The following is a 245,635-nucleotide window of genomic DNA, read 5'->3' as shown; positions in this document are numbered from 1 at the left end:
TTGAGACGGAGTCTTGCTCTGTCCCCCAGGCTGGAGTGCAGTGGCGCGATCTCAGCTCACTGCAAGCTCCACCTCCCGGGTTCACGCCATTCTCCTGCCTCAGCCTCCTGAGTAGCTGGGACTACAGGCGCCCGCCAACACACCCGGCTAATTTTTAGTAGAGACGGGGTTTCACCGTGTTAGCCAGGATGGTCTCGATCTCCTGACCTCGTGATCCACCCGCCTCGGCCTCCCAAAGTGCTGGGATTACAGGCTTGCTTTCTTCACTTTTATTCAACATTGTACTGGATGTTCTAGCCAGGGCAATTAGGCAAGAAATGCAAACAAAAGGTATCGAAATAGGAATAGAATAAATAAAACTATCTCTATTCTAGATGACATGGTGTTATATATAGAAAACCCTAATGAAATCTCAAAAAAAAAAAAAACCTGAACTATCAGTGATAATAAATGAGTTCAAAGAGATTATACCATACAAGGTAAATTTAAAAAAATGAGTTGTCTACTTATACACTAGCAATGAACAATTCAAGTAAAATTAGGTAAACAATTCCATTTATAATATTATCAAAGTGAATGAATAAATTTAATCCAAAAGTGTAAGACTTGTAGACTAGAAACTACAAAACACTGTTGAAAGAAATTAAAGAAGAGCTAAATCAATGGAAAGACATCCTGTGTTCATTAATTAGAGTGTAAACATGTCTACACAGAAACTTGTATACAGGCCAGGTATGGTGGCTCACGCCTGTAATCCCCGCACTTTGGGAGTTTTCGATGGGAGGATCACTTGAGTCCAGGAATTTGAGACCAGCCTGGGCAACACAGCGAGACCCCCATCTCTACAAAAAAGAAAAAACGAAAACAAAAGCAAACCTGTACATGAATGTTTATAGCAGTACTATTTTTATCAGTAAAAGGTGGAAACAATCCAAATTTCCATCTACTGAAGATGGATTTTTAAAATGCAGTACTACTGGGCACAGACACATGTGACTGTAGTCCCAGCTACTGGGGAGGTTGAGGCAGGAGGGTCGCTTGAGCCCGAGGGTTTGAAGCTGCAGTTTGAAGCTGCAGTGACGCTCCTTGATCCATGCAGGAGCTGTGATCGGGCCTGTGAAGAGCCACTATACTCCAGCCTGGGCGACACAGTGAGATCTCTGTCTCAAAGAAAAATGTGGTCATACAATAGAGTATTACCTTTGCATAAAAAATAATGAAGTACCAATGCATACTACAACATGAATCAGCCTTGAAAACATTATTCTAAATGAAAGGAGCCAATCACAAAACCTTGTATATCATTTCGTTTATATGAAATATCCAGAGTAGGCAAACTCAAAGACACAGAAAGTAGACTAGTGATTGCCAAGGGCTGGGCAGAGGGGAAATCTGGGAAGGCATGTGACTGCCAATGTGAATAGAGTCTCTCGTTGGGGTGATAGAGATATTTTGGAATTAGATTTTGGGGATGGCTGTAAAACATTGCAAATTTACTAGAAAAAAATCATTGAATGAAATGAAATCCTATGGAGATTATAGATATTTTCATTTTGGCCAGGCAATCTGCCTGATTAGGTTCAAGCCACAAGTTCCCACCCCTCCATTCTGCAGTCTGGTTCCAAAGTCAGTTCAGTGTCCAAAGTCTTCACAGGACTATTCAGTTCTGTCCGACTTGTGCACCACCCAGTGGCCAGTTGTGTCTGTGGGTGATGGTCTCTCAGTTCAGCTGTCAATCTTTGGTGTGTTGAACAGGACCAGATCTAAGCAGGAGCAGCTCAAGAATGAGCCCTGGGGTTCATAAACAACTTCATGGGGTTGCTTCACTGATTAACTCTCTCTCAGCAATTACCCTGTTGCTTTCATTTGCTGAGGCTTCTCTTTTTAGTCTTCCAAGCAGAAAACAGGCTTTTGTTATCTGGCTCTACCATGCATTTCTACATCTGAAGCCAAGCAGTGGGAGGACTGAATTGGAAGAGAAGCAACATGGATTGTTTCTGCCCTCTTGGGACCACAGCTCTGTCAATTAGAGAAGGTTCGCTCCTGCGTCTTGGCTCCTGGGCTCCTCTTGGGGCTGGTGCCAGTGCCACTGTGGGACTGCTTGTGGGCTGAGGTATGAGAGAACAGGGGAAAGAAAAATGGGGAGGAACGAACTTCTGGATTCCCTCGGAATGTTAGGAGACCCTTTTCCTGTTCCTTGAGCCAGAAATAGAGGGCATCTTCTGGAGCTCTTTCTATCTGCACCCTGGTGCCCACTGCCAGGTTAGTCAGGGATACCACAGGGGAAACATGGTTATCTCACCACTGGTTTGGTGGTAGTTCAAGTTCTGGTCTTCTTGGGAAAGCTGCCTGCAACTATTTAGTTTTCAATGTCTTCCAATAGCTGCTCCATGCATTCCGTACTATTTCCTGGCTGGACTCCATGCAGGAAGCCTGTCTCCTCCACAGTGTGCACTCACTCAGGTCATTGCTCAGTTTTATTGTTGGTGTTTGTTTGCTTTAATTTTTCAGACTGGCTTCCTAGAGGTTGCTTCTTGTCTGCATAGTTTGTCAGTCAAACATCAGTTAAAGCCAATACGGTTTCCACCATCTGCTGCTGGATCTATGTGCAATGGGGAGGAGGCATGCCCCGGGCCATTTGCAAGGGTGTTCTGGCTTTTATTTCCTAACACTGGCACCGGCACAGACATAGGCTGTGTGCTCTGGGCATATGGACATGGCTTGGGCTTGCTCTAATCTCTGCCAGCTATGAGCCTTCAGTCCATTTGGGTAGCGTGAAGAGTTTACTAAGCTCCCTCTGGCTCTGCCACCTCCTGGAGCTCCCTCTTACATCCCTGACCAATCTGCAGGTCATTTGCTTGTCTCCAAAGGCCCAGAGCCTCAGGCTAGGAGTCAGTGGCCTTTCTTCCTCCTGGTCACTGATATCACCACCTTAACTAGCCATGCTGCAAATCAAAACCTTCCTCACTCTTGCCTCCAGCCCCTGCAGCGAGGTGGCAGGGGAGCTTATTTCCACAGGCTGCCCTGCTGGGGGCTGCTGTGTGTGTTGTCAACGGCTGGGGTAAATGGGGGTAGCAGCCTGGGCAAAGATGCCACGGACACAGGCTGGTCTTATCCAAGGCTCACTTTAATTCTTTTTTTTTGAGACAGGGTCTGTCTCACTATGTTGCCCAGGCTGGAGTGCAGTGGTGTGATCACAGCTCACTGCAGCCTCAATCTCCTGGGCTCAAATGATTCTCCCGCCTTAGCCTCCCATGTAGCTGGGACCACAAGTGTGCACCGCCATGCCTTTTTTGATTTTTTTTTGTAGAGACGGGGGTCTCACCACATTGCCCAGGCTGTTTTTGAACTCCTGAGCTCAAGTGGTCCTTCTGCTTCAGCCTCCCAAAGTGCTGGGGTTACAGGCGTGAGCCACCGTGCCTGGCCAGCTTTCATTCTTAAGCACATCCGCATTTGTGCTGTGTCTTTGGTAAAATTACAGAATGTTAAATGGTGTGTCCAGCTATACAGTTACATTTTGGAAAGATTCGTTGACCTCCTCACTTCATCATGCTAGAAGTGGGAACTTTGATTACTCTTTAAAGAATCTGAAGATGAAGGGAAGACCAACGCATAATTTGAGAGAATGGCAAGACTGAGAAAGGTTTCTATAGCATGGTGCATGCATGTGTGTGTGCGTGTGTAGGGAGAGGCAAAGGGTTCTGACAAGAAGAAGAGGCTGAGGAAGCAGGCTCATCTCCACAATGTGCTGCTGCCACCTAATCATAGAGTCTCTTGCAGCAATTCTAGTCCTGATCTCACAAACCTCATACTCTAACTACTGTCCCCCTAATTGGGGTCCCTCCTCAGAGCTTTCCTAAGGCTCCCTAACTTTTCCCCTCACCTCGGTTGAGGCCTCCATGGTTTTGACCTGCTGGTTTTGCCTTGCTCTTCCTTTGATGAATACACTATTTATTCCAGTTCAGCCCTTGGAACTTTAAACCTTAACCCAAGCCTCCTCCACCCCACTATATTAGCCCAAGCCTAGAGTATCAGATCTGGATATTTGGGTAAAGATGCAGACAAATTTTGAGTTGGAAAAGAAAGAACTTAATTCATTACTAAAAGATGACCTCGATAGCTATATGGGAAACAAGAATGTATCAGGAAGTCAATCCTTTGCTCACACTACACCTGGTGCATGCAATTCCATCTCTGAGTTTTCCCCTTATTATTATTATTATTTTTTTTTGAGATGGAGTCTCACTCTGTTGCCCTGGCTGGTATGCAATGGCACAATCTTGGCTCACTGCAACCTCCGCCTCCTGAGTTCAGGTGATTCTCCTGCCTCAGCCTCCCGAGTAGCTGGGATTACAGGTGTGTACCACCACGTCTGGGTAATTTTTGTATTTTTAGTAGAGACGGGTTTTCACCATGTTGGCCAGGCTGGTCTTGAACTCCTGACCTCATGATCTGCCCACCTCAGCCTCCCAAAGTGCTGGGAATATATGCGTAAGCCACTGCGCCCACCCTATCTTTTGGTTATTAATCCCTTATCAGATAGATAGTTTGCAGCTAATTTCTTCCCTTCTGTGGGTTGTCCCTTCACTTTTTTCCCTTATTGTTCAAAGCCAAGCTCAAGTCCTGCCCCTTTGGGAAAACTTCCTTGACCACTCTATTACCGAGTGTTCGCTTTTTCTATCCTTTGAGTTCCTATCAATCACATTACTCTCCCATTCCTCTGGCATCAATCATCTATTATGTCCTATCTTTTCTTGTATTATTCCTTTTTTTGTGGTTGCAATAGTACGGTGAGATAAAGGGCTGTTGCCTGGAGAGGCTTGGCAAGACTCCGTATGGTAGAATGGCTTTGATGAAACCCCCACCATCCAGGATCTGATTCTTAGCTGACAATACACTGTGTTGTCAGTATCCCAAAAGCCAACCAATGTCTGACAATTAATCAGCAGATATTTACTGACTGCCTCTGCCATGTCAGGTGCTGTGCTAGGCATAGGTCCACGTTAGCCACCCGTCTCCAACTTCATCTCTCTCACCAGAGCTTAACCTCAACTAAATGGGAATTCTCACCATTCTCTTAGCACACCAGCCTCTTCTTACAGGCGGGTCTCTTTGCCTAACAAGCCCACTCATCCCCCCGCCCTGCCCTCCGCCCTGCCCTCTGCCCTTTCCCCTTTCTCCCTGTGGAAAGCTCCTTCCATGTCTTTCAAACCCCAGTGCAACCTTTGGGAAATCTTTGCAGATGCCCTACAATCACCCAGTCTCTCTGAGCAATCTCTGTATCCCATTCATATATATATATATATATATATATATTTTTTTTTTTTTTTTTTCTTTGAGATGGAGTCTCGCTCTGTCACCCAGGCTGGAGTGCACTGGTACAATTGTGGCTCACTGCAACCTCTGCCTCCTGGTTTCAAGTGATTCTCCTGCCTCAGCCTCCTGAGTAGTTGGGACTACAGGTGCCCACCACCACGCCCAGCTAATTTTTGTATTTTTAGTAGAGATGGGATTTCGCCATGTTAGTGAGGCTGGTCTTGAACTCCTGATCTCAGGTGATCCGCCTGCCTCGGCCTCTCAAAGTGCTGGGATTACAGGCATGAGCTACCATGACTGGCCTCCCATTCATATTTCTAACATTGATTCTTATCATATTATATGCTGATGCCTTTTTTTTTCTTTCTTTTTTTTTTTTTTTAGAAAGGTCTCACTTTGTCACCCAGGCTGGAGTACAGTGGTATGATCATGGCTCACTGCAGCCTCGACATCCTGGGCTCAGGGGATTCTTCCCCCTCAGCCTCCCAAGTAGCTGGGACTACAGGTGCGTGCTACCACACCTGGCTAATTTTTTGTATTTTTAGTAGAGATGGGGTTTTGTTGTGTTGCTTAGGCTGGTTTTGAACTCCTGGACTCAAGCCATCTGCCTGCCTAGGCCTCCCAAAGGGCTGAGATTACAGGTGTGAGCCACCGTGCCTGGCCTCTGATGCACTTTTTTTTGTGGTCCTCAACCTTTTTTGTGGTCATTAACCGTTTTGGCACCACGGACCAGTTTCGTGGAAAGCAATTTTTCCACAGACGGTGGTGGTGGAGATGGTTTCAGGATGATTCAAGCATATTACATTTATTGTGTACTTTATTTCTATTATTACATTGTAATATATAATGAGATAATTACACAACTCACTATAAGGTAGAATCTGTGGGGGTCCTGAGCTTGTTTTCCCGCAACTAGATGGTCCCATCTGAGGGTGATGGGAGACAGTGACAGATCATCAGGCATCAGATTCTCATAAGGAGCACACAAGCTAGATCCCTCACATGCACAGTTCACAATAGGGTTTGTGCCCCTCTAAGAATCTGATGCCCCATATGATCTGACAGGAGGCAGATGGTGATGCAAGTGATAAGGAGAGGATGTAAATACAGAGGAAGCTTCACTTAGGGACCACTGCTCTAGTTGTTTTTTTGTTTTTTTGAGACAGAGTCTTGCTCTGTCGCCCAGGCTGGAGTGCAGTGGCGCAATCTCGGCTCACTGCAAGCTCCACCTCCCAGGTTCGCACCATTCTCCTGCCTCAGCCTCCCGAGTAGCTGGGACTACAGGCGTCCGCCACCACGCCTGGCTAATTTTTTGGTATTTTTAGTACAGACGGGGTTTCACTGTGTTAGCCAGGATGGTCTCAATCTCCTGACCTCGTGATCTGCCCGCCTCGGCCTCCCAAAGCGCTGGGATTACAGGGGTGAGCCACTGCGCCTGACTTCTAGTTGTTCTTTGAAGGAATTTACCACTTGAGAGAAAATATGCATGTAAAAGTCTTGGAAATAGAGACTCGTGTTCAAGAACAATACCTCTTGATTAAATGTGGGGTTTGGTGTGGGGGGCTGTGGAATCATTGAAGTATATGAATAATCTTCAAAGTATTTATATCACTGACCCAATATAATCTCTCATGTTGTCTGACATGATGCTAAACATATGTGGAAAATGAATATCCTTATAAGCTGTTCTTTCCATGATGCTTGTCTCTAATCTTTGGGATTAAGATCTTCTTGGACCATATAAATGAAACTGTTATTTCTAGTAGTGAACTTACTCCAAGTGTGCTCCAAATACTGTACTGTGACTGTCCGAACCTGAAGGCCTTACCCAGTAGGGACTTCATGATCATGAGTTCAGCGGTCCCTGACCCACAACCCTCCCCATGTCTGGAGCTCCCAGTGGACACTGGACAGCACAAGTGAGCTTGCTACTGGATCCCAACCTGCGCCTTTACATCTCCAAAGAAACATCTCAATGTTTTACAAAGAGAACGGGGCAGTTTCTCCTCCCCTCTAAAACGTGGGGGTTTCCTGCTTTACTTTCTAATTTTGCTGTCATATTAGACTTTTTGTCTGTTTTAGATCACTCTGTCACCTAGGCTGGAGTGCAGTGGCGTGGTCATAGCTCACTGCAGCCTTGAACTCCTGAGCTCAAGTGATCCTCCCACCTCAGCCTCCTGAGTTGCTGGCATGAGCCAATGTGCCCTGGCCAATATTAGAATTTTTGATGCCCTTCTACAGGGTCAAGTAGAAGATTCTCTACTTAATGATGGTCACTAATTTTTTTTTTATTTTTTTGAGACAGTTTCACTCTTGTTGCCCAGGCTGGAGTGCAATGGTGCGATCTCGGCTCTCTGCAACCTCTGCCTCCCGGGTTCAAGCGATTCTCCTGACTCAACCTCCCAAGTAGCTGGGATTACAGGCATGTGCCACGATGCCCGGCTAATTTTGTATTTTTAGTAGAAATAGGGTTTCTCCATATTGGTCAGGCTAGTCTCGAACTCCCAACCTCAGGTGATCTGCCTGCCTCGGCCTCCCACAGTGCTGGGATTACAGGTGTGAGCCATCACGCCTGGCCAGAATGTCACTAATTTTTATTGCAAGGGTAAATGGCTTCTGAGATCTAAAATTTTACCAGGCAGGGTGACTGGCTCATCAGCGTGAAGGCTTTACTTTTAACTCTACTAAGTTAGAATTTGTGATAATTAAGACAGGAGCTGCTTAAAAGCAGCTAAAGCTCAGCATTGCTCCATCTATGGGGAAAATTTTGCCAAAAAATTATGAAAACAATATTGTAGCATATGCATTTAATTGATTTGACAGAGCACGTTCAAAAAATAAAGTTACCACTTCCTATTATTGTGGAATTTATTTTGGCAAGCTGAAAACACCATCTGAAGAGTCCCCTTTCTCTACAAAAAAAAAAAAAACAAAAAAAAAAACTCCAAACAAAAAATTTAAAATCCATTTCCGTAACATTTTGATATATTCCCTCCCTCTTTTCAAAAGGCCATTTTGCACATATTTATGATCATGTATAGTATTTCAGATCCTGCTTTTACTATTGTAAGTATTTCCCAAGTAGATTTTTTTAATTTAATTTTTTTTTCAGACAGGGTCTCGCTGTCACCCAGGCTGGAGTGCAGCGGTGTGATCATAGCTCACTGCAGCCTTGACCTGGGCTCAAGCCATCCTCAGCCTCCAGAGTAGCTGGGCACCACAGGCATGTGCCACCATGCCTAACTTTTTGATTTTTTATAGAGATGGGGTCTCACCACCACACCTGCCTAGTTTTATAATTTTTTGTAGAACTGGGGTCTTGCTATGTTGCCCAGGCTTGTCTTGGAACTCCTGGGCTCAAGTAGTCCTTCTGCCGTGGCCTGGGATGCCCACTCCCTATCCTCCTTCCCTGCCTGGCCAACTTCTGTTCATCTCTCAAGATCCAGCTCCTCTAGGAAGCCTCCCCTCTCCTCCCCTCCCTGGGCTCCTGCCACTGTGGTCTAGCATACTCTGTGCTCACCCCATCCAACACTTCCCACAGGGAGATGTAATGACCTGTCTCCCCTCCACAGGGAAGGAAATGGAATGCAAGACTCAGACAGAGCCCCCAGGATTCTCTACATTTAAGGTGGATGCAGAGCCGGGCGGACCAAGCACTGGAAGAGGAATGTCCTGGTAGTGGGTGTCTTCCCAACACACTGCACACAGTGACTCAGGGCTTGCTGAATTTTTTATTAAGCTGTACATCTCCTTTTTTTTTTTTTTTGAGATGGAGTCTTTCTTACTCTGTCACCTAGGCTGGAGTGTGATGGCACAATCTCAGCTCACTGCAACCTCTGCCTCCTGGATTCAAGTGATTCTACTGCCTCAGCCTCCCAAGTAGCTGGGACTATAGGTGCACACCACCACACCCTACTAATTTTTGTATTTTTAGTAGAGATGAGGTTTCACTGTGTTGACCAGGCTGGTCTCAAACTCCTGATCTCAAGTGATCCACTGGCCTCGGCCTCCCAAAGTGCTGGGATTACAGCTGTGAGCCACTGTGCCTGGCCTGTATCTCCTTTCTTAATAATAAAAACCCAGCATTTACACTGAATAGAGGGAAGACTACACCATTGTTCTAGATGGTTCAAAATTTGGCTTATCTATAGTAACCAGGTCATTTTGCTCATTTACTTGTTTCTATTATATATTCATGAATACTTAAATTTTCATATGTATTTCATATATATATATCATTCAAATTAAACAATATATAACAGGTTATTGTTAACAATTATAAACATTTATTAAGCACCAAGAATATACTGTGATGGTTGCTATATGAAAACATAATTACCGACATAGTATCCCTGCCATTGAGCTTACAATCTAAAATGAAATACAAGGCCATGAGCCTACCTAAAAACTTCCTTAACTTAGAAATGGCTACTTTGGCAAATGAGTGAGGCAAAATGACCTATTATTCAGGTGCAGTGCTAATAAGGCTTTGAGTATGATCCAAAGAATGTTTTACTTGTACCCATGTTTCCCGATTATATTACGCTTGCTAAGAAAAACAGTACTTAGAATTTTGGCATGAACAATGAATTATTTCAAATTGTCTTGTAGGACTTTAAACAAAGAGATGCTTACTGGCCTAAGTTTTCCAGCAGCCAGGGAAAGCCCTATTAAAAATATTATGAACTAGACTAAGTTTCTCTTTTAATCCACTTACACTTTTTTTTTTTTTTTTTTTTGAGAGGAGTCTTGCTGTCGCCCAGGCTGGAGTGCAGTGGCGTGATCTTGGCTCGCTGCAAGCTCCGCCTCCTGGGTTCAAGCCATTCTCCTGCCTCAGCCTCCCAAGTAGCTGGGACTACAGGTGCCTGCCACCATGCCTGGCTAATGTTTTTTCGTATTTTTAGTAGAGACGGGGTTTCACCATGTTAGCCAGGATAGTGTCGATCTCCTGACCTCGTGATCTGCCCCCCTCGGCCTCCCAAAGTGATGGGATTACAGGCGTGAGCCACCACGCCCGGCCCACTTAACACTTTTTAAACTTCTTCCTCTTCTCCTATACCTAAGGGCTCCAATGATACTATTTATCAGGAAAGAAAGTACTGTATCTAGATAAACTATCCTTAAGTATCACAGGCTTAGCAAGTTGGATTTCTAGAAAATATTCATAATTTATCTTTTATTATTTTTTTTGAGACAGAGTCTTGCTCTGTTGCCCAGGCTGGAGTGCAGTGGCATGATCTTGGCTCACTGCAAGCTCTGCCTCCCGGGTTCCCGCCATTCTCCTGCCTCAGCCTCCCGAGTAGCTGGGACTACAGGCGCCTGCCACCACGCCCGGCTAATTTTTTTGTAGTAGAGATGGGGTTTCAGTGTTAGCCAGGATGGTCTTGATCTCCTGACCTCGTGATCCACCTGCCTCGACTTCCCAAAGTGCTGGGATTACAGGTGTGAGCCACCGCGCCTGGCCACTAATTCATATTTTAAAAGAGGACTGAGTAAAAACAGCAATGGAACCTCTGGCTACAGGAGATGCCTGGCTATGCCTGATATGTAAACAAACACAAGCAGTCGAGTTCAGGCCATGCATCTTCAAAGTGATGAAGAATATATGTAAATGCTTGTTTTTCTCCTCCATATTTCTCGTGTAGAGGTATATGAGAATTTAGCATCAAGACTATACTACAAACCTTGTCCTATGTTGCCTACATTCATAGTATAATATTTAATAAATACTCCCAAGGTTGTCATTGCTGGTCACGTATTAGCTGACAAAGGCACACTGAAGGGACTTTGATTCTTACTGTCAAATGCAAAGATTGTTTTAAACTACTGAACACATACAATCTTAAACTATGTGATCATTATTTTCAATCATTTATGATAATTTTAATTCTAAAAGATTACTAAAAAAAAATTGGTTGTAGGGTATCTGAAAACAAAAATAGAATGTACTCCATAAAGTACATGCACAGAATTTTTAAAAATGCAGGCATACAAATATTTAAGGGCAGAGTGGTAATAACCTGAGACTTTTTAAAAATGGCAAAACAATATTTCAGCAATTTTTGGGAAAAAAACAAATATTTTCCCTAAGAAGTCTCTCTTGGCAACTTTCTTTTTAAGTAACGAAGCAGCAGCAACATTTTTAAATGTTCATAAAGCTCGCTTTCCATTAACAAGTTTATTAAGGAAGAGTGGTCCTGAAACTTCAGGATAAAACTTTTGATAAAAATAGAATCACTAATTTTGACCTAAAACAGACACTAAAACACCCCTCCTTCCAATTTAAGAGTGTCATTTATACCTCCTACTTATAGTAAATAAATCCAATTAATTATAAGATTTGAAATGGAAAATCTGAAACACATATCAACATCATTTTCTTCTAATAAGGTAACAGAAATTAACTTCAATGGAGTTCCCCAAAAAGAGGAGAATAGAGTTTTAAAAAACTTAATTACAGCACTGGTAAATGAATCTGGGTTTACCAATCTCAGATCTCAATGCACTTAGTTTTAGTTGGTATTCTGTGAGATGGCTAGAATTCCTGATTTAAGTATGTAGTATGTATTTTTTTAAGTCAAGGCAAGTTTGAGTATGTATAAAGCATAGATATTAGCATGGTTATAAAGGCAATATGACCGATATACACATTGTTTTCTGAAGCAATACATTCCGAGCTACATACAATTTAATTTCATGTCCTAAGACTACATGCTTAACATTAAGCTTAGAAACATAATTGCTGTAATACATTAAAAATACTTCATTTTCTAATATTGTAAAGTATATTTTCAAATACCTGGTATAATTTTTTTTGCACAAAAATTTAAAAGACATCCCACTAGCTAGCTATTACTATTGTGTTAAGTAATCATTTGAAGGAAGAATTCACAAGGAGAGCAGGTTATAAAACTAAGCATAATAATTATTGCATTTAACTAAAAAAAAATCAAGTAGTTCTGAATTACACTTGTTTTTTGTCTTAGTAATGTGCATATTCACTTTATAGCTACTAGTTTGATAAATATACTGATTGTATAAGATTTGTTTTTCTTGTTTTTGTTTTTCTTGGGTAGTTATTTTTCTGTGTCCTTCCCCAACAGCAATTGGAATTTTCTTTTGAATACAAAGTAAATTAATGTTTATACTGTTTTTTTCACCTGAGTCATGTAAAAGGTGACTCCTTTCATTTTAAAAAGTTATATTTAATTTTTGGGGGCCTTAATTAAAATTTAACATTTAACCATGTGTTTTTTTTTGTAAACAGTCTACATGTCAACAAATGGATAAGGGTTAACAAAAGCAAATACTGACTTCATCTGTGTTTTAAACACGATTGTATGAATTTTTCTTTTTCAATTAAAAAAATTACATAAAACCATTCATATAGGTCTTCTCTCTCAACTGCTTTGAGATATAGCTTTAAAAATGGGTAGATCAAGACAAATAATGTTGGTAATCTCTTATCTTGCATAGAAAAGAAAAAATAAAGGAACTTATTTCCTTCCTAAGGTCTCAGCTAGTTTCTTAAGTCTTTTCTTCAGCTCCAGTGGAAATTTCTCATAGCACTTCTTACAGACTGGCTTCATGTCAAACTCCACAAACTTATTCCTAAAGATAATAATTATAAAAAAAAGAAATTAGTGGAAACATATTCAACAAAGATATATAAATAATGTGAAGTAATTGTACTGAACTAAACGAAGGCAACTAGGTGATGATATTATATTCATGTTAGTAAAAAACCATAATTCTAACCTCAATTCTTATTGTGATATATATATATAAAAATTCAGTATCATTTGAAAAAAATGTCCTTATAAATTGGTTCTATACATCCATCTGTGCAACATAGACTGTAGATTACATTTTATTCAGCACTAAGTAAACAGGAAATCGAATGTAAATATAATTACTTAAGTACAATCACTTTTTTTTTTTTTTTTTTGGAAACAGAGCCTCGACTGTCACCCAGGCTGGAGTGCAGTGGTGATCACAGCTCGCTGCAGCCTCTGACTCCTGGACTCAAGCCATCCTCCCACCTCAGCCTCCTGAATAGCTGGGACACAGGTGCATACTACTATATCTGACTAACTTAAAAATTTTTTTTTGTAGAGACAGAGTCCTGCTGTATTGCCTAGGATGGTAATCACATTTTAGAATACCTTAAAGATAAATTTATCTAAAGGAAAGAATCGTATTTTTATAATGTGAATGATTTCTTTATTGGAGGCAACGTGATCTTACTTAGTACTTTAAATTAGGTAGCCATAAGGTTTAATTTTAAATTATAAGGGGTTATTTTGGTTTTCTGACAGAAAGGTTGGAAGAAAGTTTTTAATCACTCTTAACATAAATGTAACCAGATCACCTGTGGTTGTATCATAAGCGGTAGCTATTTGAAGAATTCAACTATTCTTTTGAAAAGCTAGAGCAATACACATTATCAATTTATTTTTAAAACGGTCCTGGACGGCCGGGCGCAGTGGCTCAAGCCTGTAATCCCAGCACTTTGGGAGGCCGAGGCGGGCAGATCACGAGGTCAGGAGATCGAGACCATCCTGGCTAACACGGTGAAACCCCGTCTCTACTAAAAATACAAAAAATTAGCCGGGCGTGGTGGCGGGCGCCTGTAATCCCAGCTACTCGGGAGGCTGAGGCAGGAGAATGGCGTGAACCCGGGAGGCAGAGCTTGCAGTGAGCCGCGATCGCGCCAGTGCACTCCAGCCTGGGGGACAGAGAAAGACTCTGTCTCAAAAAAAAAAAAAAAAAAATGGTCCTGGAGAAGACAACTTTTCAGATAGCCTCCTGACCGTCTGTAATGCATTTCCAACAGGTAATTACAGGAGCTTATTACTGTTGAAATCCAGAGTGTTTAATTTTGAATTGAGTAAATATAGAACTTGGTAACTTGTTCATTGTCTGTGAAATTATATTCAGGTAGCATTTGTGAAACAAATCTAGTGGTATATTGCTATCTATGACAAAAATTATAAAATCTGCTGATATTTTTACTGCATTTAAACATTATATTAAACTAGACTTTGCTTCAAGATCATTTTAAAGGACAATGTTAATAACAAAGGAAATTCCTAAACACATATTTTAAATGAAAAATCTTCTATTTTAAAACACCACACTGGGAATTATTTTACAGCTTTTCTCCCAAGGTCATCTTAGAGCAAAAGCTATTAAAACTGCCATTTTTTTGATAAAAGAAAAAAAAGTATTCCTGTTTTCAGACAGACTACCTTAGCAAGCTTTCCACTGTTTTAATCTTTTTTATTTTTTATTTTTTGAGACGGAGTCTCACTCTGTCGCCCAGGGTGGAATGCAGTAGCACGATATTGTCGGCTCACCGCAACCTCCGCCTCTCAGGTTCAAGCGATTCTCCTGTCTCAGCCTCACAAATAGCTGGGATTACAGGTACCCGCCACCATGCCTGGCTAATTTTTTTGTATTTTTAGTAGAGACAGGGTTTCACCATGTTGCCCAGGCTGATCTCAAGTGATCTGCTGCCTCAGCATCTCAAAGTGCTGGGATCACAGGTGTGAGCCACCATGCCTGGCCTCATTGTTTTAATCTTACATTTACATTTAATTCCTCTTTATAGAGGGAAACATGTAAACTGAAACAAAATATTTTTAGAGCTCCAAACACAATGGTAACTATGAGGGAAAACTGGATCATGCTAGTAATTCAAGAGAATTTCAAAGATTGAAATACTTCTCATAAAAATCAGGAATAAAAAAAGAGTTTGAAGACATTGAGGAAATGAATTCATAAACAGTAGCATACGGGTATTGTACGAATGCATGTTCAAACATCACAGAAGATGTCTTAGGTAAATCAGATGGACTTTGCTTAGAGATGAAACATGCTGAAAGATTTTTTTTTTTTTGAGACAGAGTCTCACTCTGTCGCTCAAGCTGGAATGCAGTGGCAGTCATGGCTCACTGCAGCAGCCTCAGCCTCCTGAGTAGCTGGGACTATACGTGTGGGCCACCACGCCTGGCTAATTTTTTTTTTTTTTTTGACAGATGGGGTCTAGGCATGTTGTCCAGGCTGGTCTCAAAATCCTGGGCTCAGGCAATCCTTCTGCTCTGGCTTCCTAAAGTGCTGGGATTATAGGCGTGAGCCACCATGCCTGGCCATGCTGAAATAATTTAATACATTACTTAGAATATATGCATTTTTAAAAATATCAAACAACACTTACAATTTATCAATGAAATGATTGTGGCAAGGAAACCAAAAACCAGGATTTTAAAAGCTACAGTTATCAGACAAAAATCCTTTAAAATGTTTTCCAGGGTCTATTAAGAGATTAGAATTCTTCCCTTTAAATCCATTTAAAAAAATGAAAGAAATGTATACCATATGGTGTTTAAAAAATGAGGTGAATGAGTCTACAGAGTAAGTGAAATACGTGACCACAAAATTGTATTAAGTATGGAGTGTATTCATTTAATTTTTGTAATTTTAGCAGTTATGCAAAAGGACCAATTCTACATAGGACAAATACTTGTATTTCAATCTCTGATGACTACAAATACATGCCCAAAAGTTGCAGTGGGGGAAGAAAGCAAAAGACAGAAACAGAACAAAAACATATTCCAAAGGACTAACCAAAGGAGAAAGTAGTGAAAATGATGACACAGGGATAGAAAAGTTTACAAACAGACTGGCTTTTTCTTTTTCTGCTTGTCCTTATCCTTTGCTTCTCTCTCCCGTTTGGCAAGTCGCCTCTTAAATTCTTCTGGCATTTTCTCATAACAGTGTTTGCAGACTGGCTTTAGGTCAATTTCAACAAACTTATCCCTTTGAGTAGGACAAAGAAGGAATAGAAGAAAGAACAGGGAACAATTAAAGGAAGAACCTTTACTTTCAGAAGGCCTGAACAGAAAGATATAAAATAATTCTCTTTTTCTAAATTCTAGGATTTTTTTTTAAGTGTCCCCCCAAAGTTTTCAGTCTTAGGATTCACACTGGACAAAACCGTAGACTTACTTCAGTGTTAATTTAGTGTTGCAGGTAGAACAGGCAAAGCAATTCACACACCAGGCCTTATTAAGAGCAGAGACCACTGGAGAAAGAGGAAAGACATCTGGTCACATGGAAATACATCAGTATGGGGAGCAGGGCAGCTTAGAATTTCAACTCTAAAACAGAACTACGACTGTGTCTGTGGCACTTGGTGGAGGTTCTCAAGAACCTTTTTTTTTTTTTTTTCAAATGAGACAGGGTCTTGCTCTGTAGCCCAGGCTGGAGTACAGTGGCACAATCTTGGCTCACTGTAGCCCCAACCTCCCAGGCTCAAGTGATCCTCCCATCTCAGCCTCCTGAGTAGCTGGGACTACGGGTGCACACCACTATACCTGGCTAATTTTTTTTTTTTTTTTTTTTGAGACGGAGTCTCGCTCTAGGCTGGAGTGCAGTGGCACAATCACGGCTCACTGCAACCTCTGCCTCCTGGGTTCAAGCGATTCTCCTGCCTCATTTTCCCGAGTAGCTGGGACTACAGGTGCGTGCCACCATGCCCAGCTAATTTTTGTATTTTTAGTAGAGACAGGATTTCACCATGTTGGCCAAGATGGTCTCGATTTCTTGACCTTGTGATCCGCCCGTCTTGACCTCCCAAAGTGCTGGGATTACAGGCGTGAGCCACTGTGCCTGGCCTATACCTGGCTAATTTTTATATTTTTTGTAGAGACACGGTCTTGCTGTTTCCCAGGCCGGTCTTGAACTCCTGGGCTCAAGCAATCTGCCTGCCTCGGTCTCCCAAAATGCTGAGATTATAGGCATGAGCCACCATGCCCAGCCAAGAACCTCTTTCTTGAGAGCTTCTTTTCTTTTGTTTTTCAGACAGGGTCTCACTCTGTTGTCCAGGCTGTATTGCAGTGGTGTGATCACAGCTCAAACTCCTGGGCTCAAGCAATCTTCTCATCTCGTTGTCCTGTGTAGCTAGGACCATAGGTGTGTGCCAGCACATCTGGTTAATTTTTTATTTTTATTTTGTAGAGATGGAGGTCTTGCTATGTTGCCCAGGCTAGTATTGAACTCCTGGCCTCAATAAATTCTCCTGTCTCGGCCTCCTTCAGTGCTGGGATTACAGGTGTAAGCCACCACACCCGGCCCTCAACCTTTATGTATACAGTTGTTGCTCAATATGTGCAGGATACTGCTTCTAGGATGCTGTGAGGATACCAAAATCTCAGATGCTCAAGTCCCTGTATAAAATGCATATAACCTATGTACATTGTCTTGTATACATTTTTTTTTTTTTTTTTTGAGACGAAGTTTTGCTCTTGTCGCCCAGGCTGGAGTGCAGTGGTGTGATCTTGGCTCACAGCAACCTCTGCCTCCTGGGTTCAAGTGATTCTCCTGCTTCAGCCTCCCGAGTAGCTGGGATTATAGGCATGCATCACCACACCCAGCTAATTTTTTGTATTTTTAGTAGAGACGGGGTTTCACCATGTTGGCCAGACTGGTCTTGAACTCTTGACCTCAGGTGATCTGCCCGCCTCAGCCTCCCAAAGTGTTGGGATTACAGGCGTGAGCCATTGCGCCTGGTCCTGTCTCGTATACTTTAGATCATCTCTAGGTTAATTATAATGCCTAGTACAATGTAAATAATATGTAAATAGTAATTATACTGTACTATTTGTATTTTTATATTGTTATTTTTCTCTAAATATTTTTGATCCATAGTTGGTTGAATCCACGGATGTTTGGATCCAGCCCCTGGATACGGAGGGCTGACTTTAATCTTCCCCCATCCTTAAGTATCCTGTGAAGATATAAATGATGTGTGCCATGTCTTACACCAGCAACTGTGCCCCCTTGGCCTGGGCACATGTGGCAACTGTCCATGCATCATGTTGTTTAGGTGACTTGCTGTTTCTGTCCCTACTGCTGTTGGCCCAACAAGGAAATATGAACTAGGTAAATAATTTTCAAAAATCCAGACATTAACTTATTTGCCCCTGTAGGAGTCTTTTTTCCAGAGCTGATGATAACAAGACAGCTTCCTTTGCAGCTTCTTTCACCTGGCATCTATTTCACAGAGGAGGGAGGTAAGTTTTATTTTCAATGGCACTAAAGATTGTTTTCCTGGATTGTTTTCACAAACTGCACATGAACAGTGTTTCAAAAGTATTTCCTGAATTAGGTGATGTCTGCAGGGAGCCATGAATCATGCTGAAAACAGGATTGTTCAAAACTTTGCCAGGAAGTCTCTGGCAGAATTGTGTTAGCGACTCTTAGCAAACACAGCTGCTTCCTTTCTGTTCCAATCAATCAGCCCAGCCTAATTACCACAGTACAAGGGTGGTAAGTCCTAGATATGCTTGCTGATAACTGCCAGCTTTTAGCATGTGCAAGTTAAAGTGCCTCTTCCTAACTACGATAGCAGATTAAACTGTTCCTAATAAACGTTGTTCTAGAGCTTCCTGAAACCGGACACAGAAAACAGGTCTTAGGGTCCACCAGGGACAGTTCCCATGATTGCTGGCATACAACACTGCAGCAGTGGCTGAAAAGTAGTGTCATAAATCAGTAACAAATCCAACTCTTTGATATTATCATCTTACTGCTACAGATTACTTGGAAACTATGCCAAAGATAGAGAATAAGTAACTGATAATGATCACATTCCAAACCATAGCAATCACCAACCTGAATTTCCACATTACCCAAGCGTTTTTGTATCAAAGTGGTACCAATCTAAAACTCACACAGATACTTACCATCACCTTCTATAACACGATTGCAGTGGAAGCAAACATCACCAAATAGCTGAAAATAAAAAAAGGTGGTCAAAGTTCAAGATGTGTTAGAAATTTTAGAACACTGAACATTTAAAAATAGCTGGCTATCTAAATTGAGGATTTATCACTAGAAAAAATTAGTAAAAGTCCTTTGACAAGTTTTTACTTCTTACAAAGAAAGTAATTCACTCTCATCAATTAAAAGAAAAACTTTCAGGCTGACAGTTTGAACACCCAAGTAAGTGATGCAAAATATAGAAATCTGTGAGTCCATATGGATAAGAAATAGATAAATGAATAAACCTATAGACGGGAGAGGAGGTGGGCTCTTGCTCAGGCAGAGCGCTGAGGACCAGACTATGGGTGGAGGGCATGGAGCTGCAGAAGTGTCGTTTGCAGCTGGCGCAGAGACAAGAATCATCAAGGAGTGCTAAATCTAGGGCAGGCTGATGAGGAACAGGACATTTCCATGGGCATAAAATGATTGCCCACAGATTGCTTCTTTCTTACAAAGGAGGGAAGGAAATTGTAATTCATAGTGATGTTATCAGCCAGCACCATGCCTGGGAGATCACCAGTGCAGGAGAGGTATAAAATGCTCCAGGGGCAAGGTTCTGCGAGGATGCCCTGCCACTGTATGCGGCCGTAACCTGCTGTGTATAACCTCATCTAAGCATAGAGAAGCAGCAGGTGAACCCAAGTGGAAAGTAGTCTATTAAAAGGTGGTAGGGGCCCTCTGCATCCCTCCAAAATGTCAATGTCATCAAAAATTTTAAAAGGATCTGGAAATGTTCCAGATTTAAGAAGGCTAAAGAAACATCACAGCCCTAGGCTGGGTCCAGTCTGGGAGTGGAAAAAATGCTGTGAGGATATTATTGACTCAAGCGACAAAACTGGAATAAATGGGTTAAAGTACGGTATCAATATTGATAACTACAATTATGTTAGAGAGTCCCATATTCTTGGGAAATATACACTGAAGTATTTAGGGGTAAAGGAGTATGACGAACTTATTGGCAAATGCTTTAGAAACAGCCATCGTACTTGTATATAATATTTACGTAAGTATGTGTTTTACACAGGAAGACTGAGCACGGGAAATGATAAAGCAAACTGTGGACTTGAATGAAAGGCATACAGGTATTCTTTGTATATTTTATAGTTGGCTTCTGAGTCTGAAATTATTTCCCAAATAAAAAGTTAAAAACAAATCTCTATTGAACAATGTACATCTTCCAAGAGATTTCCTTGTAGCTAAACTACTGATAAGCTTAGGTTCATAAAAGTCTATCTAGCATCCAGTGACTAAGGTCAATACCTGGTTATAGTGAGTTTCACAATACGCCAGGCCTTTCCTCTCATAATGGCGATGTCCAAGAAAGGGTTTCTCACACTTGGCACAAACAAAATGCTGAAAAAAAATTGCTATAGGTAATTTTTGAATTGCCATATTTTATATCTAATAAAGTAAACACCAAAGTTAACCTATTTTCAGAGAAGATGAAGGAAAGTTTGAGACAGTCATTTCATTTGGCCTTAGGTAGCCCCATAACATAATACTTCTGCAGCTGTAATTCAGTTGTCTGTCTTTGAAGGTTACTTTAAGACATAGCCTATTATAATAGCCTGAAAAGAGAATAGAGGTGAGCATCTCAGTAGCACCTATAAAGGAGGAGCTGCTGCTGGATACAGACCATGGCACTTCCTGCTTCTTCAAGAAGGCTTTGGGAGAAAAAGTGCACATCCTGTATCATTATTGAGACATTCACAAAAGCAGTGTACATTCTATATTCTTGGCTGTCAGCAAAGTCAATTGTCTTTAAAATGTCCATGTTTAATCTTTAGAGTCTCCTAATCTTGCCAGAACACCTGAATCATGAAGATTTGAAAGTACTGGTTACCCCTGAATCATGGAGATTTGAAAGGATTGGTTACCCTTTGCCATTTAGAACTCACCTCCACATGCCACTGCTTGCCCATGGCGTTCACCACGCGCCCTTCGATGGGCCGTCGGCAAGCGCCACAGATGGGGACCCCCATTTTATCATGGCATGGCAGGCAGTACAGCTCCCCTTTCAGCTCCCGTGCATCGGCAGTCAGCTCCTTCCTGTCCGTGAGAAAGACATCCAGCTTAATACTAATACTAAGAGAGAAAAACGGCCAACCGATGGGGCTAGCACACTTTTTAGAAGGTTTTTAAAGACATTACTATGACAATCCCTGCAAATTTCTTTTTTCCCCTTTAGAGGTGATCAGAATAACCTGAATTAATAGGCCCGAACAGGTTTCAGACTCCTACCAAAACATCTGTATCTTAAAAGGATAAGATGCAAGACTAGGTCAGATACATACCACCACACCAGTCATATTCCTCATTTCCTTCTTATATTATCACATTACATTTTAGTCCATTTGTCTTCCTTTAAAAGCTACAGGGAATAATCACAGTGCTGAGGGTAGACTCAGTAATACTACCTGCTATGGTGTGACTGTGTCCTCGAAGTTCATGATCCCCAATGCAGAGGTGTTGGGAGGTAGGACCTCTAAGGGGTGATTAGATCATGAAGGCTCTGCCCTCACAGATAGATTAATGCTGTTACTGAGGGGGTGGGTTCCTTAAAAAGGACAAGTTCAGCCTCCTTCCTTCTCTTCCTTCCCCCCTCCTCTTCCCCCCACCATGTGATGCCCTCTGCTATGTAATGATGCAGAAGAAGGTCCTCACCAGATGCCAGCCCCTTGATCTTGGACTTCCCAGCCTCCAGAACCACGAGCCAAATAAACTTCTGTTGGTTACAAATTACCCAGTTTGTGGTATTCTGTTATAGGCGCATAAAATAGACTAAGACACGACCTTTCCAAGCAAACTGAGAAGTTGGGAGACTAGTTCCATTTACTAACAATTATTTAAATCGTCACAAGCTGTTGAAAAGAGTTATAGGTTAATAGGTTTATTTTCATAAACAACAAAATGCCCAGAATTTTCCTTCTCCAAATACTTAAATATTATTTTCAGTCTCCTGCATCAATAAACATTTGGTCAGAGATGGTCCCAATTAGTCAAATGGACTTGTTTGAATTTCACCCCTTTTATGTAATTCTCTAGGAGAGATGCTAATGAAAAGTGGACAGAGGTGAATCCCCAAGAGGAAGGATAGGCAAGAAAACGAGATAAGGCACAAACTGATAATTCAATCACAAAAGATGAGACAGCTGAACTTATACAGCCAAACTGTTTTCTTTTTTTCTTTCTTTTTTATTTTTTGAGATGAGTCTCGCTTTGTTGCCCAGGCTGGAGTGCAGTGGTGCGATCCACGCTCACTGCAAGCTCTGCCTCCCGGGTTCACGCCATTCTCCTGCCTCAGCCTCCCGAGTAGCTGGGACTACAGGCACCCACCACCACACCTGGCTCATTTTTTAATTTTTAGTAGAGATGGGGTTTCACCATGTTAGCCAGGATGGTCTCGATCTCCTGACCTCGTGATTCACCCGCCTTGGCCTCCCAAAGTGCTGAGATTACAGGCGTGAGCCACTGCACCTGGCCCAAACTGTTTTCTTAATATTTGGCCTACTGTTTCTTCTCCATCCCTACCATAATTTAGCAAGTAAGTTCATATTAACTATAGTAAAGAATTTTTTTTTATGATATGGAGTCTTGCTCTGTCTCCCAGGCTGGAGTGCAGTGGCACCATCTCAGCTCACTGCAAGCTCCGCCTCCCGGGTTCCCGCCATTCTCCTGCCTCAGCCTCCCAAGTAGCTGGGACTACAGGCACCCGCCACCGCACCCGGCCAAGAATCTTTATCCAATGAATTTTTATACTCAGCAAACTGAGAAAAATTTATAGCCTAACAATCTATCATAACTTATTGAAGACAAAAAATTAAATATATTTCTTTTAGATATAAACCAAGCCAAATTAAATAAATATAACAACATATTTTAAGATAATACATAATTATTACAACTGTAAAAGTTATGCATGTGCAGAGATAAGACCTTTTTTTGTTTTTAGATCTTCTATTGGAAAAACAGTGATAACAAATATTTCTGGGGCTAATCGGAGTATTTTTAATATGGACTGACAGTTGATATTATAAGATTATTGCTAATTTTCTTAGGCATAATAAGAGTATTGTGATTCTGGCCAGGTGCAGTGGCTCATGCCTATAATCCCAGCACTTTGGGAGGCCGAGATGAGTAGATTGCTTGAGCCCAGGAGTTTGAGACCAGCCTGGGCAATGCAACAAGCCTCCATCTCTACAAAAAGTTTAAAAAAATTAGTCGGGAAGGGTGGTGTGTGCCTGTGGTCCCAGCTACTCTGCAGGCTGAAGTGGGAGGACTGCTTGAGCCCAGGAGGGTGAGGCTGCAGTGAGCTATGATTGCCCACTGCACTTCAGCCTGGGCAATAGAGAGAGACCCTGTCTCAAGGAAAAAAAAAAAAAAATTTTTTAAAGTATTGTGGTTCCATAGGAAAATGCCCTTATTCTCAGGAGACGTATACTGAGAGTCATGAGAAATTTTAGAGGTATGTGTATACAGACACACGTGCACACATACATAGGAGGGTGAAACGAGAATGTGGACTGTATACACACAAGCATGGCAAAATGTTAACTGGTGAAACGAAATTAAGGGTATACAGGTTTCATTATATCATTCTCTTGACTCTTCTATAGGTTTAAAATTTTCTAGACTAAAAATTGGAGAAAAACAATTTGGTTTGCTAGAGTAACAGAAGTATAGATAAATGTAACTTTCATTCCCACTGCTTGTGTAATAAAAAAGAAACAATTCCAGTACCCGCAGTTGGCGCAGTTGAAATGGTCTGGATGGTAGGGGTCGTTCTTGAATATCAGAGGCTGCTCATCGATGATAGCATGGCATTTCTGGCAGATGTATTTCCCAAGGCCTCTGGCTTTCTCACGATTATGACAGGGGCGACACAGGTGTCTAAACAGAGCCAAAACTTAAATTTAAAATTTTAGGTTCTTTCTAATGGTTAAAAAGAAATATGCTTCCCTTATCCCTGAAAAGAAATTAAATCATTTCTTAAAAAAATCACTCCTGTGCTTAACAGGGCAGAATCAAGCTACATGAAAAATGTGTTCCAACCCTAATATCTGACTGATTTTTCAGAAACTCCACCTAGGTACATCCCCCATTGGTAGTTCAGCCATGCATGGAGCAGTTATGCCCTGTGAACAGCAACACAAGGGTCCACTCCCAGCAGCAGCACTCAGTCAACACACTGCAGTGTCTGAGTTCCCATGCCCTCAATTCAGTGTCCTACAGAACTGCCTTACATCCCACATAGAGAATACACATGATCTTGTCACAGTCACATTATCCACCCACATCTGACAAGGATGAAAATCCACCTACCTCCCAGCATTCTTGACAAACCCGATATCTGCCAGAACTTCCTGGCAGAGGTCACAGCGGAAGCACTCCGGATGCCAGCTGTTATTCATGGCTTTGATAACTCGGCCAATGATGAATTCACCTGTGGGAAAGCAACACACAACGGATGTTACTAAGTAACGTCCTAAGTAACAAGCATGGCACTTTATTTACTGAGAGAGCAATTAAGGAAAAACAGTGAGGAAAAAAACCGTTGAAGCCTTTCTCAATAGAGAAACTTTTTTTTTTTTTTTGAGACAGTTTTGCTCTTGTTGTCCAGGCTGGAGTGCAATGGCGCCATCTCGGCTCATTGCAACCTCTGCCTCCCAGGTTCAAGCAATTCTCCTGCCTCAGCCTCCCAAGTAGCTGGGATTACAGGCGCCTGCCACCACGCCCGGCTAATTTTGTATTTTCAGTAGAGACAGGGTTTCTCCATGCTGGTCAAATTCCTGACCTCAGGTGATCGGCCCTTCTTGGCCGCCCAAATTGCTAGGATTATAGGCGTGAGCCACCACACCTGGCCAGTAGAAGAACTTTTTATTTATGTGTCTACCAGAGTAAGCACATTAGAAAAAAAGTTTTTATTTCATCTGAGTTTTTGTTTTTGATTCAGCAGCCATGTTTTTGGGCTGTTTTGTCTCATCTCTGAATCTAGCTTTCCTTTCCAAACGAGCTACTAGGCTCTCTTGAATGCCTTTTGGTTATTTCTGGTAATTGTCAACATAGACAACTGAAATCTACAGCACAGTTTCTTATAACCCATACTTAATTTATTCTTTCATTAAACCTTTAGAACATTCGACTTAGTTTCTTCAATCTCTGGAAACCTAGCAGAGGTATTAGCAACCAGTGAAGTGGCCAACATGCAAGCAAGTCCATCACTTATGTGCCGTGCAAGCAACTCTTAAGCATCCCTAAGCATCTGAAGCACCTCACTGATGTCTTCCCTGCCTCTTTCCTGGCAAAACCAAAAGCAAGTAGATAAAGGTTGTGTTAACACAGGAAAAGAACACTCCCAAACACCACCTGATAGGAGTCCTAGTTCATCCCAAAATACCTCTACCTTAAATGTCCTTAAAAATCAATTATCTCTAGGTTTTGATACTCCTCCAGCTTGTTATATATTAACAATAGCAAAGAGGAGTGATGAAGTTTCCAACAGTTATTCATAATGAGCACTAAAAACCATTTTTACCATCGATACTTCACGAGTGTGAAATGACTCAAGTAATTTGGAAACTTACTTTTTTTTCCCCCAAGATGGAGTTTTGCTCTGTCGCCCAGGCTGGAGTAAAGTGGTGCAATCTCGGCTCACTGCAACCTCTGCCCCCTGGGTTCAAGCTATTCTCCTGCCTCAGCCTCTTGAATAACTGGGATCACCGGCACCTGCCACCATGCCCAGCTAATTTTCGTATTTTTAGTAGAGACAGAGTTTCCCGATGTTGGCCAGGCTGGTCTCAAACTCCTGACCTCAGGTGATCCTCCTCCCTCCGCCTCCCAAAGTGCTAGGATTACAGGTGTGAGCCACCGTGCCTGGCCGGAAACTTACTTTTTACCTGACATTTAGCAGTAAAACTTACCACACTGATGACAGCAAGGGGCAAAGAGCATCTGAAAGTCATGTTCACAGTACTTTCTTCCTTCAAACTGAAAGAGAGGGTACCACCAACTTACAAACATGAAACAATCACAGGAGAAATATAATTATTTGATGAAGATATACAGGAAAGATGTTTCTAAACTAAGAGTTCTACTCTAAGAATTTATAACTCTACTGGGATTTTAAAAAGCAGATACTCTTTTGCACCATCCATACATCTACATGTTGGTACAGCAAAGACATACGGAATAAGTAGAGGCTAGAGTGAACAGTACACCTACAGGGACTGGTGACCTGGCCTGACTGTGTTGAATTGTTTTCTGGCTCAAATACCCTGCCTTTAATGAATCTGATGAAAGCTATGGATCACCTCTCCCTCCAGAAAATATGCACATACATACAACTCACCTCCCACATTTTTCAGGTCGATATCTATAATTCTCACGTAACCTCAAATATTTACAAAGGGCAAATATTCTAACACATTGTATTTTATTATTTTTTTAAATGGGAGTCTTGCTATGTTGCCTAGGCTAGTTCTTGGACTCCTGGCCCAAAGCAATCCTCCTACCTCAGTCTCTCAAAGCACTGGGACCACAGGCGTGAACCAGTACGCTCAGCCCTAGCACATTTTAAAATGACCAAAATCCATTGAAAAACATTCTTTTAACAGCCAAGATTTTTACATCTTTCATTTCTTGAACTGTTTTCATTTTATGTGCTCCAATTGTATCGTAGTATATTTTTTGTACTTGTCTTTAGCTGATCACCCTATCATACTTTTCTGCAATTAAAAAATATATATAACATGAAATTTTAAAATATGCTTTCTGAATCCATAAGGCTGTAAAGGTTAACATTTATTTTCTTCTGTATTATCATTAGAATGATTAGTATAAGACAAGCAAGACATAAATATTAATTTTTTAATACTGTTTACTTGAAAAGCATATCTTAGTGACAGTGAAATGAGTAGGGCTGCCTTTTCCTCCCACAATTATTTCATGTATCTCATGCATCAATATGGCTTTCCACTAGAAGATTCAAGTTCAATATTAATTCTAGGTCTATTTTCTATTTTGGGTGTTGCCTTTTTTTAAAATATAGAAATGCTAAGAAGCCTTTTTCACATTACTAAGTCATGAGAAATGTTATAGTTATGTCTCCCCTTGAGTCTTTGAGCTACTTACAAGTTATATGCCAAAAGTCATACACTGTTTGATTATCAAAATCCATTTTTAATGATATCCATTTTTAATGTATCAGTTGTCAACCCAGTTTCCTCAAATTATGGCTATAGACTTAGTTCATCCAATTTAGTGAACGTATCTACCATAGCTTAACTGACAAAGTCAGTTCTTACTGTTGAACCAACCAAAGCAGATTTTCTCCTAGAAAAATAACTTTTTTTTTTTCCAGAGTCTCACTCTGTTGCCCAGTCTGGAGTGCAATGGTACAGTCTTGGCTCACTGTAACCTCTGCCTCTTGGGTTCAAGCGATTCTCCTGCCTCAGCCTCCTGAGTAGCTGGGATTACAGGCACCCGCCACCATGTCCAGCTAATTTTTGTATTTTTAGTACAGATGGGGTTTCACCATGTTGGGCAGGCTGGTCTCGAACTCCTGACCTCAAGTGATCCTCCCGCCTCTGGCCTCCCAAAGTGCTGGGATTACAGGTATGAGCTACTATGTCCAGCTTTCACTTTTTAATTCAAATGAATAAGCTGTAATATGTTTAATGTATCTTTTTGTTTTTAGACTAGGTCTTGCTATGTTGTTCAGGCTTGTCTTGAACGCTTGGGCTCAAGTGATCCTTCTACATCAGCCTCTTGAGTAGCTGGGATTACAGGCACACACTACCTTGCCCAGATTAATGTATTTGGTTTTTAAAGTTTATTAACAGAAGAGAATAAATTGATATGCTATTACTCAATACTATGCCATACTACATTATAATGTGCAGCCAAAAGTACAAGTATTTATGAAGCGTGATATATTTCTGATGAATGTATGCCATCTATATATATAAAAATCTGATATTTAGCTTTTAGCAGTAATTAATGGAACTACCATATGATCCAGCAATCTCACTACTGGGAATATATCCAAAGGAAATGGAATCAGTATGTGGAAGAGATATCTGCACTCTCATGTTTACTGCAACACTATTCACAATAGCCAATATTTAGAAGCAACCTAACTGTCCATCAGCAGATGAATGGATTAAAAAAATATGGTACATATACCCAACGAGTACTCTTTGGCTATAAAAAAGAATGAGATCCTGTCATCTGTGGCAACATGGATGAACCTGTAGGACATTACATTAAGTGAAATAAGCACAGAAGGACAAATACTACATCATCTCACTCATATGTGGAATCTAAAGAGGTTGATTTCATAGAAATAGTAAAATAGAGGTTGCCGGAGGCTGGGGAGAATGGAGTGGAGGGGATGGGGAGAAGATGGTCAATGGGTGCAAAGTTGCAGTTAGGATGAATAAGTTCTAGTGTTCTATTGCACAGTAGGGTGACTTTGGTTAATAATATATTGCATTTCAAAATATTTCAAAATAGCTATTTCAAAATAGCTAGAAAAGGGGTATTTTAAATGTTCTTATGACAAAGAAATTATAAATGTATGAGGTGATGGATATGTTAAATACCCTGATTTGATTTTTACACAATGTATACATGTATTGAAACATCACACTGTGCCCCATGTGTGTAATTATTATGTCAATTAGAAACAAAAAAACAAAATGAACGCAAAACAGCCTTTTGTATCTGCTGCATCTGCATCCTTGGATTCAGTCAACCAAGGATAAAAAAATATGTGGAGGAAAAAACCCCAAACAATAAAAAATACCAATAGAAAAATAAAAATAATACAAATTTAAAAACACAGTATAACAACTATTTACATAGCATTTACATTTTATTAGCTATTACAAGTAATCTAGAGATAATGAAAAGTATACAGGAGGATGTGTACAGGTTATATGCAAATAAGTACACCATTTTATATCAGGGACGTGAGCATTCAAAGATTTTGGTAAACTCCGAGGGTGAGGTGGGAGTGGGGTGGAGGGGGTGTCCTGGAACCAATCCTCTGTGGACATCATAAGACAACTGTATAAAAACTCATAAATAACTCCATTAATTTAGTTAGAAATGATCAACTTTTATTCTGTATTAAATGAAAGATGTATATTGCATAAAAACACAAAAAGTAGCCCAGCTACTTGTTTTTTTTTTAGAAGGTTGAAAATATAATCACTGTATAAGATAAAATAAAATTAGGATTAACTATGATTTGGAAACATCTTTTAAGAAGACAGGTAGGAGTCAAGAACACTGACCATGGATCCAGACTGCCTGCGTTCAAAATCTGGCTGAAAGACTCACTGTGTGGCCTTGGGCAAGTTGCTTACTCTCCGGGCCTCCCAAGAGTCAAAAAGCGATACTGCTTTGGTCTGTTTGTTCTAGCTCATGGCATACCCTCACTGTGACATTGTGAAATACATATTTGGTCTTCCTCCCAGTTTCTTGGCATACAGCTCCTAAAATCCTTGGAATCTTAAAAGTGATGTCTTTTTATATGTTAATGAGGTGACTCGTGACTGGCAGCCCCTAGGTAGATTTAGGATGGGACTGGTTACCAGAAAGACCAAGGCAGAATCAGATGGTTGGAGTTTTCAGCCCTACCCTCCAGCCTTCAGGGAAGGCAGAGAGGAGCTGAAGGTAAAGTTGATCACCAATGGCCAAGTGTTTAATTAATCATGCCTACATAATGAAGCCTCTGTAAAAATTTAAAAGGACAGGGTGCAGACAGCTTCTGGATAGCTGAACACAGTGTAGTTTCCCAGAGGGTGGTACAGCCAGAGAAGGTGTGGAAGCTCTGACCACCTTCCCCTACCTCACCCTATGTGTCTCTTCATCTGTATCCTTTGTAATATCTTTTACAATTTATTTTTATTTATTATTATTATTTTTTTTTTTTCAGAAACAGGGTCTTGCCCTGTTTTTCAGGCTGGAGTGCAGTGGCATGATTATAGCTCACTGTAGCCTCCAACTCTTAGGCTCAAATGATCTTCCCACCTCAGCCTCCCAAGTAGCTGGGACTGTGTGTGCCATCATGCCTGGCTAATTTTGTTATTTTTTGTAGAGACGGGATCTCACTATGTTGTCCAGGCTGCTCTTGATCCAGAAATTGAGTCCTTCAAAACCAGAATAGGAGGACTTAGAAATAGATTTCCTTGCCACCATTCATCCTGCAAATCTCTTGCACTCTGGGCTATGCTCTTGAACTCCAGGCTGCTCTTGAACTCGTGGCTTCAAGCAATCCTCCCACCTAAGTCTCACAAAGTGCTAGGATTACAGGTGTGCTCTACCGTGCCTGGCTGGTAATATTGTAGATCCAGGCATGGTAGCATGTGCCTATAGTCCCAGCTACTGGGGAGGCTGAGGCAGGAAGACTGCTTGAGTCCACGAGATGGAGGCTGCAGTGAACTGTGATTGTTCCACTGCACTCCAGTTTAGGCGACAGGGCTTGAGTTGATCTCAAAACAAACAAACAAACACAATACTAACAATAAAGCAGTAAACGTGTTTCCCTGAGCTCTGTGAGTTGCTCTAGCACATTAACAGAACCAGAAGAGGGGGCTGTGGGATCCCCAATTTACAGAGCATGTCAGCCAGAAGTACAAGTGAAGCAATCTGGGGCTTTCAATTGGCATCAGAAGGAGAAGACAGTCCTGGGGCTGACCCCTCAATCTGTGGGATCTGAGGCTATCTCCAGATAGATAGTGTGGGAATTGAATTGGAGAATGCCCAGCTGGTGTCCACTGCAGAACTGATTGCTTGCTTGGTGTGTGGGGAAAAAGTCCCACACATTTGGTCACAGAAGAACTTGTGTTGATTGTTGTGGTGTGCAAGCAGAGGGAAAATGGTTTGTGTTTTCTATCCACCTCATTCACAATTTCTTACCAATGCTCTTTGCTCTGCTCTCCCAGAGCTTTCACTTACAAAGGATAAATTCTGAAATTAGTCAGGACATGAAAAAGGCTAAGTCCTAAAAGGAAAGCTGTTGGCTGGGCGCAGTGGCTCACGCCTATAATCTCAGCACTTTGGAAGGCCGAGGTGGGCAGATCACAAGATCACAAGTTCAACACCAGCCTGACCAACATGGTGAAACCTGTCTCTACTAAAAATACAAAAATTAGCCAGGCGTGGTGGCATGAGCCTGGATTCCTACCTACTGAGGAGGCTGAGGCAGGAGAATCGCTTGAACCCAGGAGGCGGAGGGTACAGTGAGCCGAGATCGCACCACTGCACTCCAGCCTGGGCGACAGAGTAAAACTCCATCTCAAAATAAATGAATAAATAAATAAATAAGGAAAGCTGTTGTAACTACTGTCTACGTCTCTAAATTCAGCATATACAGTCATGTGCTGGATAACATTTCTGTCAACAATGGACCATATATACTACCATGGTATATGGTATATTTACTGTACTTTTTCTATGTTTGGATACTTTTAGATACACAAATACTCACCATTGTGTTACAACTGCCTGCAGTATTCTGTATAGTAACATGCTGTACAGGTTTGTAGCCTAGGAGGAATAGGCCATACCATATAGACTAGATGTGTTGTAGGCTATGACATTTATGTTTGTTAAATACATTCTCTGATGTCTGCACAACAATGAACTTGCCTAATGACACCTTTCTCAGACATTTCCCTGTGGTCAAGGGGCGCGCATATCTGTACCTGAATATAGAATATCCAACACAGTTCCTAAAGCCAAGCTTCTCCTTAACAAGAAAATACATAAGGCAGGGAAAGACTAAGCCTTATGGGTTTCAGCACTCCCTAACTAATCCTTTTTGATGGGTATCCTGGAGCAATTAATGATAGTAAGATTTGAGATTTCTTTCTTTTGCAATGTGAGAGAAGTACTATTGTGAATATAAATATGTTTTCAGGCAAAGAGAAAAGGATCCAGAAATTGAGTCCTTCAAAACCAGAATAGGAGGACTTAGAAATAGATTTCCTTGCCACTATTCATCCTGCAAATCTCTTGCACTCTGGGCTACGCTTCTCCAGTGTCACAACTACTGTTAATTCCAGGTGGAGAACTTCTTCTGCTCTAACAAGCTCCCTCTTTTCTACAATGTGTAGAAATGATCAAACATAGCAGAGCTCAACTTTTGAGCCTGAGAGAAAGGCCAGAAGTTGATCCAAAGTAAAACTCTAAGATATAAAATTTTTTAAAAATCAAGAATCATAAATTGGGAAGAATTAAATTTCTATAAATATAGCCTTTCTAGGTAACTACACATTACATCCCCAAACTGATTTAAACAAGGAATACAATAAGCCTGTTAGAAATATTAATGGTCCAAATTAGTAGTATTTATAAACAAAATGCCTTAAGAACTCTGCGGTCCCACCACCTGTGGAAATGGGTCGCTCTGTGTGGGGGAAGATGAGCTCCAAGAATGGCTCTGTTTTTAACTGTTTTAAGTTAAAGTTCTGTAAATATTCCCTTTAGGGGAAAAAACAGAATTATTCTGAGCTGCTTTCAAGTAAGCTCAGAACAGGAAATCAGCTGAAAAGTCTCATTTCCAGTCAAGTACAAAGTTGCAAATCTCCATTTGGTGCTTTATACCGGTTTGTCATAAACTGCCCTGAAGTGAGTGGATCCACAGATAAACAGATGTGCTGGTTGCAAGTGTCTTCCATTCTCAGTTTCTACCTTCCTGAATAATCAGAGTAAATGAGTGAAGAAACCTCTTTGTAAACCATCTTGCTACAAAACTACTCATCATAAATGGGTCTTTCCTGGCCAGGTGTAGTGGCTCACTCCTGTAATCCCAGCACTTTGGGAGGACGAGGCGAGTGGATTACCTGTGGTCGGGAGTTTGAGACCAGCCTGATCAACATGGAGAAACCCCATCTCCACTAAAAACACAAAATTAGCTGGGCATGGTGGCGCATGCTTGTAATCCCAGCTACTTGGGAGCCTGAGGCAGAAGAATCGCTGGAAGCCGCGAGGCGGAGGTTGCAGTGAGCCAAGATCGCGCATTTGCACTACAGCCTGGGCAACAAGAGTGAAACTCCGTCTCAAAAAATATATAAATAAATAAATAAATGGGTCTTTCCTGTTAATGCATTTTGTGATGGGAAAAAAGGGACATATTTGTGAAATCCAAACTAAGGAGAGAGAAATGCGAAGCACCAACAAAGAACCCAGCCCTGAGCATGTACTAAGTCAGGGTTAATCAGCTGCACAATAGGTCCCTAGTCCTTGGTTCAGTCCATCCCACTCTACAATACTTCCTGGACTTAAATCAGCCTTCTAAGTGTTGGCTTCACTTCACTCCCAAAAGTATTTTCTTACGAGAAAAATTAAGATACTCCTTTTACTGGAGATAATGCTGGATGTCTCAAAGTTAGATTTAGGAACCACTATAGTTAGCATTAGGGCCTCTGGGTTGAAAGGGTATTTCCCCAGGGAAATGGCATCTAATCACTTGAGCTCAGGAGTTCAAGACTAGCCTGGGCAACATGGCAAGACCCTGTTTCTGCAAAAAAAATGGTTTTAATTATCTATCTGTGGTGGTGTGCACCTGTAGTCCCAGCTACTAGGGAGGCTGAGGTGGGAGGACTGCTTGAGCCCAGGAAGTCAAGGCTGCAGTGAGCCGTGATTGTGCCACTGCACTCCAGCATGGGTAACAGGGTGAGACCCTGTCGTAAGAAAAAGAAAAAAAAAGAAACTATAGTTAAGACAGAAATACTGGTGCTCATTTCTTCAGATATATGTTCTGGTAAGTGGTTAGGAAACAAGGATCTCATTCTATACTTGCCTCTGTGGCCAAAGGGAAGAATGTCCTATTTAATTCAAAGTACCAGAAAGTTCTACCATAGAAGTAAATCACATTTTCAAGGGGAAGCGAGTGCACAGAACCCACCTATAAGTCTTCCTAACTAGTCTTCCAGAGAAAAGAAAAAATAGAGGCTGTGGAAATCAGGGAAGGAAGTTGTTTTGATAATGAGACAAAAGCAATAACAAAGATATAGAGTGGCAAAGATGCATTTGTTATTATGCAAAGACTGAAGCACATCAGTCATGTCCCAAATGGAAGGCAAACCAGGTAAGTTTCCAAGCTTCCTTTTCTGGAAAACAACTTATTGCTGGATATAATTGAAAGTGAAGATTATTTGTTAGCAGCCTTAGATAGTTTTTTTCTCTAATATCATTTAACCAAAAATAAATGTCTTATTCTCCAGATGCAGGTTTACACATCCCTGGGCTGGTTTTAATGATAAACAATGTAGCCAAAATAGTACTCTTCCTCGGGACCCAATACAGCTTGAACTGGGCAACAGCCCATGAATAGCCTAGTTCTGGGTATTCATCGCCATCTTTTGGAATAACAACACACAGACCCAGGGAGGGTATTTATAGTCCAGTGTGAGGGGTGGGCAGGACGAGATGAGTCACACTTTATTCTTCGCTGCTCAGTGCTGTTCTGAGCCTTTCCCTCTGACTCAGCACCAGTGGCCTCACAGCTGACAGGGCCTAAATGCGGCAGCAGGAGCTCAGGAAGCGGTCATGCTGCTTAGTGAAGGTAGCTTAACCATCATGTTCATTCCTAAGTCGCAGGCAAAATGGGAGAAAGAAGGTGACAGAGGGCTGGAGCTCCAGGGTGCTCGCAGGGGAAACCACAGGCCAGGGATATAAGGAAAATGTTTGGGAAAACAGAGCCTGTCTTTTTCTCTGAGTTCTTCTCTATTGCTCCCCTAGACTGAACTCTCCTAAGGCCTTTGTCATAATCGCCCATTTCAATAAAAATATCTTATATTTAAAAAGAATATGTAAGGGAAAGAATACTGTATTGGATACTAGGAGACCAGCTAGGTTCTCATCTCTTTCATGTCACAAACCTATGTTATCAGACATTTCGACCTCTCTGGACTACAGGAGAAAAAAAAAAAAAAGAAGGGAGGGATAAAGAAGGGATTCATATAGTGAGAAGACCAATGCTCTCTCCAAGCCAGCTTTCCAGAATTCCCTTCAGTGTGCCTCGGGAGTCTCATCTCCTTCCTTGCCACAGTCCTGGCAGGCCTCAACGGTGCTGAGGTAGAAGTAGGTCCTCGGGTCCCTTTACCTGAATTGAGTCATGGCTCACCACCACTACCACCAGCAAATGCCCTCTCTTCTTGCTGCCTCAGCACCTAGGGATTTCCTATTCCTTCTCCTCACCAGCTAATCACAGTCTACCTACAGCCTCAGTAGGGGGTCTCTATGCCTGATGCCTCCATTCACACCTCTGGAGCTCCTCTGCTGCCCTCTTCTGCTGTGGTACATTGGCCTCTCCTGCTCTTGTCCATCCTCACAACTGTCATCTGCCCATCCCTAAATCCATCATCCTTGCCCAAAAGATTCCCACTGCCCAGGGAAGACGTCAGGAAGAACAGGAAGAACTGCAAGAAGATACATAGAGCATGTTTGGAGGCCCAAAGAAATAAAGTTAAAAAAAAAAAAAAAAAGAACTAGAAGAAAAGAGAAAATGAAGACCTCTTTCCACTGCTAAGGTTTTTGTTGTTGGGAATATGTGTTTTGGGGACACAATAGGAGCTTAAAAAAAATGTGTACTAGTGAATAAAATAGCATTCCCTAACCCTAACCCTTAAAGCTGTTTCCCAGAGTTGACATTACATACTTGCTAGCCCTGCATTTCATGTACCCATGATGGGGTAAACAGCTTTTCTGTGGGCTGGCCTAGGAACCCCACTCTCATGTTTGTTTCTATGGGAAAATGCTGCCTGAGTGGCATACAATGGACTTACCAATGATCTTTGTAAACTACGTTTCCTTGCTCAAGCATGGTTTATATAACAGGGAAACATAAAAATCTGCTAGGCAAAAGAAGAAATCAAAGAGCAGCCATCTCCAACTATAAAATAATTCTATATACATATATTATCATATATAGATGTGCATATATGTACAAATATGTAAGAAGTAAGGTGGTAAAAGTAAATTACCTATTTGATCTAACACATACATACACCTCACTCTCACCTTCATTTATAGCCTGGGGTCGGCATCTCTAGATTATCCCCCAAAATACATGTTTACTGTGAGAAAGGAGTTTCAGTAGGCCAGACATGGTGGTTCATGCCTGTAATCCTAGCACTTTGGGAGGCCGAGGATCACCTGAGCCCAGGAGTTTGAGACCAGCCTGGGCAACATAGGGAGACTCCGTTTCTATGAAAAATAATGTTAGTCAGGCATGGTGGCATGTGCCTGTAGCCCCAGCTACTCAGGAGGCTGAGGCTGGAGGATCAGTTGAGCTTAGCAGTTCAAGGCTGCAGTGAGCTATAATCATGCCACTACACTCTAGCCTGGGCTATACAATGAGACTTTGTCTCAAACAAAACAATAAAAAGCAACGAGAAAGGGGTTTCGGTAATGTTGAGAATACCAGATACACTACAAAGGAAGTGCAGACCATATGCTAACACCCAAGGATCAAGAAAAACAAGTATTTGGAAAAGAACATAGACACCCAGAATAGCTAAATGTAGACAGTATAGTTCCCTAAAATACTTATTTTTTTTTCCTTAGAAAATAAATGCATGGACGCTCCTGGCTCGAGGCTGGGAAGTTGTGGAGGGGGTGACGTACACCACATGCTCTCCTTTAGAGCGGGTCCAGTGGTCCTCTGAGAAGGGGGAAAGACACAGAGACAGGAATGGGTGAGGTGTATGGGGGGCCTGAGTGTGGCTGAAGACTCGGAAAGAATTTTGTATGTGGAGCTGAGCTGCTTAGGTCTGAAAGGCTCTGTCCTAAGGGACTCTGGGTTCTGAAATAGGACGATGAACCGAGCAATACAAATGCAGGGTCTGTGAGGGTGTCCCAATCACGCCACTGCCCATATGGGCCATAGAGATGCCACCTCTGACCTCACAGCTATCAAATACCTGGCATGCATCTGGCACTTCAATTCAGTCTTTCATCATGAAACTGAACATGAAGGAGGAGGCCTCAGGAAAGAAGGGGAGGAAGCGGGAGGGCGGGGAATGGCACCTCCCTGCTTTTGTCCAGCGTAACTCACCTCATAGAAGAGTCCTTCTGGGAACTGCTGGAAGCACTGAGCGCACACGAAACACTGCTCATGGTACAGCTCCCCATTACTGTTTACGATCTTCTCAGCGGGCGCAAAGCCGCCCTTGCAGCGCTCGCAAGTGGCGCTGGCCAGGGCATTGGCCATGTTGCTGTAACACACAAAGAACAGCAGGTTGCAGACTGTCAGCCTCTTCTTAGATCGAAGATCGAACAACACTAAGAACCGAACAGCAAATTCTATCTGATCACAAAAACCCTATTTTATCTAAAAAGCTCAATTTCTTGTTTGTTCCTTACATGGTCTTAACTCGGACTCTTCAGCCTCTTTACCCTAGCATCTGAGGCTCTGTAAGGGTGTCCCACTTTGATTCTGTTTCTAACATTTTTGGCATTCTTCTTGCTAAATATACTATGAATGTGTGCCTACTATGTGTTAGGCACCTGAGACAGAGATGAAAGTTATAAGCTGCTCTCAAGGAACTGGGTTTACAGCTTAATAAGTAGCTTAATTAAAATATCCAAAAGTTGACATCTCAAGGTCAGTTTCTTTCCCTTCTGAGAACAGAATCTAAAATGCATGTCAACTAAATGCCATGTCATATAACCTAGACACGGGTTACCCCTTTGATTAAATCCTGTGGAAAACAACTGCTTAAGTAGCCTTAAAACCAGCCAAGATGCCCCAGTCCTGTTACCTAATCGGTAAGACGAACCTGATTACCAATATTATAAAATGTATCTTAAAATCACAGAATTTTACATAATAAAGATCATTTTACAGATGGCAAAACAGGTTCAGAGATGGAAGGATCAGACCAACATCACAAGGCTAATTAGTTAAAGGAAGGCACAGGACTAGAAATCCAGGTCCCCTGCTCATAAAATCACACTGTCCATCAGAACAGATTACACCACGAATTTCTTTTTTTTTTATTATTGTACTTTAGGTTTTAGGGTACCATGTGCACAATGTGCAGGTTTGTTACATATGTATCCACGCGCCATGTTGTTTTGCTGCACCCATTAACTCATCATTTAGCATTAGGTATATCTCCTAATGCTGTCCCTCCCCCCTCCCCCAACCCCACAACAGTCCCCGGAGTGTGATGTTCCCCTTCCTGTGTCCATGAGTTCTCATTGTTCAATTCCCACCTATAAGTGAGAACATGCGGTGTTTGATTTTTTGTCCTTGTGATAGTTTACTGAGAATGATGTTTTCCAGTTTCATCCATGTCCCTACAAAGGACATGAACTCATCATTTTTTATGGCTGCATAGTATTCCGTGGTGTATATGTGCCACATTTTCTTAATCCAGTCTATCGTTGTTGGACATTTGGGTTGGTTCCAACTCTTTGCTCTTGTGAATAGTGCCGCAATAAACATACGTGTGCATGTGTCTTTATAGCAGCAAGATTTATAGTCCTTTGGGTATATACCCAGTAATGGGATGGCTGGATCAAATGGTATTTCTAGTTCTAGATCCCTGAGGAATCATCACACTGACTTCCACAATGGTTGAACTAGTTTACAGTCCCACCAACAGTGTAAAAGTGTTCCTATTTCTCCACATCCTCTCCAGCACCTGTTGTTTCCTGATTTTTTAATGATGGCCATTCTAACTGGTGTGAGATGGTATCTCATTGTGGTTTTGATTTGCATTTCTCTGATGGCCAGTGATGATGAGCATTTTTTCATGTGTTTTTTGGCTGCATAAATGTCTTCTTTTGAGAAGTGTCTGTTCATGTCCTTCGCCCACTTTTTGATGGGGTTGTTTGTTTTTTTCTTGTAAATATGTTTGAGTTCATTGTAGATTCTGGATATTAGCCCTTTGTCAGATGAGTAGGTTGCAAAAATTTTCTCCCATTCTGTAGGTTGCCTGTTCACTCTGATGGTAGTTTCTTTTGCTGTGCAGAAGCTCTTTAATTAGATTCCCATTTGTCAATTTTGGCTTTTGCTGCCATTGCTTTTGGTGCTTACACCACGAATTTCAAACACTTGAAAGGACATGACAGGGATACCACCACGTTTCAGAAGTTAGGAAAGTGACACCAGGTTGTCGAGTAACCACTGTTGCAGCTGGTGACGTGAGAAATTCCCCCGTCAGTAACCTCACTACACCTTAAAACACAGAAGGCATTCAATAAATAATCTCAGGCTCTAACCATTGTGGAGTTTGGAAGAAGGAAAGCAACATGGCAGATGGCTGCAGTGGCTCATGCCTGTAATCCCAGGACTTTGGGAGGCCGAGGCCAGTGGATTACTTGAGGTCAGGAGTTCAAGACCAGCCTGACCAACATGGTAAAACCTCATCTCTAGTAAAAATTCAAAATTAGCCAGGTGTGGTGGCACATGCCTGTAGTCCCAGCTACTTGGGAGGCTGAGACAGGAGAATCACTTGAACCTGGGAGGTGGAGGTTGCAGTGAGCCGAGATCTCACCACTGCACTCCAGCCTGGACAACAAGAACAAAACTCCATTTCAAAAAAGAAAAAGGAAAAGAAAAGCAACATGGCTTTGACAGGCATACAATTAGATGAGGATTTCACATGAAGACCTATTTATTTCTTAAAAGTCCTAGAAATGGAGAAGGTCCCCCATGCTGAGCAGTAACTGGCCAAGCGGTCCTTCAATTTTTGGCAAGTTTATTTTCACAGGTCTACCCACAGCATGAGCTCTACACCTGTGTGTCTAGTCCCCTGGTACAGCTTCTGACCTTCCAGATATTTAATCAATGTACTTCATGAAGTTACTACCAACGTTCTCCTGAATTTTCACAACCAACTAGAGAGACGGACAGGTGGACAGTCTCCATTCTATAAACAGAGTAACTAACTGCCTTGCCCCTATTGGTTTCCAAGTTTTGCTGTTTCCTTAGCAAAAGTGGTTCTACTTACTTGCTTCACTCCCCTCCACACCTCTGGAAGACAACTTTCCCTTTGCCTTCCTCCCCCAAATGTTTCACAAAACAGTCATCTTGTTTTGTAGCCTTGCCATAAATAACTGCGTGCAGACACACCATGTTCATCACTTCAGACCAGTCAAAGCTCAACTTTATTTAACAGGTTTGAATGCAGAATTAAAATGTCACAAAAAAAGGAAGGAAGGGAGAAAGGGAAGCAGCTTCACTGCTCAGTAAACCTGGCCTAAGCCTCATGTTAAAATGAATTTCCATTTCGTCATTTCAAAGTTACTGTGGGTTAGGGAAAAAAATCTGTAAAATTCTCGTCATCGCCCAGCTTTGCTGTAAGCCAGATGATTGTGGCAGTTTTACAAAACTCTGGAGGGGTCTGTGATTCTTCCTTCTTCCTGACCAAAGTCCACAGGTGTTCCTGGATGGAGGAGCACGGTAAGCTCCACATCTGCCTGGTCATTGTCAGTACTGTTCTCATTATTGTTCTGAGGAAAAAGTATTTTAAACTATTTGGAAACCATAAGATGCTGCTCAAATATATGGCACTGTTATTAATTCTAAACCCTCCCAAAAGATTCACCAAACCTCAACAATCTTAATGGGACTCTAAAAAAGCCCAGAAAGAATATTCTAGAATGTCCTGGATCATTATCACCTAAATCAGTGGTTTTCAAAATGTCAGCGTCACCACGACCCTTTCAGGAGGCAGAAAAGTCCTCTCTTTTCCAACTACATCTCTGTGGGAGGCCACATTTTCTTCATATATTTCATCTAAAACAATATACTGTAATAGGTTGAATGCAGAAACAAATCTGAGAAACTTTTATTAACAAGATTTGCAAAAATGTAACACAATGCCATCCTTTCCTCTAAGCCTCTTCCATTTTGGAAAACAGTTATTTTTCGTGAAAACATTAACATTTACTATTATTAACACGTAATAAGCTTAGTGTTGTTTTTAAATGAATTAATAAGTATTTAAAATTGTTCCCAGTTTCAATTTCTCATATGGTAAATACTGACAAATGAAAGTTCTTTGGGGACCTTAATAGTTTTTAAGAGTGTTAAGAGGCCCTTAGATTAAAATGTTTGATTATCACTGACCAGTTTAAACCCATTATAATATAGATTGTTTCTACTTAAGTTCAAATACTCAAGTAGAGTTAGGAAATAGGTAGATACATCATAAAAACAAGCACACAGTTACTTCCCACACACAGGAAAAATGCGCTAGTTTTAGAGGTAATATAATATGTATTTTGCAAGAAGTATTCCTTTTCATCACAAGCAGGGGGAGAAAGGAAACAGAACAATCACCTTGCTGCCCCCTGAACCAGTCAGGCTTCCCTTTCCTCTTTTGCCTTTGACCCTCTGGCACAATGCCTTTTTTTTTTTTAATGTTGATTTTATATTTAATACTACAGATGACAGAAATTACTTTAAAAAAGTCATTAGTGACAGTTATAGCTATCATCAGATTAGTTATAATTAATTAGCTAATTTTTCAGAAAAAGATTTTCACTAAAAAGTGTTGATGACAAGAAATATAAGTGGGGGAGTATCTATCTATGTATCTATCTATCTATAGATAGATATTTATATGTAAAAGTCAGGCAAGGCATGACTGATGAAGCTGATCCACTTCCACAAATCAACCTCACACAGCACACCTGATATCTTGCTTTCCATTATTCAAGTATGCAAAACAAATTGTTTGGTCCTAAAATGCAGCAATGTATAAATCCAAAAATCTTCTTGAGAGTTCACCAAGCAGTTAAAATATTGGTTACTGTATTATTACAATTCCCCAGTTACTGTCAAACAGAGCTCTCTGTGAGTTGTGAAGGTAAGTGACATCTGTACCAAAGAGCACGGATTATGGAAGTAGAGAACCGGGTCAGTTAAATTCTCATTAACTCTTACTTGACAAATTAGGGATATGCAGTAATTCTAAGCTCACAACTTTGAATGAGGTCAATAATCTTGAGCTGGTCTGATGGCTACTCTGCATTTTCTTAAAAAAAAGTGTTTGCTAAAACCCATTTAATAATATAAATTAGCCTAGCTTTTTAGAGTTAACAGTATGTTCTATACGTGTATTGATTTGCTACTTATACAATATATGTATTTATTCGTTCAATTAAGAAACCCAGTTAGCTTACTTCAAATTGTTGATTATTACACATGACAAAAATATTTATCTTTACCAACAGTCTGTAATTTGTTTTTTCCACTGTTCCAACCCATCTGCCCCTTATCTTTGGGCCGTTTTAGACTGCAGAATTTTTCTGATGTAATTACTGACAATGACAACACTAAGCCTCCCTTGCCGATGACATGATGAAAATGCAGTTACCAAGTGATCAGGAACCTACTGAAGATGGGGCCGCCATGCTCTCACAGTGAGGGCAGCACCTCCCTCCCATCTGCGTGTCGCTGCATGTCTTACCGACAAAGCAGTCTCCTGTCTCCCTAAACATGCTGCGCTGCGAGCCCCTCGGAGCCCTACCACCCTGGAAAACTCCCACCCAAAGTCCAGTCAATAAAATTGTATGGGCCAGCTCAGGATGGCTCCTGAACAGACAGCCAAGAACGCTGGACCTGGAAGAGGGCACTCCAGGAGAGGAGACACTCACAATTTCGCATAAAAGTCACAGAACTCCTTGTAGACTTTGACGTCACTGTGCCTGCGCTGCAGTTTGGAAACAGCCCTCTCGTCCTCAGTCCCATTGGCCTCCTGGACACTGTTAAGGGCTGCTCGGGGGATTTCTTCGTTCTCTGGGATAACGCAGGGGCGCGCTCGGCCTGAGAAGGCCATCGTGGGTGCTTGAGAGCTCTGAGCACAGGGACGAGAATGGCAGGACACAGAGCCAGGAGAAACAATATCCAGGCCTCCCTGCTTCCCAGCCAGGGTCACTCCCACTGTTCCCACGCACGTCAGCCTGGCCCGCCAGGGTCACTGCTGCTGCTTCATGTTAAGAGCTCAGCAGCACAGTACACAGTTACATGGCAGTCAGGATTTACTGAGGCGTTCTGGAAGTTCTAAAAAACATTCCACAAAGTAGTGACACAGTCTCTGTCAGAGCGGCAGTCCCAGTGGACTATGCTATAAACACTGCACCAGGAGACCGGGGCTACCTCGTAAGCCTCCAAGAGAAGGAAATATCCACACGTGCCTTGCATATTTGCCACAAGACTTCATCACCAATGCCGTGCTTTTCACTCTGGAGGGCATAAGAGGCTTCTGGAGACTGTTGTAAAACACCCCGACAAGCTCTCCCTCAGGCTGAGGCTGCTGGCACACTCTGAGGAGCATTTGAATCCTGCCCGGACCTCGGCTTCCACAACCCTGGCCATGACTGCCAGCTATGCCCGTTGGGTCCCTTTCCCAGGAGGCCATGAGTCCCTAAAACTAAGAGCTATGTTTGATTTCTATCACCTTTGCTACTGGTACATAGTCACCGTCCAATCTCAGCTTCAATGAATGGGCACAAGTGGAAACAGACAAGGGCCGGTGTTTAGTTATAACTCTTCTACTGGACTCCAGCTAACCTCAAAGCTTAGGTGAGCCGATGTTTCTTAGTCTCTATCATGACTAAGGAAGCTGTTACATACTTTGGCATTCTTGCTATATTCAGTCCACACTCCTGTCTCCTGTGATTGAGTTAGCAATGCGAAAGGAAACTAAATCACTAAGCCAAGGAAAAAGTCAAGCTGGACACTACATCAGGCAAACCTGCCTCCTGTTTTATTGCTAAATAAGATAGCTACAAAGACAACAACCTACATCCCTCCCTCACCATTTGCCCACAAGAAAATTCCTTATGGAAAAAGGACAGACACAACTCAAAGTCATCCCTTTGAGGCTCACCTGAGACAAATGCGTAACTGATTGCTTCCTCTACCCTATTGTTCATGTAAAAATGTAGGTTCACTGAGCCAGACACAATTGTGTATTCATCGGAAGGCTGATCAAGGACTCAAAAGAATGCAACTTTTTGTCTCTTATCTACTTCTGGCCTGGAAACCCCCTACCTCGAATTGTTCCGCCTTACTGGACCGAACCAATGTACATATTACATATATTGATTGATGTCTCATGTCTCCCTAAAATGTATAAAAGCAAGCTGTACCCCGACCACCCCGGGGCGCATGTTGTCAGGACCTCCTGAGGCTGTGTCATGGGTGCGTCATTAACTTTGGCAAAATACACGTTCTAAATTGAGTAAGACTTGTCTCAGATACTTTTCGGTTTACAGCAATGATGACAATCATGATGTAGCACTAGAGACAACTAAAGGGCTCAGAATCTTTCTCATGTCCCCGTCCTTTCAGGGCAGTGTGCCACCCACCAAAACCAAGAGACTGTGAAATAAAATCTACAGAACAGGCACAAGGCACACTGATGGACAGTCACGGAACCAGCAGCGGATAAACAAAATGCAGCAGAGACACCAAGTAACAATCATAAATAATGATATCCAAGAGTCAGTGAGTGTTTCCTATCACATCCCTTAATCCTTCCCACGGCTTCTGAGATAGGTGTTAGTTACAAATGAAGAAACTGAGGCACAAAGAGACTGAATACTAAGGAGGTGGTGGAGTCAAGACTTAAACCTAGGCACTCTGAGTCCAGAGCCTATGTTGTTAATCCCTATGTGAGAAAATGGTAAACATAATTACTGGAAAGCACAATGGTTAGCCAGAAAAGATTAGGGAGCGGGTACCAGACAGGACTGGAAGCAGGGGACCAAGTCTTTCTACTTTGAACCCTAAAAATCTCAGAGGATAGGTCAAGAACTCAAAGGCTGTGGGTTACAGATCCCGCCCAGGCCCAAAGCCTATGGCTGATGAAACAAGGGAATCACCATATTTAAATAAGAAAGGAACAACCTCATGGTTTAAAATTTTTCCTTTCAGTTTATCTACATTTCCTAATTTTTTAGGTTTTTTTTGTTTGTTTATTTGTTTTTTTACAATAACCATGTGAAACAGTGAGGAGGCAGGGAGGGAGAGAAAGAAAGAGACAGACAGACAGATGGATGAGGACAGAGGCAGGCTGACTCAGACCTGAAATTTAATGCATCCGGTGGGGGTGGCATGGTAGGAGGCAGGAAGCCACGTGAGCCTTCTGCTCAGAATTCTCCCTCACAGTCTCCCCAGTGCTCACATCTTACGTGACTACAGTACAGGAGCAAAACCAGGAATCTGACATTGCAACAATGCGTGTGTGCGGGTCTCTGTCATTTCATCATATGGGCAGCTTCCTGTAACAACAGCCTCTATCAAGTTACAGGACTATTCCATCACCACAGACTTCTCTTTCATGTTATCTCTGACCATCACATATCTCTGCACACTCCAACACTCCTAACCTCTGGCAACCACTCATGTGTTTTACATTTATATGATTCTGTTATTTAAAGAATGTTACCTAAATGGAATCATTCATGTGACATCTTAAGGCTTTTCATTCAGCACAATGCCCTGAGACCAATCCAAGTTGTTCCACATGTCTGCAGTTTGCTCTTGTTTACTGCCAAGTAGTATTCCATGACATGGATGCATAGTTTGTTTCACTGTTCACCCGCTGAAGGGCATTTAAGTACTTTCCTTCTGATTTGTGGCACTGTGAATAAAACTATAGAAATTTCTGTATTGAATATATTTTTATTTCTTTGGGATAAATGTCCAACAGTAAAATTGCTGAGTTGTAAGTGAATGCTTAGTTTTTAAATAAACTGCCTGTGATATTGTGACTTTTAATAATGTCTCTACAAAAAATACAAAAAATTAGCTGGCATGGTGGTGGGCACCTGTAATCCCAGCTACTCAGGAGGCTGAGGCAGGAGAATCGCTTGAACCTAGGAGGCAGAGGCTGCAGTGAGCTGAGATCGTGCAACTGCACTCAAGCCTGGGCAACAAGAGCAAAACTCCGTCTCAAAAGAAAAAAAAAAAAAGACAGTTTAGGCAGCACACAATTCTTCCAAAAACACTACCTGAAGTCACTTCTCTTACTTAGCTACAACAGAGTAAAGCTAAAAGAAATATGTTATTTTTTCAAGAGGACAAGGGAGTGGTTTAATTCCGAATAAACACCATAGCTCAATTTTTATATTCAGGCATTTTGATACTGTTAAATCATTTTCAGGAATAAATAATGTCACTCTAAGAAATGCAAACAAATTTGACTGAAACTACTACTGCCACGGCAGTGGCATCAGAATAGCCATTGAAGTAGGGTGGGAGGCTGTTGTTTGAAAATACCAAAAAAGTCAGATTCGTCTGAATAGAGGGTCTGCTAGGTGGCTTTTGGTGAAGAATTAGGATTGTGCGAGGCCCTCAATTCCCTAAGGGCGTTTTTCTTTTTTTTAATGTTGAAAGTATTTGTTTATTATACTTCAAGTTCTGAGGTAGGTACATGTGCAGAACGTGCAGGTTTGTTACAAAGGTATACATGTGCTGTGGTGGTTTGCTGCACCCATCAACCTGTCATCTACATTAGGTATTTCTCCTAATGCTATCCCTCCCCTATCCCCCATCCACCCTGGATAGGCCCTGGTGTGTGATGTTCCCCTCCCTGTGTCCATGTGTTCTCATTGTTCAACTCCCACTTATGAGAACATGTGGCGTTTGGTTTTTTGTTCTCGTGTTAGTTTGCTGAGAATGATGGTTTCCAGTGTCATCCATGTCCCTGCAAAGGACATGAACTCATCCTTTTTTATGGCTGCATAATATCCTTTGGTGTATATATGCTACATTTTCTTTATCCAGTCTATGATTGATGGGCATTTGGTTTGGTTCCAAGTCTTTGCTATTGTGAACAGTGTCACAATGAACATACATGCGCATGTGTCTTTATAGAATGATTTATAATCCTTTGGGTATATACCCAGTAATGGGATGGCTGGGTCAAATGGTATTTCTAGTTCTAGATCCTTGAGGAATTGGCACACTGTCTTCCACAATGGTTGAACTAATACACACTCCCAACAGTGTAAAGGTGTTCCTATTTCTCCACATCCACTCCAGCATCTGTTGTTTCCTGACTTTTTAATGATCGCAATTCTAACTGGTGTGAGATGGTATCTCATTGTGGTTTTGATTTGCATTTCTCTAATGACCAGTGATGATGAGCTGCTTTTCATGTCTGTTGGCTGCATAAATATCTTCTTTTGAGAAGAGTCTGTTCATATCCTTTGCCCACTTTTTGATGGGGTTGTTTTTTTCTTGTAAATTTGTTTCAGTTCTTTGTAGATTCTGGATATTAGCCCTTTGTCAGAAGAGTAGATTGCAAAAATTTTCTCCCATTCTGTAGGTTGCCTGTTCACTCTGATGATTGTTTCTTCTGCTGTGCTCTTTAGTTTAGTCAGATCCCATTTGTCAATTTTGGCTTTTACTGCCATTGCTTTTGGTGTTTTAGTCATGAAGTCTTTGCCCATGCCTATGTCCTGAATGGTACTGCCTAGGTTTTCTTCTAGGGTTTTCATGGTTTTAGGTCTTACATTTAAGTCTTTAATCCATCTTGAGTTAATTTTTGTATAAGGTGTAAGGAAGGGGTCCAGTTTCAGTTTTCTGCATATGGCTAGCCAGTTTTCCCACCATTTATTAAATAGGGAATCCTTTTCCCATTGCTTGTTTTTGTCAGGTTTGTCAAAGATCAGATGGTTGTGGATGTGTGGCGTTATTTCTGAGGCTTTTGTTCTGTTCCACTGGTCTATATATCTGTTTTGGTATCAGTACCATGCTGTTTTTATTACTGTAGCCTTGTAGTATACTTTGAAGTCAGGTCGCGTGATGCCTCCAGCTTTGTTCTTTTTGCTTAGGATTGTCTTGGCTATGTGGGCTCTTTTTTGGTTCCATGTGAAATTCAAAGTAGTTTTCTCCAATTTTGTGAAGAAAGTTGACGGTAGCTTAATGGGGACAGCATTGAACCTATAAATTACTTTGGGCAGTATAGCCATTTTCACGATATTGATTCTTCCTATCCATGAGCATGGAATATTTTTCCATTTGTTTGTGTCCTCTCTTATTTCCTTGAGCAGTGGTTTGTAGTTCTCCTTGAAGAGGTCCTTCACATCCCTTGTAAGTTGGATTCCTAGGTATTTTATTCTCTTAGTTAACAACTGTGAATGGGAGTTTACTCATGATTTGGCTCTCCATTTGTCTGTTATTGGTGTATAGGAATGCTTGTGATTTTTGCACATTGATTTTGTATCTGGAGACTTTGCTGAAGTTGCTTATCAGCTTAAGGAGATTCTGGGCTGACATGATGGGGTTTTCTAAATATACAATCATGTCATCTGCAAATAGAGACAATTTGACTTCCTCTTTTCCTAAATGAATACCCTTTACTTCTTTCTCTTGCCTGATTGCTGTGGCCAGAACTTCCAATACTATGTTGAATAGGAGTGGTGAAAGAGAGCATCCTTGTCTTGTGCTGGTTTTTAAAGGGAATGCTTCCAGTTTTTGCCCATTCGGTATGCTATTGGCTGTGGGTTTGCCATAAATAGCTCTTATTATTTTGAGATATGTTCCATCAATGCCTAGTTTATTGAGAGTTTTTAGCATGAAGCACTGTTGAATTTTGTCAAAGGCCTTTTGTGCATCTATTGAGATAATCATGTGGTTTTTGTCATTGGTTCTGTTTATGTGATGGATTATGTTGATTGATTTGCGTATGTTGAATGAGCCTTGTATCCCAGGGATGAAGCCGACTTGACTGAGGTGGATAAGCTTTTTGATATGCTGCTGGATTCGGTTTGCTAGTATTTTATTGAGGATTTTTGCATTGATGTTCATCAGGGATATTGGCCTGACATTTTCTTTTTTTGTTGTGTCTCTGCCAGGTTTTGGTATCAGGATGATGCTGGCCTCATAAAATGAGTTAGGGAGGAGTACCCCTTTTTCTATTGTTTGGAATAGTTTCAGAAGGAATGGTACCAGCTCCTCTTTGTACCTCTGGTAGAATTCAGCTGTGAATCTGTCCAGTCCTGGACTTTTTTTGGTTGGTAGGCTATTAATTGGTGCCTCAATTTCAGAACTTGTTATTGGTCTATTCAGGGATTTGACTTCTTCTTGGTTTAGTCTTGGGAGGGTGTACATGTCCAGCAATTTATCCATTTCTTCTAGATTTTCTGGTTTATTTGTGTAGAGGTGTTTATAGTATTCTCTGATGGTAGTTTGCATTTCTGTGGGATCAGTGGTGATATCCCCTTTATCATTTTTTATTGCATCTATTTGATTCTTCTCTCTTTTCTTCTTTATTAGTCTCACTAGTGGTCTATCTATTTTGTTGATCTTTTCAAAAAACCAGCTCCTGGGCTGGGTGCGGTGACTCACGCCTGTAATCCCGGCACTTTGGGAGGCCGAGGTGGGCAGATCACGAGGTCAGGAGATCGAGACTATTCTCGCTGACACGGTGAAACCCCGTCTCTACTAAAAATACAAAAAATTAGCCAGGTGTGTTGGCAGGTGCCTGTAGTCCCAGCTACTCATAGTCCCAGCTACTTGGGAGGCTGAGGCAGGAGAATGGCGTGAACCTGGGAGGCAGAGCTTGCAGTGAGCCAAGATCGTGCCACTGCACTCCAGCCTGGTGACAGAGCCAGACTCCATCTCAAAAACCAAACCAAACCAAACCAAACAAAAACCCAGCTCCTGGATTCATTTATTTTTTAAAGGGTTTTTCGTGTATCTATCTCCTTCAGTTCTGCTCTGATCTTAGTTACTTCTTGTCTTCCGCTAGCTTTTGAATTTGTTTGCTCTTTCTTCTCTAGTTCTTTTAATTGTGATGTTAGGGTGTCGCTTTTAGATCCTTCCTGCTTGTGGGCATTTAGTGCTATAAATTTCCCTCTACACACTGCTTTAAAATGTGTCCCAGAGATTCTGGTACGTTGTGTCTTTTTTCTCACTGGTTTCAAATAACATCTTTATTTCTGCCTTCATTTCGTTATTTACCCAGTAGTCATTCAGGAGCAGGTTGTTCAGTTTCAACATAGTTGTGTGGTTTTGAGTGAGTCTGTTAGTACTGAGTTCTACTTTGATTGCACTGTGGTCTGACAGACCATTATGATTTCCATTCTTTTGCATTTGCTGAGGAGCATTTTACTTCCAATTATGTGGTCAATTTTAGAGTAAGTGCTATGTGGTGCCGAGAAGAGTGTACATTCTGTTGATTTGTGGTGGAGAGTTCTATTAGGTCCACTTGGTCCAGAGCTGAGTTCAAGTCCTGGATATCCTTGTTAACTTTCTGTCTCATTGATCTAATATTGACAGTGGGGGGTTAAAGTCTCCCACTGTTATTGTGTGGGAGTCTAAGTCTCTTTGTAGGTCTCTAGGAACTTGCGTTATGAATCTGGGTGCTCCTGTATTGGGTGCATATATATTTAGGATAGTTAGCTCTTCTTGTTGCATTGATCCCTTTACCATTATGTAATGCCCTTCTTTGTCTCTTTTGATCTTTGTAGTTTAAACTCTGTTTTATCAGAGACTAGGACTGCAACCCCTGGTTTTTTTTTTTTTTTTGCTTTCCATTTGCTTGGTAAATTTTCCTCCATCCCTTTATTTTGAGCCTATGTGTGTCTTTCCATGTGAGATGGGTCTCCTGAATACAGCACACTGATGGGTCTTGACTCTTCATCCAATTTGCCAGTCTGTGTCTTTTAATTGGGGCATTTAACCCATTTACATTTAACGTTAATATTGTTATGTGTTAATTTCATCCTGCCAATATGATGCTAGCTGGTTATTTTGGCCCGTTAGTTGACGCAGTTTCTTCATAGCGTTGAGGGTCTTTACAATTTGGTAAGTTTTTGCAGTGGCTGGTAGCGGTTGTTCCTTTCCATGTTTAGTGCTTCCTTCAGGAGCTCTTGTAAGGCAGGCCTGGTGGTGACAAACTCTCTCAGCATTTCCTTGTCTGTAAAGGATTTTATTTCTCCTTCGCTTATGAAGCTTTGTTTGGCTGGATATGAAATTCTGGATTGAAAATTCTTTCCTTTAAGAATGCTGAATATTGGCCCCCTCTCTCTTCTGGCTTGTAGGGTTTCTGCTGAGATCCGCTGTTAGTCTGATGGGCTTCCCTTTATGGGTAACCCAACCTTTCTCTCTGGTTGTCCTTAACATTTTTTCCTTCATTTCAACCTTGGTGATCGACAATTATGTGTCCTGGCATTGCTTTTCTTGACGGGTATCTTTCTGGCGTTCCATTTCCTGAATTTGAATGTTGGCCTGTCTTGCTAGGTTGGTTGGGGAAGTTCTCTTAGATAATATCCTGAGGAGTGTTTTCCAACTTGGTTCCATTCTCCCCATCACTTTCAGGTATACCAATCAAACGCAGATCTGGTCTTTTCACATCGTCCCATATTTCTTGGAGGCTTTGTTCGTTTCTTTTCACTTTTTCCCCTCTAATCTTGTCTTCACGCTTTATTTCATTGAGTTGATCTTCAATCTCTGATATCCTTTCTTCTGCTTGATTGATTCGGCTGTTGATACTTGTGTGTGCTTCATGAAGTTCTTGTGCTGTTTTTCAGCTCCATCAGATCATTTATGTTCTTCTCTAAACTGATTATTCTAGTTAGCAATTCACCTAACCTTTTTTCAGTGTTCCTAGCTTCCTTGCATTGGGTCAGCACATGTTCCTTTAGCTCGGAGGAGTTTGTTATTACCTGCCTTCTGAAGCCTACTCCTGTTATTCATCAAACTCATTCTCCTTCCAGTTTTGTTCCCTTGCTGGCAAGGAGTTGTGATCCTCTGGAGGAGAAGAGGTGTTCTGGATTTTGGAATTTTCAGCCTTTCTGTGCTGGTTTCTCCCCGTCTTTGTGGATTTATGTACCTTTGGTCTTTGAAGTTGGTGACCTTTGGACGGGGTCTCTGAGTGGACTTCATTTTTGTTGATGTTGATGCTATCCCTTTCTGTTTGTTAGTTTTCCTTCTAACAGTCAGGCCCCTCTGCTGCAGGTCTGTTGGAGTTTGCTGGAGGTCCGCTCCAGACCCTGTTTACCTGGGTATCACTGGTGGGGGCTGCAGGCTGTTGTTCCTTCCTCTGGAAGGTTCATTCCAGAGGGGCACCCACCAGATGCTGGCCAGAGCTCTCCTGTATGAGGTATCTGTCAGCCCCTACTAGGAGGTGTCTCCCAGTTAGGATACATGGGGGTCAGGGACCCACTTGAGGAGGCAGGCTGTCCCTTATCAGAGCTTGAACACTGTGCTGGGAGATCCGCTGCTCTCTTCAGAGCTGCCAGTTAGGGACAGCTGAAGCTGTGCCCACAACCACCCCTTCCCCCAGGTGCTCTGTCCCAGGAGGTGGAGGTTTTATCTGTAAGTCCCTGACTGGGGCTGCTGCCTTTTTTTCAGAGATGCCCTGCCCAGAGAGGAGGGAATCTAGAGAGACAGTCTGCAGGTAGCCACCTTGATGAGCCCAGTTCGAACTTCCCAGCAGCTTTGTTTACACTGTGAGGGTAAAACCACCTACTTAAGCCTTAGCAATGGCGGACACCCCTCCCCCAACCAAGCTCGAGCATCCCAGGTCGAGCTCAGTCTGCTGTACTGGCACAAGAATTTCAAGCCAGTGGATCTTAGCTTGCTTGGCTCCGTGGGGGTGGGACCCACCAAGCCAGACCTCTTTCAGCCCCCTTTCCGGGGAGTGAATGGTTCTATCTTGCTGGCATTCCAGGCACCACTGGGGTATGAAAAAAAACTCAAACACTACCACTGGGGTATGAAAAAAAAAAAAAACTGCGGCTAGCTCGGTATCTGCCCTAAAGGCCGCCCAGTTTTGTGCTGGAAACCCAGGGCCCTGGTGGTGTGGGTTTCAGAGGGAATCTCCTGGTCTGTGGGTTGCGAAGACTGTGGGAAAAGCACAGTATCTGGGCCAGGGTGGAAGGCACAGTCCCTAATGGCTTCCTTTGGCTAGGAGAGGAAGTTCCCAACCCCTTGCACTTCCCGGGTGAGGCAACGCCCCACCCTGCTTCAGCTCACCCTCCTTGGGCTGCACCCACTGTGCAACCAGTCCCAATGAGATGAACTGGATACCTCAGTTGGAAATGCAGAAATCACCTGCCTTCTGCGCCAATCTTGCTGGGAGCTGCAGACCGGAGCTGTTCCTATTTGCTATCTTGCCAGCAAATCCAGGGTGTTTCTTAAGAGGTTCTATACTCTAATCAGCCCTCATGGCTAAGTTGGGTCTTTGGGAGATCCCACAGGACAGGTCTGAACCCCAAATGTTCCTTAAATCCACCCAGAGCAGAGTGATTTCTACTTTATGAAAATAGTTGATGAATTTGTCATTTTCTGATCATTACTGCGTGTTTCACTTACGGAATGATCGACCTACTGCGGCAAATCTGGGACCGTGGCTGCATAGGTCCAATAGCTTGGTTAAGGGCCCCCACTCACTGCACAGTGATGCAAAGTTGGCACACAGTAGTGTCCTGTAAAGAAGGCCGTAAAGCTTCAGATTCCAACTGTCTGCTAACTTCATGATTTTAGTCAAAACTAACTCCACCTCTGACATAAGCCATGGCCAAAAACAAATAAGCTACTTGGAGATATCATACAAAAAATTACAGCTATTTCCAGCAGCTCAAATAATTAAGGCCTGGATAAAGTCATGAAAATAGCAGCCAACATTTTTTTAAAAAGCAGCTTTCAAAAAAACACTAGTAGCTTAAAATTACTCCTCTTAGGTAGTAATGATGGACTTATGTACATCATTACCAAATATCTGTAGGATTTAAAAGCCAAACTGGACATTTTAACCAATTGCCTCTAAAATACAGGACTCCAATATAGAAAAAGAGGAGTGGTTAGTAAATGCTTCATTCTATTCCACAAATAGATTTGCATAATTGATGGCTAAATGGAGCACTTGGCAATAACAACTACTAGATGAAACTTCTCCAACTGCATTCAAAGGCTTCCAGGTCATAATGGGGTATTTGAATTGTTGGGGTGGCCTGGTTAAATTACCCTATGCCAAAATGAACTGTTTCTACTATCATCCTCTATCCTGCTCAAATGGAAAATATAATCTAATTTCCCCCAGACTAGTAAAAACAAAACAATCATGACATGCAAGTAAAGATAACGAAACTGGGAAGTTCCTTCCCATTTTGTAGCTTCTAGAACAAATGCACTGGGTTTTCTTTCAACAGTGAGAAAAAAAAAAAGTTTGGCCAGAAAAAGATATGGTTTTGTAATTAATATGCCATTTTGCCTTGTCAATTTTTTTCCTAATTCTTGAATGCACAGGCAAAAAGAAATTATTCATTACCACAGAAGCAAGAGAGTGATAAAGAAATAAATGTACATTTTCTCAAGCTAGCTTAAAATAAAGAAAATAGCACATTTTTTACATGTTTGTATTAGCATTGCTTATTGGGATTATTATCAAAGTAAGGCAGAGCTACTGTGGCTTTGTTACGTATGTTAAAAATAACTGAAGAGTCACTGAAAGATTATCACCTAACAATAATAAAATGAACAAAACAAATTCTCTCCCTATGCACCATCGACTCCATCCCAGGGGCCCAAACCATCCCAAACACTGGAATCAAAGTCCAGAAATTACAATGAGGCTGTAATTGTGAGAAGGCTATTTGCATCTGATTGTTTGCAAGAAACTCCCTCTGAAATGAAACTTAATCTAAGAGTTAGAGACTCTCTTTGGTGTTGCAGATAGGTTTCTAGCATCCCAAACTTTATGATATCTTAACTGTATTTATTTCCCTTAAAAGGAAAATGAGTGAAATGCCATTCAATATCAGGTTGAAATATTTCTGGAAGGAAACTAGCAGGCACCCATTTAAGTCTTAAAATCATCTAAAATACAGTGTTTCAGACGGAATATCATCCAGCCACAAAAAAAGAATTAAATCCTGTCAGTCGTGGCATCATGATGAGCCAGGGGTATATTATGTTAAATGAAATAAGTCAGGCACAGAAAGACACATGCCAGATGTTCTCACTCATATGTGAAAGCAAAAATACAATTGAACTCACAGAAGTAGAGCGTAGAGTTGGTTATTAGAGGGTGGGAAGGGTGGTTGGGAGGGGAGACAGGGAGAGGTTGGTTAAGGGACTCAAGACTCAACATTACAGCTGAGTAACAGGAATAGTTCTCGGGTTCCTCAGCACTGTAGGGTGACTAACGTTAAAAATAATTTATTGCATATGTTCAAAAAGCTAGAAGAGGATTGTGAAAGTTCTAAACCCAAGGAAATGATAAATGTTTGAAGTGATGGATATGCTAGTTACCCTGATTTGATCCTTATGCATTACATGCATGCATCAAAATAACACATGCACCCCATAAATATGTACAACTACTATGTATCAATAAAAAATTCCTCCTCTAGTATCTGAGGGAAAACTATCCTAGTTTTATTCCCAAAGCCCACAGGCAAAAGAGAGAGGCCACTCAGGAGCCCCAGGCAGAGGTGTACTGAGGGACAGCCCAGAGAAGGCAGGAATGGCCTCACACTCAACCTCAGTGTCCACGGGGTTCTGCAACACAAGGCAGGTCTGAAAGTGCTGTGTGGCCCCAGAGACACTGGCAGAGACAACAGGCAGAAAGTACTGCAAATAAATAGTTCAGTTACTCAATCCTAACCAGTTTTAAAAGTCTTGACGGCCTATGTGGTGGCCTGTTTCTTAAGAAGCACCTCTCCCTGAATTATCTCTAGAAAAGTTTCTAACATAAACCAACCAACAAATATCTACCCACAAAGGACTTTGTAAAGGACATGGAGCCTGGGGAAAGGAAAGGAGAAAGACTGAAATCAAGCTCCTCCCAGCACTCTCTCCTTTCTCCATGATACTCCGAGTGCCTCAGACACTCTTGTGACGCTCTTGCTCCCTGCAACAAGCCATCTTGTCCCTATGATAATGGAGACACTCCCATCACACAGGAAACCCATCATGGAAAGACACGAGACTGGATGGGAAAACAGAATGGGCAGCAAAAAGGTACAATCATTAAAAGCAGAACACTAACAAATGACTGAACAATGGCAAGCCTCAGTTTCTGTAAGCCCGTGCACATGGATGTGTAAGTGCTTTGGGATGGGATCACTGGACTGTACTGTTTTGGTTTGGTAGGCTGAATTTGTCAACTTTTATCAGCCCAACAGCAATATAGCTTATTACGGAAAATGTATGAAAGGCAGAGAAGAATCACTCATATTCCTGCCAACTAGAAACAAGTACTTTAACATTTTGAGCTCTATTCTTTTTAAAATACATGTACATGGCGGCTCACGCCTGTAATCCCAGCACTTTGGGAGGCCAAAGTGGGTGGATCACAAGGTCAGGAGTTCAAGATCAGCCTGACCAACATGGTGAAACCCTGTCTATACTAAAAATACAAAAATTAGCCGGGCGTGGTGGCAGGCGCCTGTAATTCCAGCTACTTAGGAGGCTGAGGCAGGAGAATCACTTGAACCCGGGAGGTGGAGGTTGCAATGAGCCGAGATGGTGCAACTGCACTCCAGCCTGGGTGACAGAGCGAGACTTCGTCTCAAAAAAACAAAAACAAAAACATGTACACATATATGATATATGATCTTAAATACAGGGCTGTTGCAAGGTGACTTTAGAATTATCTTTAAAAGTGATGATCAACATTTCTAGCACTGGGTGAAACATATAAAGGATATACAATTTTCTGGATGAATACCATTGTCCCTTTTTTTTCTCCTGAACTTTCTGCTTATCAGAAACCTGCCCAGTCCTCAAGTACCCGCTCAAGATCTTCTCCAGAAAGCTTTCTTGACATTCCATTCCAGGCCTTATCGATCTTCTGTTCAGCAGCCACAGTACCCACTCTGTGTCCATGCAGTGAGTGGGTAAGATTTTCATCGGATATAATGTTGTGTTCTGTATTGCAAAGGTGCTCCTCATCTCCTCAAGAACACCAGGAGGCCCTTAAGTAGACATTTTTTTTTTTTTTGAGACAGAGTCTCGCTCTGTCACCCAGGCTGGAGTGCAGTGGCACGATCTACGCTCACTGCAAGCTCCATCTCCCGGGTTCACGCCATTCTCCTGCCTCAGCCTCCTGAGTAGCTGGGACTACAGGCGCCCACCAACACGCCCCGCTAATTTTTTGTGTTTTTAGTATGGATGGGGTTTCACCATGTAAGGCAGGATGGTCTTGATCTCCTAACCTCATGATCCGCCCGCCTCAGCCTCTCAAAGTGCTGGGATTACAGATGTGAGCCACCGTGCCCAGCCTTAAGTTGACATTTCTATTGAGTCTTTTTGTGTTTTGTTTGGTTTTGAGACAGAGTCTCGTACCGTCACCCAGGCTGGAGTGCAGTGGCGTGATCTCAGCTCACTGCAAACTCTGCCTCCTGGGTTCACGTCATTTTCCTGCCTCAGCCTCCCAAGTAGCTGGGACTACAGGCGCCCGCCACCACGTTTGGCTAATTTTTTGTATTTTTAGTAGAGACAGGATTTCACCGTGTTAGCCAGGATGGTCTCGATCTCCTAACCTTGTGATCTGCCTGCCTCGGCCTCCCACAGTTCTGGGATTATGGGCGTGAGCCACCGTGCCCAGCCTGTGTTTTGTTTTTTTGAGACAGAGTCTCGCTCTGTCGCCAGGCTGGAGTGCAGTGGTGCAATTTTGACTCACTGCAACCTCTATCTCCTGGGTTCAGGTGATTCTTGTGCCTCGGCCTCCCGAGTAGCTGGAATTACAGGCATGTGCAACCACACCAGGCTAATGTTTGTATTTTTAGTAGTAGAGACGGGGTTTCACCATGTTGGTCAGGCTGGTCTCGAACTCCTGACCTCAGGTGATCCTCCCGCCCCGGCCTCCCAAAGTGCTGGGATTACAGGCGTGAGCCACTACGCCCAGCCTCTTTTGAATCTTTATACCCCTCATGGCACCAAGCACACTGTCATCATGCAATCGATCAAACTGGGCATCTTGAGAGAAGTCCCTAGACTGCCTGCAGAGGGCATCTAAAGAGGGCAAGCCCTGGTGAGCTGTGTCCCTCCCCAGACACCCAGACAGCCCAGTCCAACTCATGGCCTTTGGTGTAACTTTCTCTCCTCAAGAAAGACAGCTCAATCAACCAGAATCACTGTAGTTTGAAATCTATAAGCCACCTCACAATTTTTTTTTCTCCCATGGTCCCTCAAATAAGCAGTGTTTAGTCAATTTAAAAACATTCTTGGGCTGGGCATGGTGCCTCATGCCTGTAATCCCACCACTTTGGGAGGCCGAGGCGGGAGGATCACTTGAGCTCAGGAGCTGGAGACCAGCCTGGGCAACGTGGTGATACTACATCTCTACAAAAAATTAGCAGGGCATGGTGGCATGCAGCTGTAAGTGCTACTAAGGAGGCTGAGGTAGGAGGATCGCTTGAGCCTGTGAGCTGTGATTGAGCTGTGATCACGCCACTGTATTCCAGCCTGGGAGACACAGCAAGATACTGTCTCAAAAAAAAAAAAAAAAATCTTAAAATTTTCTCTCATAGGTTGATTTTTCTCTGACCATTTAGAAACTTTTACTAGAAAATGTCTCTGTACTAGTTCCTTCATATTTCAACTCACTTATCTTTTTATTCTTTTATTTTTATTCGTATTGTGATCCATTAACATACATTCTCACACCTAAACATCTTTTTAAAATGATAACATTGTGTTCTGGTCAAAACAGACAAATTAGAGGAAGCTGTGTTTCCAATACAGAATGGCAGTATTTTTAGCTAGGAATGCTGACTTAGGAGAACGCCCAGATCACCAGTGACAGCCTCCAGTGTGTCAGGAGCTCTTGACATGGCTGTAGTGGCTGCAGCACCAGAGTCTCCGACTCTAAATCACACCCTTATTTTAGTTCTGACTCAGTCAAGGCTATATCCCTGGACATTAACCTTCAGCTACACTGGGAGGGAAGTCCGTGGGAGTTTTTATTTTGTGACTAAGCTTAATGCGGGGTTTACTTCCCTCAATGATAAGGTAAAAGAAAACCATGAGAATTTCAGAATAGAAGAACAGAATAAAAAACATTTTAATTGAGTCAAGTGAAAACAATGAACCCTTTCAAATTCAAATGTACATCTTTCACTGCTTGTTATTTTCTTTTTGACACAGAACACGTTTTGTGTAGATTTTACTGCATTAAACAGCATTTGAAAATACTGACCAGGATGAAGCAGAGGAACTAAAAAAAAAAAAAATATATATATATATATACACACACACACACACACACACACACACATATACACACACATATATATACACATATATGTATATTTTGCTGAATTTAAAAAGGTTTCTTCTCTTTCATTAACTTTAAATTTTATGAAATGTACACAGAAAGGCAAGGGATTATTTCAGCTACCATAACTTAGATTTTGCCATAAGTACAATGAAAAAAGATGTGGAAATTGTATAAGGTCAGGAGGTCAACCACTGTAAGCTGGTGCTCATGTAACACTGTCCAGCTACAGCCAGGCTGACACATCTCCCAGGGGCCTCAGTCACTCCTCTTGTTCTGCAGGCTCCTGTGCTCAGCCTTTCTCTCTCCCCACAGAGCTCACCATTCTCTGTCATGGAATGAAGCTATGGTTTTTGAAAGCAGTTCACGGGGCTAAGTAGGAAGCTCTTTGTTCCATTCCTTACCTCTTCTCAAAAACTGGTATTCTATACATCTAGCAATAATATATAAAATTACGGCAATTACCCACTTAGACAGACCCCCTTGTGTCCTGTAGGAGGCATCACTGGGATATTACTGGGTGCCGGTGACATAGTTACTGCCGCCTCTGTGAATCTTTGTCCTCTGTGAGCAGCACTGAGGCCTTGTCAGTAGAGGGTGCTGGAGAGACACTGCAGGAGGAAGAGGTTTGCTTCCCAGTCCTGCCTGCTCCCTGGGCAGAGCTCATGCAGCTTCTTCGGTGTCTAGCTCCTGTAGGGCATGGTGGCCAGCACCAGCTTCCCTGGCACTGGCCCCTTGAAAAGTTTTGCAGCAGAGTGCCTTGGCCCCTGATGATGCATGCAGCCAGCAGCACCCATCCCTTGGCAGTCAGCTACGTAGGGGATGCCTTGGGTGAGGGATCTCACTGGGAACAGCCTTCCCTGGTATTTGAAAGGAGGATTTCCAACAATCTGTGCCAGCGACTTTTCTGCCATGCAGCACGCCCTGGTAGTGTGACCCCGGGCACGGAGTAGGGCTCCTCCCTTGGTGCTCTAACTCGGCTCTAGGGTCCGTGGCTGCTCCTTACAGCGGCTATTCCTATACTCTTTTGCTTTCTCTCCTCTTACTAGCCAATTCCTTATTCCTCCAAAGCCTTGTTAGAGTTACTAATTCTAACTTTATACTAAACCCTTCCTGTTCAAATTAGTGTGGGTTTTCTCTCCGGGTTGGACCCAGGCCGACAGAGGCAGCCTATATGAGGACTCTGCAGCTGATGGTACTTAGACCTTTTGGGCTCTTTCTCCAAGATCTCACTTAGCAATTTAAACAACTGTATTTACATCCAAAACTAGGAACAGACGGGGGTAGAAGTGCGTTATCAAGTAAAGGTACAGAATAATAAACCTGTCAGTTAAATGGGAGTCCAAGTCTGTCTACCTCATTCTTTTTTTTTTGAGATGGAGTCTTGCTCTGTCACCCAGGCTGGAGTGCATTGGCGTGGTCTCAGTTCACTGAAACCTCCCCCTCCCGGGTTCAAGCAATTCTCTGCCTCAGCCTCCCAAGCAGCTGGGATTACAGGCGCCCGCCACCACGCCTGACTAATTTTTGTATTTTTAGTAGAGATGGAGTTTCACCATCTTGACTAGGCTGGTCTTGAATTCCACCTGCCTTGGCCTCCCGAAGTGCTGGGATTACAGCCATTCTTTTTTTTTTTTTTTTTTTTTTTGAGATGAAGTCTTGCTCTTGTCCCCCAGGCTGGAGTGTGATGGTGCGATCTCAGCTCACTGCCACCTCCGCCTTCCGGGTACAACCGATTCTCCTGCTTCGGCCCCCGGAGTAGTTGGGATTACAGGCACCTGCCACCACGCCCAGCTAATTTTCGTATTTTTAGAGATGGGGTTTCACCATGTTGGCTAGGCTGGTCTCGAACTCCTGACTTCAGGTGATCCACCCACCTGGGCCTCCCAAAGTGCTGGGGTTACAGGTGTGAGCCACCGCGCCCGGCCACAGCCATTCTTTATTTATGTAAACTAGAGGCCACACATGGACTCATTGTTCAAGTCAGGGTAGGAAGATACGTCCACCCCACACCCCCAGTGTAGACCCCCATCCTGATGGCACTTTCTGGCCCCAGAGACATGTCTGGGGGCCACTCAATGTGAGCTCCTGGGTTCCTCTGTGACTCCAGCAAAGAGGCAAACAGGGACACACACCCATTGGTCAGTCCTCAAGAACAAGAGGAGAATAAAGGAACTGAGGCAGTCAGTGAACTTTTGCTCTTCTTGAAGATGACTGGGAGGGTGCTAGGATAGCAGCTCCTTGGGCAGTCGCTGCACTCTGCTGCGTCTGGCCGTGAGGGCTTCTGTGAAGCTTTACTGTGAGTGCGCCACATGCTTTCCTGTTATGGTCATTCCTGAGCCTGCCTTCCTGTCACATCACTCCCACAACAGAATGAAGCAGCTGCCTGTTTTCCAAATAGTCCCTCGATTTCAGGACATTTGTGGTGAAAAGGACCATGTGTACCACTTAACACTGTGTGTGGCGTCTCTCCAGAGATGTGGCCAGGACAAGGTGTCACATCCAGAAGGCACAGCTTCAGGAGTCTGAAAGCCAGCATTGGGAGGGCTGCAAGATTCGCCTCATGCTAGTGGTAGGGGCAATGTTCTGTATGAGCGTCTTTGTTTCCTGAGGGGATTGAGAAAAATCTAAAATGTAATGCAGTAATAGTCTGCACAATTTCTGTTACAAAATAAACTTTTAGGAGATGACATATTACCTCATTATTTCTTCTCTTTCCTCATCATCTACCTCTCTCCCAATCCCCATTGGTACAGACACCAAATTGAACAGCTGGCATGCTGAATTCACATGACAGTCACTGAAAACTGAGTGCTGCATGAGAGCTGGCAGCTGGCACACCAGAGAGCCCTGCGGTCCTTCTTCCCTCCCCCTACAGACATCCTGCTAGGAGACCCCAACCTGACACAGGTCAGTTATTGCATGGACTTCCTTGAGCTTTGCCCAGCCTGCTTCCTCCCTCTCTACCCTTGTAAGAGTCTTTGAGGACAATGCTCCCTCCTCTTTCCTTTGGAGCCACAAAGAGGCCACAGCCAGCATCCAGTCCCCATCTCAACCACAAACCTCCAAGAAATACTACGTCTAAAGAACGGTGGTGTGCAAGAGAGAATCACAAGAAAAGCTTGGTGGGAGAAACACCACAATGGAGCTCAGGGATATTATTTCAGGAAATTTTGTAATTGAGGCACAAGGATGGACACACACACACACACACACACACACACACCTGTGTGTAAACTTCTTATCATTTAATTACTTAAATAATATAAAATAAAACTTAAATTTCCTGATTTTAGGGCAACAAAACTCCCTGCTCTAATCCTTTTATAAACAGCACTGTCACCAGGGATTTCAGTTCAGAATGGCAAACATGCACTTGTATGACTCTGGGCCAACCCAGTTTTTAATTCAAACCTTTAACCAACTATTAGTAAAGCATAAGACAGAACAATCTCTTTTATGGCAGCTCATAAATAAAAAAGCAAAAATGTAATTAAAACTAACGTGGCAAGAGGCCAAATTCATAGGCTGAGAAAACAGAACAAAATAACTGAGCTTCAAAGAGCTTAGAACCTATTAGGAAAGCAAATCAAATGGTGAAACTGAGAATGGTTCAAATAAACTAATAAATATGGTGACTATTTGGACTATGTTTGGACTGAATATAAGTATAAGAGGTCTGACCCTCTAATGATAGCACCTATGCTGGTTGTATAAAAAGTCAATAATTTAAGCCTATTTAAAAGCAGCAGTCGTTTTTACTCTTCTATGGATGGCAATATTCTAACCTATTAGCGACAAACCACCACATAACTATTTCAAGAGACAGTTTTATCCTTTGAAATAAAACCGCTCTGAAACACAGAAAATAATTCGTGTTAAAAGAATACATAAAAATAACCTCACCAAATCAATTAGTAAGAATTAAGATGCTGGCAAAAACAAAGGGACAGAAGAGCAGGAAGCAATTCAAAAGGCAAAACCAAATCTTCCACTGCCGTCATGATGAACATTAACTATTTCAGAGCAGAGCAGGGGATAGATACATGGATGCTTCCTGGAGTGCAGGGGGAAGGGGACAAGGGAGTCACCTGGTACACTTTATTAACCTGAGCACAAACATAATCAGAAGAACAATATCATAATGGTTCATAAGGCAATGTCAGTGCTTTCTCATTCAGAAATCAATGTGTACACTTGCTATGCAGGTACAGATTATCTCTAAGTAAACTGCTTATATAAACAGACTTTTCAAGGTCAATTTACCTTCTTTTGGTTTAATATTTTCATCTACATTTAAGTAGCCTGAGCCAGTATTCCAGTTCTCTGAGGCCACAATCCCAGGCACTCATGTATAGCTCTGTAGAAGTTGCTGAAGTGCCACTACTCATATGTTGATTCTATAGCAGTATCTGCATTCCTTCTTACATTTTCAAAGCTGAGGAGGCAGAGAGGCTTCTCTTTGGCTCGCTTACCATTCATTTGGCCCCAAATACCATTTTGTGCAATAAGGTCTAGCATTGCCTGATAAAGAACAAGGTGTCCAGAATATCAAGACTCTGGGCATATCCTCCCTTAAGTTTTCCTTCACTGTTCATCACACTCTGAGAATGCTCATTGCCTGACCTTGAGACACCTGGACCCAACATCCTATGCAGCATCAGCACTTAACTTTTAACATGGTGTCTTTCAAGGCAGAGAAGACGGCTGAATTCAGCAGATGAAATCACCAACACGAGGTACTTAGGAAGTAAAAAGCAATTAACTTTCTGCTTTTCAAACACGTGTGGCTTCTCAAAAGAGTAAAAAGGGAAAGTATCAGCTGGGCACGGTGACTCAAGCCTGTAATTCCAGCACTTTGGGAGGCCAAGGCGGGTGGATCACCTGAGGTCAGGAGTTCGAGACCAGCCTGGCCAAAATGGTGAAACCGCATCTCTACTAAAAATGCAAACATTAGCCAAGTGTGGTGGTGGGCGCCTGTACTCTCAGCTACTCAGGAGGCTAAGGCAGGAGAACTGCTTGGACCCAGGAGGCGGAGGTTACAGTGAGCCAAGATTGCACCACTGCACTCCAGCCTGGGTGACAAGAGAGGAACTGCATCTCAAAAAACAAACAAACACGAAAGTACCTATTCTGTGAAGGAGGCATATATGGAAAGCAGCTCCAAATGTGAAGGAGCTGAGAAACTAAAGAAGGAGATAGACAAATCAATTTTGTTGGTATTGGGTGATTTACTGAAGGAACTTACAGACAGAAGTGTGGTCTTGGTCAGCCACAAAACAGGTAGATCTCTGCACCACTGCTCCCAGACCCAGGGCTTACAGACCATGAAGAAAGGGCATGTGTGCAGACAACCCTCCAGAACACGGATGCTGTGCGCATCACAGCCTGGAGTCTGTGTGACAACATCCAGGTTGACATGTTCTTACACTAGGGATAGTAAGTAAAGTAGTAATCAGGAGCCATTCAAAGGTCTCAAAGGAGGCTAATCAGAAGTCAACATGGCATGCTATAACAGATGTCTTAGAAAAAAAAAAAGGCAACACAGCAGATTAGCATCCAAGACAGAGTCCCTTTTGTTCCACAGCGTACAATCATTTGATATTTAAAATGAAACACAATAAATCCTCCTTGAGTAGGTCTAAATCTGTTAATATAAAAACATTCACTTCTTTTACAAATCATATTCAACTAGCAAAGGGAGAAACTCAAAGCTCCTAAAAATAACTGACTTGCAGAAGTCAATTACTAAGTAGTTATTCAAGACACTGGACCCAGTCCAGTGGGCTATACCCAGGCTCCTCACCCACTCTCACTCAGCAACTTAAAACAAGTGTCTTTACACTCAAAACTAGGAAGGGATGGGCAAAGGTATATATTATCAAGTAAAGGTATAGAAAATAAAATCTTCAGTTAAATGAGAGTCCAAGTCAGTCTACCCCATTCTTAAGCCAGAGGCTAGAAGCCGACTCATTAAGTGTCCCACACTCTGTAAGCCAACTTCATCCTGTCATAATAAATTTTAATTGTCTGAAAAATCAAACAATTCCACCCCTGCTCCACAGATGTAAAAGCAGTAACCTGAGATGTTCATTTTTCTGAATCTAATCTTTTACCCCCACATTATCATTTTCACTTTCTAACAACATTAAGAAATATTGTTTTTTTCCAACACAAAATATGAAAGGCTTAATGATTACCATAGAACGACAGCCTAGATTAAGGTAAAGAATCCTACTTTTTTCCTCCTCCACCCACTCAACCTCCAAATTACTCATGCTAGAGCCACGGGTGGTGAAATCCTGGTGTGGCTTATATCCCAACAGATACACAGGTAGCTGACAGCAGAGGGAGCCTCAGGGGCTTTGCTATATTCCTGACTACTGGGATAGATGTTTGGATGGGGCACAACCACTTATCAGATAAGCCCTAAATAAATGAAAAAGTATAATGTGTTAGTTACGCATAAGGGAAACATTAAAACTGTGCCATTCGTCATGATACGTATTTCAAAAAATTTAAAACCTTTGATTACTGAAGATTTCAAACATATATTAAACGAGTATAACGAATCCCTCTGAACCATTATCCAACTCCAAAAGTCATCAAGTCATGATCAATTTGTTTTATCTACTCATTACCATAAAATATTTTGAAACAAATTCCCTACATTGTATCACTGGATCCCTGAGTTCTTCAGCATGTAAGTGTGATATAATTAAGCTCTGACTTCCTACAGCAGCGCAGTGAATTTCAAAGGAGGCTCACTCAGGGATGTCTGAATTCCACTGTTTTTAAAATCACACTTTTAAGTGAGGCAGGCTGTCTTCTGGTTTTTTCTTTTCTTTTTTTTTTTTTTGAGACAGGGTCTCACTCTGTTGTCCAGGCTGGAGTACAATAGTATGATCTCACCTCACTACAGCCTCAACCTCCCAGGCTCAAGCAATCCTCCAGCCTCAGCCTCCCAAGTTGCCAGGACTACAGGTGCACGCCACCATACTTGGCTAATTTTTGTTATTTCTTGTCGAAATATGGTTTCACCATGTTGCCCAGTCTGGTCTTAAACTCCTGGACTCAAGTGATCCACCTGGCTTGGCCTCCCAAAGTGCTGGGATTACAGGCATGAGCGACGGTGCCTGGCCTTCGCCTGGTTTTCAAATCTTGATCTCCTAAACCAAGACGCCTCTGCAGCTGCCATGGGACAAAGGAAGGGCCTCAGGAAAGGAATCTGCAGTCTAGGCCACATACCCTTCTCTCCTCACATCACCTCCATGGAGAATCACTGACTGTTTCATATACCACAATCCACAGGGAAATCCTGTCTGGGGAAAAAATGACTCTTTAAAGCTTCTGAATGGATCAAGCCTTTCTTTTTATATTTGGAGGAAACTGGGCTTCAGAGAGGCCCAAGGTAAAGTTCCACTTCCCCACATGCTAAACAAGCTCATTAAAGGATGCAATGTCAAACAAACACAGTAACCACCCACACCTTTTCTGAGAGTCTCAAATGCAAAGTCTTCTCTATAACTGATACTTGCATTTTTTCATCTGCTCTTGTGAGAATCAGAAGCTCTAAAAACACTGACTGGCTTTTTGAAACAATCCAACCTCTAGCTATTTCTATTACGAGTGAAAGTTAACTCACTATAGTTGAAGCAGTCAATTTCAGTCTCTGTCCCCTCTCTTTCTTTATATACATCTCTGAAGACCATCCTAGGTTCATTCATAGAGAAGAAACTTTTTTGGAAACAATCCTATACATCTTCTTTCCACCTAAACATGGTTGAAACATTACAAATTAGAAGCCAACATGTAAGTTGTGATCTGTTTCTAGTTCCATGCATACGAATACTTCCCTGTAACACTGTCATTTTTTCATTCTCATTACCCCAATCGATTAGAATTCTGACAATAAAATGTACCATTTCCTCCCAATACCACACAACAGTCTTCCTTTAAACGGCTATAATAGCAGATGGCAACAGAGATAGACAAAGGTGATGGCAATACGTTTCTGTAGAATTGTACAGCTGCTTATGATGGACACCAAACATATTGATATTGCTTTAAGCACATATGGTCAAAGAAGTATTCTGCTCTTTAAAAAAATACTTCAAAGCAGTCCCAGCTACTCAGAAGGCTGAGGATCACTTGAGCCAGGGAGCAAAGGTCATGCCACTGCACTCCAGCCTGGGTGATAGAGCAAGACCCTGTCTCAGAAAAAACAAGAACCTTCATAAAACTCATTACTGTCATATTTCTCTTCAAAAATTAATGCACTGAGGCTGGGTGTGGTGGCTCATGCCTGTAATCCCAGTGCTTTGGGAGCCAAGGAGGGTGGATCACCTGAGGTCAGGAGTTCCAGACCAGCCTGGCCAACATGGTGAAACCCCGTCTCTACTAAAAATACAAAAATTAGCCGGGCATGGTGGTGTGCCTGTAATTCTAGCTACTCGGGAGGCTGAGGTGGGAGAATTGCTTGAGCCTGGGAGGCGAAGGCTCACTGCAGTCTAGGCAACATTAATTTCACTGCCTCTTCAATAAATGATCCAATAAACTGCTTTCATAGCTCATTTCATTCATTTATCCATTCATAAATATTAACTGGAAATCCCTAGTTTAAACTGATGCTAGTCACTAAGTGAGAGCTAGAAATGACTCCTGGCCTGATTTGACAGTGACTGCACATGGATGGTATCTGAGCCATACATACTGAAGAGCCATGGGAGACACTGAAAGACAAAGGAAAAACTGAAAAGAAGTAACCAGTAGGAAAACTAGGAAAAGGCAGGGCTGAGGAAACAACGGAGGAGAAAATTTTAAGAAGAAAGTATTACTGCTGTCAAACTTCAAGAAGTCAAGGGAAAGTGACCAGAGCTGTGGTAAAGACAGACACACTGAGAAGATGGCCTTATGACCACAAGGCAGAAACAGGAGCAAGGCACCTGCAAGTCAAGAACACTCAGCACTGCAGGCAAAGCCCAGTGCTCGGAGAGAAAAGGAAGCATCTCCCTTCAGGGTTCAGTGGGGGCGTGGCCCTGCTGACACACTGGTTTCTGACTTCTGGTGTCCAGAAATCTAAGACAACAAATTTCTGTAGTATGAAGCTACACCGTTTATGGTAGTTGGTGATGGCAGCCCCAGGAAACAGATATAACCATTTAAAAAAACTTAAGGAGGTTCATATTTATGTGAAACATATTTAATAATTACTTCTAAAAGAAGTTTTTTTTTTTAAATAAGAAAATATTCACGTCCAAAGTTTGTTTTAGTCACAGAATAGCCAATGAGTAGCACAGACATATAATCAGTTGCTGTGTCTCTAAGATACATACATGTAGAATAAACAGTACTGTTTCCTTTTAATAACATCCACCCAAAGTCAGGTAGGTAAAGCACACATTTTGGACAACTATCTTTTCTGACTTTTATAAGTAATTTATAGCTGAGACTTCAAGACTTTGTTTGCTTTTTTAGAAACCAACAAGAAAGCAACCAAATTATTGATATTTTGGGATTTGTCACAATAAATAATTTAGATAATTTGATGTGTACTGACAACAAAATTACAGATTGATTCTGTTAAAGTTGAGGTTGGTTCATTCCTAAATGTCTCCTATAGCAGTGCAAAAAAAAAAAAAAAAAACCCCAGAAAGGGATCATTATTCAATAACTTTTTGCTTCTTATCATTCCTTTAACAGACCTGATTTTTAAGCATCAACACTGCTATTTTTAATTTCAGCATAAACTCCCTCTACTAGTCACACATTGCTTAATGACAAGGATATGATCTGAGAAATGCATCGTCAGGTGATTTAGTCATGTGTGAACATCATAAATATACAAATGTTCACATAAACATACACAAACCTGGACAGTACAGCCTATTACATGCCTAGGCTATGTGGTATAGCTTGTTGCTCCAAGGCCACAAACCTGTATAGCACAGGACTGTATTGAATACTGTAGGCAACTGTAACACAACGGTTAAGTGTATATATAAAATAGCTAAAAATATTATATTACAGTATAGTAAAAATATGGTTTAAAAGATTAAAATGGTACATCTGCATAGGGCAACTTCCTTGTAATCTTAAGAGACCACCGTCATGTTTGTAGTCTCGTTGACTGAAACGTTTCATGCAGCACATGATTACATGCAGAAATATTTTAGATGACTGAAAAATACATTTTCCTTTGGAAACTAAGCTTTCCAAAACTACTGAAAGAGAAAAGCAAAATAATCATGATCTATACTCTGATAGATACATCCGTCTCTTAGGCTTCTCTCAGTGTGATACTGTACATAAATAAAAAGTTAATAATTAAGACTTAAAAAGTAGAGTGTAAAGAGTTTAATCTAGAATAAAAGAGGTACCTTTAGGCCAGTTTAGTTTCTCATTCCTTTACTCATTCAATGAGAAACAGATTCTGAACTGCAGTAGGTGCTATATGCACAGGAAATATGGTAAAGTCTCTTGCCTTGAAGAATCCCCTCTCTATTATATGGGGGAAGGAGGTGAGAGGGGGTGAAGAGGGGGTCTTTAAAATCAGTTATTACAATATAAGTACTTGTAGGTTATAATCAAACATATAGGAGAAAGCACTATGAACTTTTAAAAAGCAACACTAGCAAGTGGTTTTTCTCTTTCCTATAGCAAAGAGAAAAATATTTCTTATTAATTGTCCCATGTGTTTGCTCATTGCTGGGAAGACTAAATGTGCCCTCACTGAACCATCAAATAATAAGAACAGATAATATCAGATAATAAGATAATGGCAAAACTGCAATTTTATCCCTATTGTCTAACAGACTACATTTCTAAAACTAAAATACAAACATAATTTTTCAGTTAAAAGTTGGGCCAAAAAGTGATCAGCAAACTGCAAAAGAGGTATGCAAGAAACACACAGCCTAGGCTGAGCTACTCCAACGTTGACTGAATTCTAAGAACTAACTTATTTGAATCAAAGACAGAAACCGGTTTCATAACGATGACCACCTTTATAGCCTTCAGTTCTTTCTCCCTTATGGGATCATGAGAAGTGGTGGGCCCACACACACAAAAGCCCTTACTTAATGCAGTGCCTGGCCTATAACAGGGGTTCATTTAATGGTAATGCACTAGTCAGGAACACATGATCTGAGTTTTCACTCTCAAACCAAAGCAAGGACATTCCCACCACTTAAAAATGATTTTATATGCTATATCTATAAAAACATGAGCTTGGAAAGTTTATTCTATAACCAGAAAGTAAAGGTTACATTTCTTTGCACTTCCATTCTTGGTTAACCTAATCCATCCAGGAATCAGGAGAAGGGTACTACTTCAAGGTCAACACTGCAGGAAAGGAGGTCTAAGAAGTGAAGAGCTCACTGCCGCTGTGTGGCAACTTCACATTTTCACTTTACTCCTAAACTATTAGGGATACAAATTTCAAACTGCATTTTTTTTTTTTTTTTGGATTCATATTCTTTTCAAATGGCTGACATAGCCCTGATTTTATCCAGGCAAGATAAACCTAACTGGGAGGTGAGGGAGTGAGGAGGGCAGAAGCATGGCTGAAGGAACAGGGAAAAGGGAAAGCTCTAGGAGTTCTTATCTCAGCACTAGACCAGGGGTCAGCCCAGGTTTTCTGTGAAGGGCCTGAAGGTAAATAATTTTTGTCTTTGTGGGCCACATTGGTCTGTGTCACAACTCAACTTTGCCAGCGTAGCACAAAACCACCACAGGCAACACACAAAAATAAGCATGGCTGTGTTCCAGTAAAACTTCATTTGTGGACACTGAAATTTCAATTTCATGTATTTCACATGTGAAAAATATTTTTATTATTTTTTCAACCATTCAAAAATGTAAAATCCATCCCGAGCTCATGGGCCATACACAAAAAGGCAGCAGGCCAGATTTGGCCTGAGGGTCATAGTTCACCTGCCCCTATATATATTTTTTGTTTGTTTGAGGCAGAGTCTCACTCTGTAGCCCAAGCTGCAGTGCAACGGTGTGATCTTGGCTCACTGCAACCTCTGCCTTCCAGGCTCAAACAATTCTCGTGCCTCAGCATCCTCACTAGCTGGGACTACACGTGTGCGCCACCACACCCAGCTAATTTTTTGTATTTTAGTAGAGACTGGGTTTCCCCATGTTGCCCAGGGTGGTCTTGAACTCCTGAGCTCAGGTGATCCGCCTGCCTCAGCCTCCCAAAGTGCTGGGATTATAGGCGTGAGCCACCGCGCCTGGCCTACCAGCCCCTATATTGTTATTTATTTAGAGACATAGTCTTGATGGGTCACCCAGGCTAGAGTGCAGTGGCGCGATCTCGGCTCACTGCAACCTCTGTCTCCTGGGTTCAAGTGATTCTCCTGCCTCAGCCTCCACAGTAGCTGGGACTACAGGCGCGTGCCACCACGTCCAGCTAATTTTTGTATTTTTTAGTAGAGATGGGGTTTCACCACGTTGGCCAGACTGGTCTTGAACTTCTGACCTCAAGTGATCCGCCTGCCTCGGCCTCCTAAAGTACCGGGATTATAGGCGTCAGCCACTGCATCCAGCCACCAGCCCCTATATTAAGCTGTTTTGAACCCAACCAGGAGAAATTTGAATTTTGTACTGTTTCTAGTCAGTTATTTATAGATCCCTTCTATCTGAGGCAGAGAAAAAGTGGCTTTGATAATTTTTAAAAGGCAGGAATTTCTCAGGTGTGTTTGTCATTCAGGTAGTCTCAAAAAACAACTATGTTTGAGTGCAACATAATTTAAAAGATAGAACAGCTAAAGGAGTAAGTATAGATACATGGGTATGTCTTAGATGTTATTTTGGGACACCAAAAACTTCAGGGAAAAAAGGGTCAATGCCTTGTGAAGGTCTGAGGCTTCCAACCCACCGGAGCAAGCATGTCACTTGTGTCACTTCACTCCAACTATAACCACCAAACACAGTGGGTAATGCTCCACTGTACAAAGTATGTGAATAAAGTCAGTTTCAAGTCATATTTAATACTTTAAAACAAAAGTCTAGGAAGCCCAGTGTTTGTCATGCCACCTTTTACCTGCTTCAGTTTTGAACAATTTCAAGTTTGACGCCAGAATTATTTTCATGTGTATTACAGTGCTCTTTAAGTACATGCACCTCATGTTTCAGAGCACAGCCTTTTATTTAAACTTTAAGAGAAAAAAATGTTTTCTGGCAGTGGCTATGGCCAATTTTAGTCTCTGAAAGTTTTTCTGTTAAGAGTCCACAAACATAACAAGAAACGAACACGTGAGTAAGAAGGAATGAGAGTTGGAATGGGTCTTATGCAATACTTGAGACAGTGTGAAAGATGTTTGATAGCACATGTATTCAAAATCAAATAACTGCTCATGCAGAGAAAATCTGTGGTCATATTCAATATGCCTAAACCTAGATGGGTGTTCCTGTGACGAGGCCTGTGTCTTATTCCTCACTGTATCTTTACTTTGCAAATAGTAGGCACTGAATAAAAATTAAACAATGAATTAACTGTATGGCACTATTCGCAAGATAACAATGCCACCTGCCTCACTGAATTGGTGGTTTGAATTCTGTGACAGTAAATAATGTTCAATAATAGTAGTTATTTTTATCCTTATTTTTTTTTAAAAAGAATAAACCAAGGCTTAAAAAGATTATATAACTTGTCCAACTGAGTGATACTGAAACTCTGGTGTACTAACTTCAAAGTCCTTACTCTCTCTGATTCCTATTAGCTCAGAAACTTCATTTAATCCTGAAAATAGGCTTAGTATAACTAGGGTAAAAAAAAAAATTACCTAAGCTGATTAAAAAAAAAAAAATCCAGGCATAAACAGACAATGGTTTACCTTTCTTGGCTAACCTATACTTCTGAATAAGGAAAATGATCATTTTCTCTACATTAGGGGACAAAAGTGGTAGAAATACAAATCCCTTCTATGACCAGATAACTACATCACCAGAATGGGTGACAAAATATTTCTCTTTAAACAACTAGAACAGGCAATACTTAAGAATTACTCTTCCTCTTTTAATTAAATTCTAAGCAAAAAAAAAAAAAATCTAGTTGTTCGAAAGAGCATTATAACTATGTAAATAACTACCTCCTTGGCATATCCGTTATTTTACTCATGAGTACTTTGGCTATTGTCTGAAAAGAAAAGATTGGTTTAGAATTTTTTTTATATAACTTAATTTTTTCAAAAAAGGAAATTCCTCCAAACCCCGAAATCTGAAATTAAAACTGTTTTTGATAACTTCACTCTTGGATCCACTGTAGACTGGAGTCTACCAATAAATGTTGGTTTCAGAGGTCACTTCCAATTGTCTATCTGGTTAGCAATACAGAGCTCAATATTTTCACTAACCTCACATATAAACTTCATAACAATTTAAACTCTGAGACTTTTAAATTGTTTAATCCAGTCAATTCAAAGTTAATACATTAAATGTAGCTAAGAGACACCTGACATAGTAGGCAGTAAGCTCTAATAATGTTAGTGTCAATAACAGTCCTTTAATGCTACCCTCTTCAAAAATTGGTGAGTCAACAATTTTAAAATAAATGTTTCTTTAGCAAATTACAGTTATTGCAGTATAGCTGTCTATGACAAATACAAATTTAATAGAGAAGTTTTAAGCTTGTCAATTTGTCCTTGTTACATTTAAATAGAGAATTTAAAATAAACCCTGGAAGTTAGTTTGTAAGAAAAAGAACAATAGTATACAAAGTATAGATAACCTTCCCGCCATCTAATCAGAATATTCAAACACTTAAATTAAGACCTTCAAATTAAAGTACTAAATAGTAAATGTAGTTTAAAAAAAGGAAGTCTCTCTTTACTGCAGCCTTCTGTCATCAGTAAAACAGGAACACCCCAGGAACAGAGAAAATCTAAACCCTTCAGTTAACACAGTATTTTAACACATAGGCTTAATGTTGTAGAGGCTTTCAGAACCTCAAATCTAAGAAATTTTCAGTAGTTGCAACAACAAAAAAAATTATGTTGTTTTAGGGAAATTCACTCCGAAAGCCAAGAACTCTAACCTTTTTAGTTAAAAAGGTTTCCAGATTTTTGATGTCCTTCCTTCCTAGGCTACATTCAATAGTTCCACTGCATTCCTTTGTTACACCATTTCAGTAACAAGCTCCATGACACCCCTCCCCCAACCCCAAACCACCGCAAACTACCCCCCTTCATCAAAACACAGACAAAAACATGTTCCAATCAGCCAAAGAAAACTCTCTTTAAACTAAGGGGAAAAATCAATTGTTTTCAATTTAAAATATTTCTGGTGATTATATAATTTTTAAAGACATAACAACACTGCAGGTTTGGAGAAGGGTAAAACAACTTAAAGGATTTGTGAAGAAATGGGCAAAAGTATTCTGGTTTTGCACAGTTCCAATCAGTACAATCTTGATATTGTGTTCAGTCTTTAATTACAGACTAAGAGGTTACTTTTCAATTAGTACTTCCCAAAGCTGCATCCACTTAGGCATGAATCCCCACTGCACTTACTAGATTAGATGTCTTGACCTTTAGCCAACCATGACTTTGCACTCACCTTAGCTCTTCCTCCGGTAACCCATTTACTCTCAAACTATCGGGACGATCTCGTCTTCTCCTGTAGAGACCTGAATGTGAAAGCTCTTTAAGCTGTAATGCAGTCATACTTCTCTCCACACATCAATTGCTGACACTTTAAAGCATTTATGCTCAGCAGTGTGGCTGCCAGGGGAAAGCAGTGTCCCTTGCCGAGGGACCTCAGCACACCTGACTCAGCCTTAGAAACCTCCAGGCAGGCCAAGCTGCTGAAGCACAGCTTCCTGTTTCTCACTGGTGCACACCCTCCTCAGCAAGGCACAACTTGCCTTATCTCTGGGCCTCGCACCTTGGGGAGGGGGGAGTCGGTGACCAAGAAGGCAGGTTACTTACTTGTTTATTAATAAGCAAAATTTAATTGTTATGAATAATCACACCAATTCCTTTAAAAACCTTGCCAGGACCACTCTGAATTAAATTGGGCTAAAAAGCTCCAGTAAGGTACTCGCTAAAGAAGGGTCCTGCTGTTTTATTTGCCAGGAAATCCATCAACACTTCACAGGCAGTTGTCAGTTTAAAGAACCGCCTGGTTATAGTGAGCTCCTTAGGGACATTTTCCTTAAAAAGGAGAGGAGGGGCAGAATTCTAAAGGGAAGCAGTCCAATTCCTCCCCCTTAACACTCTACTCTAAATCCTCTTCAGAAGGGAAGGAAGTGTCTTTGGTCCACCCACCCCTCATTAAATATTACTGAAAAATTCATAACTGAAAGGAAGATGGTTTCTTCATTCATTCATTGTAATTACTGGCTGTGAATAATGCCCTCTCCTAGGGCAGGCCACCCCAGCTGACACAATGCTGTGGGCTTTAAAGTGGAATGGGTCCTATATACCCTGTATTTATCTGTACATTTGACCTCGGAAAGTGACAATGTTAGGAAGGTTTTGGGTGTGGGGATGTGGACAATAGAGGACAGGTTTGGGGCAAGTCCTTCTCATCCAGCTCAAAGTGATGCTACCCAACAGCAGGCACAGCACGGCCCTCCAATCCACTTCAGTCCCACTGGGAACATAGGACCACACCACAAACACAGGCTACCTCCCAGCAAGCTCTTAGCCAGTAGTTTGACTGCATGGTTCTAGGAATTTCTCTCTGGTCAATTTATACCAGCCTCTTTTCCTTTTAGAACCTTCTCGACAAGAGCACAGAGAAATGGGTCCAATAATATTTTTACACTAAGAGAGAGTTATTCCCATCTCTGAGAGAATCTGCTCTATATATACAAAAATTAAGGCAACCCATAGGAAAGGGAAGTCTATATCTTATTCCTTCACCCAGGACACAGATGCTAGTTCACCTGAGGGCTACCATTTGTTACGCTAGGTCCATGGCCCCAGGAAAAACAAATGACTTTTCATAATTGCCATTCAAACACAGCATATGTTTTTAAAGATGCAGGGAAAAAATTTACAAATTTGTCACTACACTAGATTTAATGAGTGATGAAACACGTTTTAAAAAATCAGTTGACAGTTACATCTGTCTCTGGAAGGGTACACAAAAAACCAGTAATACTGGCTGCTTCTGAGGGACCTGGGGAGACAGGAGCAGAAGGAAGCATTTCCACTACACACCACTCTACACCTTCTGAACTTTGAATATACTGCCACTCAAAAACAAATAGAATTTAGAAGATTTAAATACCAAACAATTTGGTTTACAGTTACAGAAACATTTGAATTTAGAACTCCTAAAGTATCCAATTCTGCCTTTTTTTTTTTTTTTTTTTGGGACAGAGTCTCCCTCTGTCACCCAGGCTAGAGTGCAGTGGTATAATCTCAGCTCACTGTAACCTCCGCCTCCCAGGTTCAAGCGATTCTCGTGCCTCAGCCTCCCCAGCAGCTGGGATTACAGGTTTGTGCCACCACGCCTGGCTAATTTTTGAATTTTTAGTAGAGATGAGGTTTTGCCATGTTGGCCAGGCTGGTCTCGAACTCCAAGCCTCAAGTGACCCAACTGCCTCGGCCTCCCAAATTGCTGGGATTACAGGCGTGTGCCACCATGCCCAGCCTTCGTTTTTTAAAATCGAGACAAGTTAAAAAAAAAAAATGAATAGAAATAACCACTAATCTTCCTTGTTTTCCCCTCACCATCAACACAGAATACACGCCTAATGAATAAAATACAAATCAATTGTATATTCATTGCAAATACAGAAATCCCAACATTAAATATGACCTGTCTCCATAGGAAATGTAAATAATTGCTTATTTTTAGAAGAGTTTTTAAAAATTAATGCAGCTTGCTGACAAGGGAAAAGAACTTGGTGACTACTAAAGGTTAACCAGACAGGAAACACCTAACTGTGTAGAATGAATCCTGCATTTGATGAGACTAGCATTAAAAGGATGTGCAGGGGATGAGACAGGGTGGGGGAGAGCAGTAACAGGGACAGTTACCAAGCCATAAAACAAACGAGCTGAAACAATTCTTGCCCTCTGACTTTTAAAAAGGCTGTACTGACAAACAGGAACTTCAGCAAATCAATGTTTATGTTCTGAAGAAACTGCCACAACTCAGTAGAAGTAAATTCTGGGCCTTTGGGGAAGGCCCTTTTAACCAGGATCTTTTTTTTTTTTTTTGAGACGGAGTCTTGCTCTGTCACCAGGCTGGAGTGCAGTGGCGCGACCTCAGCTCACTGCAACCTCCACCTCCCTGCAACCTCCACCTCCCGGGTTCAAGCGATTCCCCTGCCTCAGGCTCCCAAGTAGCTGGGATTACAGGCACGCACAACCATGCCTGGCTAATTTTTTGTATTTTAGTAGAGATGGGGTTTCACCATGTTGGCCAAGATGGTCTTGATCTCCTGACCTTGTGATCCGCCCGCCTCAGCCTCCCAACAGGCTGGGATTACAGGCATGAACCACTGTGCCCCGCCTAACCAGGATCTTTTCACTGAAGATAGAGAGAGAGAGAGAGAGAGAGGACTGCTTTCCCTCCCCAGCACCCTTCAGACAGCAGCACATCAGCACAGGGAAGGGGGGCAGATGGGCAAACACCCAGCACACACAGCAGGGCCATGACAAAGAGAGGGAGGAGGAGTCCTCATCTATTTTTCCTTTCAAATGTACTTTCCCATGGAAATGGAATTATTAATTATGCCTGAATTCTCAGATCAGGCCCTATTTAAAAGGGTTTTAAATTTCAAATAAGTGTCTTAGCATGATTTTGACAGTACAGAGGGAGGCCTGTATAAATGCATTTTCTGTGGGTTTCCAAAGAGAGATATTTTTCATTTTAGCACTCTAAAAAAATCTTTGAAGGTCAGTCCAGACTCTCATTCAATGCAGAATTCCCCACCATCATTTTCCCCATGGCCTCATCCCTATACAATATCTACGACCTGGGATTTTGTCTCTTCTTGGACACTTGCAGTGATGGGGAACTTACTACCTCATAAAACTCCCGGGGCTTTCCCCCACATGCCCAGTGGTTCTTAAGGAACAACAGTTCACAAAAACTGGTAATAAGACATTTGCCTTAACAATTGGTCTGGCCCTAATTACAACTTTTTGTCCTTTTTTCCAAACTGTTGGGTTCTTCCTGAATCTGTACTTTGACTCCAGCAGATCTCACACCCTCATCCCAGCTGAGAGGACTGGACTCCAGGAGGTCCCCGGACAGACTGTGCTTCCTCTCACTTTCTAGCCTTTGCACATATGGCTTGGTAAGACTGGAAGAAGGATCACTGGCAGGACTAACTCCTGATCATCCCACTAAGACTCACTACAAGGATCATCTCTTCCGAGAAACCTTTCTAAACCCCATATCCCTCTTACCGCTGCATCTATAGGGCCAGGGACATGGAAGACAGTCACGTTTGTTAAATAAGCTTTGTGCTTCAGTTGTTCAACCAATTAATTTTGAGAGCCTAATCATTTTACGATGTTATGTTTGAGAAGAAATCTCCAGAGTTTTGAAGGTTTTTCATTTCTGCATGTAACACTCAACGTTACCTAAATGATATTTTAAAAGATACACTTGTTCTACAGTTTTGGAAAAATTTACTTTCTTGGTGAGACTAAAACTATAAAGCTTTCATATTTGTGGAGTTGAACAGTACCTTCCACAAGTATAAACATTTTCCATTTGTGATAAGAATAAAAAATTAGCCTGGATTTTTGCCTAAACTTGTCATAGTCCAGCTTTTAGCATCCTGTTGCCATTAACCCCTTCAGATACAAGAGGGTAAAGAAACCTAATTAAACATCAAGCTGTAAATATGATCATTAATGTTACTGAATCATCAATTATTTCTCCTATACAGAGTTAAGAAAGCTGCAAGCTGGTTTCCATAGCTAACTGGGGCTCACTGCCAGTACACTAGGTACTAATGGCCCGTAAACTGGTTGAGCAGCTGTATATTTCCAGGCCATTAATTTCCTTGTGTGACATAAAAGAAGAATGTTATGTTTTGCAGCTAACTTTGCACTTGATGGAAATGAATCATTTTTAGTTTATGTTTTATCTCATAAATAATCATTTACAGGGAAAAGCAAATTTTATCTAATAAAGCAAGAATATCCCTCCATACTATGTCCAACACACATTCATCTGGCAAACATTTATTTGCCAGCCAAGCTGTCTTCCTAAGTGAGGTCTCTCAAGAGTGCTCTAGGCTATAAATTTGAAGGAAGAACAGGGCTATGTATCTGCTGCAGAAAAGGGTTCAATGATGTACCATTGTGAGTAGGCTCAAGGTCAAGCTAACTGGAGCAGAGAGTATGAGAAGGCAGAAGCAACTGTCCACAAAAACTGTTCACTGTGTGGAAAAAAAAAATCACAAAAATATGGTCCCACTCACAAGCAGATAATATTGCAACTGTCTACAAGCCCCTCTGAACTTTCTCCTTAATCAGGCTTCCTGGACCTCTGACACATCTGAGTGGATAGGCTGAGCTGTCATTAAAGCTCATATGAGGCCAGTGTGGTGGCTCACGCCTGGGATCCCAGCAATGTGGGAGGCCGAGGTGAACAGACAGCTTGAGCCCAGGAGTTTGAGACCAGCCTGGGCAACACAGTGAGACCTTATCTTTACAAGTAATACAAAATTAGCTGAGCGTGGTGGCAAGTGCCTGTAGTCCCAACTACTAGGGAGACTGAGATGGGGGTATCATGATCACTTGAGCCTGGAAGGTCGAGGCTGCAGTGAGCTATGGTCACACCACTGCACTCCAGCCTGGGTGACAGAGTAAGACCCCTATATCCAAAAAAAAAAAAAAACACCCAAAAACAAACAAACAAAAAACAACAACAAAAAAGGCCCATGCAAACTTGCCTGTGTCATTCTCATACAGCAGCCTCTTCCACAACCAGCAACATGGGGCCATCAACAGTCTTCAATTTAGACCACTAACAAATGTTCTCAAAAGCCACGGATACAATATGCAAATTTTCCAGGTACATTTCCAAATAATTTAGAATGCAATTCTAAGTAACCTAACCAATCCCACATTTTCAAGGGGCCAAGGGAGAGTACAAGGTAGGTTAGTGGAAGGATACAAGAGGTGACCAGTAGACATTTAGCTGACAGTTTCATGTTTGGAAACTCCCTTGCTGTGACTACCTTATAAGTACACATGAAGTCATTTAACTATCACAGTCCTCCATTGTTCCATTTGGATCAGAAGTGGCTGAATTAGGTGACCTCCATGGTCTTCTCTGCAGGCTAACATTACTTGGTTTTCAGACAGGACCTGTGCAACATGACTCCCTGACTAAGCACACTTCTCTCCTTCTTCATATAGTCAGAAATCTCATTCCTGAATAAAGCAGGTACATATGGGCAGGCTCTGCACATTCAGCAATTTCCCAAAGGCATCAGTGTGCCAGGCCTTTGGGGTGTGGAGGAGAACCCTGAACAGCCTCTGGGCTCCCCAGATCCTTCTCCACAAACACCTTTTCTTTGGTCACAAAGCTGCTTGAGGATAAGAGCTCTAGAGTAGATAAGGACCACAAAAAGGCATGCTGATCACCCTAGCCCCAACATAGCCCTCACCCCGCCCAAAGAGAACAGAGGGTCCTCCTCAACAGAGCGCTGACCTTTCAAGGGAAGGAACACAGAGAGAAGCTTGCAGCAGGACTGCACTTTTCCTCCCTGAGGGCAAAATATAGGGTATCTCACTCAATGTAGTAAACTTGCTTCTGGAAAACTACATGTAAAGCTAAAACTTTAGCACATAGAATAATTTTTCTTTCCCTAAATGAACTTATTTTTAAAAGGAATTCTAGTGGTACTCTTCACAAATGAGAGCTTTTCCACAAATCCAGATTTTCCCATAATTTGACTTAAAACTAGATACATCTATATGTATTGAAATCACTTTTTAGATATTGTTTCTATCCATTCTGCCTGTCCACCAACTATACATACAACTATACGCTATAGATTCTAGCATATCTATATCTGCTCAGCATATTTCTAAACTAAACCGTCATTACAAAAAAATCCAATAGGTTAAATACTTCTGTGTGAGAGGAGAAATGTAACAGTTACTTGCAAGCTAACAGTTCCGATATTCTGAAGACCAGAAAGAAAAAAAAACGGTTCTTCTCCCTGCCCTGGAATTCAAGGGGTGTGTCTTAAAAAATAAACCACAATTCCTGCCCCACCCCAGTATAGGTTCATGACTATAGCCAATATTGTCAACACATCAACTTTCACTTCAAAATTGTTTTTACCAGGTTATCAAAATACTCCCCAGGTTTTGTGTGAAGTCTAATCTTAAAGGCAACAACGCACATAACAAGCTGTGTGGCCACGTTTCTGATATCTATATTATCCCTTTATTTATTATTTTTTCCTACCTCCGATATAAAAGTTCAATTCAATGACACAAATAGAATTTAGAAATTTAAGGGTATCTAGCCCTAAAGACAAAAGTTTTTCAAAAACTTTTATTTCCTATGTAGTGTTACTATGCCAGAGTGACTGATGGCAACTGAAAATGATAATGTAAACATGTACTTGGCATAAAGGTGTGTTCATGATCTACCATTGAATGAAAAAAAGACCATAGGCTACAAGCTATGAGATTCTATTTCACATGAAAAGACCACATATGTACATATCATGTATGTGTCCACATCCTCCCCAGCATCTAGAGGAGTGTCTACCAAGACATCTCTGGTTGGCAGGGACTGGAAGCCTAGGCAGGGTCTGAGTGGTGAGAGAGCAAGTGCAGGGCAGTTCACGTGGAGGAGACGCCTGAGCATGGTGAGGACCTGTCAGGGGGATGAGACTGGCAGAGGCATGGGCCTTCCAAATCCGGACCACAGGTTTAAAGTGGATGAGAAAAAAGCAAAAGTCACATGCTGAGGGTCTGTCATCAGCCAAGTATAAGAAACAACACAGAAGGGTGCCTGGTGTGCCCCCAACCCAGCTGTGCACCTCACATACTTTTAGTGAGCGTCTAACCTAGGCTGGGGTCTGCTCTTAGCAGCAGAGACTCAGTGGCCTCGTGGAGCCTGCAGTCGAGTAGGGGACACTGGTATCAACCATATAATCACAATTTAAAACATATCAAGTAGTAGAAAGTAGGGCGCAGAGTGGATGCTGACAGCAGGGAGGGGAGCAGGACAGCAGGGGCAAGCTTCCTGAGACAGAAACATTGGATCTGATCCAAGAAACCAGGCTCAAAAGCAAGACGGCCTGACCCTGTGGCTGCGGGGAGGGCTGGGAGGTGAAATGAGACAAGAGACATGGGTGGTGGCATGTTTCAAAGGGCCTGGTGTTCTTCACCCTGAGAGCCAAGGGCAGCCCGTGTCTTAAGCAGGGTACTGACAAGATCCCATCTGTTTGCTGAGGACCCCTCTCTCTGAGGCAGCAAAGGCCCCAGGGTAAGGACCAGCACAGCTGTGCAGAGCCACATGGCAGTCCAGGGAACAGACAGCAGCTTGAACTAGCCAGGGTGGTGACAGAACAGCAAGGAGAGTGGACACAGAGATGTGTAGGAAGGGAGGGGAGAAGGGCAGACTGGACACAGAGGGCCAGGGAGGGAGGCAGGAAGCACCGACACTACTAACGTTTCTCCCCACATTCTTTTGTGGACATAGCAACAAACAGACCTGGTGAACTACAGCATGAGCCAGACGTATTTCATGTTGCCTTAATCTTGTCCACAGAAAGGTAAGCGTTTTAAACCTACTTTGACTCCAATAATAAAGACTTTTACGAGTTTACAAAAGAAAAAAGCTAGGACATAAAAATGTTTGCTTGTATTGTAAAGCTCAGTCAACTATTTATGTAATATAATTATTACTAACAACTGAGGTTGGAGTACCTACCCAGCACATTATGTGTTATTAACTTCCATCTCAACCCTATGAGGCATGTATCACAATTATACCCATTTACAGATGGGAAAACTGAGTCTTAAAGCAGTTAAACGACTTGACCAAACAATACAACCAATAAAAGAGTGTGGATCCAACCCAAGTCGATTTGACTGAAACAGGAATGTTTGAGTCATTAAACTGCACTGTCCCAGGGCCTAAAACATTCTCCCCCACAGACCATCACAAGGTCAAGTCTGAACCAGCATTGCCTCTTCAACACTGACAACCTAACCCCGGAAGCTTCTGGGAAACTGGGTGCATGACAGGCGCAGGAGCCGCAGCACAAGTCCCGGAGTGTAAACACTGACTAGAAACTACCCAGACACCTCAGCCAGCCCACACTTTCTCTCCCTCCAAATGACCCAGACCTAGTCCACGTGAATATTGTGAATGGTCGGTTTGAGGTTTCTGAAAGGAGCCTCGTGAGGTGCTCAGGTGCAGTCCCCACTCATGTGTATTCCTTTTCAGCTGCTTTTCTCCTGCAGGTTTGGAGGCAAAAGCTAGTGAAAGAAAGGGACCTTCTACGTAAATGAATTCCTAGATTCCTTAGGAGTCTTTGGGTCCAAATTACCCAAACTACTTTATTTCCTTTTAGAGTACATGGAATTTTTCAATGTTTCCAACAGTTCTGGGAAAAAAAAAAAAAGGCAGATTCTAACAGGTTTTCTTCATCATAGCAACTATGCTGAAACCAAGGGTACTGTTGAACAGCAACACGCACTGGAAGCAATACAAACAGCAAACTTCAGGAGGGCGTGGGTGTATGAAGAGGCAATGATGATATGTGACCACACCGATTTCGGTTCCTCTGAGAACACTTCATACCACAAACGCACTTTAGAGCTCAAGCCAGTCAAGCAGCCACTTGCTCCTACTGCTTCATGCAAAAGAACTCTGGTAAAGAAGGTGATTCTAATTCTAAAACACAAATCCAACCAGTCACTCCGTGAGACTAATAAAAGAAAGGCCTGAAGTTTTAATCCTCCAATCCTGATCTCAAGAACCCCTGCCAAGAGAAAAAACTCACTCTTAGGGCATATATATATATATAATTTTAGATCACGGTTCACAGCAACTTCTGCCTCCCTGGCTCAAGCAATCCTCCTACCTCAGCCTCCTAGTAGCTGAGACTACAGGCTCACGCCACCACACCCAGCTAATTTCTGTATTTTTGTAGAGACAGGGTTTTGCCACGTTGCCCGGGCTGGTCTCGAATTCCCGAGCTCAAGCGATCTCCACGCCCTGGCCTCCCACAGAGCTGGGATTACAGGCGTGAGCTACTGCACCCAGCCTAGAGCCAGTATTTTTGATTGATCAAAACATACTAGGGAACTATGTTCTACTGAATAAAAATTCCCAAAATAGAAGTGAAATACCTCAAAATGTAATGAGACCACTATATAGAACCAAAGCAAATGCACTATTTCTAAGGAAAGTGAAAAAAAACATTGATACGTTATTTTTTAAATCAGAGCCTTGGGGAAGACCCAGTTCCTTCCCCAGGGCTCAGTATGATTTAGGAAATAGCAACTTGGTCAAGAGCTACGTGTACTGAGTGCTTCTTATGCGCCCAGAACTGTGATAAGCACTTTGCATACACTTACCAAATTTAGTTTTTACAATAATCCAATGAAATAGTACTATTATTATTCCCATTTCAAAGGTGATGAGACAGACATAGAAAGTGTAACTTACTATACAGTTACTACATAATTGAGTGAAAAACTGAAACCTGGCCTCAGCCTGGTTTTAAACCATAACAGTGTACTGCCTTCTAGTCAGAAAATGGTTATTTTTCTCAGCAGTAGATGAGAACTTATAATCAGAAATCATTTAAAAATTCAACCATGGCTAAACACAATGTGGTATCCTGGACTAGATGATGGCATAGAAAAAAGACACGATGAAGGTAATGGAAGGTGCTGACAAGAGGGGAAGCTAGGTGAGGACTATGTGAGGATCATCTGAGCTCCTGACCTCTGCAACTTTTCTATAAATCTAAAATTATTCCAAAATAAGGTTTATTTTAAAAATTCAAAACTTTAATTCTACATGACAACAGAGCTGGTATCTCTGTCAACGACTGGAGGAAAAACAGAGAAGGGGTTTTCCTGCAGATTAAGAGAGACTTAACAGACATATCAATCAAATGTATTATTAAACTATGGCCTTTGTTTAGATCTTGGTTTAAAGAAAACAAATGTAAAAGGCTACTCTTGGGACAAGTGAGGATATTTGATTATGGGTGGGGTACTGGATGGTGATAAAGAATTATCACTCATTTGTTAGATATGGTAATAGCATGTCCATCTTCTCAGAGACCAGCTTATAAAAGAAAATGTCCATCTCCTCAGGGACCAGCCCTGAGGTATTTTGGGATGAAATGACCTGATGTCTGGGATTTGCTTTTAAATAATTAAGAAAGAAAAGAAAAAAGAATATGTGAAGCAAATATGGCAAGACAGTATTAAGTGTGGGTGGTGAGTATAAGAGGATTGTTTCTTCTATTTTTATATTAGAATGAAAATTTTCAGGCTAGGTGCAGTGGCTCAAGCCTGTAATTCCAGCACTTTGGGAGGCCAAGGCAGAAGAACTGCTTGAGGCCAGGAGCTTGAGACCACCTTGACCAACATAGTGAGACCCCCATCTCTATTTTTAGAAAATAAAAAAGAGTATTTTTATAATAATACACACATACACACACAAACACATACACAAACACACACACACACATATATTTTTTGTAACCGAGTCTCACTTTGTCGCCCAGTCTGGAGTGCAGTGGCACGATCTGGGCTCACTGCAAGCTCCACCTCCCAGGTTCACGCCATTCTCCTGCCTCAGCCTCCCAAGTAGCTGGGACCACAGGTGCCTGCCACCACACCCGGCAATTTTTTTTGTATTTTTAGTAGAGACAGGGTTTCACCATGTTAGCCAGGATAGTCTTGATCTCCTGACCTCGTGATCCGCCCACCTCGGCCTCCCAAAGTGCTGGGATTACAGGCATGAGCCACCGCACCCGGCCAATAAAATATTTTTAAGTTAAAAAAAAAAGTTCAACCGTGGGGATGAAAACAAGCATAACTTCCTTAAAGCCAGAACGTCATACACTGCTGTATACGTGTGCAGTGTGATGCCCCAATGGCACAGCAGAAGGCATCACGTCAGGACTCCTGGGTTTTCTGGGTGCTTCCTCTAATGAGAGATCTGAAGTATCATATCTGAGGATGTTAAATAGATTGCCCAAGATCATATGAAATACATTAAGGGATATGTTACATTGTGAAAGAATGGCACCAGGAAAAGGGAGGAGAGAATATTCTAGGTGGAGAGGAGAATGCAAAGGCATGGGAAGGTGGAGAAGTGAGCCAGGGAACAGTGGGCGCCTCACTCTGGAAACAGTAGGAGCAATGACTGCGGGGAGCCGGGAAGTTTAGAGTCAGCTTTTGAAGAGTGAGAGCCAGGCTGATGGGTTTATGTGACAGGTGATAAGCCGCACAAGGTTAGAATTCCGGGTGGGGAGGGGTGCAATCCTGGAGACAACCAGTTGTGGAAGCAGCTCCAGGCAGCAACACCTGCCATGGGGGAGGGGAGAGAAGACTCCAGAGGAGAAGCCTTTATGCTTTGCCAGGTAAACAGGTTGCTAAGAAAAAAATCAAACAAGATTAGCACACACAACACAGGAAATTATTTTGCATGTATTTAGCCAGATCATGCCCCAAACAAGAACACTTCAAACCCTCAGTACTCTCGAATCACCGATCCCACCCTCTTTTTCTATTACTCTTGGGAGATAACCCCACCTACGTTAGAGAAAACAGAAGTCTTCAGAAAGACGCCACCTCAGCTGTCACCAAGCTATTGTCCCTACTTCTCTTTCAGAGTGCCCTCTGTTCAACTGCAAATTAAAATATAGCACAAAATTAGCCCTGCCCCAAGTCTGCGTTACTGTCATCTTGTTCTAGTGGCAGTAATGACAGTAATAATCATGGTGTTAATGCTTCACATACTATTTCATTTGATCCCCCTAACACCCTGTGAAATGAGCGGTATCCCTATTTCTCGGAAGTAGAAACTGGGCTCCCAACTGATGAGTGACGGAATGGGCATCAGGGGCCCCATCTATGATCACTCTACTACCCTGCTTCTCTCAAGATCAAGAAAACAGATTTCTAAAATTGTGATGTCTTCAACGAAATGCTGTATAGCTGTAAAAGAAAATTTACTGAAGCACAAATCTACATAAATAAATGTTTTAAAAATGTGAGTGGGCTGGGCACGGTGGCTCACGCCTGTAATTCCAGCACTTTGGGAGGCCGAGGTGGGCAGATCACGAGGTCAAGAGATCGAGACCATCCTGGCCAACATGGTGAAACCTCGTCTCTATTAAAAACATAAAAATTAGCTGGGTGTGGTGGTGGGCGCCTATAGTCCCAGCTACTCGGGAGGCTGAGGCAGGAGAATAGCTTGAACTCGGGAGGCGGAGGTTTCAGTGAGCCGAGATCACGCCATTGTACTCCAGCGTGAGCGACAGAGTGAGACGCCGTCTCGAAAAAAAAAAACAAAAAAAAAACAGTGAGTGAAAAAGGCAACTTGCACAGTAACACAAACAGTACATACCAAGTAAAATATAAATGAAAGAAGGAATCCCATGCACTGTTAAGAATACATAAATGTGTAATGAAAGTATAAAGATGTGCACAAAAGTGAGCCAAACTCCATTAAGGAAAGGGTTTCCTTGTGGAGGAAAACAGGAGGAGGGAATGTGATTGGAAGAGGAAACTGAACCAAGAGACCTCAACTCTGTTTGTAAGGTTTTATTTCTTGAGGTGGGTGGTAGATATCTGGAGGTTCCTTTTATTAATTTCAGTATCTTCATTATTTTTAAAAGAAGGAAAGATGAAGATGCAAAGCAAACACTCTGAGTATGTAAGTCCACAAAGTTTCAAAGCACTGTGCCTGCCACCATGTGGCTCCTGAAGATGTTACAGGCACACAATTTTCAGAGGACGAAAGAAACGGGCATTAACTCTGAGACCAATATCACATGAATGTTACCCACAGTGAAAGCCCAAGGAGCCCCTACTTGATACATAACCAATATTAAAATCATATCCATTTCCAAATAATGCTTAATAAAACAGAAGACATAAAACATTATGCTAGAAGCCCACTCAAAGGAAGACGAGAAAAGTTAAGGGATATAAACCATAAGACTAGCAAAAACAGATGGGAAAGACTGGGTTTCAGGCACAATTAACTTAACAGGTAAATGAGACCTGTGAACTGACTTTAAGACCTGGAAGTAAATAAGCAAAAAGAATACAGTAAAATGGAACTCCACCCATGGTATTAATAATTTCACTTGTAAAACTTAGTACTTTTAATAGGCAAATTTATCAGAGAGATCAATACCTCTTTTCTAGTTATATCTAGGTTAGAGAGAAATACCTAAAAATTAAACCATGGTGAATCCTACTAGATGCACAAAAATACACCCTGGTGTAAAAATCACTTCTATATGTGCACACATGTACTATTTATGTGATGAAGATACCAGACAACTGGTGTGCTCAGTTATGTTCTATTTGTGTTTCATTTGGAGGGGGAACAGCTCAATATTGTGCAGCAGCACTCACCATGTCATGTATCTTGATTCGATGTGTCCCTCATCACCTGGCTATCCAAGCTAAGCTCTCCATGCTCATAGATAGCACCCTCTCACTGTATCCTCACATGCAGGAAGGGGCAAGTGAGGCAAGCAGGCTCCCTTGGGCCTATTTTATAAGGGCACTAATCTCATTCATGAAAGCTCTGTTCTCATGACCTAATCATCTCTCCAAAGGCTCCAGCTCCTAATACCCTCACTTTGGGGTTAGAAGTTCAACATATGAATTTTGGGGAGACATATTCAGACCACAGCAGCATGGTACATGAGACATACCCTTTACTGCATACTCACCTGTGTGGCCTCATTCCAATCACTTTTTCCCTTCTAACAACTAATTGTGCTGTACTTTAATTTCCCAACCACTTCCCTAGACTCAGCACACTCTTTTGTGTTTCCAGATCTACCATTTCTCTATGTGGATGAACCTCCAGCCTCTCTCCTCACATAGGACTCCCACAATATTCCCATTTGGTGGAGCCCTCCAGAGCTCCTCCAGGAAGGCAGTGGAAGCTGTTCTCACCTCTGGGATCCTACTGAACTTTAGACAAATCTGTTTTGTTGCACTTGCTGTATTGTGTGTTGTTTATATGTTGGTTGCTCTTCCTCACTGAAATGTGAGCTCTTCAAGCCTGGCAACAGTAGGTACCTAAGAAATGCTTCTTGAATGGTTGAATTCAGTTCAGAAGCTTCACAGAAACATGACAGTACTAATAAAATTGTAAAAGTACCTTACAAATTGTGATTTTTTCTTACTAACGTATACACACATGCACATATACTGAAATCTGCCCCCTTCCAAAAAAAGTCCTCGGTTCAGTGACAGAGTTTGCTGGTGAATCCAGCTTGCTTCTTATAAAGAATCCCACACCTTGGTGAATTTTTAAAAATGTAAAGTCTGACCTTCAGCTTCTGAAGCTGAGCAATCAATGTTGTCAGCACACCTAAGGTAGATCTGCCACTCAAGCATCCTCATTCACCAACTTTTAGAACTGATGTGTAAAACCAGAACTCCAACTTGCAAACTAAAATATCTAGCTTTCATAAGTAGTGTGTTCTCTCCTAGACACAGGTCAAATGAAAACCTAAGTTATAATTAGAAGGTTGTCTGGTGTGCCTGAATTCATAAAAATAGTTATACAGTCTGAATACTCACTGACTACGACAGCCAGATTCACCTCCCCCAAATTGGGGGCAGAGCTGGCAGCAGGAACCTGGTACTTGGGCCCGAGGGCCACGCTGCCTGGCCCCCAGGCCTGTTTGCCAGCTTCACCTCTGTGACTGCCCATACACCTGCTGCTTCCATGCTCACCGGGCCTTTCAGATGGTCATGTCCTTTCTTTACATACACATCCAGAGCCACTCCATCCCCTTTAGGAGACTACAGAGCTCTACTCCTGTGTCAAGTTTGAAGTTTCACTCTCAGAGCATCTGACTTCTTTTCTTTCCAAGTTGCTCTTGGGTCCCTCACTGCAGTCAAGTATGGCCCACAATACACAGATAAAACGAACTTGGTTATAAGGATGAAGACTATACCGGATGGCATTCTCTAAGTGGGGCATCACTAAGTCCAAACACTGACACATTCTTCTGCTTGTGTTTCTGCTTATGTGAAGCCATGTGCTGGGCATGTAGTAGGTACTGGGCAGACATTTTTGGAATGAATAAAGAGGAAAATGGGGACAGCATAAGAAGCTGAAAGGAATAAACTTCAGTAAGTTTCAAAATATGGAAATTTAAAAAAAATTTTTATAAAAAATTAGGTATTTTGAGTGAGCTCTTTAGCTTGACACACGTAGGTTTCTAAGATGCAAGCGACAGAAACCACCTTGGGTTAATTTTAAGCAGAAGAGATATTTAATAAATGATACTTGAATGCTCACAGACTCTGCAGGATTAACAAAGAACCGAGCTTGTTACAACACCTTGCCCAGCGGGGGAAGCCTGTCCCCAGCCCTACACCTCTGGACACAGTGTACCACATGGACCAATGCTGGGTACTGGGCTGTGCTGCTCACACCGGGTTCCACTGCTGCCCCTAAACAATGGGTGCCATGAGTGCTGTTACAACCGTGCTCTCCAGAAATGATTCCAGGCAATCCCTATTTCTTTGCATCTCTAACTTTCAGGTCACAGTCCAATACAGGTGTACCTGATGGCCAGAGCTCAAGGCACATTCCTGTGCCTCAGCTGCAGCTGCAGGGGAGGTTAGGAAGGCAGGCATCTGGCCCTTCCAGATTCTCAAGAGGGAGCAAGCTTCAGTATCCTATTCAGACTCACAAGGTGGGGAATCACCAGACAACTGGATTCCAATGAAAAAGGAACTATGTGGCATTAATCCCTGACCCATCAATCCTTCCTGCAGGTAAATTGCTCTTACCTGGCAGAGATCGAATTTCAGACTACCAAGTGCTCCGTACAGTTGAGACGCTGCCTTACTGTCTGTCCAACAGACTCCACTCCTGCTGGTCCCCTGCTCCTCCTTCATCCAACTCAGAGGAGCAGGGGCAATGGGGGCAGTCTTAGACAACTCTCTAGTGCTCTTCCAGGACAGAAAAAAGGAAGCTAACTAATGCTAGTTACAAGAAACCCATCTTGAGGAAGGGGGATGAGGAGTAAGACTTGTTTTAAGGTAATTAAAATATGTTAATATCCAGTCATTTCTATTAGAACAAAATTTAATTTGAGAGACTAAGGATAAAAGATCTGAATGCAGTAACCATCTAAAATTTGAAAATGTTAATGTTTTCAAAAATTGCTACAACTCCTCTATGGCACGAATCATCAAACTTCTGTAAAAGGCCAGATAGTAAATATTTTAGGCCTTGCAGGCTATAGTCTTTGTGGTGACTAGTCAACCATGCCCTCGTGGTTCAAAAGCAGCCACAAACAATAGTAAAGAAGTAAATGTGGCTATGTCCCAAGAAAACTTTATTTATAAATAGAGCACTGAAATTTGAATTTCATATAATTTTCATATCATCCTTTTATTTTTTTCTCAACCATTAAAAAAGGTCAAAATATTATTAGCTCACAGGCTGTAAAAAAAAAATAGGAGGCCAGAATAAAACTAGAAATAAATAACGAGGAATTTTGGAAACTATATAAATACATGGAAATTAAACAATATGCTCCTGAATGACTAGTGGGCCAGTGAAGAAATTAAGGAAAATGAAAAATTTCTTCAAACAAATGATAACGGAAACATAACATACCAAAACCTATGAGATATAGGAAAAGCAGTACTAACAGGGAGGTTTATAGCTCTAAATGTTTACATCAACAACAAAAAACCCTTCAAATAAATAACCTAACAATGCATCTTAAAGAACTAGAAAGGCAAGCGCAAACCAAACCCAAAATTAATAATAGAAGAAAAGAAACAATAAAGTTCAATAAAAAATTTTTTTGAAAATTAAACAAAATTGATAAACCTTTAGCCAGACTGAGAAAAAGAGAGGACCCAAATAAATAAAATCAGAGATTAAAAGGAGGCCAGGCATGGTGGCTCACAGTACTTTGGGAGGCCAAGGTAGGCAGATCATTTGAGGTCAGGAGCTCAACACCAGCCTGACCAAGAGGTAAAACTCTGTCTCTACAAAAAAATAAAATAAAATAAAAATTAAAAAATAAAAAAAACTTAGCCAGGCATGGTGGCACACACTTGTAATCCCAGCTAGTCAGGAGGCTGAGGCAGGAGAATCACTTGAACCCAGGAGGCGGAGGTTGCAGTGAGCCAAGATCACTCCAGGCTAGGTGACAGAGCAAGACTCTGTCTCAAGTGGGAAAAAAAAAAAAGATGAAAAGGAGACATTACAACTGATACTGAAGAAATTTAAAGGATCATTAGTGGCTACTATGAGCAACTATATGCCAATAAATTGGAAAATCTAGAAGGAATGGAAAAATTCCTAGATACATACAACCTACCAAGATTGAACCATGAAGAAATCCAAAACCTGTACAGACCAGTAACAAGTAATGAGATCAAAGCCATAATAAAAAATCTCCCAGATGATGGCTTCACTGCTGAATTATACCAGACATTTAAAGAAGAACTAATATTAATCCTACTCAAACTATTCTGAAAAATAGAGGAGAGGCGAATACTTCCAAACTCATTCTACAAGGCCAGTGTTACCCTGATAACAAAACCAGAAGAAGACACATCGAAAAAAAGCAAACCTGGCCAGGCGAGTGGCTTGTGCCTGTAAATCTCAGCATTTTGGGAGGCCAAGGCAGGCAGATCATTTGAACCCAGGTGTTCCAGACCAGCCTGGGTACCATGGCGAAACCCTAAAAATACAAATACATCCCTACAAAAAATACAGAAAATTAGCCGGGCATGGTGGCACATGCCTATACTCCCAGCTGCTCAGGAGGATGAGATGGGAGGATTGCTTGAACTCAGCAGGTTGAGGTTTCAGTGAACCACGATTGAACTACTCACTCCAACCTGGGTGACACAGCAAGACCCTGTCTCAATTAAAAAAAAAATAATAAAAGAAAACTACAGGTCAATATCTCTGATGATTTTGATGCAAAATTCTTCAACAAAATACTACGAAACAGAATTCAACGATCATTCATTGTAATCAAGTGGGATTTATCCCTAGGATGCAAGGATGGTTCAACATATGCAAATCAATCAATGTGATAAATCAATCAATGTGATACATCATATCAACAGAATGAAGGATAAAAACCTTATGATCATTTCAACTGATGCTGAAAAAGCATTTGATAAAATTTGGCATCACTGGCCGGGAGCAGTGGCTCACGCCTGTAATCCTAGCACTTTGGGAGGCCGAGGCAGGCGGATCACGAGGTCAGGAGATCGAGACCATCCTGGCTAACACAGTGAAACCCCATCTCTACTAAAAATACAAAAAATTAGCCGGGCTAGGTGGCGGGCGCCTGTAGTCCCAGCTACTCGGGAGGCTGAGGCAAGAGAATGGCGTGAACCCCGGCGGGCAGAGCCTGCAGTGAGCCGAGATTGCACCACTGCACTCCAGCCTGGGCGACAGCGAGACTCTGTCTCAAAAAAAAAAAAAAAAAAAATTTCACATCACTTCATGATTTTAAAAAACCTTCAAAAAACTGGGTATAAAAGCATACCTCAACATAATAAAAGCCATATATGACAGACCCACAGCTAGTATCATACTGCGGGGAAAAACTGAAAGCCTTTGCTCTAAAATCTGGAACATGACAAGGATGCCCACTTTCACTACTGTTATCGACACAGTAGTGGAAGTGCTAGCTAAGGCAAGCAGAGAAGAGAAATAAAGGGCATCCAAATTGGAAAGGAAGTCTTCAAATTGTCATTGTTTGCAGATGATATGATTTTATATTTGGAAAAACCTATAGACTTCACCAAAAAACTATTAGAGTTGATAAATTATGTAAAGTTGGAGTATACAAAATCAACATACAAAAGTCACTACCATTTCTATATGCCAATAGTGAATGACCTGAAAAAGAAATTTAAAAAGTACTCCCATTTACAATAGATACAAATAAAATAAAATACCCAGGAATTAATTTAACCAAAGAAGTGAAACATCTCTACAATGAAAACTATAAAACACTGATGAACAAAATTGAAGAGAACACCAAAAAATGGAAAGACATTCCATGGGTTGAAAGAATCAATATTGTTAATATGTCCATACTACTCAAAGCAATTTATAGATTCAATAAAATCCTTATCAAAATACCAATGACATTCTTCACAGAAATAGAATAAACAATTCTAGACTGGGTGCAGTGGCTCACACCAATAATCCCAGCACTCTGGGAGGCCAAGGTGGGTAGATCACCTGAGTTCAGGAGTTCGAGACCAGCCTGGCCAACATGGTGAAACCCTGTCTCTACCAAAAATACAAAAATTAGCCGGACGTGTGCGTGGAGGAAAAGTTAAATACTAAATTTGAACTCAATTGAACACGGATACAAACAATGGTCACCAAGTCCTGAAACAGGTTGTGTGAGCCCCTTGAGGCATTCAACCAGCGCTGTTTCGGAGAAATCTCTATTTCAATCTATTCTTACACGTTAGTTATTGAAAAACAATAGACAATCACAAAAACAAGTTATGACCTTTTTGTGTTCCTTAAGGCCAGTCACGAAGGGCACTCGTGACTGGGTCTCATGCCAAACAACTTGTTACAAAAACAGCTAGAGTCCCAGACTGCACCGAAACTTCATGAGACCTTCCCTCGCTGTGCACAGACAAGTGGCTGACTCTCGAGCCCAGGCTGTTGCTTCCCGGTCTGGTGATGAATCCTCCATAGTTTGGTGAGTGTAAAAAATATATATATGTATCTTTTCCCTTCTCCCCTTCTCATTGCAATTTGTTTATTATATCATTTGTTTATCATATCTGCATTGCCATTTATGTGGGATAAAGCTTGTCTACCCTTAAAGGTATTGTGTGTGTGTTTTTCTTCCCTCCTCGGGCATCTCCCGCACAGAACAGCATGGTGGTGGGTGCCTGTAATCCCAGCTACTCAGGAGGCTGAGGCAGGAGAATCACTTGAACCCAGGAGGCAGAGGTTGCAGTGAGCAGAGACTGCGCCAATGCACTCCAGCCTGGGTGACAGAATAAGACTGTGAAAGAAAAGTGAAGAGAAGAGAAGAGAAGAGAAGAGAAGAGAAGAGAAGAGAGGAACAAACGATTCTAAAAATTTATGTGGATTCACAAAACACCTGGAATAGCCAAAGCTATCTTAAGCAAAAAGAACAAAACTGGGGGAATCACATTACCTGATTTCCAATTATACCAGAGAGCTATAGTAACCAAAACAGCATGGTATTGGCATAAAAACAGCCATATAGACCAATGGAACAGAATAGAGAACCCAGAAACAAAATCCACACACCTACAGTGAAGTCATTTTCCACAAAGGTGCCAAGAACATACACTGAGGAAAAGACATTCTCTTCAATAAATGGTGCTGGGAAAACTGGATATCCATAATGCAGAAGAATGAAACTAGACCCCTACCTCTCACCATAAACAAAAATCAAATCAAAATGAAATAAAGACTTAAATCTAAGATCTTAAACTATGAAACTAGTATAAGGAAATGTCTGGGAAACTCTCAAAGACATTGGTCTGGGCAAAAACTTATTGAATAACACCCCACAAGCACAGGCAACCAAAGGAAAAATGCACAAATGGGATCACATTAAGTTAAAAAGCTTCTGTGAGGCCAGGCACGGTGGCTCACGCCTGTAATCCCAACACTTTGGGAGGCCAAGGTGGGCAGATCACCTGAGGTAAGGAGTTCAAGACAAGCCTGGCCAACATGGCGAAACCCCGTTTCTACTAAAAATACAAAAAATCAGCCGGGCGTGGTGGCGGGTGCCTGTAGCCCCAGCTACTGGGTAGGCTGGGGCAGGAGAATCGCTCCAGCCCAAAAGGCAGAGGTTGCAGCGAGCAGAGATTGCGTCACAGCACTCCAGCCTTGGTGATAGAGTGAGACTCCATCTCAAAAAAAAAAAAAAACAAGAAACAAAAAAAACCCAACAAATACAGCTTCTGTACAGCAAAGGAAAACAATCAACAAAGTGAAAAGACAACCACAGAATGGGAGAAGATATCTGCAAACTAACCGGCTATCTGACAAGGGATTAATAACCAGAATATATGAGGGGCTTAAACAACTCTATAGGAAAAAAATCGAATATAATAATCTGATCAGAAAATGGGCAAAATATATGAAAAGACATTTCTCAAAAGAAAACATACAAATGGCAAATAGGCCTATGAAAAGGTGCTCAACATCACTGATCATCAGAAAAATGCAAATCAAAACTACAATGAGATCTCATCTCACCCCCGTTAAAATGGCTTATATCCAAAAAGACAAGCAATAACAAATACTGGTGAGGATGTGGAGAAAAGGGAACCCTTGTACACTGTTGGTGGAAATGTAAATGAGTACAATCACTGTGAAGAACAGTATGGAGGCTCTTCAAAAAACTAAAAATAGAGCTACTATAGGATCCAGCACTCCTACTGCTGGGTACATACACTAAAGAAAGGAAATCAGTATATCAAAGAGATATCTGCACTCCTATGTTTATTGCAGCACTGATCACAATAGCCAAGATTTGGAAGCAACTTAAATGTCCATCAACAGACGAATGTAAAGAAAAAATGTGGTACTTATACACAATGGACTATTATTCAGCCATAAAAAAGAATGAGATCCAGTCATTTGAAACAACATGGATGGAACTGGAGATCATTATGTCAAGTGAAATAAGCCAGGCACAGAAAGACAAACATCGCTTGTTCTCACTTATTTATCTAAAAATCAAAACAATTTAACTCACGGACACAGAGAGTAGAAGGATGGCTACCAGAGGCTGCAAAGGGTAGTAGTGAGACGGGGAGTGGGAAGGGAATGGTTAATGGGTACAAAAACATTAGTTAGAAAGAATGAATAAGACCTAGTATTTGATAGCACAACAGGGTGACTACAGTCAATAATAATTAAATTGGACACTTAAAAATAACTAAAATAATACAATTAGATTGTTTGTAACATAAAGAATAAATGCTTGAGGGGATAAATATCGCCCCCCCAATAAAATAATTAAACAGAAACAGGAGGTAGATTTGGCCCACAGACTAAAGTTTAGAGACTTCTCCTCAATAGGAAGAACTAAATACCATATTTGACAAACTTAAACAAAACATCATTATTATAGAGCCTTGAGAAAACAGATTTTTCTTTTTAAGATGCTAACTCCTTAAACAAAATAGCGGACACCACAATTCCTGAAGGAATGAATACCTTAAAGACCCACACAACCACAGCTTTTTGAAAGACCAGGGCTACGTTTACAATGACAGGAGAAACAGACGCAGCTTCCATGATGCCTGAACTGGCATAAACAACAGAAGAAATGAACAGTGTCAGACTGGCACACATCTGCCTGGCCAGGGCCTCACTCCCACACTCCGTCTGTTCTCCCAAAAGGATTCCCCTGCTCCCCAGATGGCTAGTATCCAACCATCAGGGCTTAATCCTAAGCAAAATATCGAACTAGCTGTTTTCTCCTCACTGGCCTGGTATCTGCAAAGCTAACCATCCGGCTGCCCCACCTTCAACTTTCCTTCCAAACATAGTACTCCTCAATCTCTCCTTCCTCCTAGCCTATACAAAGTCACAGTTTATGTTAATTTTATTAAAGCTATGGCAACAACAACAAAAAGTCTCAAATCACATCTTAAGACATACCAGGTGACAAAAATTCATTTATGAACTAAAAAGTTTGGATAAAGTAGACATTTGTTTTAGTTTACTATGAACTGATGATATACTGGCAAACTTACTAGATGGAGGGCTTTGAGCCAGCTACTTACACATGAGGTCCTAATCTATGAAATAGCCCACGCTGCAGTTGTAGGAATGAGGGGTAAAGTTCATAAGCCACCCAGTGCACAGCCAACCACAGAGGGTGCTCATAATTGGTAGCTATTCCTAGAATGATGAGAAACAAGAATATAATAGAAAACATTCAGAATTCACCTGTAGAACATGTGGGAGAAGGCTTTAAAAAAATAGCATTTCTGGCCAGGTGTGGTGGCTCACGCCTGTAATCCCAGCACTTTGGGAGGCCAAGGTGGGAGGATCTCCAGGTCAGGAGTTCAAGACCAGCCTTGCCAACATAGTGAAACCCTGTCTCTACCAAAAAATACAAAAAATAGCCGGGTATGGCAGCGGGTGCCTGTAATCTCAGCTATTCGGGAGGCTGAGGCAGGAGAATCGCTTGAACCTAGGAGGCAGAGTTTGCAGTGAGCTAAGACTGCATCATTGCACTCCAGCCTAGGCAACATGCAAGACTCTGTCTCAAAAAAAAAAAAAAAAAGCATTTTTGCATGTATTATAGATAAGCGAAAAGGAGAAAAAAGAAACATGCACAAAGAAATTCTTTTAGCTATGCAGGTAGAGATAGTCTGTGTGTGTGCCTCTGTCTCTTTCACACACAGACATACACACAAGCAAGCACATACACAGGAACCTACAATGGCAACCTGCCAGAAAGAACTTGATGTTGTATGCTAGAAAACATCACCCTCTAGTGACTGCTAGTGAATTTGCTGCTCATTCAATTATCAAGAATTCACAATGTTTTAACTCTTCTATCCAAAAAAAGCCTTTAAAAAAGTCTTCAGAAATGCAATCATCATTACAATCACGTGTTGCTGTGGCTGGACTGGGGGCATGAATTCCTGGAAGTTATACAAAAACTTTCTATGCATGTGCCTTTGTGCATTTTCTTCTATGAAGGTCCTAAGTATTGAGTCTCAAAGTGGTCTGTGAATAAAAAAAAAGATCAAATTAAGATGTTTTGATCAAGCGCAGTGGCTCACACCTGTAATCTCAGCACTTTTGGAGGCTGAGGCAGGCAGATCACCTGAGGTCAGGAGTTCGAGATCAGGCTGGCCAACAAGGACAAACTCCACTTCTACCAAAAATACGAAAATTAGCTGGGTGTGGTGGTGCGTGCCTGTAATCCCAGCTTCTTGGGAGGCTGAGGCAGGAGAATCACTTGAATCCAGGAGGCGGAGGTTGCAGTGAGCCGAGATCATGCCACTGCACGCCAGCAACAGAGCAAGACTCTGTCTAAAAAAAAAAAAAAAAGGATGTTTCGTAGGGAAATTAATGAACCATCCCAAGTACTTCAAGCTCCTATTTCCTCAACATGCCCCCCTCCTTTTTTTTTTTTTTTTTTTTTGAGACAGAGTTTCGCTCTTGTTATCCACGCTGTGCAATGGTGCGATCTCAGCTCACCGCAACCTCTGCCTCCCAGGTTCAAGCGATTCTCCTGCTTCAGCCTCCTGAGTAGCTGGGATTACAGGCATGCACCACCACGCCTGGCTAATTTTGTATTTTTAGTTGAGATGAGGTTTCTCCATCTTGATCAGGCTGGTCTCAAACTCCTGACCTCAGGTGATCCGCCCATCTCGGCCTCCCAAAGTGCTAGGATTACAGGCGTGTGCCATGCCCGGCCAACATGCCCTTTCTTTACATACACCCCTAATGGGGAATGTAAAATCTGAGACCTACCTAACTGAATTCCATTGATTTGTTCTGTAAATCATTTTACATTTATGTTAATCTTCCAGAAAGCGTGCTCCCATTTTCCCCACCTCTTATTTTTAACATGTTGTCATCATAGATATCACCAGACTCCTGAGCCACCCTCTCTGGCTTTTCTGCCCCTTCCACAGCTACAGCTCATCTTCCACAGACCCTTTCATTTCCTCCTTTGGAAATTAAAGACAGCACATGCTCATTTATCTCACACTCTTTTGTAAGAATTACAAATTAATTTGTATTAATACTAAGAGTATTAACTATCGTTAATTAGAAATAAGCTGAGAAAGATAAAGTACCATACAAATGTTGGCCGCTGAATGGCTACAGGGACACAGGAAGTCAAAACAGTATCAAGTCTTTCTACGTCTGCGGCAGAATGCCAAAGCCCTGACACACATCCTTTTAGCAGTTTTAAGTCACTTCTGCAAGTGAATACTAGGAGATCATCCCTTACTCCTGATCTTTGCTCTTGGGGGCCACTTCAGCATAAGCCTTCCACCCTCCACAGATAACCTCAGGCTCTCCTCAAGTCTCTAGATCTTATTTGACATTTTATTACAGGTAGCAACTTCTTGTATACTTAACACTGTTGAACTGTTGAGTTTAAAAATGATTAAGATGGCAGATTTTACGTGTTTTTTACCACAATAAAAAAATGAGGCTCCAAATGAGCTGCAAAGTGAGGGCCCTAAAAGATTATAAAGGACTCTAATTGTAATCCTTTTCATTTTTCAGATGAAGGAACAGAATGAAAGTCCCATAGCTGAGAGCCAAGAACAGGACCTGGGGGGGTACACTGATTCCTAGTACACAGTTTACTACAAAACAACAACAACAACAACAACAACAACAAAATAAACCAAGTACAATGGGAAAAACTGAAGAAAATAGTTAAGTGGGACAAAAACAATAAAGTAGGCAGAATCACAAGAAGAAAGAAGACCAAGGGAAAATTTCAAGAACATTTTTTTAAAGTAAGAAAGCATGGAAGAAATAAATGACTGAATATTATAAATATAGGATGGTCCCTGTTTTGCTGGAATAGCAGTCTGAAACCATCATTTATCTTGGTCTGGGTGGAGCTGAGGTCTGGGAATTCCCATATAAGGTAGCTTGTTCATGCTTACTTCCTCAAGCACATATTACACCTCCTCATCTGAAAAAGGCACTGGAAGAAAAGATTCTTTGGGAATGACATCCACACATACATTAAAGGCTGTGGTTTCCACTCCTAATGGTTAGTAGATTTGCCAAGACACAGCATCCTCGCAACCCCCACCCAAATACGGTTCAGCATCTAGCAGTCAACACCACAGAGCCTTCCTGTGGTCACGACTGGCAGTGGTGATAAAGGCAGTGTATGACCTTACTGCTTTCCATAAATAGCCCTTCAGTCAGTAATGTCCTTGCATGATATGGTCACATTCTTTCCTTTCAAGAGCAGCCCTGCTTTTATGTATGGTACCTTCCTTCCACAGAGCTTTCCATCTCAGGTGAAGCTGCTTTCTTGCCCCACCATAATTCCTCTCAATGACTTCAAAGAAGAGCCTCTACCTTCTATTTTTTTTAGGATGAGTCCCTCTACCCTTTTTTTTTAGAGCTATGCTGTCTACTTTTGTAGCCAGCAGTCACATGTAGCAACTTGAAATGTGACTAGTCTGAATTCAGATGGACTTTAAAGTACCCACTGAATTCTCTTGGTAATTTTAAAATGCTGATGACATGATATGTATATAGCTTGGACATGATGATAGTTTGATATACTGGGTTAAATTAAACATATTATTAAAATTAATCTTCCCTATCTCTTTTTGCCTGTTTTAAATGGCTACTAGAAAATCTTAAACTACACATGGGGCTACATTGTATTTCTACAGGATAGCACCATTCTAGATAGTATAATAAGCCCTGCTTATTGAATACGCTCAGTAGAAAGAAACCCTAGAATCCTTTCATTTCAAATGATCTCTTGTCGGCCAGGCAACTTTCTTCGTTTGCAGTGAGATTCTTCATCTGTAATGTAGACAAAATAAACCCCCCTCACAGACTGGTAAGGACTGAGAACACAAAGAAAGCATTTTAAGCATTCAGCAACACTAAATGTGTTCTCAGTAAATGTCACTTCCCTTTCTGTGGGTGCATTCAGTAGCTGGTTTAGTCATCTTGGGGTTAGTCATTGAATGTCTGGATTCCAACCCTCTTTGTTCCTTCTCCACTCTAATCACTTCCACAGAATTCACCATAACTTACAGGGCAGGGGTGTGTGGTGAACTTTCTTCCCCACAGCTGAATATTTTGTTCCTACCACTTGTCGACCATATCCTTCCCACCTCTTCTCTGCTGGTCCATTCATTAATAAATTATTAAAATTAATCTCAAAATTCTGGCTGCTGCTCATTTTCTCCTTAGGGCCGTTACCAGTAGCTCACTGCTATTGTCTGAATTTAAAGGGAGCTTTGTTACTATTCTAGCTATTTCATGTGTGAACACTTCCTTCCCCTCAAGTGCATGGATATCCTTTACTTACCACTAGGGTCTCACCAGATATGTAATGACTGAAGGATTCTACAATGGTCCTAGAAATAAGTAAAATAAAACTGAATGTTGACTTTTAATTATTGACCAGGCCAATCAGGATTACAGGAATGAAAAGTACCTTTCATGACTAAGAAATCACATCTGACTTGGCAGTCTGGTGTTTATTTCTGGCTGGTTTATATGTGGAAAATTCACTTTATGATTTCTTCCCAGCTGTTGCTAGCAGTGTGCTAGGCTGGCAGCCCTGAGAGTTGAATCACCCCCATGGATGATACTATTTTCTCCTTCCCCACCCAACCTTTCCCAAATACTTGGCATTTTTTAGTATTATACGGGTGCTAATTGTTCTGAAAGTCTGGCTTAAATTAAAGTTTATTGTAAATTGACATAATTTAGCATCTGGGTATCATTCTGCCTCTATGTCCCTTTTCACAAAGACAGCAACTCCAGGTCTGGGTAGGCTTGAGAGTGGGGATGGAGAAGTAACTCCGGCAAGACCTTTTCCCCAGCATTCCTTTATAGAAGGCAGGGGGTGAGAAGGAAAGAATTAGTGAGGGAAAGAAAAGGCAATTGAAGGGGAGAAGATTTAAGAAAGAAAAAAGCAAAAGAAAGAGAAGAATGGCTTTTTTCACAGTAGAAGTCACACAGTGGGAGGCTTGGATAAGGTTTGGATATGTCTGGAAGTAGAGAAAAACCATCAGACTACAAGGCACTAAAGTGAATTTGGTTGCTTTCAAACCCTGAACTCTGGTAATTCTGGATCTTAAAGGAGAGATGCATAAATGATGCAGAGTAAACTAAAAAACAAAGGCAGAGAATGATTGGAAGTCCCTCAAAAAGTTAAACATAGAATTACCACATGACCCAGCAATTCCAGTTCTGGGTATATATCCAAAAGAATTGAAAACAAGGATGCAAACAGGTATGTGTACACCCATGTTTACGGCAGCATTATTCACAATATCCAAAGTATGGAAACAACCCAAGTGTCCTCCACAAGTGAATGTTATATACATTTTACTATTAATACAATAAAAAGGGGAACATTTGTTGTCCACCTAGATCCCACCAAATATCAAGCTAGGATCCTTTTACATACACTACTCACAGATTAAATACTATTGCCATTTACAGATGAGGAATCTGCAACTCAGATATTAAATAATTTGTTCAAAATCACACAAGTGGCAGAAGTAAAATTTAAACCCAAGGTCTTTCAACTTACACCACAGTATTTCAAGGATAAATAGGCTCAATGAATAAAGAACAAGCGAGAAAAGTATATGCTCCTTATGGTCTGAAACTGTTAAATAAGTGACGAGAAAGACCATAAACAGCTGAACCCAAAGAACTAGGTAGTCTAAATGTCTTCCCAGGCTGCAAACAAACTTTCTTTGAGCATAGCACATTTTAAAGCCCTATAAGGGAATCTTGCCTCTTCTCCACACACCTCCCTCCCACACAAATTGGTAAAAGTTATTTTTCAATTTTCTAGATTCTGTACTATATGTCCCATCTGGGCTGATAAAGTATCCTTTCCTCCCAACAATATTACCATACATTTGTGGCAACATTTGGGGTATAAAATACCTCCCCACCTGCCACTTCACTTATTTTAATCGAGCACTCTACAGGACATCAACATTTCATCCTGTAACTATTCTGAGAAACTGTGCCCCAGAAGTGACACATTGACTTAGAGCTAAAACACTGCTCCTGTATACCTCTTTCTCCTGGAACTAATGGGTCAATCAACATATTACTAACTTTTGGGCAAGACCCAATTTAAAATCACTGTAAGTCCCCGCATTAAAAAAACAAAACTAGGCTGGGAGTGGTGGCTCACGCCTGTAATCCAAGCACTTTCAGAGGCCGAGGCAGGTGGATCACCTGAGGTCAGGAGTTCGAGACCAGCCTGGCCAACATGGTGAAACCTCATCTCTACCAAAAATACAAAAATTAGCTGGGCATGGTGGTACGTGCCTATAATTCCAGCTACTCGGGAGGCTTAGACAGAAGAATCACTTGAACCTGGGAGGCGGAGGTTGCAGTGAGCTGAGATCACGCCACGGCACTCCAGCCTGATGACAGGGCGAAACTCTGTCTCAAAAAAAAAAAAAAAAAAAAACTAAAAACACTTTTACAAGTTCCCTTAAAAGGCCAAGCATGGTGGCTCAAGTCTGTAATCTCAGCATGTTGAGAGGCCAAGGCAGGAAGATCTCTTGAGGCCAGGAGTTCAAGACAAGCCTGGGCAACACAGCGAGACTCTGTTTTTATAAAAATTTAAAAAATTAGCCAGGCATGGTGGTGTATGCTTGTAGTCACAGCTATTTGGGAGGCAGGAGCAGGGGAATTTCTTGAGCCCAGGAGGTCAAGGCTGCAGTGAGCCATGATCGTGCCACTGTACTCTAGCCTGGGTGACAGAACTAGACCTTGTCAATCAATCAATTTAAAAAAAAAAGTTTCACTGAAGGCTTCCTCTTTTTTCTGGGAACTCGCAGAATTACTGACATCAAGAAACTATCAATGAGACTTCAGACTCCTTCCCACGCCTCTGACAATGCCCAGGTTCAGGCCCCACCACATCATTTGCTCAGTCCTTTGCTACAGGATGTTCACACATCTGGCATTACCCATGGAAACCATTTCTCAGTCACCTTTGTGTCCCCAGAACCTAACACAGTGCTTAGCATGGGGCAACCACTCAAATGTCAACTGAATGAAAGACCCACTGACACATCCTTTTGTATGGTATTGCTATCTTGCTCTTTAGTCCTTCTAATCCATTCTCTACACTGTAATATTAGCAAACACTTCACTGTGACATCACAGATGCTTCCCTAATGTCCCCAAACTTTACACTGCCCTGAAGACCAATACTCCACATACACCCTCTCTCCCTGCCATTCTTAGCCTTCAAACATTCCAGCACAGTAGATAATTTTTGAATTTCTTTCATTCATTCAACATTTATTTACTGAGCACTTACTGCTCTGGGCACTGGGCACTGGGAATACAGAGGTGAACAAGAGGAAACAAGGCCCCTGCTTTAACAAATCTTCCAGGCTAATGCGGAAAACACAGCACAGAAAGGAATAGGGCAGGGGGTAGATCCAGAAAGCACTTGCAGCCCAGAATAAAAACTGGATGTTATTCTAGGTGAGATGGAAAGGCAATGGAGGACTCTGAAGACAGAAGTAACATTGACCTGCAAATCTTTGCTCGAGCTGTTGCCAACTCTGCCTAGAACAACACTCTTTTCCATCATTTGTCAAATTCTTCAAACCCCAACTCCAAAGTCACTACCTCCATGGTGCCATCTCTTAGAATTAAAGGGGGTTCCCCGCTCTTTTTGGTTAGCCTCAAAAATTGGCACTACCTGTGATGGCCTGATGTTTAGTTATTTTTGTATATTTTTTAAACTACCACCAAGTGCTTATGTTCATTCAGAATATTTTATTCTATTTTCATTCTATCAGCTATGCAAAGTGCCTTGTTGTTTGCAAACTGAAAAGCATGTACCCTTTTTATCAACTGAAAGACCAAATTAAAATGATCATCCTCTTTTTAATGTTTTCTTTCTTATCCATGAAAAATACTTGTGTTCTCCTGTTCATTATAACTATTGCTTATTTCTTGATTATGTATGTGAATGTACATATATACACATGTGTACATACACACAACGTACATCTATATAAGAGACTGCCTTACACATGCAGTCAGTATCACTCTCAATGTTCTTGAAGGTTAACTGTAAAATCAATGCTTTTGCAAATACATTTAAATCTCTAGGAAGTCCACTGTATAAGGCAAGTCATGTAGTAAAGTAAAAGATTCTTTTGTGGGTAAATAATCACCCCTTAATAAATGTTTTCCAAATGCAGGTCTGAGGCATTACAGTTCCTTTAAGAGTGGCCTGCTGGGGAAATTCCACCCAACAGCAACAGAATGCATATTCTTCTCAAGTGCACATGGAACCTTCTCCAGGACAGGTCAAGAAGACTGAAATTATATCAGGTATCTTTTCTGATCACAATGGTATGAAACTAGAATAGTTTCTACAGTAACAGGAGGACACGGAAAATTAACAAATATGTGGAAATTAAACAATACGCTCCTAAACAACTATTGAGACAAAGAACAAATTAAAGGGGAAATTAAAGAAGAAAATAAAGGAGAAATATAAAAAAGTCTTGTGACAAATGAAGATGGAAATACAACATACTAAAACTTATGGGATGCAGCAAAAGTTAGTGCTAACAGGGAGGTTTACAGCAATAGACACCTACTTCAAAAAAGAAAGATCTCAAATAACAGCCTAACATTACACCTCATGGAACTAGAAAAATAACAAACTAGCCCCAATGTTAGCAGGAGGAAGGAAATAACAAAGATCAGAACAGATATAAATGAAAAAGAGACTAGAAAAACAACAGAATCAATGAAACTAAGAGTTTGTCAACAGGTACAAAATTAGGAAGAGTAAGTTCTGGTGATCTATTGTACAGCAAGGTGATTATAATTAATAATACTGTATTGTATATCTCAAAATACCTCAAGAGGATTTTAAGTGTTGTTACCACAAAAAAGTGGTATTTTAGATGATTGATAGGCTAATTACCCTGATCTGGTCATTGTACAATGTACATATGAACCAAAACATCACATTGTACTCCATAAATAAATGTGCCAATTAAAAATAAAACTTAAAAAAATACCAGTTTTTTTTTTTTTTTTTTTTAAACAGCATTTTACACGTTAATGAATAAGAGTAACTCCTTACTTAGTTATAGCTGCTTTCTTCTTACCATGACAGGACAAAAGTTCACTAAACATATTGCTAAATAGTACATTTCCCCACCAAAGACCCTAGGCAGCAGAAATAATGTTTTAAAAGAGTAATGTAATAAAATGCCAAAGGCATTACTAAGGTCTTTTATAGAAGGCTCTGCAGGATATAAACCATATGACACTAAATACTGCTTATCAATTGTTTTTAAATTTTTCTTTGCAAACAAAAGGCATAGTTTCCCTTCCACACCCACCCTACTTTGAAACCAATAAAACAAAGTTTTCACATATTTCAATAATTAAATACACATCTACAAGATACAAGAACCACAGTCATAACCTCTGCAGCAGGGAGAAAATTTTAAGCAGCATGGCTGAAGGTTACTACAACTCACCCAAGACTCTTTCTGCATAGAGAGTTTCAACAAATATCCTTTAGATTTGCTTCTTAAATAACTGAGAAAGGTCATAAGGAAAACAAATCCAGAAATACAACAATACCCTGTGTTTGGCTGATTTAGGCAATCATGTCCATTTCTTCTCTTAAACTTCTCTCAAACTTCCACTCCTACACACTCTACCTGAAGCACCTCCAGCTCCCCTTCTCTTAATTCAAGAGTAAAGAACCTCCCTCCTGGCTCCTACTCTTATTTAACTTACTTATCAGGGCTTGGGAGGCCAGTTTCACATCACTGCGAATTATCTTTGAAAGCCTCTATTTCCTAAACTGTACAGAACTTCCTCATCTTAGCTTTGTCTCTGTTGTCTTGAACTATATTTGAGCCAATGAAACCAAGTTCAGGGTTTTTTTTTTCCTGTATTTAGTCAAATCATGTGACATGGTGTGTTACACGATAACCCCACTGTTCTGAAGCAATAGGACAACACCCCTAAATGTCATAACTCATATCCTGCTAAGTTGTTTTATATACTTTATGAAGTTAAGAAATTCATCTTAATGACTTACTGAAAGCACATATAACATGCAGACAAATATTTAGAAAAATGAATAACTGATCAGCACAGAAAGAGGTAACTTTTAAAAAATGATAGCCTCTGGCCCTCTGGATCTCTACAATAACTACATGTTTGAATTAACGGAGCTTCTTTACGTGCCCTCTGAATGCTACTCTGGGGTCAAGCAGCTACTCCACGCTACATTTTCCGGTGGCAAGGCGCAGGCCAGCTTAGAGACGGGCACGCCAGGCTCTGGCTGCTCCAGCAGCGGAAATTATTCTTTCTGTCCCAGATATCCCTGACAAACACAGTGCAGAGAAGAAGCAAGGCCAGTGGTGCCAAGGCCTCACATATCCGACTGAGTCACCTCCTGGGACTCCTCAGTGCCAAGTTTCCACTGAAGAATAAGGGATCTTTAGTTGAAGCTAAGAAAGAACTTGAGAGCAATTAATTCAGCCTTCCCCTTCCATGAATGAAGGTGTCCTTGCCTGAATTCACTGAAAATACAGTAAGAAAGCTCCTTTACCCAATTTCTTTATTATAGAGGAATCATTTTTAGGATAACAGCATTTCTAGGACGATAACATAACTAGGGCCTGAGGTTAATCTTTACAAACAAGAAAATGGCCAGGTGCAGTGGCTTACACTTGCCTGTAATCTCAGTGCTTTGGGAGGCTGACCTAGGAGATCACTTGAGCCCAGGAGTTCGGGCCCAGACTAGGCAACATAGGGAAATCCTGTCTCTGAAAAAACAAAAACAAAAACACACCACCACAACAAAACAAACCAAACACACACACACACACACACACACACACACACACACACACACTCCAAGAAAACAACTCATCACTTTTGCTTGTTATCCAACACTGAGACTGGGTACTAGCCACTTTTAGAGCTGGTGACAAGCTATAACCTGAGGGCACCCTGGCAGGTGACTATTTACAGGGAAGGGTTTAGTGCTTGAAAGAGTGGAAGAGCACATCCAAGACAAGCTAAAGGCAGAGGGAGTTCTAAAACTCAGGGTTCTGCCCAGCACTCCTGGGGGAACCTCACAGGCTTCATCTTCATGTACTCTGAAATCCAACAATCCCAGCTAGTTTGGGAGCTCTCACACAATACTGAATGTAATAAAATTCCAGCCAGAATGTTTTTCTGGGTTTGATTTATTTACTTTATTTTGGGAGGTGGGAGTGGAAGACAGATGGAAGCTGGAAGTGAAAAGGCTGCTTTCGAGTGGGAAGCAGTTCCCTCCCCCATTCCCAGCAGGGACAGTCCTATGTCATGGACATAAACCCTGGGAAGCAGCTGTGATCTCTCTTGGGAGAAGGAAAAGAGAATGGAAGTCTTCTGAGCTACAGCCCCAAAATACAAAATTCCCTCTAGGAAGGCAGCTCGTGATGCTGCAGTTAAAATCTAAAGGAAGGAAACTGGATGCTTTTCTGAGTCCCAGCAGAACATCCTGGGCAGACTGGCATTGTTGTTAACTTCTCTACTCATGGATGGGTCCCATCAACCCTCCTCTTGAAGCCATGCACCACTCGCATTAAGGACTTATCATGCTTGAGGGTCTTCTCGTAATCGACCTCATCCCTTTCTTCTCTCAGCAGATATTACTTTATTACTTACGAAGAAAACAGATCATCTGGAAGGTTCTCTTTCAACTACCTCCCACCCATATGCTTATGCTTCAGGCCTTCAGTCCCAACAAGATCTGTTTGATGTCAGTCCATAAACTCACATCCAGACAGCCACTTTCCTTCTTTTTGGGCTCTTTCCCCTGAAGAGTTTATAAATAGGCTCCAGTTTCTGCTACGTTAAAATGAGTCTATCTTGAGTCACTCTCCAGCTACCATCACAGCTCTCTCTTTTCAGACACCATTTTCTTTTCCCCTTTTTTTTTTTTTTTTGAGACGGAGTCTCGCTCTGTCGCCCAGGCTGGAGTGCAGTGGCGCAATCTTGGCTCACTGCAAGCTCCGCCTCCCGGGTTCACGCCATTCTCCTCCTGGAGTAGCTGGGACTACAGGCGCCCTCCACAACACCCGGCTAATTTTTTGTATTTTTAGTAGAGATGGGGTTTCACCGTGTTAGCCAGGATGGTCTCAATCTCCTGACCTCGTGATTCGCCCGCCTCGGCCTCCCAAAGTGCTGGGATTACAGGCGTGAGCCACCGCGCCCGGCCTCAGACACCATTTTCTAAAAGTTATCTCAACTCCTATTTACTCATCAACCTACTGCAATCTGGCAACACCTCTTACAGTCACAGTCACAGCTCTTAAAAGCCAAATCCAGAAGACGTTTTTCAGTCCTTACCTTACATTTGACATTTTTAAATGATGCTTTCCTGGGAATTTTCTATTCCCTTGGCTTCCAGACCACTGTACTTTTATCCCTCTAGTCATCCCATCACCATCTCCTTTGCAAGAGCCTCTGCCTAGCTGTAGGTATGGCTACTCCCCAGCCTGACCCTGGCTTTCTGCTCCTCTCATTGCGCACATTCTCCCTGATGACTTCAACATTTCTCATGGCTCAACTACTTCCTCCCTGTTAGTGGCACTGGCTGGACCTTCTTTAACTTCGCAAACATACATCGAATTGTCTGCTGATGTCTCCATACAGATATCGTCACAGGCAACTTAAATTCATGATGCCTAAAATAAACTTCCCTCCCCACCATGCCTAAATCCAATTCTTCATCTTAATGTGCCCTCTCTCAGGCATGGCAACACTATCCAAGCAGGCATGCCGCAACCTCCTAGGTGGAGTCCCTGTCTCCAGCCTGGTCCCCTTCAATCAAATCCAACAGACACAGCCAGCAAGCGGTCTAAGGAACCTGCTGTCATTACCCTGCTTAAATTCTCTACTGCACTGAGGACAGTGAGCATCCCTTAAGGTAACATACAAAACCCTACATTGCCTGGCCCCATCATTTTTTTTTTTTTTTTGAGACGGAGTCATGCTCTGTTGCCCAGGCTGGAGGGCAATGGAGCAATCTCAGCTCCCTGCAGTCTCCAGTTCCTAGGTTCAAGACATTTTCCTGCCTCAGCCTCCCAAGTAGCTGGGACAACAGGCGTGTGCCACCACGCTCAGCTAATTCTTGTATTTTTGGTAGAGACAGGGTTTCACCATGTTGCCAGGCTGGTCTTGAACTCCTGACCTCAGGTGATCCGCCCATCTTGGCCTCCCGAAGTGCTGGAATTACAAGCGTGAGCTGCTGCTCCAGGCCCTACCTGGCTCCATCTATGTCCCCAAACCCTCATCCCCGGACACTTCCTGCTGCTCACTTTACATAGCCTAAGAGGGACATACACACACCACACAGGCCCTGATCTCCATGCTGCTGCTCATGCTGACCTCGGCTGGGAAGGGCTTCCCTTCGCTAATGCTCACATCCTCAAACAACTCAGAAAACCTGTCCACACCTTCCTAGTCGACTCTCCTGCCTGGATCCCGCACTCCTCCTCAGGGATCCCATTACACATTCTCATTTACTCTGTGAGGATCATTTTATGAGCTCCTGTTTCTAATCTCGTGGAGGGCAGGGACTAGATTCCTACTCATCTTTATGCTCCTTGGGCCTCTGCTTAGCAGACACACTAGATACTTAATAAAGTTTAGCTAAACTGAGGCCTATATGAGGGGCACTGTTGTTCCTTACCTCTGATAAGGAATAGGAAGCTCAGAATGAGGTTACGTGGCTTTAAAAGTCACCCAAGGAAAAGTCTAGGGGGAAACCTAGAATGCAAAAGCACACCAGCTAAAATAAGTCTTCTTGACAGCTGAAGGCCTCTCAGAGGTAAGCATGGTGGGAACGGGGAACATGTCTATGTTTTTCCTCTGTTACCCTAAGCCTGACAAAGTGTTACACAGTGCATAGCAAGTGCTTAGCAAGCACGGGCTGGCTCACTATGATTGTGGAGAGATTGCTTCCATTTATATATAGACTATGTAAGAGTGGGTTTGCTTCTCTCCAGCAGATGGAGCTACAACCCTGTGTTATCTCCAGCTATGGTCTGGGAACCCTGAGAGAAGAACCAGCCTTTTCCACCCATCCCTTGCCATGCTTCTTTTTGTCCTTTATCAGTCTCACATAGAAACAGCAACAACAGCTGGGTGCAGTGGTTCACGCCTGGAATCTCAGCACTTTGGGAGGCGGAGGCGGTCAGATCACTTGAGGTCAGGAGTTCAAAATCAGCCTGGCCAACACAGTGAAACCTCATCTCTACTAAAAAATACAAGTTAGCCAGGCACGGTGGTGGTGGGCGCCTGTGATCCCAGTTACCCGGGAGGCTGAGGCAGGAGAATCGCTTGAACCCGGGAGGCAGAGGTTGCAGTAAGCCGAGATCACACCACTGCACTCCAGCCTGAGTGACAGAGTAAGACTCCATCTCAAAAAAAAAAAAAAAAAAAAGAAACGGCAACAACAAAATAACAGGATGTTTTCCACAGACTATTCTGAATGGATATAGATCTTTTTTAAAAAAATTTGTTCAATGCCCAATATACTTGCATATCTTTTCCTCCCGGGACTTTAAAAAAATCTGGGATAATTTCACCCAACTTGATTTACCCAGTCTATCAAGTGCTAATCAGTGTCTCCACCTTTATATACTCTTCATAGGTCCTTGTTATGAAAGTCATTTATAACCCAAAATGTTCATCATACTCATCTCTATCTATATGACCTATGTCACTCAGGAAAACATTAGTTTACTAACCATCTCTCATTTAAAAACAAAACCCTTTGGGCCAGGCGTGGTGGCTCACGCCTGTAGTCCCAGCACTTTGGGAGGCCTAGGCAGGTGGATCATCTGAGGTCAGGAGTTCAAGACCAGCCTGCCCAACATGGTGAGACCCCTCTCTACTAAAAAAAAATACAAACATTAGCCAGGCGTGGTGGTGCGCGCCTGTAATCCCAGCTACTCAGGAGGCTGACGCAGGAGAATTGCTTGAACTCGGGAGGCAGAGGTTGGAGTGAGCCGAGATCACGCCACTGCACTCCAGCCTGGGCAATAAGAATGAAACTCGGTCTCAAAAACAAAACAAAACAAAACCAAAAACAAAAAACACTCCTTTTTAACATATTGTAACCATTGTCTTAAAGGATTTGAGCTTCTAAATAGAATGAATATAAAAGAACAATTAAGGGCAAAATGTTCATAGGTGGTAATGTTAGTACCACCTATGGAAAGTAAAGCATAAAGTACAAGCAAATTTCATCCTTCCCTCAATTTATAATTTCATGGCATTCCCAGAAAACTTAGTGCTTATTGAAACTGTTGAAAAGTACTTCACGATGGTATCTTTTTTATTTTTATTTTGAGACAACATCTTGTTCTGTTGCCCAGGCTTGAGTGCCCAGGCAGGGGTGTGATCTTGGCTCACTGCAACCTCTGCCCCCTGAATTCAAATGATCCTTCCACCTTAGCCTCCTAAGTAGCTGTCCCAGGCACATGCATGTGCAGGCACGTGCCACCACACCTGGCAAATTTTTGTATTTTTAGTAGAAATGGGGTTTCATCATGTTAGCCAGGCTGGTCTCGAACTCCTGGACTCAAGTGATCCATCGATCTTGGCCTCCCAAAGTGCTGGGATTACATGTGTGAGCCACTGCGCCCAGCCGATGACATCTGAAACAGATATCAACCTAAACCTGACGAAGTCAACCTAAACACAGTTAGGTTCTATGTTCATCATTATACAAAGATGTTTTTCTTTCTTATGTTTTTAACCAGCATCAAAGTCCTGTGGATGCATATTTCATGACATTCAGCATCTCTGGCCTCAGTCCATTTAGTGCCTATGGTATTCCTTCCCTCAAACCATCGAGATAAACTAAAAATGCTCCACAAGTTCCCACTTGCTCCTTAGGGAACAGTTCCAGATCTGCTGAGGATGACAGACCCAGAGGATTTCTGAGGCCATTAAGCATTAATGCCAGAAGTACTCACTAAAGTACCTAAGGGAACCACTTGTCAGGGTTTGACTTAACTCCTTAATATTATACAACATTGAGTACTACTAAAATTAAAGCACTGTAACTAAATTCATTTATAAACTTTACATTTTAATCGAGGAAGTCCCCAATTTGAAATATTTTCAAACTCTGACCATATCAAGAAAACAGCGTCATCATATAGCAAGTTTTTTTGTTTGTTTGTTTGTTTTTTGAGATGGAGTTTCACTCTTGTTGCCCAGGCTGGAGTCCAATGGCACAATCTTGGCTCACTGCAACCTCTGCCTCCTGGGTTCAAGCAATTCTCTTGCCTCAGCCTCCTTAGTAGCTGGGATTACAGGCATGCGCCACCACTCCCGAGTAATTTTGTATTTTTAGTAGAGATGGGGTTTCACCATGTTGGTCAGGCTGGTCTAGAACTCCTGACCCTAGGTGATCTGCCTGCCTCGGCCTCCCAAAGTGCTAGGATTACAGGCATGAGCCACTGCGCCCAGCCTATAGCAAACCTCTTCTAAACATAGTAACATCTAAGAAAGAGCCCTAAATAGCAGGACTTAGTCCTAAAAGCCCCTAAGCTCTGGGGGCATTTCTGAGTTTGGGAAAGCTACTATAAAAGAAAAATCTCAGGAACAATACAATTTTAAAGAGTTTTTTTGAGTAAGAAGCAATTCATGAATTGGGGAACACCAGACCAAAAAAGTTTTAGTGTCCCAATGACAAAAAGTCAGGGACAAGTATTTACTGGGAAACGCAGAAGCAAAATAAAGAAATTGTTTGATTGATTTGAAATTACAGAACTGCCTTTTTTTAGGTACCTTGTTGGAAAGCCCCTAGTTACTTAGTCATATGTTAGTTGGCAGCTGACGACTGGCTGGGGTTAAGTTTTACTTCTAACATAAACATTTATCAAAATGACTCTACTTGTTCTGCTTATGTCTGCAATTTAAGCAAGGCTGAGGTAACATATAAGGCCTAACTGGTTCTGTGTGCTCAGAGATTGCACAGGCCTGGTCTTCATTTTAACTTCCTTTAACAATACTCATTCCAATACCCACTCAGACCCAAACCTGCCTAAGGTAGGGGAGCAAAAGGAAGCACGTTGCAAATTCCATGGCAATACTGTGAGAAGATTCTAGCAGCCCACGGACACGAAAAGAGAGGAACAACCTTGGCAGAGGCCACGATGCTGGAGTGAGAGGGCCCTGATGGCAGAGCTGGAACCCCACAAGTAATTTAATGGGGAAGTGTTGTTCATACCCAAATGTTCTTAAATTAAATGTGGTCTGCTTAGATACTCCAACTTATTACTTCATAACTGAATGAAAGCCCCATTCCCCTCCTGAAACTCCCTCTCCTCCATGCAAGGGACCACTATGCACACAATGGTTCTAGTCCAAGCGAGAAACATGAGAGTCATCTTCAATAATTTAATCATCCTCACACACCTCCCAATGTCCAGCTGCAAAGTCCTTTCTTCTCTGCCTCTTAACTGTCTCTGAATCTATTTACTACTTTATATCTGTACAGGCTGCACCTACTTCTGGCACCATCACCTCTTATGTGGATTAATGCAACAGCCTTCTAACTGGCCTCTGAACATCCACTCTTTCCTAATCACTGCTCCCAAACCACCTCTTCTCTGAGCTACCGTAACACTGCCTTCTGGATGGTCATATCATCCACATGGGTAACCCATGTCGTCCACTCTCTGTTTCAGGTAACAGATCTAGTTGTCCTGACCACCTAACAGTCACCTACCTTGATTGACTAGGCATGGTGCTTCTTCCTATCCTCTGGCCACAATGACTGGTCCTGGTCCATTTGGACAATGGACTCGAACTAAGTTAATCAGATACTGTTTCTCAAAGACTAGATATCTGTGTAGAGACTAACACCCTGCAGTTAGAGGAAGTCAACTCAGAGCACTGCTCTATAGAGACATCCCACAAGTTCTGCAGAGATACCGGGAAAGCCCTAGTTGTTTGCCCTTCTCAGAGACCTGTAAGTTCAGCCCATTCTTTAATTCTGGGAGCAACTCCACTATTTTTCCAGTAAATTTCTTTGAAGCTTCTGTTTGCCTGAGTCTATTCCTGTTGTTGATAATCAAGGAAACTACAGTGCCAGTAAAAACGGACCTGGCTGTCCTTGCTCCCACCCGGCATCCCCCAGCTCCAGCCCTCACTGCACAGGCTGCAGCCGTGAGGATCTGCCTGTCACATCTCAACAGCCCTCCTGGCCTGGTGCCTCTTACCTTCCTCCCTAAACTCTTCTTGGGATGATTCCTGTTCACACTCGGACTCGGTCAAGAGGTTGCTTCCTCTGGGAAGTTCTCTGGAAGGCCCTCTTGCTCCACAGGAATTTGCCTGTGTCCTTTAGTCTGACCTCAAGTTACATGTGATGATTCCTGTTCACAGCTGTGCCCCATGCCAGCCATGCCAGGCAGAGGGCAGGCTCACTGTGAATACTGTCAAACAAATGAGCAAACAAGGAAATCAGAAACACTTCAAATGAGTATTCAGGGAAGTGTAACACAAGTTTAAAAATAAATGTATTTCTCTGGAATCAAGAGACTCTAGACATCCAATATTAAATTCATTGTATTTTAATATTAATTCATACTCCAAATCATTTGACAATGTTTTTGCTTTGTGAAAATTCCTACGCTGTGCACTTAAGACTTGTGCACTCTTGTATATTACACATTAATAAAATTTTTAAAAACACATTTAACATCACTGAAAACCACAGATATAGATTAGTAATAAGTTCATATGCTTGGAAACATTATATAGTGGTAGAAGGTACACTGACTACAAGTAAAATTATAGTCTTAATCATGCCACTTACTATAAGAGCTGTGACATCTTGGTTCGATAAAAATTCTTTATATTCAGCTTTAATATCCATAAAATAACATAATTACCATTTTGTCCAAATCTCAGGGCTACAGAATAGATTTTTTAAAATCATAAAGGTGAAAATTCAAATATAAGTTGTTTTTGTTACAAAATTCAGAATCATCTCAAAATGAATGTTAGTTAAACCAGTCAAAAAAAATTGGACTTTGGAAAACACAACACTTTGGCATGAAACTGCCTACAAAATTCCATGAATGCATACCAAAAAGTGATATAGGATAATGAATCCAGGATGCTAACCTGAAATTTAAGACTAAATTTATGCTTGAGGAACAAAAAAAGGATATCCCTACATCATCATTTTTCTTTGTAAACTAGATTTAAAAATTATTTACATTTCATGACCAGGAAGAGCGGCTCACGCCTGCAATCCCAGCACTTTGGGAGGCTGAGGCGGACAGATCACAAGGTCAGGAGATCAAGACCATCCTGGCTAACACGGTGAAACCCCATCTCTACTAAAAATACAAAAAAATTAGCCGGGCGTGGGGGTGGGCACCTGTAGTCCCAGCTACTTGGGAGGCTGAGGCAGGAGAATGGCGTGAACCTGGGAGGCGGAGCTTGTAGTGAGCTGAGATCGTGCCACCGCATTCTAGCCTGGGCAACAGTGGGAGACTCCATCTCCAAAAAAAAAAAAAAAAATTATTTACATTTCATGAACTAAGACAAACATTTCTTAAGCTTATGATAACTGAAATGCTTTTAAAGAGTTCAGCTAAGGCATTAACCTTCTGGCCGCAGTAATCTCAGAGAAGGGGGGTTGGAGGAAAGCACAGATATTCCTTATTTCATATGGTGGAGATATTATAACATTTAAAACTATTTCAAAATAGAACCAAAATACTTTGTTAAGTTCCCAGAAATGCTAAACAGCTTGTAAGAACATTTGAAACACCTTTTTTCTCTTTTACTTAAAAAATAAAGTACTACAATATAGAGGGATTCATGTTTGTTAAGAACGTAAAATACATTTAAGAATGTAAAAACATTTAGTTATTGTAAAAATTAACTTTTGAGCAAATGCAGTGTTAACCTACCCTTACCCACTTTGTACCATTAAAATAGGGGTAAGTAGAAAACAAATACATACACATTGAAAACTTCCATTTTCATTTCAGTGAATATTTACCCAATGACTACCATATCACTGACTGCTGTAGGTACAGGGCACATAAGGATAAATAAGGCAGAGCCCGGAGTAACTTCCTGGACTGCGATGTACACACAACATATTGCAATATTCTGTGACACATCAGAGGCAGCATCTGCACAGCGCTGCGAAATGCAGAAGCAGCAAGAAAGGCCTAGGCCTTACCAGGTTCATCACGGAAGTGAGTCTGTATTAGCTGTGGTTCACGAAGTCGGAGAGGGAAAGGGAATTCTCAGGGAGTAACTCCAAAGAGCACTGACTTAGCGTGTGTCAGGCACTGTGCTAGCTTCTCAGGCAACAGCAATAAGACTCAGTTAACTGGTTTCAAATGAGCTTATCGTTCAAGCGAGACACAAGAAAAGGTCAATCATAAAACATGTTGAGTGCACTCACAGCTCTGAGAGATCGTACTGTTTTCTGGAAGTTTAAAACCCATTTTCAAGGAATTTGAACATACTAGTGAAGATCAATGGTATAAGGAAATGTGAAGCTGTGGCAGCCATGAGCATCCCTGTTTGGGATGGCCAGAAACTCCTGTTAGCACGTTCCCTCCTACCTGAGGGAGTCCTCCCTGTCCTTGAATCCTGATTGCTCTGTACCTCTTTTTAGGATATTTACCAAATGTTGCCATGTATCAAGATAAATCTGAGACTTATTTACTCTTCCCTACTAGATTATAACCTCTGAGACTGGGAACTTTGTCCCTTAGCTTCTTAGCCACTGTAATGTGAGGCATAAGACTCACTCTAAAGGGCACTTTAACTTGTGGCCAGGCACAGTGGCTCACGCCTGTAATCCCAGCATTCTGGGAGGCCGAGACAGGCAGATCATGAGGTCAGGAGTTTGAGACCAGCCTGGCCAATATGGTGAAACCCTGTCTCTACTAAAAATACAAAAATTAGCCGGGTGTGGTGTCACGTGCTTGTAATCTCAGCTACTCGGGAGGCTGAGGCAGAAGAATCGCTTGAACCCGGGAGGCGGAGGTTGCAGTGAGCCAAGATCATGCCACTGCACTCCAGCCTGGGCAAGAGAGCGAGACTCCATCTCAAAACAAACAAACAAAAAAAACTTGTTAGCCAGTGAGGCGCATGCCTGTAATTCCAGCTACTCAGAAGGCTGAGGCAGGAGGATTGCTTGAGCCTAGGATCAAGACCAGCCTGGGCAATACAGTGAGACCCTGTCTCAACACAACACAACACAACACAACATAACACAACACAACAAAACAAACAAAACAAAACAAAACTTGCCAAGTTGACCCATAACTGGTATTGACCCACTATGACAAGTTCTATTCTATTCCTTTTGCAGGAATGAATAAAACCTGATACCTATTAGCTCTTGTTCAGTCAAGGTGATGATCCTAAAGACTTCAAAAAATTATTTTCACATACATAAATACTAAAACCTTATCAAGAACAGTACTAAAATGAGTAGGAAAACCGAGTAACTGCTAAGTCTCTGTCACTGCTTCCAGACTAACACTGACATGAAGACCAGGCCTTTCCCCACTCCCAGGTATAGAAAGAAGACTTCAAATCCTGGCCCCAGGTGCCTGCTTCCTGATCAAGTGCAAGCACACATGCCTATTAATATTATCTTGCTGTTTTTTTCTGTCCTGTTGGCAACCTCTTGGTTTGGTTTTGGCTACAAAATAAAAAATGCTGTATCACATGCCATCCAAATAGCCAAAATGAATTATATTACCACACAGACACACACACACACGCACAAAAGGAGAAAGACTAAACAACCCTGATGACTCAGGATTGATTTCTGCAATAGTTATTACAAATCAAAACATAAAATACTTTCAAGAATAAAAATAAACGATGCCTAAAAGGAAGCTGGAGAACAAGAGGTGGGCTGCAGCAAACCCTGCACCTCTAACATCAGTGTTCACCCAGACCACTTAGCCCAATAGCCTGACTGTGACTAAGTGGTAACAAATGCAGGAATTTGGAGTAAGAAAACGCACCAGAGCAAAAGGGCCTCCACATAACATTTCAAGAAGAATGTTCTCTGATGAAAGAGAAAGGAAGAGGTAGAAACATCTGGATGGCTAACACGCTTTAAACAAAGAAGTAACAGCACCTGCTAGGCTGCAGCTCTGTGAGCCTTAAGGGCAGCAAATCTCTACTATTTCAGCTAACTGAGAGGACTCAGGTTTCACAGCCATCAACACCACGTTGGCTAACTCTTTTGCATTTTTTTGAAGAATGGTTAGCTTACATTCTAATGAGCATATAACTATGTTTGTAAGAGGATCAAAAAACATATAACCCCAGGCTGAAAAACCCCACCTCCATCCTCCCCAACCTTGGCGGGGAAGTTACAAATGATTAAACAAACTAGCCAGGAAAAAAAAAGGGTGAGAGAAGTTATTTGTAAGATTGAGAACCCCAAGAGTGTTGAGGCGTGTTACTAAGAAATATAACCTACAATGAGAAACAGCAGGTAATACTTCAAAAGAAGCGTATCATGCCAAATTTCAAAGGACACTTATAGGAATTATTAAATTTCAACCTAAAAAATAGCAAGGCATGGTAAAAATCAAAATGATATTTAGTTAGTCCCCAACTCAATGACCAAAAATCTGAAGTAGAATCTATATTATGTTTCCAACCCTGGAACACATTTTCCACAAAAGCCATATAGTAAATACCATATAAATCATGACCAATCCCCAAAAGCTTCCTTCATCAAAAAAAATGTAGCTAAAAAAGGAGATGGGGTAGCAGCAATCAGGGACATGAAAACCAAAGAGTTTGGTTCAGGTCTTTACTCTGGTTTACCGGGAATGATGACCTTGGACAAATTATTTAACATCTGTGAGCTTCACATTTCTTATCTGTAAAATAGGTATAGTAATACCTGCCTGCCAATTTTATGTAGTGTACAAGCTCAAATGAGACTAGAATACTTACTAGTTATAAACAGTCATCATCCCTACTCTTCCTCCTCTCTATCCCAATTGAAGGCTGGTGGAGGAGGTGAGGGGGCACAGAAGCAGTGGGAGGTTCAGCAGCCATGACCTCGGGTGAAAGTTTTGGGTCAGAGCTCTCGGAGTTTGCAGAAGGTAAGTCTTGGGCAGTGGAGAGCAGCCAGATGAGACAAAAGCCCCAGCAAGTGCTGCTGTCAAATACAAGGAGAGCTGTCTCTAAGCACCAGGTCATTCGTAAGCGGGGAATAACCTACACATCCTTAACTTCAAAGTGCTTAAAAAAAAGCAATGCCTTTTTCCCAAAGCTTTAATCTCTTCTTTTTTGAAAGCCCTTTCCCTGATCTTGTCTAGCTTTTCACGTCCCCTAGAGAAATTTCATCCACTTAAAAATGGAAACTCCATTACCAAATTCATGTACTTCATACCCTTAGGAAAAAGATATTGAAAGCCTTGGAAAATATCCAGACCTAATCATCAAAAGCAAAATCCACACATAAATTCCACCTTCCCATTCCCAAACTGATTTCCACTTTTTTTTTATGGGAAGGGGAGGGGGGGATTCAGGCATCTTTTAAACCAAGAGCATGGAGAGTGAGTAAAGACTATAAAGCATAATAGAAAAAGCCACATTTATTATCAGCCATTCCCTAGCTGAATGGCGTGAGAAGAGTCCCTAACCTCAGTGAGTTCTCAAAACTGCAGGACCTCGCCTTTGCTGCTCCAAGTGCTTCTCTTCCTCAGCCTGATCTTGGCCCAAGGCACCTCAGAGAAAACTTCCAAGATCAACTTGACTTCAATGTGTAATCGTTCTACTGTCCCCTACACCCTTCTCTAGCTTATTCCTCCATACTGTTGATCACCATCTAATATGCTATATGCTTTGTTTATGATGTGTCTCTACCATCCCCAACAAGGACATAAGCACCATGAAGACGGAGGGTTCTGTCTGCTCTGCTTCCTGCTGTATCCCTAGAGCCAAGCACACGCCCGGTGTCTACCAGGCACTCAGCAATATTTGTTAAATAATACATGATTACAAGTGAGGTAATTCATCCCTGCAGTGGGGCTAATACCACTTACTTTGCAAGGTTGTTTTGAGGATCACCTAGAAATAAAAAATAAAAATGCCTTGCCCATCAGCTGGTGTATCGTTAAGTATCCAAGAGCAACTGTTAGTTTCCTTTCATTTCTTAGGCCAAAATAACTGGCTAAAAGCTGCAGAACATTCCAAGTGGGAAACTCTAAAAGCATGGCCAAAAGATCACTGTACCCAGCAGGAAAAAAAAAAAAAAGAAAAGAAAAGAAGACGGGAGAAGCAGGACTGCTGATCAGTATTGTTCAGTGTGGCCCATGAATCACAAACTTTTGTAATCACTCTGCAATAAAATCAGTGCAGAAATTGAAAGTATTTAGAAACTTACCAATGTGACACAGAAATTTTATATCTGCTGAATATAAAGAGAAACAACTGGGACTCGTATTCATATGACTTTTTTTATTTTTCTAGCATCCCATTTTGTCTTTTACAGAAGTATCACTTAACAATAGACTAGAAATTATTTTTTAAAATCCTTGTTCTTCACCAGTTTGGGAAGCACCGACAAGCATACACTCAGTCTGATGTGGCCCAGGAAGCTGCGCAACAGTAACAAAGCTAACACACAATACAAGTTTACTACTGCAATTTATGTAGGTTCTAGGACAAGAGAGACCTGGGTGACAGAAGGGTGGGGAGGCAGGTTCAGCGGCCAGTTCCAGAATGTTAGAGAATTCTCTAAGACAGTGTTTCTCAGAATGTTTTCCTATACTTCCAAGACCACCCAACTTCAATGTGTAATCGTTGCCTACTGTCCCCTACACCTTTCTCTAGCTTATTCCTCCTATACACATCAAGAGCAAAAGAGTCAGGCCGGGCGCAGCGGCTCACGCATGTAATCCCAGCACTTTGGGAGGCCGAGGCGGGTGGAACACAAGGTCAGGAGTTCAAGACCTGCCTGGCCAACATGGTGAAACCCTGTCTCTACCAAAAATACAAAAAATTAGCTAGGTGTGGTAATCCTGCCTGTAATCCCAGATACTCAGGAGGCTGAGGCAGGAGAATCACTTGAATCTGGGAGGCAGAGGTTGCAGTGAGCTGAGACCGCGCCATTGCACTCCAGCCTGGGCAACAGAGCAAGACTCTGCCTCAAAAAAAAAAAAAAAAAAGCAAAAGAGTCCCAGAGACCAAGGGAGAGGAGGATTACAAAGGGTTATGCTCATTTTCTTGACTGTGGTAACAATGTCATGGGTCAGAACTCATATTGTAAAACTGAATACAAGTAGCTTATTGTATGTAAATTATATTTTAGTGAAGGGAAGTTTAAGGAAGGGAGAGAACAGTAAGACACAACAGACAAAAGTCAGGATTAGGATATAAATTCCATGATAAAAAAGCCCAGTCCCTCAAATCCTCTTTCAAAATAACTTTTCTAGTGGCTTTATAATAGGCCACTCATGATACAGTATTTAGACATAAGCTTAACATGCATTCATGTATATTATTACAGTTTTGGCACTGCTACACTAAATGCATATTTTCCAACAGAACATCCCCTTACCCATCCTTTTTAAAATATAAAGGCCCATGGTTCCTGGCTTAGAGACAGCTGTTGTCAGGTCCAGTTGAGCTCTGGAAGAGCAGCTGGGGCTCAATGAGACACATTTCAAGACAGTTTCTCAGGTGCCCGTCCCTACATTGAACAGTTTTCCTCAATAGCATTAAGCCCATGTCCCCATCTGTATTTTCTTATCATACAGAATTATGTGCTAAATTGTCAGAAACTGAAAAGTGAGAGTCTTCAACGAAAGAAAAGATTAAACGTTTAAGATTCACTGTCTAAAACACTCATTCCTACTTCTATCACAGCATTAGTAAGCTTTTATACTATTCATAAAACAGACTGCTTTGTTCACAATAAAATGCTATCCCAATGTAAGGTATTACAACTTTTTTTAAGACTATTTATTGTCCCACTTTAGATGAGGAACATGGATTCTGTGCAATTATGTACGCCCATGTTTATTTTCAAAGAGATATATTTCCTGTTTGCAAATAGCTCAAGGAGAATGTCCAGCACACTGGGAACAGTAGGGGACTGTGGCTCAAAACATCCATGATCACTATTCACACTAACATGACCAACAGAGTCACTTAAATGGAGCCTCTTGCTATTTACATGTCAGATGCAATGTGTGGAAGACCCAGACCTGTAAAGTTTACATAATCTTTAGCTCTCAGTTTCTCCACCCTTAAAAAGATCTTTCTCCTCCCTCCAGATAACCTCAAAAGGTTATCTAGAAAGACAACCTTATATCTTATGATTACTACTACTACCACTGGTATCATAAATATTTACCATTATTTATAAACATTCTGTCTTCTCTACTGCACTCTAAGCTTCTTAAGGGAAGGGTGCATAATATTTACATCCCTCCCAATAAACAGTATACGTAATAACATCTGATGCAGAGAGGAAAAGAAATAAAGATACAAATAAGATTTCTATAATTGATTAATGCCCAGAGATTTTTTAAAAAGATTCAGACATCTGAAATGTTTTTAGCAACTTTGAGAAATGTTACCACATTAGACCCAAAGCTATGTAATTTTTCTTCATTTAGCTATTAAGAGCTCCCAGAGGCTGGGATTAGCTAGCTGATGGCTAACACTTAGGGGATGGAGGAGCGGTCTTGGCCTCCCTTTCCCCTCCAGGGCAGGACTGCAGAGCCGGTACCTTCAATCTGGTCTTCTTCCTCAAGGTCACTGCTCACAACCACTCTCAGCACTGCTGACCTCCAGGGCTCTCCCTTGCTAACTCCTCCCGCTCTTCTCCACTGCCTCCCAGGATGGCCACATTCCCTCTGAGACGTGGCCACTCCCTTTGTGAATCAGGCCATCACAGTATACAGGAGAAAATCCCTTAGAATTCAGCTTTTTTTATCTTCTGTTTGTTTGCTTGTGGGAGTTCAGAGACTCATTAGTTTGGCATTAAAAAGGTTTCCTCCCTCACCACCAACCTGCCAGCAACTTCTGGATTCCAGAAACCCTGGGTTTCTGGAAAGCTGGTCTCTTCACAGCCAAAGAGAATACAGTATTACTTTATTTATTTTTTTGAGACGGAGTCTTGCTCTGCTGCCCAGGCTGGAATGCAGTGGTGAGATCTCGGCTCACTGCAACCTCCACCTCCCGGGTTCCAGCGATTCTCCTACCTCAGCCACCAGAGTAGCTGTGATTACAGGCACACGCCACCATGCTGGCTAATGTTTGTATTTTTAATAGAGATGGGGTTTCACCATGTTGGCCAGGCTGGTCTTGAACTCCTAACCTCAAGTGATCTGTCTGCCTTGGCCTCCCAAAGTGCTGGGATTACAGGCGTGAGCCACCATTCCCGGCCTAGTATTACTATAATGTCTTGATTTCCTTTTCCCATACAAACAAATATTAATAATAAACTCCTCTATATCAGTCAAACAAGTTCTCCATAATTCCTATAAATATATTATCCTAGCAAAGATTTATGTACACTTTTCTCCATTTATGTAGTGGCAAACAAGCTAAAAAATACTTTTGCATTGTTTTTCTCCCAAAATAAATATCCCTCCTCTTCACTCTCTCTCCTCTACCCTTAAAAAACCGCATGATGGCTGAGCACAGTGGCTCACCTCTATAATCCCAGCACTTTGGGAGGTCAGGGTGGGAGGATCACTTGAGGCCAGGAGTTCAAGATCAGCCTGGCAACATAGCAAGACCTCATCACTTTAAAAAAAAAAAAAAAAAGCCAGGTATGGCGGTGAGTGTTTGTAATGCTATAATAGCTACTTGGGAGGCTAAGGTAGGAGGATTCCTTGAGCCTAGGTGTTCAAGGCCATAGTAAACTAGGATTATACCACTGCACTTCAGCATGGATGACACAGAGAGACCCTATCTCAAAGACAACAAACAACAAAAACCTCAGCAAGATGGGAAAGCACAGTTTCTTCAACAAATGATGCTAGGAAAACTGGACATCCACATTCAAAAGAATGAATTATATACAAAAATTAACTCAAAATGGATTAAAAACCTAAACATAAGTCCCCAAAGTATAAAACTCCTAGAAGAAAATATAAGGAGAAAGGCATGACATTGGACTAGGCAATGGTTTCCCAATCCAAAACTAAAAGCACAGGCAACCAAAGCAAAAATAGAAAAATGGAACTATATCAAACTTTAAAACTTTTGTGCATCAAAGGATCCAATCAGAGTGAAAAGGCAAACTATGAAACAGCAGAAAATATTTGCAAATCATGTATGGATGAGGCTTTAATATCCAGAATATATAAAGAACAGCTGTACCTCAAGAACAACAACATGGCCGGGTGCGGTGGCTCATGCCTCTAATCCCAGCACTTTGGGAGGATGAGGCAGGCAGATCATGAGGTCAAGAGTTCGAGACCAGCGTGGCCAACACAGTGAAACCCCATCTCTACTAAAAATGCAAAAAATTAGCTGGGCGTGGTGGTGCGTGCCTGTAGTCCCAGCTTCCCGGGAGGCTGAGGCAGGAGAATCGCTGGAACCTGGGAGGCAGAGGTTGCAGTGAGCTGAGATCGTGCCACTGCACTCTAACCTGGGCAACAGAGCAAGACTCCATCTCAAAAAAAAAAAAAAAAAAAAGAACAACACCAAAAAAAAAAAATCAAATAGCCTGGTTACAACATGGACGAAGAACTTAATAGACTTTCTTCCAAAGATGACATACAAATAGCTAACAAGCATATAAAAAGGTGTTCAACATCACTAATCATCAGAAATGCAAATCAAAACCACAATGAAACATCACCTCACACCCATTACGATGGCTACTATTAAAACAAAACAAAACAACACAGAATAACAAGTGTTGGTGGGGATGTGGAGAAACTGGAACTTTTGTGTGTTGTTGGTGTAAAATGGTGTGGTTACTATGGAAAACAGTAAGGTGGTTCTTCAAAAACTAAAAATAGAACTACCATTTGATCCAGCAATCCTATTTCTGAGTAAATATCCAGAACAATCTAAAGCAGGGTATTGGAGAGGTATTTGTAACCCATGTTCATAGTAGCACTATTCACAATAGCCAAAAGGTGGAAGAACTCAAGTGTCCACTAACAGATTAATAGAGAAATAAAATGTGGTACACATAACAATAGAATACTATGAACCCGAAGGAAATCTTGTTATAAGCTACAACATGGATGAAGCTTGAGGACATTATGTGAAGTGAAATAGAAAGCCAGTCACAAAAGAACAAATATTGTGTGATTCCACCTATAGGAGGTATCTAAAGTACAGGAAATCTTCAATATTAACGATTGGTTCTCAGAAACTACGACTTTAAGTGAAGGGACATATAATGAAACCAATTTTTCTACAGGCTAATTGATACGAACAAGAGTTAAGTTCCTATGGCATATTTCTGGTCACAAAAATATCACCAAACTTCGAAATACCCAAAACACTTCTAATATTAAGCACTGAAATAAATATGAGCTATACAGACATTTAAGACAGATGAATAAAAATAATCATTTACCCAATTTCTGGTGAATCAGTGAGTGACAGCAGTCATAATGGTGGTTAAATCAATGAATCAATGTTTGCAAAGTGAAAATTGCAAGTAGCACCTCCTGCCACCACGCTATTTGGAAACAAACAAGAACATAGGGCAGGCTGGGTGAGGTGGCTCATGCCTGTAATCCTAGCATTTTGGGAGGCTGAGGTGGGAGGATCATTTGAGGTCAGGAGTTCAAAACCAGCCTGAACAGTATGGAGAAACCCTATCTCTACTAAAAATACAAAAATTAGCCAGGCGTGGTGACGCATGCCTGTAATTCCAGCTACTCGGGAGGCTGAGGCAGGAGAATCGCTTGAATCCAGGAAGCAGAGGTTGCAGTGAGCCAAGATCACGACATTGCACTCCAGCCTGGATGACAGAGTGAGACTCCATCTCAAAACACAAAAAACAAACAAAGAAAAGGAAAACAGGGCATGTTCATTGAGTGCTTTTGTACCACATCGTTTACTGTCGTGTTTTATTGATCATCATTTATTGTATGATGATCATATACTTTACAAATTTTTATTTTACAATAATGTGTGTCCATTCATTCATTCATTTTCCACCCTGCTTATTCCAGTTCAGGGTTGCATGTGGCTGGAGCCTATCCCAGCAGCTCAGGGAACAAGATGGGAACCAACTCTGGACGAGACTCCATCTCGTCGCAGGGCATACTCACAGCCACACCCACTCACACTGCGACGATTTAAACACCAATTAACCTAACATGTACATCTTTGGGATGCGGGAGGAAATTGTAGTACGAGGAGAAAACCCAAGCAGACATGGGAGAAACACGTAAACCCCACACAGACACTGGCCCCAACTGGGAATCAATTTTTTGTTCTCATCAACATTATAACAAAATCATGTTGCATAAAACAACATTATTTGAGAATCTGCTGTATTCATATTTATAGACATAGAAAGTAGAACAGTGGTTGCCAGGAGCTGGGGATAAAGCAGGAGTTGCTATTCAATGGATATAGAGTTTCAGTTCTGCAAGATGAAAACGTTCTGGAGCACTATTTCACAACAATATAAACATACTTAACACCACTGAACTACACACTTAAAAAAGCGTTACGATGGGCCAGGCGCAGTGGCTCACACCTGTAATCCCAGCATTTTGGGAAGCTGAGGCAGGCGCATCACCTGAGGTCAGGAGTTTGAGACCAGCCTGCCCAACATGGCGAAACCCCATCTCTACTAAAAATACAAAAATTAGCTGGGTGTGGTGCTGGGCACCTGTAATCCCAGCTACTCGGGAGGCTGACGCAGGAGAATCACTTGAACCCAGGAGGCAGAGGTTGCAGTGAGCTGAGATCATGCCACTGCACTCTAGCCTGGGTGACAAGACTGAAACTCCATCTCAAAAAAAAAAAAAAATGGTTAAGACCGTAAATTTTATGTTGGCATTTTACGACAACAGCAGCATGATACACTGGAAGGAGTAGGGTTTGGGTTTTATAGACCCAAATTTGAAACTCTAACAGCTCTGCCACTTACTGTGTGGCCCTGGGCAATTTACCCTCTGTGAATCAGTTTCCTCATCTATATAAATAAGGTATAAATAATATATATCTTAAAAGTGATCTGAAGAGTAGATGAGAACTGCTGACATAGAAGACACAGCTGGATTCCTTAATTCTTCTTCTGGGGATTGCATCAATGCATCACCCTCATCAAAGCAGCTAACACGAATTAAAGCCTTACTGAGTCTTGCACCGCTCTGGGTGATACGCCAGGAACCACATTTAATACTTGCAGAAAGGAAAGTAGGGAGGACTATAATCCCCACTTTGCTGATGAGGAAAGCAAAGCAGAGAAGTGGCCTAACCTGCCCAGACAACACAGTAAGTGATGGAGCCTGCTTCATTTTACTTCACAGAGACATGAAACAGAGCTAGCAACACAGAAGATAAAACTGACAGCAAAACACAAAACTCAAAAAGGAGCCGCTATGGTGTGAATGTTTGTGTTCCCTCCAAAATTCATGCTGAAACTTAATCCCCAGTGCAACAGTATTAAGAAGTGAGGCCTTTAGGAGGTGATTAGGCATGGAGGGCTCTGTGTCATGGATGAAAATAGTGCTTTGTTAAGGGCTGGTGGGAACTGTCCACACCCTTTTGTCACCTCCTGCCATGTGAAGCCACAGCCTTCAAGGTGCCATCCTGGAGAAGATGGCAGCCCTCACCAGACACTGAACCTGCTGGTGCCTTCATTTAGGACTTCCCAGCCTCCAAAACTGTGAAATATAAGTTTCTGTTATTTAAAAATTACCCAGTCTGTGGTATTTTGTTACAGCAGCAGGAATGCACTAAGACAGGATCACAATATATAAAACAGACCATAAGGACTGTGTCTCAAAAGTCAATTAATGATCAGATAAGATTAAGGAAAACAATTTCATATTTAAAATTTACATTTCCAAAGAATGGTTTAAAAGGTCATGATTTCCCTGCTTACCTTTTAAACAAGTTCATTCCCTCCTTAAGCATTCACTTTAATATTCATTTGTCTTTCAAGACAGAATTGTAACTCTAATTTATAATGCAGTTTAAGTTACTTTATTTCTTACTCCAACTAAGAAAAGAGTTACTTAACACCATCTATGATTAGTAGATGACTAAATTATATGCCTCCCAAATTTTCTTAGAGACCTTTGTGCTACCAAATTTTACAGTAGCCACTGTAATAAACTTCCCAGAAATTGTATCATCTTGGCTATGTCCAAACATGACAACATAGCTGCTAGCAACCTTTCCATACATTCCATTTAAAAAACTCTGTGGAACGAAGACAGGGTATCCAAGTAAGGAGAAAGTTACCTCCTGGCTTTTAACAATAGCCATAAGTAACAAAGTTGAGTTGAGAGAATCAAGTATTCCAGAGGTCAACTCAGTCATGGAGCAGTTCTGAGTTTTGACAGAAACTGACTTGGAGAAAGCTCAGAGATTTTGTCCAGCACAAACACTTCCTGAACCATGGGTTTCTCTTAAAGAGCTAGGGCAGAGTGCTGGCCCTTTTCTTCCCTGTAACCCTGGGGTACAGTGACTACAGTACAAAGTGCTTATTTTGGATGTTTATAATAGACAAGTTCCCTTAGGCTACACAGTGTTACCCACACCTTTACTTTTTTTACGGTGTTGTCTTTCCCTCTGACAACCCCCATTCCAGCTTCAGCCCTAACATGACAACATAGCTGCAGCAATCTTACGTACCTTCCATTTCAAACGTTCTTGTGGAACTTAATTGTATACTAAATCGTACGATGTGCCAAGCACTGACCTAACAGGTTTATATAAGAGGCACAACATAATGGTAAAAGCAACTGGGAAGTACAACTGAGTTTGAATTGTGCCAATAGACAGCCTTCAGACTTGAAGTGCAACACCGGCTCCTCCCTGGGTCCCAAGTGGATTGGGTCTCTGTGGATTTTAAACTTGCCAGCCTCCAAAATCCTGCAAGCCTATTCCTCAAAATAAGTCTATCTCTTTATCTCTCTCTATACTGGCATACCTTGGAGCTACTAAGGGTTCAGTTTCAGACCACCACAATGGAGTGCGTATCACAATAAAGCGAGTCACATGAGTTTTTTGGTTTCCCAGTGCACATAAAATTACATTCACACTACACTGTAGTCTATTAAGTGTGCAAGAGCATTATGTCTAAAGTGTGCAAGAGTATTATGTCTAAAAAGAAGAACAGACCTTAATTTTAAAAATACCTTATTGGTCAAAAATGCTAACAATCATCTGAGCCTTCAGCAAGTCATTATCTTTTGCAGGGTCTTCCTTGATGTTGACAACTGCTGACTAATCAGGATGGTGGCTGCTGAAGCCTGGGGTGGTTGTAGCAATTGAAGAAAACCTCCTTGTGGCAAACAATGTTTCTTTTCTTTTTCCTTTTTTTTTTTTTGAGACAGGGTCTTGGCCTGTCACCCAGGTGTGATCATAGCTCACTGTAGCCTTGAACTCCTGGGCTTAAGCAATCCTCCCACCTCAGCCTCCCAAGTAGCTGGGATTATAGTGCACCACCACACCTGGCTAATTATTTTTATTTTTGTAGAGACAGGATCTCGCTGTATTGCCCAGGTAAATCTCAAATTCCTGTGCTCAAGCAATCCTCCCACCTTGGCCTCCCAAAGTGCTGGATTTACAGGCATGAGCTATGCGCCTGGCCACTAGAACATTTGAAATTGGAGTGAATTCTCTCAAACCCTGCCATGGCTTTACTAAGTTTATGTATTATTCTAAATCCTTTGTTATCATTTCAATAATGGTCACAGGAAGTTCATTAAGAGTAGACTACATTTCAAGAAATCACTTTCTTTGTTCATCCACAAGAAGCAACCCCTCATCTGTTAAAGTTTTATCATGAAATTGCCATAATTCAAGTCACATCTTAGACTCCACTTCTAATTCTAGTTATCTTGTGATTTCCACCACATCTGCAGTTACTTCTTCCACTGAAGTCTTGAGCCCCTGAAAGTTATCCATGAAGGCTGGAATCAACTTCTTCCAAACTCCTACTAATGCTGGTATTTTGACCACCTGCCATAAATCATGAATGTTCTTAATGGCAAGAAGAATGGTGAATCTTTTTCAGAAGGTTTTCATTTTACTTGCCCAGATCCATTAGAGGAATCACCATGTGCAGCAGCTATAGCCTATGCAATGTATTTCTTAAATAATAAGAATGAAGTTATTCCTTGATCCCTGGGCTGCAGAATGGATGCTGTGTTAATAGGCATGGAAATAACATTAGTATCCTTATACATCTCTCCATCAGAGCTCTTAGGTGATCAGATGCATTGTCAATGAACAATGTTTTGAAAGGAATCCTTTTTTTCTGAGCAGGTCTCAACAGTGGGCTTAAAATATTCAGGAAACCATGCTGCACACACATATGTGGTCATCCAGACTTTAGTGTTCCATTTATAGAGCAGAGGCAGTGTAGAGTTAGCATAATTCTTAAGGGCTCTGGCTTTTTTGGAATAGTAAATGAGCACTGGCTTCAATTTAAAATCACTAGGTACATTATCTCCTAACAAGAGAGTCAACCTGCCTTTTGAGGCTTTGAAACCGTGAAGCCAGGCATTCACTTCCCCTCTCCAGCCTTGAGTCCTAGAGGGTATCTTCTCCCAACAGAAGGCTATTCTGTCTACACTGACAATCTGTTGTTTAGTGTAGCTACCTTCATTAATTATCTTAGCTAGATCTTCCGGATAACATGGTGCAGCTTCTACGTCAGCACTTGCTGCTTCACCTTGCACTTTTATGTTCCGGAGATCTTTCCTCAAGCTTCATGAATGAACTTCTGCTAACTTTCCAACTTTTCTTCTGCAGCTTCCTCACCTCTCTCTGCCTTCACAGAATTGAAGAGTTGGGGCCTCGCTTTGGATTAGGTTTTGACTTAAGGGAATGTTGTGGCTGGTTTTATGTTCCACCCAAACCACTAAAACTTTCCCTGTATCAGCAATAAAGCTGTTTTGCTGTCTTATCATTTGTGTTTTCACTGGAGTAGCACTTTTTCAAGAACTTTTCCTTTGTATTCCCAACTTGGCTAATTGGTGCAAGAGGCTTAGCTTTCAGCCTATCTTGGCTTTCAACATGCCTTCCTCACTAAGCTTAATCATTTCTCGCTTTTGATTTAAAGTGAGAGATGTGTGATTCTTCCTTTCACTGTAACACTTAAAAGGTTATTATAGGGTTATTAATTGGTCTAATTTCAGTATTGTTGTGTCTCAGGGAATAGGGAGGCCCAAGGAGAGGGTGAGAGATGGGCAAATGGCCAGTAAGTACAGCAGTTAGAACACATACAACATTTATCAATTGAGTGTGATATCTTATTTGGGTGCATTTTGTGGTATCTCAAAACAATTACAATGGTAACATAAAAGACTGCTGATCACTGGCCAGGCGTGGTGGCTCACGCCTGTAATCCCACCGCTTTGGAAGGCCAAGGTGGGTGGATCATGAGGTCAAGAGATTGAGACCATTCTGGCCAACATGGTGAAACCCTGTCTCTACCAAAAAGTACAAAAATTAGCTAGGCGTGATAGCGTGCGCCTGTAGTCCCAGCTACTCAGCCTCAGGCACGAGAGTTGCTTGAACCCAAGAGGTAGAGGTTGCAGTTGAGCCGAGATCACGCCACTGCACTCCAGCCTGGTGACAGAGCGAGACTCCACCTCAAAAAAAAAAAAAAAAAAAAAAAAACTGCTGATCACAGAGAACCATAACATATAATCATAACAAAGAAGTTTGAAATATTGTGAGAATTACCAAAGTGTGACACACAGACATGAAGTAAGCACATGCTGTTGGAAAAATGGCACCAACAGACTTGCTTGACATAGGGTTTTACAATCCTTCAATTTGTAAAATATGCAATATCTGTGAAGTGCAATAAAATGAGGTATGTCCTTCTCCATCTACACACACATAGATGCATACACCCCCCCCACACACACACACACACACACATATACTGCATTGGTTCTGCCTCAATACAAATTATTATTAATTTACCACATGACCTTGATCACACTGCTTAGCCTTTCTAAACCTCGGGTTCCTTGTCTGTCAGATGGACTAATAATAGTACCTACTTCATAGGCCACTTACGAAGATACACTGTGTTAAACAGAGATCCAAACAGATTAAGCATAGTCAGAAAATAACAGATGCTGGTGAGGCTGCTGAGAAAAGGAACACTATATACTGCTGGTGGGAATGGAAATTAGTTCAGCCACTGTGGAAAGCAGTTTGGAGATTTCTCAAACAAAATATCCACAGAGTGAGAGATTCCAACAGCAGTAAGTCACAAATACCAACATAACTGAGAGTAAGGTCTGTACTGGTGTTTGCACTTTGCAGCCAAATGACAAATGCAGCTGATTTTTTTCACTGAACTACTGGGTTTATCAGGAAAGACAGGGGCTCAACCTTTCTTTTGACCCATTGGTAACAGAATCAGACCAATAAGCATTGAGCTACAGTGTGGCAAAACCAATGGTTATTTATCAAAGCACATACAGACACAAAGAAGGCATCATTCCGGCCCTACTAAAAGTATACTTCAGGCAGAAACGTTGGTTAAGAGTTTTTAAAATTAATTTGACAAATATTGACTAGGTGCACGTTATAACAGGTACTCTTCCAGCTGTTGTGGATACCATGAACAAAACAGAAAAACCCTTGCCATGGTGAGACTTATAGTAAGGACATACATGACAACAAAATTAAAATCCATCCATCCATCCATCGAAGTTCTGTGTGTGTGTGTTTGTGTTTAGCAGTGAACAAAGAGACATTTATATTCTAAGTGTCAGGAGAAAAGCAAGTAGGGAGGCAGCAATCAGGAGTGTCAGGGCGATTTTTGATAGGACAGCTATGGAGGACCTCCCAGAGGAGGTGAAGGAGTGAGCTCTGCCACAGTCTTTGGGTAGGAACAGCTGGTGAAAGCCTCTGGGATGGAAGCCTGGCTGGTGAGTTTGAGAAACAGCTAGGGGAGAGACGTGGATAAAGGGGAATGAATGAGGGGAAGAATAGTAGGAGATGAGATCAGAGGGCAGCAGGGGGCCAAACACTGTGAGGCCTCATGGGTCTCTCTAAAGACTACGGCTTTTCCCTAGGGTAAAATGGAGACCCACTGGAGGGCTTTGAACAAGACTGACAGGATCTGACTTAGTAAATTTTAACAAGATCACTTTGGCTGCTGTGTTAAGAATAGACTGGAGCTGGCGAGGGGCAGTGAGGGAGACTCGTTAGGAAGCTAATAAAACAGTCCAGTTGAGAGGTGACAGCAACCTCATCATCCACTCAAAAAATACCTGTGGACACCCACCCTGTGGCCCGTCATCTGCTGGCCCTGAGAATACACAGTTGAACTCCCCACAGGAAGGGCACCAGGGAGGCATTCTCCACCACCTCTTCCTCAGGCAGGAAATGAGGGAGCAAAGGACGCTCCAACCTGGGGAGAACCCAGAACTCCATGGGAGGTGGTGGGGCTAGCGGGTGGGCTCCATTTGTTCACTGCTGACTCCCCAGCACCTGCGACAGTCCGTGGTATAAATATTTGTGCTCAGAGTGACTTTCAGATAACAGTTTTTAAGGCTGCTTTAGTGTCAAACCAGTTTATAATTGTTTGCCAGTTTAAATGTTTTTTTTTTTTTGAGACGGAGTCTCACTCGCCCAGGCTGGAGTGCAGTGGTGCGATCTCGGCTTACTGCAAGCTCTGCCTCCCGGGTTCACGCCATTCTCCTGCCTCAGCCTCCCGAGTAGCTGGGACTACAGGCGCCCGCCACCACACCTGGCTAATTTTTTAGTATTTTTTTAGTAGAGATGGGGTTTCACTGTGTTAGCCAGGATGGTCTCGATCTCCTGACCTCGTGACCCGCCCGCCTCGGCCTCCCAAAGTGCTGGGATTACAGGCGTGAGCCACCGCGCCCGGCCTTGCCAGTTTAAATGTTGATCAACTCACTAAAAATATTATAAAAGGACACACACCCACATACCTACACACACCACACACTTCCCACAAATGTATGTTGAAGACTGATATAGATTCTATAACAAGCATATCGAAGACAGAATATTTCCAATTTCACAGAGGTTTCATCTGAGGGATAGAGTAATAGAAAAATGTCTTTTAAATGTGAAGAATGTGATCCTATAAAGAGATTAGATTTTTATCACCTCTTCATAATTATAGTTTCTAATATAAACCTAGCACTGTGCTGCAAACTAATAGTTTTTAAAAATTAAGAGAGTTGATTATAAGTCCGCAATTAGAAAGTCTTATTTTCTTACTCCTTATGGAACATAAGTAATTATGTATCACAGGCAATTAAGATCAACTCATATTTACAGACTAATAAACTTTTAAAATTACATGTAAGGCAAATCACTCTAGAACAACACATTTTTACAAGTTATTTTGAAGTGTTTTAATGTTGCTGAGGACATTTTAAAATTCTCAGGAACCAATTCTCATATTTTCCAGGTTAGCATTTCTCACATCCATGGATGTCAAGGGATATTGTGATTATGTATCTTCATAGCCTTCTACAGAGGACTTTATGTGCAAACTCTGAATTAAAGCCAATGTCTAAGGGTATATAAATTATCCCACACAGAATAATTTCGTGGAAGTGATATTTAGCTCCTTGCTCAGCCTGTCCTAACGGTGGGAATCAGAAGCTGCCCCCGGCACCTTGGCAGTTTCTGAAGAGTTATTTTTGTACATTTAAATATGTTCTTGGCTGGGCGCAGTGGCTCACGCCTGTAATCCCAGCACTTTGGGAGACAAAGGCAGGTGGATCACCTGAGGTCAGGAGTTTAGGACCAGCCTGGTCAACATGGTGAAACCCCGTCTCTACTAAATATAAAAAAATTAGCCAGGTATGGTGGCGTACATCTGTAGGCCCAGCTACTCGAGAGGCTGAGGCAGGAGAATTGCTTGAACCCAGGAGGCAGAGGTTGCAGTGAGCCGAGATCGCACCACTGCATTCCAGCCTGGGTGACAGAGTGAGACTCCGTCTCAAAAAATATATAAATAAAAAAAAATAAATAAATACATTCTTAAAAGTTTTCTCACAGTTGATGTAAAAGGATATTTGTCTCCAATGCACTCTATAGACTGTCAATTTATTCACATTTAACAAAAGACGAGAAATGCCAGTGCAACAAAGGCATTTTGAGTAATATAAAAACGTACAAATCGACCTGGCGTGGTGGCTCATGCCTGTAATCCCAGCACTTTGAGAGGCTGGGGCAGGCGGATCACGAGGTCAGGAGATTGAGACCATCCTGGCTAACACAGTGAAACCCCGCCTCTACTAAAAAATACAAAAAATTAGCTGGGCGTGGTGGCAGGTGTCTGTAGTCCCAGCTACTTGGGAGTTTGAGGCAGGAGAATGGCGTGAGCCCAGGAGCCGGAGCTTGGAGTGAGCCGAGATTGTGCCACCGTACTCCAGCCTGGGTGACAGAACAAGACTCTGTCTGAAAAAAAAAAAAGAAAGAAAAAAATGCACAAATCTTCAGGTGGGCTGATATAACCGATCCTACCATTTCAAGGAAAGAAAGGGCAATCCATTTTAAATCTATAATTACCTTCTAGTATGTTTCAGAGATACTGTAACAGGAATTCTCATAATGGCTTTCTTCATAGTCCTATACTTGTAATTTTTAGGTATCAAATAGTCTGTTTGCTACAGAGTATTAATAAAACTGTGACATCTTGTATTTTATATCCATAATTTCCCCTTCATACATTCAGCCTTTTGTTTTTCACAGATCATAAAGATAACATTGTACTTATTAGTAGAAATAAACCAATTTGTTCTCACACACAAAGTTGGGTACCTTGAAATCAACAACTTCAAGAATCATTTTCACTTAAATCTTTGAAACTTTAACTTATAGAAAATTCCGACTGGGCATGGTGGCCTATGCCTGTAATTCTAGCGCTTTGGGAGGCCGAGGCAGGTGGATCACCTGAGGTCAGGAGTTCGAGACCAGCCTGGGCAACATGGTGAAACCCCATCTCTATCAAAAATACAAAAATTAGCTGGGTGTGGTGGCATGCGCCTGTAGTCCCAGCTACTAGGGAGGCTGAGGTAGGAGAACTGCTTGAACACGGGAGGTAGAGGCTGCAGCGAGCCCAGACTGTGCCACTGCACTCTAGCCTGGGCAACAGAGCAAGACTAGGTCTCGAAAAAAAAAAAAAGTTCCCACTATTTTTTGATTAATGAGGGTAAAATATGAATCTGATCGTATGTTCGATATCTCATAAAATGGTCAGTTCAGAAGTTCCATGTTAAAATTACCAAGTCCTCTCAACCAATGAAAAACTATAGTCTTAAGAAAAAAAGGCTGGGCGTGTTGGCTCACACTTGTAATCTCAACACTTTGGGAGGCCGAGGCAGGAGCCACACTTGAGCCCAGGAGTTCAAGACCAGTCTGGGCAACATAGAGAGACACCATCTATACAAAAAATGAAAAATTAGCTGGGCATGGTAGTGTGCGCCTGTGGTCCCAGCTACTCAGGAGGCTGAGGTGGCAGGATTGCTTGAGCTCAGGAGGTTGAGGCTGCAGTCAGCTGTGATGGCTCTACTGCACTCTAGCCTGGGAGACACAGTGAGACCCTATGTCAAGGGTAGGAGAAGGAAGGAAGGAAGAAAGGTAGGTAGGTAGTGAGTTACTACGGGACTGAACGAAGGGGGATGAATGCAGAAATAAAAACAAAAAAGAAACTTTTAAAGAAGGGGTCAGGGGGATCCTTGCTTCTAGTGAGCAAAGGCAGCCCTGAGCTTCTACAGCCTTTGTATTTATTGGGTAGAAAGAGCAGGGAGGAGGAGGTAATGATTGGTCAGCTGCTTGACTGATCACATTATTGCTAACAGGCTTCAGATTTGCCTAATCACAAGCAACACTGTGCTTGGGGCGTGACTGCCCTCAGCATTCCTTCTGGGCGGCAGACACAGTTGTCAGCTTGCTAACATTCTGCATTCAGGAGAACAGTTTGCTGTTTACTCATATAGCTTCCAGTGTTATACTGAGTTGATCACCGACCCTCATTCTTTCAGCCTCCAACGAGGGAAAGGAGAGAAAGAGAAAAAGCGTAAGTCCATCTTCCAATCTATGTCTGAAAATATAAATAACATAAGAGTTAGGTTTTCAACAGTTTGACAGGTCCTAAAAGGTAAACACAGAATTACTCTATGATCCAGCAACTCCACTCCTAGGTATACGCCCAAAAGAATTAAAAGCAGGGACTCAGATACTTGTACACCAGTGCTCACAGTACTCAAGTGTTCATAAGTGACATTACTCACAATAGCCAAAAGGTGAAAATCACCCAAGTGTCCATCAACAGATAAATGGATAAACAAGTACAGTATATACATACAATGGAATATTATTCAGCCATAAAAAGCAACACAATTCTGATACAGCTACAACATGGATGAACCTTGGGGACATTATGCCAAGTAAAATTAGCAAGACACAAAAGGATAAAAATATATGATTCTACTTATTTAACGTACCTAGAGTAGGCAAATTCATAGAGACAAAAAGTAGAACAGAAGTTACCAGGGGCTAGGGGCAAGGCAGAATGGGAGTTATTGTTTAATCACATTGTGAATGTGAAGTTACTGTCACTGAATTATACATTTAAAAATGATTATGATGGTAAATTTTGTGTTATTTATATTTTGCTATAGCAAAAAAGAAAAAAACAGGATAATTAAACTGGGCAAAAAAGAGTCAAGTTTTCAAAGCATTTCTAATCTACCTCCACTATTTCATTAGGATTCTATTTTACAGACAAGGAAACTGAGGTTCAAACACCAAATGAGGAGCAAAGCATGGACCAGCACTCCAGCCAGTGGGCTCCACAGCCAGCCAACTGCAGCCTGGCTTACTCCACAGTCCAGCACACAGCACTTCTGAGTGCAAGCCTGCCTTCCCTCAGGACAGCCTCCCAATTCTACTCTCTACCCTTATAGCTTTCCTCTCCCTCCACCAACTTTCATGTGAACAATGGAATAATCACCACAGGGTAAAAGCACAATTCACAAGACTAGGGGAAAAGCCTAGGAGCACCTGAGAACGTAGACCTTTCAAAAGAGGACCACGCACACAGCACCTTGTGCTCCGAATGCTCATTACCGAAGCAGACTAAGATGCTTCCAGCTGCAGGAAATCAGAAAACCCAAAGTCAAACTGGCATAAACCATGGGAAAATTTATTATCACACAGAACTATGAGATGAGAGGCAGAGAGAGATCCAGGCCTAGATCCTATGACCAGCAGGTGAGTGCCAGAACCAAAAATGCAGGTTCCTTCTGTCTTTCTGCTCTGACAACTTCAGTGTCAGGCTCACCTCAAGACTGATCCCCTCATGGTCACAGAATGGCTGCCAATGGAAATATGGTCACAGCAATGCTTCACTATTTGCTCTCTCATTCTGGATGTGACGGAAAATGCTTCCCCCTCCCCGCTCAAAAAATAAAGTGTTTCCTTATGACTGAGCCAACCCAGATCATGTGGATACCTCCAGACCATAAACAGTCACCATGGGAAAACCATGCTCTCATCTACTTAAAGAATGGATTCTCATGGCTAAGGGTGAAGGGGAAGTAACTGAAGAAAATCTGCATCTCGTTATTAGGAAAGACAAAGGAAATGGATGCTGATAGGCATCCAGCACTGTCCACTATTCCTGTGTTTCTCAAACTTCAATGCACATGAACTCCCAGAGGATCTCACTACAACACAGATTTGGATTCGGCAGGTCTGAGATAGATAGGGCCCAAGATTCTACAACTTCAATAAGCTTCCAGGTAACGATCAAGCTCCTGGTACCTCTCTGCACACAGGAGCTATTCAACAACAGTTTGTGTGTCCCTTACCTAAAGAGCACACCTCCCCTAGTGACCAGGGTGTCGGGCCGCCTCCTGAGAGTGTCATGTCATGTTCTTTTGTCAGGCTGGTTGCCAGCTGCACTCTGAACATTAGAGGCCAGCACACTCCTCTCAGCTGTAATGGCACGGATATTGAATAGTGCAGGTGACAAATTACCCTGAGGCATCCAGAAACTAAGAAGCTTTTTAAACAAAACATTTGGCAAAATAATCAATGGTGATAAATAATACACTCTAGCTCTAATGGCAAGCCGTTATAAATCTCTTGCATTTTATCACCCCATCTATGTTAAGAGTTTCTACCCCAAGAATAAGGAAGATACTCTTCTTCAGAGACTGTCCTCCAGTAGCACTACCCCAATGGGACACCATGCCAAGTACAGGGAGAGAAGGTGACCAGTCCTCAGGAATACAGTGTAGACTCTAGAGTCTGAGATGATGTGGAGCCATGGCTTGGTCTGGCTCATACTGAAGAAGATGTAAAGGGCAGTAGGTATCAAGTGAATACACAGGAAATAAGTAGCAGCATCTCCTAGATTTTCCACAGGATCTCAATACCACTGACCCCACCAAGAGCTGTCATTCCTCCTCCACCTCTTCTATCCTCTCCTCAGTAATTTTATCCTCTCCTGGCAATTTCCTTGGCTTCAGAATAACAAGGTGTTCCCCACCATTGAATGGATTTCCCAGAGAAAATGTAATGCTACAGGAAATGCATAGGATCGGAAATTCCAGGGCCCAGGTCTCAATATCAGCTGTCATTTTACCAACCAACTATGTGAGTAAACAAGTATTTCCTGAGTCTTGGTTTGCTCATCTAAAAAAATAAAAGAGAATGAGGATAATCATGCCTATCTATATCATCAAACACTACATAAATGTTTGTCCCTGTCATTCAAAGTTCTCTGTATGGCAGAAGAGTAATCCCAGTTTTCCCCATACACCAGAGACTTCTGTAATTCTCACAAATCCTGGATGTTCAGATTGAAAATCATCTGAGGCATGACTCCTCCATATACTCTAATGTCCAACAGAGTCATCATAGCAGTTCTGGGGGTGCATGGCCTGAAGCCAGGTCCCCAGAGATTCTGGGAAGGCTCGTCTGGGTCTGTACTAGCCTGCAATTTGGAATTTCCTGTTCCTTAGTAGTTTATGGCACTAATAAGAGTGGTTTGCAAAGCAAGGGATTTTCTTTCCAAACAGAGAGAAGACCACAAAATAGGAATGTCAATGCAAAACTATCATTATTTCTAATGAAAGAGAACTGGATAGTTCTCTAAAGTCTCTTCTAACTCTAGTATTTTGGGATTGTGTGATCCTGGGCCTTTCCTAGAGAAACTTTAGCCCAGAATCCACTGCTAACAAAGCTTCTATTATGACCCCCACTTACTCCTGCCAAGTATAAAGCACTGTCCTCAGCTGGCTCTCCAAATTTATATAACAGTTAAAGGCCATTTGCTTCAATCGTGGAGCAATGATTTTAAAAAGGACCAACAGTTAAAAGCACACAAACGGCAGTGAGCCCCAGAAAAGTACTCTCTCCCTCAAAAGATATTTATCTGCACGCAGGCTGCATCTGGGCAGCGAGAGAAGGAAACCTTGAACCCTACAAATTGTGTCCAGGAGACAGCATGGAAGACCACGCTAGAAAGTGGCAGCATATTCTCTTATGTAAGGAGGAGGCCCACATGAATTATGACTCTTTTTATGCTTTTCTCTTTAACATCCCATCACTGCCCACGGTGATTTCTCATGCACTGGTACCTTCTTCAGAGTCTTCCTGATTAAACTCGTTTATTTTTCACTGGATATGGCCGTGACAAAGTATTCTCAGATGAATATCCTTCATTTTCACCAATCTATCTCTATGCCTTAGAAACATAAGTACTGAAGAAACTTCTGGTGTTTATAGTTAAATTGGACTAGGCACAGTGGCTCATGCCTGCAATTCCAGCACTTTGGGAGGCCAAGCTGAAAGGATTGCCTGAGCCCAGGAGTTCCAGACTAGCCTGGGCAACATGGTGCGATCTTATCTCTACAAAAAAATGTAAAAATTAGCTTGTCATGGTGGCACATGCCTGTAGTCCCAGCTACTTGGGAGGACTGCTTCAGCCTGGGAGGACTGCTTCAGCCTGGGAGGACTGCATCAGCCTGGGAGGTCAAGGCTGCAGTGACTGGTGATCATGCAGTATGGCCGACAGAGCAACACCCTGTCTCCAAAAACAAACAAACAAACAAAAAAATCACACACACACACATATATATATATATACACACATCCCAAATATATATATACCCCAAAGTTCACTCATAGTGTATAAATATATATAAGATATATTTATATATTTTATTTATATATTATATATAATTGTAATGTATTATATATTAACATATTTAACTGTATATTTTATATCTATATAGTTTTATATATACTATATATACTATATATAGTATATATAGTATATGTAACTAATGTATTATGTATTATTTATATATAACTGTATTTTATATTTATATATTTAAGTATAATTATATAGTTAAGTATATATAGTATATCTAATATATAGTTAACTCTCTACACACACACACACACACACACACACACGCACTAGAGACCTCTGTGATTCTCACAAATCCTGGACATTCAGATTGAAAATGATCTGAGGCATGGTTCCTCCATATATATATATATACGCACACACACACATATACATATATACACATATATATACACTATGTACTATATATGTATATGTATATATACACATGTATATACATATACATATACTATATACATATATACACATATATACATACATACACTATGTAGTATATATGTATATATGTATATATATGTATATATGTATGTGTGTGTGTGTGTGTGTATATATATGTGTGTGTGTGTGTATATATATATGGAGGAAACATGCCTCAGATCATTTTCAATCTGAACGTCCAGGATTTGTGAGAATTACAGAGGTCTCTAGTCTGTGTATATGTGTGTGTGTGTGTGTGTGTGTGTGTGCGTGTGTGTATATGTATATATAGTTAACTATATATTATATATACTATATATACTTAACTATACAATTATATTATAGTTAAATATATAAATATAAAATATAGTTATATATAATACATAATACAATAGTTATATATTAATATTATAAATAAAATCTATTATATATAAAACATAACTATATATATTTTTTTTTTTTTTTGAGACGGAGTCTGGCTCTGTCTCCCAGGCTGGAGTGCAGTGGCGCAATCTCGGCTCACTGCAAGCTCCACCTCCCGAGTTCACGCCATTCTCCTGCCTCAGCCTCTCCATGTAGCTGGGACTACAGGCACCCGCCACCGCGCCCGGCTAATTTTTTTTTGTATTTTTTTTAGTAGAGACGGGGTTTCACCGTGGTCTCGATCTCCTGACCTCGTGATCCACCCGCCTCGGCCTCCCAAAGTGCTGGGATTACAAGCGTGAGCCACCGCGCCCGGCCAAAACATATATTTTTATATATATAGTATGAGTGAACTTTGGAGTGATGAAAATATTCTCAAACAGCATTGCTGTAATGGTTGTGCAACTGTATAAATACATAAAAGCCTTATACACTTGCAACAAGTGAATTTTATAGTATTTAAATTATACTTCAACGAAGCTGTGTGTGGGTTTGTTTTTGTTTCTTGAGGTAGGCTCTTGCTCTGTCGCCCAGGCTGGAGTGCAGTGGTGCAATCACAGCTCACTGCACCCAACTTCCTGGGCTCAAGTGATCCTCGCATCTCAGCCTCCCAATTAGCTGGGACTACAAGTGTGTGCCACCACGCCCAGCTGAATTAGAAAACAATTTTTTTTTTGTAGAGATGAAGTCTTGCTATGTTGCCCAGGCTGGTCTCAAACTTCTGGCCTCAAGTGATCCTCCCACCTCGGCCTCCCAAAGTGCTGGGACTACAGGCATGAGCCACTGCACTGGGCCTAAAGCTGTTTTTTTGGAGACGGAGTCTCGCTCTGTCACCCAGGCTGGAGTGCAGTGGCACGATCTCAGCTCACTGCAAGCTCCGCCTTTCGGGTTCATGCCATTCCCCTGCCTCAGCCTCCCGAGTAGCTGGGACTACAGGCACCTGCCACCACGCCCGACTAATTTTTTGTATTTTTAGTAGAGATGGGGTTTCACCGTGTTAGCCAGGATGGTCTCGATCTCCTGACCTGTGATCTGCCCGCCTCGGCCTCCCAAAGTGCTGGGATTACAGGCATGAGACACCGTGCCCAGCCTTTTTTATTATTATTATTATTATTATTTTTTTGAGATGGGGTCTCGCTCTGTCACCCAGGCTGGAGTGCAGTGGAGTGATCTTGGCTCACTGCAAGCTCCGCCTCCTGGGTTCACACTATTCTCCTGCCTCAGCCTCCTGAGTAGCTGGGACTACAGGCGCCCGCAACCGTGCCTGGCTAATTTTTTTTGTATTTATAGTAGAGACGGGGTTTCACTGTGTTAGCAGGATGGTCTCGATCTCCTGACCTCGTGATCCTCCTACCTCAACCTCCCAAAGTGCTGGGATTACAGGGGTGAGCCACCACGCCCGGCCAGCTGTTTATTTTTTAAAAAAACACTTTGTATTTTTCCTAGTCATTTTATGTTTAAACATTATAAAGTTCTAATCATACCATATTTATAGTTTCACATCCTGTTTTTCTTAATAACATGTCATGACATTAAAATATTACAAAGCTTTAATAAATATGATAAATATTATATAATTTCACTAAACTCTAGGGTATCATCAGGCATTTTAAGTGATCCTTTTATTATCCACATAGTTTCAAACTTTCTGCTAGTATAAATAATGCTTCCAAAATCTACTCACACCCAGTTTTCTCCACACATTCTTAGATTTGATTAACAAAAGTAGAAATTACGAATTACAAGTTATAAATCATTTTAAACTTGACACATACAGAAATTATTTTACTAACAGGTTTTATCCATTTGTCTTTCTTCTTAATAATTAGCTTTTTGCTATTCTTGCCTGTTTATTCCTCTCAACGAACTTCGTAATAATTCTGTCCATTTTACCAAAAGAATTCCACTTGGAATTCTGATTAATAGTATTGAAGCTACATGTTAATATGGAAAGTTGAGGAAATTCATAAGAAAAAAATTGTTTCTGCTAAAAAATTTAACCCAGTAATCTGGAAGCTTCATTTATCTAAAATATAGCCTCTTCCCATATCAAGTAACTTGTTCCTGCATTGCCTCCTAATGGAGAAAGCAAACACTGTACTTACCATCCTGGCCAACATGGGGAAACCCTGTCTCTACTAAAAACACAAAAATTAGCTGGGCATGGTGGTACATGCCTGTAGTCCCAGCTACTAGGGAGGGCGAGGCAGGAGAATCACTTGAACCCAGGAGGCAGAGGTTGCAGTGAGCCGAGATCGTGCCACTACACTCCAGCCTGAGCGACAGAGCGAGACTGCGTCTCAAAAAAAAAACACTGTGCTTGTACAGTATTATTGAAATAATCCATGTCTACTTTAATGTCAAGTCAACTGAAGGGTTACTTATTAGCAACTACCCCACAAATATATCACTAAACCAAACAAAAAGCCATATATACCAAATAAAATATACAGCACATCATTATTTACTCATTTGACAAGTATTCACTGAATGGCTACTATATGCAATGCACTGTCCCATGAGCATGAGATTTTTAAGTATCTCAAAAAGCGTAAGTAGCTTTTTGTAGAAAAGTGCTATACTCTTAGAAAGTAACATCTTATCAAAATTTATCTAAAATATCCAACTGCATATTTTGGCTTTCATCTCATTTGTTCAGCTAATCTCCAGTAATGCTTTATCCTGGAAAGCATGACAGTGCAAAACAAAACTGCATTTCTAAAAAGTTCCCAAGCCTTATATTCTTGGAGTTCCCAAGCCTTATATCCTTGGAGTTCCCATCACCCTCCACATTCCAAAACCTATTGCCGTAACTTCCGTCATAGAAAGCATTCTAAATGAATGAGCAAATTATCAGAGATGTGGTTTTTGTCTGTTCTCACGGTCCCAAAATGACCCTTTGCCAGGGGGCTGGTGGGGGGAGCAGGGAACAGACCTCTGAAATTTTGAGAAATTGCTGGAAGTTGTTTTGTTTTTCATCAAACTCAATAGACAGTTCTGTATTAAAATTAAGCATCACATTCTACACTTCACCAATGTCCTCTGTCATCATGAATACCACTCCCAAAGGGAAAGCACCTGATGAATACTGGAAAACCCAGGTCTAAAACAAAGTAGATTTCATACAGTATATACCACATGCTCAGGGTTAAAACATTCCATTACGAAGTATAAAGAAATTGTGTTAAACAGACATCTGCAGATGTTTCGTGCTTTGTATAGATCTGGCAAATGCCCAAAAGACAAAAAAGTTCTCATTTCCTGATGTGGGTTAGCCAGCATTGAAAAAAAAAAAAAAAACAAACCCAAACATTGTTAAAATTGTTTCAGAAATTACCCTTACACCCACCTCAAAGTTATATCATTGTAATTCTCATCCATCTTATTAACCAGGTAACCTAGTGTCCTAGATATCTATCATTTTAAAATCTTTAACCACAGTTTTCCATCATTATCCTCAGTCACGTAAATACATTAAATGACCTGAAATGGGCTAAGTGTGAACACAGCTTTCCAGATTTCATGGGGCTAGTCACAAAGCTCCTACTTTCTTGAACCCATTTTTAAAAAGAGAAAACCAGTCTCTAGCCATGTTTACAAAGGTTTCATGGCTATTGCAAAAATATCACTACCCACACTCCTAAAACAAAAGGCTGCTCATTTGACGGATGAATTACTCCATCTCCAGATTCTAATTAAGACTACTATATATTCTCTAAAACATGCTTCAATATGACAAAGTCTGTATTGTATTCTAAAGAAATATTCTGACAGCAATCCAGTAAAACCCAAGGGAACCGATATATTCTAATGTAGGCAATGACCTTAAACGCTGGTATTTTGGGCACTATTTCCTCCACACACTCTGTCAAGGAGAAAATTTGAAAGTGGAGAATGAATAATTGTTTTGTTCTGAAACTTCCCATTAGAATAACAGAAAGAGGCGTTCAACACAAGCCTGAGGAACCAGGCTAAATTTTAACCTATATTCTTATGCTTTAGCTTCTAGGACACTCAAAGAACAAATCTCAACTGGATAGAAGACATAAGTCAAACTGCCAATGGTCCCTCTTGGCTAACTATGGGCTTAGCACCTGTCATTTTTACCTGTCTCTTTCTGCATCTGTGTTGTAGGCCCAGCTGTGAAAGAACTACCCCACCCAAGAGAGTGTCCAGCCTCTTGGAGCCAGCAGTTAGCAAACTGACCTATGCCGGAGACACTAAGCATCATGTTCTAAGGGTTTGAAGAGAAAGACACCCTCAACCTCATCAATTCCACCTCTGCCCTACACCATCCCTTGGTGATGAAGGGTACAGCAGGGCAATCCCTAAGGATGTCCTGCCTGACCATCCACCACCCGATCCACAACAGGACTTGGCCTATTTCCCAGCAACTTAAAAGTTTAACAACACTATCAGTAAGTGTGGAAGCACACCAGTTTTGTGTTGAAGTCAAAGTCTAACTGCACCTTTGTAATCCAAAGCGCAAGGTAAAACCTTTATTCAAAATTTACATTAAACAACTTCAAACCACAACTCCCCCAATGAACTCCATCAGCCCTTCTTCTTACCTTATAATGAAATCAGAACTCTTATCTATCAGCCATTTCATTTTTTCCCTAACAGACTAAAGTTATAGACACAATTATAGTCAGGGAGACCATTACTGAAAAGCAAAACGTTATACTTCAAACACAAGCATCATTAAGGAAACTTTATTCTCCATTATAAAACATGCACAGTATTGGCACCCAAATAATTTACAGGTGCTTTATTGAAGTCTCTATAACCAACTCGCTTTGCCCTTTAGAGATTATCTTCCTTCTATCTTTCATTGAACATTTCAAAGTCTGTACGATATTTAACATAAAACTATTTATACCATTGTCTTTAAAAAAAAAAAGATCACTCAAATTAGACAGGCTTGCTAGAGAATGATCCGCTAGGCTCTGCTGGTTTAGCTATAAATGACCCAAACATTAATGATGGAATGCCAATCAGCCAATGAACAGCGATCACTTAATATGAGTGAGAAGTTATCACCATTCCAGTGGACTTCCAAGAAGTGCAGATGCCATCCTAACCAGAGGGGCTCATAATACAAAAGCAACATTCACTCATAGAGTAGGAGGGCGGCCCAGGCACTGTGGCTCACACATGTAATCCCAGCATTTTGGGAGGCTGAGGCAGGAGGACCCCTTGAGCCCAGGAGTTCAAGGTTTACAGTGAGCTATGATCGATCCACTGCACACACTCCAGCCTCGAGGACAGAGTAAGACTCTGTCTCCTAAAAACAACAACAACAAAAAAAGAAGGCAGCAGCCCGAGAGCAAGGGAAAACAATCACTAGTCCAAGTCAGAAAGTGACACCTCAACCCTAATTTAGTACTCTGTAAACCTAAAGCATCCAAAAGTGAAGGACTATCTAGATACCACAGACAATGTACTTTTGGAGCACAGATTCTATAAACCAGTATTATACTAAAGTGATATATGCTAAGGCAATACACATATTATTGAGTAGGAGACTAGACAGGATTACATGCTAACAACATAAGAGTGATGTGTAATCTGTCAGATTGTATCATCAGATTACTAAATAGTTAAGGAGGGCTTCTCTTTTTAGAAGTACAGCAGCTAGGACCTGCAATGTCTTCAATAACAATTAGAATATTTCCATCTTTCAAACCCCCAATGCATTAATAATAATCTAGATTGAAAGTCTGCAAAGTGGGGTCCAGAGGCCAAACCAGCCTGTCCCTGTTTTTGTACAGCCTGTGAGGTAAAATAGTTCTGTCATTTTCCCATTTATTATGAAAGAGGTGCATCTGAATCAGATATGGGTAAGACTCAAGGCACCATTCATCCTGAGGCAAATTCTCCTCCAGCTATGAGCCCTTAAGAGCAAACAAGTTACCTATTTCCAAAAGACACGGCAGTCCTCAGTAATTTTTAAGAGAGTGAAGTGGTCCCCAAGACCAAGAACTGAGAACTGCTTTTTTAGATCCAACTACCAATTTACAGAATATATTAATATAATAGAGGATGCACCAGCGCGGTGACTCAGGCCTGTAATCGCTGCACTTTGGGAAGCCGAGGCGGGTGGATCACCTGAGGTCAGGAGTTCAAGACCAGCCAGGCCAACATGGTGAAACCCCGTCTCTACTAAAAATACAAAAAATTAGCCAGGCGAGGTGGCAGATGCCTGTAATCCCAGCTACTTGGGGGGCTGAAGGAGGAGAATCGCTTGAACCCGGGAGGCGGAGGTGGCAGTGAGCCGATATCAAGCCACTGCACTCCTGCCTGGGCAACAAAACTATATATATATGGATGTTAAACCATATACCCTGAGGATATAAGCTGGTAAATCCAGATGGCAGGAAATTCTTCAAGATAACTAGGCAATTTCTTCAACAACAGCAACACAAAATCACAAGAGAAAAGAAAAAGATGGAAGGTGTACTTATATGTTAAAAGAGACTAAAAGACTTATCAACCTATCAAATTTGTGAACCTTATTCAGATCTCAATTTAGAAAAACCACAAAATAAAATCAATGTTTGGGATAAATAGAAATTTAAACACTTACTGTGTGGTTGATGATATCAAGGAATTACTACTCATCTTTTTCAGGTGTGATGCTGAGGTTATATTTAAACAGTTTTTTGAAGAGTCCTTACCTTTTAAGGATACATATTAAAATCTATAATATGACACAGGGGAGAGAAGAGTGAAAAAAGATTGGCCTTCAGTCAAAGATTTACCATCAGTCAATAATTATTGAGGCTGGCCCAGTGTGGTGGCTCATACCTGTAATCCTTGCACTTTGGGAGGCCAAAGTGGGTGGATCACCTGAGGTTAAGAGTTTGAGACCAGCCTGGCCCACGTGGTGAAAACCCGTCTCTACTAAAAGTACAAAAATTAGCCAGGCGTGGTGGTAGGCACCTGTAATCCCCGCTACTTGGGAGGCTGAGGCAGGAGAATTGCTTGAACCCAAGAGGCAGAGGTTGCAATAAGCCAAGAGCACCACCGCACTCCAGCCTGGGCAAGAAAGCAAAAACATCACCTCAAAAAGAAATAAATAAAATAATAATAATAATTGTTGAAGTTGAGCGGAAACACACGGAGACACATTATTCTCTGTACTTTTGTGTATGTTTGAAATCCTCCATAATAAAACATTAAAAAGCATAGATTTCATGACATTCCTTCCTCAAGAAGTATGGGATGAGGCTGAGCAATCAGCATTTTTAGCATGAACCCCATGCCATGAGAAGTCTGCAGCCCATGTTTTGAGAGCACTGTTCTCCCTGATTCTTGAATTTTCCCTACAACATTCCAAATAAGCCAGGCCTCTGGTTGAACCCTACGATGACCAATACACCTCTACCTGCTAAGAAGCCAATAACATTTGACTGGTCCTAATGTCTTCAATAAGTAACAACTAATCTACAATAACTAGTAACAAATTACCACTTCCTCCTTTAAATTTCTTTTTTCTTTTTTGAGAGAGACAGGGAAAGAGAGAAGAGAGAAAAGAGAGAGGGAGAGAAAGAGTCTTGCTGTGTTGCCCAGGCTGGAGTGCAGTGGCAAGACTCAACCTCCCAGGCTCAAGTGATCCTCCCACCTCAGCCTCCTGAGTAGCTGGGACTGTTCCCGGACCAAACTGAGGGTCGGGCTGCTATTTCTCGTGGCCCAGTAACAAGATGCAGATGAACTGGGGAGGAAGAGAGTTTTTATTTCTGCAACCAGTTACAGGGAGAACGCCTGGAAATTATCACCAGACCAACTCAAAATTGCAGTTTTCCAGAGCTTATATACCTTCTAAGCTGTATGTCTATGTGTAAGTGTGCATTCACCTGAAGACATAAGTGATTAACTTCTTTTAATCTATAACTAATGTCTGAGTGCTGGAGACCTTCTTCTGGATCCTCAGTAAATTTACTTCATCTAAATGGGTCCAGGTGCTGAGGTGATTACCCTTATCTTGTCTCCTACTAAATCACAGAGGTTTGGGGAGTTTCTTCAGACCCACAATAAAATTTGTTTAATCCTAAAAGGGTCCTGTTAAGAATTCTTTTGTTATTTTGTCATACTTTAAGGCCCAGGAAAGGCCTAGGCAAAACTCTTGGTAAGTTTCCGTTACAGTCCAGCCTTTGATAAGGGCACTGGCTTTTTTAGCTTTTACTATTTCACTTAACCACTCAGTCAGTATTGAAACAGTTGTTATGGAGGCCTGCATTAGTGAGACCTAGCCTGCCACAGGACTATGGGCACGTGCCACCATGCCCAGCTAATTTTAAAATTTTTTGTAGAGATGGGGTATCACTATGTTGCCCAGGCTCATCTTGAACTCCTGGGCTCAAGCGATCCTCTCGCCTCAGCCTCCCAAAGTGCTGAGATTATAGGTGTGAGCCACCATGCCCAGCCAAATTTCTAAAAGACTTTTTAAACAGTCTCTTATGGGACTTGTACATACAAAGCTACAATATCAGACAATGTATCCTTCACTCTATTACAGCTGTATACCCCATGCCCTATAGCATAGTACAGTATATATAATGGACACAAACTGTATTGAAAGATGTGTTCCAAAATTTGTAAATATCACTTTCACATATGCAAGCACAGCCAAGAGTTCAAATAAAAATAATGAAGTTCGTGTGTTGCATACAAATACAGACACACTAAATTTGGGTAAAGAACTGAATCTTACCCAATGCATTCTCCGTGAGGTCAAGAAAAGAAAGCCTAATAGGTGTCGAAGCAGCCAAGGAAGTCATCTTCAAGACAGAGGAGTTTAAGCCGGGACTTGAGTGTAAGACTTGGGAACTCCTACCCCCTTAAAAAAGGAAAAGCTACTCCTAGCAGAGTAACAAAAATCAAGTTCAGAAAGAAGGACTGTGGTATGGTTGGCAATAAGATGATGTAAGTGTAAGGGTAGTAGGGAGTAAAACTGGATAGGTTGTCTGGACATGCCAAGAAAAAGCCTTGAGACTTGGAAAAACAATTAGCGAGCTGTGACCTCTTTTTGACCAGTGACATGAAGTGAGGAGACACAGGGCTCTACAGGGCACTTCAGTATGAACCCCAGCTGTCACTAATTGTATGACTTGGTGAGTTCTTAACCTCTTGAGCTTGGTTTCCTTATCTGTAAAATAAAGATCCTACTTCATGGTGTGGCTGTGATGGTAAGATTATATAAAACAATATCCTTAAGGTATTTGTGTGGAAGTAGGTAATTAAGAAAAGGTGGTTATGACTAACAGAGTTTCCAAAAGAGTGGCGTAGGAGGAAACTAAACTAAACAAGGATGCCTAAATATCATCTGAATTTCTCCTAAATGTTTCATGATGTTGGGTCTCTGCCAGCAGTCTGTAATACACTGTAGAGTCAAGCTAAACCAAAGAAAATGATCCTGTCTTACTCAAAGTTTTGTGAATTTATTCAAACAATGTCAAGGACACTAAGCAGAGCTAGCCCCGAACTTTTTCATTCACTAACAAATAAAAGGAGAAATAAAGCCTACTGTCCAGCTTGTTTTTCTTTGGATATTTAACAAATTTGATTAAGACATTCCTTTACTTCCAGAGATTACACTTTGGCAGAAAAGATTAGACCTACATACAAAAAACTATAAAACAAAACAGAAATTGGTAATTACCAAAAAAGAATTCAAAATGCTTTGGGAGAACAGAAAAAGCTCGGAATCCCTAATTCCCTACTACACGGTGGGGGCTAAATTAATGCTCCAGGAATTCGTTATTTTATGAGAGAAGTGGCAATTTTGTCCCCGCTGCCAAGAAAACACAAAAGATGATGATTTTCCAGGCCCAGAGAAGGGCATGAACAGCACTGAGGCAGGAAATCATCATTTTCAGAAAAAGGCAGTGGGTTAGAGAGACAAAGGCTAAGGAAATAGTGTGTGACAAGGCTATGAAGATGGGTTGGGCCAGATGACAAACAGCCTTAAATTCCAGGCGCTGGAGTTTGGACCTACCTGACAGGCAATAAGCAGCTTCTCAATATTTTGAAAATATGTGATCAAAGTAGTTCTTTAGAAAAATCTGAAACCAACATGAATGACAGATCAGTCAGGTGCACCTGCACTGTACCTGCACAGAAAAACAAATCCTGTTGAATCTACTGCACTGAGAAGGAGACACAGCCAGCTGTGGCAAAAGCTGCAACTGCCTACCCAATGTCCATTCTCCCTCCCTTCCTCACTGTATTAACAAGGCAGATTTTATAAGGGACAGCAATGTGCCCAGCTTTAAAAGTAAGCAAACAAAAACAAAACAACAACTACATTTACCAATGAGAAATAAACATATCTGTTTAAGTAGTTGGTAACATTTGTCACTTAGCTGATGCATCAGTAAGGAAGCCCATCAATAGGAAGGGATCTCTCTGGGGAGGAAAAAGTTGCAAGCACCAGCACATGTGGCTAGGAATACCAGGTCTTCAACAACACTTTTGAAGTGTTCTTCAAAAGCAATCACTTGAAAGAGACTGACATCCAGGACACCTGTAATAGAACAATTCTGGGCCAATATCCATAATTCATTCAGACATTTCCAAATGTACTATGTTAATGGGCTCAGCTATAGGTCTTGGTCCTCAAGGTATTTACTATATACTGTAGACAAAAAGATAAAATATATATGTATATACAACAAACTGTAACAATGCAATGTGAATAAAGTAACAGAGCAAACCAGCGTAATATAGCAGAGGAGACCCCACAATACAACTACATCTTGGGCTGTATTCCTAACCCTGCTGTTAACTCACTTTCGGCCTTGAATAAACTATTTTACCTCCTAGGCAAATCCTGTCCTGTAAAATAAAGAAGTAGTGTATTTAAATAAAGGGCTAATGCAGGGGACCCACTAAAGTGCATTAGTTTAGTAGGTTCCAGCTTTCTCATATATAAACCCACTTTTTAAATGTTAAATAAATTTTCTTAGATCTTCGTAACACCATGATTGTCTTCTTAGCACATGTTAACAGATAAAGCACGCACTATATAAATACTACCACGAATTCCACAAACCCTTTAAAAGAATCTGTACTTTATCAGCCAGGGGCAGTGGCTCAAGTCTGTAATCCCAGCACTTTGGGAGGCCGAGGAGGGCGGATCACAAGGTCAGGAGGTCGAGACCATCCTGGCTAACACGGTGAAACTCCATCTCTACTAAAAATACAAAAAATTAGCCGGGTGTTGTGGCAGGTGCCTGTAGTCTCAGCTACTCGAGAAGCTGAGGCAGGAGAATGGCATGAACCCAGGAGGCGGAGCTTGCAGTGAGCTGAGATGGCGCCACTGCACTCCAGCCTGGGCAACAAAGCAAGACTCCATCTCAAAAAAAAAAAAAAAAAAAAAAAAGAATCTGTACTTTATCAACATTTAAATGAAAATTAGAAACATTCACAAAACATTATTTGTTCCACTTCAAACAATATGTGCCTGGATTTTTTTTTCCAACCAGTTGGAATAAGTTTACAGTCCACAGGGCACTGGCTCTGCATTCTCTCAAGTCTTTCTCAGCCTTACTACTGTCATCTTATGTTCATTTGAAAGATTTTCAGAACCAGGGTGAAAAGGAAATCAGTAAGAAAGGAGTGAAAAAAGAAAACGATGGATTCAAGAGAAAATTCGAAGGTAAGAACTCAGCAAGAAGGTGGTTATAGGGAGGGAAGGACAGGAAGAAACAAAAGCAACCATGTTAGGTGCCATTAGCAGCAGTATAAGTCCAGGGGAAAAGAACCAGGATGATGGGAAACGATGACTTCATTGAGCATCTACTATGTTCCTGGCATGGTGTTAAATAGTTTAAAAATGAAAACATACACATGATTTTAAAAATCAAAACAGTACAAAAAGCTACACAACAAAAAATTTCCCTCTCATCCTGGATTCTCAGGTGCCTAGACTCCCTCTCCAGAAGCAACAATCACTAAAAATTTCATCTGTATCCTTTCAGAAATATTTGCATTTGCCTTCATATTTAGTTATCACAACAACCTCTGAGATAGGTGGGATTACTTTATAAATTAAGAATCTGAGGCTTAAAGATGCTGACAGGGCCAACGTCAAAGAGCCATGAAGGGACAGAACTAGGACTAGAACACGGACCCAACCACTCATGTACACATTAACTACACTCAGAAAGCTATGAAAACTCTGGTAGCTGGGAGCAGTGGCTCACGCCTGTAATCCCAGAACTTTGAGAGGCTGAGGAGGGCGGATCACTTGAGGCCAGGAATTCAAGACTAGGCTGGGCAACATGGGGAAACCCTGTCACTACAAAAAATACAAAATATTAGCCGGGCATAGTGGCATGCACCTGTTGTCCCAGCTATTCGGAAGGCTAAGGTGAAAGGATCACCTGACCCCAGGAGGTTGAGGCTTAAGTGAGCCATGACTGCACCACTTTACTCCAGCCTGGGTGACAGAGTGAGACCTTGTCTCAAAAACAAAACAAAACAAAAAACACTCTGGCAGAAATGTTCAAAGTGTTTGTAATAATTAAAAAATAGAACCCAAATAACCACTAGTCAAGGACTGGATGTATAAATCATATCACATGTACACTGTGAAATACTATGCAGCCATTAAAACTAAGGTTAAAAAACATAAGGTAAACTCAGACACACCACTCTAAGACAGCTTGCTGAAGTAAAAAAGCAATTGCAAGAAATGGGGAGTTGGTATTTACTGGACACAGAGTTTCAGTGTGGGAAGATGAAAAAGTTCTCGGAAGGAAGGGTAGTGATGGTTGCACAGCAACGTGAATGTACATAATGCCACAGAACTGTACACTTAAAAATGGTTAAAATAGTAAATTTCGTTTTGCATATTTTCCTGTAACTTTTTTAATACTATAAAAAGCAATTGCAGAATAGTACGACTATGATTCCATTTTTGTAGAAAGGGAAAGTATGTGTCAACATTATTTGTAAATGCATGTTGTCTGTTATCTTGCTTTCCCTTGCCTGCTACTCAGGCATCCTGAAAGCCCTGGACTCCTGGTGTGCTGATGCTGCGTCCCGTGCCTCCCACTGCCAAGCACATACTCCCAGCAGCTGAACTACTGCCTTCAGCTTTCTTCCTACCTCTCGCAGAATGCACTCTTCAGCCCTTGCTTTATCTGCAGCTGCCCTGCCCCACTGTTAAATGTCATTGAAGACTCATCAAGCTCCAAAACATGCTCCAACGTGAAAAAAGATGCAGGAAAATGACTCCCTTACTCATCCCTGCAGTAAGCTCCAGGGTGGAAATGTGTGATATGATCAAATAAAAGAGATGAGATTATATCAGAAAGAGGGAAAAGAAAACCTCTGTTGCTGAAGAATGCACAGTATATGGCAACAGGTAGTGCAGCTCCTGCTTCTCAAGTGTCTTAAAGTTTTTGGAAGACAATGTGGCAACAGTCCAGCATATAATGTAGACGACATCCCTGTGGGTGGAAAACCACAGCTTAAAGTGTAGTTACGAGAACTATAAAACTGACAAAATGGTTTGGGATGTTTTTCCTTCTATTTAAGTGCAAACCTAGGTAAGAACATGACCTATACTGAGGTTTATTTGTTTAAATGATTATCCAAAGAGCAAACAACATTATTGAAAATAGAGGCTTTCAGAGTAAAGCTCCGCTCTCCTGTTACTGATCTGCTGTAGCTATGGAAGTTTCTCAGACCCAGTGGAGGGGCTCCAAGGTCCCCCTCTCTAGGAGGAAAGGAAAGCCTACTTGTTGTACTCACATTTAGCAAAGGAAAGAACTGCCCAGGAGACAGGTCAAGGGGCTACAGCAAAGGGAAAAGGGTGGGAATGATCAAATAAAATCAAGACAGCACAATCCTGATGGACAGTTTTCTCTAAGCCTGCAAGAAACGGAACCACCAAAACTGAAATGATCTTTTCTACCACCAAACTTTCCTTAGCTTTTTTAAAAATCAACAGTTCGATTTTTTCACCATACAAACAGACACAGAGCACTGAAAAGTGTGAAGACACTTAGGCCCATGGCATTTTCCCTCTTCATAATGGCACTGGCCATTTTCTTATCAGGGAAAATCCTGAAAGGCAGAAAGTTGCTTCTTCCATGGTGGTCCAAGTCTTAGTTATTACGTCCTACTAAAACTACCCAAAACTACAAGGCACACACTACCACAAACATTCAAGAGCAGTTTTAAGAGAAACCTTGTATTTGTTCCTTTTTAAATATCCCCAGTACCTGCATATCCCTCATCATTTAGGATTATGTCTTTAACAGTGGTTCTTAAAGCATGGCCTTCAGAAGTTCAATTTTAGTTGTAACATTTGGCACGCCACTAACAGTTTTGAGGTGTGAGGTGAGTCTTAATAAAATGTTAAAAAATGTGAATTTATTTGTATAAAAAGTATGATGAAAGTACAATTTAAAAGAAAGTAGTTTGTTTTTTTTTTTGAGACAGAGTCTTGTGATCATGCCATTGCATCCCAGCCTGGGTGGCAAAGTGAGACCCTGTTAAAAAAAAAAAAAAGATAAAAATTTTTCATTGAAAAAAATTCAGATCACACAGAAAAATATAAAGAACAGGTAATTATAGGTAATTATTACTCATAAGCTGGTCTTTCAGACATAACCACTGTTAATATATTGCTGTATAGTGTTCTTCACTTTTTCTCCTATGGATGTGTACACATTATATATATTCTAGAAAAATAGGGTTTTCCTATTACTCATTAGTATCCTCCTTTTTCCATGTCAGTAAACGCTAACCTAATTATCATCATTGTTAAAGCTGCATAATATTCCGTTGTACTAAGAGATACTGTACTTTTAGTCCCCACTGATGGACATTTAAGTTATAAAGGCTGTGATGAACATCCTAATGTATACATTTTCGTGTGCTTATCCAGTTATCCTTTAGATAAATTCCAATAAATGGAATTGCTAGAAAAAAAATAAATAAATAAAGTATGGCCTTGAACCCCTGAGGGTCTCCAAGACCTTTTTAAGGGGTCTGAGAGATCAAAACTATTTTCATCATACTAAGATATTCCTAAGAAGTCACTGTAGCATTGTGCACTGTGTTGACACACAGGTAGTGCAAAAACAACAGTCGGTACAACTGCTGGCCGCTTAGCACTAAAGAGGGCCATGGTAGTGTCCCTGAATTCTTTACCTCTATGTACTCACAGAAAAATAATGTCAATTTCACTTTTTAAGTGAAATGGTACAGTCATGCTGGGAAAAAAACTGTCAGTTTCTCAAAAAACTAAACATACAATTTCTGTACAACCTGACAATTGCACACTCTTGGACATTTATCCCAGAAAAGGAAAACTTACATTCACATAAAACCTAGACAGGTCGAGCACAGTGGCTCCAAAATTCCAGCACTTTGGGAGGCTGAGGTGGGTGGATTGCTGGAACCCAGGAGTTTGGAACCCCTAGACTAGCCTGGACAATATGGCGAAACCCTGTCTCTACCAAAAAAATACAAACAACAACAAACAGCTGTCTATTTGTTCGTAGTGGCTTTCTTAATAGCCCAAAACTAACAGCCTGAATGTCCTTCAACATGTGAACAGTTAAACTGCTGTACATCCATACCATGGAGCACTACTGAGCAACAAAAAGGAACAAACTATGACATGCACAGCAAATAGTGTATGATTCCACTTACATGAGATATGAGGTACCAGCAGTAGTCAAAGTCATAGACAGAAATTAGAACGATGGCTGCCAGGGACTGGCGGGAGGAGGGGAATGGAGAGTTAATGTTTAATAGGTATAGAGTTTCAGTTTTGTAAGATAAAGATTTCTGGACATGTATGATAGTTATGGATGCACAATAATTTGAATGAACTTATTACTCTCCCTCCCAAAAGTAAATTACTAATGGTAAATTCAGGATGGTAAGGGGATAGGATGGGGAGAGACACTGGACCAGAGAGGTTTGAAGGTCTTAAAAGGAAACTATTATCTCCTTTATTACACTACATATCCGTTATTCTTAATATCTCGCAAATACTTTAAATTTTATATCAACTTACTAGTCAATACTTTTTTTTAAGGAAAAAAGTCCATGATGAAGGAGTACAAATTATTGTTATCAAAACTTGAGCTTTGACTCTTTTTTGTTACTTGTGACCAAATGGCAGGTGTGCACTTCTTGTAATAGAGCGATGAGCTGAATTAACTTGCTTGTGTCATGAAATACCATTTTTACGGGAAAGAACAACTGACTAACTAGGGTTATTTAAACCTGTATTGCCAGACATTTCCTTGAAATTGAACGAAGTGAGTCTGTCACTTTGAGGAAAACAACTGGAAATATTTTGTTTCCAATGATAAAAAGCAAGCTTTCAACAGAAAATTCAAATTTTGGAAAACTTGTAAACACCACTTTGTATCCGATGGATTTTAACATAAAGACTTTCCTAATGAAATCAATAGTGATGGTAACGAATGTTATTCGGCGCTATTAATGAAATGTGTCAGCTTGGGATCTGCCAAACTCAGTGAGCCAATATTTTCCAAACGACAAATACATGGTGTTACAATGGGTAACAGCTGCATTCAAACTGCAAGACAGACCAAGGAATTTTAACGTAACTGTGTGCAAAGGCCACTGACAGGAGCTTCAGCTGCATTCGAACTGCAAGACAGACCAAGGAATTTTAACGAAACTGTGTGAAAAGTCCACTGACAGTAGCTTCAGATTCCACGTCCAAACCAGCCTTTGAGAAACCTCCACTTACGTAGTTTTGGTGTAGTAATAAAGAATACCCATAATTATCTGAAACAGCTATTAAGACGGTACGCGCTTTTCCAACTACAATCTGTGTAAGATTAGATTTTCTTCATATGAAAACATACTGCAACAGACTGAACTGCAAAGCAGATGGGAGAACGCAGTTGTCCCTACTAAGTCAGACAACTCAAGAGATTCGCAAACTGTAAAGGACGCCAGTCGTCCCACGAACTCTTGTTTTAGCAAAACCCTATGCAGCATAAAAATGTGGTATGTACGTTAACATACCACGGATTTATTCAATGAGTTAATAGTAACTTCAGTGTCTCGGTTTTCCTTTCTAGTACAGTCTATGGAGATAGCCACCCTTGCAGGTCCTCTAGTCCCAAGAAGGGTCCTGAGACCAAGACATCTGCGACCCGCTGATCCCTACTGTTAGAAGATAAATGATTAGCTCGACAAATACTGATTTGTCTTAAGGAACTCTCGGCGCAGCGGGGCGGCGTCAGCGCCTGTGCCACCGTGGACACCCGGGAATGAACAGCAGCCGTCTCCTCCGCGGGCCCGCACGCAGCCACGCCGCCACCCGAGCGCTGGGGGGTCCAGGCTCCAGGCCGCCCGGGAGAGGCCGCAGGGAGGCCGCGGGGAAAACCCGGCCGCCCGCCCGCGTCAGGCCCGGCCCGGCCCGAAGGCCCGCCGGGAGCTGCAGGGCGGACGTGGCGGGCGCCGCGCGGCGCGGCCGGTACCTGTGGGTCATCCCGGCCGCCACGCCCAGCATCTTTCCGCTTTCGGCCGCCGCCGTCTCTCAGCCCCTCGTCTCCCGGCGCTGCTCCAGCTGCGTCCTAGTCCCTCGCCGCCGCGGCCGACTACTGGCGGGCCCGGAGCAGGAAGGGGAGGAGGGCCAGGGGCGGGCCGCGCGGGAGCGCGCTAGGCGGGGGAAGGCGAGGCGGGCCGCGCGGGAAGGCGGGGAGGGGCGGGAGTGTCCGGGCGAGGAGGGGCGGGGACTGGCGGGGCAGGCGCGGGAGGGCGAGGACTGGAGAGGTGGGCGCGGGGGGGTGGCGGGGCGTTGCGGCGCGGGGCCCGCGTCAGACCCCGCCCCAACCCGTGGTTCGGGCCCGCCCCCATCTCAGCACCCCAGGCTAGTCTGGGAGGCCGGCGCAAAGGCCGCGGGTGGCGGGGGTGGGGGCTCCTTGGGAGCCCACCGAGTGCGGCGGCGGCTCGGGGCCGATTTCCCTACAACAAGGATGGCGGTGAGGGGCGCAGGGAGCGGGTCCGGCTCTCCTTGCCTCAAAGCTCCTCTGATTCCACTCGCGTGGCTGCGCTGCCCTGGCAGCGGCCTCGGTCCCGGGGGTGGGAGCTCCACAGGGTTCCGCCCCGTCCTGGCAACGACGCCTGAGGGGACTCTGTGCTAAGACTCTGTTGGGCAGGCCGGGCTTCCGGGAGGGCCTGGTCTGGATCGGCCACCGCTGGGTGCCTGAGCTCCGCACGGAGCCTGCAGGCTTTAACTTGTGAGTAAAGAAAAGTTAACCTTTCTTGGAGAGACTCCAGTCTTGCCTCTGCATCCTATTCTTCGTTGCTGGCTCTCGTTGTCTTCACCCATTCCATCTATCAAAACCTGAAATTTCGGGGCCTGCGCAGTGGCTCACACCTGTAATCCCAGCACTTTGGGAGGCTGAGGCAGGCGGATCACCTGAGGTCAGGAGTTCGAGACCAGCCTGACCAACATGGAGAAACCCCGTCTCTACTAAAAATACAAAATTATCCGGGCGTGGTGGTGGCGCATGCCTGTAATCCCAGCTACTCGGGAGGCTGAGGCAGGAGAATCGCTTGAACTTGCGAGGCGGAGGTTGCGGTGAGCTGGGAGATCGCGCCACTGCACTCCAGCCTAGGTAACAGGAGCGAAACTCTGTCCCCCACCCCCAAAAAAGTGAAATCTCCAAAGGATCTAGTAGATGAGACAGGTTATTCATCCTGAGCATAAATGATCTCTCTCAGGGTACCTGATTCTGTAACGATACCTATTCTCTAGTAATAGAATGAAAACTTTGGTCTCCTGCCAGTCGAGGCATGTGGGAGGAAAACACTGGATCTATTTGATGTCCTCACATGAAAGTAAATTCCAAACAAAGCAAATAGTTAAATATTCAAAAAAAAAAAAAAGAGAGAGAGAGAGAGCTTTTGAAAATACCAGAAGAAAACAAGGGAAAAAAAACTAAGGTTGGAGTGGTGAGAGACTTTTCAAAGAGCATATAAACCATAAAATTAAAAATTGATAAATGTAGGCCGGGCACAGTGACACGCGTGTAAACCCAGCACTTTGAGAGGCTGAGGTGGGTGGATCACCTGAGGTCAGGAGTTTGAGACCAGCTTGACCAACATGGTGAAACCCCGTCTCTACTAAAAATGCAAAAATTTCACCCGGTATGGTGGTGGTTTCCTGTAATCCCAGCTACTTGGGAGGCTGAGGCAGGAGAATTACTTGAACCTGGGAGACAGAGGTTGCAGTGAGCCGAGATCGCACCATTGCACTCCAGCCTGGGCGACAGAGTGAGACTCTGTCTCTAAATAAATAACTAAAAATTGATAAATGTAACTACATAGAAATGTAAATTTTCTGCATAGCAAATAAATATAACAAACCCCAACCAAGAAAAATATTTGTAAAATGTATGACAAAAAGTTCTAATTACTAAAAAAAAAATTAGTATAAAAATGTTCAACTCAGAGAAAAACAGGTTTCTACAGAAAAATACAAATGATTTCTTAAAGTACAAGAATCTAATACCATAAAACAAAAATAAAATACGATTTTTCACAAATGCAAACATGAAAAGTTTGACTATATATATATTTTTTTAGTTGGAATAGGATTTTATTTTATTTTATTTTATTTTTATTTTATTTTTCCATCCTTGGTGGTGTGTTCTTTTTTTTTATTTATTTATTTTTTATTATTATACTTTAGGTTTTAGGGTACATGTGCACAATGTGCAGGTTTGTTACATATGTATCCATGTGCCACATTGTTTTGCTGCACCCATTAACTCGTCATTTAGCATTAGGCCCCCCCCCCACCCCACAAATCGATGTGATGTTCCCTTCTGTGTCCATGATTCTCATTATTCAACCACCTATGATGAGAACTTTGTGATAGTTTACTGAGAATGATGTTTTCCAGTTTCATCCATGTCCCTACAAAGGACATGAACTCATCATTTTTTATGGCTGCATAGTATTCCATGGTGTATATGTGCCACATTTTCTTAATCCAGTCTATCGTTGTTGGACATTTGGGTTGGTTCCAACTCTTTGCTCTTGTGAATAGTGCCACAATAAACATACGTGTGCATGTGTCTTTATAGCAGCATGATTTATAGTCCTTTGGGTATATACCCAGTAATGGGATGGCTGGGTCAAATGGTATTTCTAGTTCTAGATCCCTGAGGAATCGCCACACTGACTTCCACAATGGTTGAACTAGTTTACAGTCCCACCAACAGTGTAAAAGTGTTCCTATTTCTCCACATCCTCTCCAGCACCTGTTGTTTCCTGACTTTTTAATGATGGCCATTCTAACTGGTTGGTGTGAGATGGTATCTCACTGTGCTTTTGATTTGCATTTCTCTGATGGCCAGTGATGATGAGCATTTTTTCATGTGTTTTTTGGCTGCATAAATGTCTTCTTTTGAGAAGTGTCTGTTCATGTCCTTCGCCCACTTTTTGACGGGGTTGTTTGTTTTTTTCTTGTAAATTTGTTTGAGTTCATTGTAGATTCTGGATATTAGCCCTTTGTCAGATAAGTAGGTTGCAAAAATTTTCTCCCATTCTGTAGGTTGCCTGTTCACTCTGATGGTAGTTTCTTTTGCTGTGCAGAAGCTCTTTAGTTTAATTAGATCCCATTTGTCAATTTTGGCTTTTGTTGCCATTGCTTTTGGTGTTTTAGACATGAAGTCCTTGCCCACGCCTATGTCCTGAATGGTATTGCCTAGGTTTTCTTGTAGGATTTTAATGGTTTTAGGTCTAACATTTAAGTCTTTAATCCATCTTGAATTAATTTTTGTATAAGGTGTAAGGAAGGGATCCAGTTTCAGCTTTCTACATATGGCTAGCCAGTTTTCCCAGCACCATTTATTAAATAGGGAATCCTTTCCCCATTTCTTGTTTTTGTCAGGTTTGTCAAAGATCAGATAGTTGTAGATATGCAGCATCATTTCTAAGGGTTCTGTTCTGTTCCATTGATCTATGTCTCTGTTGTGGTACCAGTACCATGCTGTTTTGGTTACTGTAGCCTTGTAGTATAGTTTGAAGTCAGGTAGTGTGATGCCTCCAGCTTTTTCTTTTGGCTTAGGATTGACTTGGCGATGCGGGCTCTTTTTTTGGTTCCATATGAACTTTCAAGTAGTTTTTTCCAAATCTGTGAAGAAAGTCATTGGTAACTTGATGGGGATGGCATTGAATCTATAAGTTACCTTGGGCAGTATGGCCATTTTCACGATATTGATTCTTCCAACCCATGAGCATGGAATGTTCTTCCATTTGTTTGTATCCTCTTTTATTTCATTGAGCAGTGGTTTGTAGTTCTCCTTGAAGAGGTCCTTCACATCCCTTGTAAGTTGGATTCCTAGGTATTTTATTCTCTTTCAAGCAATCGTGAATGGGAGTTCACTCATGATTTGGCTCTCTGTTTGTCTGTGATTGGTGTACAAGAATGCTTGTGATTTTTGTACATTGATTTTGTATCCTGAGACTTTGCTGAAGTTGCTAATCAGCTTAAGGAGATTTTGGGCTGAGACAATGGGGTTTTCTAGATATACAATCATGTCATCTGCAAACAGGGACAATTTGACTTCCTCTTTTCCTAATTGAATACCCTTTATTTCCTTCTCCTGCCTGATTGCTCTGGCCAGAACTTCCAGCACTATGTTGAAAAGGAGCGGTGAGAGAGGGCATCCCTGTCTTGTGCCAGTTTTCAGAGGGAATGCTTCCAGTTTTTGCCCATTCAGTATGATATTGGCTGTGGGTTTGTCATAGATAGCTCTTATTATTTTGAGATACATCCCATCAATACGTAATTTATTGAGAGTTTTTAACATGAAGGTTGTTGAATTTTGTCAAAGGCCTTTTCTGCATCTATTGAGATAATCATGTGGTTTTTGTCTTTGGTTCTGTTTATATGCTGGATTACATTTATTGATTTGCATATGTTGAACCAGCCTTGCATCCCAGGGATGAAGCCCACTTGATCATGGTGGATAAGCTTTTTGATGTGCTGCTGGATTCGGTTTGCCAGTATTTTATTGAGGATTTTTGCATCAATGTTCATCAAGGATATTGGTCTGAAATTCTCTTTTTTGGTTATGTCTCTGCCAGGCTTTGGTATCAGGACGATGCTGGCTTCATAAAATGTGTTAGGGAGGATTCCTTCTTTTTCTAAAGATTGGAATAGTTTCAGAAGGAATGGTACCAGTTCCTCCTTGTACCTCTGGTAGAATTCGGCTGTGAATCCATCAGGTCCTGGACTCTTTTTGGTTGGTAAGCTATTGATTATTGCCACAATTTCAGAACCTGTTATTGGTCTATTCAGAGATTCAACTTCTTCCTGGTTTAGTCTTGGGAGGGTGTATTTGTCGAGGAAATTATCCATTTCTTCTAGATTTTCTAGTTGATTTGCATAGAGGTGTTTGTAGTATTCTCTGATGGTAGATTGTATTTCTGTGGGATCGGTGGTGATATCCCCTTTTTCATTTTTTATTGCATCTATTTGATTCTTCTCTCTTTTCTTCTTTATTAGTCTTGCTAGCGGTCTATCAATTTTGTTGATCTTTTCAAAAAACCAGCTCCTGGATTCATTAATTTTTTGAAGGGTTTTTTGTGTCTCTATTTCCTTCAGTTCTGCTCTGATTTTAGTTATTTCTAGCCTTCTGCTAGCTTTTGAGTGTGTTTGCTCTTGCTTTTCTAGTTCTTTTAATTGTGATGTTAGGGTGTCAATTTTGGATCTTTCCTGCTTTCTCTTGTGGGCATTTAGTGCTATAAATTTTCCTCTACACACTGCTTTGAATGTGTCCCAGAGATTCTGGTATGTTGTGTCTTTGTTCTCGTTGGTTTCAAAGAACATGTTTATTTCTGCCTTCATTTTATTATGTACCCAATAGTCATTCAGGAGCAGGTTGTTTAGTTTCCATGTAGTTGAGCGGTTTTGAGTGAGTTTCTTAATCCTGAGTTGTAGTTTGATTGCACTGTGGTCTGAGAGACAGTTTGTTATAATTTCTGTTCTTTTACATTTGCTGAGGAGAGCTTTACTTCCAACTATGTGGTCAATTTTGGAATAGGTGTGGTGTGGTGCTGAAAAAAATGTATATTCTGTTGATTTGGGGTGGAGAGTTCTGTAGATGTCTATTAGGTCCACTTTGTGCAGAGCTGAGTTCAATTCCTGGATATCCTTGTTAACTTTGTGTCTCGTTGATCTGTCTAATGTTGACAGTGGGGTGTTAAAATCTCTCATTATTATTGTGTGGGAGTTTAAGTCCCTTTGTAGGTCACTCAGGACTTGCTCTATGAATCTGGGTGCTCCTGTATTGGGTACATATATATTTAGGATAGTTAGCTCTTCTTGTTGAATTGATCCCTTTACTATTATGTAATGGCCTTCTTTGTCTCTTTTGATGTTTGTTGGTTTAAAGTCTATTTTATCAGAGACTAGGATTGCAACCCCTGCCTTTTTTTGTTTTCCATTTGCTTGATAGATCTTCCTCCATCCCTTTATTTTGATTCTATGTGTGTCTCTGCACGTGAGATGGGTTTCCTGAATACACTGATGGGTCCTGACTCCTTATCCAGTTTGCCAGTCCGTGTCTTTTAATTGGAGCATTTAGCCCATTTACATTTAAAGTTAATATTGTTATGTGTGAATCTGATCCTGTCATTATGATGTTAGTTGGTTATTTTGCTCGTTAGTTGATGCAGTTTCTTCCTAGCCTCGATGGTCTTTACAATTTGGCATGTTTTTGCAGGGGCTGGTATCGGTTGTTCCTTTCCATGTTTAGTGCTTCCTTCAGGAGCTCTTTTAGGGCAGTCCTGGTGGTGACAAAATCACTCAGCGTTTGCTTGTCTGTAAAGTATTTTATTTCTCCTTCACTTATGAAGCTTAGTTTGGCTGGTTATGAAATTCTTGGTTGAAAATTCTTTTCTTTAAGAATGTTGAATATCGGCCCCCACTCTCTTCTGGCTTGTAGAGTTTCTGCCGAGAGATCAGCTGTTAGTCTGATGGGCTTCCCTTTGTGGGTAACCCGACCTTTCTCTCTGGCTGCCCTTAACATTTTTTCCTTCATTTCAACTTTGGTGAATCTCACAATTATGTGTCTTGGAGTTGCTCTTCTCGAGGAGTATCTTTGTGGCGTTCTTTGTATTTGCTGAATCTGAATGTTGGTCTGCCTTGCTAGATTGGGGAAGTTCTCCTGGATAATATCTTGCAGAGTGTTTTCCAACTTGGTTCCATTCTCCCCATCATTTTCAGGTACACTAATCAGACGTAGGTTTGGTCTTTTCACATAGTCCCAAATTTCTTGGAGGCTTTGTTCATTTCTTTGTATTTTCTTCTCTAAACTTCCCTTCTCGCTTCATTTCATTCATTTCATCTTCCATCAGCGATACCCTTTCTTCCAGGTGTTCGCATCTGCTACCGAGACTTCTGCAATTTTCGCATAGTTCTCGAAACTTGGCTTTCAGCTCCATCAGCTCCTTTAAGCCCTTCTCTCCATTAGTTATTCTAGTTATCCATTCGTCTAATTTTTTTCAAAGTTTTTAACTTCTTTGCTATTGTTTTGAATTTCCTCCCGTAGCTCAGAGTAGTTTGATCATCTGAAGCCTTCTTCTCTCAACTCGTCAAAGTCATCCTCTGTGTAGCTTTGTTCCGTTGCTGGTGAGGAACTGCGTTCCTTTGGAGGAGGAGAGGTGCTCTGCTTTTTAGAGTTTCCAGTTTTTCTGCTCTGTTTTTTCCCCATCTTTGTGGTTTTATCTACTTTTGGTCTTTGATGGTGGTGATGTACAGATGGGTTTTTGGTGTGGATGTCCTTTCTGTTTGTTAGTTTTCCTTCTACCAGACAGGACCCTCAGCTGCAGGTCTGTTGGAGTTTACTAGAGGTCCACTCCAGACCCTGTTTGGCTGGGTGTCAGCAGCGGTGGCTGCAGAACAGCGGATTTTCGTGAGACCACAAATTCAGCTGTCTGATAGTTCCTCTGGAAGTTTTGTCTCAGAGGAGTACCCGGCTGAGTGAGGTGTCATTCTGTCCCTACTGGGGGGGGGGGGGTGCCTCACAATTAGGCTGCTCAAGGGTGAGGGACCCACTTCAGGAGGCAGTCTGTCCATTCTCAGATCTCCAGCTGTGTGCTGGGACAACCACTACTCTCTTCAAAGCTGTCAGTCAGACAGGGACATATAAGTCTGCAGAGGTTCCTTCTGAATTTTTGTTTGTCTGTGCTCTGCCCCCAGAGGTGGAGCCTACAGAGGCAGGCAGGCCTCCTTGAGCTGTGGTGGGCTCTACCCAGTTTGAGCTTCCTGGCTGCTTTGTTTACCTAAGCAAGCCTGGGCAATGGCGGGCGCCCCTCCCCCAGCCTCGCTGCCACCTTGCAGTTTGATCTCAGACTGCTGTGCTAGCAATCAGGGAGACTCCGTGGGCGTAGGACCCTCCGAGCCAGGTGCGGGACACAATCTCCTAGTGTGCCGTTTTCCAGGCCCATTGGAAAAGCGCAGTATTAGGGTGGGACTGACCCGATTTTCCAGGTGCCGTCTGTTACCCCTTTCTTTAACTAGGAAAGGGAACTCCCTGACCCCTTGCGCTTCCCGAGTGAGGCAAGGCCTCGCCCTGCTTCGGCTCGTGCACAGTGCGCTTCACCAACTGTCCTGCACCCACTGTTTGGCACTCCCTAGTGAGATGAATCCGGTACCTCAAACAGAAATGCAGAAATCACCCGTCTTCTGTGTCGCTCAGGCTGGGAGCTGTAGACCAGAGCTGTTCCTATTCGGCCATCTTGGCTCCACCCCCTGACTATATATTGTTTTGATGAGGATATAGGGAAACCCTTTTTCCCCCCGCAGAGGAGGTCTCCCTATGTTACCCACACTGGTCTTGAACTCTTGGACTTCAACAATCCTTTTTAATAGCAGGGTTTACGAGTGCACTTCAGCATGCCTGGCTAATTTATTGTTGATAGGAGTATAAATCCATACACGCTTTGTAAAGAACAAGTGGGCAATAGCTATCAATGTAAAATTCAGCTCTTCTTTGGCCCAGTATATTCATATTTTGGAATTTATCTTACAAATGTATTCTTATATGTACACCAAAAGAATGTACAAATTTGGCTGGGCACGGTGGCTCACACCTGTAATCCCAGCACTTTTGGAAGTTGAAGCAGGAGGATCCCTTGAGGTTAGGAGTTCAAGATCAGCCTGGGAAGAAAAGGGAAGAACACCCCCACCTGGTCTCTACAAAAAAAAAAAATTGAAAATTAGCTGGGCATGGTGGCATGCACCTGTAGTTCCAGCCAGCTATAATTGCACCACTGCACTGCAGCCTGGGTGACACAGTGAAACCCCGATTCAAAAAAAAAAAAGAAAGAACAAATTTTAAAGATGCCTAGGGAACTATCTGTACACTAAATGATATCACTGAAATTTACTTTAAAGTGTACGGGTGGGGAATGTGGGTTGATATCTTGAAACTACCTCATAAATACATTACATTCTTTATATTAGCTTGTCTACTTTAGTGTATATTTGAAAATTTCTATAATAAAAAAATTTCTTAAAAATTGAAAACGGCCAGGCGCGGGGGCTCAGGCCTGTAATCCCAGAACTTTGGGAGGCCGAGGCAGACAGATCACGAGGTCAGGAGATTGAGACCATCCTGGCTAACACAGTGAAACCCCGTCTGTACTAAAAAAAAAAAACAAGACGTGATGATGTGCGCCTGTAGTTCCAGCTACTTGGGAGGCTGAGGCAGGAGAATGGCGTGAATCTGGGAGGTGGAGCTTATAGTAAGCCTGTAGCAGGATGAGCCACAGACAAAACTTCTCAAGACACCGAGTTAATGGCCGGGCGCGGTGGCTCACGCCTGTAATCCAGCACTTTGGGAGGCCGAGACGGGCGGATCACGAGGTCAGGAGATCGAGACCGTCCTGGCTAACACGGTGAAACCCCGTCTCTACTAAAAATACAAAAAATTAGCTGGCGCGGTGGCAGGCGCCTGTAGTCCCAGCTACTTGGGAGGCTGAGGCAGGAGAATGGCGTGAACCCGGGAGTCGGAGCTTGCAGTGAGCCGAGGTCGCGCCACTGCACTCCAGCCTGGGTGACAGGGCCCATGGTTAAGGTGTTTCCAGTGTAAGGTGACTGTTATTGCTTGTAGTTAACATATATTTGGCACCACAGGATTCATTCTGGAATTCTCCTTGGCTTATTTATAACTTTTTTCTTTTTCTAGTAGTGAGAAACCTGGCTTTCATGCAGAGTTTACAAAAGCCAATTTAAACTTTTTTTTTTTGTCATATGCAATGATTTTATTTCCTGTATTTATTTCAGAGCTTATGAATTTTTAATTATTCTAAGGGCTAACATAGAACTTTTTCATGTTTTCTACTCTTCAAGAGTAGGTAAGACTTTAGTTTTTAATTCATGAATCACATTAAAAAAGGAATCCTGTGGTTCTCTGAGAGCTGATTTGTCTTGGCAAAAGGCTTTAGAGAGCTATGAGTGGTGGCTCATGCCTGTAATCCCAGCACTTTGATCTGAGACGGGTGGATCACCTGAGGCCAGGAGTTTGAGACCAGTCTGGCCAACATGGCAAAACCCCATCTCTACTAAAAATACAAAATTAGCCAAGCATAATGGCATGCACCTGTAGTCCCAGCTACTTGGGAGGCTGAGGCAGGAGAATTGCTTGAACCTCGGAAGCAGAGGTTGTAGTGAGCCGAGATCATGCCACTGCACTCCGGCCTGGGAAACAGCGAGACTCTGTCTCAAAACAAACAAAAAACCCCCCAAAACAAAAAAATTAGACAGGCGTGGTAGCATGCACCTATAGTCCCAGCTACTTAGGAGGCTGAGGCAGGAGAATCACTTGAACCCAGGAGTTGGAGGTTGCAATGAGCAGAGATCATGCTGCTACAGTCTAGCCTGGGTGACACAGTGAGTATCCATCTCGAAAAACAACAACAACAACAACAACAAAACCAAATAAAAAAACCCAACAACAACAAAACAAGCAAACAAACAAAAAAACTAAGCAGGCTTTAGGGAAAGAGCAATCTAATCATCTGATTATATGATTGGCACTAAGATGGGAATGACTCTGGCCTACTTTCTTCAATTTGCATTTTAAAATAGGAGCTTAGTTAGCCCCCAAATAATATGTAATTGATGTATTAGGGTTGGGGAGTGAATATTTTTCGAAGCAGAAGATATTTCTCAATTCTTGCTTACTTTTAGAGGTTGAAGTTCAAGGAAGCCCCTACCTTGGCACTGTATTCCAGGGAGATATTTGGAGTTAATTTCAGGGCTTAGCAGTGACTCTTTAGAACAGCAGTATATGATTGAAATGTAATGTATTACGAATGAGATCACTACAAGTAATTTAAAAATGTGCTAGTAGTGCTTTTTTTTTTTGAGATGGAGTCTCGCTCTGAAGCCCAGGCTGGAGTGCAGTGGCACGATCTCAGCTCACTGCAAGCTCCGCCTTCTGGGTTCGCGCCATTCTCCTGCCTCAGCCTCCCTAGTAGCTGGGACTACAGGTGCCTGCCACCACGCCTGGCTAATTCTTTTTTTTTTTTTTTTGAGACGGAGTCTCGCTCTGTCGCCCAGGCTGGAGTGCAGTGGCGCAATCTCGGCTCACTGCAAGCTCTGCCTCCCAGGTTCATGCCATTCTCCTGCCTCAGCCTCTCCGAGTAACTGGGACTACAGGCGCCTGCCACCACGCCTGGCTAATTTTTTGTATTTTTAGTAGAGACAGGGTTTCACCGTGGTCTCGATCTCCTGACCTCGTGATCCGCCTGCCTTGGCCTCCCAAAGTGCTGGGATTACAAGCATGAGCCACTGCGCCCGGCCTAATTTTTTGTGTTTTCAGTAGAGATGGGGTTTCACCGTGTTAGCCAGGGTGGTCTCGATCTCCTGACCTCGTGATCTGCCCGCCTCGGCCTCCCAAAGTGCTGGGATTACAGGAGTGAGCCACCACACCCAGCCTCTAGTAGTACTTTTATCAAAAGTAAATAGAAAAATGAAATTAATTTTCACAATATATTTTATTTAAACTAATATGTTCACCATGTTAAAATTTCAACATTTAATCACTATAAAAACTACTGGTGAGGTATTTCACATTACTTTTTTCACGTAAGCCTTTGAAATCTGGTGTGTATTTTATATTTACTATACATCCTGATTTGGAATAACCACATTTCAATCTTTCAATAGCCACATGTGGCTAGTGGCTACTGTGTTAGAGCAGTTCTAGAACAAAAGAGTCCCTTCAAAAATATTTTGAAGTCATAGTCTATAAAGCAATATGAAAGCTGATCTGAACGATCTCTCCTTTTCCAGGAAAGGAAACAAAAATGAAATCCTGTTAGGGCTGCATATTTTATGGGTCCCATGAGAAATACACGTAGTCTGAAAGAATGATCTCAGTCAGAAACTCAGAATGAATCATATGAATTAAACATTGGACAATGTCCAGTGCTCAGCATGTGTTTTTGGTTTATACTAAGAGCATATTATGCCACCAAATACAGACATTTACTATTATACTTAGTGTAGGAGGTATATTGAGACATTGTTCTAGACTACAGTTCCATATTTTGTGAAAAAGTATATTGCACTTGTTTTTTTTGAGAGTGCGCCCAGGCTGGAGTGCAATGGCGTGATCTCAGCTCACTCCAGCCTCCGCCTCCCGGGTTCAAGTGATTCTCCTGCCTCAGCCTCCCTAGTAGCTGGGATTACAGGTGTGAGTCACCACGTCTGGCTAATTGTTGTATTTTTAGTAGAGACAGGGTTTCGTCATGTTGGCCAGGCTGGTCTCGAACTCCTGACCTCAGGTGATCCACCCGCCTCAGCCTCCCAAAGTATTAGGATTCCAGGCGTGATCCACTATGTCCAGCCTTATATTTCACTCTTTAGGAATTGTATCTTACTGTAATCTTAAACTACACTAAAATAAATAATGTAAACCTTTTGCCAAATTGCTCAGAGTAGGTTTCTACTTTGGTTATAAGGAATAAAATTCATGCTTTTGTGTACACACTAGACATCTAAAGCAATCAACTATAGTTAACAAGCAGTGCTCTTACCAAAAGGTAACTCTTTCCAGAATCTGGCACATCATTTAATATCAGTATGAGCATATGGTGGGCTTAATAATTGTTTTCCATGTTTATAAGTTTTCTTTAGTTTTATAAGCAGTTAAAAAGAATCCCTGTCACTGAAATACAATCTGTGGTGGGACTTCTAGCTTTTCTTGATCTTACGCTGCTAGATTTATGTCGCTGCCATAGCTATGCAATGGGTGATGTTTACACTATGCTCAAAGCAACCAGAAAAACACATCACTGAATAATACAGATATTCTGAAGTCAAGCAAGCGAGCTTTCATTAACAGATCAATTTCCTTAGAAAAGTTGATGAAACTAAAGACTGAAGTGCAAATAAAAAGCCCTCTCAAGCGGGTATGAATTTCTGGTAACTTATGGGGTAAGAAAAAGAGCAAGAAACTTGGAAGTAGGGAAGAGAAAAAAGAAAAGGAGCAAGAGGGGATAGCCAGCTTTCAAAAGAGTCTCCAATAGGAAAGCAAAATCTGTATCTAGCCAATACCAATGTGTGAAGAAAGAGTGAACATAGCAAAATTTGGAAAGGTTGCTTGAAAACCAAACAAAAAACCAAACACCTGTAATCCTAGCACTTTGGGAGGGCAAGGTAGGCGGATTGCCTGCACTCAGGAGTTCGAGACCAGCCTGGGCAACATGGTGAAACCTTGCCTCTACTAAAATCCAAAAAAAAAAAAAAATTAGCTGGGCGTGGGCTGGGCGTGGTGGCTCGCGACTGTAATCCCAGCACTTTGGGAGGCTGAGGCGGGCAGATCACGAGGTCAGGAGATCGAGACCATCCTGGCTAACACAGTGAAACTCCATCTCTACTAAAAATACAAAAAATTAGCCAGGCATGGTGGCGCATGCCTGTAATCCCAGCTACTTGGGAGGCTGAGGCTGGAGAATCACCTGAGACCCGGAGGCAGAGATTGCAGAGAGCTGAGACTATGCCAAGGCACTCCAGCCTGGGCAACAGAGCAAGACTCTCTCTCTCAAAAAAGAAAAAAAGCCTCCTTTAAAAAATGCATTTTGATGCTATAAATTTATCGGTTAATAGTTTTTGGGGCAAAAAATGTTTTCTGACATTTCAATAAGAGCTATAGATGATGTCCAGCATTAGTCATGACTCTGGACTAAGTCTGGAAATCTGGACTCTCTTCCCAGCTCTGGGAGGTACAAAGTTTTAAAAAATAAGTTAAGGTCAAAATGCTGGAAAACATTCAATTTATTTCCTGATTAACTCAATTGTTTACTCATAAACGACAGTAACACTTGGTGCTATGGGTCATGCACTGAGGTCAGAACAAGGAACAGAAAAAAATGAGGTAAACTGGTAAATCTTTTTGCAGGCTGAGAAGGGAGAGAATGCTGGCATGCCCACTCTGTGCTGGTTTTTTTTTTTTTTGAGATGGGGTCTTGCTCTGTCACCCAGGCTGGAGTGCAGTGGTGCAATCTTGGCTCATTGCAAGCTCCGCCTCCTGGGTTCACACCATTCTCCTGCCTCAGCCTCCCAAGTAGCTGGTACTACAGGCACCCACCACCACGCCTGGCTAATTTTTTGTATTTTTAGTAGACAGGGTTTCACCGTGTTAGCCAGGATGGTCCTGATCTCCTGACCTCGTGATACGCCCACCTTGGCCTCCCAAAGTGCTGGGATTACAGGCGTGAGCCACTGCGTCCAGCCCTCTGTGCTGGGTTTTATGATGTCATCCAATAACTCACAACTATGTAATTTATTTCCTTTTTACAGATAAAGAAATGGGGGCTCAGAGCAGTCAAGAAGAACATGCCCCAAGTTATTTGTCAGTGAAGCAGAAATTGTGGTGTCCTTGTGTAAGTTCACAGTTTATACTTTACCATTATACTGTGCTCCAAAATATCTGATATTTACTTTCAAAGAATGTGTAAGAAGTTTACTTGATGATGCAGAGACATTGTACAGAATCCAGTCCCTTGACTCTCAGGTCCCCAGAACACTCACTTCTCGATTTTGTTGACCTCTTATGTCAACTTAAACCTGGCACTCTCTTGGCTGGCTTTCTCTGCTCTTTCTGGGCACTCCAAAGCTACTGTACTTACATGCTACAATTCCAGTCACAGGAAGATGCTGAGTTCTTTAGTCCCAGATCCATATTCCTGAGAAAACCTAATTGCCTAGGCTCAGGTCATAACTCTGTATCTGTTTCAGTTGATTATGGCTGGGCCTACTGCCCCTCTGTATGATGGTGGGGCAAAAGTTCCCAGAGAGAGGCAGGGGTGACAGGGACTGTTGTCTCAAATGCTAGGCAGACATCTGGAGTGGTAACCACTACATCTGTTCACAGTGAGCACATCCTTGCAGGGAAACTGGGTTAATCATCTCTATTATTGAAACTCAGAGGTGTATAGTGTTTCTTCATAGGAGTTTTCTTGCCTTATTTGAGATGGGGGTCTCACTTTGTTGCCCAGGCTGGAGTGCAGTGGTGTGTGATCTTGGCTCACTGCAGCCTCCCCTCCTGAGTTCAAGTGATTCTCCTACCTCAGCCTGCTGAGTAGCTGGGACTACAGGCATAGGCCAACACACCTGGCTAATTTTTGTATTTTTAGTAAACAAGTTTTAGTAGACAAGTTTTCACCATATTGGCCAGGCTGGTCTTGGACTCCCAACCTCAGGTGATCTGCCCACCCTGGCCTCCCTAAGTGCTGGGATTACAGGTGTGAGCCATCGCACCCAGCCTATTTATAGGAATTTTCTATAGGTATATAAGTAATAATTTGAAGGTCAAAACTAGATGCCTTTTCATGTAACCGTATCTTAAATGGAACAAACATTTTCTTTCTACATAGAAATTATACATAAATAACCCAATGCTTTTTAATACCCATGAAAAACCATTAGCTCAAAGACACTTGCAAAATTGTATCAGGCTGTTTTCCTTGGTGTGTATTAAGTTTGAAGCAAAGGGGATTTTCAGATGCCAAGACAAAGTAGAAGTCTTCCACCAAGTTGAAATCATCACATTGCAATTTAATCATATGATACAACCAATTTTTTGATGTGTTATGCCATTCACCAAATACCAAAAATTTTTTAGGGGGAACTTTACATCCTCAATACTATACACTTCCAGCTATATCACCACCTAACATGGACTTTAAAAAGAATACAAAGTACAGTATGCCTTCTCAGTGCCTTTAGTAATTCAGTTACAGTTCTGCCAAACTTTCTTTAAAGGAATACAATTCTCAATCTTACACTGTTCAGAGCACAAGCATAGCTTATTGTATACAAGAGATGTGCATCAGTTCCCACTCCTCAGGGACTGTATGAATTTGGCTTTACTTTTTTTTCTTTGATGGACTCTCACTCTGTCTCCAGGCTGGAGTGCAGTGGTGTGATCTCGGCTCACTGGACTCCACCTCCTGGGTTCAAGTGATTCTCCTGCCTCAGCCTCCCAAGTAGCTAGGACTACAGGCGCACATCACCATGCCCAGCTGATTTTTTTTGTATTTTTAGTAGAGACGGGGTTTCACCATGTTGGCCAGGATGGTCTTGATCTCTTGACCTCATTATCTACCCGCTTTGGCCTCCCAAGGTGCTAGGATTACAGGCAAGAGCCACTGTGCTGGGCCAAATTTGGTTCTTAGAAACCAAGGAGTGATGTGTGCACCAGGTCCAAGGCTGAAGAGCTGCTTCTCACTAGATGCCTCTCTTGGTCTGGCTGCTGTATCCAGTCCTGTCCAGGGTTAGCTCTGTTCCTCCTTCTTGTGGCATCTGTGTTTCTCTTTCTGCCCTGTCTCTCCCCATCTCCTAGTCCAAACATCCAAATAAATTAATTACCTCCAGGAGATTGAGACCATACTGGCTAACACGGTGAAACCCCGTCTCTACTAAAAATACAACAAATTAGCCGGGCATGGTGGCAGATGCCTGTAGTCCCAGCTACTCAGGAGGCTGAGGCAGGAGAATGGCGTGAACCCGGGAGGCAGAGCTTGCTGTGAGCCGAGATCGCGCCACTGCACTCCAGCCTGGGCGACAGAGCAAGACTCTGTCTCAAAAAAAAAAAAAAAAAAAAAAAAAAAAAATTAATGACCTCTGCCCCTAACTGAACAAAGCCCTTCATCTAAGGCCAAACTTTGGTTGGCAGCCTTAGCCAGATATCTGCTTCTGGTCAAATCAATGTCTTGTCCACAGGGAGGCCCAGTGCTGTTTCTAGTTTTAGCTGGATGCAGGGTGTCAGACATGGCAGGTACCACGGTCTACCTGACCGGTATCAACAAGTTGGTCGACGTTCTCTCAACAACCTAATAGGGACCAATCATGTAAGGCCAGTAGTAAAGGAGTTTGAAGTTCTCTTTCAGAAACCAATGAACAACCCCAAAGAGACAGTGTCTAACATAAAAGAGCAGCCATAAAAATATGCAGTTAAACATATTTAATAGAAATATTAAAATAATCATTACACTTCCTCTCATTGCGGAAACCATGAAAGAATATGCCCTTTGTAATCAAAGTAATAATTTTTTATCATGCAAAAAAGTCTTTTGTTATGACATTCATAAGTAGAGACTATATTTCAAAACAAGTTTATACAGACTTCAAAAGGTCTAAAGTCAAAGAGAAAGTGAAATATATTTAAATATGATTACATTGTATGCAGCTGGCATACTCATATTCACAGTTTATAAAGTAAAAAAAACTAAACTCTTCATGTCAGCTCTGAAATAGATGCATTTTCATTAATACATTCACTAGTTAGGTCTGTTCTTCTAAGACAGGAGGAAAGACAGGATATATGAGATATTTTTGAAAGAACAAACTCAACATATCAGCAGCAAATTTCAGTTAAACTAAATTGGAAACCAATGTTCTGTGTAACCAAAGTGCAAAGTCAGTTATCCAGCTCAGAATGAAAATTAAGAGTATAAACTGAAGGCTTAAGAGAACTTCAGAGAGCATACTGTGTGATTAACACATAAATATTAAAAATTATCAAATTTTTGGAACATAATTTTGATCTAGTCATTAAAACATATGCAGAGGTGTCAAAGGCAAGTAACACTACCACCTAAGGTTATTCAGAGGAATGGTGAAGATGTAGCACGGACCTCTAAGGTGTCTTTCTAAAATCCCTTCTGATGGAAAGCTTACGGAACACTATCTGCCAAAAACACTGAAAGCACCAGTTTTATATTTAGATACAATGCTAAGTGATATAGTCACTGTTGTGATAGGTTTTTATTTGGGAAAATGGAGAGGATTCTCAAAACAGATTCATGGCTTGCATGCAGTGACACCATACCAAGAGCCTGGAGAGACACCATGAAATCACCTCAACTGAAGTGGTAGGCCCACCTATTCATAGTCAGTGTTACACTAGCCAGCTCTAGGGCTCTGAAAACATAATGAGTTTTGAGATAATATACTTTAAAGAAAAAAAAGAAGTTTATTTTAAAGCAAATAACTAAATTGTATTTTAACTTAGCATAATTAACTGCAGCATATTTACTTCATAGCCCCTTAACATGTCACTTTTACCAATAAAGCTTTTTCCTTCATATTTTAATCACAAAAATTTCTGAACAATTTATAACAATCTGTAAATCTGACCTTGCAATAGTCATAAAACGTTATTTTTATTTTATTACTATTTTTAGAGACAAGGTCTCGCTCTGTTCCCCGAGCTGGAGTGCAGTGGTACAATCACAGCTCACTAGCCTCAAGCGATTCTCCAGCCTCAGCCTCCCAAAGTAGTGGGATTACAGGCATGAATCACCACACCTGGCCTTGACACATTATTTTTAAAGCCTAAATTCCAGTTGGTATGGTACCAAAATTTAGTTTAACTTCAAAATTCACAGTACTGCCAAGAAATGGGCGGGTCCTGAGGTTCCAGAGAAGTGGGGAGTGAATTCATTCCTGGTGGTTTTATTCTGGCAGCATGCACGGGAGATCACATAAGTTAGAGGGCTGTGGCCTGGTATCAACACTTCAAGCTGTTGTACTTTTACTTCGAGTTAAAACTTTTAAAATACATCTGTCATATAGATGTACAAATATATGTAGATGCAAACATATATAAACATTTTTTGACAAAAGAATGATGGTAATATACATGAACCATTTTTGTAAATAGATTCTATTTGGTTAATAAAATATTCCTTCCATCAACCTATCGAAGTCCAGACCAACTATGAAGATAGGATGCCCATCCAGAAGAACGGGAAGCATTTTCTTCCTCACCTTTGGAAAATAAAACAAAAAAAAAGAAAAAAGAGTATTAAAATTTCTCAATGTAAAATCTGTATTTTAGAACCACTCTACAATATAAGCAAATAATGTCTTTTTTACTGATTGCATGCTTTTTTTGCGGGCGCGGGGGGGGGGGGGTTCTTTTTTTTTTTGAGACAGGGTCTTGCTCTGTCACCCAGGCTGAAGTGCAGTGGTGTGATGAGACTTCAATGCAGCCTTGATCTCCCAGGCTCAAGTGATTCTCTCACCTCAGCCTGCCAAGTAACTGGGACCACAAGGTGTGTGCCACCATGCCTGAGTAATTTTTTGGTTTTTTTGTAGAGATGTGGGTCTGTTTTCCAGGCTAGTCTCAAACTCCTGGGCTCAAGTGATGCTCCCACTTCAGCCTCACAGTGTTGGGATTACAATCACGAGCCACTGTACCCATCCATATGTCATTCTATAGACACATTACTTACTAAATTTCTCTTTCTAAAGGATATATTGAATTTCTGGTTGAGCCAACTTAACAGCTAATTTTATATTTTAGCTTTAAAACATTGATAAGCAACATGAAGCAATCTAGAACTTAACCTTTAAATGGCTTTATTAAAGAAATCCAGCTATGAAAATTATGCAGAAATGATTCTCTACAAACAATCCTACCAGCACATAAGAAATTCTTCCTCTATTCTGAAATACCATCTTCTCACAACATACTTTGATGTTATGAATCAATGTCTGTTCTTGAACATCATTTATTGTCTTTCTCTATTAAACAATTCCAAAATAAAATTTCCAGCACAACTAAATATTGTTGACAATAAGAGGATTAAAAAAAATTATTTTAAAACAGAAGCTTAAACAGAAGCTTATATACAGAAGCTTATATACAACTTAGACTCTAAAACCAATAGATCTATGGTAAACCTTAAAACTGAACCAAAACAAACAAAAACCAAAGTTTTAATCATTTAAAAATCATGTTTATTGAGGTACGACTTACTTATAGTAAAACCTGCCCTTTTCAGCGTATAGCACTGAGTCTTGACAAATGCACAGTTATGTACCACCACTGACCAAGGCCTGGCACATTTTCACCTCCTCAAAGTTCTCCCTGGCTGCTTCTCCCACTCCTTGGCAACCACTAACCTGTTTTCTGGCCTTATAGTTCTGCTTTTTTCAGAATGTCATATAAGTAGAAGCACACCGTACATAGTATTTTGAGTCTGACCTCTGTCAACTGGCATAATGCATCTGAGAATTATCCATGTTGCTGTACTGGCAGTGCATTCTTTTTTATTGCTGAGCAGTATTCAATTGCATGGCTGTCCCAGTTTGTTTATTCATTTGCCAGTTGAAGGATAACTGAGATCTTCCTCGTTTTTAGCAATTTTAAAGAAAGTTTCTATGAATAATTGTGTACAGGTTTTTAATTAAATGTTTTAGAGATATAATTCATATACCACATAATTCACCTTTTTAAAGTGCACAATTCACTGGTTTTTAATATATTCACAAGGTTTGTGTATAGGTTTTTGTGTGAATACTGGTTTTCATTCCTCTTGGATAAAGATTTAATTTGGTATTACCCTTCCAGACACCTTTCTGTGTTTTCATACATATATACGTACGACAGTTTGACCTTAGGCAGAGAAGCATTTTCAAAATTTTACATGGGGAAACTCTTTCTAGAGTTAAAGCTGTTTTTTCTGTTCTGTCTGGTTTTATCTGCGTGTTATTTACAATCTGCTGCATAACAAATTACTATAAACTTAGTACCTTAACACATATTTCACAGTTTCTGTGGGTCAGGAGATCAGAAATGGTTCTATTTCAAGGTCTCTCACAGGGCTGCAATCAAGATGTTGGCATGGCTGGGGTCTCATCTGAAGGCTGGACTGGAGAAAAATCTACTTCCAAACTTATGTGGTAGTTGGAAGAATTTAGTTCCTCAAGGCTGCTAAACTGATGGCCTGTTCCTTGCCTCTGGGATGGTAGCTTGCTTCAACAAAGTGTGCAAGCAGAGAAGACAGAGTCTGCTAGCAAGATAGAAGCCACAATCTCTTGTAATCTATCATTTTTGCTGTATTCTACTGGTTAAAAATAACTCATTAGGTTAGCCTACTGGCTCTCGAGGGGAAGAGATTATACAAAGGCATGAATTTCTAGAGGAGGGAATGAGGGCAAAGAATTCTGAGAAGTCTGTCTTCCACAATCTAAAGAACTTCTAGAAAGTAGGAGGAAGCGATATTGCTTAGGGATGGACAACTTGGCACTGGTTATGTGTTCCAAGTGAGGTAACCTTGTTCCCAAGAATAAAGAGAACCAGATGACTATAAACATTTCCCTAAACTGAAATGCAGACTGTCGTATGTTCACCTGAAATGAATGATGTAAGCTGAATATAAGATTTTTGACAAAATAAAAATTTTGCTGTGTTCTCAGATCTGGCAGGCTCCTGCCCTTGTGCAAACAATGTTCCTGGCAGCTATTCATCTCCTTAGGTAAATAAGAATTGGAGAAAAGCTGTGCTGAGATAAGCTGCATTTGCTCTTGCCTTGGAAGGTTGTTTTCTGATAAGGTTCTATATCCTCTGCAAATCAAATCAGGCACTTACAGTGTGAGTATGCATTCTCTTCCTGCCAGTCTGGAGATGATCAAAAAGCCTATAACAGGCTTGGCCTATTTTCCTATTGGGTTGTTGGTTTTTTTTTCCTCTTTATTTACTTGTAGAGAGTTTTAGACCTCTGTGTATGTATGGTGTACAAGTGACAATATTCAGATCTGTAACCTGTAACCCAGTCTGGAAGCAAAGAAGATATAGAAAAATGACTTTTACTTCCTGCTTGAGTAGTAAAATTGAGATTCAAATTTTGCATATAGAAGTACTATATGGCTAACTTATTTGGGGAGCAAAGCTGACTTACCATAAGTCTATCTCAAATAGAAATGAAACACTCAATTTGTGAAATACGCTGAGTTTTAATGCGTGTGGGGGCAGGGTGAATTAACATTTGTGATGCAAGGAGAGGAGCAATCTATACTTACCAGTGTCTATTTGACATTGTTTGGGGACTACTGCTACACTCTAAGTCATTTTACATTATAACACAGAGTTGTAACATGCTACTCTGAGCAGCTCATGACATCTGCTTGAAATTTAAGTTGGGCCCCTAATAAATGTTTATTATAAGGACTTTGATGCTGCTTTTCAGAGTTGGGTAACCTACTTTACCCCCTAAGCTAATGTTTCCCAAATACAACCAAACCCACAGAAAGGAAAACTATTCCTCATAAACTTGCAGCCAACATCATCAACATTTTATATCTAGAGCTGATGATACAGTCAGGTATTTACCAACACCCCTGTATATATGTAGAGTTTCAAAAAATAATTGCTTACCCTTACTAGATTCAACATATTCTATTGTTTGACATATTATTTCTTAATTTGTTTTAAAGATGGGGTTTTACTCTGTTGCCCAGGCTGAAATGCAGTGGCATGACCAGGATTTCGACCAAAAGTTTGACTGCAGCCTTCAACTCCTTATAACAAACAATCCTGCTGTCTTAGCCTCCTGAGTAGCTAGGACTATGGGCACATGACACCAGATCTGGCATATTTTAAAATTTTTGTAGACATAGGGTCTCGCCATGTTGCCCAGGCTGATTCTGAACTCCTGTTCTCAAGCAGTCCTCCTGCCTGGTCTTCCCAAACTGTTGGGCTTACAGGTGTGAGTCACTGAGCCCAGCTTGTATTCTTTTGATTTAAAAAAAATATTCTGAATGTGATCCACCAAATTAATTTCACCATCCACTAATAGGTAGCAACCTGAATGAAAAATACTGTTATAAACTTTACACAAAACCAGAGATTATAAACATTTGCTTCCAAGGAGACGAAAGAGGCAAAAGGTACTTGTTTGCTCTGATGGGCCCTGTTTCCTTCAGTGCCAGGAAGAGTGGCTCTCAGACCTTTCTTCTGGCATCCCTCATATATGCAATGTTGGTTATTATTTTCAAGGCCTTGGTAACAAAATGCCCCTAGTGTGACCAGTCAGGCTGACAGTCCGTATCTGTAATACAGTGGTAAGTTTCCTATGCATGTCTTTCTTTCTTGCATCTTAGACCTTTTACCTAGGAAATTTTCTTTTTGCTTGAAGTACATCATTAAGAGTTTTCAATGAAGGCGAATTCTTAAAGTTTTTGTTTTCCTGAAGAGATCTTGGAAAATATAAAAAGTTGGCAGTTATTTCTTTTGGTACATGAGATAGTATTACACCAATGCTGTTGAGAAATCTATCGTGAGGCAATGTGTCTTCTTTCTCTGGCTGCTTTTGAGATTTCTGTCTGTCTTTTTTAGGGGCAGTTTTACTCTTATGTGACTAGAAGTAGATTTCTTCTTTTTTTTAATACTGCTTGAGATTTTACTGGGTTTTTGAATCTGTGGATAGATATCCTTCAACAATTCTGAAAGATTTCCAGCCATTGTCTTCATATATTATCTGTGCTGTATCCTTTTCTCTCTTTTTAGAACTTTGATTAGTAGAAACATGTTTGATGTCTTTTTCTATCCTCTGTATCTTTTCCCACTCTTGTTTTTTGTTTCTCCCATGCTGAATTCTGTGTAATTTCTTCTGAACTGTCTTCTAGTTTACATTTTTTTTTTTTTTTTTTTTGAGACAGAGTTTTGCTCTTGTTGCCTGGGCTGGAGTGCAATGGCACCATCTCAGCTCACTGCAACCTCTGCCTCCCGGGTTCAAGCGATTCTCCTACCTCAGCCTCCCAAGTAGCTGGGATTACAGGCATGCGCCACCACGCCCGGCTAATTTTCGTATTCTGAGTAGAGAGAATTCTCTTAAAGACAGAATGTAAATATCTAAATCTGCTGCTAAACCATCATTGTTTTTAATTGTAATAAGGTCTCTTTTATGTACTCACATTGATAAGAGACAAGTAGTAAATAATCTTTAAAGGGCAAACTAATTCAAATATAAGTGTTTTCCTGTCTGTTTACAGGACTTAGCAAATGCACATCTTAGAGTTCTGGGTTTCTAATGTGTATCTCCTCTATGAAATTCTTTAAAAGTATCTGTTATTGGAATCCCTTAGGTTAGTCTCTTTTAAAACTTCTAAATCAATGGACCCTTAACTTATAGGAGCCACCTGGATGTTATCAACATCTACATTAAACATGCTGAGCTTTTAAAAGAGGGCTGTTAGACATGCTTAAATATTTTGAGATAATATCATTGTTGTATTGAAAACTATTGAAAACTTTAATTTTAAAATGCAAACGTTCTTAAAGTCCTGGTTAATTTTATAACTATAAAATTAGTTATAATTTTGAGATTTCTGTCTTTTTTTTTTAGGGGCAGTTTTACTCTTAGGTGACTAGAAGTAGATTTCTTCTTTTTTATAACTATAAAATTAGGTTTACTTTTGTTAGAATAAATTGAAGACAGTGAATTTGTAATTTGAATAACTATTTACTAAAAATAAACATGATGTATTCTTATTTGGGCCCTTGTGACAAAAATACTATTGTGGCTATAGAAATCTATCCCATAGTTTGAAGAACTGAGATTATTGCCAGTATTGAGAACCTTCCTCCTTCATCATTAGAAAGATTATAAAAAACCAGATTCAAAGAAACTATCAATACTACTTATGAAGTATGTCTGTAAAAAAAATTAAGCCTGAATCTTATCAGGTCTCTAGACCAGGGGTTCTCAAGGTGTGGGCCTCAGACCAGAAGTATCAGCAACAGAATCTTGGGTCAGAAATTGGGGACCAGCAATTGGAATTTTATTAAGTATACCAGATGATTCAGATGCCTGCTCAATTTTGAGGATGACTCTTACCAGTTTAGTTATTAGGATTTACAGGGATGGGGAACATGTTAAAGAGCACCAACTAGATAAGGTCAATCAGTCAAAAGTAAGATGTCTGGACATTCTGGGGCCTCCTGATGTCTTAGAAAGCACACAATACTATCTATGATGTATTTCTGTCCACCATGCCACCCAAATGCACCTGGATCTTCCTGTTTATAGGCAATTGGAACAAGTTCAGTGTTACACTGTAATGATTAAAACCAAAATATAGGACTGCTATAGCATAAATGACCACTTTCTTCAATTAATAAGTGGCACATTAAAAAATATATTTATATATATAAATGTTATAGATAAAAAAACAACAAAATGGCCAGGCGTGGTGGCTCACACCTGTAATCCCAGCACTTTGGGAGGCCAAGGCGGGCAGATCACAAGGTCAAGAGATTGAGACCATCCTGGCCAACATGGTGAAACCTCATCTCTACTAAAAATAGAAAAATTAGCTGGGTGTGGTGGCGTGCATCTGTAATCCCAGCTACTTGGGAGGGTGAGGCAGGAGAATCGCTTGAATCTGGGAGGCGGAGGTTGCAGTGAGCCGTGATCGGACCACTGCACTCCAGCCAGGGTGACAGAGCAACACTACGTCTCAAACAAACAAACAAAAACACAACAACAAAATAAAGCTTAAGGAACATCAACCAAATGCAATATATGAGCCCTATTTAGGATACTATAAAAAGACATTCACAATAACCCAGGCAAAATGAACATAAACTAGGTATAGGTGAGAGAGAAATCCAACAAACATTGAATTATTCACTGGGGAAAGAAATGATGTGTGGGATTTGTTTTAAGTCTCTAACTCTCCCCTACTTATGCCAAAAGATTGTCCATGAGTTGAAAACTGTTAGAGATGGGTGACAACTCAAGAGAGATTATAGTGTCCTCCTTGTACGCTTGAAAATGTCAACAATAAAAGTAATTTAAAACTAAAACAAAAATGAAACCATAATTCTTAAGACGCAGCTTGAATTCAGTTGACTACAGCAGTTGTATGTGAAACATTTCAAATAAGTTAATGACATCACAGTATTAAATCCATCTGACATGGAAACCAACTCCAACTACATCATTGTTTGTTTGTTTTTCTTTTTTTTTGAGATGGAGTCTCGCTCTGTCATCAGGCTGGAGTACAGTGGCGTGACAGATCACTGCAACCTCTGCCTCCCAGGTTCAAGCGATTCTCCTGCCTCAGCCTCCTGAGTAGCTGGGACTACAGGCGCATGCCACCATGCCCAGCTCATTTTTGTATTTTTAGTAGAGATGAGATTTCACCATGTTGGCCAGGATGGTCTTGGTATCTTGACTTTGTGATCTGCCCGCCTCAGCCTCCCAAAGTGGTGGGATTATAGGCGTGAGCCACCGGCGCCTGGCCTATGGCACAGTTTTAAAACTGCATTTGCCTAGAAAGTGGATTGCTGTACATAGACCAAGTGTTGGGCTATATGACTCCATTGTCTTAGGCTATTTGGGGTTGGAGGAAGGAAGAGGGGTGAAGTAGAAAAGGAACAAGCTAATAAATGTTTTTTAAAAAGTAGAATTTAAAACAAAACCACGTTCAACTGAACACCAGAACTCAACACCAGGATACAAATCCAATTTTCAAAGAGCTAGATGATCAAGCTAAGCACTTATTGTATTTGCTGAATGTTAAAATTATATAAATGTACTACAGTTGCCTCAAGATGTTAAAAACTCAGCTTTTTAAATCTAGTCACGGCCTACTCATATGATAAACCCAATCCAAATGAGCAAAATTTAAAAGTTACACATACAGACAAATTCTCAACCACCAGGCTGTTTAGTTTAAGTTATAAGTCAGAAGTTCTAAGACTCTCCTTTTACCCACCTTGAGCAATTGCAGCAAGTTTTCCCTTTTCTTCAGGGCTGAGCTGCAACATTGTATTTATAACAGGAAGAAGTCTCTCTCTTTCACTACCTGGTTTCAAGAAAATGAACTGCAGCAAGACGTTCTTCAAGTATTCCAGGTTAGCTGCAGACTTCTCTCGCTCTTGATTCCTTTCCAATCTTCTTATTTCACTTTTGAGAAGCTGATATTAGAGAAATTAGTTAAAAATAGGCTTTAGGAGCTTCTGATTAAATATGGCAGACTGAACTCATGTATTTTTCTTCTCTTCCCCCCGAAACTTCCCCCTTCCCTCCATATGGCAATAAAGGAAGGAATTCAGTTAACTACAGCAGCTGTATGTGAAGCATTTCAAAGGAGTTTATGACATCACAGTATAAAATCCATTTGACATGAAAACCTGAACTCCAACTATGAGATAGTTTCAAAGCTGCATTTGCCTAGAAAGTGGATTGCTGCATATGAACCAGGTGTTGGGCTATATGACTCCATTGTCCTAAGCTATTTGGGTTTGGAGGGAAGAGGGGTGAAGTAGAAAAGCAACAAGCTAATACAAGAGGAGAAAAAGTAGATGAGACACATCAAGAAATTCTCACGAGAAACAGATGAAGAGGTGGAAATGAGTCAGTCCAGCAGCTTACCAAGTATCACTGACAAGAGGAGAGGATGCATCCTGTGTAAATACTGGGGTTCTTGTCTCAGAAGCACAGGGTATCATGAAAATTGGAGTTGAAAGCTGGGGAACTGATGGAACGTCTCCATGAGGAGCAACTAACTGGAGCCATGGGTTGGTACTAAGATGTTCCTTCTGCCTTCTACTTTCTATAGAAACTAAGCCAGTATGGCATGGGGCTCTGAAAATGGGCTAAGGGGAACATCTGTAGCCTCCACTAACCCCCTGCCCCTACCCTGTTCCTAAAGTCCCAGGCAGTTAAGATGTCCACAGTGAACGGCACTTAATCAAAAGTTCAGACACAGTGAAAATTCAGGAATATAAGACAATGTAAAACAGTATCAGAGAAATGAGGCAAAGAATGATATAAAAAAGGTAATAGCATGTTCAAGTCTTTGAGGAAGATTTCCAGGTTGAAACCAAGCCATAGCTTTTAGTATATTTTCATCTTAGGTTAGACAAGAAAGTTAGTGAACTTTGTCCTCAAACCTAGGACCATTTAAAAAAGCGACAATAAAGAAGACTAAGAAATCATGAAGAGAGTACAAATTTATGAAAATATAACATTTGGCTAGGCGTGGTGGCTCATGCCTGTAATCCCAACACTTTGGGAGGCTGAGGCGGGCAGATCACAAGGTCAGGAGATTGAGACCATCCTGGCCAACAGGGTGAAACCGTGTCTCTACTAAAAAAAAATCAGCCGGGCGTGGTGGTGCGTGCCTGTAGTCCCAGCTCCTCGGGAGGCTGAGGCAGGGGAATCGCTTGAACCTGGGAGGCGGATATTGCAGTGAGCTGAGATTGCACCACTGCACTCCAAACCTGGTGACAGAGCGAGACTCTATCTCAAAAAAAAAAAAAATGAAGATATAACATTTAAATAAGTCATTTAGGTTTACTGGGCTAGTTAGTGATTTGTTAGCTATGATAATGTTTTTATTAGTGGGAAAATGTTATTTTATAGAGATGCATACTGAAGTATTTAATGGTGGAATGTCATGATATATACAATTTACTGAAAATAACTGAATTCAGCTTTAAAATAATCTGACAAGGATAGCTAGTGGCCTTGCACAGTGGCAGGACAGATCTATTAGGAGCAGCAAAGTCAGGGGAAAAGCATGTACTTTTCAGACAGCTATGAGTTTGAATTTTGTTCCACCATTTACCAGCTTCAATTTTTCTCTCAACCAGTGATGAGATTAAATAATATATGTAAAGCCCAGGGCCTGGGTCATAAGAGCTCCTCAATAAGCAGTATGACTATATTCTGAGGGGTGATTTATTAGTAAGCCAGGGTGGAAATACCTCATTTGAGTAATCCTTAACTGCTCTGCAACATTCCTAGATGTTTCTGGTGTCTACTTTAAACAGGAAAAAGTTCCCATGCCACTTTGCCATCTCCACCTGAAAACTGTTTAGTAGTTCAGTACTATAAATATCAGCTGAATTCACTGTTTATAATTCAAAGACTCACACCCATTTAAGTTTTATTTAAGCATATATGGAACAATGATTTGTGAACATCTCTAGTTTCTAAATCTATTATGGTTCCTTAGAAAAAGTAGGAATTAAGAAATAATCTTTACGTAATAGGTGTAAAAGTATTTTGGCCGGATGCAGTGGCTCACGCCTGTAATACTAGCACTTTGGGAGGCCGAGGCGGGCGGATCACGAGGTCAGGAGATTGAGACCATCCTGGCTAACACGGTGAAACCCTGTCTCCACTAAAAATACAAAGAAATTAGCCAGGCATGTTGGCGGGCACCCGTAGTCCCAGCTACTCGGGAGGCTGAGGCAGGAGAATGGTGTGAACCCAGGAGGTGGAGCTTGCAGTGAGCCGAGATCGTGCCACTGCACTCCAGCCTGGGCAACAGAGCAAGACTCTGTCTCAAAAAAAAAAAAAAAAAGGCAATATTTCTCACCATCAGGAATCTAATATAAAGATCAAGACGTTATAGATGCTTCTGCAATGTGAATTTTTAAACTTGGGTGCATGTGTACGGAGGATCAAGAAAACCAAACTGGCGGTTTTCATGGTGGCCAGGTTTTCTGATCTCACCTTAATTTGCTCCATGAGGATTGCATTGGTTGCTTCTGTTTCCCGAAGCAGGCCGTTTAAGTGATCTGCACTTTTTGTGGTGGAACTGAGCTTCCGAACCAATTCTTCTTTGGTAAATTCAGCATGCCATAATGGAGGCTCTGCAAGATGTTGTTCCAAGAATTAATTTTCAAAATCATAGATTACAGATGAAGATTCTAAATAAGAAAAATCTAAATATAAATATCTTACTATGTGATATTTTATAGGTCTGCTTTCTTTGCCATTCATCTATTCAGCATACCTCGATCGACGGATTATATGTTGTAGGTGACACAAATAAAACAGTATCTCTGTTGTAAAGCATGTAATCTAACTGAATACAAGCCCTATGAGTCCCAGTTCTGAAATTTGTCAGAATTGTGTTTATAGACAGTTTTATTACACATCTTCTTCCCATCTATTAATATTCCAAGACTTTATGTCATTTCACGTATGAGGAAAGCATTAACATTTACTGGTCACTATCATGTTCCCTCATAAGAATCTTCTATCAGGCGGGGTAGGTGTCATTATTCAAACTTTACAGACAATGAAACAGGCTCACAGTTGACAGGTAATTTTTGCAGAAATCACAAAGTCAAATCGGCTTCTGGAGTCTGCTGCTGCTCTATCATGATGCCTCCATGTCACCACTATTAACTTTGCCTGAAGGAACCATGACTTGCAGTTTCTACCCCACATGGTCAGTGACCATGAATACAAATGACCCTCACACCAGGTGATCCTGAAGTTTCAGGAAGATGACAAACAAATTCCCCCTAATTTTGAAGAGTAATATTAATTACAGGTAAGAATAAAATATACCAAAACATCACTACAAAAATTTAGCATTACTGGCCGGGCGCGGTGGCTCACGCTTGTAATCCCAGAACTTTGGGAGGCCGAGGCGGGCGAATCACAAGGTCAGGAGATCGAGACCACGGTGAAACCCTGTCTCTACTAAAAATATAAAAAATTAGCCGGGCGTGGTGGCGGGCACCTGTAGTCCCAGCTACTCGGAGAGGCTGAGGCATGAGAATGGCGTGAACCCGGGAGGCAGAGCTTGCAGTGAGCCGAGATTGCGCCACTGAACTCCAGCCTGGGCGACATAGCGAGACTCTGTCTCAAAAAAAAAAAAAAAAATTAGCATTACTTCATCAAGAGGAATAAACTGAAACTGTCAGTTTCTTGGAAGGGTGAGAGGATAGCTTATCCTGCTTTCTAATACCCACCACCTATTTGTGACTATAAACTTCCCACTACTTATTTATGGTTCAAGTCTAGGGCAAGAGCTAGCATTTTATTTTAAAAAAGATTTGTTTCATAATTTTTCCATTTGGACAGTGTGATGGTTAATACTGGGTGTCAACTTGATTGGATTAAAGGATGCAAAGTATTAATCCTGAGTGTGTCTGTGAAGGTGTTGCCAAAAGAGATTAACATTTGAGTCAGTGGGCTGGGGAAGGCAGACCCACCCTTAATCTGGTAGGTATCAGCTAATCAGCTGCCAGTGAATATAAAGCAGGCAGAAAAACATGAAAAGGCGAGATTGGCCTAGCCTCCCAACTACATCTTTTTCCTGTGCTGGATGCTTCCCGCCCTTGAACATCAGACTCCTAGTTCTTCAGTTTTGGAACTTGGACTGGCTCTCGTTGCTCCTCAGCCTGCAGATGGCCTAGTGATCATGTAAGGTAATACTTAATAAGCATCCATCCATCCATTCCATCCATCCCATCCATCCATCCATCCATCCATCCATCCATCCATCCATCCATCCATCCAGTTAGTTCTGTCCCTCTAAAGAACCCTAATACAAACAGGTAGTGGAATATTGAAAGAAATTTTATTGGAGCAGCCCAAAAAAGCATATGTAACTTAGGGTAATAGTAATTAAATAAGACAGTGAAATTAAATAAAAACATATTTAGACAGAGTAACATACCAAGTTTAGTTTCGGGAGAATTAAGCAGCTGCTCTAAAGACTGTGTGTATGTGCTGGTGGAAGACACAGACTCAGTATCAGTTGTCTCCATGCCTTCTCCCTCTTCTCGGGTTACAGTGTGCATGTCTAGAAGCGGGAGGTCTGTGTTTCTCCTTTCTCGAAGGTTCTTCAAAGATTGTTGAGAAGAAACTGGGCCTATTAGATTTTTTTTAAAGGTTAAGTGTGAGATTGTTCAAAATCTATTGATTCGGCCTTACAGAGATACACAATAAAATGAAAATATCAAATGGTAAGAGTAGAGGAATTAAGGAACTATAAGATAAGTGAAAGGTGTATGAAGAATTGCTAAAACATTTCTTAAAATTTAGTCATCAAGGCTGGGCATGGTGGCTCAAATCTGTAATCTTAGCAATTTGGGAGGCTAAGGTGGGTGGATCAGAAGGTCAGGAAGTTCAAGACCAGCCTGGCCAAGATGGTGAAACCCTATCTACTAAAAATACAAAAATTAGCCAGGCACGGTGGCAGGTGCCTGTAATCCCAGCTGCTGGGGAGGCTGAGGCAGATAATTGCTGGAAACCAGGAGGCGGAGGTTGCAGTGAGCCGAGATCACGCCACTGCACTCCAGCCTGGCGACAGAGCAAGACTCCAGCTCAAAAAAAAAAAAAAACAAAAAAAAACCGTAGTCATCAAACTTTTAACTACATCATTCTACATCATTTTAATAGAAGCTATAAATTAATTGCTACTAGCTAAGATAAAATGTTAGATAACACAGCTCATAACATAGTACTACTTATTTTTTATTAATTTAGAGTAGAGGGCCAAACTACTGCTAAATACTGGCCAAAATTAAAAAACTAGATTCTAGCAATTTTTCAGGATTAGGTATTTCAGATTGCCGCATACTTCTTGAAACACACTTGCTGAAATCTGCTCGACAGACATCCTCGATCACTGCCCTTATACCTTTATCTCTGCAGCTTCTTAATTGTTGCAGCTCACATCTACAGTGCTCATACAGTAAGAGCCCAGAATCCAGGGCATGGAACTAATCAATTACATTGTCTAGCAAGACTTTCCTGTTTGCTGATGAACTGTAAAGCGTTTTTTTTTTCTGAGACAAGGTCTCACTCTGTCACACAGGTTGGAGTGCAGTGGCACGATCTCGGCTCACAGCAACCTCTGCCTCCCAGGCTCAAGCCATCCTCCCACCTCAGCCCCACAAGTAGCTGGGACTTACAGGTGCATGCCATCCCGCCCAGATAATTTTTCTATTTTTAATAGAGATGGGATTTCACCATGCTGTCCAGACTGGTCTCAAACTCCTGACCTCATGTGATCCACCCGCCTTGGCCTCCCAAAGTGCTGAGATTGCAGGGGTGATACACCACGCCCGGTCTAAACTGTAAAGTTTATTAGGCCCTTTGACATGTATTGGTTTATTGACTCCCAAAAATCTGAAGTTCAGAAAAATTTAATGACTTTGCCCAAGGTCTCATAACTGAGTTAGAGACCAGAATTGTAATCTAGATTTTTAAACTTCAGATTTATTTTGCATTTCATTAAGTTGCCTTAGTCCTGACTGCCCTTTCTGAAGCATTTTCCTGGGTTTCTGGTAAGCTGACTGCTTATTCCACTGCTGATTGCTAGATTACAATCTCTTGTGCGACCTTTGCCCTGGCTGATTACTTCTTTGTTGATTCTTTTGCATATGTGAAATTCTTCTGAAGTTGCTTTTTTACCCTAATAAGTGACTGATAGCTGCTAATGCTCCAGTGACAGTATTTCTCATGGGAAACCAAAACACCATCAACTTGCTACTAAAATACTGCATCATCATGGCTGACATTTTTCCATTTCTTCCTGGAACAAGAATGGAAGATACTGGGTGCGGCTGAACTAAAACTCCAACTAGTTGTAAATGTGAAAGGAAAGAAGCTATATTGGTTATGCAATTCTACACATTCAGTGCCGCTTGAGTGTTTCTAACTTCCTTGCTCTATCTAATGTTTCTATTTAAAAAGTAGACAAATTTGATGACTAACAACGGAGAACACGAAACAAATCTGGTGAATACTAGAATTAAGACATGTGTCCGCCAGGCGTAGTGGCTCATGCCTGTAATCCCAGCACCTTTGGGAGGCCGAGGCGGGCGGGTCATGGGGTCAGGAGATGGAGACTATCCTGGCTAACACGGTGAAACTGCGTCTCTACTAAAAATACAAATTAGCCGGCCTGGTGGCGGGCGCCTGTAGTCTCAGCTACTCCGAAGGCTGAGGCAGGAAAATGGTGTGAACTCGGGAGGCGGAGCTTGCAGTGAGCCCAGATCGCGCCACTGCACTCCAGCCTGGGCGATAGAGCGAGACTCCGTCTCAAAAAAAAAAAAAAAAAAAAAAAAGACGTGTCATGAGACTGACAGTATGTTTAAGTCAGAGAAAAAGAAAAGGGGGTGAGGAATACATCAAAGTCAGCATTCTAAGAGGTTATACAGGCTTCTGTAAGTATAATCAAGAGGGAAGGATTCAGATGGTTCAAATATCTTTCCAGTAAGCAAATCCAAAATCATTAATCACAGATTTGACACTGGTGACACCTAGTAAATTTTCTTTCTTAGGAATTTGTGAAGAATGTATTTAAGAGACATAAATACATGAAAACATGAACAACTAATATTTCCATGCGTACATACATACTTCTTGTGGTCGGTTCATTCTTAAGCTGGAAGAGCTGCGCTTCCATCTTGGAGAGCTGCTGCTGTAATGTCTCCACTGTCTTCCTGTGCTCTTCCTGCAAATGTCGCACTTGATCTCGGAAGCTATTTCTAAGGACCTCGTTCTGGGATGTTAGCTGACTCACAATCTGTGTATGTTCAGACTTCATCATCATGTTCTCTGATTGTATTGTACACAATCTGAAAGATGAGAAACTTAGTTCACAGAAGATCTTTCAACTTTATATGCTGACTTAGCCTTTCTCAACTGGGTTCTGCAAGAGAATTAGCTCTAAGTCCCTCTACTGAATGTATGAATCAGCTTCTCTCCTACATACCTACACTGTACTCACTGTGAAATAACTTGATGAGAACTGACACTGGCTGTCATCTAGTTCAAATAATCTGTGTTACACATTTCAGATGAAGAACCCCAGTTAAGAAACTGTGTTGTGTTGTCCAGACTAGGAACTTCTTTCATGGTTCATCAGAAAATAGGACTATATTTAAAGCATAAAATAATTATACTTTTAATTAGTCCACTTCTTCACATCATCGTATGTGGTAGCTCACATAAATGTAAGATTAATCTCCCTTTTATCTACCACCCTAAAAACATTAAAAAAAAAAAACCCACACTCTTTTGATTTACTCAGAAAACTTTAGGGGAAAGTATCCATTTTCGAGTTGATTAACATGAACCACAACAAACACAGACTTGGTTTACTATAGCTGTTTCAAATCTCACTGCACATGAGAATCACTGGAGTACCTTGTTGAAAATAGAGACGTCTAGTTTTCATGTTACACCCACTGAATCAGGATCCCAGTAGTGGTTCTAGGAATTCCCTACTTTTAGTAGTTTTCAATGTGATTTTTATGTACTCAGCCTGAAACTAACCAGTGGGCTTACAATTTGGGAACCATCACTTTTAATGGTTTACCTGTAGTTTTCATGTTTTATATGTTTCGCTTTGGTAATAAATAAATAAATAAATAAATAAGTAAATTTCCTTTTATACAGGGGATCCACAGAATTCTCTAATAAAAATTAAAAAAATACAAAAGCTGTCAGAGAAAAAAGTAAAAGCCCCTCATTAATTACTCTCATGCCTGGCAGGATAAAATCATTGGTAACAGTTTAGCCTGTACTTTTCCAAGATATTTTTTCTACCTGCTACACATACGTGCACCATACAAGGTTTAAAACAAGGTTTAGTGGCCGAAAGGAGAAATGCAATAAAATACCATGTTTCAGAAAAGAAATCTTAATTACTAAGTTCATATTGATTAATGAATCTAGAAAATACTAGTGTATACACATTTCTCCGCAAGCATTTTGTTCAAACAATATCTACCAAGAAAGCAAAGGAAGAACCATCGGTAGTTACAAAAATAGTCTAAGCCGGATAAAAATTAGAGGTAGGGTAAAGTGTCTATTCTCAGGCCAGTATCACTGACATTTATGAATTTACCAATTTGAAAGCTAAATGCTTAAACCCCCCATCTGGAATCAGAATGATTGTGCTGATAGAAGTTTACTGTTCTGTCTCAGTTGTTACAGAGGTGTTTATAGTCTCTGGGTAATACAGATTTTAATTAGTTAGCCTAATTATCACATTCCTCTGGAACCATTTTCACAATCTGCTATAGAGAAAGTATGAATATTAAAACATTTTTTAAAAGTGGAGACTATATAAAAAGAAGGCTATTTCTTCATACTTGGGCACAGACAATAACGATACCATTAGTTTTTAATATTTCTGAAGAAGAGGAAAGACTCCTAAAGATACCTCAAAATGCTATGAAAAGTGACTGGCACATAGTAGGTGCTCAAAAAACACTTACTGAAAGACTGAATTACTTTAGAGGAATCAACAGTACTTTATTTGTGTTAGCAATATAATTTGCAGTAACTTTCCTAAAGAATAAGTGTTGGAGACTACCAAGCAAACATCACTATATATAAGATAATCTCATGGTAAACCCTGGTGATAGGCAGTTAGAAAATTGGTACATCTTCCCTGAAACTTTTGGTTTACATGATTAATATGCAAATTACACTGTTAACAGACAGAAGCCACAAAAAGCTAAGTGCTTTCATTTTGCAGATTAGCATAAGATTAGGTATATTACATAAGCAAATCTGTGATAAAAGTATCTTAACACCCTTGATAAAAGATCCTCAATGAAGAATTCTTTTCCTCAGCCTAATACTCCTACTACCCAATTTCTTTATCACAGGAGTTGAAAACTTCTTGTTGACAATAATCTATTTATTTTGCCAATACTTCTAATGTCTATTTAAAGTATTATAGTGATGAACAAAATATGACAAATTGAAGACAGAATTGCAAAGATAAGTTGCATATTCTTTTTCAGTTAGCAACTATTTGGGTGTTTTCTTCTAGAAAAAAAAATGCTTATGATTTGATACCTGGGTTGGAAAGTAGTACGTTTTTGTTTGTTTTTTTAGAGAAACATCCTAGCCAAGAAGGCTGTAGGAGACACAGAATACTGGATGAGCAGATAGACATTTATTGTTCTTAAAAATGCAAAATACAAAAGCAATGTAAAAGGCGAAGCTCTAAAGGTAGATAAAGCAAAGTTACCAAGCCTTTAGAAATGTCTATTTTTTATTTTCTAATCTGCATTCATCTCAAGGATCAACATATTAGAAGTTTCAACAAACAAATACATTGCTGTCTGGTACAGTGTTAGTGCTGCTAACAGCCTTACTTTTCCCGGAGTTCCGCCTCTTTGGACACAGTTTCCTGCAGCATCTTGTTGTGCCTTTCTAGCAGTGTATCATGTTCAGACTGCAATGTTTGAAGTTCAGATACATTAATCTGTAAGTTATTTTGGCTATCTTGTAATTTGACTTTTAGCTGGTCAATCAGCATTTCCAGATATTCCCTAAAACAGAAATACACAGTTTTAAAATTTTTTGAAAAAGGTGAATTTGATTTTGTGGTTTTAAATATAGTTTAACCATTTAACCTTTCAATGCCATACTTTTGGATGATTCTAAAGGAAATATAATAGAAGAATTCAAGACTAGGATTAAATATAATACAAAAGATATTATAGCCAGATTTAAAATCTTAGGCACTACAAATTTACAAAAAATGTCTCCAAAATTTAGAATTTCATATTCAAAAAGGGGCATCAAAATCGCCTATTTTATGTTACAGGACTATGTCAGTTAAAGAAAAAACCTCATACTATTTTTTTTTTTTTTTGAGATGGAGTCTGGCTCTGTTGCCCAGGCTGGAGTGCAGTGGCGCAATCTCAGCTCACTGCAACTTCCGCCTCCCAGGTTCAAGTGATCCTCCTGCCTCAGCCTCCCGAGTAGCTGGGACTACAGGCGCCCACCACCACGCTCAGCTAATTTTTTATTTTTAGTAGAGACAGGGTTTCACCATGTTGGTCAGGTTGGTCTTGAACACCTGACCTCAGGTGATCCGCCAGCCTTGGACTCCCAAAGTGCTGGGATTACAGGTGTGAACCGCCATGCCCGGCACACTCACATAGTTCTTAAATTGTTGTTATAAGAATGGTACGTCAGACCAAGTTACAGTGAAAGATTATCCCTGAAGAAAAGCAGGTCTTTTTAGACTTGGAAAAAACACTAGGTGGAAATAGTTAAAATCCTGATTCTGCCACAATGAGTTCAATACACTATTAGTTTCTTTTTTTAAAAATGTATTTATATTATAAGAAAGTAGAAGGAACACAAAACATTTACATTCATATAATGTGAACTTAAAATTTAGGCATGGTCAAAAATGGCTCTTGAAAATGGTGACATTTATATTTATGAAATGTATCAGTATCTAATTTCCCCTTTATATAATGAGCTACTGGAGAGAAAATACCATGTTTCAATCTACAGTCTCTATATTTAATAGATTCCTAAATTAAAGTAACAGAAACATAAACATACAAAAATTTCAGAATAATTAGTCTTGTTTAGAACAGTAAGAGCCAGATGTAAAACTGCTTTGAATACTGAACCGCTACTCAAAGACAAAACACAGATGCCATGGAATGCCCTATCTCTCTCTTACTCCCAGTACAAACAGGATCTGTATGCTAGTTTTAAAGCAGCATAAACAATATACCATTCAAATAGAACTGAAATGGTCATAAATACGAAAAGTTTAATTCTAGACCAAAATTCAGTACTAAATTTAAAATTTTTGAAAAAAGTAAAATATTTTAAAGCAACTTCAGTTTAACCTAAATTAATGGCAAATAAGTATACTTAGCATTTTAATTTTTACTTCTAAATTTTCAAAATTGGAAAAACAAATCATAATGTAATTTTAATGCCTGTATCTCTACCATGACAAGATCTTATTAAGATGGAACTGTTAGCCTATTATCTCATATCCTGGCTTCACTGTGCACTTTAACATCTAATTTTAGAGTTTGCAACAGTGTCCTTTGTAATGAAGTTTCCCTGTTACTGTCTGCAGACATAGTGAAGCCAAGAAATTCTGTTCTCTTTGGTAACAATATACATAATTTCACAGTTAAAAATCATAATAGGATTTTAGGCCGGGTGCTGTGGCTCACGCCTGTAATCCCAGCACTCTGAGAGGCTGAGGCGGGTGGATCATCTGAGGTCAGGAATTTGAGACCAGCCTGGCCAACATGGTGAAACCTCGTCTCTAATAAAAATACAAAAATTAGCTGGGCATGATGGTGTACGCCTGTAATCCCAGCTACTCAAGAGGCTGAGGCAGGAGAATCACTTGAACCCGGGAAGTGGAGGTGGCAGTGAGCTGAGATTGTACCACTGCACTCCAGCCTGGGCAACAAGAGCGAAACTCTGTCCCAAAAAAAAAAAAAAAATCATAATAGGATTTTCAATCTACTTGGTGAAGAACCTGCATTGTGGGAGGAAAACTCTGCATATTTAATTTAGACTTTACCTTTCTTGCTTAGCGCCCTCAGTTTCAGCCTGAGACACAGATTTATTTTTCTGTTGTTTTAGAACGTTATGAACTCGGACTTTGTAGCTCTCGAATTCAGAGGTTATAGTAGCTTGTTCTGCCTATAACATTTAAAAGAGAGAAACGTTTTCTATTGTAACAGGGTCCTTCTATTTTCTTTCAGAGATTAACAAATTGAGATAAAAACCTGTTTTTGAAAATGAGAAAAATGGCTGACATTCTTTTTGGTTTCTTGATTAACCTTGCTAAAAAGCATACTTCTGTTGGCTTTAGACTTAAAAAATTTTCTTTTTAACTGATACATAATTGTACATATTTATGGGGTGCATTTGATATTTTGATGGATGCATACAATGTGTAATAAGCAAATCAGGGTAATTAGGATATCCATTGCCTCAAACATTTACCAGGTCTTCATGTTGGGAGGCCTTACACTTTTTAAAGACCTCTTAATAATATATATTTTCTGATAAGAGATCCGTTTCTACCATGTCTTCTACCCTGGTAGATTAATTTATTAACCATACATTTTATAGTGACACTATGAGCTTTTGGAACTTCATAAACATTTTCTTTCATGATATCCCCTTTTTATAAATTTGAGAAAAATTAACTCAAAGAAATTAAGTTATTTGAACTTCAGTTTTCAAAACAGGGTGGTAAGTGTTAAGTTCCAGGTCTTCCACTTTCTTGAAGTGATCTGTAAACTCCCACAACAGTGTTGCCATGATTGCTTAAATAAGACCTGCATCTAACACAACCACTGCACTGTGTCTGTTCTGGATGATGACAAGAAAATAGGCCCCCACAGACATGCTATTAAAATGTTATTTTATAATCATTTAGCCCTAAGAACTGTAACACTTTTCTAACAAAAAAAGTTTTATAAATAAGTGACACATAAATTGCAAAACAAGGTTGAAATGGAAAAAACATCATGTTTTTCCTTTTGGCAAAAAAAGTGATCCAAGTTACGATTAGGGTTGGCATGGGATTGGGGTTAGAGCCAGATTAACTGAAGAGGTCTTAACCTAATAAGTGCTCTTAACAGCAAAATACTAAAAAGGGAGAGCACAGCCCTGGAGTAAACCAATGACTAGCTGAGAATAAAATCCCAGTGGCTTGCTGTGGCTGCCCTGAAGAACGCACCTTGGCAGCACGGCTCTCTTCCTGTAGTGCTGTCACTCTCTGCTGGTACGCACTTAGCGTACGCTGGTGCTGTTCTGCAGAGGTTTTCAGGTGCTCGTGGATTTTGTGCTTCTCTGATGTTATTTCAGCCAGCTGTATCTGGGGGTAAATCTTTAAATTTAGCTTTAGAAAATCCTATCTTCACTAGTTAAAGAGGTTTTCCTTAAAATACAAACTTTAGGTTTGAGACATAAGTACATATAAGGCATAATTAAGTAGTGAAATATTTTTATGTATTATTATTGAAAAAGTAGAGACAAGTAGAACATTTTCTCACTAAGTTATCTTTTCTTAAATCACCATCAATTAAAAAAATGAAAATCCCAGACTACATATTTAACATACAATGTTTAAATACTTCAAGACATTATATATATAAAAGTATACACAAACATAGCAAACGTATAAAATCATCTTATAAACTGTTCCTTGTGACTGTAATATCATTAAGCTCAGATGCAGGCTTATTTTATTTTGCACTATTCTGTAGTATATTACGAATTTCCAAATGCATGAAAATAATCTAGCTTGAGCTAAACAATATACTCCAGTTATATGCCAGACTTGATTTATTGTTGTAACTTCCTCAAAATGTTGAGGAATCTTTCTAGATATCCTTATAGGATAATTAATAAAATCTCTAAATGGTACCTCACTTCTACATGAAAAAACTTTTTTTTAATCTTAAAAAGTAAAAACCTTACTTTATAGACTTCTACTTGCTGCTGGCTTGCCTCCAGCTCACCTTTTAAAGATGCTTGAAGTATTAAGTGATCAGTTTCCTACAGAATGAGAATCTTGGTTAAATTTTTTAAAATGTTACTCATAAATAATGAATAAGTACTAAAATATGAAACTGAGAAATTAACGTACTGCTTGCTTTGAATCTGCCAGTTCCTTTTTGGTTTTCACAAGCAATTGCTTGATTTTGGTGTTTTTTTCTTCATATTGTTGTACTGAAGACTGTAATGAAGCTAGCACAAGAAATAATTTCAGCAGAAAAAGATGTAACAATTTTTATCAGTGAATTTAAATACAGAAATAATGTCTTCTTTGTATTGGCTTATGTTTAAAATAAACCTGTTTTAGCTTTCTATTATGGAATACTTCAAACATATGTGACAGTAGTAACAACAGTGCCATAAACTCTACTGTACCCATCTCCCGGCTGTAACAATTACAACCCACAGACAATCTAGTTAACCCAGACCAGGAAACAGCAAGGTACTTAAGAAATGTTAAAGTGAATAAATGTGGACTATAAACATCTTAGTGGCAAATAGTTTTACACCGATTCTGGGTCCCCAGTAACATTTATCACTGTATTAAACATCTGACTGACAGTGAAAGACTGGTGAAATAAACAAGTAATGCCCCCCACCAAATCAAGTTGTTATGATGAAATAATTAAAAGGTAAAGTGAATTTTCTTTAACTCACTTATTTCTTCTTGTAGGGTTTCTTGTTTCTGTTTTTGAATTTTTATTTCTTGCTCCAAATCTTCTATCTTGTTGTTTTTATTAGTTAACTTTTGATTTAGTTCTTTCATCAAACGTTCATAATCAGCTATTTCCATATTCATCAATGTGGTTTGTTGGGCATCCTGCACATTTTATAAGTAAAATATTTAAACAATAGTAGATCAGTTCATTTGTAAATTTTTTTTTCATTTGTAAAATTGCTAAAATGATGCCACAGCAATAAATGGGTGCTTTTCTGTAATACTGAAATCATTTACACTGTAACGAAGAAATGAGGAGTTGGATATTTTCCAGTTTTTAATTTCACAAAATATTTTCTAGTAGTTTAACCCAACTTTCTTAGTTTCATTTTATTTCATTATAACTAACTACGACTGGCAGTTGTAGCTTGTGGAGCTCTTATTTGTAAAATACTAATATGTCAAGTGGCTCTTACAGTACATTTCTTTTTAGTTTCATCTTTGAAGGAGTAAAATCAGCCAAAGTTTTAAGTATAATACAAATTTCAAGCTTTGACATTAATTAAATCTTAATGTGTCATACAACAATCATGTATACAAAATGAAATGTCAAACCAAAATCTTGTAACTCAGGAGCCTAGATTCTTCTGAAAGGACTGGTACTTAGAGAAGTAAGTTAAATTTTCAATTTTTTGAGCGAATAATTTATAAAGCATTATTTTAGTACCACAAGTAACATTCTAAAATATTTCTTTTCAACACGTATAGAATAGTTTAACAATGCAGGCTGGGTGCGGTGGTTCACACCTGTAATCCCAGCACTTTGGGAGGCTGAGATGGGCAGACCATTTGAGGTCAGGAGTTCGAGACGAGCCTAACCAAATTGGTGAAACCTCGTCTCTACCAAAAACACAAAAAATTAGCCGGGTGTGGTGACGCATGCGGGGAATCTTGGCTACTTGGGAGGCTGAGGCACAAGAATTGCTTGAACTCGGGAGGCGGAGGTTGCAGTGAGCCGAGATCATGCCACTGCACTCCAGCCTGGACCGCAGAGTGAGATCGCAGAGAGAACACAACAAACAGAACAACAAAACAGAACAATGTGAATATTACATCAATTTTGATTCTAGTGTTTTATTTTACCTTTTTAACCAGCTCCAATTCTTGCATGGTTTTCTGAAGCTGTTTCTTTTCCTTTTGAAGTTGTACCTGAAGTTCTTCAAGTTCATTTACAGTAGTGGCATGTTCCTGAAATTAAAAATAAAAACAACTCACACAACCCAACCAACATTAAAAAGGTATTTTTAAGGGGCTTTAAAATAAATCTGACAGCTGGGCGCGGTGGCTCACACCTGTAATCCCAGCACTTTGGGAGGCTGAGGCGGGTGGATCACAAGGTCAGGAGATTGAGACCATCCTGGCTAACACAGTGAAACCCCGTCTCTACTAAAAACACACACGAAAAATTAGCTGGGCATGGTGGTGAGTGCCTGTAATCCCAGCTACTTGGGATGCTGAGGTAGGAGAATGGCGTGAACCCAGGAGGTGGAGCTTGCAGCGAGCTGAGATTGCGCCACTGCACTCCAGCCTGGGCAACAGAGCGAGACTCCGTCTCAAAAAAAAAAAAAGAAAGAAAGAAAATAAATCTGACATGCTAAAATACAAAAAGTTTGGTAGTATTTCAATGTTTAAAATATATACACCCCCAAATCACAGCATGGATTCTCAAATTTATGGTTGGTATTAAGGAATTAATGAACTCTGCTGTATTCATAAATGCTATTCTTTAGTAAGTCCTCCCTTCATTTAAATAATATTTTGGTAAATTCATCATATATATATGTGAATCAATCTCACAGGATTGTTTTTACCTTTATCTTCTGTTCTTTCTGAAGTTTTTCAGCTTCTAATTCTTTGTCTACCATTGCTTTGGCTCTCTGGACTTCTAAAATCTGTACTTCTAATAATTTGGCATTAGACTGTAGTGTCTCAATACGAGCCAGGAGATCTTCATTATCAGAATTTATTTTTTCACACTGAAATGAGAAATGATTCATTACTATAAACATGCAGAAAACATATACAGCAGAGGAAGAATGAACAGGTACATTAATGAGAATATTGGCATAGTGTGACAAATGAAGATTTCAAAGTCCATGCTACAGAACGATAATATTAAATTAAGAATCAGTTTTAAAATCTGTCATTGAAATACTAATATGGTAAACCTTACAAGAGACCAGGTACACTGGCAGAGCAAAGAGCAGAAATGAAAAACAAACAAACTCCCAAACAAACAACCCTCTAGGGGAACTGAGATTAGAATAATAAGCAAGATAGTTGCTAGCTGTTTCGTCTTATTCTTCTCTCTTAAGTGGGAAGGAGGGTAAAATAGGGGGGAATAAATTCTGTTTTTGACTATATTTTATTTTTTATGCAAAAAGTATTGAGATTAAAATATACCTGTTACAGTTTTCATTTTTGAATTTATTAAAAAATTACCTGCAAAGTCGAATTTCTTAATTGTCTTGTAAGGTCTTCAATATGATGCTCAAAATTATTAGCACGTTCTTTTTCCACATCCAGTTGCTCTGACTGCTTTTCATATTCTAATAACAGATTCTTCAATAAAAGAAGGATTTAACTTTGGTATATTATAATGCATTCAACAGGTGAGACTTCATCATCAAGCCACCTTAAGATTCATGAGTCCATTCTGGATGCTTAAAATATTTACCCAAGTTGAACAGAATACCTAACTGGCATTAGGTAATAAAATTAGCACATTTCGGATAACTTTTAGTATTGGAGGGTGGGGGAAATATATGAAAGAAGAAAATTTTAAATATAAACCATATAATAGCTCCAAGGTTAAATATTCTACTCATTAACAAATATGAACTTCTGAAATGTAAACACAATTTAAGGATAGATAAAAAGTTTAATGAACACAATTTAAGGAGAGGATAAAAAGTTTAACCTGGATACCTAACTCCACCTCAAGAATTCTGATGAGAGAAATATTCCAGGCCTGACCTAATATAAGGTAAAGGTGCTAATGAAAGAACACTGGAAGACATTCATAGATTTAGTCTCTTACACTCTGCAGTGATACTTTCAATATTTGCTGAAGAATCCAAAGCCAACTGAATTTTCTTTGATATTCCTAGTTGGCCTACTGAAGGAGAGAATGATCAGACTTTTTTTTGCCACACACAAGCTAATTAGGTTATCCAACAAAATATGTAAATGAGATTCAGTTTCGAGACTGCATGTCGTTCTTTATGTTTTTTTCTCTCTCTCTCCTTCCTTATAAATCCTGTTTTTGCCTTTGTTTCTGGAAAACTTCTATTCTTCCCATAAATGTGCATGCAAAATTATTAGCAAAATGGTGTTTTAAAAAAAAATTTTAGGCCGGGCGCGGTGGCTCACGCCTGTAATCCCAGCACTTTGGGAGGCCAAGGTGGGTGGATCACGAGGTCAGGAGATCGAGACCAAGGTGAAACTCCGTCTCTACTAAAAATACAAAAAATTAGCCGGGCGCAGTGGTGGGCGCCTGTAGTCCCAGCTACTCCAGAGGCTGAGGCAGGAGAATGGCGTGAACCCGGGAGGCAGAGCTTGCAGTGAGCCGAGATTGCGCCACTGCACTCCAGCCTGGGCGACAGAGCGAGACTCCGTCTCAAAAAAAAAAAAAAAAAAATTAACTTTTAAGTTCAGGGGTACATGTGCAGGTTTGTTATGTAGGCAAACTTGTGTCACAGGGGTTTGTTGGACAGATTATTTCACCATCCAAGTATTATGCCTAGTACCCATTAGTTATTTTTCCTGATCCTCTCCCTCCTCCTACCCCTCCACCTTCTGTTAGGCCCGTGTGTGCTGTTCCTCTGTATGTGTCCATGTGTTCTCATCATTTAGCTCCCACTTATAAGTGAGAACATGTGGTATTTAGTTTTCCGTTCCTGCATTAGTTTGCTAAGGATAGTGGCTTCCAGTTTCATCCATGTCCCTGCAAAGGATATAATCTCATTTTTTTTTTGGCTGTGTAGTATTCCATGGTGTATATATACTAATTTTCTTTATCCAGTCTACCACTGACAGGCCTTTCGGTTGATTCCAGGTCTTTCCTATCATGAATAGTGCTGCAGAGAACATACACGTACATGTGTCTTTATGACACAATGACTTACATTCCTTTGGGTATATACCCAGTAATGGGACTGTTGGGTCAGATGGTATTTCTGTTTTTAGGTCTTTGAGGAATCTGTTTTCCACAATGGCTGAACTAATTTACACTTCCACCAAAAGTGTAAGTGTTCCTTTTTCTCTGCAACCTTACCAGCACCTGTTATTTTTTTGACTTTTTAATAGTAGCCATCCTGACTGATGTGAGGTGGTATCTAATTGTGGTTTTATTGCTAGCACACTGTTTATGTTTTCTTGCAAAGTTTATATTTGGAAGTTCCACTGAGATACTATGCGTAAAAGAGAAACAACATTAACTAAGAGGACTGTGAAGCCTGGCAGTGGCCTTCTTGTGGACCTGGACCTCTTCTGTCTTTGACTCACCTCCGCAGGCTTCTCTGGTGGGGTTTTTTTTTTGTTGTTGTTGTTTTTTGAGATGGAGTCTTGCTCTGTCGCCAGGCTGGAGTGCAGTGGCACGATCTTGGCTCACTGCAGCCCTCACCTCCCGGGTTCCAATGATTCTCCTGCCTCAGCCTCCAGGGTAGTTGAGATTACAGGCATGTGCCACCACACCCGGCTAATTTTTGTGTTTTTAGTAGAGACGGGGTTTCACCATGTTGGCCAGGCTAGTCTTGAATTGACCTCAGGTGATCCGCGTGCCTCAGCCTCCCAAAGTGTTGGAATTACAGGCATGAGCCACTGAGCCCAGCCTCTGCTGGGTCTTGTGTGGCATTTACGCTCTTTTGGATCGTGCTTGTGAAATCTTTTTTTTGAGACAGGGTCTTGCTCTGTTGCCCAGGCTGGAGTGCAGTGGCGCAACCTCAGCTCACTGTAACCTCTGTCTCCTGGGTTCAAGCGATTCTCCTCCCTCAGCCTCCCAAGTAGCTGGGACTATAGGTGTGTGCCACTACAGCCAACTAATATTTGCAGTTTTAGTAGAGACAGGGTTTCGCCATGTTGCCCAGGCTGGTCTCAAAGTCCTGAGCTCAGGCAATCTGCCTGCCTAGGTCTCCCAAAGTGCTAGGATAACAGGCATGAGCCACCACGCCCGGCTCTTGCTTCCCAGATCGGATCCTTGACTAACGCACTTTTGTTTCTAATTCTAATTTACACATGGTCAATTATTTGACTCAACTGGTGGCTGACTGTTACAATTTGAATTTTGATTTTATGGTCTGTCCATTTAGTGATTTCAGTGGCAGAAGACAAGACTTGGGAATCTAGAATCTGGCATTTTTTTTTTTTTTTTTTTTTTTTTTTTGAGACGTTGTCTCGCTCTGTCGCTAGGCTGGAGTGCAGTGGCACGATCTCAGCTCACTGCAACCTCCACCTCCCTGGTTCAAGCAATTCTCCTGCCTCAGCCACCACGTCCAGCTAATTTTTTTGTTTTTAGTAGAGATGGGGTTTCACCATGTGGGCAGACTGGTCTTGAACTCCTGACCTCAGGCAATCCTCAAGCCATGGCCTCCCAAAGTATGTTTTTCTATGTTTATTTATCTGAATCTGCTACTTCTTGGCACACATGCATACAGGGTTGAGGTATCACTAGGGTCTTTTCTTTTCCATAGAAAGAAGATTCTGTGCTTGTTTAGTATTTGGGTAGGCTCCTCTAGAAATCAGAGATATTTATCCTCTTAGTCTCTATCTGGCCTTCTTCATTTTTACTCGTTTTTACTCATTCTGGTTCCAATTGCTGTCGACAGCTGTAAAAACTGAATTGGTATGCCAAGGCATAATAAATAATGGCTCCCTATGGGAAATTCTGATTTTAATCAAGTATTATTCCTAAGGGGAGTCTTGGAACAAAAACGAATGCCATGCATACAAGAGTCTACTTTCCTTACGTAGGGTAGACACTTCTAAACATCTGAATAATTACAAATTATTGTCCCTCTAGGACTCCTGTGTTCAGATCTTTTAATAAACTGATACAAGTTATTACAAGTGATTTGAACACTGAAAAAACTAGCCAAATTAACAAACTCCAAAAATTACTCAGTATCTTTATAATGATACATCCTAAAGAACCTAATAGAGCGTAGGTATATCTGTTTTTAAAAGTGATCAACATTCTTAAACATTTCAGCACCTCTGGTTCTACCTTAAATTCTGTCACATTTTTATATGTAAGTTTATATTACATATGAAAATATGGTAATGAAATTTGAAAATTTAAATTTATACATGACAAAGAATTAGTATACTTATATATAAAGATCTTATAAATCCATTAAAAAACCCATTTAAAATTTATATATGGGCTTCTTCACAAGACAAGTTACATGAGGAACTTGCTTCTTTACCTTTTAAGAGACCCTATAATCTATTAATTTCTTCCAAAGGTGGATCAGGCATATCAATTTCAAATAGTTAAATCTATCAATCTTTTCCTTTGTAATTCATTAAAATACTTTAGGTAGGGGTGCAGTAATACAATCTCTGCTCACTGCAACTGCCACCTGCCAGGTTCAAGTGATTCTTGTGCCTCGGCCATCAGAGTAGGTAGGACTACAGGCGTGTGCCACCATGCCCAGCTAAATTTTGTATATTTTGTAGAGACAGGGTTTTGCTGTGTTGGCCAGGCTGATCTCAAACTCCTGGCCTCAAGTGACTCACCCACCTTGGCCTCTTAAAGTGCTGGAATTACAGGCGTGAGCAACTGCACCTGGCCTAAATTTAGTATCTAAAGTTTGAAAAAGTCTTTTGTATCCAGAAGTCAAAGGATCTAGTATTCCATTCTAGGTTTTTAAAAAATATTTTTCACAAAATTTTTTAATCCATCCAGAATACATTTTGGTACATGGAGTGAAATAAAAACCTAATTCCTTAGAAGGAATTTCTTTCTTCATTGGTTTCTGTTTCAAATTTTACTGAGATGGTATAGCTTAATTGATGAAACAATAGATCTGGAACAAGACTGCCTGAATTAAAATTTCAGCTCTGCTCTGTTACTTGTTCTGTGACCCTGAGGTCTCTTAAGAAATCTGAGTCTCTAACTTTGAGTTCCTTAATCTATTTATGCCTCAGAGTCCTCACTTGTAAAGTGTTGATGCTAATATACTTGGGGGTTGTTTTGAGAATTAAGTGTATTGAGATATGTAAAGTGCTTAGAAGAGAGCCTGGCACCTGTTTGTTGTTATGCGGAAGTATCTATCTCTTCTGCTACATTAATCTGTACTATTCTTGCATCAGAATTCTACCACATTACTATAACTCTGTGATAAGTTTTAGTGTCTCTTTGAGTAGGATGTCACTTTTTTTCTTTTCATTTAAAAAAAATTTAGCTGCTCTTGCTAGTTTTTTACTTAAAACTTAGAATTCTGTCAAGATCCAGCCAAAAAAAATCTAACATTTTTAATGAATTTGTCTTAGAATTTATAAACCAATCTGAGAACTGATAGTTCAAATAATAGTCATCCTATATAAGTTTTGCAGTTTTCTTCATTAAGTGCCAAAACTTCTCATTTAAGTGCTTCCTAAGATTGGATTTTATGGCTGCTGTGGGATTTTTTTTTTCATCAAATCCCGCCTGATTACCGCTCACTTTCTTCTCCCTACCCACCTTACTTTTCTACACAGTATGTATCTTCTTTTTTGTATGTTTGCCTGTTATTGCCATTGGGATTTTTTTAAGTCCTAAGAGGACAGGAACTCAGTCTATTTGGTTGACCTCCAACCTGCCCCAGAACTCAGAACTCAGTCTGCCATTTAACATTTGCTGAATGAATACCTGAAGAAATCTAGTGATGTTTATCTTGCATTCAGTGATTTTGATGTACTTTAATTTTTAATTCTTTTTAATAATACATTTTCATGTTACTAAGGTAAACAAGCAAGCATATTGCCTCCAAATAACAATGCTTCACCTTGTTTAAGCTTCAGGTTTATTCACTTGGCCAGAACAATATTAAATAATCACAGTAGGAATAGGTTATCTTTTTGTTACTGATTTTATTAGGAAATCCCAAAACAAAATTTCACTTTTATAAACAACAATTTAAAGGCACTATTTAGGCCAGGTGTGGTGGCGCATGCCTGTAATCCCAGCACTTTGGGAGGCCGAGGCAGGTGGATCATGAGGTCAGGAGTTCAGGACCAGCCTGGCCAGCATGGTGAAACCCTGTCTCTACTAAAAATACAAAAATTAGCCAGGCATGGTGGTGCGCCTGTGGTCCCAGCTACTTGGGAGGCTGTGGCAGGAGAATTGTTGGAACCTGGGGGCAGAGGGTGCAGTGAGCCAAGATTGAGCCACTGCACTCCAGCCTGGGCGACAGAGAAAGACTTTATCAAAAAAAAAAAAAAAAAAAAAAAAAGAAGCAAGCCACTATTTAAAGCTTAACCACTTTAAAATCTTGATATTAGGATTCTATTACATTGCACCCCAAAACAGAATAAAGATTTACTAAAAAATACAAGGTGATTGTTTTGTGGATAATAGTTTTACATTTCTACTACATTTCTTAACCTAGAAGTTATGATTACAACTTTTATAACTTGTTATTAAAATGACTATTTTTACCTTATAGCTTTCTGCTCCTTGAATGAGATCTCTCATGGAAGCAGATAACTGGTCCTTTTCTGATCGAAGACATTCAAGTTCTTCCTTTACAGTCTGGGTCTGTTTTAAACACAAGTAAAATTAAAAGAGGCTTTTTTTTTTTTTTTTTTTTAATGGATAGAAAAACTCTTGATTTTTAAAAATGTAAGATTCCTGAATCTTACATTTTTTAAAGTCAGCTCACCTCTTTTCTGCTGGAATCTAGTTCTTTCTTTGCCTTTACGGCAACTAATTTTATCTTATTTATTTTCTCCTCCTTTTCTTTGCATTCTTTTTCCAGATTTTCTAAAAGTAGAAAATAAATGGATTACATACGAACTCAAAAGGAAAAAATTCAAATTACTTGCTTATTTTAGCCCTAGATTATTTGGGAGCACAAAATTGGTAATTTGATATTAAAATAAGCAGTAAAAACAGTAATATCATTTTTTAAAGTGGAAGCTTATTCGTTATGTGAGGCAAACAATGTAAAAAGTTTCCATTGTCTTTAATCCTCCAAAATAGTCCACTTTTTTCTAGCCGTTTCATATGTTTCTAGGAATTAGAGGCTTTCAGGACTTCTTTCTCATTAGATTTCCTGGAAATGCAGGTATGCTAGGACTTTAGGTGATAGTGTGCAAATTAGGATCAAGTACTGGAGATATCAGATGCAGATCAACATTTATGCTCCATAGGTGCACTCTTCCTCTTGGCTGGTGGGTCTGATTTTCACAACTAAACCTGTAATATGTTTTACCTATCCAATATTGATCTCTCTGTTAACTTCTTTAGCTTCAACTCCTGAGTTCAGGACTTCTTGGTATTTTTTTCTAAAAATTCAGTTATGATCTGAATTTCTGTCCTGGCCTATTAATTTACTTGCACTGGTACCTTCCCTCTGGCTGCCATACTGAAGTGTCTGTGTGTGGAACAAAGGCCAATTGTTCCACATCTGCATTTCATCCTATGTCTCCTTACCTACTCAAGCATCAGAGCAACAATTCTCCCTCCTTCTTCTGCAGCAATAATTTTCCCCTTTCTAGTCGATTTTTTCCGAACATTTTATAAACATGCAACAAGAAAAATTATCATCAAGAAATTAAGGCCAGGAACAAACAGTGAAAGCAGTTAAAGAGGGTAGGGGACAGGTGAAACATCTCAAACATGCTGTTATTCTTCCCATAAAATAAAAAATTAAACTACACTGCCCCTCTAAAATAAAAAAATTAAACCACACGGTCCCTCTAGTTTTGTCCCATCGCTTTTTTTTCCCCTATAGCAAATCCCTTGAAAAGAGCTGTCTATATATGCTCTCAAACATTGCCTCCCCCATTTTTTTCTAGAACCAACTGCAATCAAGCTCTGGTTCCAGCATGTCATGGACACTGACTTCTATGTTGCTTAAGGCAGTAGTCAGTTCTCAGTACTCATTTGATATATCAGCAGCACTAGCAATGGCTAACTTTTTCCCTCTTGAAGCACTTCTTTCACTTCCATGTCACTTGCCTTAGCTTTTAAGATATTTTATGTTCCAGGTTTTTCTACCTTACTAGCTGTTCCTTCTCAATTTCCTGTGTTGTCTCTGTCTTCTCTATCTTTACATGAATGGAGAACTGTCTCTGGTCTCCATCTTTTGGCTATACTCCCTTGGTAATTTCAATCTCCCGGCTTTTTTTTTTTTTTTTTGAGACGGGGTCTTGCTGTGTCACCCAGGCTGGAAGGCAGTGGCGTGATCTCGGCTCACTGCAAGCTCTGCCTCCCAGGTTCACGCCATTCTCCTGCCTCAGCCTCCTGAGTAGCTGTGACTAGTCACCCACCACAACGCCCGGCTAATTTTTTTTTTTGATTTTTAGTAGAGACAGGTTTCACCGTGTTAGCCAGGATGGTCTCAATCTCCTGACCTTATGATCTGCCCACTTAGGCCTCCCAAAGTGCTAGGATTACAGGTGTGAGCCACCACACTCGGCCTCTCCTGGCTTTTAATGCCCACTCTTTAATTACAAGTATTTATCTCTAGCTTAGCTCTCTCCCCTTAACTCCAGATTTGCATAGCATTCTAACATCTCTACTTGGACTGGTATTTAAACTTATTTCTAAAACTGAACATCCCAATCTGCCCCAATCACCCATTATAGACAACTGGGAGTCATTCTAAACTCTTCAACTTCCCTTAACCTAATCTAATAGGGCACTAAATTCAGGGATCACTGGCACATTACATACTTCTAAGTCTTTGTTTCCTGATTCTTATATGGGAATAAAAGAGCTATCCTATAAAGTTACTGTGAGGAATAAACGGATAAGATAAAGTCCTAACTCCTCTACATATCAATCATACTAGTGTGTTTATGATCAGGCTCCTACCTCTCCAGGAACTTCCTAGTACGTGCCTTGATGTATGCTATATGTCAACCCACAAGCACCTGCTCTTCCTTCTTCCTAGAATACTTTTCTTCCTGTGTAAAATTTCTCATTCTTCAAGACTTGGCTGAAAACCCTATTCTATGCTGCTTTTCTTAACTCAAAACAGTGTTAAGTTCCTATGCTGTTAGTACTGTATCTTGTCCACACCTCAAACAACAGTGAGATCTTTGAGCACATGGTCTGTACCTCAACCACTTTTCTATCACCAGTGTCTAGAATGGTTGGGCATTTAAATAAAGTTTGCTAAATGAATGAAAAATCCAAAATAAATCAGGAAGCCATTTATAAATCACACCAATCTTGCTTGGGTTAAACAATAGAAAGTAACACTTTTGAAAGAGAAGGCAAACAGGTGTTAGAGGGGCAAGAATGTGAGCTCGAGGAAAAGACAGCTACGAACTGTGTTTTTAACAAGTCGTTATTTGGCTACTATATTTCCCAATCTATTCTAACACTAACAAGAATCTAATTAATTGTGACAACATCTGTAAAACCATAGTTACCTATTTTTTCTTCCAACTCTTTTACTGAAGACAGAGGATCATTTTTTACAGAAGGTGATTTCTCTAAGGAATCCTAGATTTTACAGGGGGGGAAAAAAACACAAAACAAAACAAAAACCAGAATCAGAATTCATTTTCCATAATGAACTGGCCATCATGTTAAGCATAAGAAAATCATTATCAAAGATAATTCCTACAAAAAGCAATTTGGTCAACAGATTTTCCCTTGTTAGACCAGAAAATTAATACTGACCTTACTATGCATATGGCATTTACTATTAAAAAAAAAAAAAGCAGTAACCAAGGCCAAGATAAACAACCTGATACATTAAATACATGTGTAATAAGCAAAAGATTAAACGATTTTTAATCTTTAATTTTTAAAGAAAACCCTAAAATTTTAGCAATACCACCACAGCTCACTCTCTTGCTTAAAAGTGCTCTTTACAAAAAATAACTAAGCATATCACACAAGAATGAAACTCAAGTTTTTTCATGTTTAGTTGTTTTGCTGGCAACTAATAAACTTCTGACCAAGACATTTAAACCCCTAAACATTTAATCTTCTACAAACTCAAGATTTTAAAATTATCTAAAACTCCCCAAAAATAAATGTAATAAACTGGACATACAACATGGAAATGTCTAATGCACTTTTCAGAAAGTTGCCACTTGAGCTTAAATGGTAAAAATTTACTTTTGACGTCAAGGTGTAAAAATGTTTAACATATGTATTTTAGAGTTGAACTAAGAATTTATTTGAAACAATAGAATTCAAATGAATGGTACCTTTAATAGTATCAACTCTGCTCTCATATCTCGTAATTCTGATTCTTTTTGTTCTAGTAGTGGCTTTAGGTTTTCATGTTCCTTTATAAAACATTTTTCTTTTTCATTATGGATTTCACTTTTGCTACATGTTTGAGATACTTCTTCAACTTGAATTAAAAGATTCTGATTTTCAAGCCTTGTTTTTTCATTAGCATTCTTCATTTCTAGAAGATCAGACTGCAGGGCCTCTTTTTCTGACTGTATTTCTTCTAACTCTTTCCTTAAGAGAATTTTCTCTTGCTCATAGTCTCTCAGTAAAGACTTAAGTTCTTCACACTTAACTACACTCTCTTCTTGAAGGCACTTAATCTCTTTTTCTAACTCTAATACTTTTTCATCATGCTGAAAATCCAGGTTGCATTTTTCCTCATTTATTTTTGCCAAAGATTCACCGACTGCCTGCAGGACATTAACAACATCTTTCTCTTCACTGTCTTCTGAAACTTCTGACCCCATTTCTTTAAGAAAACCATACAACTGAGTTTTGACAAATAACTTCTGAACTTGCTCATTTTCAAGCAGTTTATTTAAATTATCTCGCTCTTCAACCATTAACTGAAGTTTCTTTTCTAATTCAGTAATATGTTCTTCAAGGATAACATCTTCTTTTTGAGACAAAAAAACTTCCAAATCCCTACTCAACTGTTTTTTTTCTGAACTGAGTTTATTGTTTTCCTCATAAAGAGACTTCACTTCAGCTGACAATACTTCTTTGTCTTCAGAGAGAACTTTCATTTGAACCATAAGTTTTTCTAGTTTTTGGTCATTTTGATGTTTTTCTTTTAAAGTCTCCTCTAGTCCTCCTGTTAATTCATTTACCTTTTGTTCTAGTACACTGTTGTACTGGGTTGTTTGCTCTACTTTCTTCTCAAGTTCAAGAATCAATCTTTCTTCCCTTTCACATTTCTTATGGAAATTATCCATTTCTTCATCGGAGTTTTTCAGTTTATTTATAAAATCATCTTTTTCCTCAGTAAGAGAATTTATCTTTGCTTCTAATTCTTTTAACATGGTATCTCTTTGACTGAGACTAAGTAAGTATACTCCATTCTTTTCTTGAAGGTTCTTTATGGTATTTTCAAGTTCTGGTACCAATTCTTGTTGAGATAGTAACTTTTCATTTTCTCCCTGGAGGCGATTCACAGTTTCGAGAAGGGCATCTTTTTCAGTAAAAGCAGTTCTGAGCTTCTGCTGCAGTTCATGAACATCAGATGCTTGCTGTTGCTTCATTGATTCAAACTCTTGACTTATTTTTCCAGCAGATTCCCCCAGTTCTGTTTGTAAAATTTCCATAATCTCTCGTAAACTCTCATAATTTAAAATTGCTTCTTGCTTTTCTTGCTGTAGGTTTTCACACTGTTCCTTAAGACCCTGTATTTCAAACATTAATGTTAATTTTTCTTTTTCTGAATCTGACAAAAACCTCTCATTTAGTTCTGATATTTCTTTTTGATGTTGTTCCTTAAGATTCTGTACTTCTTTGTTATGCTGTTCTACAGTACAGCAAAACTGTTTATTTAAACCTGCTAGCTCAGATTTTAATTTTTCAATTACACAGCCCTGTTCTTCTTTAGCTAGTAATAATTCATTAATTTTAAACTCTAAGTCTTCCCGTTCATGAAAAAACTCATCCTTTATATGTTGAGCATCCATTTCAAGTTTTAACTTAAGATTATTCATATAAGTTACCTCATCTTTTAAGATACTATGTTGAGATTCAAGTTCTTTTAAGGTATCTTCTAAGTGTTTGACTTTTTCATTTACTACTTGTTCTACAAATGTATTTTCTTGTGAGAGAATAGAACATATCTGATTGTCTTGGTTTGCATTTGAGGTGGCTTTCCGTAAATTTTCTAACTCACATTCATATTTCTCCTGGATGTTCTTTTCACTTGCCTCACATTGTTTTACTAAGTTCTCTTTTAGCTCGTTCAACTTATTTATCTCTGCTTCATGTTCCTTAGCTGATGCTTCAATCTGGCACATCAATTCCTTCACCTCTTCTCGGTGTATAGCTTTCAACTGTAAAAGCTCTTCCTGCAAACTATTAATATTTTTTTGGTAATGCTGAGAATTAGCCTCAATGATATTTTGGAGTTGAGTAACTGTTTCCTTCTTTTCATCAGTGGTAGCGTCTAATTGCTTTTGCAGATATAAAATTTGCTCCTCAAAGGCTGGCCTAATTTTCTCAATCTCTTCTTGTAGTTTTTTAACATTATCTTCAGAGTTGTTCTGAAATTTAAGTTGTTCTGAAAGTTCTAATTGCATATTCATTGCTTCTTCCAGTTCCTTTTGTAAGTTGGCTTTGTCTTCACTGTATTTGGAACGTACTGCCATCAACTCATTTTTCAAATTTTCAATTTCTTTCACATAGTTTATATGTGATTGTTCCAACTCCTTATGTGCATCTCCCATCTTAGTTACAGAATCCTATCACAAAAAATAAGCACACATAAATTATTTAAGACAAAAGGAGTCTCTGACCTTAGGAAAAATATTAGCCACAAGCTAAACAGAGAGAAAAGTAAATGAGCAGAAATGTATTTGGAGAAACATGATACTGATATTCCAATAACTCTCTTAGGTGCTGCCTATCTAAAGTATGAAAATATATATCTACAATTTTAAATCTATTACTCAAATTAGCCCAGACATAACAGGCAAGAAATAGAAGCATGCCTCTGACTATCCTAGAACTAAAGAGATAATGGTATTTAGTCATGTGTGAAAATCAACTTACTTTTTTTCGCTTTTATTAAGGAATGGCCTTATAGCTATAAAAAAGATGATGCAACAAGTAAATGTCACCTCTGTTGCTGTATAGTTAGGTGATTCAGTTATTTTTCTTTTAAAATCTCAATCTCGGTTTGTTTATATTATAAAATATTAATCAGATTAGATGCTTTTTAAAGTCTTACCTCTAAAATTAATGACACTATGTAAGTTAATAAAAAAGAACAGAACACTAAAATATTGACTTACCTCAACCTCTTGCTTCATTTTTATATTTTCCTTTTTCAGAGAAAGACACTGTTGCTCAGTCTCTGCTTTTTCCAGAAGAATAGCATCCAGACGTTCAGTTAATGCCTATTTTAGAACAGGATTTATTTGCCTGAGGTTAAAAAATGGTGGATTGAACACATGCGTAATTATCTCCTGACCTTTTCAAAACACACTGAAGTGAGAATAAGAGATTTTAAAAGGTAGAATACATTGAGCAAAGAGAAAAGGAGAAAAGATATAAGGATAAGAGAAATTTCAGCACATTTTTGGAAAACTGAATTACGGAGGATGAACTGAATTAGAAGCAGGAAGAAAGCTATAACCTAAGGACCTGCAAAAGGAAACACATATGAGAACCTCGAAAATATTCTGCAGAACTGAAATGCTCAGAATTGGAGGCAACAGATATTGTTGAGGGAGGTGTCATGTGTGGGGCTCAAAAACTGGGGATTGGTCAACAATCTGAATAGGGACCAGAGAATAAGCAAGAAATAATCTATGCCCTTCCTCCCTCAGAGACAGGTTATTATTCTCTGCAGAAATTAAACAGGAAATTAATGAGATGGAAAAAAAAAATAAGCCAAGAGTCAGCTCTTTTAAGACAGCTATCAAAATAGACATGTTTTAGTAAAACTGATCAAAAGACAGAAGTTCCAAAAAATAATACAATGTAAAAGGAAGCATATTTGCATAAGTCGGGGATGGTGGCTCACGCCTGTAATCCTAGCACTTTGGGAGGCAGAGGTGGGCAGATCACTTGAGGTCAGGAGTTTGAGACCAGCCTGGGCAACATGGTGAAACCCTGTCTCTAATAAAAAATACAAAGAAAATTAGCTGGGTGTGGTGGTGGGTGCCTGTAGTCCCAGCTACCCTGGAGGCTAAGGCAGGAGAATTGCTTGAACCCAGGAGGTGGCGGTTGCAGTGAGCCAAGATTGCTCCACTGTACTCCAGCCTGGGTGACAGAGCAAGACTATGTGTCAAAAAAAAAAAAAATATTATGAATATTTGTCAATAACGAAAACTCAATAGAAATGGATAACAATTCCCTTAAAAATAAAGCTTTACTGACTCACAAAAAATTTAAAAAGCATAATACTATATTTAAAAATCAAATAGTTAAAAATTATCCACCAAAGAAAACAGGAGGAATAGATGGTTTTTAAGGTGAGTTCTATCAAATTTTCAAGGAACAGACAGAGCATCCCAATTTCATACAAACTCGTTCAGACAAAATAAGAAGCAAGAATAATCCCCAGGTTATTCTATAAAATCAGCATAACTTTAAACCAATATCCAAGTACTTACAGAAAGGAAAAATCAAAGACCCATTTTATGACAAATCTAAGTGCAAAAATCCTAAATAAAACATTAGTACACTATCACTATTGCTAATTAACATTGTATTAAAGACCCCAGCCTATAAAATAAAGCTTTAAAAGGACAGGAGGTGGCCAGGAGTGGTGGCTCATGCCTGCAATCCCAATACTTTGGGAGATGGAAGTGGGAGGATCAATGTTTGAGCCTAGGCAACAGGTGAGGCTCTGTCTCAAAAATAAATAAAAAAAATAAGACATGAGGCATAAAGATTCAAAAAGAAATGGTTTTTCAGATGGTATGACTGTTTATATAAAAAATCTAGAAGAATCTATAGGTAATTAGAAACAACAGAGTTTCACAAAGTAGATACAGGATTAATATACAAAGTTCCATTTTTGGATACTAGTAGCAAATAATTCGAAAATATAATTACAAAGAAGACAGCATTTACAATGGTATCAAAGAATATCAAGAGTCTAGAAAAGACTTTACCAAAAGATGTGTGAAGGCGTTCCACAGGGGAAATTATAAAACTACAGATTCCACACAATTCCAATTAATCGCAATGAAGTTTTTCATGGAATATCACAAGATTCTAAACGTATATGAGAAAGTAAAAAGCCAAGAATAGCCAGGATACTTTTGAAGAGAACAAAGAGAGGACTTACTCTTCTAGATACCATGATTTACTATAAGGCTATAGAAAAATAATAAAGACAATACAGTATCAGCAAAGGCACAGACAACCAATGGAATAGAAAAAAAGTTCAGACAAACACAAACATATTTTTAACCATAATATTAGATTAACAGTGAAAGACTATTCAATAAATTAAGGTTGAAAAATAGTTATTGATATTAAAAAAGACTTCATACCATATTATAAACAAATAAACGCCAGATGGATTAAGATTTAAATGTCAAAAACACAGCTTTAAACTCAAGGAATCATAAGCTGGCCAGGTGCGGGTAGATCATGCCTGTAATCCCAGCACTTGGGGAGGTTGAGGCGGGTGGATCATGAGGTCAGGAGATCGAGACCATCCTGGCTAACACAGTGAAACCCCCATCTCTACTAAAAATACAAAAAATTAGTTGGGCATGGTGGTGGGCGCCTGTAGTTCCAGCTACTCGGGAAGCTGAGGCAGAAGAATGGCATGAACCCGGGAGGTGGAGCTTGCAATGAGCCGGGATCGCCCCATTGCACTCCAGCCTGGGCGATAGAGCGAGACTGTCTCAAAAAATAAATAAATCAATAAAAAAGAAACCATAAGCTGGGAGAAGATATTTACCACACAAACAACAAAAATAACAAAAAATATATATTTTAAAAAATTCTACAAACCAGCAACCCATTGGCCCATTAAGAAAATGGATGTTGGCCGGGCGTGGTTGCTGATGCCTGTAATCCCAGCACTTTGGGAGGCTGAGGTGGGCGGATCACAAGGTCAGGAGATCGAGACCATCTTGGCCAACATGGTGAAATCCTGCCTCTACTGAAATACAAAAAATTTGCTGGGCGTGGTGGCATGTGCCTGTAATCCCAGCTATTTGGGAGGCTGGGGCAGAGGAATCGCTTGAACCCAGAAGGCAGAGGTTGCAGTGAGCTGAGATCATGCCACTGCACTCCAGCCTGGCGACAGAGCGAGACTCCATCTTAAAAAAAAAAAAAGAAGAAAATGGATGTTATACACAAAAAGAATACTCTCAATCCAGACCACATGATCTATCATTTTACACCTATCTGATCGGCAAAAATAAAAATGTATGACAATACCAGTGCTGGAGAGGATATGGTTCCATAGCATCCCTTGTACATTGCTGGTAGAAGTTATTTCAATTACTTAATAGTGGTTTGGCACTATCTCCTGAGGTTGAACCTTCATGTAACTTTTGATGCAAAGATTCCACCCATTTACTTATTAAGAATCCTTTGCACATTTATAAAGGAGATGTACATCACATAAACCTTGGCATAACCCCAGCATCCATTAACAGTCTAGTTCATGAATGAACTGTGTTATTGTAACACAATGTCATACTTTATAGCAGCATGGTGGCATGCAATGATACAGATGAGCTTTAGAAAAATATTAAGTGCAAAAAGTCCTAATACATTACAAACAACATGATACCCTTTTAGTGAAGTTAAAAACTAAAACAAAAAAATTATAAAATGATACTTATAAATGTAATAAAACTTTATAAAAGGAAAAGGAATGATGAACATGAGACTTAGGATTATGGTTTCCTGGGGTGTGGGAAACTAGGGGGGGTGGAGTAGCAAGGGGGTAAGGATTACAATGTAAGATGTCTATTATTTTAAAGATCCTAGCTTTTGGGGAGGTTCACATGGATTATATCACAAATAATTAAATTGGAAGGAAATGGAGACAAAGCAAAGGAGGCAGAAGTAAAGTCCAAGACAGCATAAATTTATTAGCTCAGAAAGATTATAGAACTTGTTGAATCTTTAAATAAGATGAAAAAAGAATATTCATATATCAAGAATGAGCTCTTTGAAATATTTAACATCAAATAGAAATTTTAATACAATGATGGAAAAATTAAAAGTGAATGACATTTCTTCTTAGACAAAAGGAAAAACTCTATTGAGAAAAAGGAAAAACTCTATTGCAAATATAAATCTAGATGAGCATTCTGGAAAGTTTTGTGGCATACTCTATATAGACTGTCTCCTTCAACCTCCATAATCAACACATTCTTTCTTGCCTGCCTCTTCTACAGACAGTATAAAAGCTAAAACCTAAAACCCCTGATTTTTCAGATCAACAGGATGAGGACGCAGGAGCACAGGGATGAAGAGTGTCTGGGTCCTGATGACATCACTGGAAGACTGTACCAGCCTGAGAACTGCTATGTCTAAACTTCTTAGATGAAGTAATACTAATTTAAAAACTTTATTATTTAAGAAAACAAAAACAAAACAGATGTAGAAAAATTCAGAGTTCTATATTGTTACAGCTATCATTCAAACATGAGAGTAGAATAAAGGAATATTTAAATACAAGACAATACAAAAATTTACCTACATGTGTTCATTCTTAGGAAGTTACAGAAGAATGTGCTCTACCAAAATGAGATGGTTAACCCAGAGAGTGAATGACATGTGACCTAGCAAAGAACAGGGGGCCAATACAAGTAAGCAGTGTAGAGGTTCATAGGATCATCACAAAAGGCCTGCCCAAAAGTATAGGAAGACAGAAGACAGGTACCAGGAATAAAGATAAAACAAAGATTATTTAATCTGTTTGATCATTTGGAAAGTAGAAGGGGTGGTGAAAGACAGCTAGATTTTCACCTGTTGTAACAGGAAGTTTTAGAACTGATAAATCAAGTAACAGCAGTATAGACATATTATTTAGAAATACAGACATAATTTTCAGAAGTTATTGGGTATTATAAGTTATTTAGAATTTGGTATTAAAAATTATGTGCATATGACTTTGGTTAGAACAACCTGAATTTTAAAATTAGTTTTTTCACATTATATATAAGTATTACAATATAAACTTCTGATTGGTAAGTATCAGAAGTCTAAATAAATTAATTTTAGGAGATCTATATATACAGGCTAAATGCAAACAACTATTAAAAAAAACCTTAAAGATGAGAAGCACGGAATGGACAGTATTTCTTAGGAAATACAAATTTGATTTCAGCTTAAAAGAGAAATTATTAACTGTGATATGGACTAGAAATTCAAGTATCTTAACATGCAATTTTTTCATGCTTCTTGCATTTAGAAGCAGCATAAATATTAACCCTAATACTGTGCACCTCAAATTTTGACATGAGAAATATGGTTCCTTACTCCTTCTTTAAAAGTCAAACATGCAAGGTTTGCAATGCAACTAAGATTGTATTCTAATGCACTAGAAGATGTCTACCAGAAGTTTTAGTCATAATTTAAACTTGTAAGGACATACATTTTAACATGTTATATAAAGAACATAAAAGTTTCTATTAAAAGCTATAGGTTTTTCCAGTGTACTTTCCCAAAAAAGTGGTGTAACTTAGCAAGAAAGCCTTTTCAGTTTTCCAGAAATGTAGAGAACATATTATTACATTGCTATATGAGTTTTCTAAAATAGAGAACTTACTTGTAGCGGTTGAGTAAGGGATGAACACCTGTTAACATCACTCCCAAAATAATTTTCTTAAATTGTTACCTTCTGAGACTTGAGTGGTCAGGATAACATGCTTTAATATTAAATCAATAACCTGGCCTAGGCAAAGAATTCATGACTAATACCTCAAAAGCAAATTTAACAAAAACAAAAACAAACAAATGGGACCTAATTAAACTTTTTAGTTTAATTGCTTATACCCCAAAAGCTACTGAAATAAAACCTGAACTTTTTCATTAGCTTCTGCACAGCAAAAGAAATAATCAACAGAGTACAGACCACTCACAGAATGGGAGAAAATATTTGCAAACCACGCATTTGACAAAGGACTAGTATCCAGAATCTACAAGGACTGAACAAATCAGCAATAAAAAACCCCAAATAATCCCATTAAAAAGTGGGCAAAGGACATGAATAGACATTTCTTAAAAGGATATATAAAAATGGCCAACAAACATATTAAAAAATGCTCAACATCATAATCATCAGGGAAATGCAACTTAAAGCCATAGTGAGATACCACCTTAATCCCAGCTACTCAGGAGACTGAGGGAGAATAGTTTGAACCCGGGAAGCAGAGGTTGCAGTGAGCCGAGATTGCGCCACTGCACCCCGGCCTGGGTGACAGAGAGAGACATTTCAAAAAATGTCAAAAACAACAGATGTTTGCGTGGATGTGGGGAAAAGGTAACACTTATACACCGCTGATGGGAATGCAAATTAGTACAACTTCTATGGAAAACAGTATGGAGACACCTTAAAGAGCTAAACATAGATCTATCATTCGATCCAGCAATCCAAAATGACTTATTTTCTTTTGGGTAGATACCAAAAGAAAATAAGTCATTAGATGACTACACTTGTACACATATGTTCATGGCGGCACAATTCACCATTGCAAAGATGTGGAACCAACCTAAGTGCCCACTGACTAATGAGTGGATAAAGGAAATGTGGCACATATACACCATGGAATACTACTCAGCCATAAAAAGGAATGAAATAATGTCTTTTTAGGCAACTTGGATGGAGCTAGAGGTCATCATTCTAAATAAAGTAAAACCAAAAACCATATATATTCCCACTTGTAAGTGGGAGCTAAGCTATGAGTACGCAAAGCCATACAGAGTGATATAGTGGACGTTAGAGACTCAAAAGAGGGAGGGTGGAAGGTGAGCTAGGGATAAAAAACTACACAGTAGGTATAATGTTCACTACTCTGGTGATGGGTGCACTAAAATCTCAGACTTCACTACTATATAATTCATCCATGTAACAAAAAACCTCTTGTGCCCCAAAAGCTATTGAAATAAAAAGTTTTTTAAAAATCAATACTCTGAGATCAAGGTTAGGAGAGGGCTTCAAAAGGTGGCTGATTAGAGGCATCTCTTACTTACCTCCTCCACTATGAATCAAAATAGTGAGTAGATAATTACATATATATATAGATCATCCAAGAGAGAACACAAATTCAACAGAGAAGTGACAGAAAACACCTTAAGGTGACAGTTTGGAAATTTGTCCCCACCCAAATCTCATGTTGAAATGTAATCCCTAGTGTTGGCGGTGGGGTCTGGTGGGAGGTGTTTGGATCATGGGGGTGGATTCCTCACGAATGGCTTGAGCCATTCCCTTGGTGAAAAGTGAGCTCTCACTCTGAGTTCACAAGATTTGGTTGTTTAAAAGTGTGTGGCACCTCTTCCCACAGTGCTCTCTCACTTGCTCCTGCTTTCGCCATGTGACGTGCCTGCTTCCCCTTTGCCTTCTGCCATAAATAAAAGCTCCCGGAGGCCTCCCTAGAAGCCAAAACTATGCTTCCTGAACAGCCTGCAGAACGATGAACCAATTAAACCTCTTTTCTTATTAATTACCCAGTCCCAGGTCTCCATCCCTCCCGTCTCCCTCCCTCCCTCCTTCCCTCCCTCCCTCTTTCCTTCCATACTTCCATTTTTCCCATAGACCTCTGGTATTTCTTCATACCAATGCAAAAATGACCTAAAACATAAGGAAAGAGAAGGAAGCAAGGCAGCCTGCTCAGCTACAGTTGGCTGGGAGAAAAGAGAAACTCCCCAATGCTCAGAAAGGCTAAGTGAGAGACTCTCAGCTGTCCACATTCCTGTTGCAGACTTCTACAATCCTAGCCACAGAAGGGTCCCTTGACCCCTGTGGGTCCCAAGACTCACATAGGGAGTTTCCTGAAAGCCGCATGAAGGCATTGCTCCAGAGAGCTCACGCTGTCCCCACAAGCCCCTGAGTTTTGAACAGTGGCAGCACAGTGCCATGGCCTCCACTCCACTGGATTATGTCTTGCCCGGCAACCTAGGCTGAGGTGGCAGCACGGGTGGCAATCTTGCCCCTTCTAACCATGCAGAGGGGCGGCTGAGCATTCTCATGAACCCTGAGGACAAATTCCACTGCCTGCAGCCGCTGTGGCTAAAGACCGCTGTGGGCCGAGGCACAGGTGATGCTGCCTACCTATGGCTGCTCCCAGGGGAAGCAACTTCACTCTCCTCAGTAGCAGCGACACAACATGCTGCTGTCTCCACCTGAACATTCCGCTGGTGGCCTGGGACGCTCACCCCACCCTTATACACCACAGCTGGCATCTTTACACACCACCGAGGAACCTAAGGGCACACAGCCTGTCCTGGCTCCAGCCCCTACCAGTACCTGAGAGCAATGTCCAGGGGACTAGGTATTGTCCAGCCCAGTCCATTACCAGTGGCACCTGCGCACTCAACCTGGGGCCTGAGATAGGGCCCACTTAACCTGCTGCTACCACCACAGCTGGCACTCACTGCTATGCACCACCTGTGGATATGGAGACTGGCCCAATCAACAAATCACAGTCACTGCCAAAACCAATGCTGATCAGTTACGCCCCAGAGGGTTGTCCCACCACTGCTGTTGCCATTTCCCATGCTACATCCACTGCCCAGGGGCTCAAGAACCCACCCAACAGCCTGGCCCACTGCTGCCATTCCCAGCACCTGATCAAGCTACCTGGAGGCTCAAGAATTGGCCTGCTAACACTGGTGCCAGCAGACACACTTTGGGGCCCAGGGATAGGCATGCTCAGTCCACAACTGCCACCACTGCAACCTGAAGACTGGCCTACTTGGCATTGCAGGCCCCAGCAAAACTTTATCACAGCCTCCACTAACAACTGCACCCTAAGTCACTGACGAAATCACAGACACCACTGACGCTGTTTACAGCCAAATAAGTCATACTGATCCTACGCTACTGCACCCACCTAAAATCAAAGCCACTATGCTCTACCCAAGCAATACTAAAGATACATCTTCAGGAAAAAGTTCTTCCCTACAAAAGTAAATTTAAAAAACTGGAAAAAGTGACTATTACACCAGATGCACAGATATCAAGGTAAAGGACATAGAAAACATTAAAAAGCATGGACACATGACATCTCCAAAGGAACACAATAATTCTCTAGCAACAGATCTCAATCTAAAAGAAATTCATAAGATACTGGAAAAAGAATTCAAAATTTTGATACTAAAGGAGCTCAGTGAGATACAAAAAATTTCCAAAAAACAATACAAAGAAATCAGAAAAACAATTCAGGATATGAATGACAAATTTACCAGAGATAGAGATCAGAAAAAAAGAACCACATAGAAATTCTAGAACTGAAGAATTCATAGAATAAAAAACAAAATACATTCAAAAGCTTCAACAATGGACTAGATCAAGCAAAAGAAAGAATGTCAGAACTTAAAGACAGGTCTTTTTTTTCTGATATAGTCAAAAAAAAAAAATAAGTGTAAAAGAATTTTTAAAAATGAGCAAAGTTGGCCAGATGTGGTGGCTCATGCCTGTAATCCCAGCACTTTGGGAGGCCGAGGCAGGTGGATCATCTGAGGTCAGGAGTTCAAGACCAGCCTGGCCAACATGGTGAAACCCTGTCTCTACTAAAATTACAAAAATTAACTGGGCGTGGTGATGGGCATCTGTAATCCCAGCTACTCGCAAGCTTGAGGCAGGAGAATCACTTGAACTCGGGAGGTAGAGGTTGCAGTGAGCCGAGATCACGTCATTGCACTCCAGCCTGGGTGACAGAGCAAGACTCTGTCTCAAAAAAAAAAAAAAAAAAAAAGCAAAGTCATTGTGACATATGCAACTCCATAAAGTGACCAAATATTTATTTATTATTTTATTTTATTTTATTTTGAGACTGAGTCTCGCTCTGCCCCCCAGGCTGGAGTGCAGTGGCGTGATCTCGGCTCACTGTAAGCTCCGCCTCCCGGATTCACACCATTCTCCTGCCTTAGCCTCCCGAGTAGCTGGGAATACAGGCGCCCGCCACTACGCCCGGCTAATTTTTTTGTATTTTTTAGCAGAGACGGGGTTTCACTGTGTTAGCCAGGGTGGTCTTGATCTCCTGACCTCGTGATCCGCCCGCCTTGGCCTCCCAAAGTGCTGGGATTACAGGCGTGAGCCACCGCACCTGGCCTCCAAATATTTATTTGAATTACTGGGGTATCTGAAAGCAAAGAGAGAAGAAAAGGATTAGAAAACCTATTTAGTGGCCGGGTGCGTGGCTCACGCCTGTAATCACAGCACTTTGGGAGGCCGAGGCAGGCAGATCACAAGGTCAGGAGATCAAGACCATCCTGGCTAACACGGTGAAACCCCATCTCTACTAAAATACAAAAAAAAGATTAGCCGGGCGCAGTGGTGGGCGCCTGTAGTCCCAGCTACTTGGGAGGCTGAGGCAGGAGAATGGTGTGAACCTGGGAGGCGGAGCTTGCAGTGAGCTGAGATAGGCCACTGCAGTCCGGCCTGGGCGAAAGAGTGAGACTCTGTCTCAAAAAAAAAAAAAAAAAAAAGAAGAAGAAAACCTGTTTAGTGGCCAGGCACAGTGGCTCATGCTTGTAATCCCAGCACTTTGGGAAGCTGAGGCAGGTGGATTACCTGAGGTCAGGAGCTCGAGACCAGCCTGGCCAACATGGTGAAACCCCATCTCTACTAAAAATACAAAAAATTAGCTGGGCATGGTGGCAGATGGCTGTAATCCCAGCTACTTGGGAGGCTAAGGCAGGACCACTTGAACCCAGGAGGCGGAGGTTGCAGTGAGCCAAGATCGCGCCACTGCACTCCAGCCTGGGCCACAAGAGTGAAACTACGCCTCAAAAACAAAACAAAACGAAAAAATACCAGAAAACCTATTTGGTGAAATAATACATGAAAACTCACCAAGTCTAGCAAGAGAGGTAGATATCCAGATACAGGAGGCCCAGGTAGCCCCAAACAAATACAATGCAAAAAGGTATTCTCTATGGCATATTTATAGTCAACTGCCATAAATCAAAGACAAAGAGAATTCTAAAAACAGCAAAGAGGAAAAAAAAAATCCAGCAAAAAGCATCTAGTCACCTATAAAGGAACCCCCATCAGACTTACAGCAGGTTTCTCAGTAGGAAGCTTACAGACCCAGAGAAAAGAGAATAGAAAAGAGAATAATATATTCATTGGAGATAAGAGAATGATATATTCAAAATGTTGAAGGAAAAACTCCCAGCCAAAGTGTATTAGTCTGATCTTGCACTGCTATAAAGAACTATCTGAGCCTGGGTAATTTATAAAGAAAAGAGATTAAATTGGCTCATGGTTCTTCAAGCTGTATAGGAAGCATGGCTGGGGAGGCCTCAGGAAACTTACAATCATGGCAGAAGACAAAGAGGAAAGAGGCACGTCTTACAGAGTCGGAGCAGGAGGAAGACAGCGAAGGGGAAAATGCTATACACTTTTAAACAACCAGATCTCATGAGAAGTCACTCACTATCATGAGAACAGCAAGGGGGAAGTTCATGTTCATCCCCATGATCCAGTCACTTCCCACTAGGCCTCGCCTCCAACACTGAAGATTACAATTTGACATGAAATTTGGGCAGGGACACAAATCCAAACCATATCACAAAGATACTATAATCAGCAAAATTATCCTTCATAAATGAAGGAGAAATAAGGTCTTCTCCAGACAAGCAAAAGCTAAGGGAATTCATTACCACTAGACCAGACCTACAAGAAATGTTCAAGGAAGTCCTAAACCTGAAAGTGAAAGGATGACATTTATGATCATAAAAACACACACAAATAGAAAACTCACTGGTAAAGCAACACACAAATAAGGAAGAGAAAGGACTCAAATGGTACCACTATAAAAAGACGGCAAACCATTATAACAAACAATAAGAGAAAGGAAGAAAGAATATATAAAGCAACCAGAAAACCATTAATATGACAGAAAAAAGGCTCACATATCATTAATAACTTTGCATGTAAATGGAGTTAAGCTCTCCTCTTAAAAGATACAGGCTGGCTAAAAGGATAAAAAACATAATCCAACTACGTACTGACCACAAAAAATGCACTTTCTCTGTAAAGAGACATATAGACTGAAAGTTAAAGCATGGAAAAAGATATTCCATGCAAATAGAAACCAAATGAGCAGAGAGAACAAAAGGATTAGAAAATCTATTTAGTGGCCAGGCACGGTGGCTCATGCTTTTAATCTCAGCACTTTGGGAAGCTGAGGCGGGTGGATCAACTGAGGTCAGGAGCTCAAGACCAGCCTGGCCAACATGGTGAAACCCCGTCTCTACTAAAAATACAAAAAATTAGCTGGGCATGGTGGCAGACAGCTGTAATCCCAGCTACTTGGGAGGCTGAGGCAGGATCACTTGAACCCAGGAGGCGGAGACTGCAGTGAGCTGAGATCGCACCACTGCACTCCAGCCTGGCAGCAGCGTGATCTCTGCTCACTAAAACCTCTGCATCCCGGGTTCAAGCGATTCTTCTGCCTCAGGCTCCTGAGTAGCTATACTTAGATAAAACAGACTTTAAGTCAAAAATAGTAAAAAAAAAAAAAAAAAAAAAAAAAAGACAAAGAAGGTCATTATATAATGGCAAAGGAATCAAACCAGCAAAAAGATGTAACAATTCTAAACATATATGAACCCAACACTGGAGCACCCAGATTCCTAAAGCAAGTATTACTAGATCTAGAGAGAGACAGACTCCAGTGCAATAGTACTGGGCAACCTCACCCCACTCTCAGCATTAGACAGATCATCTGGACAGAAAATTAACAAAGAAACATTGCATTTAAACCGGACTTTAGACCAAATGGACCTAACAGATGTTTACAGAACATTTTATCCAACAGCTGCAGAATACATATTTTTCTCGACAGCACATGAAACATTCATTCTTCAGAAAAGACCATGTTAGGCCACAAAACCATTCTCAACAAATTTTTAAAAATCAAAATCGTATCAAGTATGTTCTCGAACCACAATGTAATATTAGAAATCAGTAACAAGGGGAACTTTGGAAGTGACAGAAATACATGAAAATTAAATAGCATGGTCTCAAATGACCATGGGTCAATAAGGAAATTAAAATGAAAATCAAAAAATTTCTTGGAACAAATGAAAATGGAAACTACAACATACCAAAACCTATGTGATACAACAAAAGCAGTGCTAAAAGGTAAGTTCATGGCAATAAACGCCTACATCCAAAAAGTAAAAAGATTTCACACAATCTAATGATTTACCTCAATGAACCAGAAAGAACAAGCCAAACCCAAAATTAGCAGAAGGAAACGACTAATAAAGATCAAAGCAGAACTAAATGAAATAGAGACTTTTAAAAAAGGCAGAGGATCAACAAAATGAAAAGCTTGTTCTTCAAAAAGATAAACAAAATTGATAAACTACTAGTTAGGCTAACAACAACAAAAAAGAAGACCTAAATAAAATCAGAAATGAAAAAGGAGACATTACAACCATTCTCATGGAAATAAATAGACCATCAGAGAATATTATGAACAGCTATGCACTCACAAACTGGAAAACCTAGAGGAAATGGATAAATTTCTGGAAACATACAATCTATCAAAGAAAAATCCAGGAAAAAAAAATAGAAAACCTGAACAAATTAATAATGAGTAGCAACAATGAATCAGTAATAAAAAGTCTCCCCAGAAAGAAAAGCCCAGAACCAGATGGATGCACACTGAATTCTACCAAATGTATAAAGACCTAATCCAATCCTCCTGAAACTACTCCAAAAAACTGAAGAGGTGGCAATTTTCTCTAACTCATTCTAGAAAGCTGGTGCTACCCTGATACCAAAACCAGACAAGGACACAGCAAAAAAAAAAAAAAAAAAAAAAAAAAAGAAAGCAACAACCAATATCCCTGATGAACACCAATGCAAAATTCCTCAACAAAATACTAGCAAACCAAATCTAACATATCGAAAAGGTAATACACCATGATCAAATGAATTTATTCCAGGGATGCAAGGATGGTTCAATATATGCAAATCAATGTGACATATCACATCAACAGAATAAAGGGCAAAAGTCATACGTCATCTCAATAGAGGCAGAAAAAGGAATTCATAAAATTCAAAATCCCTTCAGGATGAAAACTCTTAGCAAACTAGGCACAGAAGGATTATACTTCAAAATAATAAAGGCCACATATGACAAACTCACATTAATATCACATAAAAATGGGGAAAAGTTGAAAATCTTTCCTCTAAGAACTGAAGACAAAGATGCCCACTTTCACTACTACTATTCAACATGGGACTGACAGTCCTAGCCAGAACAATTAAGCAAGAGAAAGAAATAAAAGGCATCCAAATTGGAAACATGGAAGTTAAACTGTCCCTCTCTACAGATGACAAAAGACCATCAAAAAACTCTTAGAGCTGATAAATAAATTCAGTAAAGTTGCTGGATACAAACTCAACATACAAAAACCAGTAGCATTTCTACATACCAACAATAAAATAGCTAAAAAAGGAAATCAAGAAGGCAACACCTTTTACAGTAGCTCAAACAAAAGCCAAAGAAGTGTAAGATCTCTATAATGAAAACTACAAAAACACAGATGAAAGAAACTGAAGAGAACACAAATAAGCGGGAAGACATTTCATGCTCATAGAATATTGTTAAAATGATCATACTACCCAAACTAATGTACAGTTCAATGAAATCCCTATTAAAATACCAACATCATTTTTCGCAGAAACAGAAAAAAGAATCCTAACATTTTCATGAAACCAAAAACAAAGCCAGAAAAGCTAAAGAAATTCTGAGTTAAAAAATAAAGCGGAGGCATCACACTACTTGACTTCAAAACATATTACAAGGCTGTAGAAACCAAAGCAACAAAGTAATGGTATATAAACAAGCATACAGACCAATGGAACAAATAGAGATCCCAAAAATAAATCCTCATATTTATAGACAACCGATCTTCGACAATGCCATTAAGAACACACACTGGGCAAAGGACACCCTCTTCAACAAATGGTGCCAAGAAAACCAGGTAACTATATGCAAAAGAATGAAAGTGAGTCCCTATCTCTCATCATTTAGTTGATACAAATATCAACAAAAATAGATTAAAGACTTATATATAAGACCCAAAAGTGTAAAACTAGAAGAAAACACAGGGCAGATGCATCAAGACATTTGTCTAGGCAAAGATTTTATGGCTAAGATCTCAAAGCCCAGGCAACAAAAACAGACAAATAGGACTACATTAAACTGAAAGGCATCTTAAATTTTTTTTTTTTTTTTAATATAAGGGTTCCCTCTGTCACCCAGGCTGGAGTGCAATAAGTGTGATTATGGCTCACAGCAGCCTCAACCTCCTGGGATCAAGTGATCTTCCTATCTCAGTGTGCCAAGAAGATGGGACTACAGACATGTTCCACTATGTCTGGCTAATTTATGTTTTTGTAGAAATGGATCTTGCTATGTTTCTCAGGCTGCTCTCAAACCACTTGGCTCAAGTGATCCTCCTGCCATGGCTTCCCTTAATGCTGAGATTATAGGCTAAAAAGCTTCTGCATAGCAAAAGAAACAATCAACACCATGAAGAAGACAACCTCTTAAATGGGACAAAATATTTGCAATGTACTCATCCAATATGGGACTAATATCCAGAGTATACAAGGAACTCAAACAACAAAACAACATTAAAAAATAACCCCATTAAAAAATAGGCAAGGGACATGAATAGACATTTCTTAAAAGACAAAGAAATGGCCAACAAGTATATGATAAAATACTCAATATCACTAATCATCAGGGATATGCAAATCAAAACCACAATGAGGAATGGCTATTAAGAAGAAAAAAAGTAACAGATATTAGTGACAATGTGGAGAAAGGAGAACTCTTCTACACTGTTGGTGTATGTGTAGGTAAGTATAGCCACTACAGAAAACAGTTGGGGATTTCTCAGGCTGGGAGCGGTGGCTCACGCCTGTAATCCCAACACTTTGGGAGGCTGAGGCTGGCTCCCAAAGTGGTCAAGGGATCGAGACCATCTGGCTAATATGGTGAAACCCCATCTCTACTAAAAAATATAAAAAATTAGCCAGGCTTGGTGGCCAGCACCTGTAGTCCCAGCTACTCGGGACGCTGAGGCAGAAGAATGGTGTGAACCTGGAAGGCAGAGCTTGCAGTGAGCCAAGATTGCGCCACTGCACTACAGCCTGGGTGACAGAGCAAGACTCCATCTCAGAAAAAAGAAAACAGTTGGGGATTTCTCAAAAAACTAAAAATAGAGCTACCATACAATCCAAAAACCCCAATATTGGTAGTTATTGAAAACAAATCAATATAACAAAGGGATATATGCACTCTTGTGTTTATTGCAGCACTATTCACAATAGCAAATATATGATATCAACCTAAGTGCCCATCAAAGGATGAATGGATAAATGTGGTATATATACACAATGGAATACTATATTGCCATAAAAAAGAATAAGATCAGGCCATTTCCAGGAATATGGATGGAGCTGGAGGTCATTATGTTAAGTAAAATCTAAGACAGGGAAAGATAAGTATTTTTCAAAATAGCCAGAAGACTTGAAATGTACCCAACATGTATATATGATAAATACCTGGGTGTGGATACTACTCTGATTTGATGATTATATATTCTATGCATTTAACACAATTTCACATGTACCCCATGGATACGTATAAATATAACGGATCAAGAAAAAAAAAAAGAAGGGAAAAAAAACCTTAAAGGTAAAGTTGGCTAACTTGGAGAATTTTTTTTTTCTTGAGACGGAGTCTCACTCTGTCGCTCAGGCTGTAGTGCAGCGGCACTATCTCAGCTCACTGCAACCTCTGCCTCTTGGGTTCAAGCGATTCTTCTGCTTCAGCTACCGAGTAGCTTGGGCTACAGGCGTGTGCCACCATGCCTGATTAATTTTTGTATTTGGAATAGAGATGGGGTTTCACCAAGTTGGCCAGGCTGGTCTCCAACTCCTGACCTCAGGTGATCCATCTGCCTCAGCCTCCCAAAGTGCTGGGATTACAAATGTGAGCCACTGAGCCTGGCTGAAATTTTCTAATCTTGTCTTTAGGAGTAGTTTTGACAGTGGGAGAATATATTGATGAGTGATAAGGAGGAAACAGCAGGTAGATATTTAAATGTTCTTATTCTGAAATGCAATTCTGTAAAAAGTATTATAAAAGAGTTAATGGATAAAAGACTAGAAAACACTCTAGAGGTTGCAGTGAACGGAGATCATGCCACTGCACTCCAGCCTGGGCGATAGGGAGAAACCTTATCTCAAGAAAAAAAAAAAAAATCCCCCAGAAATAATACATGGTAGTAATAACAATGATAACTAACAATTACTGGGTACTTATGTGACCAACCCAGTTCTATGTGCAGTAGATGTATTACCTTATCAATCCTATATTTCTACATCAATCCTATTTGTACCTCAATCCTACAAACAGAAAGTATTATTATTGCTGTTCTACAGATGACAAAACTGAATCACAGAGAAAGAATTTAAGAAACTTAGTCAAGGTCACACAGCTGGTCAGTAGAGGAACAAGGGTCTGAAAGCCTGACTCAGGCAGTCTGGGTGTAATCGACCTTCTTCCTTAATTACCATATAGTTGTACTGTGGCTATCATGGATTAAGAAAACATATAATGACCAAACATACAAAGAAGACTACTGTAAACTCAGTAATACTTAAATGAAACAGTACATTATAAAATGAAGTGACATTTGTGCACATCATTCTAGCTTCATACATTGTAACTAAAGAACAAAATGATACTGTGTGACATGCATATGGATTTAAAGACCCCTTGTAATAACTCTCTGGGATTCCCTCAGTAGTCCACTGCTCACAAGTGGGGAGCCACTGAAGAGAAAATAAGATAATATATAACCAGGCTGGGCGCAGTGGCTCATGCCCGTAATCCCAGCACTTTGGGAGGACGAGGCAGGTGGATCACGAGGTCAGGAGATCGAGACCATCCCGGCTAACGCAATGAAACCCTGTCTCTACTAAAAATACAAAAAATTAGCCGGGCATGGTGGCGGGTGCCCGTAGTCCCAGCCACTCGGGAGGCTGAGGCAGGAGAATGGCGTGAACCCAGGAGGCGGAGCTTGCAGTGAGCCGAGATTGTGCCACTGCACTCCAGCCTGGGCAACAGAGTGAGACTGTGTCTCAAAATAAACAAATAAATAAATAAAAATAAATATATAACCAAAGGATATTATGCAAAAGCAGTGAAAACAGTATTTCAGAGCTTGGAGATGCAAAAGAAACTTTATAGAAGCTTGGCCTAAGGCGGGGAATGAAAGTGAGGGAATGAAAAAGCATTTGTTAGCATTAAGGGAGTGGAAATAAGAATAAGCAACTCAGGTTTTTTTTGTTTTTTTGTTTTTTTTTTTAAATGGAGTCTTGCTCTGTTGCCCAGGCTGGAGTACAGTGGCTCAATCTCAGCTCATTGCAACTTCTGCCTCCTGGCTTCAAGCAATCCTCGTGCCTCAGCCTCCTGAGTAGTTGGGATTTCAGGTGTGGGCAATCACGCCCAGCTACATGTTGTATTTTTAGTACAGACAGGGTTTCACCATGCTGGCCAGGCTGATCTCAAACTCCTGACTTCAAGTGATCCTCCCACCTTGGCCTCCCAAAGTGCTGGGATTACAGGTGTGAGCCACTGCATTTGGCCTGCAACTCAGGTTTTTAAACAGGGAATAAAAACAATATTTTGTTATCTGACAGGATTACATAAGACTAAAAAGAGAAAGAGAACCCAGTGAGGTTCTTATTGAAATAGGTTAAGTATTTGATGTGTTTAACATAAGCCATAGAAATGGAGAGAAAAAAAAAAACTGGAACAATATCTTAAAGCTATAATAGGTCTCTGGTGACTGACACATATAGAGAATAAAGGAAATAGAGAAGTTAAAGTGTCTCTAAAGTCAAAAGGTATAAAAAATTGTGGTGCCACTGGTCTAACCAAGGGAAGCAATTTGGTTGAGTTTGATGAGATAAGTGAAATGTGTGAGAGGGAAACACAACTGTGAGATCTGGGTCAGTAGTCATGTCCAGGGATATGGATCTATCTATAGATTATATACTGTACACCTAAAATCACTGAAGTCCTGAGCATGGCCAGGTTTTCTTAGGGGGCTGGGAAAGAGCAGAGAATGAAGATGAAGTAACAACCATAATTAGAAAATATAGCCTGGGCATGGTGGCTCACGCCTGTAATCCCAGCACTTTGGGAGGCTGAGGCAGGTGGATCATGAGGTCAAGAGAGCAAGACCATCTCGGCCAACACGGTGAAATCCCGTCTCTACTTAAAATACAAAAATTAGCTGGGCGTGGTGGCCTGCACCTGTAGTCCCAGCTACTTGGAAGGCTGAGGCAGGAGAATCGCTTGAACCCGGGAGGCAGAGGTTACAGTGAGCCAAGATCGCACCACTGCACTTCAGCCTGGTGACAGAGCAAGACTCTATCTCAAAAAAAAAAAAGAAAAAAAAAGAAAGAAAGAAAAAAGAAAATACGTGGGAAGAGAGTAGAATAATCATTTCAGAACAGAAAGAGACCTAGAAGTCATTAACCCACTCTTTTTACAGTGAATCAGATAGGTAAAAACAACCAAGGCAGAGAGGAAGTAGAACAGGGACAGAAAGCCAGATAGCCTCTAGCAGACTGACAATCCTCATGGAAATTTTATTTCTCTTTAGACATTTCCCAACGTAATAATTACCTTAATAATATCATCAGTTCCTTCAATAACAGGTTTTGATTTGAGTTCTTCAATTTCTTTCTCCAATTCTACACAATTAAAAAATAAAGGACTCCGGTTCAGAAATAAAGAACAAAATTACTGGGAAACTGATAAGTACATTCTCACAAAACCCCCCAAAATCTGCAAATTAGAATATATTTAAGCAGAATAGTATGATTAATCTCTGCACTCATCACTAGACTTCAGCATTACATGGCCAATTTTGTTTCCTCCCAACCTGTACTTACTTCCCCCTTCACTGCTTTTCTTATCCATCTGATAATTTTCAAGTATACCCCAGACATATTATTTCACCTTTAAGTACATCTTACTATATAACCTTAAAGCAACAATCGCATATTAAGAATAAACGTTATCAAGAACAGACTGGCCAACATGGTGAAACCTCGTCTCTACTAAAAATACAAAAATTAGCCAGGCATGGTGGCAGGCGCCCGCAGTCCCAGTTACTCGGGAGGACTCGGGAGGCTGAGGCAGGAGAAACACTTGAACCCGGGAAGGGGAGGTTGCAGTGAGCTGAGATTGCACCACCGCACTCCAGCCTGGCCAAGAAAAGCGAGACTCTGTCTTTAAAAAAAAAAAAAGAGAGAGCGAGAGAGAAAAGAAACGTTAATCTAAGTGTTTCATTAGCAAATGCCTAGATCTCAGGCCTAGAACTTCTTTCCAAATAAATTATTCTCTTCATTGCAAGGTGATCCAAACTTCTAAGACATAATTTTATCTTTTCTAATAGAAAATAAGTCTTAGCTTTTAGGCTAAGTAGTTAATATTTTAAGTCACTGGAAATTCAAGAGCTCATGTACACATACTAAAAAAAAGGATGCTAAGTTCTTTTTCCTTCTGGAATAAAAAGAAAACTGAATAGGGAATCAATCAACTTCAGCAGATAAATATATTTCAGTGTCTATAAATGGAAATCTTTTATTATTTTAATTGAGGAAGCTTTCCATCTCTTTGGGCTTATCTTCTGTCTCTAACATTTCAACTGACTTCTCTTGAAAAAACGCTTTACTCAGAAGAATCTAAAGTCTACATGAAGGAAAAACATACTTAACTTACACAAACTTTAAAAATCCTCCTCCCTGACTTTAACAACTCAAAAGTCACTGCGGTTTAGAGACGTGGGAATAATTTAGAAATCAGAGGTAAATTTTTAGAATGTTAAATAACAGATTCTACTACACTAAGGTGTATTTGGAATCACTGGAAAACCAACAAAAACAAGCCAATGCATTATTTTAAAAACCACCATTTTAAACCACGATTAAAAAGACTGTGATCAAGATGAATATTTTCAACCCAATACCTGTACACTTTGATTTAGCTTTCTGTATTAGCATCATCTGTTTCTTGGCAAACTTGATGAGGTCTTCTTTGGGCAATGTTTCCAGCTGAAAGATGTGGTCATGTTACCAACTTGTTATAACTCATGTTTCTAGTATACCACAAAAAAGAAACAATGTCTGCCAGAAAACAAAAACATTCTACAGAATAAATCTTTATGCCAACCGCATACTTTGTTTCACTTTTTTTTTTTTTTTTGAGACAGAGTCTCGCTCTATTGCCCAGGCCGGAGTGCAATGACACGATCTTGGCTCACTGCAACCTCTGCCTCCCAGGTTCAAGCAATTCTCCTGCCTCAGCCTCCCAAATAGCTGGGATCATAGGCGCCCGCTACCACGCCCGGCTAATTTTTGTATTTTTAGTAGAGATGGGGTTTCACCATGTTGGCCAGGCTGGTCTCAAACTCCTGACCTCAGGTGATCCGCCCGCCTCGGCCTCCCAAAGTGTTGGGATTACAGGCGTGAGCCACCGCGCCCGGCCATTTTTTAAAATCAGCAAATGCAACGTCAATTCTGTAATTGCTATGCAACTACTAAAAATTAGTTATGCAACTACTATGAAATGTAAAAACCAGGCCATATCCTCTTATAGCTAATGTTACAGGTTAACATTGCTAGCTTTTGATTTCTTTAATTGTAAAATTAGTGGGTTGGAGCTATTGCTACTTAAAATTCCTTGGAGCTGTAAAATTATTTCATTCTATTCAAGGCTGCAAGTCTTTGGTCACAAGAAAATTTAAGCATAATTACAGCAGCAAGATGAACCGGGTAACATTCAGGCTTTAATTAAAAAATTGAGCTTTACCACTTGAGAAAATTGCTTAAGCCTGTGGTCTCAGGTTTCTCATCTGTAAAAGGAGGGTAACAACAGTACCTATCTCATGGTTATCATGAAGCTTAAATGATGGAACTGAGTGGTTAGGCAAGTGCCTGAAATTTAGCATGCAAACAATAAACCTTAGCAATAAACCACTATCATTTAGAATGACTGAATGTTAAACATTGTACAGGGCCATAAAACTGGACTAAACTCTTTGGCAATGTAGAAACTGGAGCCCACAGATCGATATCCCTTGATTCCTACCCCATGTCACTGCTCCTTCCACTACACCACTATATACACCTTCTTAGACTGCTTTGTTTAATGTTCGAAAAATAGCAGCATCTCCCAGCAGTGCTAACCAGGAGCAGGAAGTAAACAAAAAGTCTTTCTATATCGGGGTGGGCGGGGAATAAAGAAACAGGAAATGGATGGGTGACTGCGTACACTAAAATTGAGATCCCTTGGAGCGAGGCTATTTAACACAGTGCCCCCCTTCCCCATGCCAAAGTTTTCCAATTCATCACCCTTTCACTCTTCAGGGAGCCCGCTATTCAAGTATTCTCTTCACCTTAGATTTCCCGGTCCCAGGGGTAGCTGGTGAAGCCACCCCATCTTGAACAGGATCCTGCAAAACAAAATCAAACCCAGGTGTCAGAAGAACTCTTTTCCTAATTCCACACGGAACGCGTAGAACTCTTACAGGGAAAAACCTTCTATGGAATCAAGTGGCGGAAAGCCTTGTGAGACAGAGAATGAGGGCGGACAGCGGTCGCTGTGGCAAATCGTATACAAACGGGCTCTACGGGGACAGGTAACCGCCAGGGATGGAGTTGAGGAAAGATGGGTAGGCGACGGCAGCGCGGGCTTCGGGGCACCGAGAGGGAGACTACCGCGCCCTCCCATCGGGCACACTCCCACATCCCAAATCGCGGCGCGGAAGGCTTGATGGGAGGCAGTGGGCCCGACCTGACTTACGTCCATCTCCGCCAGCCCGCCGTCGGCCGGCAACCAGCCGCAGCCGCCGCTGCACTTCTGTTTGCGACAGCCTCTGGCGTAGGCTCGACTGCAGGTCAAAGGTCGCGCTCTCCGGGCAGCCCGCCCCCCACGTCTCCATAGCTACAACTCGGCAGCACTTCCGCTTCCGTCTCTGCGTCCGGGAGAAGGTTCCCCGCGCGGCGCTAAGGGCGGAGTTCGTGTAGAAGTTCTATCTGGGGCTCGATCCCTTGGCCTGCGGGTCACGGAGTAGGTGTGGGTCCGGCCACTGCCAGTTATTGGCATGGGAACGCGGGCCGATTACCCCTTGGGGCCTCGGGCCTCGGTTTCCGCGTCTGTAAAATCTTGTGAGAGTGAGGAGAGCATTGGATTGGAGGACAGGTCCCTCAGTCCCCCAAAGGTGTCAGCTAGCCTGCGAGTGCCTGCGGGACCCATAGCTGCTTCCAGGGGGCTCCTTAGGCATTTGTGGCCAGCATGGTGCCCGGGAGCTCCGTGACTCACAGGTCAGGGATGCGGTGGAGGGCTTCCCTGAGGAGGCATTTCTTGACTCTGGAGGCTGTGAGGAGGTCCCTGGACAGCTCTGCCCTGCAGACGCCCGGTACTGATGGTGATGTGATGGAGGCAAGATAGTCGGCCAGGGAGCTGGGCAGTCGTGGGAGGAGACTCTGTAGAGTAGGGGGCCCGAGGCCACCCTTTCCCCGAGGGCACGCCAGAGAATCTGTGGTCGAATCCCAGAGCTGCTGCTGTGTCCTGATTGGCGGTCCAGTGCTCTGAGAGCCTTTCTGTTAACTGCTGAAGTGGCTTGCTGCACTTTCACCTTCCCGTTAATGTTTTCCATACACTCCCATAACTAAGGTAATCTGAAGATAACCCAGTTTCCTGTAGTTTAAATGGCCAAAAGGCTGAAGAGGCAGCACCCAGTATGTATTGAGTAAATGGTAGCTGATTATTACTAGGTAAAAGAAGTGTTATAAACGAGAAAGAACAGCTATTGTGGACATCTACTCTTTGACAGTGTGTATCACCCATGGTGTTTGACTAGGATTGGTTCAGGGGTGGTGTGTGACCTAAGATGTACAATCAGAAGGTTTGAGACTTCTGTTCAGTATTTTGGTTTAGTGATAATACTTTCTTTTTTTTTTGGGTGTGATTGAAGAAACATACAGCCCTGATTGCTGTTGGCAGACATCTGCCGCTATGGTAGAAAGCAGCCTAAGGACAAAATTGTTAAGAGGTAAAAAGCAGAGCCCAGGCAGCCCAGGAAGAATGAAGCTGGAGCTCTGATCAGTTATCGGTGAGTCAGTAAATTCCCTTTAAGTGATCCAGTTAACACTGGGGTTTATGGTTACTTGTAACAGTGTACACATCTATTGGGAGGAAGAGTTTTCCAACTTGAAGAAAAAATCTCTCTTAATGAGATGACTAGAGAAAATATCCATAAATCTGGACATTGTGCAATGGTATAAAATGGACAAGTTTCCTACTGGAGTAGAAAAATTACCGCAGACAACATTTGAAGAAAAGATTTCCTAAGATCCACCAACATTTTATGGCAGCACATGTTATTAAAGAAGGATTCTCCTTGAAAACTGATACAAGGTCGAGTGTGGTGGCTAACGCCTGTAATCCCAGCAATTTGGGAGGCTAAGGCGGGCAGATCACTTGAGGCCAGGAGTTTGAGACCATCCTGGCCAACATGGTGAAACCCCGTCTCTACTAAAAATACAAAAATTAGCTGGTCGTGGTGGTGCATGCCTGTAGTCCTAGCTACTTGGGAGGCTGAGGCAGGAGAATCTCTTGAACCTGGGAGGTGGAGGTTGTAGTGAGCCGAGATTGCACTGCTGCACTCCAGCCTGGGTGACAGTGAGACTGTGTCTCAAAAAAAAAAAAAAAGAAAACTGGCACAAGACAAGGATGGCCTTTGAGCACTCCTATTCAACATAGTATTGGGGGTTCTGGCCACAGCAATCAGGAAAGAGAAATAAAGGGCATTCAAATAGGAAGAGAGGAAGCCAAACTCCCTGTTTGCAGATGCCATGATCCTATATTTAGAAAACCCCATTGTCTCAGCCCAAAAGCTTCTTAAGCTGATAAGCAACTTCAGCAGTCTCATGATACAAAATCAATGTGCAGAAATTTGTGCAGAATGTATAGCATTCCTATACATTGACAACAGTCAAGCTGAGAGCCAAGTCACAAGCGAATTCATTCACAGTTGCCACAAAAAGAATAAAGTACCAAGGAATACAGCTAACAAGGGAAGAGAAAGCTCTCTACAAATAAATAAATCAGATGATACAAACAAATTAAAAAATATTCCGGCCGGGCACGGTGGCTCACGCCTGTAATGCCAGCACTTTGGGAGGCCGAGGTGGGCGGGTCACGAGGTCAGGAGTTTGAGACCAAGTCTTGCTCTGTTGCCCAGGCTGGAGTGTAGTGGTGCAATCTCAACTCACTGCAACCTCCACCTCCTGGGTTCGGGCAATTCTTGCACCTCAGTCTCCTGAGTAGCTAGGATTACAGGCGAGCACCACCATACACTGATAATTTTTTTTTCTTTTTTGAGACGGAGTCTCGCTCTGTTCCCCAGGCTGGAGTGCAGTGGCGTGATCTCCGCTCACTGCAAGTTCCGCCTCCTGGGTTCACGCGATTTTCCTGCCTCGGCCTCCTGAGTAGCTGGGACTACAGGCACCTACCACCATGCCTGGCTAATTTTTTTGTATTTTTAGTAGAGATTGGGTCTCACTGTGTTAGCCAGGATGGTCTCAATCTCCTGACCTTGTGACCCGCCCACCTCAGCCTCCCAAAGTGCTGGGATTACAGGCCTGAGACATCACGCCCATTGCACACTGCTAATTTTTGTATATTTATTAGAGATGGGGTTTTGTCATTTTGGCTAGACTGGTCTCGTATTCCTGGCCTCAAGTGATCTGCCTGCCTCTGCCTCCCAAAGTGCTAGGTTTACAGGCATTAGCCACCTCACCCGGCCAAGGCCCCTGAATTTCGCTGGGGTTATTGGCAGAGGTGTGGTAGCACCACAATCAGGGCCGTTGAAACCAAGGTTTCCGATTTACCAACCAATAGCACACTCTCTCTATGATGAATGATTTGAATATCAGAGGGGAGATGCATTTGCACTAAATCCTCACCCACCCAGTGGTAGCAAGTGGCAGAAGAGTTTGTCCCACTAGCCCTTTTTTACATGAAGCCCTTTCTTATTGGAAAGGTCCTCTTTAGCACTTACGGGAGAGGGACGTACAAACATAGAATCCAGTGGTTTCTATATAACAGGGGTCCCCAACCCCCTGGCTGTTGCCATTAGATTCTCATAGTGCAAACCCTATTGTGAACTGTGCATGTGAGGGGTCTAGGTTGCATGCTCCTTATGATAATCTTAACACCTTGAAACAGTTTCATCCTGAAACTGTTACCGGAAAGGGGTCCTGATCCAGACCCCAAGAGAGGATTCTTGGATCTTGTGCAAGAAAGAATTCAAGGTGAGTCCATAGAGTAAAGTGAGAGCAAATTTATTAAGAAAGTAAAGGAATAAAATAATGGCTACTCCATAGGCAGAGCAGCCCTCAGCCGCTGGTTGCCCATTTTATGGTTATTTCTTGATTATATGCTAAAAAAGGGGTGAATTATTCATGAATTTTCTTGGAAAGGGGTGGGCAATTCCTGGAGCTGAGGGTTCCTCCTTTTTTTGGACCATGTAGGTAACTTGCTGGTGTTGCCACGGTA

At 40.9% G+C, this 245,635-nt stretch overlaps 2 protein-coding genes and 2 long non-coding RNA genes across 14 annotated transcripts; 2 read left to right on the top strand and 2 right to left on the bottom strand.

Moving 5' to 3' along the window:
- Positions 1-9,048: 9,048 nt before the first annotated feature.
- On the bottom strand, positions 9,049-162,200 carry LIMS1 (LIM zinc finger domain containing 1). Of its 8 annotated transcripts, none has more exons than XM_032177729.2 (11): positions 162,063-162,200; positions 37,214-37,373; positions 26,064-26,130; positions 24,466-24,586; positions 23,884-24,033; positions 21,042-21,192; positions 20,404-20,496; positions 19,065-19,113; positions 16,327-16,402; positions 15,946-16,137; positions 12,831-12,927 (listed from the first exon to the last, which is right to left on the bottom strand). In XM_032177729.2, exons 1-10 carry the CDS (start codon positions 162,092-162,094, stop codon positions 15,990-15,992), a joined length of 1,047 nt encoding a protein of 348 aa, XP_032033620.1. In that variant the 5' UTR covers positions 162,095-162,200; the 3' UTR covers positions 12,831-12,927; positions 15,946-15,989. The 8 variants fall into 8 exon arrangements, with proteins under 8 accessions (XP_032033618.1, XP_032033626.1, XP_032033621.1 ...); XM_032177731.2 differs by lacking the exon at positions 162,063-162,200 and adding an exon at positions 108,075-108,245; XM_032177732.2 differs by lacking the exon at positions 162,063-162,200 and adding an exon at positions 107,916-108,064.
- LOC116483571 (uncharacterized) lies at positions 18,269-22,086 on the top strand. The gene is made up of 3 exons (XR_009210131.1): positions 18,269-18,392; positions 20,168-20,225; positions 21,794-22,086. It is a non-coding gene; the product is annotated as an uncharacterized LOC116483571 (long non-coding RNA).
- Positions 162,201-162,439: 239 nt separating the features above from the next.
- LOC116483974 (uncharacterized) lies at positions 162,440-180,914 on the top strand. The gene is made up of 3 exons (XR_004252407.1): positions 162,440-162,824; positions 176,417-176,499; positions 180,828-180,914. It is a non-coding gene; the product is annotated as an uncharacterized LOC116483974 (long non-coding RNA).
- GCC2 (GRIP and coiled-coil domain containing 2) lies at positions 179,067-242,475 on the bottom strand. 4 transcript variants are annotated; one of them, XM_058429175.1, is made up of 23 exons: positions 242,396-242,475; positions 241,470-241,526; positions 240,042-240,126; positions 238,694-238,761; positions 219,101-219,205; positions 216,077-218,548; positions 215,288-215,360; positions 212,566-212,666; positions 212,343-212,441; positions 206,144-206,263; positions 205,513-205,677; positions 204,785-204,889; positions 203,641-203,803; positions 203,075-203,175; positions 202,906-202,983; positions 202,163-202,300; positions 200,993-201,114; positions 198,792-198,968; positions 196,036-196,253; positions 193,343-193,537; positions 191,380-191,519; positions 188,630-188,831; positions 179,067-180,889 (listed from the first exon to the last, which is right to left on the bottom strand). In XM_058429175.1, the coding sequence occupies exons 3-23, from the start codon at positions 240,076-240,078 to the stop codon at positions 180,819-180,821; spliced, it is 4,950 nt and encodes a 1,649-aa protein (XP_058285158.1). In that variant the 5' UTR covers positions 240,079-240,126; positions 241,470-241,526; positions 242,396-242,475; the 3' UTR covers positions 179,067-180,818. The 4 variants fall into 4 exon arrangements, 3 of the variants coding, with proteins under 3 accessions (XP_058285158.1, XP_032034447.1, XP_058285157.1); XM_032178556.2 differs by lacking the exon at positions 242,396-242,475 and adding an exon at positions 241,877-241,957; XM_058429174.1 differs by lacking the exon at positions 242,396-242,475 and adding an exon at positions 241,868-241,900.
- Positions 242,476-245,635: the final 3,160 nt, after the last annotated feature.

This window comes from Hylobates moloch, unplaced genomic scaffold (genome assembly GCF_009828535.3).
Source record: "Hylobates moloch isolate HMO894 unplaced genomic scaffold, HMol_V3 SCAFFOLD_15, whole genome shotgun sequence".
Taxonomy (NCBI): Eukaryota; Metazoa; Chordata; class Mammalia; order Primates; family Hylobatidae; genus Hylobates; species Hylobates moloch.
This window is presented reverse-complemented; position numbering and strand designations above follow the sequence as displayed.

What these genes read in the sequence shown, in the direction of transcription:
- LIMS1 (XM_032177726.2), bottom strand. Translation starts at nt 42,953, where the DNA reads ATGGCCTTCTCAGGCCGAGCGCGCCCCTGCGTTATCCCAGAGAACGAA. An exon ending in GTGAAACTCACTATAACCAG is followed by an intron (nt 19,114 to 20,403) that starts GTATTGACCTTA and finishes TTTTATTTTCAG; the next exon opens with CTATTTGGTGATGTTTGCTT. An exon ending in TCGTGTTATAGAAGGTGATG is followed by an intron (nt 16,403 to 19,064) that starts GTAAGTATCTGT and finishes CTCTTTCTCCAG; the next exon opens with TGGTCTCTGCTCTTAATAAG.
- GCC2 (XM_058429174.1), bottom strand. An exon ending in AGAGTTGGAAGAAAAAATAG is followed by an intron (nt 212,667 to 215,287) that starts GTAACTATGGTT and finishes TTCTACTTTTAG; the next exon opens with AAAATCTGGAAAAAGAATGC. An exon ending in GAGGGCGCTAAGCAAGAAAG is followed by an intron (nt 198,969 to 200,992) that starts GTAAAGTCTAAA and finishes TTTCTGTTTTAG; the next exon opens with GGAATATCTGGAAATGCTGA.